The sequence below is a fragment of the Serinus canaria genome, chromosome 1A, assembly GCF_022539315.1.
Source record: "Serinus canaria isolate serCan28SL12 chromosome 1A, serCan2020, whole genome shotgun sequence".
Classification (NCBI taxonomy): Eukaryota; Metazoa; Chordata; class Aves; order Passeriformes; family Fringillidae; genus Serinus; species Serinus canaria.
Genome location: NC_066314.1, coordinates 31,861,720 through 32,101,060, shown reverse-complemented (window position 1 = coordinate 32,101,060; position 239,341 = coordinate 31,861,720). Strand labels below are relative to the sequence as shown.

At 40.4% G+C, this 239,341-nt stretch overlaps 2 protein-coding genes across 7 annotated transcripts; both read right to left on the bottom strand.

The window, feature by feature from the left end:
- Nucleotides 1-10,770: 10,770 nt before the first annotated feature.
- SRGAP1 (SLIT-ROBO Rho GTPase activating protein 1) lies at nt 10,771-150,503 on the bottom strand. 4 transcript variants are annotated; one of them, XM_030237956.2, is made up of 22 exons: nt 149,860-150,503; nt 82,585-82,780; nt 79,981-80,143; nt 71,739-71,801; nt 61,441-61,623; nt 60,923-61,051; nt 53,784-54,005; nt 52,906-53,007; nt 51,056-51,253; nt 50,852-50,936; nt 47,040-47,067; nt 44,587-44,689; nt 40,908-40,968; nt 40,659-40,736; nt 39,018-39,152; nt 29,080-29,185; nt 25,667-25,891; nt 24,555-24,634; nt 16,684-16,864; nt 15,999-16,133; nt 15,562-15,907; nt 10,771-13,832 (listed from the first exon to the last, which is right to left on the bottom strand). In XM_030237956.2, exons 1-22 carry the CDS (start codon nt 149,924-149,926, stop codon nt 13,455-13,457), a joined length of 3,264 nt encoding a protein of 1,087 aa, XP_030093816.2. In that variant the 5' UTR covers nt 149,927-150,503; the 3' UTR covers nt 10,771-13,454. The 4 variants fall into 4 exon arrangements, 3 of the variants coding, with proteins under 3 accessions (XP_030093816.2, XP_030093818.2, XP_018775223.2); XM_030237958.2 differs by lacking the exon at nt 44,587-44,689 and adding an exon at nt 44,049-44,082 and having other exon boundaries at nt 149,860-150,502; XR_001991449.3 differs by lacking the exons at nt 10,771-13,832; nt 15,562-15,907; nt 15,999-16,133; ... (2 more) ...; nt 25,667-25,891; nt 29,080-29,185 and adding an exon at nt 44,049-44,082 and having other exon boundaries at nt 39,020-39,152.
- A 32,169-nt stretch (nt 150,504-182,672) lies between these two features.
- Nucleotides 182,673-192,769, bottom strand: RXYLT1 (ribitol xylosyltransferase 1). Of its 3 annotated transcripts, none has more exons than XM_030238556.2 (6): nt 192,606-192,769; nt 192,002-192,181; nt 190,947-191,049; nt 186,471-186,785; nt 184,656-184,826; nt 182,673-183,634 (listed from the first exon to the last, which is right to left on the bottom strand). In XM_030238556.2, the coding sequence occupies exons 1-6, from the start codon at nt 192,745-192,747 to the stop codon at nt 183,217-183,219; spliced, it is 1,329 nt and encodes a 442-aa protein (XP_030094416.2). In that variant the 5' UTR covers nt 192,748-192,769; the 3' UTR covers nt 182,673-183,216. The 3 variants fall into 3 exon arrangements, with proteins under 3 accessions (XP_030094416.2, XP_050825891.1, XP_018775221.2); XM_050969934.1 differs by lacking the exon at nt 192,606-192,769 and adding an exon at nt 189,590-189,657 and having other exon boundaries at nt 186,471-186,808; nt 192,002-192,044; XM_018919676.3 differs by lacking the exon at nt 192,606-192,769 and adding an exon at nt 189,590-189,657 and having other exon boundaries at nt 192,002-192,044.
- Nucleotides 192,770-239,341: the final 46,572 nt, after the last annotated feature.

Sequence of the window (239,341 nt, the reverse complement as noted above, 5' to 3'; positions counted from 1 at the left end):
CTTATAGGTGGTCCACAGGACCAGGGCCCTGTATGTAAATGATATTGCTTTCAATGGTTCTTTCTTTAGGAGATCGAGTGTAATGCCTATTTTACTCCTGTAGGAACCAAGAGCATACTTGTCAGCTATGTTTCTGCAGTTGTGCAAGAAAACCTCCTCCTAGACTGCAGAGTACATCCAGCAATTTGGTTTTGTAAGGATAAAAATCCATTCAACTTGATGCATGGTGATGGCTATTTTAAAAGAACATAATATTCTGTTCATCAGCTACATTTAAAAATCCCGAAACCCTTCACCACATGTTAGTTTCTGTGCTAAACCATACCCTTCAAAATGAAGTCTCATAAATGGCAGTAGTGGTGTTTCACATCAGGGCTTTCATGTTGCTATCTAAACACTGATTTGCAGGCACCAGAAAGTCCAGAAAAGGGAAAATTTGAATTTGGGGTACAGCCTAATAGCACCAATATTTCCTAAGTGTCTCCAATTTCATTTTGTCCTGTGCTCTTTTGCAGGTAAGTTTTGGGTATGCCAGCAGAAATGCATTAACTGCCAGGGAGCATAGGAACAATATTGGCTCAGAAGCATCTTGGGATTTGGACCTGTGTAGTGCTGGGGAGGAATCTAGGCTGTGCTGGAGGCTGTGTCACTTTGGATTTAGGAAAGTAATCACAGCTATGTTTTAAGTCCTTTTTTTCTTTAAAAAGCTCTGATTACTGGGTGCTTCAGCATTCTACTGACATGAGGAGCACCACTGGCACATGTCCTGGAGTCCTTGTTCTAGTTCCTCTAAGCCAAGTCCAGCTCTTACAGCACCACTGTTGACATCTACAGAAGACAGGGTGGTTTTTGCTTTTCCTCTTGTTTGGAGCTTTATAGTTACTCCAGTAAATGATGTTAAACTTCTTAACCCAAAGAACTAAGTTTTCAGAACTTCACTGAGCTGTATGGTTTCCATGAACTAATTTAAGAAAAAAAAAAGCAAGAAAGGCATCTGGGTGAGGTAAACTCTAAGGTACAGGTTACTGAACTACCACTGCATGCTGGTTCTGGTTTTCCAAAATACCCTGGTTATAGCTAAGAGTCCCTGCTAGTGATTATGTACAGAGCTACATGGACCTGTGCTCAAACCTGGTGCAGCCCTCCTTAATTGACTTCTTAGGCCTCTGAGAGCCATTAGTTTTACCAGGAGCTGTGTAAAATACTGGGAAAATGTTGTTCCATCTCATTAAAGATTTTGCAGATGTGCTCTGTTGTATCATCTCATTGTACTACCATTTCTTTGCTTTTTATACAGAATATTCCAAACTTGTGTTTACTTGAATCTTTCAAGTGCTGGACTTAAATCCAGCATGTCATTGGGTTGTCCCATTGGCACTAAAAAACAATCACAAAGTGGGGGCTTGTGCAGTGCCCATCTTATTCTTCTGATGTTGCATCAGCCCTGGAAGCCTTTCAAAGCCACTTCAGATAGTCCCTGCTCTCTGCTGGGATCTGTTCAGTTTACTTTTGTTTGGGTTAATGCAAGTCTGTGGTCATGGGGCAATTACAAATAAATGAGGTATGAAAGACTTCATAGGATCTTTATTTGGATATCTAGTCAGGCATAAACTGTGATGTCAGTGCAGCTGTGTCCCAGATCGGGTGACGCCAGTGCTTAAAGATTTGTAAACTGTGCTATTGTTCTGCAGGTATAATACTGTATATGATTTTTGGCAAGTGACCTCAAGAAATCTCATACCAAGGTGATTTTTTTCTGCCTTATCAGTCTTTCTGATGATAAAAGAAAAGTGGCTTTTGAAATAATCAACGTCTCTTGCATTACTCTGGCATAGACAAGAAGATTTATGCCCAGACTTGTTGAGTGCTCCCACCCCTTTCCTCCCAGGTGAAAGACAGTTTCTGTCACTGTATTTTGAGATAGGTGGATTTAATGTGTTCAGCTGCTGAAAAACTTTGAAGCTCGATGAGATGAAAGATGCTGCTGGAAGTCACACGAGTAGCTTCTTACAGCAGAGACTGCTCACATGATTGGAGGTTGTGCTAGTCCACTGATGAGTAAATTCAGGGTTTATGAGCTTGGAGGAAACTTTTCAGTGATGTTAAACTAACGCCATAAGATGCTGTTAAACCCCTTGTCTTTGGGGAAAATGTTTATTTACAGGGACAGCATTGGTTCAGAAATTTGTCCTCTTGTTAGAAGGAATATTGCTGCAAATTATTTTAATAGGAAGTTCTGATGAGGGAATGTTTGTCCTAGAGATTTTTCCAAGATGTTCAACAAACTATTGCAGTCAGTAAGTTAGTAGAGACATTTTTAAACAGGAGTGAAACTCCTCTGATGTGTACATCAGCTGCTTCCTTACAAGGCAAGGAGTATTAATGAGATGTTGCAGCATGCTGCAAGGAACTACAAAAAAAAAATTGGTGGGCCCAATGTTTCCTACCCTTTTTCCTCTGTGAACAGTCAAGCAAGAGATGTCAGGCTCTCAATGCTCTGCCATGAATGGACTGCAGAACACTGCTTGTCAAAATGCAGAGTCTGGGAAGGAGGAGAAGTTGGTATCCACGTGAAGGATGCTCATGAATGGATTTTGATGGTGGAAAACGCATGCACTGCATCTAAGATAATTTCAGCAGTGGATATTGTCCCCTTTAGTCTTCCTAAATATGAAAATACATGTATATTCATAAAACACTTGAGAAATGTTATCTCTGTTTGGTGGGTCTGTCAACTTAGGAAAGATATTAGGGAAATCTGCAAGAGCCTTGGGAGTGGGAAACACCTGTCCTTCAGATCTGGGGCAGGGGTGTGAAACCTGTTTGCATGTGTGTGTTCATATGTGTGTGTAATGGAGACTGGAAACAGAAACCAAGAGATATTGATTTTGTCCTTGCAGAGACCCAGAAGTAGCTGGCTGCACAACACATGGGAGAAATGAAAAATTATGTTGTAGCAGTATAATCAAGTGGCTTCTAAAAAAATAAATATGGGGATAATTATTTCTCTATAAAACACTCCAAGATCTCACCAAGGAACGCTTGATGTTATCAGATACATTTAAAAGGAAGAGGTCTCAAACTGATAATGTTTCTGAGAGGTCAGTGGCTGCAGGACATTTGCAAACCATGAGTGATTAACAGATGGAGTTTAAAAGGCAGAGAGTTTCCATCCCTTCCTGTGGTGCTCACAACTGAAGAAAACACACAGGAAGAATCTTTAGGTAGGTAAGAGCTGAGAATCTGAGTAGGGGGGAAGGCTTGCCACTTATAAGAGTGTTAGGAAAACCTCAAGTTATATGCCTTATAAATATGCCTGAACTCCCCCTTGGGGTCCTGCCAAGCCATGGGCAGCACGAGCTGTTGGAAGGAGGAAGAGCAGTGTCCTCAGATTGCCGAGCTGAACTCTTTAAATAAAACACAAGGCTGCTAAATTTTTCATCTCTCTCTCTCAAATAGAAGTTCTTAGTCTGACAGCTTTTCCTTTGCATTCTCAAGCATGACTATTTTAATAGCAATATTTGGTCTCCAGCGCCCTGACTTGTACTTTGGGTTTTCTCTGTGTGCCCCTGGGGCTTTCTCTGCTGAGGGAGCTGAGACATCCCAAAGCTGTTTGCCAGGACTGACCTGTAATTTTCCAGTAAGTCATTGTGCCATCAGGAAATGCCACTTTGTGTAGCTCGGGATGTTTCCTGAAGACATACTTCACAGCAATGTTTCATTCTAGAAAGAGCAAAACAAACAAACAAAAAAGCATTTTTCTTATGTTAAAGCAGAGTTGTTTTATATAAGATTTTACAATGAAATGCATTTATCCTATAAGCATGAAAAATGCAGCAAAGCATTTCAATAAAATATTTATTTAGGAACAAGTTACAGAGGTTCTTTTGTCCATTTTTATTATGGAAAATATATTTAAGCTTGCAGAATTTGCTGTGAAAGGGGAAATCCTATTAAAGCCAGCTTTGTTTTCTCTCCCTGTGCTGCTTTGCTTTGATTCATGTCTTGTATTAACGAGGCTGTGCAAGAAATAGTGCTTTTCTCAGTTTGTTGACTTTTTGTTTGATTAAACTTATTTGCTGTATGATATCTTTACAGTCCAAGCTTTTCTAATTTATAAATTAGGTATACAAAACTTCACAGAGATGCAATGTAGAGTTAACATCCTATATATGGAATAAGAGATGCAGTTGAATTTAAATCTTGAGTCTCTTAAAAGACAGCAGGACTCTCTGGTTTGGTGCTTGAATCTGGAAGAAAGCATGTCACTACTAAAATAGATTTAAACAGAGGCTGTTAGACAGTTTAGTTTAGGCCTTTTGGAGAATTTTTCCTTTAAAAAATTCAGGCAGTATATTTTGTAGTACAAGCCAATAGAGTAAGTCTTTTGTTCCTGTGTAGGTTAATTTGCTGGGGACTGGGATTTTGCTTGAGGCAAAATGCCAGTGCTCCCACCATGAAATGTGCATTCAGCTCCCCTTAAAGGTAAACCCCATGGAAAACCCACACAAATTATGAGAAACAGTTTGAACTGAACTATGAATTTTTAATATTCAGTTACCCTGAGGTACAAGTTCGAGCTTAAAATAAATTGTTCTATATTTCATACTCTATATTTCATGCTCTATTCTGAGTAGTGCATGCAACAATACATGAAGGAAATTAAGTTTCCAAAGGACTCTGCTTTGGGTTAACCAGGACAGTTTTACAAACAATCATTCTGGAGACAGAATGCACCAGAGCTGTGTGTGGGCACAAAATCTGGTGGTGCCTTTCCCTGCCTGTCTGGTGTCTCACCTCCTGCATGCTCCAGGCTCCTTGCACAGCCTCAGTGGCCAGCTCAGCATGGGCTGCCACTCCTGCCTTCACCACTTGGCAGAGGACACAAAATCACTTGTGGTAGATAGGAAGCGGGACAGGAATTCAAGAGTCACTTTTCACCTGAATTACAGTGGCCTTTTTTTTCCTCCCGCTCTTCTGAGTGTTGAAACATCTGCAACTTCCCCCAGGCCCTGCTGCTTCCTCTCCCTGCACACCCTGAGCCAGCAGCAAGGATACCCTGCAGTGAAGTATCTCCCAGCACTTGGGAGATGTGTGAGAGTAAGCTGGACCCAGCTCATTGCCTCTTTGGCTCAATCCTTTGTCCCATATTTTTGGCACTCTACCACGGAATTATCTTCTGCCCAGTTTAAGATCATCCTGCACTCAGGTCCTTCCCTGTCAAACTCTGCCCTGCTGGAGTGGGACCCCAGAGGTGCTGGGCAGCATTTCCCAGAGACAGGAGGGAATTACAAAAGCCCTGGAGAGAAGAGCACAGCTCCCACTTCAGCACTGTCTCGACAGAAGTTATGCTTTGAAAAGTGGATGCAGTGGGGAAACTGAGGCACTGCAGGCACTGGAGATGTTTGTTGGCTTTAGCAAAGAGGACAAGGAGCCTCAGGAATGATGTGTGACACTCTGTTGCCTTGTAGGGGTGGCACAGGTGACATGTTTACCTCCAGTCGTCCTCCAGGGGAGCAAGGTGTGGACTGTCTCCTGCTGCCTTTGAGTGCTGCTTTACTCTGACCCTGACACATGGGATTCAGGGTGTGTTACAGGAGTTGCACAGCATTGAATGCTCTCACACTTTGTCTCATTCAGGCTGGCAGAGGGGAAAATGTCCCACTGATGTTGTGGTGAGTCCTGGAGGTCACAGTGCAGGGACCAGGGTAGTGCTGCCACCCTGCCTGGGCAGATTCAAATGGAGCTCCTTCCTCAGCTGATATCTGGGGCAGAGGCTGCTAAATTTGTAAAGCCCGAGCAAAACTCTTTGTTTTTTTCACCAAGAAAAGGAAACATTGGGAAAAGTTAAATTATCTTCAGGAACTGCCTTCCCATTGATTTTATTAACTAAGAATGAAAAGCACATTAAGCATAACTGAATTATTCTGTGACTAGTGTTATTAATAGATCTCTAAAAAAATTGAGTTTGGTTCGAGGTAATGATAAATGCACCTGGTACTGGAGATGGAACTGCAGTGCACACAGAAATGGCATTGAGATACTGGAGCCTGCTGGTATGCTTATAAAGCAAGGAGAAAGTTATACAGTGAAATGGACAACACACAAACTGATGGCATGCAAACAGAATATCAAATTATTTCTATTGAGGCCAAACCAGAGACCCAATATTACCATGCAGGTACAGAAGAAACTCAAGTTTTTACATCAAAGCTTGTAAATCAGCTGCTGCTCCACTGAACATGCACATTTTTATGTGCACAACTCATGGATGTACAGGGATACAAATGGCATTTAGGCTACAGTATGTAAGAAATTATATTAGTTCTGAATGTCCAGGCTTTGACAAAGTTAATTTTTAATACTGGGAGAATTCTGAAGCTCTGAGGTGTAGTGACAGCATTGCCCAGGGTCTGGTTGGAGAAAGCTGGGCAGAACCTGCTGTGCTGCCAGCCTGGGGGGCAGGAAAAGGGCTGTCCTGTGGGGGTGGGAGAATGGGGGTCCCTCCAGTCAGGGGGCCTGGTGCTCCCCATGTGCTGCCCAGGGATGCAGGGCTTTCCCCCTCCAAAACAGACCATACTACTGTGTTTTCTTAACCAGAAAAAACCTGCAGAGGGAATTCTGCAACAGATCCAGATTAGCCATGTTTCTATCTCTGATTGTAACATTCTATATAAACTGATTTGTTCAGAATAACTTTGACTTAATCATAAAGTAAACCTTGTGATGTGTATGACAAATTAAAAAATTATCTTCACACTAGGTCTGAAATTATTTTTTAACGTATTTTTGTAGTAGCTTTCAGGGAAAAAAATTAAATAGCTGAGAAAACTGTCCAGGTGAAATTCAGCTTAAACCTGTGAGTATTGATGGATAACCCTGTTGTATTCACCTAGATGCTGTTTGCTGGGGGTGCTGGGGTGCTACTGCAATGTCTGTCTCAGAAAACATTGTAGGCAGGTAAAAACCCAATTAAAATATGTGTTGCAGTGAGTTGTTTTAAGGTACTCAGTAGTTCTGGGTTGAAGTAATGAAGGGTTTTAGGCATTTTCCACCTTTAACATATTTAAATTCTCTACTCATGACTCTGGTACCAACATCCATATTAATGCCATTTCTTTGCAATCAAAAGCTCACTGCCAGAAGCCTGACCATTTCAGTGAGTGTCTCATTCACCTCCAGAGGAGTGCTGGGCTCAGTGATTTGTCCCTCCTGGGGGATAATTCATTCAAATAAATGTAAATCACTATTTTATGTTGTTTGGTCAGGGTTTATAGATGTCAGTGTGCACTCCTGAAAAGGCACGTGGCAGATATTAAGGGAGGAATCAAAGTGCTTCACAGAGATGAGAACAGGCAGGGGTTGGTTTTGGTTTATCCACTCTGCTGCAGTCAGTGCAGCTATTATTGATTTTGATCCCACAAGTGTTTGACCTCCTTTGTACAGCACAACTTGTCTATATTTCACAGCTGATTTTTTTTTTTTTTTTTTTGCCTTGTACTCCATGTTCCTATTCCATTATTATGCTACTTGAAAAAAATGAATCAATGCAGCTTGTTAATTAAAAAAAGGGAAATTCCTCAGCCTCCAACCTGGAATCATTAATCTGCTCTCATGTGTCTGCAGTGACCAGTGTGGCCTGGCCCTGTTGGGAGATGGCAGTGACACAACTGGGGACCACAGAATCACAGAACTGTTTAGGCTGGAAAAGATCTTTCAGACCATCAAGTCCAGCTGCCAGCCCAGCACTGCCATGTGCACCCCAAACCATGGCTCCAAGTGCCACATCTGTATGGCTTTTTAATACCTCCAGGCATGGGGACTCAGCCACTTCCCTGGGCAGCCTTTTCCTGGGCTTCACAGCATTTTCAGTGAAGAAATTTTTCTAACATGCAATCTAAACCTCCTGTGATTCACCTTGAGGCCATTTCCTCTTGGCTTATCTCTTGTTACTCGGGAGAAGAGACAGACATGGAACCATGGGGCAGGGGCTCAGCTGACTGCAGAGTGACAGCAAAAAGTATATTCCTGCATTTTTCACTTCCATGTAAATATTGAGAAAGGTAAGAGAAAACCTGCTGACCTGTCCACTTCAGCCAGACCCAGATCATGTCGTTTTACTCTATTTAATCCCTCAGCCAGCATCAAATTGTGCATGAATCTTTCCAGCCCTTGGGCCTGCCAGCTCTCAGTGTCCCTGCTGTGCAAGAAGGTAAGGGAGCACAGAGCTCTTCTCTGCCTGGATTCCAGCTCAGTTCCACTGCCCAAGTTCTGCTCTCCCATGGGTGGGGTCGGTGCATGGGGCAGGCTGCTCCGAGGCCTGCCATTTTCTGTGTTCCTTTCCACTGGCTTTAGCCCTGCTGCTCAGTGGGATGGCTGGGTGAGAGGAACCCAAACCCTGTGCCAGGGCTGCAGCCCTGCAGGGCCAGGGGAGCTGGGTGTCCAGTGGGGCTGGCTGCCAGGACCTGGGGCTGAGCCAAGGTGAGCGCAGGTGAGCTGCAGCGCTGCGGCGCAGAGTGAGGGACACCTCGAGCCATAAGGGCTCCCTGGCTGGAAGAACTTGCTCTGGCTGGGTCTAGAGGAGCTGCAGTGCTGGCAGAGACTGGTGCTGCCAGCTGTGAGGTCTGCAAACGCCCTTGTGCAGAATGCAGAGACAGGGAGTAGCTGCAGTTACAGTGGCATGTCTGAATGAGTGGTTGGTTGGTTTGTTTTTTAAACAATAATTGATCTGGTTCAGCTAACTGGGTTTTAGGATGCTAAACTGCTGATCTGTTTAGGATTTCATATGTTACAGTGGAAGTTTTTTCCCTCAAGAGGCAGGTTCATGGAAAAAGCAGTATTCCTATGAACAGGAATGGTACCTTCACCTTGTACCATCTCCAGTCAATACTGTTCCCATTTCAGTTGCTCCCCAAGTATCAGTTCCATCCAGACTGACACCAAGGCTTGTTCCACGGGGTAGCAGTGACTGAACAGAGCAAATAGGGATCCTTCTGCTCAGGGTAAGTCCATGTGAGCCACGGAGTAAGAAACAAACTGTGTGTCTCTGCCAAGGAGAACTTAAAAGCTGGGTGGATCCTCCATGGTTTCTTATGCTGTCTGAGGAGGTGTTCATGCAGGCTGGGGCAGTGCCACATCCTGGAGCTGCGTGTGGCTTGAAACAATGATTTGCAGCAGTGGCCTGAGAGCTAAACACTCTGCTGCCACTGCTACTCTTTTTCTGTTTAGCCAATACACTTTTCTCAGCAAAACATCTCATCACCCTTTTGCTTTTCGAGCATCAGTAGAGTCAGCAGTTCCTCCACCACCTGCCAAAAGCTTTGGCTGTCTCTGTGAGAGCTGGGCTTCTTTTCACTACAAAAACTGGAAGGAAGTTAGGAAGTCAGCACTGTGCAATGCTGAAACTTCATATTATAAAACAGGAGAAGACTCTTCTTGTGTTACTCATTTTAAAACAGATTAAAAGCCACCACATAAATCTCTCCCCCCACCAGTGAATGATCTGACTGTGGAAATTGGGTTATGCATCCTCTGGGTTGTGTAGGACCTTGAATGAGGAATGACCTTTGCTGTCCCCTCCTGTGTGTCTGAGTCAGCCTTTGTGCAGCAGGGGACAAGAAGAAATGCCTGAAGTAGGTCGCTGGACACTGCAGTGCAAAGGCTGCTGCCCCGGGCTGATGGATGAGCAGTCACAGCTCTCTCAGCAAGAGGAGTGACAGCCCTGCTCTGAGCTGGGGTGGCTGCTGTGCCCCTTCCCCCACACCACCCCACACTGCCTGACACAGAACCATGGTTTGGGCGGGAAGGCACCTTAAAGATCATCCAGTTCCTACCCCCTGCCATGGGCTGGCACACCTTCCACCTGAAGAGCAGATTGCTTAAAGCTCCATCCAGCCTGGCCTGGACACTTCCAGGAATGGGGGGGGGGGGGGGCATTTGTCTTCTTCAGGCACACAGTGGTCCTCAGCAACAACCAGGGTGTTTTTGCTGAGGACCACTCAGGGATGGAGAATGCATTTCCAAATAGCTCTTCTGCCTCTGAACATCTAAGGTGGGAAAGCATGGCAAACCTATTTGGGCAGCTGTAGTCCAAGCCCAGGAATTGTCCTTGATAGCATCTGATCCATGTATGGCAGAACATCTCTCTGCAGCTATCAGCCTGACAATCAGAGCCCTGGTTCCTGGAGCCAGCTGGGAGGGTGTGTATTGCCACCATTTCATAAGGTCACTGAAGGTCACGTAAGGTCACTGAAGATGACTTTTAACTGTGTCACTCCCCCCACCCCAGCCTGACAGCATCTCTCTCTTCTTTTGTTCCAAGAAATATCCCCATTTTAAGAAATGTCCCCTTTTTGAATTCTTTTCAATCTGTTTTTAAAGAATGTAAGCTGGAGTGTTTTCCTCACCCCATTTTCCCTGTGGGGAGCAGGAGGGGGGGTGGCAGGGTGTCTGGTCAAGTGGGCAGGGAGGGGTTTGCTCAGCCAGTGTGAGCACAACTGACTGACTACTCTTGATGGGCTCTCAGGCAGAACTATGTGAAGTTGGTGGCTCTTGGTGAGGGGTCTTCAGGTAAAGAGGAACTTTAAAGTTAGGCAGGGAACTTTCCAGGAACAAGTGCTTCTTCAGGCCAAGAGGGTGATAGCTCTTGGTGCAGTGTGGGGTGTGGGTAGCTGGGGGATGCTGGTGTGCTAGATGCTCCCTCATGTGGGAAGTAGATCATCAATCCATGTTGGAAGATACAGTGGTTTCCCCAGCAAAACTACACACACAGACAGAACTATCTTCTTTATTATAAAGATACACTATGAGGAACAAACTTGAATGTATACTGAAGCTTGTAATGGTACATGCCAAAAATGTACAGTACTATACATAAAAGTGCATTGTCACAACAGATTAACAGTACATTTCTCTTCCAGAACTGTGGGTTTTCCATGTTTTTATTTGATCTTCAAGAGTGGAAGGAATGCAATGGGAATGCAGCCATACACGAAACAGGAAAGGATGCAATGGAAATGCAACAGTACAAGAGCAAAGCTAAAGCTCCTCTAAAATTTAAAGGCACTTTCACATGTACATACTACAGATGTACATTGACACAAGTAGGTAACAGTCAACAAGCAGGAAGCTACCAGTACTGCAATTCATCAAACTTGACAGTAAAGGACAATACTGATTGGATTAGGTGTGCAGGAGTTACCCTTTAGTACGCCTGTAGATGTAGCAGTCTTTCCTGTTACATATCCACTTACTATGCTTTAAAGTATCTATAATAACCATCAAACTACACATTAACTGTGTGAATGCACTAAGTGAATGCATTCACTAAATGCACTGTTTCTAATATTTTCTTTTGCTAAACAATTTCTAATAAAAGCATTATGGAGTCCAGTACAGTTATTTAAACATACAAAATTCCCTATGCAATTTAAAGATACAGGTATCCATCTCAATTGTGCCAGGTGGGTTAATTTAGAAATGCTAGACAAAAACTGTATGTAAATGAAAGCTGAAATTCCAGTTTTGTTCCACTGAGCCTCGTAAACTGGGGAACTACTTGAAAATACCTCTGGTCCCAAACAAGTGAGCAGACCAGCACTGGTCTGCAGCTGGGGCTGGCCTGGCTTAGGCTCTGGACCAGGCAGTACATTTGGCAAGGATGGAGGTTTGCTGACCCATGCTGCACAGCCCACTGTGGTGGATTAGGACTTTGCCTCTAACCTAGATGCGTGTGAAGTCTCTGACTGGATTGAAAAGTGTTTGCAAATACCAGCAATAGTTTGGGGCTCAGAGGCAGTTTATGGGGTACTTCTCACACCTAGAGCTTCACATTGCATCACCTGTCTAGAAGGTATAAACCAGAGCAGGAATAAATTGCCCCTAAATAACAACTCCTGTCACCTCAGCAATTATGTCTATGAAATTTTGTCCCTACTCTTCTCCTCCCAAACTCAAATGTTTATGTATACTGAGTTGTACAATTTCAAGCTTTCCCAAAGTGAGGTCTTACAGAATATGTGGAAAACCAGATCTTAGTTACAGCCAGTCATACTTCCATAGGTGGACCACAAGAGATTTTTTCCCCCCATTAATTGAAACTTCTTTTATGGATTGGATGCTTGAAAACATGTTCACAGAAATAGTATTATGGCTTACTGTTGCAATGTGCAAAACAGCTGTAGGTTTAGCTCATGCCTAACAAAGTTTAACAACAGAGCACTAAGCAAAGTTGACAGTCGCCACTCGCACAGACATAAGAAAGGTACTGATTTCTGTCATTAAAAAAAAGGGAAGTGGAGGGGAAAAGGCTTATGGAAAACTTTAGTCAGCTTGAATCTAGGCGGCAGAACCTCAGCTGCCTGTCCTGTGAGTGACCCCTGCACCACTGGCAGGGGGTAGTCCCCCTTCTGAGTGCCTGTCTTGCTGCTGTCAGCACAACTGAGCATTTGCTGTGCAAGGCAGTCAGCACAGCTGGGTCAGCTCGAAACTCAGACTATTGCAGCCCAAATCACGTCCTTAATTGGGCACTGAGCAATAAAGTCAATGGGATACTTTTCTGAATCACTGTGTAGTTGATCCCTTTAATAGCCCCTCATGCTCCCTGATGGACCAACAGGTTCAGGCACTCCCCAGAGCCTGGCTTCTGTGAACTTCAAAGAAATTCAGCTTCTGTAAAAAATATGGTATCAGGGAATGAAGGTCTTACTTTATGGGAAAAGGTACACTACTACAGAGGGCAGCAAAAGGAGTTTCTAGATACTATCCTGGAGATGTGCTTCAGCTGTGTCCTGGAATGCTGCTTTGTATCAGTGAGAGCAGTGTGATCTCCAGCTCCATCCAGCACTTGCCTCTAGTGAGATTGCCAACAAGAAAGCTAAAACTTGGTGCCAATTATGAGTTTGTGAGGGTTTGGTGATTTTTTTTTCTTGTGTCTTAAATAAGAAATGCGGCCTGAGATGACTTAGACATTCCACACAGACACGTAATCCTCACATGCTAAATTTCAGTTCTTACAAACCTGCTTGAGATTTGGTTTGGTGACCCAGAAATGAGAGGCTCCATGTCCCCTGAACCCCCTCCCGCCCCTTACTTTTGTGCAGGATCTGTTATTATGTAGCTACAGTAAGACTGTGAAGTATGGTACAACGTGGCAAGCTGTTTGTGATCTGTGTTGGTTTTATTACAAATGGTGCAGCATCAAGTTTTCAAGTAAGTCTATGTTTGTTTTTAAAACTATGCACAATTGTCCAGTTTTTCGTTTAATCGAAACCATACAAAATACAAATGCCCATGTTAATGTAGCTACTTTCAGACAATACATTCAAAAACACTGAAAAACAAAGCCTCTCCAGTTACAAACATGAACAAATGATGTTACGGAGCCCTGACTTCTATTGTTAATCCATCTCTTTCCCTAGCACACCCCAGCTGGGCGCTGTGGGTGGCTGAGCTGCCTACATTGTGCAAGATTTGTCGGCTGGACCCTGGGAAGGAGGAGAAGGCCCTATGCTAGGATTTGTTTTTGGAAGAACAATAGGTTTTGGCCTAAGAGCGGGAGGTTTCAGCTGCACTCCCATTCTAGGGGCCACCATGGGCTTGAAAGTACTCATGGTGTCACTGGAAGAACTGGTGCTACGGCGGATCTGAGGCTCAGAGCTCCTCAAAACAACGCTGTGGAGAGGGCTGAGTGACTCTGTCGAGGTGGCAGGGGTGGGGCTGTTCTTCATTTGCTCCAAGGTGTCCAGCACGACATCAGGGGCGTGTTTGGCCGAGCTCTGCCGCTCCAGCTCACGGAGCTCGTTCAGGGCTGTGTTCATTGTCTCCTCGATGTCCTGGGCCAGAGCACAGAGAGCAGCATGTCATTTGTGTTGCTACTGAATGCCAGAGGAGCAAGGGGAGGGGTAAGGAAACGCATTAATTAATTCACCAACCATCCTCTTAACTGTTATGATAGTGCTAAAATCAATTCCCACCAGATTTATTTGAAAGACATTAGGATTGACAACATGGCAGCTTTGGGTGGACATTGCAAACATTTAACTTTGTTCACAAGAGTGAATCGAAAAAAGTTGTTACACCAAAATCTGCAAGCCATTTGTGAAGTGATTGTCAGGACAACTGATGTTTGCTGAGCAATGTTTTAGTGGTGAAGATTTCTGTCATCTCTTGGTTACTGACAGCTGTAAAGGTTTTAGTCCATTTGCTCACTCTTAGCTAACTGCTCTGCTCATCTAAAGCCTCAGGTGTTCAGGATCTGTATTCCCTCACATGGATTACAAAACCTAGTTTTCTAAGGAAATAAAGTTTGTGTGCCTATCAGCTCTTCTCTCCTCTTGTTTCACAGAGTTAAATCTTAAACAGAAAAAATCTGTAAGGTATTGGTCAGTATGCATACCTAAGAAAAACTATTTTCCTCATCAGGATTTCAGGCCTGAAGGCTGAAAGAATGCACCAAGATACTAGTTTACTGCTACTCAGTGGTACTGAGATACAACTAAGCTTAAAATCTCTTCTGTTCCCTGCCTGCTCACACTGACTTTCACATAGTTCAATCAAAGTTTGGGTTCTAGTCTAGGCATAAAAAAGAGATATCTTAAGCCAAACAGTGCTGTTCCAGGAAAGTAAATTAATAGCTTAGAATAAAATGAAACAGTAAAAAACACTTGCACTTTCTAACCCTAATATATGGGTTCTGACCTAAGCATGCCAGTCCCTTCTATACCTCACTGGAAGCAGACTTTGAAAGCAAGCATTATCAGTACATTAAATTTTAAAACATGAGTGCCAGTGTTATTGTAAAATGCGTTTGCAATCATAGAGCACCCTCAGGGTGCTCCTAGTAATCATGTTATCCCTCCTAGACAAAATGGGAGCTCTGAAGACAGAGGCTTCTATTTACTCAAGAGCTGTTACCAGCTCAGTACAACAGACCAATTTGATGATCAGGGTACTTACTACTCCATTCTCTTCACCTCTTCACTGCCAGGAATGAGACTGGTGACTGCTCACACAGTAAGATGGCCCACAATTTAAGCATCTGTGACGTCTTGCACATTAGATTCTACTACACGCATCAAATCAACACACAGTATGAACTGCATGAAAACTATAAAATCCCCAAGACCCTGGACTGTAAATCTCTGCTTTGAACGACAATGGTCACTCTTAGCTAGTCTGAGCACTTTTCTGCTTACCACAATACTGAGACATATTGAACACTAATTACGTGCAAGTCAGAATAGGCCAGCCTTCAACAGAGCACAGCGATCTGTGTAGCTGGTGTAATACTGTCCTAGTGTTCTGTATGGCAGAGGCAATTTCATTACAGTGTAATGGGAAATAATTTCTTTTTATTGCTTCTGCAATGTTTACTCCCTTCTGTGCTTCTTCTCTTCAGGATGGCTTAATGCAGCTTCTTTCACACACACTCTGCTTGGGAAGCCAAGTAGGATATTCCCCTGCACACACCTTCCCACCAGAGCATGTGCTCTGTGCTGTGCTATTCAGTGGGATTTGCTGCCCAGAAAATCAAACAGTGCCATAAATAAAAAAGACACAAACCTGAGCTATTGACTCCGGGTCCAGTGGTTTATGGTCATTGAAGCCTGTGTACTGACCAGAAGATGTAGACCTTCTAATGGGAGGGCTATCGATCTTCTTCAGCGAGTCGTGCCTGCTGATGTTGGTGAGGCTGCCGTGGCCCGGCCGGCGCCGCCGTTCAGGGCTGTCGGCGTTGAGGTTACGGTTCTGAAGGAGGGCTCTGGGACTGCAGTGAGATGCCAGGTTGGGGGAGCCCAGCTCCATGGCAGAGTTGGAGAGAGGGTGAGGTGGGTGTACCGGGCAGTGGCCATCACTGCTCCTGCCTGGGCGTCTCAGGGGAGGTGGAGGTTCCGATCTCTTTCTTTGCCTGCACCAGTGGAGAAGAGGTGGAAGAACAAACTGCAGTGACCCAGCAAAAGCACGTGGAGGAGTAATTACTGTGTTTCACTGGGGCTTACCTTCCTAAATACACATCTGAGTGACGGTCAGTAGGAGAGTTCATATCCTTTGATGATGACTTGTCCTCAGTTATGGGTCCGCTGCTGGCCTCGCTGTCTGCTTTTTGGCTCAGTGTGTCTGAGAAAGTATCATCCCTGAACAGAACACAGGTGATATGAGAAGTCAGCGAGTGAGAGCACCTTGGCACTCTCAGCTTTTAATCCCCTTAAGAAAAGCAGGTATGTTGTAAATGCACTGCAGCCCTTGCACATCTCCCAAAATTGTTTATAATCCCTCTGTTTACTGAGCTCTTTACACTTTGAGTGTGTGCAACCTTTCTGTAAAGTACTTTGTCATCCTTGGCAAAGCACGTGCCTAATACCACAAAACAAGAGTTCAGGGCTGCATTTCCCCAGCTCTTGCAAGTCAAAAGTCAGCAACTGCTACACAGAGATAGTCAAATTAAAACAGGTGCAGCAGCATCTGTCTCTTAATGTACTGGGAACGTATCCATAGAAGTAGCTTAGCCTAGTAGTAGTTTCTGATGGAGCTTTCAATTCAGGGCAGTAAAGACAGGTACCCTGCACAGAAAGCAAATATTTAATCTATCTGACCCTTCAAACCACTGACCCATTTGGCAAATACTGCTAAGCACTGTAGACTTCACACCCCCCCAAGAACCCAGTCACACCAGACTCTGCTTACATATCCTGCACCACTATGTACTGGTGAGGCACAAGGCCATCAATTCCATTGTGCCTTCCTTCCCACCAGTCCTCAGATGCTCGGTGATAGAGCAGAAGGGAAGCTCCTTTCTTGAAAGAGAGTTCTCGTGCAGATCTTCCAACATAGTCAAACTTGGCAATAGCTTCTATGGGCTCGCACTCTGGGTGGGAAGAACAACAAATATCAGATTACATATCGCTCTTTTTGGTTTCATCAACCCCATTTTTGCATTGTCTCAGTGCTCATTCTGACAGAGGTCAGCTGAAGGAAGGCAGACTTCAGGCAGTGGTTACCATGTGCTCCTTACAAAGAAATAGACTCGATCTGTGTCCCAGGTGTGAAACATCTGGGCTGCTTCAGCAGCTGCAGAAAACAACAGCATACTCAAATGTTACAACTGCCTTTGGGAGAGAGGCCTCTGCCTCCTGCTGGAAGGGCTCCTGCGTGGTTGGAGAGTGGGATGGGGGCCAGGCAATAAAGACTTCTGAAAATAAAAAGAACTAACTCAGATGAATAATCAAAGGTCCAAGGAACCAGCGTGATAAGGGAAAAGTAAATAGGAGTGCTTTTACCATGTGCAGTGGCAAAGGAAGGAAGACAAGATCAGCCTGTGCATGAGTAGGGATACCCTGCAGAACTGGGCCATGGAATTTCTGTCTTTTACGTGATGAGCATGCAGACCTACTGAAACCCAGTGTCTTACACAGCACCAAAGCCTCCTGCTTTAATTCACTTCCTTAATGCCCTTTTGGAGAGAGACAAGACGGCTCCAGACCACAGGGACAGTCCCTGTGTGGCCTCAAGTTGTTTAAAGCAGCTCTGCCTGCTCCAAAATCCTGAGCTGCTCTGGTTTCTGCAGAGGAGGCTGGTGTTTTCTGAAGCCAAGCACTGGCTACAGCAGTCCTGGCTAGTCCTCTGTCAGAATGCTGGTAAATTCAGCCTTAGTTACCAGCCTTAGGTTGGAAATGGGTTCCATCCAAAAACCTGGGATGGAGACCTACTGATGTCAGCAAAGGGGCCCTGCAGCTATGGCCAGAGCTGTGCCCAGGCATCAAGGAAAAAGCTGTGATTTTAACAAGGTTTTATTTTGTCTGCATAAAACCAAAAGCACCTGAGCTCTAACAGATTTAATTTTGTCATCAAAGTCTCAAAACATAAAGAAAAAACTGCAAAATACAGGTCTAAAAATCACATACTCTGATGATTCCAGTAACTCTAGAGTCCCTGAAATGACTAATTTCTTTACATAATTAGAGCAATATTTAGATGGAAATTAGCATCTGGGCTAATGACTAGCATAGCAACTTTCTGTCTGGTGCAAATTAAAATTGCTGAGGTTGTAATTCCCTAAAGAACCAGGCTGGTAATGAAAGCCACTGTCCCTTTATGACAACATTTTGCACAGGAATGTCTTTTTAAAATTAACTTTGTTCTGCAGTGTGAAAACATAATGACAGCACTTTATTGAGGTTATAGTTTGCAGCTCATTTTTTTAATAACTTGCCCAGCCTGCAGAAGACTGTCTTGTGGCTTGCTGCTTCTGCAGTCACTTTAAGTGTTCCTGTCAGTGACAGACTGCAGTGTGTATAGAAGTTACTAACTCAGAAACTTTACACAGATGGAATACAGTGACATGGGGAATTCACTGTTACAAACACAAAAGTAATGTACGGTGGCAGAAATTATTTTAATTCTATAAATACAATTAAGAACCTAGCAATAACAGTATACATTCCTGAAAATGCATCCTGCTGGATGGCTGTAGAGGAACATATCTTTTTTGTCCTTTGTCTTTTTCCTCTTTTTCTCTTGTGCTTTCTTTGTCTCACACAGCCCCTGCCCTGAACTGCTGACATGGCTGCAACAATGCGGGATCTAATCACTGGTTTTATTTTTTGTTTTCTTCCCTTGCCTTGCATGGGCAAAGCACAACTATCATATTTTACCCCATATTCTGCTTGAAGTTTGTTGTGGGAAGGAAGAGCTTGTGAGCCAGCACCTTTGAATATCAAATGTACTGTGACTTGTGAGTCAGCACCTTTGGTTGTGTGCTGTGGGAACTGAGAACTTACTGCAGCGTACTGTACAAAATAAAGGGCTCATTCACCTCCACTCTTGTGGAAGTCTGCTGTAAGAAATTTAAGGGTGTGTTAGCCAATACCTTTTGAGTCTAAATATTGGACTGGTGGCCAAAGTTATGGTGACTGTACAACAAAACCTAGGAGTTCCTTGATATGTGTCCAGTGTCTTTGTTCGGCCTGATGAGAATTCATAACAAACATCATGGCCCCTATGAATGTCTCACCCTGGTGGGTAGGGCTGAAGAGGTTTCTTGGTTTATGTTTTTAAGCAAAGAAACTATAAAGTTGACACAGAAAGAAACATTCTGGAAAACTGGGAAACCTCTAATGGTGGTGTGGTATTATGATATGCTACCCTGTCATCATTCCTACAGTCTCTCTCTAACAGAAAATGCAGATGCCACAAAGCAACTGTAAGGCACAGAAAATGAAAAGAGGTAAAACCAAACATGCCTGTTTATCTTGCATCATCTTTATGACAGCAATATGAAATGGTAATATGAAATGGCAACAGTGTAACACTGACAAAAGGACACAGTTCTCCTATCATGCGTACTGCTCCTGGAATTTATTTTAAGAAGGAAATACTGAACCAGGTAGGATTGAAAAGGAGCAGATATTTGTACAAACCCTCTGTTATGGTAGAGCTGGTCAAGAATTCTGAAATAAAACCTCTCAGGCTTTGGAGAGCCAGTCACTCACTAACAGGCAATACTTTAAAATGTAAAAAAAAAGAAAAAAAGTCAACCAAACAAAAAAGTTTTACAGTAAGTCATAAAATCCCAAATTTCCTCCACATATTTTCCTTAAGATATTCTCCACAGTTAACTGGTAATGCTCATGAGTACTGGATTGATGGACAAACCCCTAAACTGACTGGCTATGGAATTTCCTGTTTCTCTGCTAACATCAACAGACCATACAGTATCCCACAACTGAGTATACAGGTCTCTTTATTTACAAATCAGTGGATTAAACTAGAAACAGTTCTGTCTTGCTCCATGGAATTATGCTCATCCTCTTTATCATATCCTTCTACCACCTGCAAGACTCACATTCTTTCTCAGAGGTCTGAATGACGTTGTCCCACTGGAACCAGCTGTATGAATTGTTAATGTACCCATAATGGATGTGACTTTTGAGATATGCATATCAGATTGCCTGGGTAACAAATCCCACCTCCTCAGGGAGGAGTGCCCAGAAAATTTCACACAGATTTCATGAAGAGGACAAAAAATTAGTTCAGACATGTTTTCCTACTGTGAAAGGGGTGTTTTCATTTCTTTATACACAGAGATAATTTTCCTATAGCAAACAGTATTGAGACTGCACTTAAACAGTAATTCACCTTGTGACAGGTCAAGCTTTAATAGTGAAAACCAAAGTACCATGACAGTTACTCCTAAACATAAAAGCATTTTGGAAAGTTAAGCCATGTAATATCAAGGTTACTCAATGACAGATGAGTATTTCCAAAAAGCTAAGGCAATGAAAGCTAAATTTGGGATCTGTAACTCAAATTCTGTGTGGTACTGAATGTCTAACAGTAAAACTGACAGCTCGGAGGGAAGTGTAATTGCACTGCTCTGCCTGTACCTGCAGGCAATCAGCTAAAATACCAAGAAGTGTTTGGTGGCATACAGGATCTCACCAGCTATCATCTCTAGTGAATCAGGAAATGATATGGAAAGGAAAAATCAGGACAAACTGAAGAACTGTGGGAACAACTTCTGCAGCTTGGGAGAGCAGAAAGGGCAGAATAAATGTGTTAGTTTTAGTTTTGAGATTGGAGTGCCAGATGTAAACCTAACCTCCCTACAGAGGTGATGGCACTGAATTGGCCCTCAGCTGCCCTCCATGCCTCAGGGCACAAGCAGCTAAGGAAAGGAGGGAACACCATCCCTTGCACTTTTTCTAGAGGAGTTGCTGCTGCTCTGCTCCACACTTACATACAGTCTGTTGGGAATAAAGTATGTCCTCAAGCTCCCCAGGAAGATGCTATCTCCCTATTTCTTGATCTGCATCCCATCAGAGAATAGAGTGGTTTTGTAATTTCCAAGCCCTGTCCTCAGGACAGCAGTTCTCTGACTGGGAAAAGCAAAAGCAAAGAACTGTTGCAAGGTGTTGACAAACCAGAATTTGACAAAGTGCCGATCACAGCACATGCTACCGAAGAGCAAGAGAATGACTATGTGTCGGGAGTAACAATGTACAGTCTGACATGTCCCTGTAAGTTTTGTTTTCAGCAGAAATACCATCTAAAGTTTTATCCTAAGTTTATGAGATATCTATGGAGAGTATGGCACTAATTTTATGTATGTTTTCCTAGGAGAACTCCATCTGTCTAACTTCCTCAGGAAATGTTTACTTCCTTTGCAAACAATCTAGTCACTCTTTACCATATGACTCCAACAAGAATAAAAAATCTCCATCAATTTGAAGGTAAAGGAAGCATGCTAACAGCTGTTTCAGTAAAACATGAACAACACCCCTTGAATCTTGACTGCAGAGACATTTTCAGGTAAAGGTTTGTCTGCAGCAAAATTACAGGTAGATGGGGTTTTTTTGTGTCTCAGCTTGAGTACAAAAGTTCTGAACTTCACAAATTAAATTTCATTTCCAGATTGAGGAGAAAGGAAAAACTTTTATGTTTCCCTTATCAGGATACTTTCTGTATATCTAAAAAAGCCTGAAAATACCACAGAAAAATGCAGCTCCTTTTCTTTCCTGCTTCCCTTTCCAGTGATACATGAACACCTGTAATCTTAGGGAGAAAAAACCCACAACAATTTATTTGCTTAAAATAAAGCAGTTATGAAATATTTATACGCTCATTTATTTGTGCTAGTATTTTTCCCCTAATCTACTGCATTTACCTCTGTGGACATAATTTAGTTTTTAATTTTTAAAGTCTTGTAGTTTTCTAAATTGTAATGAACATTTCTAGCACTACTGACAAAGCCCCTACAGATGGGTATTTTCCCAGTAGGTGCAGAGAGAGACACTTGCAGTTTAACTTTACAGCAACAGTAAGTAAAATAAATCCTTTTGGTTTTGATCGCAACCTCTGGATTATGTTTCAATGACCCTGTAATTCCTGTGGGGTAGGCAGCTTGCTCTTATGTATGTATACAATATTTTAGCATAAAACTAATCAGATTTTCAACATGAAAAAAAAAACCCTTAGCATTTACAGGATCTGCTTCTTCCATGTTCTAACAGAGGGAGCCATGTAAGTACCACGTGTCCGATCAATACAGCAGCAATGCGGCACCTCCCTTTCTCTCTCTCCACATTCAGCTGGCAGTGATGCATCCAGCTTATAATCAATGAATCAATCACATTAAACCCCCAAAATACTCCAGACCCTTTAGCAGAAGGGTTTTTGTAATCCACCACATGTTTATCAGTGACTCTCACAACATTCAGTAAGTAAACAGAAAAATTTTCACCTATTTTCTTATCTGTGTAAACAATACTTTTTAAAAGGAATTGTCCAGAGCACAATCACATGAATGTATGTGAAAAGAGAGAGTGAGTGCATTTAATTTAAAGTCTGTAACCTACATTAGAAAAATGTGCTACTACAAGAGAAAGCCATATTAATGGAAAAAAATGGGTTAGAGCTCGCAGGTTGGAATCCAAAATGAACTGTTTTTCTGTGCAATCCAGGCTTGTTAATCTTCAGCTTTGCAGCAGTATTTATCTAGCTTACAAATATTTTTGTGCTAACAATTATTTCACTGTAAACACAGATGTCCGCTTCCTTTTGGCACTGAATTAATTAGAAAGGTGTGATGAGGCAACTAGAATTAAACTACTGGGTGATCTAGTGAACAAAAACCCATGTCTTGAGCAGATAAATCTTTTAACAGAACTTTGTCCTGTTGACAGGTATTCTCTTCAGGGTTTGTCTTCCCCAGTGGCACAGTCACAACACAAGTAATACTACGACAGGAATGTAAAACTGGTATAACAACACAGTGGTGGGGTACAGCCCATGATGATGCACATCTGAGGCACAAATGATGCATCATGTGATGCCACAGTCCTGCTCCTCTGTATCCTGCTGATGTTCTCATCTTTCCTAGCATGGCTTTGAAGTAACTGCTTTGATGGCTGCTGAAAAGCTGCGCTTCTTCTCCATGTCCACTCGTGCCTTTGTCTGTCAGTTTGGTCATGGGACCCTGAAGTTGGCCCCAATATATTGAACTGATGTGTCATCTACATTAAACTTGTGCTCTAAATGAGAGACAGGCAGATTTCCTCAGCTGCCACTCTTGCTTCATACCTCCAATGGAAGGAGCTCTTCTAAAGTACATCAATACTGTCTTGGAAAAATAAGGTGCAACTATGAGTTTGTTCACACTGATTAGAAGAGATGTGCTGTAGAAGGATGGTGGGTTTAGTTGTACAGAGCTGGTCAAGAGGAACCCATGCACAGCCTGTCTTGTAGAGCTGTTGGTACTCCCTGCTGCACAGGCATGGCTATACACCCGGGCAGAAGACCAAGATTTCTTTCCTACTCTGTTTTCCCTCCTTCTGTAATGTCTGCCCACCCAAATGTCCCTCCTCTCCAAAGAGCTGCACTGACAGACTCTGCCTGCCCCTCCTCACCTTGGCAAAGGGGAAGAGACAGACAATCTGTCACTGACAGCCTGCGTACGTGACAAAGCAGACGGGTACAGCCAGAGTGGAACTATTGTTTACCTTGCTCTGTGTGCAATGGGACCAGGGTAGGCAGTTTCCTATACATACACCTTCCGGCTTCCCTTCCCTACAGCAATTGTCCCAGCTCCTGAACAGTATCCTTTATGACATTATTTAAAAAAAAAAAATCCTTCTCTGCTGTAGCTCTTTTCCTCCCCTCTCCTCTGCTCTGTCTTTTCCTCTTCCTTCCTCCACACATCCTCTGCAAGGGACAAGGGGAAGCTTTTGTTTCTACTGCTGTACGTTGCTGGTTGCTCTGTCTGGGTTGCCTGCTGGCCAGATAGGCAAAGAGCTCACACTGCTGCTCTTCTCTACGTGGACTGTTATTCTGAATCCTTCACCTCTAATGAGCTACTAATTCTCACAAAAATAGTAGTTATATAATAATTTTGAGAATCCTTTTCTATCTGTAAAATTTGCTTGAAACTTGGCAGAAGTTATCGTGAGGGACATCTGAAGGATGGTCAAACTGTCACAGTTGAATACACACTTATGACCTGGATAAAAAGAATTAATATAATAGAGTTGCATCATTTTTTTCATTGATACATCTCATACCCAGAAGTATATGTGATTGATATTTACAGAAAATTATTACTGTTCAAAAGTTTCACTGTGGGGGGTACACACATGTTTTTAAGTTGTTATAAATACTTTAGAGCAGCTTTTAAATTCATATAAAAATAGAGCTTCAATGGCAAATATCCTCTAGCTGCAATATTTAAGGGCACGCTTTTGACAAGCTTAGTTTTTGTAGACAAAAGAGTCACTAAAAATGTAACACTATGTCAGAAAATAATATGTGCTGACTGAAATAGTTTCTCTCTTGCCCTTCCTGTGACTGGGCAAATCAGGAGAGAACAAGGAAACAGCTGGTCAAACACAGATGAATCAAGAGTGCAAAAGTACACAAACAGAGATTGAAGATTTGGTACAGAACATCAGGACTGAAATCTCCTTCTTTCAAATAAGACACAGTTAGGAAAGGAAGAAGGCCTCCTGCCTGGAACACCTGTAGAACTTACCCCCATCAAAGGCACAGTAAAGTAACAGACTCACCGTCTTCACTGGTGTGGGGCTCTGTACTGGCATCCTGGTCCCCCTCCTCCAAGGTACCATGCTCACTGTATGGGCTGTCACTGGAGGCAAGCAGAGAGGAACCACATACATCAAAAATATGCCACCTCCGTGAAATTATTTAAAATTATTCTTATAATGTTACAAAGTTAAGTGCAACATAATTATCCTAGTGTGCTATGAATACATAATTAATAAAGAAGCCTAAATGCATTTCCTTGAAACAAAATTCTAACATTAAGAAGCCCTCAGAATTGAGGGCTTTGATTCCTTTATAAATAAGAAGTGTGTGTGTTTGCTGCCAAGGGGGTGTCCTGGTTTTGGCTGGGATAGAGTTAATTTTCCTCCATGTAGCTGGTACAGTGCTGTGTTTTGTATTCAGGATGAGAATAATGTTGGTAACACACTGATGTTTTAGTTGCTCCTGAGCAGTGTTTACACTGAACACCCCACCATACCTGCAAGTAGACTTGGGGGCACAAGAAGCTGGAAGGAGACACAGCCAGGACCCCAAGCAACCAAATGGGTATTCCAGACCATGTGGTGTCATGCTCAGCATATAAACTTGGGACAAAGCTGGTCAGGGGCTGCTGCTCGGGCACTGGCTGGGCACCCATCAGTGATGATGAACAAAAGCATAGTGCAGCACTTGTTTTGCATATACTGATTATTGTTATTTGCCCTTTCTTTTCTGTCCTATTAAACTTCTTCATTTCAACACATGAATTTTACATTTTTTCCTCAATTCTCTCCCTCATCACACTGTGGGGAGAGTGAGTGAGTGGCTGTGTGGTATTTAGCTACCTGCCCTGTTAAAGCACAAGAAAAGGAGCAGGCATCATAAGCTGAAATTTTCTAAGGTGGTTCACTGCCAAAGAAACAATTTCCTACCTGCCTGCATGCTCTGTACACCCAGAATTCTATCTCTGGCTGAACACAAAGCAACTTCCTCCACAAAAAGTTGTAGGAAACACCATCATGATTGCCTTTGCTTCACTTTTTCATACTTAACACTTTACTGTGTCGATCTAAATGCTCCTCTCATTTATCTTCATACTTCCACCCAGCCTAGTGATTTTGTTTAGGAGACTTACCAATAGTCATCTCCAGCCATGCACTTTTCATACACTGGTCCATCAAGTTCTTTCACATCTGGAAAAATAGCCTCATGATGGATGATGATAGTTTTGATTATCTCATTCACATGTGCCTGACAAGACACCTGGTCTTGTATGTCTGGAACAGGCATCAGGGTTGGCCCAAAACAAATGGCCAAGTTGTATGGATCCATCATGTTTTCATCACTGTACTGTGAAAGGCTGTTATAACAGAAAAATCAAGAAAATTGACTTTTCCACTGTAACTAACCTTGTTCTGAAAACTGTAGAAAACTTTTTAAAATCACAACTTAGAGATTTCCTGTTGTCATTGACAATCCCACATAAAGTAACAGAATGAAAACCCAAGATTTCTTCACTAGATTATATACACTATAAAGTGAGTTTACAGCACATATATATTTATGTATATATATATGTGCTCCCAGGCTACCATGCTGAGTGCACACTGACTTAATGGGCTAACATCAACTGCTGCTTCTATCTCAGCAATGCTCCAAGTGAACTGAAGGCAAAGTGGGTACACATTTCCATTAGACCTTGGCACATCTCTTTCAACAGCTGGCTACACAACTTAGGCACACTGAATTGTCTTCTGCAGGCAACTAGATTCCTGGATCTTGCAAGGGCTCTTGTGACTTTTGGTTTCTGTTTTTACCATACAGACTAAAATTCCTAAGCACCTTGCCTTCTGCCCACGAACTCCCACAACAGTTTCATTATGGAAGTGTCCAAATGAAAAGCCTTCATTGTTATTAATCAACTTTTGCAAGCTCTCCTTTATTCCAGAAATGCAAGGTTCCTAATCTCTTAATTTGAATGAGAAATTGCTATTTATTCCCTTGTTTAAAGGCATTGGCATTTTTACTGAATGCCTTTTCTGGCTTTTGAATGGTTCTGTGTGGGGCCAATCAAGTAGAATCTGAAGTGCTGGGATGCCCTATAAATACAACACCATGTTTCCTCCAGAAAGGGAATTTTAGAGAGTGTTTTCCATGTTTAATCAATACATATGCATGAGGCAAACCTTCTACATGACTACCCTCATAACTAGCTTTTAAAATTAATCATGTTTGCCCCTTTATAATGCCATGATTTACTATCCTGTCCTGTGTGTTAATTGGAGACATCTTGTTCTTCTGATTTATCAGGTGGTTCAGACTTTATACATGCAAAACTGTAAAAAATGATTGTAGCTATCATTGCGAAATGTGAAGTTCTGCTGATGGCTGTTAATAAGCATGGCTCCTCAGGGCTCAAGAGCAAGTCTGGTACTGTTCAGCATCTCCAGGAAAGACCTACACAAGGGGATGGAGTTCACACTCAGCCAGCTTACAGGTGATGCCACACTGGGAAGGGAGCAGTAAATGTGCCAAAGGTCAGACACAGGGCTACCATTTAGAAGAACCTTGACAAGATGGAGGAATGGAGAAATGGGAATTCAACTAAGTTCAATAAGGATGAATGCAAAGTCCTGCCCATGGCATGGAAGTCATTCCACAGCATTTGCAGAAGAGAAAAGCCAGCAGGTTAAGGGAATGAATTATTCCTTTTCAACTGGTGCTTGTGAAGCTGCACACGAGGTTCTGTGGCTAGTTTTGAGAGACTGACAAACTGGTACAAGCCCAGAAAAGGACTACTGCAGAGATGGCTGGGGAGCTGAAGCATATGCATTATAATCTAAAGAAGAGAGAATTGGGTTTGTTCAGCCTTTGGATAAAAAGGTTACTGGAAAATTTAGCTGCAATCTCCTACTATATATAAAATTATTAACAAAAGCAAGACAGACACAGGTGTAAAGAGATGAGAGGCAGTAGACACAGCAAGGGATATTCCAAGGAAAGCAGGAAAAAATTTCTTTACTGTAAGAGTGACCTAGTACTGGGACTGACTGCCTGGAAAGGCTGTGGAGTTGCTGCCATTTGAGGTTCTTGACTGGCCAAAGCCTTGAGCAACTTGATCTAACTTTGGAGCTTTGTGTGGGAGGCTACTGCAGGTTAGGTCTGCCATGAGACCTCATGACTTCATGTGGTCAAGCAGGCATATGCAAAAAACTGCATATGCAAAAAGCAGAATGGGATTTGCAGGAAGTCAAATAATGGGAATATTTTTCTGTGGATGTACCAGGAGCAATTTGGAGGCAGTAAGGTATTTAATCTGCTTTCCAAACTGCATTCCTGTGGAGAGCACAGATGTAGCTAACATGATCACATAACAAGTACAACCCTACACAGCTCTGGTTGATCTGTATGTCTCTGCAGAGGAGAAGCTGTGATGCAAGCTTTTAAGACATTTACATGGTGTCATTTTTGGGGGATGAATTCAGCTTCAAATGAATGGTCATTTTCATAAAACTTTAGATCTCTGTCTCTCTCTTACACAGTGCTTGAAACTGGTTCAGAAAAGCTAGAAGAAAGGAAACAGGAACAGCTGTGACTACAGGCATGAACAAATAACCTGGCTGCAAAAGACCCTGTTTCTATAGGAACAGACAGGCTGAATGAAATGGGGAAGGTCACAAAGACAGAATGAATCAGCAAAGGGCAAATTTAGGAAAAAAGAGGAAAAAGGTGATATGAAAACAGATAGAACAGGAAACAGACAAATTGACGGTAGAAAGAGAAAAGTCAGGATCAAGGCAAAGTGCACATAAGCAAAATTTTCTGTGAAACCTTATTGGGGTCAGCAAAACCAGAGAGGGCCATGAAGGACTGGAGGAAGAAACACAGTTCAATTGCCCATGGCTTTTATTTTCTCTTACAGGAAGAAGAAGTTTTTTTCTGAGATGATGAAGACATGAACACCACTTTCCCTCTCACACAACCCTCCTTCCAGCCTGTGTTTTGCAATGTGAGAAACAAGCTACTCTACATCAAAGCATACACAGGGGATGTGTGCTCTCTATACTCATACTCCTGTTATCAGAAAACAGAAGCAGCAAGACAAAGTCTCACCCTGGCAGTGCCTAGCATCAAACAGGTAGCTTGTAGTGCCTGTGTTGCTTGAATATACTGGGTTTTTTTTCCCATCAGGAGAAATCAGCTTGAGATAAGGAACAGAAATGCATTTTTAAATTGCATAAACTAGTTTTGATGTAGCTACAGTTATTTTTCTTATCAGCTTATTTTGTTGCCAACTTTAATGCTGTAGCCTGCACTCCCCATTTCAGACAACACTTTTATCTGTCTTGTTCAATTCTGGACAAATGGAATTTTAATTTGAATGGAATCCAGTGCTTTCATTCAATTTCCACTGCCAATGAGAAGCTCATATTTTGTATTAAATTGAGCTTAACTGTGAATTTTGCATAGACTATGAGTAAACCCAAGGACGTTCAACAGCAGCAAAGGAAGGCAGAGAAATCTGCAGTACCTGGGGTCAGTACTTACTGATTGAGGAAGGCAAAGAGGTATCTCATCACTATAAGGACCGACCTGGGCAAAGTAAGGAGGAGTTTGCGGATGTGAAGAGCCCTCTCATAGAGATTGTCTATTCCTGCAAACAGAAGAAAATATTTTATGTTCCCTTATATATGATGGTCAAAAAGAGCATTCAAAGTAAATTTACTCAATTTACTTTGACTTCTTATCACATGCCTCTAATCCTGGCCTATTAGAAAAATGAGATCTAGAAGTTCTTTCCTGTCTCATTAAAACCACACAGCTTAAAAGTAACAGTTTTTAAAGAAGATATAAATCTAAGTGAAATGCTGGACACCTGCTGAGCTTGACAGTTCACAAAACCACAAAATCAGTACAAAACCTGAAGGAACCAAGGAAAGATGCTGGCCTTTCTTTTCAAATACATTCTCTTTATTTGAATTTCCCCATCAGATATATAATACAATCACCAAGCTTCTCTAGCAAATTTTCTTAATCAAATGTCCAGCTATAACTCTCTTAGTGGCAAAATAGGAGAAAGGCCTTATTTTCTTTTTTTGGTATGGAGCCAAGAAACACAAAGATTGCATTTTTCTCAAATGATTTTACAGCAGTCCACAGAAATTCTTCTGAAGTGGGAAAAATCATCTGATAAAAGCATCAGTTCCTAATGTCTTGTAACAAGGATGCACTATCTTCTGTGTTGGTCAGAAATACTATGTGGCTGCAAGTCGGGCAATGATGGGATAAAAGCTTGAACCGATTTTCAGAAAAAGCAGTATCTCAGTTTTTAACTCAGTGTGTTTTCTGAGTCCACAGTAAATGACACTGTGAGAACAACCTCAAATTTCAGTAATGGTTTTTAGGTGAGCCAAGAAAGTATGCTGCAATTAACAACATCTAGGGGAAATCTTAGCAGACTAAGACGAGAAATCCTATCCAGTGGCACTAAAGTGGATATTCAGAAATTTGGAAATCAGAAACAGGAGCTGAATCCAAGACCTGAAAAGCAGATTGTACCACAAAATGTGGTATTTAGGAACACACAAATAAAATAATTACTTATGTAAAAATGTGGTAAGCGTAAACAGAATTACTGGTGTGTAATTCTGTTTACCAAAGAGCACTTATGTGCTCTTTGGTATGGCTATTACAGTATTTATTTGTAGATGCAAAATGTGTGTTGACTTACATTTCTTAGAAGAAAACTGGCATCTTGTAATTGTTATTTTGGTATTAAAAACTAAGCATTAGAAGAGCACGTTGGCATCAAGACTTTGTTTGCCACCTAGAAGTGTTATAAGCTCACTAGGAAATGCCAGTGCAGCAAAACAGTGTGAGATCTGCTCCCACATCAGCATTCACAGGAGATTCTACTGGCTCAGCACCACTCATGTGCTGGAACAAAAGATTCTGGGACGGGATCAAACTGGCCTCCATCAGAGTTCTGTAGAAGCACAAGAGCCTACCACTGCTTGCAAGGAGGAAGTCCATTTGGGTTATGGGATCTACTGCAGAGGCAGAGTAGCAAAACTCTGGCAGGAAGTAAAACAGTATTCCCCAGCAGAGACATGGAAGGCTGGACAGTGTCCCTGGTGAGCTGCTGCAGAGCTGGTAGAAAAAGGACTGCTGACAAGCTGTATAATTTATAACCTAATGAGTCACTCTGAACCCAAACACTAGCTGGAAATCAGTTCAAGCCGTCTCAAGTGGAGCATGGGACCTGAAATTTATTTTTATGTTTCTTGTAAACATGGACTGCATGAGTCAAGAAGTATTTCTGATTGCTGGTTAAGAACTGGTGTCCATGGCAGGGACATGCCAAGTCTGGGAGCTGCTTGCATAGTGAAGATCCAGAGATTAACTACAGCTGTCCTTTCCCATTCCAATGCATCTTTCAACACTCCTGCTTCAGCAGCACTGTGTGCTGCATGTGGGAAGCTGGAGGGGAGTTTTGATGCAACACCAGCACTTGCCTTCTGCACTACAGCCTTTCCTATCTAATACTTTGTGCTACAGTCCTGCCTCCTCCAGACAATTCTGGAGACTGGCCCTGCTCCAGGTTCAGTCACTGCTAAATTCAAATCAGACCTGAGAAATGCGCCAGGCTGGGACCCAAGGTGGGTTCAGCAGCTCCTTCTAGCAGTGTGTTGCCTGTATGGCTGCAATAGCTCTGTCTAAACTAGTGAGCTCAACCAGGATGGGGCACACTGGCAGGCAACTACCACTCAGTAATTATCACACTCCAATGTGCTTGTGGTTCCTGCTGACTACAATTCTTCTAAGCAATTCCTAGACAACTTTGACAGATGCATGAGTCAGGAACCAGTCCCAGTAGTCAGCACAGAGATGGTGGAGTAGGTACAGAGATTCTGGCTGTGTAGTCTCGTGTTGAACTATCCCAGCTGTCCTACCAGGAGCATGATCAGTACTAAGTACTGGAAGTGACCTGAACTCCATACTGAAGCAGTTACAAGCCATACACACTTGAATGAGATGTGTGCGTTTCCAGTACTTTCCTGGTAACACTGGACCCAGTTTCCATGAACATCCCTTTACTGAAAATCCAAACTACTGTCAAGAGGTAAATTTATGTGCTTTCCACTTTATTTCAAGTGGCTTTTATTTCCCAGCACTGATTTGGTTTAAAGGAGCTAGGTAATGATGTAATGTATTTGCATGCTGTTTTTAAATGTGGAACTGGATTTCCTCATTGCTTGAGTGTATGCAGCACATGAGTGTTCGGGTACTTAGGGAAGATGGAATGAATACAGAGCAATCTTTTAACATGCAGGCAGAAAGAATTTGCAGCTCTGTTGCTTCCCATGCAGAAGAAAGCTAAAACATTGCTTTGCCTCCAATGGCTTTGCTGAAGAGAGCCTCAGGGCAGAAGGGTCATCTAAACTATGAGCTGGTTGCTGCAAGGAAATAATGGCAAGCTCGATGCAGGAGAGAGTTGGACACGCCTCCCTTCTCACAGTACTTCTATTGGAGACACTATTTCATTACTCTGATTTTTTTTACCTGAGTGCCTGATGAGGTATTATCCATTTCTCAGCTAAGAAAACAGAAGTTCTTGCTATTACATGATTTGTCCTAGTAAGGCAATTTAATTGCCAAGCTGAAATAGAAATCAGGGGATTTGAAAACTGGTTCATTACTCTAACGATATGATGAGACTCATATTCCCAAAGACAAGCAAGAGGACAAGCCTTTAGCAAGGCCAAACACACTGAGAATAATGTACTTTTTCTTACTGCGGAGAGAGACGGGGAAGAGAGATGTCTATAAGGACACAGGAATATCAACTATAAATCAAGACTAATGTCAAGTAAATAACACAGAGTGTGAAATGGTTATTATTTTCTAGCTCCCAGTTCTCAGAGCAAAGCAAAACTTTTGGAGCTCTGGTCTGACACATCTGCCTTCCAGACCCATCTCTGCCATGGGTTGGGGTCAAACCCACAAGCAGGAGTTTCTTGTCAGCTAAATGAGAAGCAGTTTGTTGTGGGAACACTGTGCTTCTGTCAAAGCAGAGCACAGGAGATACTGGTAGGGTGAAACAAGAGGAGGGGAAGGAGGCAGCTTCTGGAGTTTCACAACTATAGCGCTTTGTGGAAGAGCCAGGCACCTGAGCCCAGAACTATTAATGCATCTTCATCAGACAAGAGTGGAAGACAGTTTCCTAACAATATAAGGAATTTGATTTTCTGTCTATCCATAACATTATCTAGGCATCAAAGTTTCTGAGGTGTTTTAGATCTAAGAAGCCTCCACCAGTTACTACAAAAAATGAAAACAGAAAGCTTCGAGGTCATTTAAGTCTACAATCTTAGCCTATGACTTCACTTTAATCCCCTCTGAGGGATGTCTGTCCAACTTGTTCATAAAATCCTCCAAAAAGGAATATCACAAATTCCACAAGAAAATCAGTTGAGGTGCAGTCCTGCATTGCTCTTGGAAAATACTTTATTTACTGATCTCACAGGGACTTACTCTGCAAATGTTCCATGTCCTTGATCTGGATGAATGAATTCAGATGAGATTAATGTCATTGCATATATTTATCAGCTAGCTGCCTCTCTGTCAGCCACACACTAAGGACTGGTTCTCAATCACATGAGATATACATAAATCCTAGGCACTCAAGCCTTGAAAAGTGCTTCAACACTCAAGCCCTGAAAGTGAAAACTTTCTCCAAGAACACTGGAAACTCTTTTGGAGAGGCACTGTCACCTACACTGACTGTAGAGACACACAGAAACAATCAATCTCTACTTTTCTCTTCCAGGAGAAATAACAGTTTTAACCACCTGGTGACTCAGGATGAGGTTTTTGAAAGGTAACTATAAAGTGAAAGAGATCAGAAGTGAACAATCTACCACAGAAGAGTAGAGGAAACCTGAGAGGGGAGAAAACGCAGTTACTAACAAAAGCCCCCAAACACAAATAAACAAAAACTAACTTAGAAATGAAAATAGGGGTATATCCATCCCAAATAACATTAAGGAAATGTAAAATAAAGTTTAATTAAACAATAACTGAGGTAGTGGAGCATGTAAAAGGCAATATACTCAAATATATCAATGCAGTGATGCAGAATACAAGTCTTTTGCATGAGAGCAATTACTGGTGGTTTCAAAGTATTTTGGGCCAACTGGACAGCTGCATGCTACTCCATTTTTTTAATTTAAAGAAGCAAAGGAAGCACTGTAGTTGGTTGTACACACAGTCTCTCCTGCACTGGAGGTGAGACATGGTTATCCAACTGAGAAGGTTCAGCCTGGGAGCAGGCAGAGCTCAGAAACACCTGAAAACAACTGAAACATCAGTTCTGGATTGCAAATGTTTGACCAGCCTCTCTAAACAGCCAGCCTCCATGGGCCAATCTCAGTATGAACAACAGGACTGCAAACATTTGGCAAAGGGAAGATACTGTTGATCAAAACATATGGAAGAAGAAACCTGGTGTCAGCAACTAATGAATTGTGTTACAACCAACATCCAGTGCTATGCAAGGTAAGCATATTTCACAAGCAATGACAGCACAAAGGAGGAAGCAAACAATGGCAATGTCTCTCTGCTTTAGGACCATGGCTTTGAAGGATAAAATCCAATGTAGTATCTCTTTGTGGGAGTTACTTGCAATTTCCACTTGGTATGGTGCCTACTAGTAACAGAGTGAATGCCTAATGCGTATTTTACACACCCTGTGAATGTCAAATGGGACTGAGTTACACTTGCAGATGTAATTTTTATGGTCAATTTGCAGCTGACAAGTTATCTACATGAATATGTATTAGTGCTGAAGTTAACAATTTGTGCCTCTTTTCATTTTGGTCGATGAGTCCAATCCAGCTCAAAGGTATGTATATATTAACTGAGCAGGGCCACTTACAGCTCTTTCAGATCTATTTAAGAAGGCATTACCAGAGGACAAACCCAGCAGTCTCCACTGTCACTTAGGGAGGAAAACACTTTCTATTTTGGTAAAAGTTTTTCATGGAGAGTTGATGATTCTGAGTAGTTTTTTAGTCTTTAAGTAATGGGCAATAGTCTGGAAAAGAAGTAAAATAATTTTCTTTCATAACATTTAGGTCTTTGGGTAAACAGGCACTGCTGGTGGCAAGGGACTAAAATGATAAAAATCATAAGAAAAAAAGGACATCAGTTTTCATTCATCTTTCCATTTCTGACTATGAAATTTAAGGCAAGGGAGATGAAACCATGAAGAACTGTAATGCTCTGTGCAGACATTAAGCAGTCTGAATAGCTGAGATGTGGCTGCTGCTGCATGGCACAGCTGTCTATGTAAATGTGGACTCAAGTAAGCCATGTGTGTAAGAGCTCATGCCAGGAGAGAAACTGCAGTCCCCCAGCAGTGAAGTGAATGAGTCCCCCCAGCTGGCTCACTAGCCAGCCCTACTGAGTTCAGCTTCTGCACCTTCTGCCTCCATGCAGCTCCTGTTACAAATACTTGTTTTTGGCCCAATCTTTCCTACAAAGGGGCAGAAAGAAGTGCAGTGTGACTCCCCTCCTTCCCACCCCAACCTTGGATTGTCCTCTGGAAAACAGAATGCTGCTGGGACCAAGAGTAGCCACTCCTTAAGATGAGAAGAAACCATTATGGCCCATTATCAGATGGATTCTTTATGTTCTGTTCTACCTTTCATGCTTGCTCTGACCCAGCACATACAACTTGGCCCAAATTTTATCTAAATTAGATCATAAGCCCAAACAGAATAACATTGTTCTCATGAGTGTAATTAATATAAATTGGCATAAAAATCACAGCAATTTCACGTTGTTTCTACTGTATTTACAAAATGGAAAGCATTAACTCACAATGCTCTATTTCATTTGGAAATACATGCATAAATGTAAAGGAATTTCTCTGTGGCTGTTCTGAGGAAAGGTTCATTTTGCAGCTGTAGCCTCAATTATGCCTGACATCCATAACTAAGTACTTCAGTTCCAAGGGGTTTTTCACTGGCAATATTACATTTCCATATAAAATGTGTGACATTCTGCCCTTTTACAGTTTTATGTGAACATTAACTTTACAAATTTCCTTTCTCCCTCTACCCTTCTGTAACAATTTCTGCCAACAATTAAGAAACCACACTGACATTTATCTTGAAAAACTACTTGAAAAGAATGTTTATTCCTTTCCTCACTGTTTTTCAGATCATGAATGCAACTTGAATTAAGAGTATTTAAAAACGCATAATTAAACATGTGAAAGTTTTGTGGATTTTATGTATCAACTGTGATCTAAAGAAGCTACATTAACCGAAGTTCTCACAGAAAAAGGGAGTCTGGCCCTGCTCCCATTAGCAGGAAGACCAAGATGCATAATATGTATTCTGTGCCACATAAGCACAGAAAAAAACTTATACAACTATGACTGATTCAAAGTCTGAAATGAAGGAGAAATCTTGCCTAGACAATTTTCCTGTTTGCAAGATATCCAGTGTTAAGCTTAAAATATAGCAATGGCAATGGTGTTTTTGACCCATGGTTTATGACAGTATGTACCATGTAGGTGCTACATAGTGTATTTTGAAATGCTGGGGTTTTTTGTTTGGTTGTTTTTTTTGTTTGTTTGTTTCTGTTTTTCCCAACAAAGCATTCTGATTCCTTGGAAGTGGTGCACCATTCAACAAAGCACATAGAACAGTACCCAGCTGTAAAAATACTCCACCTCAGGCTTCTCAGATAACCAGAAGATGCAGCCACACAGCCCTTTGTTCTCAGGATATGGTTCTGGGGCTGGCTCTGGGTGCAAGGCACAAGAGCTGTTCTTGTCCTCATACTTCATTCAAACTCCCCCCACTGTGACAACACAAAGCAAACTCACCCTGGTGTGCTCACAGAGAAAGCCCCCTTGTCCCAATTTGCCCCACTTAACTAATTCTCCTCCCTGTGCTGAAGGCATTGATATGCCATTTTAGCATGCCCCTAATGATAACCTCGTGTAAACCAAACCAAACAACAAAATTATCCCCCCCATGCTTCTCCCAAAACCTGTAAGAAAACAGGTATCAGGCTCTTACAACATATCAGACTAAAATCCTCTGCTTTCCTGTACAACAGGTATACCAAAAGTCAAAGCTAGCAGAACTACTCAGTCATTACACCTTGTTTTGACAAACTGTCATAGAGATGACAATCCAGATTTATAACATCCTCAGAGAACACAGTCTAAACCAGGATCAGATGGCAACACCTTTCTCAATAAACATTTTAAAATGTTGTTGTGAAAAGCAGGGACTTTGTTCCAGGCTGTTGTTGTTACTGATTTCAGTTCTGCTGGATGACACTATTATTTAAATAAAAGGTTGTCAACTCTTTCGCAAGAAAATAATTAATTGCCTACTAGGAACATGCAAGAGTTGGGCATTCTCTATGGAAAAGATCTTACAAGATACAAGATACAAGATCTAGCACTAGGGATCTAGTATTCACAGCCATTTTTCTCGAAGTTCTTTACAACAAAAGAAAGACTTTTTTCAGGGTAACTGAACAGGAACCCTCTCAGACAGTGATGTTCTGGAAGGCAGGTGAATCTCTCCTGCCTGTGCAGGTGCCACATAGATGTATCTGCTCAGTCCATTGAGCTTCCACCCCTCTTTCCAAATACCCCATTCCCTCTTCAGCACCTTCAATGGTGAATGAGAACTCTGAAATCATGCAGGTTCCTCTTCTTGGAAAACATTTATAAGGCTGGGTATTTTAAAATTTAGTTTACAATTGTATTTAAATCTCTTCAACACAGCAGATGGCAGTAACATCTTCAGGCGTATGAACCACCATTTATACTTCTCTTAATGCTTAGTCAAAATAATGAAGACATAAAAACATCAAATGGGCAGAATCTGACAGCAGAAACTTTGAGAAAGAAATCTAGTACAAATGTTTAATGATGAAAGTGATTATTCATTTGAACAGCTTATCCAAGAATGTGGTAGATTTTTTATCAACCAAAGCCACTAAATCAACAAATTTTTCCAGCAGATAAACTTTAATTCATCCAGAAGTTATGGAAACCTGCACAGGATTATTAGGCAAAGTTCTATCATCCCTGTCATGTAGAAAATCACCCACTCAAAATGATCCTTTTTTACATTTCAATTCCTATGACTTGCAGAAATTTTCTGGGCTGTGGCACCACAGTCAGTTAAAGCTGAACTGAAGCAGAACCAGGATTATGCTTCCTAAAAAGACACTGTCCCGCTCAGCATCAGGGATCAGACTGCTAAACTGTGGTTTTCAGGTCTTTAGGACTCCTCAGTGCCACCAAGTCTGTAAGTGTAGCAACAGCTGCAGAAAACCCTGCAAAACCAATGAAATGCAAAATACCGCACACAGATGTGACTGCAGCGCTGCACGCATCTGTAACCTCTAGGAGGAGTTACTGCAATCTTCCCTGTGTGGGAAGCAAACCACACACACACAGCCAAAAACCACACCTGATTGCCAGCCTGGGACTCAGGGCACCCATCAACTGGTGGCCCTGCCTGCTGGGCTGAGATCTCTGCCAAAATAACAGTTTGGAGAGCCTGGCCTAATTAATATCCCAAAGGACTGGCTCTCATTACCTGTGAAACTGCCTCCTTCTCCATTCAGTTGAAGGGGGCAAGTTATAAAGGAAGGGTAGAAAGGAAATTCTTCCTCCAAGCTAGCTCCTCTGACCACTGTGCCCACAGGGAACAGCAAGTCTACTGATGGCTGGCTTGGCCTCACCGCTCAACACCTGCAGGGGCCAGTGAACTGGAAGAGGTTTTGTGCATGTCAGGGCAATTCACTCATCCACTGACAACTTTCCAAATTACTAACACCTCTCCATGTCTGGTCACGAGCACCAGCAGGGCACAGACCATGCAATGCTCCTCCAAGGCATCCCGTTACAACTCATGTGCGGGAAGGCAGACCAAGCTCTCCTGCAGACAACACTCAGCTGTTCCCCTCCATCCCTGCCCCCAAGAGTTTTCGGGGTTAGACTGGTGGTTTTCAGCAGAACACAATAAAGGTCCAGACTCACACAATGTTGAGCAGTTAGTTACATATTCACCAGTGCTGACCCCAAGCTGTGGGGCATGAAAACCTTGGAAAGTAACACAATCTGTTTGCATGTTCATGACTTCATTTGCTTCTGTCTGCCTCAGTGCACAGAGGGAAATAATAATGTGTTTAAATTTAACTATGCCTTGTATACCAGAGGATATTCTTCCTGCCCTGTTAAACAAAGAATTGTACTGTACATTAATCCCAATGGAAAAAGGGAACAACCGCAGCTGTGAGTATGACTAACAACTGAGCCAGACTGCTACACACAGCAAACAAATAATCTCAAGAAAATGTGTGAAGTTAGCTGTCTTTTCAGGCTACTACTGTGTATCTGAAAGTAAAATTCTATTGAGGAAAAACCAGAAATTAATACTTACTGATACAAGAAATAAGATCATTAAATCTTTCCTTAGGAAAGACAGGATTTTCCAGCCCTCGGAAATAGAGCTTCAGTACTCCAGCAACTGAGTTAATGTCATGGTTACTTTGGTCATCTGCCAAAGGATTTTCACCTTAAAAAGTAAATAGAGTGAATGAAACACACATGCAGGAGCATTCTTGCACGGAACATCTTTAAAAGTGAGTGACATTTTGGGCGGTTTTTGTTTTTAGTATGTGGGAGGTGGCAATGCAAGCATTCAAGTGAGATAATAAACACTGATTTAGAAATCCCAGGCTATGATTAAACTAAAAAAAGGCAGCCTAAATACTTCCTTAAAATTACATAACCTAGTGATCTCTTAAGTCCTGAACTTCCAGCTAGGTATTTATGGACACATTATGATTTACAGTTAGTAAAATAAAAAAGCCAAACACTCTTAATTGAATAGAGTTTTGCAGACTTTTCTTTGGAGCCCTACATAAAACAAATGGAGTCAGACCACTCATTGAATTGAATATGGGTCTTCATTCTAAAAAATTAAAATATCAGGAATATATGCAACCACTTTCTTGAAAATCTAACTGAAACCTCAGCCATGGCTGCACTGTTTTATTTATGTAACTTTAAATTATATAAATAATCTTTATTTTGAAACACTTTAAAATGTATGGATCTTCAAGGATAACACTATCTAGGAGGAGGAATTAAGAATAAGCAGATTTAAAAGCTGCAGAATGGAGGGATGTGGCTTCACTTAGCAAGTGAAAACAGCTGCTTTACGTATCTTGTCAAAGAAAATATCAGGTTTAACAAGCTATATATATATAACTAATACTGGGGAGCAAAATACTGTGCATCTTTTTTATGCTTTTAGTCACAAGACTTATTGCTTCAAGGTTTTTGTCATTTGCAGCTGATCTGAAGAAATTTTAATTTTCCCTAGAAATTAAAACAACCCAGCTTTTACACTTAAGAAAAAAAGAGTGTAAGATTTAAAAGGATTCTAACAAGTATTGCTTCAACACAGTTGGAGGATGGCTGGATCCTAGTTTCCCTAGCAGAGCAATCCAAGGCTGGGTGTTGAAAGTCACTGATATTAAAAAAGCTGGTTGTACTTCCTGGCATTTTTCATGTAATTCCTCCTCTGGGGGCTGAACTTTCCCTTGGGAATGAAAAATGGAATGACCCTTTTTTTAATTCCCTATTTGCCTCGATCATGATGAAACTTTGGCAGAGGGGTCAGACAGTTGAGCACTTGTATTCCAGAAGATCAAGCAACAGGACTTTCAAATTTCTTTAAGTGGTCTCTTGAATCAAATTAAACTCATTACCTTTCTCTTCTGAGGATCTTTAAAATAAAATATACAAAAACTATTATTTGCAGTTTACCATTAACAAAAAACTAATGTTTACAGTTGATTGTAGAGTCACATGCCTTGTCCAAACAAAATGAGAAAAACCCTCAAGCTCCTAGGATGTAATGGGGGGAAAACATGCACATGTCATCATTGCACTTCACGTTTAAGCATGTGATGGTGGAAAGTTTTAGGTGCAGCACACAGAGAAAATGATTAGAATTTACGAGATTTTTAAATGTCAGATATTAAAGTGCTCAAATATATGAAAATCCAATTACCTCTCTCAAATGAATTTTTAATATCATTGACTTCCACCTGGGAACCAGACACTCTAAAAATCCCCTGATGCTGAAGACCTGCAGAAAAGATGGGAGACAGTGCTGAAAAATTACTTTATTTTTTAATATACTTAAAATCTGTATTTTAAAAACAAAGGTGTGGTGCTAAATGAGTGCTAAATGTGGTGCTAAAAGATACACAAAAAAGTCAGGGCAATAATGAAATGACATCGTTTTTTCAGATCTTACCATATAAATTTATAAATCTGATACAGCTTTCCACAATAAGAGGAATGACTTGCCCCGAATCCTGCAAAAACAAGAGCAGAATGAGTGAGCTGCAGATCAGAAAGAGGAAACCTCCCTGCTATGGCCTCAATGTGAAAATGCACTTGGGTCAATCTAGATGGACATACAGTGCTGGCAAAAAAACACCTAAGAAAAAATACCACTTTTAACAGAGCTCTCTTCCCATTTAGGGAGGGAGGAAAAGGAACAGGTAAAGAAAAGGATTATGGCTCTCAAAATAATTTCTTCAGGAAATTTAGTTCTCTACCTCTGTCACTGTATCTGGCTAACACTGTATGTGACATCTATGCTCATGCATGCACTTTAGATTTTTGAAGCGAAATGAGTTAAAGCAGTAAATTTGCCTTTAAAAAAGATTATTATAAGAATCATAACTAATGATGAAGATGATTCCTCTGTATCCATTTAACTGACCTTTCTTTTTCTGGTGAAGAAAATCCTACGTGGACCTAATTACACAGGACCCAGTTCCTCAATGTGGAGTGGTTTTTTTTTTTGGTTTTTTTTTTTTTTTTTTTTTTTTTTTGTAAGAAGTTTATCATAAACAATTAACAAGGCTTTTCTGGATTTGCTGGACTATGAGAAATATTCTTGGAGCAGAGCCACCAAGTGACATTGCATGGGGTACCATGATGTCTCACTCCTGACTGAGAGCACTGCTATGGGCTCTGCTGGTTTGTGTGCCCTGCCATGGGGCAGATGATGGGCTGGCATGTTGTTTCTGGCTGCTCTAAATGGTTGGCAATCCCCAGGTGGTGAATTGCAGCTACCCTGAGCTGAGCATGTGCTTCAGCTGCTTTGTGTCTATGCACAAGGTCACTGGGAAAGGGAGGTCACAGCCTGTATCTCCCAACCTGCAGAGCTCAGGAATCACAGCTCCTCATCTCAGCAATGACACAGCAGTAGGTCTGTAGCTACACTTTCAGTTCCACAAAAGTGTTTTAAAAAGGGATAAAAAGCACTTGTGATGGGAGGTGGAGAAAATGACTATACACTAATTATATTAGTGAGTTATTTGTCATTTTCTTTTAAACTGATTATTTTCCAAAATAACCATTGGAAACCTTTTGTTTTGGCACTTTAAAAAATGGATATTTTAACCCAAGTGACCAGAAGTTATCAAATACAGATTAAAGACATAAATGATATGATTAAAAATTATTTGGAAAAAATTGGTGCTTATGCTGCAGAAATTACTGATTCATAAATAATCTTAAAATTTCTTGTCTTGGAAGCTGTAATTTTTCTTTCCAAATGAGTTTCCAATATGTAAGTGCTCAGAGAATTGACTAATTCATTTGGAAGTTTAGTATAAAATCAGTCTGAATGATAAAATCATTAATTCAAAAGCACCTTGTAACTCAGAATACACATTTCTCTTACAAATTAGTACTTTGTTTTCATGCTAAACTACACTAATGGGAAGTTTACGAATTAAGCTCAAGTAGAAAAAACAACTAAAAAGGTTTGAAAAATAACACACAGAAAGCAATTGCACCTCCTGAGGTAACCTAAATCCCCAATCTTACATGGACTCTGCACTGTTTTAGTGGGGCTAACAAAAGATTGTTATCACTGACTATGCTATTTAAACTGTGGCTTCTTTGTCTCTTAATTTGAAACCCAGCAAAGAGTGGCTAGCCAAGAACCAGTAATGGCTCGATTAGCATTTCCTCTTTGGCTTGTGTCATGATTCAGTAACAGCTAAATAAAAAACCCCTTGGATCAGGTCAGTTGTTAAACCCAGGAACACCATAATCTTCACCAACACTGAGCAGCCTGGCTCTGCAGAACAGCAGAGTATTAGCAAAAATGCACAACAAGCACCCACATCTCTTGTTAGTAGTTCATGGTTCATGCAAAGAAATGTAAAGCCTAGGAAAAGATAGTGTTTGCAGTAAGAAATTACAAAAAAAACCCAAATCCCTTTCCGACCTGTTTTTGGAGAATTCAAAACTTTGTACTTAAGTAATACCCTAAAATAATCTAAACTAACAGCTTTGCCCTTTGGATCTAATCAAAGGAAAATAATTTGAAGTAACAATTTGTGTTGGTGAGTGTCAAGAACAGTGACCCTACAGCTACTCTGAATTTAATCTGATGTGTGTAGTCAGTGAATGGATGTTTGTGACTAGTTATAATTTCTTATGATGTAAAACTCAAGCAAAAAGCAGTTTGGTGTAACACACTATTTCACTAGCTGTGCCTACCAGGAATGACAGGGTCTTTGGGCAGAGATGCTGTCCTAAGGTAGTTCCCACATTGGCAAATCTGACATAAGGCTACCAGCTTTTTTGACCTTTCCTTTTGAAAGACTAATTATGTATGACTCCCCACTTGCAAGTAAGCCCTGTCAGCCACACTGCCATGTTCCTCAGTGAGGCAAAATGATGGGGTACCATTTCTCCTGATTCGCTTTGTCTTACTTTAGTCTAGGGGCTTTCACAGTGAGAATTTCTGCTTCCTTGCTTACTTTCACCCTTAAGGAAGAAACTGCTGATGATACTCATCTATTTCTCATGAGATGATTTCTCAAGGTCTTTGCATTTCATGGCACCTCCTGTGTAACAGTAACAATGAAAAAAATAATAATTTCGCCTTTAGTTGTACTGAGGATGACTGAAATCTTGATTCAAAAACAGCTAAATCAATACAGTGCCACTGAGCACAGAATTTGTTCTGCAAAATGTTTGCCTAGCTATACTGAACAAGAAAAAAAAAATCCCTGTAATATTCAAACCCAATTCACAGAGCTTGCAGCCAAGAATTTAATTCATTGAATTCATAAATGTATTTTGACAATTTTTTTAAGATTTCTTTCCTGTAGCTGTGTCAGCTAGTGTCCAGAGGCACAAACTGTGATGTGGGCGAGTCCTTGAAAATGAGTAAGAGAATATCCATCATTTAAGACTACAATCCCTCCAGAGTTTTGCTCTGGTTTAGTTTTGCCTGCTATATTTGTACACTCATTTCTTAATGCAAACTTCTCCCTCCAGGTCTTTGAAAGAACTCATTTTGAGCCAGGCAGGAATGCAACCCGAGAGCGAGGCAGAGCTGGTTCTCTTGTCACCAGAACTGTACCTGATGTCTCGTGTGAGAGTTCCTTCGGCCTCGGCTAGAAGCATTATTAGAAATAAAAGTAGGAGAAAGAAGAAGATAGTAAATACAGCAAAGATACAAGATCCAGAATAGCGTTGATCACAATTTCACACAATATAATAAATTCCTAAAGTCATAGGAAATCAAAATCTGGATATCAAACCCAGGGAAATGCTGCTTCTCCACTTTGAACACCGGATGTTATGAAAATAGCAAGCAGGAAATTGTGGTAAGTTGTGGGATGCACCACTACGTCCTACCTACTACATGAAGCAAAGTTTCCTACTAAAAGCAGGCTGACAATACTATTCCTACTTGATTAACACAATTGTAGGGAGGCTAATGTGAGAAACGAATCCCCCTCTCTCCCTTTGACTTCAGGAAGTATTATATTGATCAACTGGGAAAGAAGAGCCCCAGGACAGACTTAAACATAATGATCTGCCTCAGCTTTTGTGAGGCAGTGACCATTATAGCAAGAAGTGTTGAGATCAGCCACTGGGGTGGCTGGTGCCAGTACCTTGATGAATGACTCCAAATCACCATTAAACAACTTAGCACTATACTGTGATCGGGGTCTGGGCTTCCTGTGTTTCTGGGGCTTAGGGGGAAGATTTGGAGGCCTAAGGGAAGGGAATATGATTACTGAGCAAGGCAGAATTAAGCCACACAACAAAATGAAATGTCTGTAAGCTCATGGCAAAACAACAGAACATTGTAAAGGGAGCAATAAACACAATACTTATCAAATAAAGACTTTCCATCAAATTTAAGTGTACCACATTAAAGAGTGGAGAACTCCCCCATTAAAAATTACTTATGGATAAATAATGACATTCTTTATGAATCCCTGTTTTGCAGTTTTACCATATAAATTTATTCCAAACACTGCACAATTGGAATGGCTTTTTTTGTTGTGGTCATGCATAAAATGTGCAGCAACCACTGGAATTCATCCTGCCAGCCATGGCAGAACACAGACCACTTGAAGCACCTCTTATCAAGCAGAAAAGTTGCTTCATGCTGGAGAAAATTCAAATGCAAATTAAAGCTGCTCAACACACTCCTAAGATGCTTCAAAACCAAACAGTCTGCATTTTCAACTAGAGCCAAGAAGGTTAAACAGCTTTAGCCCTGCACATCCAACCATCAACAACTTCACACATGAAAAATCCACCTTGCTAATTGACTAATGGAATTAAAAGTATATCAACTTGAACAAATAAATAAAACCAGCATAACACATAAAGAAGTAAAGGAAGAACACATAAAACTCTGGTCTGCAAAATTTTACCTAGTGTTTTACATGTGGTGACTATGACTGAAAGAGATTACAGGAAATAAATACTGTACTCTAGATCACAAACTACTTTGTGAATGTCATGCCAACAGTTAAATGCCAACAGCTTCCTTAGTTCCCATGCACCAGCAGTTTCTACAGGTTTTTTTGAACTTAGCAAAAAATCAAATGTTTTTGGGGGATCAGTGAGAAACAATAAAGCATAGAGCATTCAGCAGTGGGGCTTTAGTTTGTTTGAGTACTATCTGCTATTTTAAACTCATCTTTAAAGAGATCTTCTTCCCTCCTACAATTTAACTTTGACCTTAAAGAACATTTCTGTTTGCATGTCTCACAGTCCAGAAAGATAACTGAACCTTGGGCAACAGGCAGGGCCCAGCCAAAGCCCAGGAGCTGGTGCTGAGGAACAGATGGGCAGGCCCTGCTCCTCAGAGTATTTTTCTCTAAGTGACCAGCTGTAACAAGATATGAGGTAAGATGGCTTCACTGCTCCCCCACTTTGCTAAGGTAAAATCATTGCCTAAATCCACCATCTCCTTTCAGCTGTTTACACAGCAGGGAGCTTAGGATGATGTGAGCCTGATGAGTCGCCTGCATTGGAGTCAAGAAAGGAGGTTTTCTCATTAGACATAAACTTGTTGATTTCCATGCATTCCCAGAATGGCAGCACCTGGAGGCAGAGTTAAAGGTACAGTTGTCAGAATTAATGGCAGCAATTGGGAAGAATGCTCTGATTTGTAACCACTTTTCAACTGAGGTCATGTAAGCAAAGAAGTTGAGGAAGTCCAACTTTACAGAACTAACAAAGGACATGGAGTGGTGGGAGAAAATCCGGTGTAAAGTCTGTAGAGATGTCCTGGAAACATCAGGAGCGGGAAATATGGTTCTTGAAGGCATTGGGAAAGGATGTATTGCATGGGAAGGGAAGAGTGAGACCAAGCAAGCTGGACTGGATGTTCTGCTTCAGCAGGGCACACTGCCTGTAGCAGTGATACATACACATGGCAGCTGCAAATTCAAGCAGTTGCCATTGCCCTCTCCTAGTCTCTGGGGGCTGCAGAGCTTATCCAGGTTTATATCTGGAGGCAGCTTCAAAGCTGTGGCATTACACAACTTAAAAAGCACATGCAGCACAAAGCTGGGAGATCTAACACTGAATCCCTTCTCTTCTGTGGATATATAGAGCTGTTTCAGTATGGAACACATGGATGCGAGGGGAGGCAGGTATTTGTCTTCAGAGCTAGGTTATCAAAGACACAGCCCATTGCCCAAATTGATCTTCCTACCAGCTTCTTTTAAACTGTGTATCCTGATCAAGTGAGTTACAAACTATGAGAGGCAAGGTATCTCTGACAACTGAAAAATATTTCTTTTCAAGCTCTTAAGTTCCCCTTGCAACTTCCAAATTTGATGTGTGATTCACAAATATTTTTGAGGATCTCCCAGCTTGTCCCACCCTTGGCACTGGCCAAAGCAGCTCACAAAAATGAGGAAGATGAATGGTCTGATCCTTTACTCATCAGCATGCTGAAACAGAAATGCTGAATGTTAAAATACACAGGGTCTGTACATAATTTATGTAACAGTAGCAACAAGCCTTATGAAGTTGTCCTAAAATTCTAAGAGTTTCCCTATTTTTTAACTCTAAACCAAGTCAGATAAAAATATCTTACCTTGTTGTCATGTATTCAGCCCTGTGACCTAGAAAGTTTAATAAAACAGGAAACAATAATTTGTAGGCTTTAGGTTGAAATTTTTGTATCTAAATGATACTTAGTAAATTATTTTTAACCCTAACTTTCATGCTACCAAGCAAAAGATATACAACTATACAACAAACAGGGCACTGGAGTTACCTACTATCTCCACAGTTCACTTAAAATACAAACACAACCCATGCTATGGAACAACTTTAAAGAAGCCTACCCAAAGATTTAGTCACTTGTTACTGTAAATAATTTCAAGTAAAAATCCAAACAATGTCTGTTGTTGGTGCTCATATGTTTCAGTGGCTGAATCAGTATGGAATAGAGCTGTGCCAAGATTAGATTACATCTCCCCATGCACCTTGTCCCTAAACCTGTTCAATGCTGAAAATGCAGAGCTCTAGACACGAGTAGTTATTAAAAGACTGCTTACTCTCTTCTCTCTGTGTATTACAGGAAAAAAGTACAACACTGTCACTGAGAAACACCAGAGAGAACTGCAGGGAACTGTAAAGAAGCAAATATCATATTCCAGAAAGGCTCCTTGGCAGATCAACAGACCAGTAAATCAGGCATGACTGACTCATCATAATGAAAAGCAAAATAATGAAACAGGACAAAGATCATGGTATGGTAAGTTCCAATGAGCCCAGCATTGCCAAAGGGAGATTGTGCCCTATTAATTTATTGAAAATCTTTGAAAATGTCAGTAAAATACTGAATGAAGAATCAGTTCAATTAATTTACTTAAGCTTTCAAAGGCCACTGATAACTTTCTTCACAGGAGGTGACAAAAGAAACTAAACAGCCATGGATAGAGTGGCAAAGTATTTTCACTGATCAAAAACTAGCGAAGAAAAGGGAAACCCAGTGGACTTATAATGGTCTTTTTTTCATCATGGCAAAAAATGTAACAGCCATTTACTCAGACCTTCCCATTAGGACCATTTATGCAATCCAGAAGGTATTTATTAATATCTTGAGAGATCACAGCAGCTAAGAAGGCAGGGCACTGTGCAGATGACTGAAATACTTTTGTATCAAATCATGACAAAACTGTGAAGCCCCTTAAAGGGGTTAAGTGACACACACTGCACACAAAATTCACTATTAGCAGGGTCAAGTAAGGTATTAGTGAAGAATTAAACATCTATGCCAGTGAACAGATCTATGGATATGATCTCTGAAAATCACTCTGAGCTTCACTTGGGCTAGGTCCCAGTACACGTCCCAGTTTGAAAGTGACACCAAACCAGCTTCTCAGACTCCAGGAAGAATTAATAACAGTGATATGAAAAACATACTATTACGTGCCAGTGTTCAGATGCATGCAAAGTACTGCACAGTACTGAAGATCCTAGTCTGAAAATATATTTTGCAATACTAGAAGAGTGTGGATCCCCTCAAAGCAGCACAAAGAAAACGTTTTGGGAACAATCTCTGACAGTAACACATGAATGTTGCTGGCATCTATGTCAGCTAGGTGAAAAAGAGATCAAAGAAGAGTATGAAAAACAACCTATGACAGAAAAAGTGTAAACTAAGGACTTCTCCCTACTCAGGTTACTACGAGAAATTCACTGAGACTAAGAATTCCAATAATAAATGTTAGTAAAACAGAAGATGTTACAAATACTGTGCCTGGGAGGAGTTTTAAACACACCTTTGATATTAAACATTTTAGGGCAAAAGGTGTCTGGGCCTTAGGGGAATTTCTTCTACAACTTATTTTCTTTCCTGGATTTCCCTTTGCTTTGTTGATTTCTTCTTTCAATAGATGAGCCTTTGGATCAGGACTAATGTGATCATCAGTGTGCTTCCTATGTTTAGTATCAATTTCATTGGAGTGTTTCTTATTTACTTTCTAAGTGGGTAGAAGCAGATTCAGCACAGAGCACTTCATCTATCTTCCCTGGGCAGATCATGAATATGTATCTCTTGTGTTCATAAACAGCAAGACTGTAGTAGGCAGGTGATGAACCAGAATAGAAGCCAAATGCTGTTAACACTGTGGGCAGCAGATGGGAACCTGGATCTATTCAGCCTACATCCTTACACTCTACAGTTTTGAATGAAAGCAAGAAAGGGTGCCAAAGGAAAACTTGCAATTGAGACAATCCTCTCCTTCTCCCCAGTTTATTTAACAAAGCACACTGTGTTATTTGTCTGCAGTCTTGCTGATATGAAAGTTTCCAGAAAAGGCAGTTTGAGGGGAGCAGTAATGTCCAACAAATTCATTTCTGTATTACCTGCAGCAATAACGTTCATATTACCACAGTAATTCTATCCTCTCAATACTCCCCATTCAAGAAACTTTCAGAATCCAGGTCCTCCATCTAAGACAGGGGCATTTTAATGCAGGTCATGCCTCAACTCAAGGGGGTACTAGAGCTTTTTAACCTTTAAAAATAATGGCTCCAAATATCAGCTTTGAATGCAAATGTGTATGTTTGAGGTACTATTTGCATGTGCCATGCTATGGTGTTGGGACAAGAAGTATGTGCAAAACCACTGTGGGCAACACAGATTACTACATGGGGGTTACAGATGGTGTGTAGAAGGGAACTCTTCAAACAGAATAGTCCAAGCATGCCTCAGCATGACAGAATGGCCCAGAGCCTAATGGCAATTTATCACTTGGGTCACCCTGCTGAGAAGTTTTTCTTTAGGTTTCCTTTCAAACAAGTCTTTCCTTACTTTTTTCCAACATGGTTTATGCAGCAGATTCTGTTGCCTTTTATCTCCCTCCCTTCCACTGTATTTTTCTAAAGACATTTTCAATGAGCTTCCAGAAGAAAAACATCCTCTTTTTTTGACTCAAGTCAGCTGCACACTGTTTTGTGTGAATAAACTGTTCACGGCACACACTCAAAATAAAAATCTATTAAATGAAAACTTCCATGAGAAAGAAGATAACACAGATGTCTAAAAACAGCTACCATCTTCTACAGTTCAGTTTTGACAGAAAATGCTGCTTAAATCCTATCCCCTACTTCAGTCACTCCCTGGATAGGGGTTTGTTTGGGTTATAGCCACTGAACGGCTAATAGCTGTTCAGGCACCTCCACGTGATTTGGGGATCTGGGCTTTTGTATTAAAAGCAAGAGGAGATGTGATTAACTACAGATACTTGGCAGTAAAAAGAAAGTAAGTTTTACATCTTTCAGAGTAATACTTTTTGCAAACAGGTTTCCTTTCTTGAGTCTAAACTTCAAAATCATAGTCTTTAACTTCCAGAAGAAGATTTTTGTTCTTTGTGGTGTAATCTCGCTTCTTCTCAAGTCTGTTCCACTCTGTGTGTCTAGTCCTCAAGTCTGTACTGCAATTCCCCTTTTCCCTTTGGTGCATGAGGAAGTTTCTGTTGGAAGGGCTGGTAAGAGGCTGGAGCTGTGCATAGTGTGTGATTCATTAAAAACCTCAAGTCAACAGAATGGTTAGGGTATAGAAATACTACATTTGTCACAGCTCTTGAATAAACCTGCACTGACTGTGTCACTCTCCTTTCAGGCACGAGATTTTTCATTCAGTAGTTCTGTTGCCAAATAGTCATTTGTCTAAACATCTGTGCAGTGGGAATAAGTGTGTGTTGAGGTAATAAAATCAATTTACTGTGTATACTCTTACCACTGCACCAAAAATGTGATTGGTAAAAATCAAACCTATGTTTACTGGACAATTAATCTTTAAGTTTTGTATTTTTTTTCCTGCATATCTTTGGCATTTCAGTAGGTTCACTGTATAGTTTGGAATCACTTTTCAGTTTATTGTGTGATATTTACCTTCTCCAAGTGTCCTCTGCAGCAAGTCATGTTTTGCTTGAAGTTTTGTGATGAGATTGCTACCTTCCAGATATTCTCTGAATTTCTGTAGAAATGCAGATGAATCTATTACTATGCATGACACATAAATCCCAGGAATTTTTGGATAACGTTTACTTCAGGTGTTTGGTCTGCATCACATGAATGAGGAAGCAACCAACATACCATGAAATAGAACTGCTCTGTTTCCTGCTGGTTAGCTCTTCTTTTTGCAATGCTAGGCTTACTCAGGTATGTCTCAGAGACTGTCGACTTCACAGACTCTGTTGAGCGACTGTGCTGGAAACACTCTGACACATCATAATCTTCTATGGTGACCATATCTTGTATTGTCTGCAGGGTAGCCTCTGTTGTTTTCTTAACCTGGTGTTAAAAAGCATAATTTGCCAAATGGCAGATAATATATACAGGAACAGCTTAGAAGGGAAGCTCATTACTCACAGTAACTCTCTGGCACACTCCCCCAAACAAACTGGTGTGTAAATGTGCAAAGTCAGGTGTGCTACAACAGACATCTATGTAACAGGCATCCTGTCTCATTCCCTGCTTTATCATGGTCTAACCCACAAACACAGATGCACCCTTGTGTTGGCTTTGTAGTGCACTCAAGCATTTTTTTGAAATTAGAATTGAAATGTGACATGATTTGATTAAGGTCCCCAATCTGGGAGGCAAGAGATGATACAGTACTCTGGAGAGTCAGCTCTCCTAAATGTGGTCAGTGTGTTATATCTAATATGCACATCCAGGGATCTGGATCTGGCCAGAACAATGTGATCTTCCAAGGAAAAAAATCTGTGACCCCTGTGCTGTGCAGTGCTGTGATGAGGGGCACAGTGACATTCAGACTGCAGAAGTGGAATACATTGTTGACAGAGAGGGCTCGAGAAAGAACAATTTACACCAGACTCCCAGCCCTCCTATGGCCTATGGAGCACCACTGCTCATAGTGGAAACCCAGGCATGGATGCTGTGGACAAGGGATGCAGTTTCCACAGTGCAATAAAGTAAATGGTAAGATTCACAAGGATGTGATTTGCTTCCCAGTTTTGCTTCAGGTGGAGTCTCTAGGAGGGCCAACCAAATCATGGACATGTCTACTTACAACTCCAATGTAGTCAAATATCCCTTCCATACCTGTCAAACATGATTTTTCCTGCTATGCTCTTGCACTTCATTTCACTGAAAGAAATTATCTTTCTCCTTCCATCTTTGTTACCTTGAGAGACTTTCTGAATGCAAGTGGTTGGGCTTTTTTTATGGCTACGGTACATGTCATTAACACTTTGTTCTAGACACTCAACACACAAACTAGAATGAGAAAAGCTGGCATCCTGAAAACTTATCAGTAAAGTACATGAAGAAACTAAATTATTTCTATGTTTTCTTTTAGGAACAGATTCTCATGTAAACTGAGGGACTTTAACATTGCCTCAACTGTGATAAAAGTGCATTTTATTTCCACTGCCAGAGCAGGGGAAAGAGAACAGCATAGTTTTTTCCATATTTTACAAAAAATTACATTTTATTTTGCTAGGTGAGCTGTTCCCATCACAGGCATTCATTAGTCATGTTTATAAATAGCTGTAGCTGAGAGCATAAGAGATCTTGACTCAGCTACCACAAAAGGCAGTTCAAATTCCTTTGTACTACAGAAGTAGCAAGTTGAGGACTGGACAAAGGGTTGTCACAGAAGACAATAACTCTTCTCAGTGGCTTTCTGTTGTAAGAATTTAAAAATATGTGCTCTAACAAGTTTACACTGAAGCATCTGCAAAACGTGGAACTCAGTAATGTGAATGTATGGACAGGTAAAAGACAAAGTTTCCAAACCTCTGTAAAGCAGGTGAGGATCCACCCTAGCATATGTGCCAGTATTTGATGTTTAAAATTAAAATCACTTATACAGATTGGAGCCACTTCGGGGTCATTTACATGCTTTTGGCAAGGTAGAAAACACTGCACCTTCCTGAAAATTATGTTCAATGCTTTGCCCTTGTAGATATAGGTCTTACCTCCTCATTTTCAATTTTGAGTGTAGCCAATCGTGACTGTAGTTGTTGATACCTAAGCATAAGCTCTGCTTGCACAGGTTGCTGGGCAGAGACTTGGCAAACCTAACAAAGAATCAAAAAGAGCTGTAAGATGCAAGTAATTAAAAAAAAAGTCAATAGTCTTGTTGTTCTTCTTAAAACTAGGTAAATTCCTACCAAAGCTATTAAAACTTAATAAAGCAGGCAATAAAATGTGCCCCTCTAAATTTAAAGTACTTATGTGCTGTAAGGTGTGAAAGTATGTGCTACAGCTTATGAATAAAGAGCACAACGCTTTTGTATGTGTGCTTTTTGTGGCTTTTGTATCACACAGAAATGCAAACCCTGGAGTTACCTTCAGAAAAAAGGATGTACATGGGTGATTTTTAATTCTGCTTTGCTACTGGCCTTTGGTGTAGCAGAACAGGGCACAGCTGGAGCGCCCACTATGCTTGAAATCTCCAGATGATAAAATGGGGGAAGAAGAAGGGGAGAAGGCTGCATTGCAGCATGAATAATTTGGAGCGGCTCTGTAGCTGCTCTCAAATAGCACCCACAAACTCTGTTATGAGTGATGCAGGCAGTAAAGACAAACTCACTGCTTACACTGGTGCTGGGCTGAGCACAGGCTGGCCAGCAAATTCATAGCAATGTCATTATAAATGATACAGAATACAGTAACACTTAACAGTTTTTACATGAGAACTTTGAAGCAGCAGACAGTGCTGCAAAGTTTTGCAAAATGTTATTGCTGATGCACTGACTTTTGGGTAGCTTACACCAAAGGGTTTGGTAAATGATAAACTCTCTATCCTGGTATACAGAAACAGTCACTTGGGGTCACTTGTCAGGGTACAGACCTCATCACCCATATGAGACTGGAACTCAAATTTCATTGGTGGACAAAAAGCAGTGGGGTACATTTCCATGAATCTTTGCTTGTCACTGCGTGGCTCCAAGCAGTCAACTGCATTTTCAATGATGTCTAATCCCTCATGCCTGGAAGTTTCAAGATTGTATTCTGCAGAAAGGTATGTTCTTAGGGCTCTGTTCAGACTAGCATGGTATCCAAGATCACAACACTAAAAAAAACAACAAAGGGAAAAGAAAACAAATTTAAAAGGAGAAATGCCATTCCAATATCACAATCCTGAAACTGTCACTAAAATTTTCTGTCCTGAAATTTTTCTATCTTTGAAGTATTTAGCAAAATATCTTCTAAATTAAAATACACTTCTGGGGTTAAGACAGTAAGTATTTAGTATCCTCAATCTGTTGCAAAGATTAATGGACAGTTTTAGAAAAGAGATCAAGAGCACATATGTGACAGTTTGCTTATCAGATACAGAAGAGCAGGAACAGCATATCAATAAAATCTGGGGCTCCACACACAAGTGGGCTTTTCAGCATCAGTAGCATCTGTAAGCCCTGAATCACCTATTTAAACACACCCTAACATAACTATCATCAGCAAAGTGAACTTGAAGCAATTCCTGCTTACCATGCCTGTGCCCAACCAAAACCTCAAATACTTTGAGCATAAGCAATCCATCTAAAATGCTTTTTCAAACAACAGAAAAGGTTTAACACCTTTTTCCCTGATCATGAAAATGTATTTAATGTAAACACCTTATTTCCCATGCTCATATAGAGCCAGAAATGCACATCATGTCACTAAATGCAGAAAGTCATAATTTATGTATTTTTTTTTCTATGAAATGGAATGTAATTGAAACCTAATTGGTAAAACATTAAGTTGTGTTTGTTCTTGAATTTTAAACATCCTCAATTTGCATTATTCATGTTTCATTAATATTTTAGAGAACAGCTGAATATATTTTAAAAATGTCACAGCAGTAGCTTATCAGCTGACTGTTTCCCTACATTGTACAGTAAATACCCTCAATTTCTGCTCAGTGAGCCTCCAGACAAGGGGAGATGTCGCCTCAATAGTGGCACATCAGTTTGCAAACAGTGGCATACAAAACAGGGCTCTTTATTCAAACAGGTGAGATGTGCCCCTACCAGAGGCCAGCGCCTGGCCAGAGCACTCAGCTTTAGAGTCACCCTGATGTCACCCACCCCTGCAGACTCCCAGGGTAACTATGGGGCTGGGTAAAGAAGCAATTTGAATTCAGTCCACTGTACCCTATATGCATATATGCACTGTTTATAAGAGTACCTCCCTCACAGCTACTACAAACTCCACAGGACTCATGGGATCACATTCCCCTCCCTTTCCTCTGACTTATTTGAAAAAGGAGAGAAATAGACAGAGAGGGAGACAGAAGGAAAGAGCTTTCAACCTATTTACCATACCAAAACCTTCGTGTAGAAGGGAATGAAACACTTTACTGATGAATAGAAGGGGATGAAACACTTCACACCTTGACTTAGGTACGGTAAGCACTAGTGACGAAGCTGCTCTCTGAAATCTAACAGAGAGCTGTTTTATTCACAAGGAAGCTTCCAGAAAGACTAAGTTTTCACTCCTAGCAAGTACTCAGGCAGTGACTGCAGATGGGAGAGTAGCTCTTCGAAAAACCAGATGCTGAACCATTCAAACAAAATAGAAAAGATGTCATGTTCAATCACACACACACACACGTTAATTTCTCTTTTGCATTCATAAAATGGAAATTTTTGTTACACTTACTAAAACAGCCACTCAACCTTTATACTGAAGTGCATCCATATTTCAAAGAACACCAGCCTCAAAAATACTGTTTCTAAAAGGAAAAGTCTCTTGGTGTTTTTCTCTTGTTCCATGTCAAATCATATCTCATATTTAATTCACTATCTTGGATGAAAAAGACAGACTAGAAGAGCTGATAAGAAAGTGAATTGGGACAGCTGTTTTATTTCATGTGCATTAGTTTCAGAGAGACCTCATAGAAGATTAAACTGAAAAGGACTTAGAAATAGAGGGCAGTGCCAGGTTTAGCATTGCCAACCACCCATGTGTTAGAAAACTACAGCCTGAATTTTGGCTCTGGTGGATTAATCTGAGTATTACTAGAAAGCTTATTGATTTACAATTAGAGCTGTGTGGGTTTCTGATGCAGCTTTTTTGCAAGCTGGAATATAAAATTGCAGCCTTTATGCTGTGACACAACTTCATTGTTTAACCCTTATCTGCTCAGTCACTATCACTGTGATCATCTTTGGCAAGTGATGACAGCTGAACAAGGCAATAAATCAGACAAGAAGAGGATTTTTCAAGTGAAGCAGAGTATCTTGCCAGGCTAAGACATTTTCTTGCAATGCCAATGCCAGCAGAGAAAACAAAAATAAAATGCAGATCCTGAACTAATGCTTTATCACACGTGGCTCTTTGAATGGAATTAAAACCATCTGAATCTGAAATTTTGCTTAAATTACTCATGCAAAAATAGAATTTGTATGAGGGAAGTTATTTTTTAAAAGGAAAACTAAACATTCAGATATCACAACTCATACTTCTGCCAGACCATAACCCACTTTCCCCAAAACCTGGACACACAGGGTAACAGCTCTGTCAGAGTATCCTGGTTATCCAAAAAGAAATGTTCTGTTTCAATCTGCTGGAAAGATGGCTTAGAAAAGAGAGTCATCTACACAGACACACTGACACAGATGTATTTACATGATTTTCAGGAAAAATCTGTAGATTTGTGGAAAGACTTCTACAGTTCAAGTGAGCAACCACACTGTCAGCCAAAGTAACCATGACTGTCAGAGGCTCACTAGTCAGCACACAGGTACAGGCAGGCTGCCACGGCTCTGCTGCCTGACTATGGGCTAGAGGTGAGATGTCACTTGCTGCAGTAACACATGGAGATGAGAAATAACAGAATGAAGTCAGAGAATATGAGTTTGTTTGCATTTCTGGATTCATAAAGACTTTTGGCTGGGCAAAATGAAGGAAGATGAGGGATGCATTTGGGATATGTCTGAAAAATTATCTTTGTAATTTGCATTTTATTCTTATTTCAAATTAAATCTGAAGCAGTCTCAAGAGCATTTACTGCCTTTATTGTACCCCAGAGTATATTTAGGCTTGAACAAAACAAACTGAAGTGCTTAGCACAGAGCTTCAACCAAACCAAGCTGCTCTTATTTCATTTAATTTTGTTTCAAGAATAGTCATAAAATTCCAATGTCAATGGAGAGAGGAATTAATAAAAAAAGACTTAATCTCTGAATAAGTCACTTTCTAAGTATTTTGTTACACAGACATCCACATTCAAATCAAAGGGATCTAAGGGTACATACCATATTTATGAGGACTTACATAATAAAGATTGTGAGCTGCATACACTTTACCCTGGTTTTAAACTTGGTTTTATAAATGATTAATAAAGAACCTTTACAGAATAAATTAAATTCATAATAGCTAAATGTTCCTTAACTTCTTAATGGTCCAAAGCATGCATACTGCAATTAGAGATTCAGAAACTTTTAAGAAAGATCAACACATTGATATTTTATTTATTTCAGCAGCAGAACTACAGTAAAGTTGTTTTGATCACTATTTCCTAGTATTTATCTTCACATCATAAAAACACATGGAAAGTCTGTTAAAAGGTCCTTATCTTCCTCTTAGACAAATTTAATGAATGTAAATGAGTAAAAGTATGTGCCATATGGACAGAGGCAAGTACCAACAGCCAGGTTAGCAGCACTGTGTAGTTTGTTGCTCTTCTGAAACTCAGAATCTTTAAAAAATTTCTACATACTAGGTAAAGATTATTTAATTCAGCTAATCTTTACTGGTTTTTATAGGCACAAATAAAGAAAATAACTAATTCTGTCCTGCACTTGAACTAGATCCCACTCTAGACAGCAGAGAAGAAATATTTAACAGAAAATTTAAATTCCTCTAGTACAATATGCAGGGGACAGAAATACATTGTGCACATCAAATCCTGTTTACCTCTCTGCTTCTTTGCAAATGTTGGTCTTATTCCTCAGCTCACTAACTGCATTAAATAATCCAGCTAAGACTCCAGCAATATTTTTATATTGCTTTTATCACAAGAGCTTAAAATGAGCAACATATAACTTTTAGTCAGAAGTGCTGAGCTCTGTTAATGAAATGACAAGAGTTGAACAGTTCAGACTGAGTTCAGATGGGGAACAGTAATTTAGGATTTTCCATATAAGCCTCATATAGGGAAAATGTCATAGAATTCAAATGAAAAATAGGTTGGTGGTTTTTTTTGGGTGTGGTTTTTTTTTTTTTTTGTTTGTTTGTTTTTTTTTTTTGGTAAAAATTAGTAGTTCTACTATCCTTCCCAACTTTGTTAGAAAAAAATGTACGGAGCAGTTTACTACCTTATTGCAAGTATTTATCCTGCTTTCATTAGATATATTTTTCACTGACTTAGGAAGACATTTCATTTCATTTATGGGCAACATCAACAGCATGGGGACATCTAAATTCTTCCATGTTAACTGGAATTCAGACACAGAGCAGAGGTAATCCCTTTCTGTACAGGCAATGGGAGAGACTTCAGTGAAGGACAGAAGTCAGGCTAGCAAAGCAGGACAAAATAGAGAGGGCAAAGAATGAAACTGCCAGCACTGCTCTGAAAACTCCAAATTGTACCATGACATTAACAGATTTATAGAATGAGGTAGTCTGGACTGTTGCAACATATGGCCACTGGGAAGCAAGTCTCACATTCCAATGATATAACTCCAAAACCTTGCCAAGATTCTTGCATTTACAAAAAGAGTTTCCTTTGTCAAGTGGCAAATACTCTGTCTAAATACCAGTGCTTTCACAGCATATTCTGATTAAATACAAATGTCTGAAAGACACTTCATTTAAACAAGCTCACAATTGGATTAAATTAGCTTTGAAGCAAATTCTGGTTGCACATGTTTACAGCCTACTCTTACAAAATAGTGGTGCAAAGGGCAGCTAGACTTTCCATTTAAATTCCTTAGGGAAGAGTAATTTCTCAAGCCATTTTGCCAAAAGAATGTTATTGTGTACATTGGTCCATGGCTCTCAAAAAAGACAGGCAGAGTAGATACAATTTTTCTGTGTTATTAAATATTGTAGAATGGATATTTTTATTAAAGACTAGCAGTTAGGAAGCTCTAGGATTCATGATTGTGTAAATATCCCTACATACACACTAACTCCAGTAGGTGTCTGCTCTGTGTGTATGGCCAGAAAGCTTCACTTCTCCTGCCCTCACAATCCTTTGTAAAGCTCCTGGCTGGTGGCTCCTCCCCTCAGTTTTCACTGCTACAGAAACCTCGGTGGACATCACTGAAGTGGGTAAGAATCACATGCATCTTCCAACCTGAAAAAGTTTTGACCAAGTTGAAACACACACTGGAGACATTCTCTGAGAAATGTGAACTTTGAAAGGGAAGGCAGGAGAGGTGAAAAAATGAGCATTTATTCCACTTCTGAAGGGGTGTGGGTGTTGGAAACAAAAAGAAAAGGACCTTTCCTTCCTTCCAGAATCCAAGAAGAATTTATGAAGATCACAAGTATGAGACATGCCCTAATTAGTGGCCAAAAATCTGTCATCTTTTAATCAGTTGCAGAAAAATCATAGACTAGGTAGGCTCAACTTCTCACTTGGGGGATACCCCAGCAGGTACACAGCTTGTCCTTTGTTTTCTGCCCTAATCTTCCACCTATAGGTCCTGGTAAATGCTTTCATTGCCTGGGCAACCTAGATGGGTGGATCAGGTTGTGCAAGCAGATGGATGCAGACTAGACAAGGACAGGGCACACAATAAACCAGAAGAAATCAGGAGCAAATATGCAGTAGCAACTAGGAAAGGAATAAAAGAGATGTTGAAATAGAGACAGAAAAAAATACTGAAAACACAAAAAAGATTAATTGCCATCTTTTACAGGAAAGCAAGAAAGAAATGAAGCAAAACCATTTGCAAGGGAAAAGTATTAACAAAATCAGGCAAGATTTTATAAATTTTAGAAACACACTAGAAATTATAAAGAAAATATCAGGTTTTAGATGACATATAATAAAACGTGCATATGGAGATATTTTAGTCCACTAATCTTAAGGAGGCATTTTTCCCCTTCCCTGTGAAGCTTTGCTTCTCCAGTCAGTAGAAATGAGACATCTTGTCAAATTCTGTATTAATTTATTCTATTAAGGAATAGAATAAAATAGTAAACAACATTCTAAGGAATGTTGTTTACTACTGGAAGTAACATATGTTACTGTTGCAGCAGCAAGCATATTCAAATATCTAGAATTTCAAATGCGCCACTTTTTCAGAGGTGGACCCACTAAGCCATTTAACCCTACAATGCTAGTGAATGAATGTTCTGGAGCTTGTGTTTGCTGTTTCTGTATATTCTCTATCATATATGAAGTCAGCTTACAAAGAGGGTGGGATGTGATAAGGGTGCAGGATGCTCCCTCTGCTTCGTGTAAATATGTCAGTAATACAGGAGACTAAATGCTGACACAAGTCAACATTAGTGTATAACCTCATTCTTCTAGGATGTTCTCATAAAAACAACTTACTGAAAATAAGTAACAGGTATGCTGACAGTATAGAGTGCAGGATTGATTGGGTCTGTCCTTCAAACTGCATGGAGTAAGAGGAAGAAGCCATTGTATGTATGATTCAATGACTAAATGAATGAAAAGACAGAATTTTGAAAACATGGAACAAAACTGTTTCTTTTGAATTAAATACCATTAGATGACCACTTAAGAAGTTGATCTTCTAAAAAATATCTAGATTCCAGAGATTGTACATAATGGGAATGTCAGATTTTCTATTGACACATGGGGTGCAAACACAATGTTCGAACTTTAAAGGAATCGGTTCAGCATCTTACTGCCACTTTATTTGGTGGAAATAAGGGAAAAACCTCTGCATGTACCATACAATATTATAAATAGCAAGTGTACTGTAGGCAGTCCATATGACTAATATATTCCCTTTAAAACTGAAAGAAAGCACTATTCCTGAAGAGAATAAACAGAAATACCAACATGCCGATACTTACATCGATCAAATCCGAAAGGTCATGGATGTAATACTTGAAAACAGAAGCATTGGTTGCTTCAAGGGTGAGCAGGTATTCATTACGGGCCTTAATAGATTTCAGCTTGTTCTCAGAATATTTGGCTTGACGCTAGGAAAGACATTTCATATGAATGTATTTTAATTACTTCATTTTTGGTATGCAGCAGAAATGGTAACAATTCAAGCACACATTCCTAGTAACAAGAAAGAATCTTAATTTCCAGCCTGCTATACATACAACAGATAGAATACAAAGTGAAAACTTAATATTTTGTTCCAAATGTGACAAACTTTACAGAAAGAATTATATTTGGAATTAAGTATCCCCCTCTCTGAACTGAAATTATGTCAAGTTATCTATAACCCACTGCTAGTTCAGTATGTGTACCTTGCTTAATTTTATTTCCCAGCTGGATTTCTCTGTATAATATCATACCAAAGAATGTCAGAAATGCACTGAATTTATTTCAAATTAAACTAAATAAAAGGATTATTTACTTTTTCTTTCATTTTTTCAATCTTCTTCACAGAGCTCCGTCTCTGGTGCCTTTCTTCTAGTCGAATATGAAATACAGGGTCTCCTGACCTCCCAATCTGTTTTTCTTCTTGCTTCTCTGCCTCCTTCAGTTTGCTTTCAGCACTGATGCTCTCTGCATGATACATGTGGTATGTTTTCATGACCTGCAAAAGGCAAGAGTCAAAGACGAATTGGAGAAAATGAAAATATAAAGGTATATACAGAAAAATCAGAGGGCCTTTGAGCAAAACGTTGACTTATAAACATGGATCTTGTGTAAGTTTCTTTGTCAGTGGAAATTTAGGACTTTTGGTTGCATTTTTCTTTTCTGGTTTATTTAACAGTATTCCAAATAGGGATTTTTTTTTCTTTCATTTTCTCTTAGAGGAAAGAGCAAAAGCCATTCTTAATAAATTTCAGTATTCTTATCTTCAAGTGAAAATCTAAAATAATGAACAACAAAACTAAATCTGTGTCAGTACCAAATCTATCTGATACATAAGTATCTTCTGGGCTAAGTGACAGCTTGGCTGTGGACACTGAATGTTTGAAAGCAGAAGGATCCCTTGAACACTGAGAAAAGGGGAGAGAAGGAGAGGGAATGGGAAGCTTTGGACTGGGAGCAAATCCTCAGACAGCTGGAGGGCTGTCCATGGCCAGGAAAGAAGTGTCTGCCCACTGCACAGCCTGCAGACTGGGCCTGATGTAAAACCAGATGAGAACTGAAGGAGAAGCTGCCTAATATATAAGTTGTGAAAATGTTTTCCCCACAGACCCAAAGGCATCTTTCTGCTACACACCTGCTGGGTCTGCAGATGAGAGAGCTTGGGCTGCCAGTATGCAAATACATGCTTGCACAGGCCACAAAGAGGAAAAGGGATTGGGTTATCCCAGTCCTCTCTTTCTTCTTCAAGCAAGAAAAACAGCCTGAGTCCTGCGTAGTGAACAGCAGTCAATCACAAACCCCACCTCTGCTGGGTAGGGCTGACTCTGCCCACTTCCACCAAAGGAAGTGTCCTTCTGCCTTCCCCAGTCTTTTGTTGTTTGTTTCTTTGTGCTGTTGTCTTAAGTTTAGAGCAGTGAACAAAGCAGGAAGGCATCCTCAGGCAGCCAGAGGCCTCCTCTTTTCTTCTAAAAGGTGCCAGAGCTCTCACCAGCAGATATTATCTTTGGGTGGAGGCCATGCAAACCATTCAGCTGAAGACACACAGGCAGGGAGGAATCAAACTGGCTGCTTGTGTGACCCATGGAGGAAACAGTTTTGGGAAGCTGCCTTGAAATATTCCCTTGGGAGAATGGACTTTTTGTAACTGAGTATTCAGGCCAGCCTAAGGAATATCCATGGAGTGGCAAAACACTACAGCTAGATATTGCAATTCACTACAGCACATCTTAGCATGGATTGACACAAACCAACTGCATGCCATGCCAGTGGGTGGCTGAACTGATGCCTATTTCATGTCCTGTGCATCAGAAACACAAACCCTTCCAGAGAAATGCAATTTTGCATAACAATGTATGTTATACACCATAACTGTGTATGCCACTACTTAAGACTCATGCCACTGATACTAAAAATGAAACAGACAACTCTTCACCAGCTTCCTGTAGTAAGGTAAAACAGTTGGTGACAAACACTAAAAGTGGCCCTGTTTTTATTTTAAGAAACATATGCTTACAGCTCTGTGGTGAAAAAAACCAAACTGCCCGGAGCAGGACTCCATGTAATTGCTGGTGCTGCTCTACAGCACACTGCACTCCAAGGCCCGAGCAGAGCGCAGAGCTCCCTGCCCAAACACTGCCTACACCCACTGGGAACCGCTGCTGCCCCACCAGTTCACATCTGCATGGATGAGGCAGAAAAAACTCCAAGAGATGGACAAAGCTGGGTTAGGAAGAGAAGGCAAGCCCACAAGGGTGAGGTGTGCAAGATTCCCAGTTTAACCAAACAGCATGGTCAGTCTCCTGTATCATGCACTGCTCCAAAGGCACTCTTACAGTTGTTGATGCTCAGTACCCAGGGACCTTAACTCATACAGCCACATGGAAACAAATGAATTACTGCAAAGAGAAGAAATAGACTTTTTAAAGAAATGGTTTATATAATAAAACAGAGAAGCACAGAAAGTGATATGGCTCTTATTAAAAATGACGGGGAAAGGAAATTAAAATCAAGGTTGTGCCCTTTTCTTTTGGCCTTTCTATTCAAATCTTTTAAGTGTTTCTTTACATAAGGCTAGAGGTGTTTGTTTTTATTTTTTATCTTTTGTTCTGTGTCATTTCTAAAGACTTTTTAGTTGGTGAGACAAGACTAACTCATGTGCCTTACCACCTAGAAAAGTTATTTTCTTTTGCACTCTGCCTGCAGAGGGAACTGTGGGTCCTGATGGAATTAACTCAAGAATTCTCCAAGAGCTGGCTGATGTCATCACATAACCTCTCTCTCAGTTTTTGAGCAGTCTTGGGAATTGGCAAAGTCCAGGCTGACTGGAAGCTGGCAAATGTTGCCCCAGTTTTCAAAAAGGGCAAGAAGGGCCCTCCCTGGAAACTGCAGGTCTGTCTATCCTACTTCAGTGCCTGGTAAAGCTATGAAGGAGATTATTCTGGGATGCATTTAAAAACACCTGAAAGACAATGCAGTCACTGGTCACAGCCAGCACAGCTTCATGAGAGATGTCCTGTTGATCAAACTTGATTTCTCTTTATGGCAAGGCAACCCACCTAGTTCCCACCAAGGGAAGCCAGCTGATGTAATCTTTCAGATTCATCATCAGATCTTTCAATACTGTCTCTCAGAGTATCCTTCTGGATAAATGTCCAGCACACAGCTGGATAAACACTTCATGTGATTGGTGAGCAACTGGCCCATTGGTTGGGCACAGTTATAGTGAATGGGGTGACATCAGAAGGGTGACCTGTCACTAGTGGGGTTCTGCAGGGCAACCGTAGGTCCTGTGCTCTTCAACATCTTCATTAATGACTTGGATACATGACTAGAAGGGATACTAAACAAGTTCACAGCTGATACAAAACTGGGAGAAGCTGCTGACTCCCTCCAAAGCAGGGGGGCCCTGCAAAGAGACCTTGACAAATTAAGAGAATTGGGCAATCACCAACCTCATGAAAGGTATGTTTTCATGACCTGCAAAAGGCAAGAGTCAAAGAAGAATTGGAGAAAATGAAAATATAAAGGTATATACAGAAAAATCAGAGGGTCTTTGAGCAAAATGTTGACTTAGAAACATGGATCTTGTGTAAGTTTCTTTGCCAGTGGAAATTTAGGAAAGGAAAGGTGTTGGGACTCTGCCCCTGGGATGGGGCAGCACTGGATGAATGGACAGACTGGGGAATGAGAGGCTGGAGGGCAGTGCCATAGAAAGGGACCATGGGGTCCTGGTCAAGGGGAAGTTGGATATGAGTCAGCAGTGCCCTGGCAGCCAGGAAGGCCTCCCATGTCTTGGAAAGCATCAGAAACAGCATCACCAGCCAGGCAAGGGAGGGGACAACCTCACCTTAAGTATTGTGTGCAGTTTTGGGAGCCACAATAGAAGAGGGATATAAAGTTCTTGGAAAGTGCCCATAGGAGGGCAACAAAGGTGGTGAAGTGCCTTGAGGGGAAGCTGTATGAGAAGTGCCTGAGGTCACTTGGTCTCTTCAGCCAGAACAGGAGACTGAGGGGAGAGCTCATTGCCATCTGCAACTTCCTCATAAGGGGCAGACATTGATTTCTTCTCTGTGGTGACCAGTGACAGGTCCCAAGGGAATGGCCTGAAATTGTCATGGGAAGTTTAATTTGGATATTAGAAAAAAGTTCTTCACCCTGAGGGTGGCTGGGCACTGGAACAGACTCTCTAGGGAAGTGGTCACGGCACCAAGCCCTTCCTGAGTTCAGGAAGTATCTGGGTAAGATTCTAGGGCACATGACATCACTGTTGGGGACGGTGTTATGCAGGGCCAGGAGATGGATTCTGTAATCCTTGAGGGTCCATTCCAACTAAGCATATTCTGTGATTCTGTATCAAATATATCTAAAAGTTTTCTAACTGCATCTCAAAGCACCTAAGTGGAAACAAGGATTTGTTCTGCTTGCCAAAAGCAGCAGTTCTTAAACCAGCAGATTAGGCATAAATGTCCTTCTGCAGTGGCTGTCACTGAAGCTTGCCTCCTTATTGAAAGAAGCACTACTTGAACGAGTACAAGGGTATCTCTGTTCTCACCAATATCTCCACACTGACTCCACTAGCTTCACATCACCAAGGAGTGTTTTTTCTTCTCACTACTTGCTTACAGCACATGCTACCAAATCCAGAGTTCTCACTCTACACTGATTGATAGGCAAGTTTTGTGGGAGAACTACATGGAACTCATAGCCTTCACAGGAAACCAAGACGTCTACTTGAAATCCATGTTCTCACAACAAATTCTGCACAAGTTCTTGGTACAAATGGTTTCTTAAATAACTAAAATTCAAAAATAAGTCCTTTCTCTGTATTCACAGTGCTGGACATTAGACAGTCAGTCCTACCCAAGCTTCACTGGCTTAGGAATCAATGTAGACTCTGTAAAGAGCAGTGATCAGCCTAGGCACGTGACTCCTGTCCAGTTTGTTATATTGATAGTATGTTTATCTCATGCACAAGTGACATCATTATTTTGCAAGCCTTTGGGGAAAACGTCTTAATGATTTCTGAGCCTTTTTATGACGTGTCAATGCTTTTTTAAGAGCTGATATTGCAGCAGCTGAACTTAATTTGAGAAAGCATTAGAGAGACACGTAAAAATTGTGGAAAAATAAATGGGACCAAGCTAGGGAGTTGGCTCCCAAGTATTTTAGTACATACTTCCCCAACAAATTGGCTTAGAATTTGCTGGCTAAGTTGCATATATGATTCTTTCCCTTAACACTATGTCATCTTTCTGCCTTGGAGTTTTAAAGATTGTTAGATACTGTTAAACACATTAACAGGCTTTCCTAAACAGACTTACTGTATGGAAAGTTCAGAGATTTGTAGGCCTCTGATCTATGAACATGCAACAGATTCACAGATCTGTTACTCAAAGTATGAAACATGTAATAATGCTTCTCAAATATCCACCAAACTGTTGAACTGACACCATCCTGTGAGAGCATCCACCACTGAACTGACTTTAGTTAGTCTCCAAACTGCTTACTGATCAGCCATCAAGTACACACTGAAAAAAGAGAGCAAGGTTGTAATTTTGCAGATGCTGAACTGTCATAATGATATTTTCTGCATTTCTCCACTGCAGTGAATCAGCACTGTTAAAAGCATACTAGTACCTTTCTAAAATTAAGTCTGGAGTTTATATCCTATTAATTTAGCAGGTTTATTCTGCTGATCCAGTGATATATATTTGTCAGATGACTGTGTCAGACTACAAGCAGATGAAAAAGATTATGCTATCCTAACTATGTACTCTCACATTTGTAGGTGACAGACTGTTCACTTGGTAGCATAAACATCTTAATTTGTGTGCCAAAGCTTCAGCATTGTTCGTAAGAGCTCAGCAAATAGGCTTAAGGCAGAAGTTGTATTTATCACAAGCAAGGACACACTAGAGTACATCCTTATGTAATTATTTTATTTAACCCCACAGTTATCTAGGCAAATCCATCAACAAGACAATAATTAGTGCTATACTTCTATGGGCCATAAGTGAAGAATGTGCCCATAGCAGGGGACTAGCTTTCCTTCTCCACAAGCATACTTCTTTTCTAGAAAACTCAAACCAAGGCAAGATTGAAAGCTACAGAGTTAAGATAGATTGAAATGACTCTGTTAACATGTACTTTATTTTTATAATAAAACTGTGTCATTGAGAGCTTTTTCACAGTGTTTCTTGGGAAATAGTAATTTCCTAGCTCATCCCTGGCGTATTTATCAGGTTTGAATTGTTTTAGAATTGTCTCTGCTAAGCTGTGAGTTCTTCTCAGAAGGTGGAGTCACAAGGGTTTCATTAAATTTGGTTAGTTAGTGCTCTACACAAGAAATAAACAAAATCTTATGCCCATTTTACTACACCAGTGGCCTCTAGCAGTTAAGCAGGCTCAGTATGAGCTGTTGTCAGCATCCTGTTCACTCATTCCAAGCCAAACTCTGCTGTCATTTTAGGAATTGTCACTTATATATTACTATCAGTACAGGATTACTGATTTCACCTTCTCAGATCTCTGATGCGCCACAGTAAACTGAACTTAACTTTTTGAAGATAAATCAGATTCTGTGTTATTTCAGCAAAGAAACAAAGAAAATCTGTCAGCAACTACCTTGAAAAATTAATCAGCCAGGATTTTTCAAGAATAAGATAAATCAATGAAAAATGCAAGTGGCACAGCAGCCCTGTCTTTTTTAACATCCAAGTTGCTTTGGACTGTCCTCACTTTTTCCTTTTTCTGAGCACTTTACATTTGCATTGCTTGTGAAATGTGTGATGCCAGTAGGACTAATGGAAGGCCAAGTGGGAGCCATGATGATGTACTTTGATGATGTGCATCACTTTTCTATGCCATGTGCCCTCAGCCTTATTACTGGAACAGCTTTGTATTTTCACCAACCCTGGGACCTTCCTGACGTCTTTAGAAGACATTTATGAATTTGTCCTGACCCCTGAATAAGTCCAGTGAAGACCTCTCTCCAACACAAGAAAAGTGTCTGCCTACCTTCTGTTCCCTGTCATTCCCCATCATTCAGATACTATTGCTATATACCAGTTCTTGATCTGACAAGGCAAGGTATTTTAGCTTCCCAGAGAAATAGAAGAAGAGTTGACTGGGGAGTTTTCTATGTTGCAAAGATGATGCATTGCAAAGTCAATAATCTGTTGTCTCTTTAAGCCAATGTGTAAGAAGATTTCTAAATTAATCAGTTCACAAAAGAATAAACCAAACATCTTCCAGCTTTCCATTTGACCAACTTTTCTTCTTGTAAATGCCAGGCAAAACTCCTTTCTGTGACCCCACACAACTAACTGAGCTCTTCTTTCCCCATCCCCCTCAATCAAAAGGTACACTTCATTGTAATTTCTATAGCTTATATTCTCATCTGAAACACGGGACTGATTCCTGGCTTGCACTGGCTGAAAGTGTGGCAAGGAGAGGAGTAAGGGAGGAGTGCAGCAGCTGGGACACTGCAGACCTGAAAATACTGACTGTCTGGCACGGAGACACCAGGCACAGTTTTAAGTACCTGCCAGTCATAATTTACTGAACTCACAAAGATACAAAATGAAGCTTAGCTATTAAATTAGTTTTAAAATGATGTTTTCAGTCCTAATTTTAAAATCCATGCATAAAATACTGAAAATTGAAAATACAGAGTTTTAAAATGCTTTTTTGTTAGTTGTAAAACTTGTCGAAAACCTATGTAATGTAACATTTAAACAAACCTTTACATAGAAGAGATAGACAATTAGAAAGTAAGGTTTCCCTTACAAAATTCTGATTATTCCAGCAAAATAAGCCCACTTTGTTCTGAGAACATCTGAAGTTGTTCACGTGCTTCTGTTCTTATTTCTTCAACAATCCTCTACATGCTGTGTAGTTTTAATGAGGACAGCACAAGCTAAAGGCCTTAATTTACAGACCTTTGCTGTAAAATAAGGCATGATGATAAGAAATAGCCAGGTTATTAGACCTTCTTCATACATACTATAAGCTCTAATACTTGCTCCTTACTCAGAGGCTTTAGAGGTACTTAAATTCCAATATGACACCCCATTCTAAGTTACATTTCATGAAGGCACCTTTCCTTTCAAACAAATAGAACTAAGCAGTAGGGAGAGACTTCAGTATTAGTATATTACTCACAGATTCCATATAAATTCGCGCTTTTTTTTTGGAGACAATGATTTATCTCACAATAGAAAGACTGATTTTTTAAAAACTTCTCCCCCCTCTATAAATCATGGGGTAAACAAGTAGATGACATTTCCTTTTTGTGACTGAGAAATGTCACTGCTGGAGATTAAAACTGTTGATACTTGTTCTGATAAGGCCACTATGATCTTATTCTGTACACAGTAAATGTCATAAAGAATTAAATGAGGTCCCCATCTGTCTAGATACTGTTCTATCTTTATGTACATGAGTAGATATAATACACAGATATGATGATGACCATTCTAAACATTCAAGCAGTGAAACAGATGCAACTTTGCACCATATTGTCACTTTATTATGTGTGGGCTTTATTTAGCTAAATGTGGACATGAACAGCTGACCAAGCTCTTAGCAATCAATGAAAAGCTGGACAATGATGTTAACAGTACAGATCACTTAATCTGAAGCAGATTCTTGCATCTGATTAAAGGGGTCTCATCTGTCCATATTAGATTTCCAGGGACTTTAGCTGGAACACAGATAGCATGCTAAGATATTTGTATCTACATTGCAGATGTCTGAAAATCAGGTAAGTAAATTCCATCCCAAGAAACCATCTTGCAGCAGTGGCCTGACTCAAATTGTGGACAAATTCAGAATTTTTATAGCATAAAAAATATTCCCATTAAAAAAAAAATCTTAAATTCTGAGAAAGGAATTAGCACGCACTGGAAGCCATAATATGGAAGTTAATACCTGATGAAATCTGATGGTTATCAGTGTGCATATATAGCACTAGTGTGAGGAAAAAGAATGAAAATACCGAAGTACAGTCCTGCAGATTCTCAGTGGTACTTCAGAAAAGTATTTCAGCACATGCCTCACTGTTTCCCTACCCTGGGAGCACAGGCACTAATCCCAAGCCTCGCCAGACACTGGAGTTATGCAACTGTTTAATTGAAACAAGGCTGCATCTTCAGGGCTTATTCAGCACTGGAGTCCCACTTGTGCCATGGCTCCTGCAGCTGCTGATCCCCTGCAGCTGTGAGAATTGTCTGCGCCTATCGCTGCTTTGCAGAAGCTGATCCCAGAACACTTCACTGACTGCAGGCCTCAGCCAAGAAGGCTTTGCAGTATCACACCCTACAAAATCCTGGCGGTTTCAGACTCAAGAAACCCCAAAGAAAATCCCAAACAAAACAAAAAAAGTGGTGGTTTAGGAAGGCCTTGGGAATCTGCGTCTGTAACAACTAAAAAGAACTCAAGGCAGAAAGACAAGACTAATTTTCTTTGGATCTCCTTTTTGCCACCTAAGTTGTTCTTGTGTTTAAATGTTCTTCAGCCCATCTACTGATGGCTCCAGAGTTTTCCCTAGGTCAAAAGAAAAATCACTAAGATGCACAAAACTAATGTTAGGGCTCTGCCTGTGGAGAAGTGATCACTGATAGCTTCCTAAACTTCACAAATGTTTCTTGATATCACTACTGTAAGGTTTTTTTATGGTACTCCAAATCTTGGGGAACAGGGGTGCCTAGAGATTGTTATACAGGGTACTGGAGCATATATGTTTCAGTTCTTCCAGACAAAAAAAAAAAAAAAAAAGGGCATTTAAATGTACAACTTCCTGAATGAGCAGAAATCAACAGGCTTTTATAAGAGATGCATATCACCAATTCATCTAAATTCTACAGCTGTGTTTCAAAAAAAGGGTAATTTTTGCTTCTTTTCTTTTTCACAACATACCACCTCAGAAAATAGCTGGGGAAATAATTATCAGGTAGATGAGACATTGTTTTGTAGTACCAAGTTGTGTAAATGGGTTTCAAACAAGAAAATAGAAATTCAGACCTAAGTTTTCTAAGTTCTGCTGATTCCTACGGATCAGCAGGAGCTTGCCAGAATGTTGACAGTGTTTTTTTTTCTTGATCTCTCTAAATGGTATGGGAAGTCTGCAAAACCCTCTGTTTTTCCTTTCATTATTTACTTATCCCAGTCAGGGATGGGGAAGGGCACATAAGTAACATTTAGATAGCACAGCACTGGATCTGCAAACACCTATGATTTTTATGGACTTTAGTCCATAAAAACAAGTCAAACTAAGCAGCATGGACAAAAACAAAGCAGAAAAGAAAGAAGTTTGCTCTGGTAAGCTCTGAGTAGAAATGTTTCATTAATAAACAACAAAAGTTCTAATAAACTGGCTTACCAGAGTCTGGGGGGAAAAAAGAGTTGAAAGTAAAGAGTAATCCTGAAAGCATTAGCGTATGTATTTTAAACAAATGAGTAGTCTTTTCAAAAATATAGTTTAGGCTTGTGTAAAACATAAAAATAAGTAACTCCACTGGGGGTAACATAGTGGATGAAAGTCCACTTAAAGCTTACAGAAGTAGTCTGATATGGAACTTGTATAAGATAAGCTAAGTAAGTAACTGTACTTACTGTGTAAAGCTCGTTAAGTACTTTCATTAAGTCTTCATGAAGCTGAAATGAAATCTCTTTACTCTGTAATTAAAAAGAATCATTAGAAAAGGGCATGTAAAAACTGCATCATACACTTGTTTCTTGATATTTATACTCATTGCTCATCCTAGACAGTGAATGCAATGTTGCTCCCAAAAACCATTCTGAATGACAGTGCACTAAAAAGAATGATTTAGGGATGCAGAGGCAGACAGATAACATCTGGACAGAAGACTCCTAAAAAGAAACCCAGAAGTAATTTAAAGGTATTTTTCCCATAAAGCATCAGGAAATTAGGTGCCAACAGAAAGGGGAAAGTTTAAGATTAATATTTTTAACAGAACAAACTGTGTACTGTTTTATAATTGCTATGATATATACAAAACCGAAACCATGCAGAATGTGATATTCTAAAGGGACATCCTGCCCAATTTTGCATCTAGTCTTTGTTTCTCAGCACATACAACTATCTAAATATTTATGCAAGAAATAATTGTGGCTCCTCTTTGAAACAGATACCCAACTGCATAATATTCCACAGAGTGGGCTGCTGAACCAGCTTTGTTTAGCTTTTCTGGACTGTGACTTTACTTTCATTCTAACCCAGAAAAAAAAAGAAATGCTTAGCAGCAGTTATTATCAAAGCAAATATGTCAAAACAAGAGCATTTAATTGGAGTCTCATTGAAATATATTCCTTTGTTAGTTTTCCACAGCAGCTCAATCTGATGAAAATGGTGGCAACTGTGCAAGAATTGAAGGTGTTTCTATCATGGCCTTTGGAAAGCAGCTACAGAACAGAGCTATGGGACTTGGCAAACAGCCTGGCTACGCTTCTGCTGTGATGCTCAGCATTCTAAACATCCATGCTGGAAGCATCAGATTTTTTTTCTGTGAATAAATTGATAATTAGTCTGGCTTCTAAAAACTTCAACAGCATGATAGAGAATGGCCTTAGCTATGAGAAGTACTTTGTATTTGTATGGAAGCCAAAGGAAAATCCTCAGGGACAACTCATCTCCAAAGCTGCTAGCGCATACTTGGCCATCACTAAAACACCTGAAGGAATAATGGGTTTCTGAATGAGAATTTGCAGCACAACATCCACGTATGAGGAGAAACCATGAGGAGAAACCACACCACACATCCCACCCATTGTGTCTTCCAGGAGGATGAAACACATACATACAGTAGCTCAGACAGAAAATTTGGGGTGTTTTTTTCTCCTGCTCCTACTATCCTACTTTGGCACCCATCATATCACTTATCAGTATTCACTCCAATCATTAAATGCAAGATGGTTTTACACTGACAAGAATCTAGGAATATAACTTAAAAAAACACTTCAGTGACATTCTTGTATTCCCAAGGGCATTAGCTGCAGTAGCTCAGGCACAGTAAGACAAGTGCTCTGAAGCTGAGGTACACAGAATTACTGTGAAACTTTCCTTGTTGCTTATACTTTTCAAAGACGTATTTTCATGAGGTATGCATTAGTTCCAAAGTATCTAGAACTCAAGGCTTACTACTTCCATTTCTTTGCAAATATAGATTATTTTCATCTAATAAGAAGAACAAATTTCTTATATGTAACAGTAGAGTGCTTATGAAGAATTGAAAAGGACTGCAGATTTGCAAGCTGCTGTAGGGAAATGCCGTAAAATCTTTAGCAAAAATTCTGAGTTGCTTTTCATTGCTTTACATTGGCACCCTGCCTTTAAAAGTCAGCAGCACAGCTCTAACACAGCTTACACATCTCCTCAAAGCTCCAGGAAGAGGCCAACTGTTTATTCTTGGATAGATGGTTCTATAGTGCTGAATGTGAGTGGTTTTTAACATTACTTGAGCAGAAAAAAGGGCAAAGCATACAAATAAGATGTTTGACATTAAGACGAGAGCATGCCCATGTAGGAGAGAACTCTAGATGAAGTGCAGCTTCAAGCAGTTTATCCCTTTCAACTGTTGCTCACAGCCATCTTGAGGCTGATGAGAAGTCAAGCCCTAAATACAGCAACAGCAATTCTAAGGCAGGATGCCTTAACATGGTAGTGCAGAAGTTTGTTTGAAAAGGTGAGACAGAAAACCCCAAATAAATTTTCTCTTTACCCCTTGAGATTTTACTGTAAGCAAAGCACACACAGTTCATTGAAGGATGGACCCTCCCCTTAATGCAGTCCCACCTTGATGCAAGTAGACACCAGATGAGCTGAGGATTTGGTGAATGATCACTATTTACTAGGACCCATTTTTTCCCTTTGCTCCTTTCAAGCTCTGTCCAGACTGAAATACAAGCAGTCCAGCCCTCAGGATTTATTGGCTATCATGCATACATGATAGGGCAACACAGTGATCAAGGGTAAATTTGAAAGTGAATGGAAGAGATCACAATAGAGAAAGATGCTTTTATAGAAGGACAAGAAGCTTTAAAATGGAAAGCAAAAAGAGAAGGAGGGAGGTGATCAGCAAAAAGAGTGAAAATTGGGAAGTGACAACAAAGCAATGCCACACAATCACAAAGGAATCATCCCTCCACCACTTCATGTGTGGACTCCAACTAGCAGAGGATGCCTGCAGTGATGGATAACATTTTAAACTATTTCAATTCTGATGAAAGATTTTGAAGAAATTGTCAAAAAAAATATTGAAATTTGGTTAAACTTAGCAGTATAAAAGGGATTTATTTTTCAAGAACTAATACATTTTTCTTTACCATTTAGGATCAAGAAACACTGACTTGAGTGGCAAGCAATATAGCTTTTAGTGTGTAATATATGCCATGTACCAGTTAAGAAGTGAATTTAGTTTCAGTGATTAATTGCTTTCCTATTTCTTGCTTATGCTACTTATTCCCTGCAGTAGGGTTCAGCATGTGTGAATGGTGTGCTCCTCTAGGAGCCTGTCCACAGGGTACCCAAACAACAGAAAGTAAGATGCAGCACACATTTTCCCAGAGCTGAGTTGATAGCTCTAAGCAGGCTATTAAAACCAGACAAACAATCACTGAAGGAGCTTAGTTATTCACCGTGCCTCTGAGAAATGCACTAGTACCTATTAACCAAAGGAATGAAGAATATAATAAAATGTTAGAGCACATGCAAATTCCTGCTAAAAATATTATATATGTTACTAATCTGATGCAAGACATTAAGAGACAGTAGTGTATTGTTTTCACATGCTAGCAGCATAGATCATACACATGCAACCAACAAGCAAATGTACCTAAACCCTCCTTTCAGTATGTGCTCAAGCTTCAACACATCAGAGCTCCTACTGATGTTATCAAGATTTGTACTTCTGGATAGAAGTCTGAGAAACTTAAAATTTTATTCCACATTAATATATTTTCATTGAAGTCTGTTTAAATTTTTTCCATACATTTCAGCTAAAGCATAATTTGGCACTCCAGCTTTACTCTTGTTTATTTTCACTGAAATTTAAGGGTCAGTCCAGTTCTTCCTGGAACTCTTTAGTGTCTGTATTTAGCCTACACAACACTACTCAGTTAACATAATTTAAGGAAAATATTCTGTGCCTATTGCTTTTAAATAAGCCTGCTGCTGGTCCCCGTGGGAAGTGAAGTGCAAACCCTTCTTTTATGGAGGTTTCATGAGCTGCGTGACACTAACATAGCCAACTCAGTAAAATTTTGTCCCAGACTTGCCAGTCTATAGCAACAAACAGCTTTGTTATCCTTTTAAACATTTAAATGTTTAAGAAAATGATGCAAAAAATTTATATGCCACAATCTGTATAACACCAAACAGATTCAGTAGGTAGTCATATTCCTTGTTAATAGCCAGATTAAGGAACTAAAATATTTATTGTGCTTGGTTTCTCCAGCATCTTTTACTGTAAACATTGGAAGATATGTTCATCTTGGCTTATGCAGATTTCTGTCCAAGGAAAATACATGTTTATAAATTATAAATATACAGATCTGCTTAAGGATTTTGTAAGTATGTGTTTATACAGTTGATTATTACTGCTGGGGTAACCAGAATCACTGCATAATACTTTTCCCTTCTGCTTGACATTTCTCCTTATTACTTTATTCTTTAATTGTCCCCATGAGGCCAGCTACCCCATCTCCCTGAAGAAACATGCAAGCATGCAAGGTTTGAACTCCGCTACTTCATTTTTGCAATTTTATGTGCAGCATGAAGGGCAGACATCAACGGCAATCTTACTGCTTTTATATGCCAGCAACTTAAAAGAAGAGATTAGATGCCTATCTCAAAGTATGAGGCCTGACATAATGTCTCCCAACAAATGCTACAAAATCTCTGTACTAGATCCTCTCTTGGTCTTGCATTTAGTAGATTTAAAAAGATGCCAGTTCCTGACCCCTGGAAAAAAAAGATTAACCGATAGCTCCTGGGAAAACAAAATTAATTAATATCAACATGTTAAGGAGGCTAGACTAGACAGCAAAGCCATATACAATCAGGTACTTGAATACAACACATCCAGTCCCATTAGACCATGTAAGGCAGAGCCAATAGGGATCATTTCCCCAAAACAATCCAAATATCCAGAAAGATGCATAAATGCACACAAAAGGAAAAACAGAATGATGAAGAACAGAGACTGAGACAAGGATAACGTACAAAGCCTAAGGAACAAGGACACCCTCACCACTATATTTTACCAGATCACATTGGCTATTGCACACACCTTTTACAGAACAAATAGAGAAAGGGGCTGCTACAAACTTATGTCTTGTGTTATATGGCACATAGGAGGGGTAACAAAACAATACTCCAGTGGAAAGCATGGCTGGGAAAGGAGGAAATTATTGATCTTTACTACAATTCAAGCTTGAGTCAATCTTAAGATACAAATTCAAGCCACACTCTTCTAGAAAATGTTGGGCTCACTTCATGGAAAAGTTTCACTTGAGAACCAACACACCCACCAGCAAGATGGAAAAAGTCAGTACTGTCTATCATTGAGAAGCAGAATTGGAAGTCCCATCCTCTTGGAAGGAGAAAGGGAAAGTAAAAAAGAGGAAGTAGAAAGAGTCAAGAAGTTCAGAGTGATTATGACTTTGCTGTTGTCTCCCCTTATCTTGCTTGTGGGCAATGGGGCAATCCACCCTGAGACACTTTTCCTTTCTGCAGCAGGAAGACTGAGGTTTCAGAGCAGCACAATGATGATCTGCTCTGATCATGGGCTTGGTGTGTGTACTTACTCTCCACACTTGGAAATGGAGTAAAGCACCTTGCTGCTACAAGACTGATGGAGAACTAAAACAAGGTAAAAGTAGTGATGTGTAACACCATTAGATTAATAAGCTGTAAGATGTATAACTGGAAGACCTAACAATTGAATACAGAGAAGCTTGACTAACTGCTATTTGTAAATTATAGAATCACAGAACTGTAGACATTACATGCTCTTGAGTCCAATACTGTGAGAGCCAGCAGAGTACAGATATCTCCTGCTCTTGACCGTCGACTGCAGTAAGATACTAAGCACTAGTCTATTTTAAAAATCTTCTTATTTCTGCTTGTTATTTATATTTATTACTTAGAGAGACAGTACATATTTCACAGAACAGTATGATCAGATTCCAGAGCAGAAGTATCTGCAGGACATGGTTTGTCTCTACTTTAATCCAGAATCTGTGAACAGTGAACAAATTCCATATGCTTTCACAGGGATATGATACCTATTGAGACTGATTATACTTTTCTCTGACACTATTTTATTCTAAATACATTTTCTCTGAAAGTAATCTGCAGAATCACAGAAATTGACAGAAATTACTTAAATATGCTATTTGATGTTAAAAAATCTCCAACAAAATCAATGCCATTTTCTTCAGGGAGAATACAATTTTGATGGAGGACACTGTTGACTGTCACCTTTCTCACTCTAAGTGCACCTTCTCTTTGCCCCTCTGACCACTTTCCTGCAAAGAGAACTGTAGCAGAGTACAAGTGTTTTGCATCTGATCTTTTTGTTGCCCAGTAAACATCCATTATGCAGTTCTGTAATACCTTAAGTTAGACTGCTCATTCACATCTCACACAAATTATCACAGGATCATGGAAGGGTTTGGGCTGGAAGAGCTTCATCATCAGTTCTGCACCTGGGAACTAACAGCAAATAAATCACCAGTACCCTGCAGCAAGCACCATAGCAAGAACTATGCACACTGGGGCTCAGTGGAAATACCAACCTTCTGCAACAAGTACTGAGCTTGACAGAATGTCTTAAAAATGTGTGCTCAGAATTGGTACTGGTGAACAAGCACTGCCACATTGAGTCCAAGTGTCCATGAATCTCACTTATACCATACTGAGTCTTCTTGCCACCCTTCCCCTAACGTTAGGGGACTGGCTCAGATCTCTGCACAGAGCCTTTGCTTAGCTCACTCTGACCACGCTCCATCTCAGCTAACAGCTGTTTGAAGTGACACTCTCACACTGAATGTCACCTGGCAAACCCTAATGAAAGGTAGCAAAGGGCTGCTGAGGATCGGGGCTCTACTAGTGTCAGCTTCAGGTTATGCATGGCAGGACCACCTCAATTTCCCTTCTCTTCTTTCCCCTTTTATATTCCCAAGTTAGGAATATAAAAGCAAGAGCAGATGTTAGCTCTTCTTCAAGAAGCTAGGCTAGAAAGAGAACACTTGAAATGTTGCACCTGCATGGGAACAACATGGAGGACAGAAACAAGTTTATCAGGGAGATGGGACAATATGTCTCCTGTTAACACACTGAAAATATCCATGTATTTCCCTTTCCTTTGGAGAGAGAAGCTTCAGCAATCTCCATTAATAAATCATGAGTGAATATAAAAAGACACACACTTGTCCACTGAAAACTTTAACAAGATATGATTTTACAGTCCACCTGGACAGAAGGGAAGAAAAAGCAAAATTTCTAGTGCCAAAAAACTGAACTATGCTGAAAGCAAACAGGTTTGTCTAATAATGCACACCTATTGAAGAAGATACTTCTGAGACATAAACAAAGGGAAAACTATTCCAGATTAAAAAAAAAAAATTCTACTGGTTTGCAACTCTGAGATATCTGCACAATGGCAGTACTGCAGCTCGTTCAAATCACTTTTCTCATTATTGGATCAATTTCTATAACTATTTTCCATTTCATTAAATTGAGTTGTAAATTCATTAAACTGGTCAGTAAATTACAGTTTTACATATCAGACATATTATATGAACAACCCATGACTGAGAAACAATAAACTTCAACTCTGTCCCTGTTACAGGTTTTAATGCATACCAGGAAGTTCAATTTAAGTTTTCACTTTAATTTCCTCCAAGTACAATCTATGTGCTCCCTAAATGATTCTTCTCCCCAACCCAGTACAATCTGGAATTCTGGCTGGGTATATGTGAAACCTGTTTTGAAAACATTAACTTGGGTACTGCAGCTATCACTTCATCACACAATTTACATATTTTAACCTTTGCTCTTCTTGAATTCTTTTGTATGCTGCTTGTCTACCAGCATCTTGCTGTGACTAATATATATGCATTTATAATCTATTTTTCTTTTGAAACATTTTAACAACAATGGCTGCAAACACATTATGTAGATCTTGAGCTAAGGTTGCTTAGAGTGCTTGCTCAGTACATGAGGGATTTAGACACCATGCAAGTGTTATGAAAATACATAACAGTCACAGACAAGGACAAACATGCACAGAGACAACACTTAAAGGATCTAATAGAAATACTTATGTTATCAAAAGTGTATGTTCAGGTTTAATATTAGGAAGAAAAGGAAATACTTTTAGGAGAACTGCAGTGTATGCAACCAACTTTATGTTAAGGGACTAAAAAGTAAACTCTTGCTTTGTATTCAAACTGTTTCATTCACAATGAAATTCTTTTAAAAAATAATTATTTAATACTGTGTTACTATTTTGGGAGTCATAAGTGAAAACTGTTTTCCTTTCTGCATGGGCAGACAAGTGTGCTTTTTAGAGAAGGGCATGCTTTTCCCCCTGCTTTTTGGGTTTTTTTATTCAGCTCTTAAGGTCACCAGCATATACAGCAGGATCCCAGGCATTTCAGCACTAAGTATCTGCTTCAAAGACCAGTCATCAAGAATTTATATGTACGCTAAAACAGATTTTATGCTGTGTGTGCTGAATCTTCTCCTCACAGGCCTCACAGCTATTAGGACACTTTTGCCTCCCTCATGCATCTTATAAGCCTGGATAGAGGGCTGCAGGAGATGCATTACCTTCTTGAACATTCTGGTGGAGTCTTCACTTATCTGCATGAATCGCATGATCACATTGTTCAGGTAGATCTCACTCAGTGTTGCATGGTCTTTGCTTTCTCTTCTCACTTGGTTCAGGAGTAAGTACCAGCAATTCACTGGTGACAAGAGGTTCTGGTCTTTCCTGAGGAAGAAGATATACACATGTATAATGTATAGAAATGAAAAGGTTGTGTTACTAACTGAAACGTCTCACTGACATTTGCAGTCATAATTTGTTACGTAAAAATAGCTGCATCTGAACAGTCTATCCATTCTTGGGATAACTCAGGTTAGGCAAGCCTCAGATGACTTTTAAGATACATTCCAGTCCCATGAGGCGTGGATACTCTGCAAACCACCTGAAAGTATAAAATATCTTGCCACAAAGCTTAGAGATGGACTACTTGTGAATGTTCAAAATCAATAAAGGTCACTCCTGGAAGAGTAACAGTAATTAATTTTTGACATTAGAAATAAACAAGCACTGGAAGCACAACCCAAATCCTCCTTGAGCAAAATTGCAGGTGTAGCTGTCTCACTGCATTGGATTTGTATAACTGAAGTAGAAGAAAATGTCTCAAGCATCCATATTCTGTGAGCAATGCTCATAAATTCACAGCATTCATAAATACATTGCTACTGCTAGTCCTAGATGTGTCAATTACAAGACAAGAGCAGGACTGGACTTTTTCCAGTGATCCAATCCTGAATTCCCATGACAGACTGTTTGCAATGCAGGCCCAGTCCCAGCTTTAATGTAGCATTAAGTGAAATCAAATATGACTTCTCATTTCTTTTTCACAAGGCAAAATAAAAATACATGTAGTATTTTTACTATTACACAACTATTTCACAGACTATAAAAACTTTACATAATTTGTCTTATGATTTTATTGACATTTTTGTATAAAGTCTGCCTTTCAACTAACTGCTCCAGAAACTTGCTGTTCCTTTTTTTTGCCTCTTTTACAGGGATTCTCCTTTAGTTAAAAGGATAAAGCACATGAGGGTAAAACAGGCAGAAGTGGTGATGAACTGAGGGAGAAACTCCTGCAACTCTTGGCAAACTCTTCTAATAATTAGCTATTCTCATTGTTAGAAATATGCCCTTTAATTCCCATCTAATTGTCTACTTTTAGATGTTACCCTCAGAATCAAAGCCACAAGGGATGATTAACAGAAAAATATATCATTAGTGCTTTGCTGTACTATGAATCAGGAGTTAAGAAAATGTCCTCCATTTGTTTCAGATAGACATCTTAACAGTGTTACTTCACAGCCAGGGGTTTTATCAGCCAGGTCAGACAACGTGAGAACTCCTGAAGGGCCATGCTGATACTAGTTGGTCCTCACTGCTTCTGCATGTCCCGAAGCTGATTTCAAAGACCTTCCTGATTGTTCTGGGCTCAATGGTGGGAACAGCTCAGGGGACCAACAACATAGGCCACTTTTGCTGTAACCTGTTCTCAAAGCAGAGAACTGCAAGAGCAAAGACAAAGGTAGAACTCAAGTCGTAACTCCCATGCACAGCTGCCAGTCTGGATTTAACATGTTTAAGAACAAGGAAAGATGCTCGTAAACATAAGGAAAAAAGCTTTTGCCACAAGCAGAATAAAAGCCAGGGCTCTCTGTGAAGTGGTGACATATGCACAGCTGGTTATTTCTGAGAATCACTGAGTAACTAAAATGAATTTTAAGAAATATATATTAATGCTCTTTGAACTGTTTAAGCTGTATTTGATTAACCTTTCCTTTGCCAGATCTATTTGGAAAAGACTTTTGTCCTGAAACAATAGTTTTATCTGTGTATCTCTAGCACAGCACTGAGTGAACAGTGGGAAAATTATTTTTTAGTTTTACAAACACAAAATACTAAATCCCTAAGCATAACAGTGTCAGACACATGCATTCATTAATCAGCTCAAGTCAGGAAAATAACCACATGAGACTATGTCAGCAAGTGATGCACATGAAGCATTTCAGAAAACATACTGTACGTTATGAAACTATGCCATTAAAAGGGTACATTGGATTGTAAACAACGCATGATGTTCACATCCTCTTTATTCCCAGCAGAGAAGTGAAGATACAGCAAAATTCACATGCAACAACAAATCAAAATAGTTTTATTTGTTAATGTAATTCTTGGCCAAAATTGTCTTTTTTGTTACTGTTGTAATGTTGACTGACCTTCATGCAGATGCTTCAAAATCCTATCAACTCCTCTAGAAACGAGCACACAGATTTTCAAGCTTTTGGAGCTCTGCATCTCTTCTAGATACTGGCTGTATTTTGGGTGGTTTAAAATCCATATGGTAGGTTAGGGATAGTATTTGTGCAACTTACCTTTCAGAAACTGAAACTACTTGTTAGAAGCTGACATAAGTAATTTAAGTAATTGCATAGAGCAATTTGCATAGAGCCACATCAACACAAGTATTTAGGCACAAATCTACCTTCAACTGCAATGAGAACTGCTACGCTGCTAAGCAGGGGTGGAAATTTTAAATAGGCCTTTGAACCTATTGTTGTACCAGCAACAGGTACAACATGGGGGTGGATGGGCAAGCAGGTTTCTCTTACTTGTACTGCTGATGATCCTTTGTACTCCTTGTTTTTGCCATGAACCTCTCAGCCAGTTTTTCCAGGTTTCGAGAATACTCCATCTCTATTTCTGACTTCTTGCGGAAGAAGTCCTGCAGATCCTGAAGAAGCTGCACTCTCATTTCAGTCTGCTGCTCCAGGCATTTCTGTTGCTCAACGAGTTGAGCTCGGATCTCTAATGAGACAAACAAATATTCACTCAGGTCAGTAAAAGCAAATTAATTGAGTGTTACCAACCAAAACTACAAACACTCCAGTGTACTTCATCCTCACAGCTACACCAGCTGCAGCTGGATTTGACGTCCGGTCCCGTGGTGGGACACAGCAGTGGCAGCTCTCACTTCTGCCACCACATGCTTAATGCCCAGCATCCTCCCACCTGCTGTCTCACAAACAGCTGTGACAGGGGCTCAGATGAGTCTCCACCTTCCTCATCCGTCTTCTGGGCTTTGGCACTAGCACAACATTCCACTTGGAGTGATCTCCTTGCAGAAGGTGGTGCTGCCCTGAAGAATGGCTGGATAAACAAGCACCCTTTGGGCCAGGATCAGCCTGCTGACTGTCAGGTGTTCTATCTTCATGTATACCATGGAAACAACCTTGTGATTAATCCTGGAGGCATTATCCATTGTAACTATGTACAGGTGAGCTTGCACATGTCTGCCCTATCTCTGCCAGGGAGGGAACCGGTGTACCATACATGCATCCAACAATGTTTTACAGCAAATAGAGAGGAAAATATGTACCTATACTTGGAGACAACTATTCGAAAATTTGTACAAGGTTCCAGACACTGTAGTATATTTTTCAGTATTAAAAAAAAAATTTAGAAGAATCTCAGTTTAGAAGAGAATATTTGCTCACAGTTCTCTTCTAGAGCAATAAGGAAAAGCCTCCAGATATCCTACCATTTTTTGCCATATACAAAATTACTATGTAATATGGTTTTTATTTTAGAGATTTCTGGGTTTTTTGATTTTCTTTTGTTTTGGTTGGTAATTTTTTAGCACTTTTATTTCCTGAGTGCTAACCAGTTAAATACATTCTGAGAACTTTTAGTCTAAAAAGATCCCTCTGGTTCTTTAGAGTTCGTTACACTTTTATCAACTGCCTAGGCACAGTGTATTCCAATACTGTGGAATAAAATGAGGAGTAAACACTTTCTGACAATAATATATGTGTATATTTTTTACACAGTTTAGTGCTATAATAAGGATTTATCAACAGCAAAACACCCAGAAGTGATGTCCATGTAAATGCAAAATTGTTGTGAAATTTTACTTGATTCTTAATGACGTAACCATGCTGTGGGCAAAAAGATCCTGGAAATCTTCAAAGCCCACAGCATAGTTTGAAATAGAAGAGCATTCTAAAAGTCATCCTAACATCACATGGAACTGCAAACCACTAAGCAGTAATAACATCGCAAATATTATCTGATGCAACTAGGATCTAATGCATCCTTACTGATCTTAGAGCAGGTATGAAGGCAGAGACCCACTCTGCTTGAATTCAAATGTGTATACTGAAATAAGGTAGTATGAGCACAGAAAATTGTTAACCAATATATTTGCTGGAGGAGGGAGACACTGCAGTATTTTCTTCCAGATCTACTGTGAGCTACCAGCTGCCATGTTAATCATTAATGAGACCATCCATTTTTATAGTCTGGGAGGTGAACCAAAAAATTCATGGTTTGGTTTTCACTTCATTTCAAATCAGTTTGTTGGAAAAGAAACCATGCCTCCAGCAAGGATGAGCCACTGTAATACAACACTGTATCAATGACATTCATGTACACAGAGGAGAAAATCACATCAGAGTTGGAAGGTTAACAACAGAAACAGATGCTCAAAACCACTTTTTTAGGTGTCAACTGCTGTTAATATTGCAGTCATGGAAAAAACCTGTGTATGGGGAACCAGCTGTATAGATCCACTGGTCAGAAGCAGCAATTTTGTCTGTTAGCTGGAGTTTTCACTAAATCCAGATCCATGTACATGGTCGTGATACTTCAGCCATCTCCCCTTCCCACTCAAGATTTTCTAGCACTTACTTTGAAAGCAGTGTTTTGTACAGAGCAACTATGTTCTGATTATTTTGTAGGTCAGTGTACCTTGCTGCTATAATTCTTCTTTTTTAGGCAGGCTTTTGCCATAGCAACAAGAATGAGAAAGATTTTAGAAACAGGAATATATGAATAGAAATACAAGAAACAATGAACAAGGGACAACAGATAAAATATGAGAAACTGCCTAAGCTTTTTGACGCTGTCTGGATTTCCAGTGGACAATAGTGGCTTCCTTCAAACTTGTATTTTAGGAAACAAAATTGAAGCATGATCTATGAAAGCTGCTGGAGATGTACAAGCTCTGAGTAAGGCTGGTAAAATTAGGGGCTCAGGGGGCTGCAGCTTTATGAAGGGAAGCTCTCTAATTTCTGGTTATCTGAATGTCAGCAAAGAGAAAGAATATGTTGATTCCAAAAGGCTAAGCCTGTGGCCTCCTGCTGGAGGAGAAAAGGGGGAGATGTACATCCCACTCATGCTAGCTGACCACAGTCAGCCCAGAAGTGACTTCAACAGCAGTTCTCCTTCCAGTCTTTCATGTCATTCTGCTCCTCCATTTTTAAACTCTTCTTTTACTAATAACATATATAATGCCATACTGGCAGGCTGAGGAGATGGCAATGAGTAAGAAATCAGATCAGAAAATATTGTGATTTCCATTTTCTGATGAGAGCAGTGGATCAAAAAATAAGCAACCAAGCAACCAAGCAACCAACAATAAACCCCCAGAACAAGTACTGGAAAAACAGGCAGGCATCCTGAGTGGCTGTGTGTGACAAAATCACAACTGTCCAGGTATTATTAACTTTAATAGAGTACCCATTACCTACTGCTACAGAAAAATGCACCAAGGCAATGCTATTTTCTTTAACCATGTGTGATTTCCCTAGGGCTATAAAGAGTGGCATGGAAAATTGCTGCACTATATTTAAAGAAATAAAATCAGTATAGTCCAAACTCCATGGATACAAAGACAGGTGCAGTAAGTAAGGGAAGGATCTTTATTCTTATTTTGCTGGCAAAGTTAAATTCGAAGTTGAACTGGTACCAGTTGTAATGGGCAATGACATTGTCCCATTCTGCTCTGCTGAGTGGCTGATGTCAAATTGCCAGGCTATTTTGTGCCAGGAAAAGACCCACTTAAACCCTGGATGAGTTAACACCTTCTCCTTCTTTTCTCTTGGCAGCTTTGAGTCAATGCTCACTGGTTTTCTGGCCAGGGGCAGGCTCAAAAGGAATCCCATCCATTTATACTGCAGCCTGAACAGACTGAGATCACATCAACTGGAAAAAAAAACTTAAATCCACCCTACACTTTGTCCAATATCTGCCCACACAATCAAAGTGAGGAAGCAGTTACTGAGGAGACAGCAATTAAAGCAATAAACTGAATAAAGCTTTATTTCTAAAGATTTTTAGGCTAACACTTATTTTGGTTATGCCCTCACAGACACCCTCCACTACAATTACTGCATTAAGTATAAAATTAGATTTTGTTTATGCCAGTTTTGAAAATATAACTCTAACTTTTCAACAAATCTTTATTTCCTTGACAAGTGGTAAAATCTGTACACCATGAAAAGTAAAAAGAGAAAACATTATAGTTGCTTTGAAAGTTAATTTAGAGCAGATGAAGCTGAGCTACTGATTTCACCCAAATCATAATAAGAAATAACTCATCAAGGTTACCTCTTTGCACACAGTACAGTATTACAAATAGTGACTTACATAGCACTGCTGTACTACCCTGAAGAACGCATATGGAACCAGTGACAGGCCAGTGCCACCCCCCAAGGAACCTGTGAAGATACACTACAGTGTGACACAATCACAATGCTGGCTACACACCAGCATGGAACTAAGTTCTTTACCTTCACTTTCACACACAAAAGCTCCATCAAACATCCCCAAAAAAGTCAAAGGAAACCCCCTCCTGACCTCAGTAGCTCAGAACTTGTAAACACATGATATTAACCAAATTAACCCATGGACAGACCAACACTGCTGCCCTGCCAGAACTCCCCACTGCAATGCCCACCCCCATCCCTGCCCTGCAGTACTCCAGAGCTCCAGCCATGCTGCACTAGGCTATGCCAAGCCTTTCAGACCTTGGAGATCTTTCAGAGCACCACAAACTCTCTTACCAACTCTCGAGCAAAGCAAGTCTAAAGAATGCTTCATGGGGCTACCAACACACCTGCCTCAAGAATCTTCCTGCCTGAGCCACTCCAAGAGCTGATGCAGCCTGCCACTCTTAGCTCCATTTAAGTTTTGTGCTTGCAGAGCAGCCCTGACATGGGCTTTGGTGTTTGCTGAAAGCTCTGGAAAATGCCACAGAGCAGGACACGTCTCCCCAGGCACCTTGCCTGGCTGCACTGCAAGCCTCCCACCTGCTGCCTCACCCTGCCTGGCAAGGAGCTATATTTAAGTCATGATGACAATTCACAAACTATGCAGACATATTAATCCAGTGGTATTACTAGATAATCATACCAACAGCCTTAGGGCCTCACCCTTCAAAAGATCACAAAAACAAGTAACTCAACAGAACTCTGAGAGTACAGAGGCTCTCACAAGACGTTTGCAGGTGTTATCTGGGTAACCAGACAAAGCTGCATCACCTCCCATTTTTCTCCAAATATCTCCTTCACAAAAAAAAAAAAAAAAAGAAAAAGAAGTTACTTTAAAATGTCTCAAAAATGTCTCATTAAATGCACGAAAGTAATATGTGGTATTTACACATATACTTTGCATTTCTAAACACTTACACTTAGTCATTTTTTTTACCCCAGTGAGCTATCAACACACATATCCTTCATTGTCATGCCAATGATATCCAGATCATATTTCACAGGAAAAGATTCAGACCTTAAATTCAGCCTAGATATAATCTGGCGACCAACATGCATTTGTAATTAAGCAGCTATTGCAGCATTAATCATCTTGCAGTTCCTCCTTGAAGACACTTGAGTCTTATTTGCCTCTCATTGTGCCCTAGTTATTTAGCATGAAGAATTGCTCATATCTATCCCTGCTGCTAGAAGCTGGGGTGCTGCATGAGGGGACTAATCATTTCCATTTCATTTGAGCCTCTGCCTTTTTAAGGACTTGGCTTTGGCTTCTTTGTCAAGATGAGCAGAGCATTGGTCCAGCTGCATGCAGCTGGCCAACATCTGCAGTTTAGGTTTTGTTTGAGCAAAGTGCTTATCTCCAGCCCACTGAGGATGCTGTCAGCAGAGAAATTGCAGCAGGAATCACTGAGAGGGGCCTGGAGGTGTCCCTGTGCACATCTAGTACTCCTTAATGCCATGTCCCATCAGTGCTCCCACACTTCCCAGGGAACAACATTATTGTTCCTCTCAACGGACAAGAAGGTAAAAGATGGTGAGAGGTATCACATCCATGGTGAGTAATGCCAATACTTGTCTCTGAGATACACAGTCTAAAGATGATAGTGCTGTAAAGCTTTTATTCTCAGAGACTTGGCTAGAAAGCTATTTGAGTATTTCTGTGACAAATGGCAAGGGAAGCTCTGTGGTCAGCAGGGAGTCTGGCTCACACTCTCTCCCAAGTCCTTGTTGCCATTTTCTTTGACCACAAGCAGGAAAATCCACTTCAAAAGCCAGGAAATTCCACCAGACTGACAGCTAATGAGAGATGCTGGGGTAAAGACCTTGGAGGCTGATGCAGAAATGCCTTTAAATAGATCATGAGCCTGTACCACAACATTAACCTTCTGTGACAGACATGGGGATATCACTTGCCTGTGTTCATCATGTAAGAAGTGTGACTGCAGAGACAATGACGCCCATGAGCTTCCACAGGCAGGGCTTTTGTTCTACCCTGACCCCCCATCAATTTCACTTAGTATATTGAGCATACAGCTTTATACATGTTGCCACTTGAAGTGTGACCTCTGCCATGCACAATCCAGCATTAAACCTAATGTTTGACTTTGTGCTATTTTCCAGAGAATTCATTTCAGATTTTTTGTTTGTTTGGGGATTTTGGGGGATGTGCTTGAGGTTGCTTGTGACAGATCACGTCTTCGGGCGGTAGGGTAGAACCGGATGGGGACAGAGAATCACTTCTGCTATCTGAAGGGCTGTGCAAAGAGTCAGCAATATGAAGCCCCTGTTGACATCTGTCAACCTCTTTAAAAACTGTAAACTACATTCATTCAAGCACTTTGGCATCCTTAAAGATAAAAACCAATCCTCGTGCAGCCATTAGGAGGAAAGCTGGTGCAGAAGCCATTTGCAGGATGCAGACACATTTTTATGCAGGACTTCACTTGTCCTGCTCAAAGGGAGCAGAGAAACAATGAATCCTCTCCTTGAAGCTGCAAATTTCATTTCTATGCATTCAAGCAACACACATCTGTGTACTGCAGTCACAGACTGGGCAACAACATTTGCTTATGCAGAATCCTGTAACTGGGGGATCCCAGTGGACAGGATTCAAAAAGGGCAGCTGTATTAGGGCACCTTCCATATCCTTTTGAAGTGAGAAGACATGTCTGGAAGAGCCAAGAAAATCTCTACATGTAGAAGAAGAACCTTTTCTTCTTGTTGTTCTTGGACTAACGCCCTCCTGCTATTCACAGCCACAGCTGCTGGTCACTTGGCTGCCTACCGTCCGAGTCTAAATGGAGGGCAGTGTGCCAGCTCATGACTTGGCAGGACACTTTTGCCACAATGCTGCTGCCAAGCGACCATGAATTTAGGCAGGCAGTCTGCCTGCACCACGTTCTGAGTGCCACTGCTTTTGTGGCAACTGCTCCTTCGCACGCATAACTAAGTGCTGGCACTATGTCCTACCAAACCTTGAACCTGGCATACTCTGTCCTTGTAGTCACAGGATCTAGGACTGAGGACAAAAATTTCTGTCCCTCAGTGAAGAAGGAACTTTATTTTGCTCAACAGTAAAAGCTCATCTCAAAACACTGCCAACCAGAAGAGTAGAGAGCAAAGGGCAAGATGCCTCCTCTGCGTCAACAGTCTGATTCAAGGTCTATCACCAGAGTGACCAGCCCTTATCTCCCACAGTGGGAGCAGATACTCTCCCAAAATCCAGCTGCCCCATCTCTAGATGAGCAAATCAGTTGTGCAAAGAAAGACAGAGAGTGAGAGAAAGAGGAAAAAAGAATCCATGCAACAGTCTGCCAAGCAGACAGGTGATCATAAAGTAGGTGTCTAAAAACCCATTTAGAGCATCTAAACTGTCAAGATCTACAGGAAAACTTATTCTGAAGCTTCTTAAGGGCTTCGGTCATCCTTTTCTTTTATGCTTGTTAAAGATACCATGAGCCTTTCCTTGCAGTCTTAAACTCTGGGCACATGAGAAAAGAAATCAGTATGCCCAAATCTTTCTTATCTTCTCACCAATGACGTATCTGCCACCAGAACAGAAAAATTATTCATGGGTCTTCTTGGAAACATTCTTTGCACAATGTCCGGGAGGCCTGATTGGCATTAGCACTCCATGAGACAAAAAATCCACACAAACCAGGGGTTCCAGTAGGAAAGAAAGCACAGTTTGTCACAATCCAAGCAGTACTGAAAACCTAATACTCTTCAATAGCTTCCTTACTTGTAAACTAGGTGAAATCATGTTGAATTCCTGCCTTAGCTGCTGCAAGGCTGAGAAGTGGAGGATAGAGCTGCCTCTGAGAAGTGCAGCAGTATCCACTCTGCAACAGACACTGCATCACTTGTCCACCAACATGACCCTGAAATTACTCCAGTCTTAGTATAAGCACATATCCTTTACTTCCAGAGAACCATAAACCTCCTGACCATACAGATTTGAGTACAGATTGCATCCAGACCAGCACCATTTCATTCTGTTAAGTTCTACTTATTTGTCACAATAAAACCCTTGCTTCCTTCCTTCCTTCTTAATATCTTGGATGGAGAGCTGACAAGTGAAAACATCTGAAGGCTTCTTCTAAAAATGAGATGTTGAAAGAGGTGCCTTTTCTTGACAAAAAAAATAATTAATTTGAACCTCTAGCAGGTGACATAGCTCTTAAGATGAGAGCTATGCTGGTAGAAGTACAGGACAGGAGCTCCTGAGCAGCAAGATAAGCAAGAATGCATGAAATCTGCACATCAATCAGATACAGCATCTCCTGTACACTGGTAACTATCACTGTGGTAAGACTCAGAAATTAATAACTAGAGAAAATTTCCTCCCTACATCCTGTGAAAATGACTCTCCATGCATGGCACATCTTCAGGAGGTCAATAAAACATTTTTAGGATGACACACACCCTGCAGCATGTCATAAATAAGAGCATGCATTTGACCCAGCCATGACTTTCAGTGACAGCTCTTAAGTCCCAAGGTGAAGTAACAGTGCAGTTAAGCACAAAAAGGAAACAGTAATCTGTGCTGTGTGCCAGCATTTTACCCACATCACCTTTCAGTCCAACCAGTCTAACATGCAGTAAAATACTTTCACTATTGCTCCTTTAGCTTTGATGCATTTAACAGCAACCCCCCAACCTAAACATTGAGCACCTTTGTGGTTTTCTTCTAAAATAAATATACACTTTTTTTTTTCTGCAAAAGATCCATGACTCTCCTCTTCTTCAGTGAGACAACCAGCTATGCCACTGAGATGCCTCCAACACTTTATGTACATGTCCCATGCTAATTACTCACCCGAGTAGTACATCCCTGTAGTTACTAAAGGCCCTGTGTACCCCAGCCAACCAAGTGGGGAAAGAAACTGTCTTGGGCAACATGCCAGAGCTGCAGAGCCTGCTTTGGATGCTGGCACACTTCTGGGCAGAGCATTTGTCCCTGCCCATGAGCACTGTGCTCGCCAGCATCACAGAGCAGGGACAGCCCTGCACTGCTGAGGCAGCAGTGGGGGATCAGAGCTCCTCACTCACCCACCCAGTGCTGAGTGAAGGATGGCATCTACCACCCAGCCAATCTTTGAATGAAATTCTATCACCATGCTTCATTCTTTTCGAACAGATTTAACTGTAAGAGTGCAAGTCTGGCTCAGGAGTATGTCTGTCAGACCAGATGGACCTTGATCTGCATATTTTTTTAGTAGAGACTTGGCCTAAGTCTGCAAAACCAAAGCTCCAGTGAGGGATTACTGGTTTTCTGAGCCTGACTACAACATTATCCAAAAGTAAATTTCAGTGTCTTTGTCTGATTTTCACATAGCAAATAATACTGAATTTGACTCAGTAGAGGATTTAAGAAACAGGACATCATGTTTGGGCAGGGAAAAAAAAAGTTCTGTATTACAAACTCTGAACAGAAAATTCATATTTTTACTAATTAAACAAAAGAATAACCCCAATTATGATGGAATTACTTATTCTGTCTGTGGGAGTACTAATAAATGTAAAATAGATAATCAGATAATCACCATGCTGGTTGATTATAACTATTATACAAGTAGAAGCAACAGACAGGTATTTTTGTATGTCACCTAACGGGATTAGATAAATTGTGCCATGCTTCAAATACATTTGCCTATGTAGCGCTCTGACTTGGTAGAAGGTGTAATGCTTAAGTGAGAAAATAAAATGCCTACCTCAAAGTATGGTTTTGAACCCAATTACTCAGAGCCTCAAATTCCACTAACAGCGGCTAGGAAAAAACAAATCCTTCAGTGTCACAGAGCAGATTCTTTCTGCTACAGGGAAGTATAAATTGGATTGTGCACCACGTTTAATTAAATTTATCTTCAGTTATTACAGTAGCAGGAGAAGAAATTCTGCCCCCCCCCCCCCCAAAGTTCCTGCTAATGGGAAAAGAAAAAAATATCCCATGAGACTGTAGGTAACTGTTGCTTACTCACTCAACAGTAAAATGAAGAATGGTATCTGCTAGTAAATGAAATCTAGGCTAAAATAATTTGCATATTTCCAGGTCCCCTGGAAACAGTCTTCAATCTGTCAGAAACTAGAAAAAAAAAAGAAAAATATCACTCCTGTTTTTTTAATGAGAGGAAATATCAGAACGAACAAAACTTAAAGCTGATTATTTGTAGAACCCAGTATCTGCATTAATTCACTGTTTTGTGTATTCTGCAAATGTTTCTCTCCAACAGATATATGGGTGATTAGGGTTTCCAGCAGGGCTTTGATGATTGCTGAATGGAAGCAAAGACACCAAAAACAGCTGTAGGAAACAGATGTGCCACTTAGGGCACCTTCACTGAATGGCCAAGGGATTAATGCTTCACTGCTTAGTTCAGAATTCCTTTATAAGAAAAGGCTATAAAATCTCTATTATTGCCTATGTTTTTAGCCTATCTCCATTTAGAAATAGACATTCTGGTAGCAAAAGCTGCATTGGAGTGAGTAAAGGAGAAGAACTGCAATGGGTAGGGCAGTAGCTGTAGCTCCTAGACCCTTTCCTTGGCTAAATTGAAATTGAATCTTGATGTTTTGTAAGCATTAAGTTCCAGCTCTGAGAAGCACATCAGCAGTTATAGCACCTGGATGGCAAAGTGGAAACCTGTGAAAATAGTTATTCTTTATTCTGGAAAAAAGTAATGTTTGGTAATTCACAGAAGGCCGTGCACAACTTAGTGAAGAAATGAAAGATGTGACATTTGCAGCGGAGAAATCTCCATCCTGTAAGAGGATCACCATCCAACCATTAGCAAAATACATGGGGAATTTTTCTGGAAATAATAAATGCAACAAACACAGATACCAACTGGGGAAAAAAGCAAGGGTAGCTGGAAGGATAAACCAGACATGCCAGCAATATGAATCTCACAGGCTTCTGACAATTTGCCAAAGGAGGCTTTATCCTGGGTTACGTTTCCTTAATCAGGAATACTCTGAATACTCCAGATACTGGTTTTACAACATTTCTGTATTTCCATCTGTTTACTTTAGGGCTACTCTTTGGTTTTTTAACCAAAGATGAGTTTGAGTCAGTCAGGAGCACTGGAAAATAATTCAAACAGAAGGATAAAGTAAAGACCAAAAAGTGTGGCAGTGCACACCCACTAGGCCAGATGAACCCAGGACTGCAATGGCCAAACTGCTGACAACAATCTGTCCCCTTTGCCTGAAAGTGGCTGCTGAGACCAAAGGGCTGGAGAGCATCTCCTGGAAAGGGCAGGGGGAGCAGAGAGAAATGCTGGTGTGTTCTAGGCAAGCAAATTGCTACTTCTGCCTAAGTTACTGAAGTTCTCATCAGAAATATTTATAGAACAAAGACAGGTAGAGAGATAAGGAGAAACCAGGTCAGTTCCTGGAAAAGAAAACTACGGTGGCAAGCCACTGGAGTTACTTAAGCTTATCAACAGATAGTGGATAAGTTAAACCCAGCTGACCTTCAGTTTCAAGCTACCTGCAATCCTTCGCCTCAAGTTACCTGCAGTCCTTTTGCCTCAAATTACTCTATTCCTGTTCCATCTATCAAAAAAACCTTAAAGAGCACAAAAATACAGACAAACCAGTTGAAAAGCATTTATTTTTTCCAGTTTCTGCAAAATGTGCATTTTCACTGCAACTTCCTTTCTGCACCTAATCTGTCAAAGTACAGCAACAGTGCTTACTGAAGCATCAGTCCTGTCCTCTCTGCCTGGATAGACATTTTCATCATAGTGCTAATCTACTGCTTTGTCACTTTGGTGATAATCTGTCATAACCATGACATGTAAAAATCACAAAGAAAAGAAGACTACCTTTGCATGAAGTTCAAGTCGTCCCAGTTGACCCAGCCTAAAACTGTAGATTACTCATGTCCAAGCTGGGTACTATTTAAAAGCAAGATCATTGTTCTGTGGCATCTCTACAGAACAATGATCTTGCTGTTTACACAAACTTTCAGGTTATGAAGAGCAAGAATAAGATAGTCAACAAGAATAAGATAGCAGCTGTGAAAGGTGTTGGAGCAACATTTACTTCTGTCTACTCTGAAGGAAAAAAGCCAGAACTATTTACCTGGAATAGAAGGCTAAGACAGTAAGTACTCAGTATTTAAGTATTCTGCAAGTTAAGCCTTCCTGATGCATTGTTCCAGGTAATGGTTCTTCCCCCATCTGTAAAACCCAGTTTCACTGCAAATTAGCATTGGATTTAACTAATGAGGTCAAAAAAATGAGAAAATAAAGAACTTCAGGCATGAAGAAAGGCTTGTCAGAAGACTCAATAGAACTATAAGACCCAGATCAATCCAGCTAACCTCAGCAGGAATCCCCTCTTCCAACTTCCAAACAAAATGAATTTGCTTGTAGAGCAAACAATCCTGCCCAAAACTGTGTCAATCACGTGGAAATTGCCTGCAAATATAGAAATCTACCAAAGTGTTACAGCTAGACTTACTTGTCTTCCCTAGAGCTCTATTTACAAAATTGCTTTAGAGACAGGAATAGGCAAACATGATACCCAGCCAGGCTGCTGCGCTCAGCCTCCTTCTCCCAAGGAAAAAGCAAGATTTTCCTACTTTCCAAAGAAAGAGTCCTCTAGCCATACAGGTAATATGGCACTCTCTAAGTAAAGATTCAGATCAGAAAAGCCAACAGCCTGAATAGAAAAAGCTGGTTGTAGACCACCTTCCTAGAAAAATGTTTTCCAGCAGACCTACAAGCAGTTCGTACTCAAGCCAAACAAGCTGCTTAAGCTCCTCAGAGTGGGTGGAAAAGCCCCTCAGAATTAGAGTAGTCTCTGACAGAAGCAATGTGATCAGATGGTAACTGAAGACCTATCTCATGTCCTTTGAGTGAGAAGCACATCTGCAACATTTTAACTCTGCTGAATAATTAGTTGTTTCTTAAACCATGGGAGGCTTGACATAAAACCAGCACTTTGACAGAAATACACCAGAGTTCTATTTCAGGGTAGGACACTTAGAACTTTCAAAGAAGATCCTTCCTCTCAAAGCACCTCCTCACTGCCATCCTGTATCAAGGGTGGCACTCAGCTTTATATGCCTCCATCCCTCAGGTGTTTTGCTGGGAATACCAAGCTGGAGATCCTGCCTCTCCTGAGTACTTCATGCAGGAAGTACCATTGCCAGTGCTGCAGATCCACCCACGTTTTTCAGGAAAAGGAAATACTTTCAAAGCATATCTTTACCCACAAGGATGCAAGCACTCTGAAGGCAGAGATGATTTAAAATAAAAAAAAAATCAAAACAAATCAGGAAAGCCCTTAAGCACTCTAATTTAACAAAGGAGAACAAACATATTCCAATTCTAAAACACCTAATGATTTTAATTAAAAGCTTCCCTCCTCTGCAAAGTTTCAGTCTTTTAATTTATAAAAAGCTTGTAGTTAAGATGTAAATGAAAGTTCCAAAACTTGCAATTTCCTGTGCTAAGGAAATTCTGGGGTTTTTTTTAATATGTCATTAGTCCATTTGATTTAGACAGAAATTTCATCATTTAAATCTCCAAGGAAAAAAACCTAAACAACTGCTGACAAAGGAAATTTAAGGCAAGAAAGAAAAGCTTTCAGTGACGTAACAATAGTGGATCCAGGAGAATAAGCAGCCTTGCAAAGACTGCATCTGGCAGAGGAATACTTGACAAGACTGTCAGCATTCTCCTGAGCGCCAGACTTCTTCCAATTTGCACCTTCAGACCTATGTATTTGTTCCCTGAGATATAATAAGAAAAAGTGATGTCCTTGTTCCTTGTGTTGCCACACAGTGCATATTTCATCAGCTCAGTGCAGTGACACATCTCAAGACACTCGCTCTTACTAGAAGCCTGCACTCATTAGCTATGCAAGAGAACACACTGTCTGCCCAGTCACTGCTCCTATAATGCCAAGTACACCTGCCTCTGATCTGGGCTGCATTCACCACCACCTGCATCCTTCCTATGAATTCCTCTGAATTCCTGCATGGGTGACTTCAGGATGGTGCCCCCATGCAAATGAATCCAAAATTACCTTGGTAACAGTTTCAGGTCTCCTTTTGAAAATGGGTTTTCGGATGCCTTCGCTGTATTCCCACCGCCCTATATGGACATCCTGATAAATGCTGCTGTAGCTCAAGAACCTCCGTTGATGTTCTCTGAATGCAGGGAGGGAGGGATAGCAAGAACCTTAATTGTTTGGGGGTAAAACAAAATACTTCTAGTATCTTTTTATACAGCCACCAGCCAGCCATGTACAACACACTGGTTTGAGGATGCTCCTCCCTATTTACCAGGATGTTTTACTTTGCAGGCATATGCTCCCTCTGTATTCCCCATATGTTTTTGGGATTTAAAAAAAATAATAAATTGGAGGAGCAGAATCATTTGCTCCATTGCAGGCAGCTTACCCGGCAAACATTTGGATGAGCATCAGAGGACAGAAGAATATGCTTTGATGAATAAATGAGATTTTGAACTGAAAAACTCTTTTGTACAAACACAGAACAAGATTTTGTGACATTAATGACATTACTTATTAAAGCCTGTAGACAAACATCGTAATACAGGTGTGCTACTTCAGAAGATATATAGTAAAGGCCAGGTCAGCTCAGAAAACTATACCTTTTCTGCATAAAAATACAGACTATTGCACCATCTTCAATACGAGACATCCATTGTTAAGGTCTGGTGTAGAAAGCCATTTACAGCTCCCAACAGCAGCAGTATTGATCAAATGGATGGATGCGCAGTCATGCTCATTCTTGTGCAGCACAGAATGGTGACCTTTCTATCAAACATGTCCATCTAAATCTCAAACCTCTGACAAATGCTGCACACAGAGGAACAATGTGGGTTCTGTGTGGCATTAGGTATCCCATGCCATAAGTAATGCAGGAAAGACGGGAGCTGCCTGGGTGAGGATGAAGACAGTACAAATGTAACACCTGGGAAATAGAGATTTTATTCTCAGTTTTTGCTAGATTCTCGTGTGATCTGAGACGTGTTTTCCCTTCTTCTATGACGGAGTGCAATAAGGCCCCATACCTTATTCACCCAAAATGTTTTTGTACCATAATTTTTTAAAACTTCCTTAGAAGAGAAAAAGAGCAAAGAAGTGGGTTGCTTGGTGTTTTTTAGTAAGTGACATTCCATTAAGTTTGATTGTTACAGAGGACCTAAAGCACTTTTTTTTGGAAGCACTTTTAAATTAAGAGCTCAATATGAAGCAAAGAGTGGTTGCTGAGACTAAAAGCAGAACCTTCCAGTTTGACAGGACTGTATTTGGCCATGGTTTCTCTATTATGGGCCACTTCTCGCTGCCTAAAACCCAGCTGACCTCAGACAACAGAAGGGAGGTAAACCCAAACTCTGACATTCAGATAAAGCAATGAAGGGAGAGGATGAATGCACATTCATGTTCTGGAAGCAAGATCTATGTAGTTCTTTGAGGAAAAAGGAAATCCAGCAGAACAAAAACCCAACAGGCATCCTATTTACTCCAGGCACTATCAAAATTAGGATTGCTATTAATATTATAGCAAGTTTGGTGTTATGAGAGAGCAGAAACCTTACTGCCTCCCTCTGCACTTGCTGTTAAACAGTCTCCATCTGACTGCCCTTTGCACACTGCAGAGGCGCAACTTAAGCTGACCTAAGCTGGATCGAGAGCAGCACATCTGTGCTAACATGTGTTATATGTGCTTAGGGTGTTGATCTCACTAAAAATTAACAAGGTAAAAAAGATTATCCCTCATATCAGCTCTCACTGCAACTACATGGCTGCCACTCCATGAGAGTAGGAAAGGAATGTATGATGGGGGCTAAGAAGGTTACTTGCAAACCAGAATAGTCATGGGACCTGAAATGCAGATGGACTGAAGCTTTGGCTGATCTCTCTTAGCTGATTAACTGTGGGCTGTTAAGGAAATATATGGGCCCACCTTCCCTCCTCTCCCTGACTGCTCATCCTCTCCTCAGATAAGATACATGAGGCTGCATGCTGCATGATCTGTCAGACTAAGGCCTAAATCCAACCAGAAAAAAAAAATCAGGTGAGGGAATTGCAGGTGAGGATTGTTTTTCATCCACGCAGGTTCCCTCGTAGTAGGGTTACATTATCACTCTGGCCTAAGAGAGTTCATCTTCCACCCTGCTTCTCTTTCAGCCACTGATTCAGAGCAGCAGCCAAGTACCTTGCACTCTGGTCTGCTCCCTCGGAGAGCTGCTACTTTCTCCATTGCTGACAGAGGGAAACCAGAGAAACCACTCCTTGCCAAAAGGGTGTGATGATGACTCCAAACCATTAGTTTCTGTATAATCTAATTTTCACACTGGAACACAGCTCTCTAGCACCTCACACAGGAACCAGCAGCCCCCCCATACCAGGAATCAGGGAGAGGCAGAAAGAACAACTGCACTCAGATGCAATGGCGTATAAACGAAAATTTGCCTAAGTTAGTCAGATATGTGGTCACGCATGAAAGGAAAAAAAAGAGTAAGAAAAGTCCTGTTTGCCCTGCATGATACACTGTCATCTGATTACGTGCTGAGCCGTTTCTCACTGTGCCAGGCATAGGCACTGTCTTATCTGTCAGCTGTGCATTAGACACCCTGGTGAAATACTTGCAAGGATACATTTCCCTGGAAATGACACACTGATGCCTTGGCAAGAGTAATGGCACTAATTCCGAGGGTTTGCTGTCTTTCAGTCCAAATCCTACAGCACACGGGCAATTTTTATTACTGCCAGCCATAAAGTACAGTGGATGTTGTCAAGCACTTGAGCAAAAATGCATGTGTAAAGCATTAACAAGAAGGATGATACAGCTTCCTCCTTGATAAATGATCTCTTGCCTGAAGCCTGCAGAAGGAACGACCACACATTTGACCATATTTCCTGTGGAAGAATTTCCTTTTGGTTTTGTGGATCAGACCATCATTTAACACATCCACCTCACTATTGGATTTGCAATGGTATAGAGCAGCAATCCACAGAGTTCTATGCCTCTGGAAGGCAAGCACCCATGCAAAGTAACTAAGGAGTACCTAGTTCATGAACCCAATATTCCTCATGCCAAGAAATAAATCCTCTGCAGGGAATTCAGAGCAGCTACAACTCCCAGAGTGAATATCTCATCCACTGTCTTGGTGCAGGTTGCCAGTCCTGAGGGTCCTGGGACACCTGTGACAAGGAACAGATCAGCCAGTGCTGAGGACAGGGGAATGTGAAGCAATTGAATACTGGAGAAAGCTGGGGAGGAAACTGTCTGTCATGTAATTGCTTCTTCATGTGTGCATTGAGCCTGAGGCATGGAGGTGTCAGGATGGTATTCAGTGTGAGGGACAGAAAAGACAATATCCTGTAGGTCTGGTTATTTTTATTGGAGGGGGAGAAAAGACTCCCATGATATGAGTTGGCTCTCTGAGGCAGCTAGTCCCAGGGAGGTAGGACATCGATCCATGGCCTTGCTCCGGGGCTCTCCCTCTAGTGAAAGGTTGGATACAACATTAGCCCATGCATCAATGCGTGAAATGGATGGATTTGTCAAGCAGGAGCTTGGCCAGGTCACCAGCTGGCTACTACAGTTATGCTAGACAGGGATGCTGTTTTCTGAAGAAGTAGAAACATGCCTCCTTGCTGTGCACCAAATCAGACTGATTAGAGACAACCTCTCCTGTACCATAATAACTTTTTTGACTACAGCAACACTTCCCTTATTGCTACTGGTCTTTCCAACTTGTTTTTTATTTTGTTAGGGATAGAATGCAATATATTGATGTTCTAAGGCAACTGCTTAAGAGCTCCACAGCAGATGAGAGCCAGCACTTAATATGGATCAAAGGCACATAGCCGATGTTGAAATGCCAAGTGCAGATGTTGGAATGCTAACACAAAAGAAGTTATAAATGCCTACAAACACACTAGTCAGGAAAAAGTGTAATTATGGCAATTAAAAAGGAACAAAACCAAATATTCCCTTTGTTCAAAGAGACTTAAAACTATAAAACAAATATATCAGAAAGGAAATGTTGTGGCAAAAAAGCATTCATAAGAACAAAACAAGGAGTTGTCTCAGGAGAAAGGAATTATAATTATTATGTCACATCAAATGCAACAGACAACTTACTTCCACAAAGAAATGCATTTGAAGGGATTCTACAAGGAACCGAATCCTGTGTTAATGCTTTCCAGGTGTAAGATGATAGCTAGAAAACCACAGTAATGACAAGCCCTTAACTACGGCAGAATTAGAGGCTCTAATGGGGTGATAATCTTCCCAGAACTGCCTCTCCACAGAGCTCAGTTGGCCTGGCTTGATTTCCCCTATGATTTTCAATCTTAAAGAAACACCACCAACTTCAACTCAGTCAATCTCCAAGCCATCTGATGGAGTCACCCTACAACTTTACCTTTATGTGTTTTGTAGGGTTTTATTGACATGTTAAAAACATACTCTCCAAAAAAAGATGAAAAACTCCAGGGGACTCCAGGCTGTAAACGAAAAAAGAAAATGAACTAGGAGAGAAAGGTACAGGGATCAAAAGCCAGGAAACTGAAAAGCATTTCACCCTCCAATCTTTTGAGCCAAGTGTATTCCTCAAAGATTTACTGCTGTTGTTTCCAGGTGACTGTCATGACCTCACACTGGCTGCTGGTCATCAAAGTGGAGCATGTGATGAACCCCCAGCTCAGATCCATCCTATTCCAAACAGCCAAGTGCCACTGCCGATCCTACCTCAGTGGTATACTTCCTTTCCCTCATGTCCTCTCATTTTTGTGCTACAAAGACACAGTTGTCTGTCTTGGAAGCTCACTTTTCAGTCCCTTACCCTCCCTCCCATTTTTTCCTCCTTGGCTTTTCTTAGGCTACTGGGCATGGTGAGAGTAGGGGAGAAGGGTTATACATCACATCTCATCTCTTCCTGCCTGTCTGCAGGGACTCACAGAGGCTGCCCTTATTAAAACACAGCTACTGGCATGCTGGTGCAGTGCCTGGGAAACTAAGGCAGACGTGGGGAGAAGGACTTGTCTGAGGTCCCACCAGAGGAATCAAGGGCACAGCACTAAAGAAACGACTGAATAGCAGCATAAGGAGCTGTCAGAGTGGTTCTGACACCCAAACCAGTTCCTCCTGCAAGCTATAGGCCTGACTCCATAGCATACTGATAGACACAATGCCTGGCTTTGATGGCAAAGGAAATCCAGGAGGAGCAAACAATTTGATTATTGAGAAAACAGGAGACATGTTTACCCGCACACTAGTAGTACTTTCGAAACATCTCATTTAAAAGCTCTGCTGCGAGTCTGCATACTAATAACTTCCTCCTGCTTCTTAAGCAAAACGTTTAGTTCTGGGTGTCAAGAAGCCCATTTCTACAATTCAAATATGCAGATAATATCTGTAGGATGAAGAGAGGAAATTCTGTGCAATGCTGCCTTTAGTGTGCAAACCAAACATCTGCATTAGTTGCTGGCAGTTTATTGTCGAAGCTCAACTTTTCAACCTGTCTGAAAAAACTCAACAAGGTGATTGCATTTTTCACAGTGGAGAAAGCATTGTGGAAAATCCCTAAGCTGAAGTTCAAATCCTCAGAGTCACAGAAATAAAGCCATCTGTGACTCTCAGTTAAAAAGTGCCTCTGAAATGTAGGGTGCTACTCTCATTGCCTCCCATAGAGGAAAAACATATTGCCTTCAAAAGTAAAAGGCCATTTTTGTGATCACAAGCCTGTCTGGTAGCTTGCACTGCAGCAGTCAGCAGAGCTGCAGGGTTAGCTCGTAGTCATTGTGCTATTGTACGAACAAGCTTTCCGTTCACTTACTTGCAAGTCCATTGCATCTTTATATCCTAAAATGCGTGTGTATTTTTTACAACAATCAGGGTATTTAATATGAAATATTAACATTAAAAGCACAATTCCATTTTAGAAACTCCTATCTGTGTCAAGAAATCCAGAACTAAGGCTAGTCAAAGGTCAGTAGGAGCACCAGAGCAAAAGTGAAGGTGGTTGAAAAGACATTGAAATCAATTTTCTCTTAGGAAATCTTCATCTCACTAAATATAACACAGGGGAAGACTGATTCAGTCAGAGCTTTTTGAAAGACATTATCAAGATATTCTATTCTGATTTTAGATCTTTCAAAATCAACTGACTTTTGACTGTACATTGATTTTGTTCAATACACTAAAAGGTGGAACTGCCTGATCTTCCTGTAGTGTGGATATTCATTTCTACAGGTGCTGATATGATGAACAAGAAAGCAAAACCCAGGATCCCAGATTCCACATTTGTAATAAAACTCTGAAAACATCCAGACTTGTAGGAAAACCAGGATCTCAATTTTAGAGGCATCATGCTAAATAAATTCAACATCTTTTAAGACTCACATCATCTACAGCTGAACGTGAAATCCAAATCTACTAGTCTTGCACATCATTATAGGCACAAATGCCTTAACATAAACCTAGACAGAGAAAGGCAGCACTGCTCTAGATCTTGATAATTTCAAATAGAGAAGAGTCATGTTCACTCCAACTCCTCATAAAGGAAGCTGACCTGAATTTTCATAAAGAGAATCAACCAGATAAATACCTTTCATCATATGGCCTAGACACAAGGCCATGAAGATCATTTGACTGAGGCACTTCTTACCCTTTACTCCTCTTCCTCCACAGAAGAACTAACAGCTTTTCCATAAATTTTTGCATGCACATGTTGTGAAGCATTAGTGAATTCTCCATAGTGAAAGCTACTATATTGTGCACTGACACATATCTTCAGGAAAAGTAAAGCCAGAAAGCATTATCAACATTTGATATGGAATCATATGAGTTTTATGGATTTACAGTGTAAACAACTAGATGCTTTATTATCTTTAGCCAACATATGTTCATATACCTACTACAAAGAGGGCTGAAAGTGAAAGAGGTAAAAGTAAGACTGTTAACACGGAGTAAGGATTTTGATTTAGCTCATTATCATCACACAGCACTTCCTAGGTGGCCAGCCAGGAGAAAGCAGGATGGAAAGATATCTAATTAAGAGCCTGAAGAAAACTTAAATAAGTATCAGTCATCTGGGAAGAATTAAATGGCTAATGCTATCAGAAAAGAGGTGATAATGGATGGCCCAAGTGCTTTCTAGATAGGCTTGAGAGAAGTAGTCTGGTGCTTAAACTTCTGTCACCTTCCCAGAGCACAGCAGGTCTGTCTGGAAACCCTGAGGTGCAAAAGAAGATAATTTTTTTCTATGAATTCTGCGTCTTTGGTTTTGAAATATTTGAATCAAACAGATGAAGCTTCAGTAGGTGTTCAGTTCCGGTTTGCATTACGGATGTATCTAAACTTAAAATGGCACCTCCAGATTTCTTTTTAATTGTAATAGAAATTTTGGGAGCAGCAAGGCCACCTAGTACTGACTTCTACCACTGGGCCAAATGTCCTGGGTGCCTAGTCACCCGTGGGCATTTTTAAAGTTTCAGTGAAGTGCTGTGGGCTAGGATGTAGTGCAACAAGACAAAGTATTTTATTTTCATGAAGCAGATGCTATGGAAGACATATGACAACCCTCAGAAGTAGAGCCAGGATTTAAATTCAAAACCTTTGGGTCTTTCACCCCAGAAGAGTCCAAACTCCGCATTATCAGCATTTTACTAATAGCATTTCCACTGGAGGATGAACAAATCCTGTTGGTGGAACAATGCAATTAACCTGAGTGTAAAAACATATCATCTACTCTTCAGAACAAGAAAAGCAGGAATTGGTAAATGCAAACTTCGTGAAAGTCACCCAATCTGGCATGGAATATTTGCTGGTGTGTAATCTATATTTTACAACAACATGCTATAAAAAAATTGAGATATATTTTTATGCTGCTACTCTTGCAACAAGACTGTAGCAACTACATCAGAAACATGGTTTAGGACAGAAGAGAACTAAGGTACCACATTTCCTAGAAACCATTAAATATTAATATGCATGTTAATATATTGCACCTGGCAGTAACAATCTCAGCCCCAACCTAGAATAAAACTCCATTTTTCCCAGTCAAGTGAAAATAATGTACAGTCACTGCTACGGTAACAGGTCTAATCATTTCCTTAGGCTGTCTCCACTCTCCGTATGTTGGCTGTGCATAATTCATAGGATTTGCCATATGTTGTCTGAAGCAAGTGTCCCTATAAGTGTTTGTGGTTCTACTCGAAGGCATGTCTTCATAAATTACATTGTGATATATCTGACATTAAAAAAAAAAAAAAACAGGGAAAACAATTCAGTGAAACATAATCTACTTAAGAGTTTACCACTTAGCCATGTGTTGAACATTCAAGCAATTAGCTCCCCAAAGTACAACTTTTTTCTCAGTGTGTGCAGTCTGCTTCTGCTGGCAGCAGTTTCAAAGGCAAGAAACAATTTATCTTTCTCTCAAAATAAGGACTTGGTCCAGCAATCTTGAGAAACACAGATAGCTTCTGCTGGCTTCTGAGAGCGTGAGCATATGAGCATATAAACTAGGATTAGTTACTTGAGTAAAAGATGGCAGGATTAGACTTTCCACTGGTTGCAGCCTTGCAGGAGAGAACCCCCACAGTATACAACCTGGGTTTCCTGTTTCCTGACAGACCTCACAGCTTCAATGACTTCTCTGACTCCCAGCTGGTTTCCCTGCAGCATCTTCAATAATTTTTAGGCAAGCAAAGTTCAAAAGATAAGCAGCTGTGGAGCAAAGACAGAGTATTGGTCAAAATAACAGGATGACAAACAACAGGATCTCCCAAGAGAGTGGCATTGTTCAGAGAGGGGAAACAAACGACAAAAAGTATAGGCAAGGGCAGAGGAAAGGGAAAAATAAAAGCAGAAGTGATGTAACCTGTTTGCTTCTGTCTCCTGATAGCTAATGAAAGATGAGCTAATTAGTACACCCCTCAGCTGAAACAGGAATAAACCCTCCTTTCTACAGACAGCTCTGCACACTGCAAAGGCTCTCAGGGGCATCCTGTCTCTCAGACTGCTGACCCCCTGACCTGTGTGGCTGAGATCTGCCCTCCAGCTGAAAAGGTGCTTGAGAGAGGAGGGCAGGCGGCCAAACAGACATAGCAGGATCTCGTGGTACATCTTTACTTGGGAAAACAGGATAAAAATCTGAAGCATAAAGGAATACAAACATGGAAGTTCCTTTTACGCTGAGAGAAAATAAATCATCATCTGAAGCTTTTGGGAGGAAAATGGGAAGTGGGTTGAAGAAAGGCAAACTGGAATGCTGATGGGTAGCTTTCTATATTTAAGAACTTCAAATTTTAAGACAGCTTCTTACTATGTCAGCATAATTGCTTTTGTAGAATTCCACTATATTCAGGAAGTCAGAAAAGCAAGCGTGAACTTCAATATGAAAGTGATGCCCACTTTCTAAACCATAATTTATTTTTGATGCTCATAGCGGTGGTGCCATCAAATCCCACTGACAGTTACTCCAACAAAAACTTTCACACACAATATAAAAGTTTCTTATGCAGCCACAACCCCATGAAGAGACATATATTTCCAACATAAATAACAGAGTGATGCTGGCACAGTGGGGCTACAGGCACTTCCAGTAAAACATGTCCTCACTCTTCAGTTGGTCAATGACTTAGAAAAGCCTGACCCCCACAAAAAGGAGAAGGCCGTGCTCCCCAAATCCAGTGCAAGAAGGGGCTCCAAACTGCAAACAGAAAATTTGGGTTTTAACAGAGATATGTGTCAGCATGATGCAATGCAAAGAGCCAGACTTCCAAGAGTCCCAGGCAGCACAATGTTGACATTCTTATATTAAAAATATAGACTACATAAATCCAGAATAATTAAAGTGGTAAAGGTTTCTTTTGTTCAAACTTTACCTTTAGGAAGGGGAATTTTTTTCCTGCTTTGGAATTTAGTTAAATCTAACAAGAGATCCCCTAAGCATCTCATTTTTCATGTATGCAGAAACGCATTTAAGATCCAAGACAAGCAATTCAGAGACACAACAGCCAAAGTGTCAGTGGTGGCTTGCAAAAGCCAGCACTGACAGTCCAGTACAAATCCAGTGCACGATTATTTCAACATTTCAAAGATACAGCTCTTATTATGTTTTGATGTTTGGGTTTTTAAACAGCTCTATGAATTACTATTAAAAAAATTAAGTTCAGAAAATAATGAAAACTAAAGCCAAGACAAACATGTAATAATGAAGAGACTACTATTCACTAAGATCCAATTTTGCTTTTCCAGTTTTTAAGATCAATGAAACCAAAGCAAATTCTACTGCCGCATTTACTGAAGGAGTTAAGTCCTCGCTTGTGGTTCTTCACCTTTGCACCTGGTAGAGAAACAAGTTTAACTTTGTATGGTCTAGTAACACCTAGAACTAGGTCTTGCCTCTGGCTATCAACACTACAGTTGTCATTACCTTTCTTTTTCCAGGGCAAAAAGTGACAAGAAAGGAGACTGAGAATCATAGATGAACATATTAGTTACTATCAACCAACAGTGTGCTCTTTGGAACTTGCTAAAGACAGAACACATCTAACACGTGAACATTCACTGTCAACAAATCCAAGTTATTTTGTCATGTATGAGGAAGCAGCACTGCCACAGGCCCCTCAGGGGCAACTGCTGAATACAATCAGACATTAAAAGTGGAAGAAGAAAGACACTCAAACAGCTTCTACATATCTCAATGATTTTTACCAGCTAGGAGATTATGTCTTACAGGAAACACCCTGTGTCAAAGGGTTCAGCTGTAACTGGAGAATCACAAAGCCCATCACAGAAGCTCCAAGTATTGTGTTAGGTAACAGGACAGTAGTTCCCAATTCTACTGTAGTGGTAGGCAACACAGCCCTTAACAGAGGGAAAGGGTGGAACTGGTGGTCTCCACTGTACAGGAAACTTGGTCATTCATGTGTCTGCAGATCATGCACCCTTTTTGGTCATTCCCTGTGCACTGGAGTTAAAGGGCACACATGATTCTGAGCACAAGTACATGCTTCTGCATTTAAATCCTGATTCCTTCCTGTTCAAGGCTGGAGAGCTCCAGGAGAGGGTTTGGGCATAAACAGCCGGTTGCCAACAGGGTAAGCTGTGTACCTGCCTCCAAGTGACTATTTTTCCTGAGTGTCCTGCAGTTATGAGCAATTTTCAAGGAAATGTGTTCCTCTTCACCTTCTCTCCAGAGGCGTGGTTCCTTTCCCTTCTGTACCATCAGGATATTATTAGAGGATGTTCAGGTTGGGTATTAGGAACAAGTTCTACACTCAGAGAATGGTCAAGCACTGTAAAAAAAATCTCCAAGGAAATGGTCATGGCCACAAGTCTGTCAGGGTCAAGAAGCATTTGGACAATGAATTTATGGTTTAACTTTTAGGTTGCCCTGTGTAGAATCTCGTGTCTCTTCCAATTCAGGATATTCTGTGATTCTGTAAATGGCAATTATGCATTAGGATTGTCTTTATTTCTGTAACATGATGGAGATGAGCTGATTGCTTTCATCAGAGCAGCTAATCCAACCTGCACTATGCTCCCAGTATGACTCTGGAGAAGTAGGTAGAAGAGAATATGCCATAGTGATCTCATAAAGGAGATACACGACTTCTACTGTATTTTATAACACACCAGCTTGATATCCTATTATTATAGAGAGGAGGAACTGGGGTTTCTTGATGCAAATCAGCAAGGGGCATTCTCTAGAGAATGTTGATACTTACAAGAGAAGCTTGATTTCACTCAAATCCCCTGGAAGACTTGTACTGCACTCTGTAATTAGAAGGTTCTGCCTAGTTCTGTCAATTGAAAAAATTATAGCTCACCTGATTAGACAGTGCCCCCTGCAAAGAACATTTTTGATGTAAATACTCTGGGAGTGCACCGATACTGACAGAATCTTGATATTATTTTTTCAATGAGATTCATTAATATAATTTAATGGTCTAACTCTTTCCACATTAGAGAACTAAAAATCCTTTCTCTTTCAAAGCAGGTTTTGAGTGTAAAAGATTTGGTGGGATGTTTCCATTCAAGGCTAACATTCTTCAGAACCAAGTGTATATTTAAATACAAAATCTAAGTGTATTTGTTTATTTCCATGGCACAAGAAAACTTAGCTGTTGTCTTCATTTTTTTGAAGATATGCATGGTTTAGTAATTGAAATAGATAAAAATATATTATTCCTTAAGCATAAAAGCTCCCAGAAACCCCAGCTGAGAAGAAACCCCACTGTGCTAAATGACGTGGAAATACAGAGTAACACACAACATTCTCCCAAAGTTTACTATCAGCAGAATCACAAAGAAAGTACGAACCCTACTTTACATTGTTCAAACTGTGCAGCTGAGCTGAGAAAGAAATTCAGATCTGTAGAGACCAGACTGAACTACAACCACTAGCCACGGCAGGATGAAACTGAGGTCTTACCTCAGTGAGTGCTCTACTAACTCTTGCAAGGTAACATCCTTAGCCTCTTTTTCCCTTGTGTAGTCAGCTTGCCAGCCCACTTTCCTTCTCCTCTTCATTTTTTTTTTAATTGTAGCTCACTTATGAGTCATTTGTCATTTTGGAGTCATCAACAGTTTAACCCAAAGTGGCCAAGTTCCTCATTAAATTCTTCCCTACTTAACATTAGCATATCATACATTTCACTGTGATTTTGTCACACTCTGTTCTAACTGCAAGTGTTTAAGCTCTTGTTATGAGTGGCTCCTTTCAATGGTTATTAATGCCCATTTTACTGGAGATGGTGGAAGCAGTTTATCAGTAGACATAGGTCTCAAAAAATTCCAGGAGATGCAGAGATCACTCTTTGTTTCTACAAAGACAGAAGTATCACAAATCTGCAAAGTAGTTATAAAGAAGAACACATTGTATTGTTTGAGTCCAGCACAGTTAACAGAAAAGCCATAATAGGATTGTATTCTGCCCCTGGAGTAACAAACATCAATATATCAGCCATAATTCAAAAGATGGATAATAAAAACTGCAAAACAGAAATGATACACAATAAATCCATGAATAATAAGAAGGCTGCTATGCAAAAAAATAGGCAAGGCATTGCACCTAAGCCAGCTGTTGAGACTCCCTAACTCTGCATCGTCTAATAGAGCAGTTATTGTATGCCTTAAAGCTGAAATTCAGTGGGGCTGTGGGAAGAGCAAACATGGAAATACAATGGGCCAAGCTGTTTGCCTCAAGGAATTAATTTTCTCTATCTCCAATTAGGTGCAATGCTGCCTTACACAAGCTGGCACACGCAGACCAAAGCTTACCTGACAGGATAAGCAGGGCATTGCTACAAAGAGTGAAGGAGCTGCCAGAGGATCCCAAGTGTCAGCACTCCAGAAATGTAGCAAAGAGGGAAGTTCCAAAGCGGGATCTGAGATCATCCAGGGCTGGCTAAACCTTTAGTAAACATGCACTGCATTTAAACCATTTTACTGTTTTCAAAGCCAAAGCTTACATAGTACAGGTTTTGTTCTAAATCCAGAGTGTTTTTGCTCCAAAAATATCAAAATTATACTGTCTAGGGAATAAATTAAGCTTGGTGAGGAAACCACAACCTATCATTGGAGGACTGAAACTCGGGGTCCCGCCTAAAACTGGGAGGATTCAAGATCTCCTGCTCAGACAGAGCATAACTGCAGATGCCAGGAAGGCACAGGCAGGCTGCTGCCCACCTAGCAATCAAGATTTTTCAGGATGTGCATTTTGTGGCAGTCACTGAACCATAACAGCACCATTTGAAGCCAGAAAAATGAGCATACAACCAGAATGAATCTGCTATAAATAAGTGTGGGGGTGAACTAAACTAGGAAGACTTCACTGTAAACCAATGTGAAGAAGAATGCTTGAGCTACTGCTTGTAATCCAAACAAAAGTAATCCTCCAAAGTCAAAACTATCCCTGTTGCCATCAGAACTGGAACATATAAATAATCTATGCAATTAATTCAATAAAGTAATTTGTAATGTTTTAAAATTAATCAATAGGTGACACTGACAGCCCAGTACTTTTTAATTGCAGAATTACCTTGTTCTCCCCATTAAGAAACAAGGCAGAAAAGAATGCAACACTTAAAGGGCAGAGTTAACCATCCAAAACAATTCTTTTCATCTTGAGATTCCCTGAATCTTATAATCCTGCCAAGTAAATTGATGTCCTACAAGCAAGTTAGTGAAATGAAAGATTTATTTTCCTCTGTTGGATGAAAAGACTGTCATCTTACAGAACTTACTTCCACCATCACTAGTGCTAAAATAAAATATGTCTATTAAGTCACGAGCATTTCCTCCCATTATTGAGAGCAAACAACATATTCTTACGCAACTCTGCATTCTTTTCATGAGCATTTTGCTTTAAAGCTAAAATATTAAATGGTACAAGATATATTTCTCAGCAAATGTCACACTATTTATTTGTTCAGATTGGGCAGGGGTATCATTATAAAAGGCATCTTAGAGGCATTTACAGAAGTCTCATGAAAAACTATTTCCTACTCTTGTGTTCTGCAGTTGTACTATGAATGCCCAGGGCAAACCAAACAATTTATTCCTATCAGTCAAATCCCAAAGTTCTGCAAATGACATAGAAGGAATGGAAAATTCTGACTTTTTTTTTTGTTTTTCAGTTTTACATATTTCAAAAATTAAGGTCAAATCAGTTTGTTCTTTCACATACCATGGAAGATCAGCACTAAAAATCAGTCTTTTTCTTGAAAATTTTCCAATTGTTTATTAGGCTTGAATGAAGGGGGTGTAGATTTAAGAGCATAGTTAACTTCAGTGAGAAGTTTCAGCCTTGTTCTAAGCTGAAACCAAGATCAACACAAAGCCAGCTAGGGATATCATACAACACAATTATGATGGTGCCAGCAGCATTTGAAAGGCACCTAATTACATGTTTTAAGGCAAAATTTAAAATATTAGGGATAGTTTGCTAATTTAAAAGTAAGACATCCCTTATAGACATTAATGGCTCTAACTACACTGATTTTTTTGGTATACCCAAATTACATAATTGAGATAAAGTGATAAAAAAATCTAGTGGAAAACTAAATAAATTCTTTGCTATTAACCCTGCTATCACTGGCCGGAGGTTTATATACAAATCACAAATGGGATGGGACTGCTGTGGAACGTGCCTTGGGCTATTTCTCAGCATCAGTCCCATTATGTGGTTATGGCAATGGGAAGATGCCATCAGCTCACATCCCAGGCAACAGACCAAGAACTTAATGTTACAATTTACTTTATAAGCTTTTTGACCAGTCACACAAAGCAGAAGCATATTGACAGTAGTTCTGTCCAACCCCTATAAGCACACGTACCTTTGGTTAAAACAATGCTTGCTTATTTCGAATACAATGCCTGCTTGTAAGCCTTAAAACACAATGCACAGAGCTCCATTATTAAGCTTCAAACTTCCTAATATCTTGCTAGATAAACTTTTCTACAGCTTAGGGAGTTATCCTAGACAAGCGTTAATTCCCAGACCATTGTTCTATTTGTCCTTGCTTTTCTACTTTTTAAATAATTTTTCTGCTGACCTATCTCATGGCTACTGCTTAGCTCTAATCACAGTTCTGTTGTCTCTGAGGCCTCCCTTTTGCAGCTTTCCCAAAAACATCTGATTTTGTGGATTCCACACCCTGCAACCATGGCCATAAAAATGTCTCTAGCATAACACCACATCCTGACACTGGGGAAGTGATACAAGACTCATCATTCTATAAGAAGGCATTCTGCTTTCCTATGATGTTTTCTTCTTAAAACCACCATCCCAAAGAAAGCAGATGTATCCCAGCCCTCTAGGAACACAGCACTAATTGTCATATACAAACCTTCACCCCTTCTGCCATCCTCTTGCCACCCTCAGTGCTGCTCCTGCCTTGGGCTGGTCACACCTGGAGAGATGATCCCTGTACAAAGCACCATGTCCTCCCTGGAACCTCATGTTCAGTCCCTGCCATGGGGTCAGTAAGGCTGCAGCCAGCAGAGCCACTTGGTAAGTGCTCCCCAGAAACTTCAAATCCTGCCAGCTTGTTGGGACATTTATGGGAGCATCAGAAAGGCTCCAGCAGCAGAAGTGCATCAGCATTAAGCATTCAATCAGCATGGTCTGCAACCTCTTGTCAACATTAGCGTAAGCAATCTTGAAGATTCTCTTAAAAGAAACTTAAATACAGCAGTCACTACAGTGAGATCTGATTTCTTCCTGAATGGAAAGGATACCCCCACCACAGAACAAACCCCAATGGCTTTTCTAGACATTTGTTTTACACAGAGCTCATCAGGCCACAGACAAGGGAAGCCAGTGACAGCACTAACAGCTGCCACGTCCTTCCACTACTGCTAAGTTTCATCAATACACGCCAGACCGACTGATCCAGGCTGCAGCCCAAAGAGACTCATTTGGCAAGGTTACGTAAGAAATGAGCTGCTGGACCGGCTGCTTCGTTTTTGTTTATCCACACAAATTAAAAAGTGTGGTCATGCGTAAGTTAATCAATAGCAGAAAGCAGCTATCCCCACTTTTTATGCCAGTTGGCCTATTTAATGCTCTCAGTTTAAAAAGCAGCAATAAAAAGGCCACAAAACAGAAGATGTGTCAGATGAGTGGAGCACGGTGACTGGCTGGAGAGTGGGCCAGGGCATCACATCCAGCCTTACGCATTTCCCAGAACCCAAGTTAAAAACTGGCCGAGGTTACAGATAAACCTCAAGCCAGCAATATACATTAAGACTTATTGCAATGAAATAGAATGAAACCCTGAACAAAGCAATATAAACTTGAAAAAAAGAAGGCAGTTAAGAGACATGTATAAGTAGATGCAAAAGCACTCTCTTTCAAGAAAGCACCAAAAGAAAAGAAAACCAAATGTAAAATACCCAACAACCACTGAGAATGACATCCCCACTTTTTAAGTGCTTATAAGCCAAAAAGGCATTTGGATTCAGCATGGATCTTGGAAAAATTGTCCCAGGATTAACCAACTATACATTTTGATTTTCTAATATAATTTTTTACTTAATATTCATGAATATATTTTGAAATACCTCCTCCCAATTTGTAAGCTAAGAATAACAAACAATACATTCTTTGGCATATCTCCAGGCTTTGCTTTTAACAACTCATGGTACCCAAAGCAGAAATTTGCCAATATTACCGTAAATTTTCCATTAAGTTAAAAAAAAAAAAAAAAAAGAAAAGGAAAAAAAAAGGAAAAAAAAGAGTCTTGAGGAGGTGGCCATTACATTATACATTACAGATGTGAGGAAGCTGCAAGCTGTTAGACTGTGGACTCTTGCCTAATATGCATTAAGTACGTCCATTACAGCTAATTTTTACAGCCATTTGGTATCCTGACAGCTTACTCTGAGGTTTGCCATCATTATAATGCCAGCCCCATGCTTGCCCTATGTATTACTGTCTGTGTCCGTGTAACTTTTTTCAGCAATGAAGAATTACTTTATTCTAAGGCATGGTGTTCTTCAACTATTTAAAAAAAAAATACTGAAATGGGGGGAAAGGGATTGTTTGCTTCAAAGCCCAGTTAATCAAAATGGAATGTCTCCTGGTGCTCACTTCTGACCCTAGGGCTTTTCAGGATTTCACTGGTCTCCCTGGTGATAGTTGCTATGAGCACTTTCAGTATGTGTCATGAGAAATACTTGAAAATAAATTTTCGCTGCTTTCACACAGTCCTTCTAACCTTAGCTGTATTAACTTCTATCAATGTTGTTGCACATAAAAAAATAAGTCAAAAATTCTTCCAATTTTTCTTTTCATTCCTTGCAGGGAATCCAAGCACTAGACAGGGGTTGCCTCCTTCTGCCACAATGAGCCACTTTGAAACATTTCAAGATGAAAATATTTTTTTCAAAATTTGCCCTCCAGGACAAGGGAATGAGTTTAAGAAGATGAAGGTGTCTCGTCCTTTTAAAAGGCTCAAACCAGGTAAAACACATCTAGGTATGATGCAAAGTAAATTATAGCCATGGAGTCATGTTCATCAGCTTCAAACACTGGGCCCTAAGAATCTCATTTTATTTCATGAATATTAACAAGTTGAGTTTCACCATTTGAGAGGCTACAATAAACTGTATTTCTTTTTTCTTCTTTCTTTCTGGTTGAAAATACCAGCATTCTGTATGTTTTAAACCTCATAATCCTCCAACCATCAAACAAAATGCTTCTTTATAAACCTTAGAAGATAAAACCATTATGTTCTATGTTTGCTTTGTAATACCAAGGCAGTACGGTCCTGTTGTCAAAAATGCTGCAGTGTGTGTACTTAGGCATGGTAAGTTTTGAGCAGTTAAACCTGTTTGAATTGATTTGACAGAATCAAACACTGCAGTTCAATAAAACAATTTCTTCTGCCTTTTTGTTTTGCTTTATCTTCTGAATACTCCAAAGAAAGTTCAAGTTTAATACTTGAAAAGCACAGGAAAACCAAACTCATGTATACTTTCTGGTGTAGTAGTAAAGAAAAATTAGCTGGTTATTAAAAAGAGTCAACAACTGAAACCTAATCAAAATTAGTTGGAACATCAAAAACTGACACAACTTAGAATACACAAATAGACTTTTAGAAGGCTTGGGAAACCGTGATTAAGGCAGTCATTTCCAAAAAACACTACGGTACAATTCCTTTGGCAGTAGCAGAAACATTCAGCTATAATAAGATGCATTAAACATCTGCTTAAAAGCTTTCTGGCAAACTTAAATAAAAACCAAATTTTATATTGAATGGCAAAGCTCAAGTTTTTCCTATAAGAGGCTGCTTTAGACACATGAGATTCTGACATGTTGTTGGACGAGAGCCTGAAAAACATCCTCACACTTTGAGCTGAAAATATCAGGATTCAAAATGGAACTCAGAGAGTTGTAATTCAAGTGCTTTATACTTTCCACTACTGTCTAATTGACTTCAACTGGCCTGCACTTAAAAAGGGGAGGAAAAACTTTGTATATTTGGAATATTCAGCTGACAGAGGACTTCTGAGGCAAAAGACTTTCACGTTACATTTCCCACAGGAAAACAAAATGGCAACTTGAAAGTTTTTTCACTTTTAACTGTGGACTGAAACACATGGGAAGACACTACTGCTGTCCTCAGCTGCCTAATGGGAAGGGATACACACAGAAGGCAGACCATGGTATTCCCAGAGGTGCAGAGTGATGGCAGGAGAACCAGTAGACACAAACTGCATGAGTGAAAATTCTGTTTAGCTGCAAGGAAAAGACCTTCTCTGTGATAGCAGACAAACAAGAGAACAGGTTGCCTAGAGAGAGTTAGTGAAATCTCCGTTCTTGGATGTATGCAAAGCTCAAGGGCAAACAGCCTTGAGCAACCTCATCTAAGGGGCTGCTTGGAACAGGCTGGACTAGCTGCCTCCAGACATGTCTCCCAACCTAAATTATACCATGACTGTATACAGAGACTGAAAAGATAAACGGCACACTCATGAGCAAAGCACATATACAACTTCTTCACATACACTTACTTCTCAATAAATAACTTCATTTCACAATTACAGCTAAAGAAAACTCAATGAACTCTTCCCTGGACTGTAGACAGTCCCCTAAGCAAAGAATTTTGTTCAACTGAATAATATACTAAACTCATTTGGAAATAAGAGAAATAATTCTCAAAATAAAAATACTGAGTGCTGTCGTGCACACAATTTGCCTGTATCAGGAAGACATCTAGATGTCCCTGAGAGAATACAAAGAGCTCTTTAAAGGCACTGATAGTTAACTATGCTTATTTGATGTGCACTGGGGCAGATTAAAAGCTCTTTCAAACATTTTTAATATGACAAGGTCGACAGCCACAGACAGACTCATGCTGCTGTGTGCATTACCTTTAGAAAGAAGTGTCATCCAAAAACCTAAGCATGATCAGATCAGCCTAACAATCAGCCTAACAATACTCAGGGTAAAAATCTTTACCTCTGTTCCTGAAAAATATCTGTGCAGGAATGTAAGACAATTTCAGACTTTAGGAAGAAAATTCTTCATGAACAAAAATATGAATGCATTCCTTTTTATAAGTAATATGTGTTCTAAATTTTACTATTCTAATATGCAACCAATATACTGCAAATAGCAGCAAAATTACTGAATGGAGGCCAGTTTAAGGAAAAAAAAAATTAAAAGGAAAGCCCAGCTTTTTCCTGAAGATCTGTCCTAAACAGGACCAGAAGCAGATCCTTTCCATCTCTATTATAAAGCAGGCAATTTGGTGAAATGCTAACAAGTACCAAGAAGAGTCAATTTAAGAAACATGTCCAGCAAGTGACCTTATCAAAGCACAGAAAGACTGAGAAAACATGCTTTCTTCAAAAAAGAAGGAAGCTTTTGAATAGGTGACACTTTTCACAGTATAAGGCTTCCCAGACTTAAATACTTGTTTTCATCCTTGAATGGAACATTCTCTTCTTAGTAAGGAATTAAACACATTAAGTCAGCATGATATCATATTCACTGGGCGCCCACAATTTTTTTAACTGGGGGCTGAAAATCTTGTAGGCTGGCAGATGCTTTCCAGGTTAAAGATCACTGCCTCTCACACTGGACACTTCTAACGAAGGCTAATTACTGCCTAATTCCCTCCCAGTCCTATGCATGCTCCAGGAAGAATGTGTTCCAGAATGCTGCCACTTCAGCCATTCCTAGTTATCTTTTCTATGATCCTAATTATTTTTTCGCCTTCAGCAACACATAATTTTCCATCTCCCTCCCCAGCCACTTGTTCCCAGATCATCTGGAATCCCCTTCACACCCAAGTGGTTCCATGCATCCTGTATGTTTTTAAGAATGTCACCTTTGTTATAAGATAGACTGAAATTATATACAATGTTTAATAAATTCTGCACCATGGTTTTACATAGCAAACTCTTTCTGATAAGTAGCATACTATTAACCTAGTACACTTACAAAGAACACATTAAACTGGAGCCATAGTTTAATAGCTTAATCCATGGTTTAATCCCAAGTCTATTATGTATTTTACCCTTTATGCTGCTCCTTTTAATATGCCTTGGATTGTTTCCTCATTTTTATGTACTTCCTTTCTGAAATATTAAAATGGGAAAGTGAGGGGGTTTTGGGAGGCCCTTCACTAAAAAATTAAATGGAAAGGAATTAAAATACATTATCTATTACAAATCCTCAGCATGTAAATTGTGAATGAAGACCCAGTACAAAATCAGCATTTTTTTGTGGGTGCTTCAACAAACTCATTTGTACTTGACCAGTATTTCCACATTATACCTTTTGTGACTTCTCCCTTGCATATGAAGATGTAACTAAATATTTTCGACATTATTGTTTTCTGACATCACAGCAATTCTCATCTTCCTCCATATTCTGCATCATTATCACCGTTCTGTGCTATAACTGCTGGTATATTTCCAGGATAATGACCATATATTCACTCATTTTCTATCCACATGGACTGAGGCACCTGCTAACATATCTGACTTATTAATGCTATCCAGTTTCACTATCCTTAAAGCACAAAGCCATTATTCCAAAGGTGTAACCTGCTGCTATTCTGACCAATATAAACCAATATTCAACCCTGGAATATTCATTGTTAAGGTATCCTAACAAAAAAATCAGACACTCCAATCCATTTGTATTAGCTTGTAAGAGTTTGACATTTATATAGAAGCACTTGCAGACTGAGGGTTAGTGTGATTATCTGTTTTTATGTGCTCTGTTTAAGTAAGACTGTCAGCTTGTTGCTTGATAAAACCTGATAATACTTCTGTTCTTTCCAGACAATTTTTGACATTTCCTACCATGGAAGAGACAACATCCATGTTTGCATTCATTTAGTTTTCCAAGTCTTTAGGTTAAGAGAAGACTGGGTGGAGAAGCAAGAGTTTCTTGTTCCAACACAGTGTCATGCAAATGCATGTATGGTGCTTCCAGACTCCTCAATGAAGATTTTTGCCTTCCACTGTATTAGGATGGAAGCCCACCAAGGTACCTGGCAGGCTCTGTCTGGGGCCTCAAAACAGCTCCCTGCATTGAGATACACATGGCAGGTGCTCACTTTGAGAGAGGATTCAAACTTTGAACTCCTCCTTGACAGAGGCAGATAAAACAAGATGGTATTTAAAAACCTGTTGGGAAGTCCATTCACTAAGTATGACACAGCCTAGGCTGAAATTCTTCCACTGGAGAGAACTGAGTTAGCCTGTCCCAAAACCTGTACTGAAAAGCCTCACTTCACGCTGCCTGAGTTCAGAGATTCATTGTCTCAAGAGATCAGGAGAAAAAGCCCCCCCATGATTACAGTTTGATGGTCACACCTAGCCTTCAGCAAGAACAATGCACAGTAGGGTCACTCTTTATCACTAAGGGGCTTGTAAAAAAATTCCCACTGATTAGTGATAATTTCCATCACTAAAAAGAAGTTGCTTCCCCTTTAGATCAGACTCTCTAACAATTATGAGGAATCCATGGAAAAATAAATGCTGCCAGAAGGAAGGCAAAAAGGAGGCTCTCTCACTCCAACAGGCTTTTGTCTGATGATGAGGACATTCTCGTCAGGTAAGGGAATATGAGACTGTGTCTCTTCAGCAGGAGGCAACAATAACCATGCCCAGATCTGCTACATGCATAATTAAATACTTTTTGCACTTGTGAACTAAAAAAAACCCAAAAAAACCAAAAAACAAAACAAAAAAAAACAAAAAAAAACAAAAAAAAAAAAAAAAAAAAAAAAACCAAAAAAACAAAAAAAAAAAAACCAAACAAAAAACCACCAAACCAGACCAGAAAACTTGGAGAACTTTCATGAACTCTTGTAACAGAATGAATACACAGAATGAACAAAATAATATACTAATTTCCTTCTCAAGTGCAAAGAACATGGATTGATGTCCCATGATCTGATTCACAAAGCAAACCCAGATATTTTTAAGAATGTCATTACGGCTTTAGTCCTCATCAAAAAACAGAACACACTTCACATTCTATCTTTAACAAGTTAAACACAATAGTATGCAATGGTATTTTCCTATCACAAGTTCAGGTAAAACTCAAAGTTCTGTAGGTCCTCTTCACCCTTCTGATCTGTTGAAGTACCTACCTATTATCTTGTTTGGGGTTCCTCCCCACTTCTTAATCCTAATTCTGTTTCTTCCAGGAATTGTAATTCGTACCTTAATAATTTTAAAGATGAGAAACTACACAAGAGTCTAAAAAACAGATAAAGGAATTCAAGGCTAGAAGACATTAAGAGCCAGCTATAGGTCAATATATGACTTATATATATAAATTAATACATAAATATATGGAATTTCAAAGTGATATTAAAATAGCTTTTGTGATTTCTGCTCTTCAAAGTTTCTTAAAAATTGATGTAGCTCAAAAAATGTATAACGAAAGAAAATGAACAACTGAGTGACAACATTTATTTTTCCATAGCATTATTAAGGTTGGAAAAGACCTCAAGATCATCAGGTCCAACCATTAACACATTGCGTTGCCATCTTCACCACTAAACCATGTCCTCAAGTGCCACATCTACACATTTTTTGTTGGAACACTTCCAAGGATGGAAATTTCACCACTTCCATGGGAAGCCTGCTCCAATGCTTGAAAAATATGTTTGGTGAAGAAATGTCAAGAAGTTTTTCCTGATAACCAATTTAAACCTCCCTGAGTGCAACCTGAAGCAGTTTCCTCTTGTCCTATTGCTTGTTACTTGGGAAAAGAGACAGACCCTGACTTTGCTACATCCTTCTTTTAGGGAGTGGTAGAGAGCAGTATCCCTGAACATCCTTTTCTCCAAGGCTAAATAACCCCAGCTTCCTCATCTGCTCTTCACAAGACTTGTGCTCCAGACCTTTCACCACCTCTGTGGCCTTCTCTGGAATTGCTCCACTACCAAAATGTCCTTCTCATTGCAAAGAGCCCAGAACTAAACACAGGATTCAAGGTGCAGTATCGCCAGTGCCAAGTAGAGAGGGATAATCACTGCCCTAGCCCTGCTGGCCATGCTATTTCTGACATGTTTCAAGGATACCTCCAACTTTTTGCCTACAGTAGTGGTGCTCTAGATACTCTGCAGTAGAGAAAACATTCTGGAGAAACAAGTGTTAAGTTCCTTAGCTTGTAGGCATTCCTGTATCCAGACACGCAGCAGCCATGGCAGGAGGTGCAGCTGGGCACACAAGTGAAGTTGTCTGTGATCACCATCTGCCAACACAGGTGTCTCACACATGTATCTGCCTGTGTGGTAGGACGTGTGTTCAGTGTGTGATGGGAGAGCCTCAGCATTCTGGTGGCAGCCAAGGGGAAGCAAGTCCCCTGGGACAAAAGGAACCACAGCATAATCGGTGCTGACTCATCGTGGTCTGCATCCTGCCCTCCTGCCTGGTCCAGAAGAGAAGGTGAAAGGCACACGCTGTGGCCTCTGAGAATTGCTTTGGTAAAATGACCATTTACAGAAGGAAGTTTTTTATCTCTTAAATAAGGAGTCTACCAGAAGATGTTGATCTCCCTGGATGCAATTAAAATTTTCTCTTCTCCAGTGAGTCCACCTGTACTTTGTGACCCAGCTTTCCAAAGAGATTTTGGCACCTCACAGGCACCAGCTCCCTGAAGATGCACAGGAACACTACATTTCATGTCATGGCTTCAACATAACATCATCAATCTGACCAGACAGCCAAATCGGGTAACATCTGTGACCAGCTGCACCTGCCATTTGTTATTTATCAAAGTGTGTGTAGGACCTTGCAGAATTTATGGGGGCATCCAGTAGTGAAAATGGAAACGGAAATAAGATGGTGACCCTGGTCTACTTAACAAATCAAAACTATTGACTCTCTAGACAGATTAGCAATTGTTTTCATTGACAGTAGCAATAACAACTCAGTAAAAATGCAAAGAAAATACAATACAAAGTATTAGCCCAAAGGAGTAATTAAATCCTTATCACATGCTCCTATGCCAAAGATCCCCTGCTCAGTAATACAACTTTTGCTATTCTGCATGGGCACAATACATACATCACAGCAGATACACAAAGAGATTCCTCTTTCCTCATTTCATCTATTATTCAAAAGAATAGTCTCCAGTTTTAATTTTGGCAATACGTCCTTACGAATCCCTATATGCTACTGTCTTCCATTAATCATCTCTAAGTAGCTGCACAGATGCAGTTGCTAGTAGACTGACATGTTTATTGTTGAATCTTTCTGTTTACAAGCAACATGAAACAACCATTGCTACTACAAAGTAAAAGCAATGATTTTGTATTTTTAAACTGAAAAGGTTTAAAATTAAATTTAAAATACTTACTTAAAATGTCATCTTTCCACTGTGTCTATTCCATAGCATTGATAAGTGTTTCTTTCCTGTGCACGTAACTGTGCTAGTGTACCTTTCCCAGATGGACAACAGTGATAAAATATTTAAGAAGCAAGAAGACAAGCAACTGTCAGATTGGTGTCTTGGGCTTTAACCAAAATTTCTTTTGTCCTCAAACAAGTGGAGAAAAACACAAATAAGGGTGAATAATATTCAGTTCAGACCTGCCCTTCAGTATCTTCACAGCAAGCATTAAACATATTCACTCAGTAACTGTCTGATACCAAGAAAGGTCAACACATGTCCCACCTTCCCCTTCACAGCCTTCAGGCACACAGTCCTCAGCAGGCACACAAATAATGTCAAGAAAATGCTGACACAGCAGGCTTGCCATATGAATCCCAAGTACACTAGATTATTTTTTTACCTGGTTTTCTGGGTTACCACAAACATAGTAAAAGATGATCATATGTTTAAAATACCACACTCATACTACAAATCTCATCTATCTTTCTATCTATTTGATCCCACAGACAAAGGAATGCATGTATATAAATTAAGCATCAAAAGGAATTGTGGATAGTGTCTCTGATGCCAAACAGGAAGGCCACCATAGTAATATGCAATCCAATGTTTCATTCACAATCTGCAGATGCAAAGACACTCTTCACAACTCATTCATTCATTCATTCACTGAAAGGAAGGCCAGTGACCAGAGTAATAAGGACCAATATTCTGCATAAATTTAGTGCATGTGGTAAGCAATATATAGCAAAATTTCCCTCTAAGCCAGTATGACACAGACTGGTCTACACACACTGTGTAATTTCAGATACCTCCCTTTAGGTTGTATCAACCCTGGGACATTATCTCATTGTTGCTAATAGAAAATTATCACTTCAAAACTACTTTTACTTCCTTAAAGGCAGGTACAGAGGATAATTATCACACTACCTTAGTACAGAGTCACAAAACTTTTAACTAAGGCCAAACTGTAATTCAGAAGAGAGTATGCCAAGCTGTACCCAGCATTGTTCACAGAATTTCAAAACAGAAGTCAAGAAGCCATGAATTGAAACAAGGGCTACTAATGTTTTCTTAGCACAGCTAAGTTTTATTAAAACAGAAAGGTTCAGAAAATATAGCATAAATGTACTAGGTGCTATCCTACAGCCCTGAGTTACTCTTACCCACACTCCATGATGACAACAGACCACTATTTGGACTAAAAGGAAGAATAAAAATATCTGAGTAACCTGAAAGCACTGAACCCAAGCCAAGAAGTACCAGGAAAGCCCTGGGTTTACCATTAACAGAGCACAGTCAGGAGGCTGCTTGGTCAGCTTGGCTCTGGAGCAAAGTGAGACACAAGACAGTGTGAGCACATCTGGATGACTTGCCATTATGCACAGGCTTGTAAGCTCATTCTCTGAAGATCTACTGCAAACAGGGTGATTATATTTTAAATAGGATTAAAAATATATGCACTCTATCCTGTCAAAACCCACTGCATAACTCCAGCCTTCCCTGTAGTTTGTGGCATGAAGCTCTGATTTTACCATTCAAACCCAATGAGACCCTCCCAGGAAGATAATGCTGCAAATGAGCAATAGACAGGAAAAACACAGCACTTTATTTAACTAAAGTAGTAGAAAATGAAGTTTAATTTAAGGAAAAATAAACATTTCTCTGTTTTCAGAGGCAAAATCCAACTGTTGTTCTGTGTCTTTTCCAATTCATCAATTGCTTAATTAATTCTGAATAGAGCAAAAAGTCTACTGCCAAAAGACTCCGAAGTCTAAGGCAACACATGCATTATTTTTTTCACCTTCACTGACATGGAATTTTTAAGTGCACAACTCTTCTTTTATGAGAGTTTAAAAGTGTAATCAGGATATGTACAGGCCTTATTGTTACAAAGGAAAAAAAAAATTTGCTTGCAGTCCTCTTGGCATCACAATGTATCCATTAGCAATTGCTGATTTTAGCTTTTAACAGCGACTACAGCCATATCAATTCATGACGCTGACCTCTGTTTTTCTGAATGAATTAAGAGGAAGAGAAAAACGTGGCTTCCACTGAGCTTCCATTCCAGCACAGGAAATCCTGTGTGGTTAGATACAGTATGTGTCTCACTCAGAGATTTCATTCTGCTCCCCTTTAAAAAGCCAACATGAGCAGCATGTCACAGGAAATTCTTCCTTATTTTCAGTAGTTCTCAGGACAAGGCTTCTTTGGAAACAAGGTCAGCATGAATAGAGCATTGCTTCCTTATCGCTGCTAAGCAGCTGCGTTGAGGATGCGAGACACAACGCTGCACCCTGTCCCTGAATACCTCTTTTCATAAACTTTAAGCATATTCAGCTCAAGCAATTAAAAGTTCCCTTGTGCTTTTTTATTTTGAGATTTTTATATCACATACTTTCAAAAAATATTTTTTTAAATGTACTGAGCAACTGTAAGGTTAAAATCCACCTTAAAAAAAATCAAACTTCAATTGCTTTTAAACAGACAGCAGCACACAGCAAGGCTGACAAAATTAAAGCACAGTTTTGGCTGACTCTTCAGGAAGCGTGGGGCCCAATTCCAGCTCCCTTCTGCAATGTACCTCTTTCAAGGTGCAATGCACTACTTTCAAGGTATTATTATTTTAAGTCTCTTACTCTCTGCAACTCCTCAGTTTTATACAAAGCTCCAGTTGTAATCAATAATTTAACTTAATAAGCAATTTGTGCAGGAATTATATGCTTAAAGAGTCAAAGCAAATTCCAATTTTTCCTGATATAAACCACTTACAAAACATGCAGTTTCCCCCTCCCCATTCCCCGTGCCAGTGAGACTAGTGTAAAGTACACTGATGAACAAGGTGGTGCTAATTTTCCTCAAGATAATGTCTTGAAAGGTTTGCATTGATAACATCAGCAGTACACAAAATATTTGCATTTTTGCATATTTTTGAAAGGAAGTTAAGGGGTGGAGGGAAAGGAGCTCTGAAAGTAGCAGCAGTTTGTCTAACTGGTGGTAACACCAGTTACCCCAAATAGCAGGCAGCCCAAAACCACAGGAAGGCATTTAAAACGAAGACATTTAACCCCTCTGTGGCCAGAGAGAGACAGAGTGTGCAAGGTCCATCCACCACAGAAACACACACATGTCAATTCAGTGCTCTTGGCAGAGGGGATGCAGAGGCAGTACAGTTGTTCTCACGCTCTTTGATTAAGAATTTAAGTGGAAGAGCTCAGAGGTGAGACTGCCAGCATTCCTCAGGCAAAAGGGTAGCAAACGCTGCCTTTGAGACACAGAATGCAAGGGGGAGAACATAAAAGAAGGGAAGCATTACAGACCAGTGAAAAATGGTTCTTGCAGATAAAATAAATTGTAGACTGGGGTGTACAATGACACACAGTACCCTGGCTGCACTGTGTTTCAACCCCATTTGAGCTGAGCAACTCTGCAAGTATTTTCCAGAACAGACACCTAAACAACAAATATAAACCCATTATCTACAGGCTTGTCTTCCTAGTTTTCTGGCTGCAGAGTTCCCAAGGGTCCTCACACTGAAAGCTCTCATGCAGCTACAGCCCCCAGCTGATGAAGTCTAGGATCTTGTATGCTCCTGGCTAGGCTGGAATGCTAAAACATCCCTCAGGCTTGTAGGCAGTATGAATATGGTCTGGGTGATTACAATTATCTAGGGTAGAATCTCTCTTCTGAAGAAAAGCCATATTGCAGGACAGGTTATTGGAAATTGGTGTCTTGAAGGAAATGGCAATTGTAATAACCAACAAATAGAACCCTTGCTAGATCTTTTAATTCTGTCATAAAACTTGATACCCCTCTAAAGGTCCTGCAGGTGCTTTCAGCCATATCATCAGGTAAGGTAAAAAATCCTATACTGTTCTGGGGTTGATGAACACCTAGAAGCAATTTTACAATCTACAAAATAGTTACAGTAGAGTCTGCTAGTGTGGAATCGCTTACTTGATTTTACAAGCATTTTCTGAAAAAAAAGGCATCAGATAAGAAAATAACATTTTAAACACTAGCAAGGAAGTACAAACTGAGTGTTTTTTAGCATTTAAGTAGATAATTGGTACAATATTTCTATGACACTGGGACAATGTAAATGTGTTTAATTTTGCAGTGTAAACATTGGCTTTTCCCTGAAGTGCAGAGTAGCAATTCCTTACAAAGGAGGAAGAGTTTTCCTCAAGCATCCAAACCTTAATCCTCTCCTTCTTTTAAAGGATATTGCTGTTATCTTAAACCTCAATATAACCTATACAGTCAGTACAATTTATTTAATAGCTTAACACCTGTGGGATAACTAACAGGATAGATTTTCCTTTAATTGCAATGTAAGGCTAAAAAGAAAACACCATCCCCCAAACAACACCTGACCCCTTAGATCTTTTAACAGTTTAAAAGGATTTGCTGCCCCATCTAACTTACAGCTGCACTGGAAACCAGACTAAGAAGGTACAACTGGTCCAGATGTACCAGGAACTACTCCTTCAGCAGAGCACACTACACTTCAAAATTTTTCTATCTTTATTCTTAGAAATCTAACTCTGTGTGCAAAGCCAGAAAACAACATCTTGAAATGAAGCATGGCAAGGACTTGTGTTGGCCCAGCTCATGGACCTGTCTTTAAGATCCTCTGCTTGACTCCAGTGCATTTGACAGGGCAAGATCTTGATTTTTCTGGATGTGAAGTTAAATTGAAGCTGAAAAGGAAGATGAAGTGCTATTTCTGTTCTGACAGGGACTGGAAAATCCAAACCAGTTCTTTTTCAGTATTACTCAAACAGGCAATAAATTCAACCTGACCAGCTCAGTGACAGGTTGTTTGTCCATAGTTGGTAGGGTCGCAGAACTAACCACAGTCAGAAAAGCCCTTCTGCATATCATGTAGGTGCAGGAGGTACCAGGACTGGCTGGTACAGAGGCTGCTGAAGCAGCTGTGGCTGGTTCCACTCAGCATTGGAGGGGCCAGGCCATGGGATCACATAATCACGTATCACCCCCACCACTCCCTGCTCCCCTTCCTCAGAACTCCACAGTCCATGGACTGGAGAGGCTGACTGGTTTTGCCCGAGGCTTTGTTTAAGAACTTATTTTCATGTAGTATACTGTATGGTAGAAATGGGAAAATAACACAAGATCTGAGACCAAGCAAGGCAGCAGAAAGAAAGCACGATCACAGAAGCAAGGACACATTGACTGAAGTTATTAAGAACCACCGGTTACAAAAATGACTCAGCTTTAGGTTAGTGTCAAATTCATTTCAGTTCTTGCAAAATCTGAAATTCATCAATATTCATCACTTTCCTGGCAGAAAGTCTCATTCTTTAGATTCCCTTGTTAACAGAATTACCAAGCCAGAAGGAAGTTGGAAGTTTCTTTCTGTGACAGTCAAATCCATCCCTCTGCAAGTGATTTTCATTTTATGGGAAAAATATTCCTTTTATTTCAGTTCCATCTTTGGCACAGAAGTATTTAATTCTCGTGACTGCAAATTTAAGTACATTACCAGCTTCCCATCCACCCACATGTAGAAATGTACTCTTCTGTAACTTACACCTGTATAAGACCTTTCATGTAGCTACAGACTGACAGCCATGAAGAAACAAAACAAACAAACATTCAGAGAGCTATAAAATTCCAAGGGCAAAAGGCAACTCAGAAATTACTCAGGACCTAAGTAGGATAAAAAACTCCACTATAGCACAGGAGGCTAACCAATGGACAGCTTCAGTGAAACAAACCAACCCAAAATCCCCATACTATAATAATTAAAGAACGATTTCTAAACAGTACTTGGTTATTACTTTGTACTTTGTTATGGGGTGAATCATTCAACTGGTCTCCACAGAAGCTTGATACTTCCCCTCCAGGAAGCATCCATTTCATCAATGTGGTCACTTGAATTTTAAACATTCCTTCACCACTGGTAAAAGGATCTATCAGAGGCCACAAAGGATCCCATACAACAGGAATCAGCTTTATTGCTTTTTATTGTTCTTTCAGGCAAGAAGTGTTTCAATCGCACAAAAACTTTCTTCAGTCTGTTAACAAACAGGCAGGTCATTGTACAGAGGCTTTCACCTCACCCTGAAGGGAAGAGACGGTACTTGAAAAATGGTAGCACAAAAATGGGAAAAGCAGTTCTGTTTAAAGACAAAACAAAAAGCACATTCACACTGCCAATGGAAGATTGTAAGATTTATTTACCAACTCCAAAACTATCCATTTTGATAGCATGAGAAGCAAGATATTTGGTACTGGGTTAACCTAGTTAGCTGCCTCAAAGAGACAACTGCCCAAGCTCCTTCAATGCATATAAGGACACTAACATTGGAGGAGTAAACACGGAAATGCAGCAATTAAGGACTATGATGTTTTTAACGGTGTACAGTCAAAGAGGTTTTCTTCAAACAGAGTTACAAACTAGAAACAGAAACATGTCTACTTTAGGAAGTTCACATTTACTGCTGTCAGTATTAGACTTCCCAGTACAACCATCGACCAAAGAATCAATGAAAATAGTTTGCAAAATACCACTCTGCTATTAGCAGTTACTCAGCCAAGGAAAGATCTCTAAGGTTAGGAATAAGAGTAGCATTTTTCAGCATGGAAACTGGTTTGTCAACAACCATTCTTCTCCTGCACAAAACCTCCAACAATGACAGCTCACAGCAACACTAGCTTTATTTATTGGCGGGAAAAAAGGCGTCCCTTTGTACCATCAGTTTTGTGCCCTTTCAATAGCAGCTCTGGCGGTAGATTGGTGTGGACAATCGCAGTGACCATCTGTGACTAGGAGACAGTTTGATAGCTGCAAGACTAACGTAGGTTCAGCATTGCCACATCTTGCCCTGCTGAGTCTTTCATACAGCTTTGAAAAACTTAATGAAAATGGATACATTCCAAGCTGAATAAAAAGAGGTCTCAACAGGCTTGACCCTGAACCTAAACAATGAAACTGTAATGTCGGCACCATTGTATCAACACGACAGATGTAGGTCGTGCTAACTTTCATCTATAGCTGTGACTGATAGCTTGCAATTTGCTGACAAGACATCTAGTTTCAATTTTCATTTGGTTTGTAGGCACAAATTTCAAGGGTTCAATTAAAATGGAAGATGTGCCTCTTTTTTTTTATAGTCACTATGTGTCACGAACCTAGGACATTCTCGTACTAAATCCACTCCACAGAATTTATTCTAAAATTATTCAGTGCAAGATCGGTTTAAAAAGTTTATAAAGTTACTGCTTAACCAAAAACTTAATTCACAAAGACCCATAGTATCAGTGCAGTATATAGCTTTAATAGCTATATACTCATATTTTCCTGGTTGATTTAATTATGTAATCTAAGTTGTATGAAATTTTGTTAATGAGCTCCAGAAATCCATCCATCATAAGTACACATTCACTGCTGGTACACCTCATCATGTGATCTGTCCCATTTGGATCAAGGTGAGAAACTGATTTATATTGGAGCTAAAGGAAAAGCAACCAAATAAACAAAAGCTCCTAAGCTGCACACATTGCTTGAAGAGCAGTCACGGGAAGCTTTATAAACAACACTCTTGCTGGAAGGGCAAGCACAAGCAATCCAGGAGGTCTCTGGAGCACCCTGATAATAGCCTCCTGACATGGGTGATTAAGGAAACAATATGGGAAGATGCTCTGTCCGATCTCATACCTACAAATCAGAAAAAAATGGCCAGGAATGTGAAGGCTGGAGCAGTCATGGCTGCAATGACCATGAGACGATGGAATTCAGGATGGTATGAGGAAGGAACGAAACAAATAGCAGGACAACAGCTCTGGACCTCAGAAGTCCAGACTCTAGTCCGTTCAGGCACTTCCTATCAGCAGGACAACTAGTTGGTTTTCAAGGATCACTTCCTCCAAGTTCAAGAGTGGTCTACCCAGGTAAGCAGAACATCAAAGCAAGAGTGGCAGGAAGGCTAAATAGATGAACAAGGAGCTCTTTATAAAACTCAAACATAAGAAGGAGGCATATGAGAGGAAGCGCCAGGGATAGGCAGCCCAAGAGGAATACAAGGACACTATCCAAGAATGCAAGGAGAAAATTAGGAAAGCCAAAGCCTGTCTGATATAGCATCTGGCAATAGGGACATGAAGGACAACAAGAAGGGCTTCTGCAAGTATATCAACAACAAGAAGAAGATGAGGGAAAAATGTGGCACCACTGCCGAATGGAGCAGAGAACATGGTGACTAAGGACAGAGAAAATGCAGAGATGTTCAATGCCACCTTCACTTTGGACTTGAGTGGCAAAGATTTGGCTTTGGCATTCTCAGGTTCCTGAAACCTAAGGGAAAGTCAGGAGCAAGCATGACTTATCTTTGGTACAAGTGAATTAGTCTAGCAAACACAAATTGGACATACTTATGTCCACTAGAACTGATGGAACACATCCATGAATGCTGAGAGCTGGTTAATGCCATTATAAGGCAGTTCTGGAATATCTTTGCAAGGTCATAACTAGTGGGAAAGGTTCCTCAGGACAAGAGAAAAGCAAAAGCAACTCTTCTACACAAGAGAGAAAAGAAAAAAGATCCAGGAACTAAAGTTCAGCCAATTTCACCAGGACCCAGGGAAGGTGAAAGAGAAAGTAATTCTGGAAATACTTTTCAAATATTTTAAGGACAAGACGGTGATTTCGAAGAGTCAGTATGCAATTATTAAAGAAAATCAGGACTGACTAACCTGATAACCTTCTACAATTAGATGATTCCCCTGGCAGAGGAGAGAAGAACACAGAGCACTGTCTATCTTGATTTTAGTAAGGCTTTTAGCATTGTTCCCCTACAATATACTTATGGAAAAACTGATATAAGTATGAGCTAGAGGAACAAACACTGGGGTGGACTGAAAGTTGACTGAACTGTCAATCTCAAAGATTTACAATTAGCAACATGAAGTCCAGCTGGCAACCAGTCATTAGTGACATACTCCCAGGGGCTGATACTGGGGCCACTACTCTTTCAACATCTTCATTAATGACCTAGATGATTGGTCAGAGGACATCCTCAACAAGCCTACAAATAATACAAAACTGAGAAGAGCAAGTTGATACAGCATATGGTTGAATAAACTTCCATTCAAAAGGACCTCAATAGACTGGAGAAATTGACAGATGTGAACCTTATAACATTTACCAAAGGGAAGTTCAAGTCCTGCACCTGCAAGCACCAGTACACAGTAGAGGCTGGAAACAGCTTGACAAAAAAAGTCTTAATGAACACCAAGTTAACATGAGCCCACAATGTGTCCTTGTGGCAAAGAAAGCCAGCAGCCTCCTAGGTTGCACTAGGAAGGCACTGCCAGCAGGTAGAGGAAGATTTTTTGTCTCTACTCAAAACTGTTAAGATCTCATCTGCACTGCTGGGTCCAGTTCTGGGCTGTCCAGTTCAGTGGGAGTACTTGAGTGAGTTCAGCAAAGAACCACAAAAATTATTAAAACACTAGAGCAATTTTCATCCTGAAAAAGAAAAGATTCAAGGTGGATCTTAACAATTATTAAAAATATTTAATGGGGAACAGGGGGAAGGAAGAGAGTAGAGTCAGACTCTTCTCAGCAATGCCCTTTGAAAGAACAAGAGGTAACATGCACTATTTGATATTCAGGGGAAAAAAAAGACCTTTTTAAATTTCCACTCTCAGATTACTAATACCTCCCTTACATAAAATTACTGTACTGATCCTTGTGACAAACAAGAACCAGCCATGATCAAGTCAGGCAACAGGAAGAGCCATTTAGTAGCACATTCTATAAATGCAACACAATGTCCCTGTCCCTCCTTCCTGGTAAAGAATCCCAAATGCCAGTTGAGGTTGTTCCAAGGGGAGGGAGTACAATAGCTTTATCTGGCAAATAAATTACTCATATGGGATGCACTAAAGGGGATGCAAGATGAGGGTTATGGCAGGAGATTTCAGTAAGTTTCAAGTATACTGCTAACTATGAAGTATTCTTTGCACCTCCATAACTGAGATGCTGTTCTGCACTTAAAGTGGAGTTTTACCACTCACCCAGTAAAAGCAGTTGAAATTTTAGTAAACTAGAACCTAGGTGAAAATCAAATAAAACTAAAATTTTTCTAGAGCATTCCACAAAATAAAATTTTGAGCAAAGAAGATCACATTTAACATAAAGGGCTCTGCCCTTTTTTTCCCAAAGTCCAGTGAAGTCAACAGCTGCTTTCTTCAGAATTTAGCAATTTGGTAAGATCCTTTAAAAGGACGTGGACTTTGCTCTGAAAAGTGTTCTCCTGATAGGACTGAGCAGAAGGCTGTAAAATACCCAAAGAGATAGGTATGAGGGAAATGGACTACTTTGAGCCATGTCTGAGAGCTCTTCTATCCAATCAAGGAGTAGAATCAATTGTTTCCCACACGACAGCAGTCTTTTGAATTTGGCATTTAAACTGCAAAGGACAGGTATAAGACAGATGACCAAATTCACCACCACCATCTTCTTGAGCTTTTCCTTTAAAAAACTAATTTAAAACAGATTATTCCATTGCCTCATCTTGCATAATAAGCCAGTAAACACTAAATAAGCCAGTGCAAAAGAAAGACAGCTTCAAACCTGCTAGGCTTCCTCTTACCAGTGTTTGATGGACAGAGGAGACTAGTTTGGGGGTTTTTTTTGCCAGAGGTAATTTCAGAAACAAATTAAGGAACCCTTGCAGCTACTACGTATTATCCTTAAAATTGCCAGTTTTATATTTATTACACACTGGCAACTTGCTGAGGCTGTAGAAAAGGTTACTGACTTCAAGACCTCAACAATACAAAGCAATGTACACCCCAGAATATACCAGAAAAGATTCATTATCATTCTTTATACTTAAAGGAAATACTGCATTGTATTTAGGTCACACAAAGTAAGTACAAAGTTGAGTAAGAGAAGAATTCAATTACAACGCATGTACCAACCTAATGCAACATATTAGAACCATGTAAACATTGGTATTAAATTTACATTGCAATAAAGATATCTCCTGGATGAAAAAAACAAAGATAGCAAGAAATCCCCAAACCACTGAATAATCTGAAAAACATCTCCTTAAAATAACTTGACTCAGATGCTCAGGGATTGGGAAAAGGCAAATCATATTTTAAGAGTTTCCCAAATAAAAACTATTGGTTTATTGTAAACTAAGCATTTAACTTTGTAAATAGATGTGCTTCTTCCAAACTTCCTTCACCCTTCCATTGTTTTAGTTATCTGATTTAATGCAAGTTTTTCTTACACAATGCAAAAAAGAATGCAATTGAAACTCCTGTCCCAATTAAAGGCTTCCTTGTTTTATTATGAACCTTACTTGACTGTTCAATACTATTGCCCAGAAGAACAATACATATTTAAATCTCTAATCCCCACAAGGGAATAGAGTCCATTTGGAGTTGTCCAGTAACTATAACAACCTTGCTTGGGGATAAAATACTGTTAAAAAATATGTGTTAATCTAAACTTACTTCCTGACTCTAACACTCTATACCCTGTAACAACTGATCTTTAAATTTTTAAGAATTTGTAGACTTACAGTCTTGTGCAGCTGCCTTCTGTACCAGCTCATGAGGTTTGACTGTGGAGAGGGTGGAAGTACAGTCAGAGTTGCTCAGCGTTAGATGTAGTGTCACAACACACCACAGGATTTGCACGACACCCATGAGACCTTTAGAAACAAAAGGGACCTACCTCCACAAACACCTGCATCTCTCCAACTCTAGCCCTGGCAATCAGTAGGAAGACATTTAGGACAGCGGCTTTCACACAGGGTACAGATTTTGCACTTAAAGATAAAAGTGACCAAGAACTTAATTTCTCTCAGATGCAAAATTTCATTTTCCACTTTGGATGATTGTCGACAATCTGCAAATATAAGCCTGCAGTTAACTGAGCTATTTAGCCTGCAGGATGGTAAAGAATTACAATACCAATGTCACTTGTAAACTCCATCAGTGACAGCCACCTGCTGAACACACCATCTTGTTAGAAATTTGCAGATGACTATTGAAATGGTGATGTTCAGTTCTGTTTGGGGACATAATATAACCCAAGAGGCTCCCAAGGGAAATGATTTACAGCTCCTCATTCATCTTCTGACCAAGCATATTACCATCCTACATGTAATTTCAAGTACAATCATGATACAGGCAAGTGTGTATTCAGTAGTGGCACAGCACCTGCGACCAGTCCCCAGCTATGTAATGTGGTACACACACCCTAATTATGTGATATGCATTTCAGGTCAGAAGACAACAGCATAGCTAGTCACAACAGACAGAGGGCATGTATGTTTGTGAGGAAGTGCAGTAGAAAGTAAGATTTTGGTTATTAAAAAAACCCCAACCAACCAACAAAAAAACCCCACCCACACAAAACCCTTGTACTGATAACTAGGCCCACAGCTTGCCCCAGAATCCCACCTGGAGCGGCTCTCTGACAAAAGTGATTCTGATAGCCTGGATCTGGTCTAGGATGGCTATGCTTGTTCAAGGCTACAGAGTATCACCACAATGCATTCAAGGACTTGCATTACAGGCAACAAAAGTCATCACTTTCTTGTTAGTGCTCTGTATTTTATATACACACAGACCCATCATGGTCAACAATCCAATTCTATCACCAAGATACTCTTATGACTATGTTCAGAGAAATACATAATTTAGGGAATAAACAATATATACCTGTAAAGCAATTCAGTAAGCTTATCTGAAATATGAACTCAAAGCTTTTTAATATTAACACAACTTTTGTTCATGAGGCAAAAAATAAAATCATTTTTGTTGTTCAATATTCTATGGAACCTTCATTCCTTCAATATCGCAATTTCAAGGCTAAACATATTAATAGGGTCATAAATATTCAGATTATGTAATAAAGACAGTGAAAGCAGATGACAAAATGCTGTTAACATTCATTTACAGCAGCTGGGAAGGCCCTGCCAAATGCTGCTTTACATAACAGGTCGTGATGCTCTGACTGCATTAAGCTTTCTGATCACTCTTCCTTTATCTGCTATGATTTTGAACACAATACGAGACAGCACAGAATAACCAATGGATTTAGAAGCCCTTTCAAGCACACCACCATTTCAAAGGTTTAAAAGATTAAAACATCAAAAAGAGCCTTGTGGTTACTATGTTTGTGCTTTTGCATTTTATAGTGCAGACATGAAAGTGACATTCACATCATTCTCCATTACCTCCACAATTCAGTGCCTCCAATAAATTTTAGAAGTGAATTTATTTTATTGTGCCATGCTTTAGTTTAGCCATTTGCAAAAAAGGAAGTAACAGTCAGTAACTTGAAAACATCACTGCTACCATTTACTCAAGATACAAGGCATCTTGAGTACTACTGAAACATTCTGTAATGTATGCACAATCCCATCTACAACCTACGCTAATTTTATTTTATGAATTGCATCTGATTCAAGTGACAGTTATTGCTTTGCTTCAGTATATTCTGCATTACATTTCCTTTGTTTCAGAACAGTCTCTCCTACACTTAAAGAAGTCAGGATTCCAAAAGCATGGATCAGATCCTGCAAGTTCTCAGGCAAGTATCAGCCAGACACATTGACTGTGGGAATAGGTCTGAATGTCCTACTACAAAAATGATGACTCATAGTTGGATTTGTTTGGCACATTCCCATGCCAAAATTAAGCCTAATTCTTCTGACATTATGGAGATCAGTAGCCCTAGGAAGGTTAAGAGCTCTAGTCAGGTCAACAAATTGATGTGTGGGAAGTAAGCAGTGCTGTCCTAACAGGACACATAGCAACTATTTTGCTTGTAAAAGCAGTACCACTTCATTCATCCCTCCAACCCTGTGTTAGTTAGCAACTATTCAGTGCACTGAATGCATTCAAAGCCTGTTCCATTAACTGACTGAAATTTTACTGCAGTGGGTCTTGAGCTCTTCCTGTAGCCAAGGCACATTAGAAAGCACTGACCTGTCTTTACAGAACTGAGAGGTTTCCTCAGCACCTACCAGCGCCAGCTCCACACCATCCACATGCAGCACTGCTTCAGCAAAGCATACCCCATTGCTTAGGAAACCACCTAAATACCAGACCTGGGCAAAAATATCACCCATTATAGGAAAAATAAATTCCCAAAGAGAAACACCAGTTTGATTTATCAATACTCATTTAATGCTGTGAACAAGGAACTTTGTACTCCATTTTTGATTCAAGTACAGCTACCTTCACCACACTTCAGCAGACTCTTGTCAGTCTGTTCAGTCACCTGGAATTAAGATATCTCCTCACTTTAAATTAAATCCTCTTGCTTAAGTTAGAGCAGAGTCTTAACCCAGATGCAGGAGAGGCTGAAAGCTTTTGTTTTTTTCACTAGGTCAGGTCTGTTTGCACAAGAACTATACAAGAGGTATGTCTTCCCAAAATCCCAGACTCTTCAGATGAGATTCAAAGGGGTAATTCCAAGGTTATAAACACACTGTAATGGGAATAATGGCCTGCATGATCCTAGTAACAGGTCTGAATCCCTACTACACTACACACAGTTTAAGTTGTAACCCAAGGAGCTCTTTTCCAGAGCATCTTGCTACAGACCTACACATAAGATGGAGTTGTCAGTGATCATAGCTAATCCCATGATCTCCCACACTACTGACAGTTAACAAACTGAGAAAAAAAGTAATTCCAGGGACGGAATTAAATTAAATATATTTCCAAATATCTTAACACAAATAATGCCAAGCAAAACCAAAGCCACATCATATAAACAGCATGTGCTTTCCAAGTCAGATATTACAAGTAAAAAAAACCAACAGATTACATGTAAATAGTTAGGGAACTAAAATTTCTATTAAGTCTTCACATATATGCTATCTTCTTATTTACAGTATCTTCAATACACTTATAAGCATACTCTTATTCAGTAGGAAGTGCTACTGATTCATGATGCATTCAGTTAACCCAACACTCAATTACAATTAAAAAAAAATTAATCACAGGAATAGTTACGTAAATTATCAGATAACTGAATGGAGTGCAGAACAGAACTAAGAGCAAATTGTCCTTTCTGATACAAAACATGCCAGCGCACAAGTTCAGAAGCATACCTGGAAGGTCGTCTTAAATCTGCTTTCAAATTAAGTGGAAAAAGAATTCAGATATTTCCATCTTCTTGCCTGATTCTCAGCTTTGATACTTTCCATACAGCTGTTCAAACAACCTGACCTCACCACATACAGCTGCAGCAGAAGTAAAGAACAACCCCACTAATACACCAAAGTAAAGCCTCAAATCAGTAACAAGTAGCTTGGCTTCTTGAAGGACTATCTGCTGCCTTACAAAACAGCTCTGCAAAGGAAATAATCTGATCAGCTGTCATGATTGATAAAGAGTTCTTCATTTTTCTTTCTTGCAGCTATATTAATGCACAGTAATCATTCATCTCTAGTCACTAAACCCCAAAACATTCACTGTTATTTGTCTAACACCTGCAGGTTTGCCTTGGTAATATTTGCAGACCAACTGCCCTTCTTTCCTCCTTAAACATCAGTTGAAGTAATTTTTCTGCCCTCAAACCACCCCCCACCCCCTCCAAAAAAAACCAAAACCCCCACACAAAACAAAAACCCCAAACCCTACTCTTCACAGATATAAAATAAATCAGGAACATTTGCTGAGTAAGCTTCTGGTGGCTGAAAAAAAAAAAAAGAAAAAGAAAAAAGCTGTTTGTGAATCTGCAACTCAGGCACCTGGGGCCCAGAATTGCCATGGGACACAGGACTGACTGCTGTACGGAGGGAGTGCTGCAGAAAGCAAAGGTTCAAGCAAACAGACATTCATCTGTGAACCTTTAAAATAACTCTGAGCAAACAGTTCTTTCACAGATTATCTGCAAAACTAGAGACAAGCTAACAAAAATTGGTGCAAATCCTATAAGGGCTCTAAGGTTAAAAATCATTACAAAGGAAAGAACTGTGTTTTTTTCCGTATACTGTGATAAATAAATAAGGTAGCATCTGAACACTCCCCCCTCCAGATTAATAAAGTAAGTATTCTTAATTTAGAATGGTCACAATTATCTCAATCCTACAGTCCTCCTCCTTTTCCATTCCTATAAAAAAGCAGAGCAGGAACACACTCTTGCTGGAATTCATAGAGAACCCTATCTCTCTGGTGCCTGCTCTAACTACCAGGCAATGGATTCATAATGGCCCTGTAAATAATTAAATATTCATTAAGTCTGGGAAAGAGCTTGAGAACTTCAAAAAACAAGAAACCAGAGAGACTTGTCCAAGAATACTCAGTTCCTTAGTTCTCAGAGCAATCATTTGCAAGGTGGGAGATCTGTACTCAAGACTCAATTTTGAATAAGATACAGGCAGCAAAATATGGAACTGAACTCCTCACGCAAATGCTCTGATCCCTAGGAAGGATGCACTGATCAGATTCCTGTTGCCACAATTTCATACATATTCTCACATGGCTCAGCAGAAAAAGCAACATTTTTAGGTCTACTCTGGTGGCAATTCAGATGACATCAGTATGGATGAGGCTGGTACTTTGTCTCTGCCAGCTGCAGGCAAGGCAGTTTCTGGTCTATAAATATTAGAGATGCTGCATTTCAAACTATACTACAGAATAAACACGTGGACCAGTATGTGCAGTCACACAAACATACCAACACCTCAGAAGCAAGGCAGCAACCAAACTGAGTGTAGCATCTGAAAGGCCAACACCGTCTAGAGCTCTTTTATGAATTTCATCCCATGAGATATTTTACACCCTAAGCCTCTTTGAGCCCCCGTGGAAGACTGAAAACCACTACTGTAGCCTGAATGTCTGTCCTCTTAGACCTGAGCAGAGACTCCAGTAGCCTGCCCACCCACAATTACAGAGGCCATCTCAGAACCACCAGGGACAACACAGAGCTATATTGAACCACCAAGCAGGTCACTATCAAGGCATTTGCTTGCAATCTCATTGAACAATCCCTCTTAACACCCATACCCTCTCACCAGCAACCCACTAGTTGGCTTCTCTGGGAATATATATTGGAGGAATTACACTTTGGCTCTTATTTCCATTGATTTTTTCCCCTTTTGGTACGTAAAAGAGGGATCTTCTTGCTCAACATTTTGGTTGTCCAGAAAGGTTTCCCAGAGATGTGAGTCTCTCCTCAGTGCTTAGCCAGATCATGCAGTAGATCCTCCTTGAAGTTATGCTAAGACAGGTGGAAAATACTGTGGCGGTGAACATGACTTTATAAGGGCAAACTGCGCCTGAGAAACTTGGTGGTCTTCTATAATGTGGGTTACAGCACTAGAGGATAAGGGAAAAACAGTATGTCATGTACTTTGGCTTGTGTAAAGCACTTGATGCTATCCCACACAACATCCTTGTCTCTAACCTGGAGCCACATGGGTTTGGTCAATAAGGAATTGGCTGGATAGTCTCACTCAAAGAGATGCAGCCAACAGCTCGACATCCAAATGGAAATCAGTGGTGTTGAGTGGTGCTCCTCAGGGGTTTCTATTGGGACCAGGGCTTTTTGACATCTTGACTGGTGACACAGAAAATGGGACTGAATGCGCTCTCAGCAAGTTTGTGAATGACACCAAGCTGTGTGGTGGGATTGACATGGTGAGGCACCTAGACTGTCCTGAAAGGTGGGCCCCTGCAAACCTCATGAAGTTTAACAAGGCCAAGTGTAAGGTCTTGCATGTAGGTCAGGATAATAATCCCAAGGACAAATACAGGTTGAGCAGAAAAAGGACTGAGAGCAACCCTGAGAAGGATTTGGGCATATTGGTTGACAAGAAACTCAACATTGTCCTGGCAATGTGTCTTTGCAGCCCAAAACACCAAACATATCCTGGGCTGCATCAAAAGGAACATGGCCAGTGAGCCAAGGGAAGTGATGCTACCCCTCTACTCTGCTCTGGTGAGACCCCACCTGGAAGACTGCATCCTGCTCTGGGGCCACCAACATAAGAAGCATGGGGACCTGCTGGAGCAAGTCCAGAGCAGGGCGCTGAATATGATCAGGGATCTGGATACCTCTCCTATGAGGACAGGCTGAGAGAATTGGTGCTGTTCAGCCTGAAGAATAGAAGGCTCAGGGGAGACCTCAGAGCAGCCTTCCAGTACCTACAGGGAACAAGAGAGCTGGATAGAGAATTTTTACAAAGGCATGTAGTCACAGAAGAATAGGTAATAGCTTTGAACTGAAAGAAAGTAGCTTTAGATTAGATATAAGGAAGAAAATCTTTACTGTAAGAGTGGTGAGGCTTTTTTTTTCTCATTAAGGCCACAAGATCAAGTTCACAACGTATAGTCTATTGCACCATCCCACAGGTAAAGTGGGAATATTGTTTATGAAGCACAGAATTTGCCCCACAACTACATTACCATGGCATCAGAAGTGGCTGGCAATTATAGGATTACAATCCAGTCCACAATAATCCGATGAGCTCAGCTGCAGATGCAATAGACTGCTCATCACAGGCTGCCGGGGAAGAAGTGATGCCGGGTGTGCATGACAGAGCTTGCTGCCACCAGGCTCCTCCACGGCACCCTGGGAGGAGCGGAGCACCTAGCAGGTGGGGTCTTGCTCCCTGCACTCAGCTCCCTCATCTCTTCCGCACAGGGGAATCTTCTCCCACTCTGCACATGGTTGTGATTTTAATGCTGAAGTATCTGAGCAGATTAACACTTGAATTCTATTTTCTGTCATTACATTAAGGATCTCACTAATTTTACACACTGTTACTTGGAAATTAGGAAGGCACAAATAAAGACAGCCCCTAAAAAAGGTACTTAATACAAAGTACCCTCTTACACTGGTTTTAACCTCAAGTAGTCTGCTAGGTAGCAAGCACAGTATAGTTGTCAAATTCTTAAAACATACCAGTTATCCATATGCCAACACACACAAAAGCTAGCTTTCTGCTACACAGCTGCTTCCTCAAGAAACTAGTATTATTTAAGCCAAGAATGCAGACACCATTTTGCAAAATACAGAAGGCACCTATGGACAAGAACTTATATGCTTTCATTTCTACTCATTGGCAAATCAGTGATTTGCAAGAGGTAGAGCCTGCTGTGCTGTCTAACCACTTATAGCAACCTTGGTGTAGTAAGAATCCTATGATAAGGGTTAAGAACGTTTTCTTTTTGCATGCCTTTTGAATGCCTGCAGAAATACTCTCAAAGAAATGAAATTAACTTTATGCCTAGCAACTTAGTCACAGCAAGTAGTCACAAAGATCACTATTGAAGTTTATGACAAAAGCCAGCACCCCTTTTTTGGGGTGTTTTTTTCTTGGTTTTAGTAACACAAGCAGAATAACGTATCATCCTAATCTACATTTTAAAAATTCAATTAAGTAACTTGCAATCATTTCAATTTCTTCATTATTGTGTAAAATAGTAACTTAATTGTTGAGTTACAAAGTTTCAGTTGAGATGCCTGCTCATCTTGGTACTGAATGAACATGTATTTTATCTTGCCTCTGACCTGATGCTTTAGATTGTTTATCCTCTCTCCACTTAAAAAAGAATCAGAGGGGAAAAGCAGTGAACAGCAAGGTTTGAAAAAAGACACGTTGTCGAAAGAACAGAGTCATACAAGAGCTATCACTGAATCTTATTAGACTTCTGGTGTACTCTGTACTTTGTAAACATGAACAGACTCCTCTGATTTTCAGGAAGCAGATACTCTGGAACTGGCTAAAGCAGCAGAGGCTGCTTTCTTTTCCCACGTGAAAGAACGTACACTGCAAAGTGAAAGGGGATCAGCCTGTCTCCTTATTTAGTTTTACACTCTGAGCAAATCCAAAAGTGTGCACCATTCTGTTTGTGACACGCTGAGAGAAACATGCAGCATCTCAAAGACTCCCTACAAAAGACAGCACCAACAAACTGCTAGAAGATTTTACATGCAGAGTAGTTTGGATGAGTAAGCACTGAGTCAGTTAAGGAGTCTGGATAGTTTACATGAATCTCTAGTCAGTTTTGTTTCCCACAACAGCTAATTATGTAAAGGGTTACAATCATTACTTCCTGGAAGTCATCATCCGGTAAACCAGCTGCGTTTGCTTTTTATTCCCAATATAGCTAACAAGAAATACTGCACCATAAGTGTTCTAATTATACTTTTTGTAACTTCTATTTTACAATAAAAAAACCATTTAGGTCTAGTATATTTCGAGAATGTTTTGGTTAATATGCTAATACAACTCCCTTGCCTGCTTGTCAGCACTTCTGCATCTATAAAGGAAACTCTCAGGAGGCTGCAACTGAAACTAAAGCATGTTTTATTGGTCAATAATAGATAACAAAACAAAGTTAACAGGAATATTCTAACTGGTGAATCCATGATCACACTTCTAAGAAAGTTCTACTGAATCTTTTTTGAGAAAAATGGACAAAGAAAAAATGTTTTTTCCTTCTCACGACCTTAATTAAAAGCAACCCCCCAGAAGCTATGATCAAGGTAAACACAGATAAAGAACCCATGGACCTTAGGAGAGACTTCATTAAAGACAGATCAACAGCACTGTCCTGCACTGGACAGAGTTTGGAGTAAATAACACAGACCATCTTAAATTTATTTTACAGATATGATTATTAAAGAGTCAAATCATAAGGCATACATTTTCTCCACAACATTTTCTTGGAGCATTTAGTGGGTTTTCCCTTCCTACCTGCAACATCTACCTCATTAACATGCATCTAAAGCTGGGATTATTTTATTGTGCCAAGTATGAACTAAACCAAGCATTTACACCTTACAGAGAAGACAGAAGAATAACATGAAGTCATGGCCATGCCCACATACAGAAAACAGGACATTAGATTTGCTTGGGGTTATTTCCAAAATGCTCTTCATTCTTCATAATGACATTACATCTCAATCTCAGGACTTATCAGTCACCTCCAGGTAAAATTCATGTTTCCAGGAGGTTGTACAATGCAAGACTGAATATTGCATCTTGAAATTCATACAGGTATAAGCCTGAGAAATAGTGACAGAAGAGAAAAAATGAAAGGGAAGGAGTTCTTAAAGAGATCTTCATTGATGAGTTACAAAACTGAAATTAACTGAAAATGGCTTGAGAATATGAGTGCTTTGCCTGGACAAGATGGCTTAGTGGGCAGAGCATAGGTAACACACCTTTAGCCTACCAGGTGGCTGGAACTCACTAGTGACACACTTCAATGTCTACAAGAAGATGACTTCCAAAAGTTGGAGAAAACAGTAGATTCTGGCGGAAGTAGTGCCTCAGGATTATGGCTCCATTACAACAGATCAAAGTGAATTGTTTGTCTTAGAGCACTCCCACAGGACCAAGCCACCACACAAACTGCCAGAACAGCCTGGAGTTGTTTAAGTCTTGGAAACAAAGGAAAAAGCAGTGATAACCACCTCCTTTAGTTGTGGTGCCAGATATAGCCTTTGTAATGTAAAAGATACACAGCAAGCAGTCTTCCTGTGCAGACAGCTCTGTCTCTTTACTCAGGACATGGACCCATACTCTCAGCAATGGCCTTCTGTGCTTCATCCCAAGTATCTGCTACTGCAGAGCCCACCAGCCTCATCCCTGTTACTGGCACAAAAGCAGCGATGCCATTCATTGCACCTTCAACCACTGCCTCCAACTTTCAGCTGTTGCTCTTTCACATCCATATGTATGTACCTACACACATACTCCCACAATCTCCTGAACCTCAGGGTGTGTGGCACAGCGCCCAAGAGACAAAAAGGTGGGGACAGAAAAGATGAAATAACTTCAGGAACAAGAGGCCATTCATGACTCGTAGCTCCCAGACTGACCAGCACAGCACAAGGTCAGCCAGCCTGGTCCCAAAGATGGCCAGCACTCGATCACATCAGCCCACACAGCTCACAGCAGAGTAGGGGCATGTCCCTGGAATGGTCGGGTCTGTACATGGCAAGCTGGGAGAAGCACTCACAGAGGAAATGCTGCCTAAGACTAAACCCTGCAGGAAGCAGAGGCAGCCCTGCTGCACATTTAGCCTAATCGTTCACACACAAACAAACCCCCACACTCCAAAGCCTACTTTGCCCTGTGAAAGCCGAGCAGTAAGAGTAGATTAGACTCTAATAGGGATTAATACAAGTTAAGGTAGCAGCGATTTCCACTAGGGAGACCAGAAAGGTTAGATGTGGGATAGTACAACAGGTAGATGTAGGAAGGGTTAGGGAAAAAAAAAGGTAAAGGGAAGAACAAGTAACACAGGAACTTTCATTGACACCTGCCTGGCTCCATTTTTGCTCTCCCCTGTGTCCATCCCTGTCCAAAGCAGAGATGAGACACACTGCACTGTCAAGTCATGGTCAGTGATTTCTATCAGGCTGTGTAATGGTCAGGAGCGGATTTCTTATCCAATCTCAACAGCACTGACCCACTTTCTTCCAGCACTACCATCCATCACCTCTGACTGACAAGAAATCCAGTTTTAACAAAAGGCAAAACCTACCACAAGCGAAGTCTGAAGCAGAAAATGGAAAGAAATTCATATCCCATTCTTACTGCGGATCCCATTCTGTCTTACTGCAGCCACTTCAAAGCTATGTTTAATTTTATTAGCAACTAGAACTCCAGTTCATAAAAAAGTGACCAATAAAAGATAATGGCAGGAAATTAAGTGATCTTAGCATGATTTAGAGCATTGCTCTGCAACAGCAAAACTGCACAGAAAATACGCTTGGAAAAGAAAAAAAAAAAAAAGCCCCAAAGAAGTGATCATAAAAAGTTTCCAAATTGCTTCAGAGACAGAGGCAAGTTAAAACTTCATGCTAGGGACTAACAAAAATGTGTATCTACAAAACACATGCATCAAATATGCATTAGGAGTGCCATACTGCCAAAAAGAAATACTGTTCAGACAATCCATTCGCTACCTAACTTTTTAATGTGTGCTATAGTAATCAAGACTTTATTCACCCTTAAATTCAAGTAAAATAATGTAGTTTCACTGTGCTGCTGGAACACAGCAGCTACAGTGTGTGGCCAAACCAGGAAAAAAAAAGTGTACTTTCCTGACTCTTCATCATATTTTCAAAAAGGCATGAATAAAAGGTGGGTTTTCTTTAATAATATAGAAAAACTAAGAAGCCAAAATCTCTGAAGTTCCTGAGTCATGACCTTTGGAAAGTAGGCATTTTGTAGGGTTCCCCCATAACCCAAATACTTTGGTACACAGCACAGTAATAAACCAAGTTCCTTAGTTTTCATTCCAAGAAAGCCATGGAAGCATAAGAATACTGAATATGCTGGTTAACCAAAAACAAAACAAAACAAAACAAAAAAACCAGAAAAAGACAAAACCCAAAACCAACCAAACCCAAAACTAAGCAAAAAACAGTTCAGTTTATGACTGAACTGTCTTAATTTGCAGATACCCCTTTCAACTGCATAGTCAACTACAAACTCAATAATGTTTACCTGGACAAACTCATTAACATTTACCTGGACAACTGGAGTTTGTACTCTGAAAGGAAGGATCAGGGAGCTGGGAGAAAATGGTGGGGGAAAGATAAGGAACCTCATTAGACAACGTAACTCCAACTGGAAAATAGCATGGAGAACAATATCCTTTCTGTATCAGACAAAGTCCTGTGTGTGGTCAAGTTCTTTGACCAGAAAAATTTCTGCTAAACCACACTTGATAAACTTGAACTTTGAAAACTGGCATCTATTCATCAGGTTTTTTTTAATAAACCTCAAGAATTCTGGCATCATCCAAGGTACCAAATGTTTCATTACAAAGACTTTATTCAAAATAGCTATCAGTTTACTAAAACAACAGCCCAATTTGTACTTCAGAAGTCAGTCTTTTCTCAGAGAGGCTATTGTTGCTGTTTTAATGTGAAGCTGATATTCAGGTTCACAATTTAGAGTTTTCATTTTCCATAAAAATTAGTTTGGCAATGTAATACAGACTGCTACCAAGCTTTTTCTGATGAAAAATAGGAGTATTTTGTTCTGAAGAAGGCCATGCAAATATTGATCTTGGGGAAGTGTCTTCCTCTGCAAACTTCTTTTGGGCTTGCACTTCCACTAGGTCAATTCCAACTGAAAAATTTAGGTGGAAAAAAGGAGGTATCTAAGCAGCTCTTCCCTCAGCCCATTTCAGTTGGAGATGCAGTTGTGTAAGAAGGCTGAGACTTAAACTGCAATGATTCTAAACAGTTCACACCATAGGAAGGATCTCTCTGAAGAGACAGGCCTGATAATTAGTCAGTACAATGCTTACCTAGTCAAAGCACATTTCTCCTGTCCATGGAAGGCCAGTTGCAAGTCCTAAGAAGGCAAACATGCCAGTTTACCATGAATGATCGAAAAGCTCTGGAGCAGTATATCCCTAGTCTTCTTGCTCCTCCGAGAGACTTATTTTTCTGAAGGATAAATTTCTGAAGGGAGCCAGGTATTCAAGATCTTACCAGCTCACCTTTTACCATACTCAAGACACCCACTCACAGACATCGGAGGATGCTCTAGTATTTCTTCATTAGTGTGAACTGTAACTTTATCAACAGACACTACTTGACAGTATCAGCAGTACCAAGGAGAGCTGGTCCTCAGAATACAAAATGTAAAATAGGCTACTATAGTCAACTGAGCCTTGAGTTAAAGCATGCTGACTACAAATTTAATAGGGTCAAACAGCAGAAAGTTAATACTTGGCTCATAACTATACCACCAGTCTGTTGCTAATCTAAAAAGTATTCCTTCCATTTTCTAGCTCTAGCTTCAAGGTTGGTAAAATTACCTCTAATGACTAGAGAGTGCAAATAAAATTACCACATTCTTCGGAAGAACACAGATACAACTTACACTGTGGATGACCAGGAATATTTTTTTTATTAGTTATGTTACTTTCCAGGTGCCTTTATGTCTACAAAGTAAGGTACCCATGCCATCATAATATTTTTACATCCCCCAAACCAATAGGCAGAGGTATCCAGCAACATATATACCGATATATGTCCACCTAGACAGATCTAACTTCAGTATTAAAACATCCTTAAGAAATATTCTTCTGTTTTCTATACAATGTGCAGGGAAGTAAACACACTTACCTTATTGATTCAACTGGGATAGCTCTTGATGGAAGGAAGACTGAAGAACAAGGATGTTGCAAAAAAAGGTGCAATAAAATGCTCTGCCCAACAAGTCAGAAGTACCTTGTTTACTTCAGCTTGACAAACAGGTAACATTTACAGACTTTCTGCTGTTCCTGCATGACCTCTACTAAAGCAATAGACAATCTAGTGACATTGCTAAAAATCCAAGGAGAAGATGCCATTTACACCACCCAGTAACCAGGCATGACAATTAACATCTGTTACTGCTTCCTATTTGAGGAGTTAGGAGTAGAAAAGCTATGTGAAGAATGGCACTACCAAATCCTCATTTCCAAATATGGCACCATATACATACCCTACAGGGCATGTACATTGCAGGCCCCTCTTCCTTCAGCATTAATATTCAGACATCTTAGGGCAGGATTTCCAACTGCACCCATCAGTGGTGCGGTTTCCGAAGCACTGGCGCTGATGCTCAGCAAGCCGGGCTCACTGCAATCTCACCACAAGGTACGGGAGATTGGTGCTGCTGCACTCCTGTGCACACGCCTGTCCACAGGACCTCAAAGGGCCAGTCTGCTGCCCAGCTGTCCACGTCCTTCAGCACTAAACACATCAGCAGTGAGAAATCAGCTAGCCATTGCAAACACCAGAAATCACAGGCAGCAAAAGCAATTTGGCCACACCCTTTCTCCTAACCTAATATAAGAAATTCCAAGCAGTATATAGGGATCTGATTTTCCTGAATTTACATTCCGTTAAAGCTATCTTGCTGGCTAATTAGGGCTGATTTCTTATTGAAGCCTCAATATCAAAAAGATTTTCAAGGTATCAACACAGCAGTATCACTGCTTTTTTATACTATCACAGCTGGTGTCAAGCAGAATTATACCATAGCACAGACAGCTCTTGACATCTGAAATACAACTGTAGTGACATTGGTAAAGAAAAAGCATCTAGCCCAGCACACCTTTTCAAACAGCTGCTGATCAACAATTCCAGCAAGACAGTAGGGTGGGACCAGACTGCACACACCCCAGACCACCACAAAGAAGCAAAGCAAGTTAAAATTCCTATTAAGCTATATTTACAAATGCCATCTCCCTCTGCAATTATGATGGAGCACCATGACACCAAAAGACAGCCAGGTTATCAAGAGAACTTCATGTCTTCGTCTTTAGTGTCTTTTGAAATGATACAATGGATGTAGCTGAAGGGCATGGCATTTTTTCTTCATTATTCAAAAGAAAAGACTGGCATATATAGCAACTAGCTGTAGATAATAAAGGCTGAGCCTGTAACAATCGAGTTAGGAGGAGGCAAAGAACAGTCTGCACACTGTGCAATGAGCTTAAGATCTCAAACATTTTTTATGCTCAGTGACCAAGATAAATCTGCACCGTGTCCACAGAGAGGAAAAAGCACCAATCCTTTAAGGGCTCAATGGCAGCAAATACACCAGCTATGTGAGAACTGTCTTGGCCCTGCCCATGTCAGACAGACACTTGAAGCGCGACCTGACAGCTCAGACCCCTCATTGCCCACCTATTTGGCAGATTCCTTATTTTAAGCATAGATCCTTTCTTGGACACAAAATGACTTTTGATAGTGACAAGTATTTTTCACAAAAAGTTAAGCTTAAGAAGAAAAAAACTCAAAAACTATCTCTTTACTTTTAAAGAGGAAAGACCCCAACAAAACGACAAGCATTGCCTTGAAAAATTGCTGTCATAGGATCAAGTGGGAGGGAAATATATTGTGCAAGTACACAAAGTCAATAAATCTTTCAACAGCTGAGGAGTGGTCCCTCCCACCCGGCACCAGATGCCTCATATAGAAGGTCCCCAGCCCATGCCTGTGTGGAGCAGAAAGGTTGTTCCTGAAGCCCACGGACCTGCATGAGGACATGCTCCATCTCTGCACATCACAGACTGTGGGCAGCATCAAGGAGGGAACACCCTACCTATGTGAAGAGCACACCAGCAAAATTTTAAAAAGCAGAGTTCAGATATTGCATAGTTTTTTAAATGCCGTGTTTCACGTTCACATCGATCCCTGGATTTATTGCAATTTACATATTATGCAATATTTTCCCCGACAGAACCCAGAAGGATGCGCACCAAGAGACCCACACCCCACTGCCATGTCGCTACTTTCCCAATCTCTGTTCCACCCAAGACACAGCCAGAAGGAAAACGCTAGGCGAAGAAACTCGAGGGTCTGGTAGCGCCGGTGGCTCAAGCCAGGATCTGCCGGCGCTGTCCTTGGCACAATAGTTGGATGCGATACAGCCGGGCGATGCGAGGCTGAAATACTTCCTGGGATGGTTGAATGGGCTCATTCAATAGTCAAGGGTAATTCTTTATTAGCCATCTTCTACAGCCCAGTACGGAAACTACAGCCTGAGGCGAGGGTGGGAGACACCAGCCATGTGCCTCAAGATAGGGGTATGGCTTAGCATTGTCTCTCGCCCCAGTAATTGAAAAGCTTTTTTTTTTTTTTGTCCTCCCTTTCCCCTTCCCTCCCCCCCTCCGGGCGTTACCGAAGCCGGTGGAGGAAGGGAAGGTGCCCGGCCGCGGCCGGGCTGTGGAAGAGCCGCCGCAGCTGCCGTCCGGCCCGGCCCCTCGGACCCACCGGCGCCGCTCGGAGCGCTGCGGAGGAGGAGAAAGCCTCCGCCGCCCTCCCGCCGCTCCCTCCCGCCCCGAAGTTCGGGCAATTGGGACCGGCCGCCCCGCCGGCGGCGGCGGCTCGGCCGACAGCCGGGGAAAGGGGCCGGCAGGACGCCCGGCCCCCGCGGCGGTTTTCCCGCTGCCTCCCCGCGCTTACCTTTCACTTGACTTTCATACTCCGCTATAATCTCTTTGTCCTTTTTGAATCTGCTCGGGGTTGACATTATCCACTCGCTTCTTCTGCTTCTCCGCCTTGTTCTAAATTATTATCACTAATTATTCTTGTTTATCTGGAGGAGCTCCCAAGTTGTGTCAGGCGGCCGCAAGCTGGAGCGAGCCTGGGAGGCGGCGGGCGCTGGCCCCGCGGGAGCGCCGCCGGCACCGGAGGCGGCGAGGCGGGGAGCGGAGATCAGACTAACCCCGGCGCAGGCACCATCGCCTCCCGGCACCGCCGCCGGCAGGAACGCGGTCCGCGGCCCGGGGCCGCCGCAGGGCGGGGCGGCGGAGCAGCGGCCGCGGGGCACTCGCTTCCACTAGGCGAGGGCGGGGGCCCGGCGGCTGCGCCCCACCATTGTTATCTGTCTGCGAGCAGCCGGGAGAGGGGAAGGGAAGCAGGGAGAGAGCGGTGGGCGGGAGGCAGGCGGCCGCGCTCGGTCCCTACGCAAGAGACACTGGTCACTGCTGCCGCCGCGCTCGCCTGGCTGAGAACTCGGGGCCGGCGCCCCGCCGTGACTAACCCCGGGCAGCAGCGCCGCGGCGCATGTCCCAACCTCGCGGGGTGAGCAGTCGCCGGCTCGGGGCGGCTCCCCCGCCGCGCCCTGGAGAGGTGTCTCCGGGAATAAACTTCTCCCCGCCCTCCCGCCGCTGTCTCCTCCCTTCCTGCCTGCCCCCCCGCCTCCGGTCCTTGCTCGCCTTGTCCGCCCGCTCCGCCTCCCCGTCGCCCCGCCGGCAGCCGCTCGCCGCCCGGGGCCGGACCCGTGGGTGCAGCGCCCGTTTACCCTGCCGGCCCCGGCCGGAGGCCCAGCAGGCCTGGGGGGCTCGGGCTCGGGCGGGGGTGGGAAGAGGGAGACCCCCGCCCCGCCTCCCCCATCGAGCACATGGTGGCCGGATGCTCTCGGGGCACAGGGGTGTGAGGCTGCGGTACGGTTGCAGAAGGCCCTTGATCCGGCGGGGAAAGTTAAAGCCCCGTGCTGCCGTCAGCGCCGAGCCGCCCGGGGAGGGGAGACTGGAGGGGACAAGTGGCCCTTGGGGACACCATGTGCCTCCCCAGTGTCTCCGAAGACAGGGCACGGCTGCACCGGTATGCTTAGGGACCCGCACCCAGGGGGCCAGAGCTTGGCAGCACCCAAGGGAAGAGCTGCACCCTCAGCACGGCCAGTCTTGCTTCCACCGACCTTGTTCGCCCGGTGCTCCCCTGCGGATGCAGCTTGTTCTCGAGGGCAGGAGCGCCTGTGTGGGGCATTCCCCGCGTCTCCTGCGGGAGACAAGCAAAGCTGGGCGGGAGGCCGCTCAAAATGCTGCCTTGAGCTGCTGTGCCTGGCACACATCGGGGCTGGCCCTGATGTCTGACAGTCTTGTTCAATGTCAGCCTTAGAAGGATGAATTCCAGCCCAGCAAGCAGTGGTGTGCAGCCCTCCCCGAAAAGCTGGAGCTGGGAAAATGGGAAGATCATGCAGGAGGGCAGGAACAGCTGACATTTGGAGCATGGGGCAAGTTGTCAAAAGGGCATAAGTGACCCTGGCATACCCTCGGTCTGGGGTGCTTCCAGCTGCGGTGGAGACAGCCTCCTCTGCCTGAAGAGCTGGAACTTGGTTCAGCCCTAGGAGATCATGAAGGATGAGAGCTGGCTGCAAGCTCTGCAGGCACTGAGACCATGCCTGCCAGCAGTCAAGCACAGTGGTTCACAGAGCTGGTAGCCACACTTCTCCAAGGTCCCTGGCTGCGAGGTTGGGGATGCACAAGGGCTCAGGTGTGGCTCAGGTTGTACAACCCATTTTTCTTTTTCCCCTGGCTGCTCTGAAACTTGGCTTTTGCCAGAGAAGAGCTTTCTGGGAAAAAAAAAAAAAAAAAAAAAAAAAAAAAAAAAAAAAAAAAAACCAAAAAAAACCCTGCCCCAACATTTTAAAAGCAGAATGATGGACACTGCTGCTTTGTGATGAACAAAGAATGTGGCTGTCATTCATGGGTCAAAGCCAAAGGTCAAACCAGGGCACAGCTTCAGACTTTGAGCTGCAGGGAGGTCAGCTCTAAGGAGGTTCAAAACAGACAGTGGACATTCTGGAGACAGAGGGCTCCATTGATGTCAGGTATTGTCTAGGGATGATTAAGCAAAGATGCACACTATTTACAATGAATTTCCAAAGATAGTGGCTGTATAATTTGTGTGGTAGAAGTTCCCAGGGATCCTGTCCTGGATAGCTAGCTCTGGTGCTGCCAGGACCTGACTCTTTGGGACAAACAAGTGAATTGTGGGATCATCTGCAATTGGAAAGGTTAAAGGCATTTAAGGGATTTTACTCATGCAGACATTCTTGCTTGTGTTTATATTTAATTCTTATAAGCCTTGGTGTTACAGTTGCTCACTTCCACACCTCTGCATTTCAGCAGTAAGTCTACTTCTGTCCTTTGCAGTTCATCTTTCATTAAGTACCATGTTCTTCCTGTTAGGGGATCAGGGTAACAGGATTCCTGTTCCCTTTTCCATCTTCATGTTTTGTTCTCTGTAATTTTATTATATGTCTTCCTCTTGCCCTCACAGTGCAATCTTTTTCCACCCTGATCCCAATCCAGATCACCTAACGCTGTCTTAGTACAGGAGGTTATTGTCTAAAAGCAATTTAAAAATTTAGGTTGGATAGTCAAATTACATCCCTTGAATAAGAAGCCCAGCCTCAAAAGAGCAGTCATCTCTGTAATCCCAACCACTTTGATTTTCATCTCACCCTTTGATGCCAGCATCTTGCTTCCTGGCTGTTTGAGTCCATCTGTTTGGCTGGGGACTGGCTGATTTACAAGACAGTGGGCTGTGTTCCCTGGGGATGGGAGGCACTAGCTGGAGATCAGCTGTAAGTCTTCTCTGGTCTTTTAGAGCACTGTGTTTTTACAAACAGGACAGGGAACGGTGCTCAAGTCCCCTTCTGCCCTGTGTGAGGTTATGCAGGCTGGCACCTCCAGCCAGGCCAGTCCCTTTCTGCCTTACCTAGGACTTGGGCATACAAATCCTGTCCAAATGTGGTTGAAGGTGTAGAAATGTTCTGTGTGTCCTCTCCTACCACTGAGCCTGTGCTGGAAAGACTGTGAGGAGAAGGGTGCAGAGGTAGGCTGAATGCCCATGCTGACACCATCCATTCCCTCTGCACTAGATCCTGCATCCAGAGGATCAGCCTGGTTCCACAGAGCCAAAGCAGAAGCTGCAGACGGATTATGTTACTGTTTGACAAGATGAAGAAACCACCTTTGGGCTCTGGAGACTGACATCTCTGTGTTCAGCCACTCAGCTCAGGGCTGTGTGTCTGTATCAAGACCACTGAGGAAGGATGGGCCAGGGACCCAGCAGGCTTGAGTGTGCCAGGCTTAGAGCTGCACAGATTCTGGATCCCTGAGTTAGGGTTGGACTCCAGGACAACCAGGATTGAGCTAGCTGAGAAATCTGATTCTGGCCCCCTGTCCCTGTTCTCCCCCTGCTTACCGAGCCCCCCTCCCCCCGTCCCCGCCCCGCTCTTCTTTAGGGATTGGCAAAGGATTGTGCGTTATTACATGGGTGTAATCTTCTTTTAAGATGTTCATGGCAGCTCAAGGCTCCAGACTCAATTCCACACTGATTTACACAGCCTGCAATCCCATTGTGAGGGTGGTGATTGCACAGGAACAGACCCTGCCTGAGCTCTGCAATGCCACATTTGAGGTGACTTGCAGGACACAGAAGATTATTACAGAAATGCCAGTCATTTGAGACCTGTTCCCAAAGATCCCCACAGAGTTCCCATGAATTTTGAGAGCAGCAAGTGCTAGAGCTGTGGAACAGTCTTGTTATATAAATCCCTGTGTGCTCTTGAATGATGCTTGAGAAATCATATTTATCCAGTGTTCTTTGTGCTCTAACTTACTGCTTGCAGACCATATCCACATCTTCGCAGGGAGAATGCTATAGACATTTAAAAAGTATTAGGATAAAGCTGATGGAGAGCATGTATGTTGTTGCAAGAGACAGAGTTGTATCAATAATGCAGTGTAGTACAGTACTATTGTGGTACAGTTCTGTTGCAGGGTTTGTGGACTGTACCTCAGTGTATGGAGTTAGATAATCTACTCCACCGGGGAATTGGAAAACCTGAATTATGTATGATAGAATGTGTTTATTCAGAGAGCAGTTCCTGCAATACTTCATACACTTAGTGCAAAAAGGGAATAACACAGGCATGTTTGATTCTGCTTGCTTGAGAACTTCATTATTGCATTTCATTTGCACAGCCTGATGAGCTGTGCAGTATTTGGTTTCTTCAGCTGCTAATAAAAACAGTCCATATAACTGATTGCTGGAATATCATTGAGCTATTCTCTGTGAGTGCATAATGAAACACATTGACCCCCTTAAACAATAAAACCCTACACTAATTTTTTTAGTCTGAAAATAAGACAAATAATTCATCTTGCTTTATAATTGCAGTCAATCAGTCATTTTACAATTGGACAGCAAGTCTCTAAATGAACGACAAAGCTTTAATTGAAACAATGAAACATTTGATCGTTACTGAAAAATCAGTAAGAGGCATCATTCAAAGAGCTTGTTCAAATGTTTGCCACTGATAAGATGCACATTTCTAAAGAATCAAATTTATTTGCTTTGGAATGAGATTATTTTAGCAAATACAGTTGCTTATCTAGGATGTAAAACCAGTGAGGCTTTTTTTTCTCTCCCCCGCCCCCAACCACTGCAGCACTTAATGCTGCTCTGTGCTTATAAATTCCTGAAACATGGAGATGAAGTCTGGGCTTATGGGGTTTGTCATAGGCTGCAGAAGAGCCCGGACTTCACCCTGGCTGACCTGAAAGCACATCCAAAGCGGATCCAAAGTGGATCAGCTGCACCTTTGCAACAATGAAATGAAGACTGTGAGCTGCCCAAACTTTAGTAGTTCAGGAGAGATATTTCCCTTACCTGAGTTTCTCTGGGAGCCCGGGCTGTCACTCAGCTTTCATTGCCAGGAATAGTACTCTGACCATTGGCATGGGTATATTGATTGTAAGGACAGGTGTACACAATTTCTTCCAGACACAGGAAGAAAGGGCATTCGTGTTCCACAGTGAGTGTCTACAGGTGGAATATGTAGAATTGGTAATGCTGTAAGTTCATGGAGTACCAGGTCCATGACCATTTCCAAGCTCTAGGCTTTACTATACATCCCCTCAGGTTACTTTTTTTGTCCATTATGCTGAGTTTCTTTAGAATCTAATAATCAGAATGTCCATTTTGTGGGCTTCACACACCCTTATTTAGGCAACTGAAGTCATATACCCAATTCAAATGAGAGCTCCCGGAGAAAGTCCAGTGGTGGACTACAAAGATGATTAAGGCATCTCTGTTACAAGGACAGGCTGATAGGGTTGGACCTGTTCAGCCTCAAGAAGAGATGACTGAGGGGGGACCTCATCAGTGTCTGTAAATATCTGAAGGGATGGCACCAAGATGATGGACCTGAGCTCTTAGTGGTGCTGAGCAATAGGACAAGAGGCAGCAGGCAGAAACTGGCTCTCAGGAAGTTCCACCTGAACATGAGGAAGAACTTCTTTTACTGTGAGGGTGCCCTGGAACAGATTGTCCAGAGAGGTTGTGGAGTCTCCTTCTCTGGAGATATTCAAAAGCTGTCTGAACACAGTCCTCATTAACATGTTCTAGGGACCCTGTCTGAATAGGGAGGTGGGACTAGATGCTCTCCAGTGGTCTCTTCCAATTGTACCCATTCTGTGATTCTGTAATTGAACTGTCATTTTACCTCCTTCAAAAGTCAATCAAAAGAGGTGGGCATCTGAAATTCACTTGTTTTAGACATTTAATTTAGTATAGATTTTGTTCCCATTTTCCTTAGTGTCATAACCAGAGGTCATATAAGACAGTAATGATAGCCTCTTCATAAAACCTGAAAGTGATATGCTGAATCTTAACAACAATTAGGAATATTTACAGTCATTTGCTGCTGAGTAAAATGCACAGCTAAGGGTATGCAGACTGCATTTGCTCATTTACTAATTGCAGTCACATTGGAAAGTAATCCTGTTGGCCGGTCATCTGAAGGAGGATTCAGGAAAACAGCCACTAGGTAACTTTTTCTATAAATGTGTGTGCCTGCATGTGTGTATACAGCCAATTTGCTGTGTTCAAATGTGTGCAATAGCTCTCTCAGCATGAAATACATCTGAATCCAGTGGGGAATTGTTCACATTGCAGAAAAAAAAAAATCTTCCAAGTGAAATCACTGACTTGAAATGTTAAGAGATGCTTCTGGTTCAATAAGATAAGATTTCAGTCTTAGAGGACTGAGGGAGTCTGGGACCTGAACAAGCCTTGTGTTTCTTCTAAAACAAGAAGTACTGCACCAAACCCAAACCTTCTCACATTAGTTTCATTGCTATTTTGTTTGAAGAAATTAATGAGACCTAATCAGTGATTGATAAGTGATTGATACATTAATATTTAGTTCTTTGGTTTTACAATTCTGAAGTGTATCTTAATGTTTCCTTGTTAACTTGTTCATTTTGAGCAGTGCTAATAGGACTAATGACATAACTAACATATAGAAAGTGATGAGGCTATTTTATGCCTTCTACTGTTGTTAAGAATATTATCCTTTTTTATATGGTATTGCTATTCACTTCCCAACTAGTAATTACAAGAAGGAATGAATTCCAAGTAATAACTTTCTCACTTAATGAGAAGAGACTGAGGCAGTCTTGCCTTTTGGAAGGAGAAGAAATATAGAAATAATTGCATCCTCACTGCAGGGTTTGTGTTCTCTGTGGGGCTACTTTTGTTCTGTTGGTAGCCTTTGAGACTCTAGTGTTCCACTTCTGAACATAATGAGATGAATGCCTAATTTGTAAGCTTTACACACCTTTTACCTGCCAGCTAACATACAGTAGCATTTTTCTGTGTCTTTATCTTCTTAAATTTAAGACTACATTGTCCAAAGAAGCAGGAAGGTTGGTTTTGGTTTGGCTTTTCATTCCAAGTCTGCTAAGGGAACATCAGTGTATTTTGAAAGAACTTTTCCAAGTGAGCATAAGAGGCTGTGTTAGTGGTATTTAAAGTCTTTGGTGAGCAGATAATTGCAACTCTGATAAGCAGCTTTTCGGTTTAAATTTTCTACTTGCATTGTTTGTGTTTGTTCTATCCATTCTCATCTAAAAATGAAATGCTTCTGCTGCTTTATTACTCCTGACCTTCTCATACTAATGGTTTTGAGTGGAGAACATTAGAAGCTGCGTTATGTTTAAAGGAGAAGGAACTGCTTGAAGCAGCATCAGATAATTAAGAACATCACATTTTAAAAAATCAGTCCTACCTACTTCATCATGCTGCTGTTATCTGACTTTAACTGGAATGCCTCTATGAATAAGGCTGCTGGATTGCACCCTCAGGACTTAGGGGAGCACAACTGCCAGTCTTGCTATCCTTATATGGCCTTCATAGGCCATCCAGGAATCTCAGCTTTCTGGGCTGCTTCATTCTGTGCCTGTAGTTTAAAGGTTGTGAATTGCCTTCACTAATCTCAAAAGGGCATTAATATTGAAGCCCAGCAATGACACTTCAAATGTCAGCCTTGTTCATTTTCTCAGAAGCATCCAGCTAGTCTGCTTATTCATTAATGTGGCTGGCTGGGTGGGAACAGCTGCAGTCTATCCGCCTGAAAAAGTGCCTGGCTATTAATGGTCTACGCAGCGTGCTGTCATTTCTCTGATTAAGCCCCTTGGTCTATCCTCTAGCTGGGCCCTTGCCTGAGAAAAAGGCATATGCAGAGAGAGGCAAAAGTGGAAAAAGAAAGCTAGCTCTGTAGCATCTTCTCTTTTGATTGTTGATAGCATGATGCTGCTTTCCTGAGGTTTTTTTCTCTTAGCTACTTTTGCCTTCACAGTTGGACAAGGCAAACCAGACTCATGCAGGAAGGGTGGTGATACCTGGGGCTCAGTGATCCTTGTGGGTCCCTTCCAACTCAAAATATTCTGTGATCCTATATGGAAATGCTAATGCCAACATAACTGAATCTTAGACTGTGAAATAGAGGTAGGAAGGGATAGAGCTCCAAGCTGGGTCTGAGGAGACCCAGAATCTCTACATTTTTCTTAATACCATTTTAACTTCACTCAAAATCCCAGCTGCTAGCATGGCCTGAGAGCACTCCAGGGTAAGTTGGGTGGTGTCAGCTGGAATGGTTTCAGGCTGCAGAAGGAATTGAATCCAGACCGGCTTCTAGGGCTGCTGTTCCCCTGTATTAAAAGACATCAGGATGTCCTTCTTCTGCCACTGGATTTTAAAAGACAAGGATTAACCTGAAAATTGTTCTTTTAAGTATTTGATACTAGTGTCACTTTGTACAGGGAAGGTGCTCCTTGCTGCAGTCTCCATCTCTGAGTGAATTTTGAGGTGCCAATGATTCCTCAGGCAATGCCCAAGTCCCTGCTGCAGAGGTGTGGAATCACTGGGTGCTCGAAGCTACCCATGTCCTTTGTTAAACCTGGCTTTCTGTCACATCCTCAGGTTGCAGCTGACCCTTTCTGCACACCTGGGCTGCTGGCTCTCATCAACACACAGTAGCTCAAAGGTAAAATATAATGATCTTAGCCTCAAAACTGTGGCTTCAAGGTAAAGCTTTTAAGCTTTTATGCCAGTGTCCAAGAAGATGTGTCCCACATGGAAGAAAATCAGTAAGGAGTTCCAGAGCAATTTTTTCCTTTCATGTTTGCCATGACTAAGAACATTCCTTAGTCATAGTTCCCTCTTGTTATTTCTGTTCACCCACCCAGTGTCACAATAATTGGGTGTGTAAATATTGCAAACTGCACCTAGGCACTTGTCTGTCTCCAAATGAAGTTATTTTTATAGAGTCTGTATCTCAGACATACAAAATCAAAAGCTTTCTGCTAACATCAACTGCTTCAAAAATTCATTTTGACCAAAGAAAATATCTTTTTAAGGTGATTCATAGTTTTCAAAAGCGCATAAAACTGAAGATGTGTAGAAAATCCTTCCTGGGGGGCCTCCAGGGCAGTTTCCAGTCGAGGCTATTGATGTATTTGAGATGTCACAGCTCCCTCCAGCGGGCTACTTCTAAGAGGAGGATTCTGCAGGCACCAACCCAAAGCTTCCAAACCTCAAACATAAAATATTCAAACCACTTTTTTTAGCATTTTTTCCCCTGAATGTAGTAGATGATTCTCCCTTCTCACAAAATAACAATGTTTGAAGCAAAGACTTGGATAAAATCTGAGAAAATTAACGTACATGGACCAGATTTTCATATAGACTCAAACCAATTATTTCCTGTTGACTGCCATGTAAATACAGTTTTTCATTTGGAGTAGGGTGGCATGGCCTGTGAAACCACAACATGTGAGACATAGTAGGATAAGGAAGGTTTCCTATGTTTATATTCTCCAAGTCATCATTCTCCAACATCAAACTACTGCAGCAAACTACTCCAACACAAATAACATGGCATTCATCTGAACATGTGACTCCATGAAGGTTTGTTTTCATACCATGGATTACTGGTACTTATGAACCTTCATAAGAGCTGATGCCTTCTTTGATGAGTTTTCAAGTGTGGCAGTGGATGAAGCCATGTCCATGGGAATAACAAAGTCTGGTCCAAGCTAAGGAACAGATGCAGAATGGAAATGTGTTTTTTCTTTCCAAGAACCTGAAAACACAGAGCAGTTACTTTGGGAGATTTCCAATAATTCTAATTCTTAGTTTCATTTTTTATTGGGAGATGGTGTCTCGTGACATAAGCACTTTATAAATCTTTTAATTTTCAGAAATACCATAAACTGCAACATCTATATTAATAATTTTTAGATTGAGGTTTTAATATTATTATTTGATATTAAAAGAAAAGTAATGAAAGGAGTTTAATGCAGTTCATTACCACTCCTTTCCAATCAACTTCTGTTCACATTACTGACTCCTCAGTAGTGATTCGAGCTGTAGGTTTAAAAATGGGCTTGCAGCTGATGGATAGTGGTGGCAAGCCAAAGAATGGATTCAGCATGATGGTTATAGATAGGTGGTGGCTGAGCCTATAAGAATCTGCATTAGATACAATGGTATCAGCATCTGGAGACACAACTACAGCTCTACATAAATCATGTGCAGTGTTACATGTTCTCAAGTATATAATGTGTTGCCTGGCAACTGCATGTCTCTCAGCTTGGAAAAGTAACTGTTTTTAATTACATCACTGTGATGCTGTATGACCACAGAATTAAGAACTGAATCTGCCTGGGTGCTTTAAAAATGGCATTTATTAAAAAATTATGCTCCTTTTTTTAATCATCAATATGGCTTGCCTCAATCAAGCATTCTCTGCTTCTGGTGTTTTTCCTAAGCATACTCTACAGTATTGCACTCCAAGGATAATTATGCAGAATATGTTTTCTTTTCCCTGAATAGTTCAGGATTTATAGAATTTATGAAACATCCTTAACGTAGTCAGGGCCTATTGCTTCTTCTTTTTTTTTGCTCTGTAAGAATGTGCTTACGTCTCTCGGCTCAAGGAGACAAGAAATTCGGGCTGTTTGGCTGACCTGTGGCTTGGACTTTATCTTGTGTAAGGAAAGGCACTAATATGCAGACCAACTTGGCACATACCAGTAGTTTACAACATCTTTCAGCTGGACTTAGGTAAGCTAAGTACTCCTGAAAAGCTAGATTCCATATATATACTATATTCCAGGTTTCTGTAAACTGTAATTCCTGCACTATTAAGAGTGGACCACATTAGTAAAACACTTTGCAAAGTCATGGAGCTGATGCACAGCCTTCAGTGTATTATCCTCTGTGAAGAACACACCTAGAGAGGGAGTTGTAAATATCACCATCTTTGCAGGTCCAGCCTCAGTAGGAAAGAAATAAAAATCCCCTGGAGCACACTGCCAGGGACAGCCTGCAGCATGGGAGTCACCTCTCTATTCAAACCCCTGTGATGGAGTGGATTAGGAATAACTCTTCTATTATAGGGGTGAATACTCCAGCCAGAAGGTGAGTTATAGAAAAGGTGTCACAATTTCACAGCTCTGTGGGGTCTTAAATAAACTCCGATACAGCTGTTTGGACTGAACTTCTGAAGAGACTTAAAGAGATGCTTAGTTGCTCATAGGCAATAAATCCCAGATGCATGGGGAAATTGAGCTACACCAAACAAATATTTTCAAGTGGCATGGACAAATTTCTAGTGAGTCAGGGTGCCTCCAGCATTACTAACCACCTGCTGCAGAGTTCTTTGAATTGAATTCTTGTACATAGGTATTCAATTCTACCTTATTTGTATATTTTATCAAACTGAGTTTTATTTTATCAATTTATTTTTATATGATCCCAAGTCCATATTTAGATTGTGCTCTTTTTGTGTTTTAACATCTAATTGTCCATTAAGAAAGTTTCAAGAAATAACTGAGATGACTCCTTCTAAAAAAATAGCCCTGGCAGATCATCTAAGAGAGGATGGCATTAAGTGTAGTCCCTCAAATCATTCTCAGTTCTGCACAGCTTTTTCACGGTATGGTTACATAGGAACAAAGATTTCCTCAGGTACTATTGCTTCAGACTCAGAATATTAGACATTAATTTTATATTACACTTTCTGGCTTTTTTTTCTTCTGTGTATGGAGTCCTTACCTAATTTTATAAAATGTAAGAAATGCACTTAATATGAATATGAACATATTCTTTATTAAACATATGAACATATACTTTATCAAACTCAGCACTGACACAGGTTGCTCAGTGAGGTTGTGGAGTCTCCATCCTTAGGGATAATAAGATATTTGAACATGGTCCCAAGCAACCAGCTACAGGGGTGTTGGACCAGATGACTTCCAGAGGTCCCTTACAACATCAGCTATTCTATGATTCTGTGAAACATACAGTGAAGGGAATCTGATCAGAAGACCCAATCACTATCTGTCTCTTCCTTTCCCTTCCCCCAGACCTTCTCAGCTGACTTGAAAGCACCTACAGGGAAAGAAAATCAGTCTCAAAATCCAAATCCATGGCAATTGGACACAACTCAGAAGCTGGCAAGTTCAGCCTGTGGAGCAGAATAAAAAAGCCCATCCTTAAATCCAGAGCCTGATGGGCAGTTTGCAAGCAGTCACACTGAGCTGGGGGACCAGCATCCCACCTGGCCAGTCAGGCCAGAGCAAGATAGAACCATCTAGCAAAAGTTTGTGGGGTTTTTTTGGGTTTTTTTTTTTTTTTTTTTTTTTTTTTTTTTTTTTTTTTTTCTGAGAGCTTATTGCTTTGGTTTGAAATTGTATTAGACTGGGAGGACTTTATATTGCTATCCTGAAGGAAACTGTGAAGAATAGATAGGAGATTATCAGTGCACTTCAGAGGCTGTCTTTTGTATTTGTCAAATACAAATACAATGTACGCTTTTAGTCCCTCCAACTCAAGCACTGCAGTGCCTAATGCTAAAGGCAGTCCTAGCTGTCCATTTGCCTTTCGTAGTGCCTGGGGAGAAGTGACTACCCAGGAAATCCAGTGTGCTGTGTGGGAGCTGCCTTGTGTGGGCCAGGAGACACGGCAATGGGAATGAGCCTGGGATCCCTCCTCAGCTCTCCAGTGTGGGTGTCTTGGAGAAAGCACACCTGCCATAGCCTGGGCAATTCACAGCCACATCTCTCAGTGCCCAAGAACATAACTAGAAGCACCAGACCCCAGGCAACACCCAGCCAGGGAAGCAGTCTCTGCCTCAGTCATTAGATTTGTGTGGCTGCTCAGACAGGATAATAAGATTCACTGAAGAACAAACAGGCAGGACCACAAGAGAGAAAATGAGAGCAAGTCTTACTCTGCAGCAAGACTGGTGAGGAATGAGGTGGGAGAGTCACATCTGCTTTGTAGATACAATGTGGAGATGAAGTAGAGCAGAGATTCTCTGATTAAAAATGTCTTCAGTGCTGAGGACTTTCAAGGTTTAACCTTGAAAGTAAGTGTCCTGTCTCATACCTCTAACTTTTTTGCAATAGCAGCAGCTAAAGGGAAACTTGAAGTCACAAATGAGCTCTATGTTATTTTGTAGAAGTAGAACCACAGGCTCTTTCCATCCAGGCTTGACTAAACTGGTCAGTTCCTGAAATAGGTCACAGAGAGAATCTGCACTAATTAGGAAAAGTTGGCAAAAACAATCATTGCAACTCAAAAATGTGTGTCAGATCCATTTTACTCGCATGGTTGATCTGGAGGTGATGTAATGAACAGGTTTTGTATCAAAGCAGTTCATACTGAAGAGGATGACTCAGTTCTGGGGGCCACAGGGAACAAGTTAAATCAGGTTCACTGTGCAGAGCAGCAGCTTTTGACGACTCCTCAAGAACATCAAGCAAGAACTGTAGCTGCACCTTCCCCAAAGGCCCCATAGCACATTGACATCTATCCATGCAGTTAAAATATTCCTTTTCTTCTTAGGCCCAGTTTTCTTTTTGATGAAATTAAGCTGCTACTTCCCTTGACAGAATTCAAGAGAGGACTTGAGTGCTGCTGAGTCAGATAATATACTGGCCTGGAAGTATTTGGGATGCAAAACAGAGTCCCAAGGCTTGTGACAAGCCTCTCCCAAGTTTGTATAAACTCAGGTAAGAAGCTGTGCTGTGCCTGTGGAGAATGAATTATATCATGCTGGAGAGCTATAAAACTGATGCATGAGCAGGCCAACATGGAATACATTACCCACTCTGGGCATTCAATATGAAGCTGTAGGAGGCTCCTGGACTCTCTTTTGGGGCCCAGACATCCAACATTAATCCCTGCAGTGCATAAGTTCAAGCTCATTGTGTAAATTTTAAATATTAAACCCTCTGTTTCCCCTTCTTCTTTCTCTGAGTATGTAGCTTCTGTTTTCTGGACATGTTTCACTGCAGGCCCAAACCACTCATGTACAAAAGCAGGAATGGAGAGGACCATCAAGCAGACAAGTGTGTATGCAGCAAGCTGGCCAATGGTTTAGTCCTCTTCTAGGGCAGGCCTATGTCCAGAATGGTATTTAGAGTTAGACTCTGTCTTTTCCTGCATTTTCATTACTTTGCTAATAAAACAAAGGAATGATTCCTTTATCTTTAGTGTTAAACAAGTATTTTACTTACCTTCTGCTAGAACAATGCCCTGGGTAAGTAATCATGCAAAGCAGGTACCAACATGGAAGGCGAATTTGAATTGGTCTTTATGTGTGTGTTTGAAACTGCTGAACTCATCTGATATAAAATTACTGACTTCAGAAGTCTGTAGGATTCTGTATCTTGGACAGTATCTGGATGACAGGAGAAGCTGTGTTTCTTTTTTTGACTTCCAGCATTATTTCACTATGTGAATCATTTCAGTATGCAAAGCTGTCATGAAAATTTGCAAGTCTAGGCTCACAGTCCTACTCACCCTATGTTTACTATGATGAAAAAAAAAATCATACCTTACTCACACATCAAAAAACTGATTACCTCAGGCAGACAGAATCTCAACCAGCTTGTTTTCCTTTATCTCTTTCAAAAAAACAGACATAGTGAAAAAATCCTCTGTCTCTTTTTTTTTAGGAGTTTCTATGTTAACTTATTTTGAGTCAACCCAGGAACTCGCTGAATGTGTGGCTACAACTTATCTGGAACTGGGAAGAAAGGGCTTGATGTTCCTATTTAGAAAGGATACAATAAGTCTATATCTAATGTTTAGAAAACATTTTATCTAGATGTTCCTCTCACCACCAGAAATCTTATTAACCTTTCTTAACATGGCAACTGAAATAATAATGTGAGTATTCTATTCTGAAAATGAACATTTCAGAGTTCCTGTATTGCACAACTCAAACTGGGGATGTTTGTTGTGGTAGATTTTGCCAAGGCAGTATGAAGCTAATGCCATTTACAGAAAGCTGGCTCTCAAAGGAGAGAAAATTAGGCTCTAGTGAGAGCAGCTCTCTACTTGTCAATATTCTGTATTCTTTTTGCTAAGAAAAGCACATATCTCCTCTTCAGCTCTGGCGTCAGTAGCTCATTCACTGAGATATTAAACCAGACAATAAATGGTATCACAACATCTGAGCCATTTTCAGCTTATTTTCAGAACAGATCACAGAAGCTGCTGTGCCTGTGTGAAGTGTCTTTGCTGGATCAGGGCCCTTGTTCCATTTAACTTCAGCTCAGTTACCTGAGACCTTGCTTCATTCTCAATCACTCTGTCCTGCCACAATACTAAAATGTTCATCTTGCTCTTCATAATTGTTCAAATATTTTCAAAGTCTTACTCTTACATACCAGCCAGAAAATATCTTTCCTTTCATATTAAATAAGACTAAGCAGTAAGCCCTTTTACTTCTTGTTTTTCAAGATGTATTCCTGGTGAGTAAAACAAAGTAAGAACAGGGACCTAGGTTCAGTTCTTCCCAGCAGCACACTGCCTCACTGGAGGTAAAGCTGTGTAGCTCCTGGGCCAGGAAAAGAAGGCAGGAGGTAGCTCCTGTAACTCTGATCCATCTCCCTTCCTTCCCCCTCACACCATCCTGTTGAGGAGCAGAGCCCAGGAGTGGTATTTCCATCACTCTTGGCTGTAGCATTCTGGCCCATGGAGAGAGAGTGCTCCACACCCACCCTACTGCAAATGTCACTCTACCCTTAAACCTTCCTGTCACACTGTGCCCCAAGAAATTACCCCAGCACCAAGCCTAAGTCAATCTGGCCATCCTTCTGTATTCCTGCATGTAGCTTGGGCCTGTCACACTGACACAAGATATTCACAGACCTCTCTTCCCTCAATTCAGCCAGGAACAGGACTCCTGCCTGTTTGGGAGCTGGAAGAGCAAAGGACTGGAGGCCAAGTGGTTGGATTCCAGCTGGGGACTTCAGGAAGCTCCATTGCCTGAGCAGCCATCTCATGGAAAGATTGAAGGAGGTGGTGATGGTAGTAGGCATGTCATGGAAACCCAGCTCAAAATGCTGCCTTGTCTGAAATTTTGCAGTGCCATGACAAGTGGCTTAGATGATGAAAATGGAAAGTTCTTGATTACTGAAGGTAATAAAAAATGTAAAAATACCAGAATCTGTAATTTTCTTCCTATTTTTTTAGTACTCAAAAAGAAGAAACTAGAGTTGACTTTAGTTTCTTTAGTTTCTTGAAGTTGTGCTGCTCAGACCCTTGGACTGAACCCAGCCAGGTGGGTGAAGCACTTAAATAAGAATCCACATTTTAAAAAGTCTATTCTGCATAATAGATAACAAAAAAAAAAAGAAATGTGATTAAGCATGGTTACTAACTTTAATGGAGAAGACAACACATATGCTTTAAAGAGGGAAATTATCAAGGTATAAAAAAATAATTTAAGAGAGGCAATTCCACCCATAGTCCTATGGCAAAGTTTTTAAAGCTTATTGCATGTTATATTCAGTCCACTGTACCCTGTAATGTTCTCAAGATGAAAGTTGTCTGATGATAAAAACATGAAGTAGATGAGGAATAAAGTCTTGCAATTCAATTTACAGAAAGAGAGAGCCATGACTGCTTCTGAGTTCTCGATATTTTTGGCTTTATGTACAGACACACAGCAAAGTCTCCAGTGTTCTTTTTCATAAGCCTGCTGAAAGGCTTCATGCACAAGTATTAACTGAACTTTTGGAAATGAATATTCATTATGTTTCTTGCTTGTCCATGATCCTTGGGGAGCTTGTAATGAAAGAGCATGTAGGAGCGAAAGGTAACTTTATTCTCTCTTTCTGCAAGAACTTCATAAATGGCTTCAAAGCTAGATAAAATGCTTTGTGCTCAGTCACTGATAAGTTTAGCACCACTGTGTTCAAAAGGATCCTTCTGAAAATTAGGCTTCAGCTCACAGAGGGGGCAAAAGTCTCATTCTCTGTGGGTGTCATTAATTATGGCAAACACACACAATAATCCCCCCTTTTGTTGATGACTCATACTTTGAGCATAAATAAGATAATTGCCCTCACAGTACTAGGTAAGAAGAAGAGACTGGGGTGCCTTAGCTAAAAGTTCATTAGGATATTGGTGTAGATTTTTAAAACTGAACATACAGTGATGTATATGCTTTATTCCAGCATCTTTTCATGTTTTAATAACTTCCTTCTGTAGTGTGAGGAATTAAAGAAAAAAAATCCCTTTGAGAAGAGGCTGCAGCATTAAACAAATAACAGTTCCCCTTCACTTTTCTCCTGTTCTTCCCTGCCCTCTGTGTATTTTCCCTTTTGCAGGGCATTTGCACCTCCACGGGCACTCATCTGCCATTTGACCTCTCCAGGTATGGGATAAGCCCAAGTCACCAGGCCTGTAAAGTCAGTTCAGTCCCTCTTCTGACTCTTTCTGGCCCACATCTGTCCCACCACACACCTCCCTTGTCCTCTTCATTCACTGCGTGCTACAAGGGACCATTCTCCCCCAGGAGGAAAGGAAGTGTGTTCCCCTTTGTAGGGGTAAATAAGGTTTCCTGCTGATTGCACTGAGTGGAATCCATCGCTGCAACAGCTGCCATTCCTGCCTCAACAGTGCAGGAGCCATGAGTAGGGCAACATGTCTGTGCTACTCTGCTGGCCTGGCTAGTCGGGTGCGCAGAGGCTCAGCCAGCTCTGCCAGGTACAAATCTGCAGAACCAGAGCATCCACCAACCCAGGGGTGTTGAACATCAGTGTTACTGAATTGTTGAATACCAGGGCCAGTGTCACTCTCTGCTGGGCTACCTTAGTTGCAGGGAAGGTCACAGCAGTCCCCTTTCTCTGGTCTATGGCACAGAGTGAGGCAGAGCAGGATATGGAGCAGGGAGTTTAGGCTAGCTGCAGGCTGACGCTCTGAGTTAAGGTGACAATGCAGGTGTACCCAAAGTGTCCTCCAGCTGGCTAGGAATTACAAGCATTGAGGCAGAGTGGCAAAGCCTTTGTTTATCAGAGGACAGAGCAGGGGGCACATGGCCTTCTGTCTTTACTGAGAAGTGATGGCACTAACCAGTTGTTTAATGCAAACTCCACATTTGAGAAACAGTTCAGAGGAAGCAACAAACCTATGAACACAAGGAGTAATGGAGATACTTTGTGGTATATACACAGCCCTTACCAGAGCACCTCTGGAACTTCTGAAGCTCTATAAATGGTGGTCCTTGCTGAGCCCTGGTGACAAGACACAAATTCTTCAATGCTCTGTTTAGGAACAGCAGTCAGAGGCACAGAAGTGCTGTCTTCAGTTTGTTAGTGCTTTGGCCTCAGGAGGACAGCAAGCTGTCACTGTGTGCTTTTGGGCTGGACCAGGACCTATCATCCTGGCTGTATCGTGTTTGTGCTACCGAAATCTAAACATGGGTCAGATGATTTACTGGCCTGCACTGTACCTGGCACAGCTGGGGCTGGCTGCATTCACGCTGCATGAAGATACCCTGGTCCTGTGCTGGTGTTTTGTGTTTCCTTCCTGACAAACTTGGAGGGAGGCTGTACCAGAGTCACATTTCCTGCTTGCATGTGAATAATAGCTTTGTTTACGTGCAGTCCAATTTCAAAATATACCAGAACATATGTCTGCATATAGCCACTTCCAGCTTGCTTTGTGGACCTTGAGCCCCTGGAGAGAAAATTAAGCTTTTGCTTATGATGAGCAACCTGCACTGGACTGTACAGGAGTGGTGCTAAGAAGCATCACCCAGCCATGCAGTGGTCATCTGAAAGTCAGAGTTGGAAGCCAGGATTTGGTAAGCAAAATGTTACACCAGTTCTACTTTCCTGGCTTCTAAATGATGCAGAGCTTGTTTCCAGAGGCTTTCCAGAGCTCCACTGATTTAGCCAGCATCTATTGCCATCTACTATCTTCTGGCTCCCATCATCCAAGAGGAATCATGAACTTGGAAAGGTTAGCCTCTTTCAAAATCTCCTTCCCATGGATGGACTTGTAAGTTCTCTGATGATACACAGCAGCTCAGTATTAATATTCATGACACAAGAATGAAAATTCATTGAGGAAGTAAAGGAAGAACAGGGAGGATTCCTTGCCTATTGAGTCACCCAGAGCAGCTTGCTCTCCAGTGGTCTCACCTTGCCCACAGTCTTGAGGAGGGCCATATAATCATAATCTAGCAGATGTAAGAGGAACAGAAAGGAAGGATACATTTTATATCAGCTTCAGAATTAATTGTCTGAAATAGTTTAGAAAGCTGGCCCAGTGTTCACACTGTGAATTGTTTTTTCCTTTCGTCTTGGCATGGCTTGTTTTGATCACCTATCCTGAGCAAAGAACTGCATACCTTAATTAGGAACAAAATGTCATCTCACTAGAAAACCACCTGCCACGTGGAAAGTTGTGCTGTGGAACAACATCTATAACATAAATGCAGATTTAGCTCTCTTGATGACAGAAGCTGAGAGAGAGCTGGCACAATGGAACAGCTACAAGACAGCCCAGCCTTGCATTAGTAGTACAGCTGTACTTGGAATGTGTAAAATATGGAGATCCTTTGGCAGAACTCCAAACTGTTGCCAAATCTGGGTCTCTCACCATCATCCCAGTCTTTCTCACAAAGAAAGACTCTCCCCTGTGCTTAATTTGACCTTGTTTGTGAAACAAAATATCTCCATGGCCAGAAGGCTTTAATTTTTTGCAAATAGTGATTAAAGCTGGAGCTTTGCCTTCCACTTCAATGGGGGCAGGTTTGGGCTCTCAAGCAGTGAGCCATGAGGGAGTGAACAGGATGATCTAAGAGAGAACATGCTTGGTCCTTGATATGGCCAAGGCTGGAGGCCAAAGACTTTTAAGCATTGAAGTGTGTCACTGATAGATTACACATATCCTGTCATAATATACAGCAGGTTTAGAGCATTAATCTCCAAAGAATACACAGCATGAGGAATATTTTTAAAAAAAGGAAATATACTGAATTTCTCTGTTTATATCATATAAATAAAACATTTTTTTAAATCATCACATACAGCTGAAAAATAGTAATGATGAACAGACTTTTCAGCCAGCTTTTCCTCTATAGAGATACAACAGCAAGGTGTTGTGGTGGTTCCTTAGTGGCTGAGAGTAAGATGCTGTGAGCACCATGGCTGGGCCAGAGATGCTAAGGCAAGCATCCTTTTCCTCCAGCTGCCTATGCTCAGTCTGATCTCATCCATTAGGCCCAGTCAGTAAACCAGCAGAAAACAAGATTTAAAAATAAAAATAAATTTTCAAAAATCAGTGCAGTGTTACATATACTGTTGCTAAGATACAAGAAATGGTTCTGAAAAGTTTCTCCTAGAAAGGACATAATATTTTTTTCTTCCACTTCAGGGTGACTTGACTTTTCCTCCCATAAATGTCATTTAAGAGACCCTGCTGAGCAAGAATTGAATCTGAATACAAAAGCTTAAAGCTCACTTTCTTTATACCATTATCAATATGGTCCTGCTTATTTCAAACAGCTCAAACTGAGTGTTTCATAGAAAATTTTATTTTAATTTTTTTCCTGAGACTGGATTAAGATACAAATGCCTCAGGAAGTAGAATTGATGAGCAATATAGGTGGTGTTTGTACAAGAGTCAAGGCAGTATTTCTGACTGCACTGAGTAGCAAAATAGTATCTTCTAAAACAATGGTTCAAAAGTTACAGACAAATAAAAGAGCATTTGGATTTATGACTACCTGACCTTATTGATTAACAGATACAGGAACCTGTTTTGCCAGCAGAACAAAACCACCAACTCTACTAACATTTCAAGCTTCTTTTGATATTCATCTGTAACAGTAAAGATCACATATTGTTGATTTAATGATATTCTATAAAATCTAGACATCTCAGTGCCCACCCAGGATGATAATTAGCTCATCGTCACAATGCTGAACCTACAGCGTCAGATGAAAGTTTTTTGTTTTTCTTAACAGAGCGCATAGGTTCTAAATGTTTGCTTAAATCTCTGGGGGCCTGACATTCTATCTTGAACAGGAAAAAAAATAAAAGCTGTCAAAAGAAGACAGTGAAAAGCAAGTGACAGATGAGTATAAGTTCTAGAGCAGCTTGACACCATGCCAGCTCCTCCTTTATTTTTGTAAATATGCTGGCTCATGGTCCCTGGGATTACTTATCAATAGAGTATTGATTCCCTGCATAATTCCTTTCATTAGTCTTACTTATATGAAAACAATTCTTTTTTTTTTTGCCATGATATGTCACATCATGTGGGTGTTAGAAAAGATTGCTCTTCTCGAAGTAAAACGGAACACATACAGCAAAATGTAAACTGAGCACCTTCTTCTAGAGGCAAACATGCATAAAGAATTTTGAGCATTACAATTAAACTGCATTTCTGAAGTTTAGCTTATAGTGTTTCCACTGAGAACATCAAGTGCTTGGGTATATGGCATCACCATTAAATTATGACACTTGCCTACATTAATTGTCATAGTTATTAAGTCTGAGTAACTAAGAAGTCACTGGGTCTCCTAGGGTGACCTGCTGCATTATACAGAGCACAGATTTCAGGAATGCCTGCTTCAGGTCTCATAGCTCAAAATGAAACAGAATGTGTTTTTCAGAAAAAAATCCAATCTTGATTTAAATACTTGCAGTGCTAGAACCCCACCCAAACCCAGACAGTTTTTTCTGGGGGCAGTCACCAAGGTCTGCAGAGCTGATTGAGATTCTGCTCCACAGCAAACAGGCTGTTTGTGGGCAAAACAGTCAGTGTAACCTAAACAACTATTGCTTTTTTATTGCACTGACTTTTCTCCTCTCCTTTGCAAGATGAAGTTTTGACAGGACTACAATACTGGATGCAGTATTTTGCTAATATTAGCAAATCATCATTTACAATGCTGAAGAATTTCAAGGATATTTCATTCTGGCTTTATGAGTCTTTTGTTTAAGTTACTGATGTTCAAATCCCTCACAGTGATCCTGAATTTTCTCCCTGCATGTTACCAACAGCTGTTTATGTTATGGTGGTCATGTTTACCAGAGTGATATACTGGTCTGTGGCAAATATCAACATGAAAGGCTCTTTCTGCCTTCACAGAGCAGATGTAACCATGGATATTTATTTTCAAGCTGTTAGCGACTTGGAGAGAAATGGTCTCATGTTCTCAGGCACATGGTGTGACTCTTGGGGATGTTCTGTGCTGGGTTGAGAGTTGGACTTGATGACCCCATGGGTCGCTTCCAATACTGTGGTTCTGTGATTTGATGTTTGGCATAGGGACCTACATAATTTTCCTTTTTGCCTTCTCTGTATTTCTTCAGCAGGCTGTGGGACACTGTTAGTCTTACCATCCAAATCATCCTACAGGTCTGAAAAGCACTGAGAAGCTAGAATTATTGTTCTTAAATCTTTAATTCCTCTTGCAAATTATTTCTTTGTTTCGTTTATATTCCTTGGCATCTGGGTCAGTTCTTGTTCTTGACATTCTGAGTTCAGGTGAAATTTGTGCTAATTTTTACCTTTTTGCCAGGATGCAGTGGAAACTGGGACAGGGGAGTAAAGGGTTAGGAGTGGCCCCAGCACTGGCTGTGCTGCGCCAACAATTTACATCCCACGGGGACTTACAGTGAATGGGTTTAATCTTTCTCTGATACAGAGGCACAGAGCAAGCTTCAGAGTGGACTCGATATTCCCCTGCTTCCCACACTCCTCTGAGGGCATGGGCTGTGCAGGAGGGCCATGGCACACAGCCACCAGCACAGCCTCTTTTGTCAGCTCAAAATGCACTCAGCCCTGCCTCAGCCAGCCCTGGGAGCCCCTGAGCACCTTCCTGCTAGCTGGTCACCTCGTATGGGAGGATTTGCTTTGCTCTTTCTAGCCAGAACACATAGCCCAGAGGATCTCTCCTGCTTGACTGGCAGCAGTGTCCTCAGTCAAGCCCCACACAGTGTCCAGCTGCACTGTCTGTGCTGGGCACCCTGTGTGCATCTGGCAAGGCAGATGCTCTGCTCTCCTCTCCCCATGGCTGATCATGTCCCGTCTCATGAGCACATCAGGTCAGCAGTGCAGCCACTGCTCAGCCTTACTCCTGTTTAGTTTAATTTAACTGCTTCATTTTCAGACATGAAGGGTCTTCTCAGGCCTTATTGAGCAGACCCATCAGATCTGCTACATTTAATCTGGTCAAGTCTTTTTATTTCACTGTATGGATGAGTTGATATCTGCAAAAGCCTTTTGAAATAAAATGCTTGAATTAATTATGTAAATATGTATTAGAAAAACAAGGTTTACAGCAAAATATGCACAGAGAGAGGCTTTGCAGAAAAAGACACATAAAAAGTTTCCTTTTCATAGCACCTTATCCTAAAGTGCTATTTCCCTCTGATGAAGAGGTGCCATATGTGGCCTGGCTACACACCTTTTTTTCTAAATATTCATCATGGAAGTGCTCTATTTGAAAATCTAAAAAGAAACCCAGATCAACTTCAATATTACTAGTTAATATCAGTTTGTAACCACTGAAAATGTCCTTCCTACTCATCCCATACAGAAAACCTGTAGTCCAATATCCTAGCAGTTATGGGAATTCCCAAAAGGACAAGATTAGTACAAAGAAAATCCTCTCCTGATATGTATTTTCAAATTTTTACATCCTGTTCATAAAACAGTTCTAAAGATCCTCTTCATGATCTAGAGTGGTTCCAGCAATAAGCCTTTCCTTATCCTGTCTGACCCAGCTGGCAGGGTTGGCATGTGTTTGTGTTTGTTAAAAGCATGAAGGCAGAGAACATAGCTCCCAGAGTCTGACAGAGTGCTCTTGATCCCACGGGCATGTGTCTCACCAGCTTCCCAGGAGCTAAACACTGGTAAATGTGATCATCAGAGGAAAATTACAAACCTGACTAAGTGGCTCCAGCCACCTGCTGCTTTGAGGAGGTCATTGTGCTTAATAAAAAGAGAAAAATTTAAATATCTTTTAGGACAAATCAGCATTTAAGGTGTTGCTTCAGTTGTTACCAGCCCATGCATGATCTTCACTGAGCATAATACTGCTCTGACTTGTCACAGCTGCTCAGGACATCTCAGGGGAACACCTCTGGACAAAGCAGGACATGGGTGCTTTTCTGCAAGTCCCTTCCCATTCCCCTTCCCAAGGCAAGCTGCTGTTGAAGAAAGATCATGGACCTGAGATAGAGAATATATTACCAGTGTGGAGACAGAGGATGCCTTGCTGAGTAGAAGCAAATCATACATGGATGGCCTGGGGGATAAGGAGCTGAAGAGAGCTGAGAAAAGGAGGGGTTGAGAGGTAGTCCTGTAACTACACAGAATAGTAGTCCAGAATTGCCAAGTGTCCTTTGCAATACTCCTTTAAGAGTGCTGCAATTCATTATCTGGCATGGCTAACTTATTGGGATGGGGTGGTGAAGGAGAATAGATGCTACCAAGCAGTGATGCCAGCCCCACATCTTCTGAGAGTACTCCTGTGTAAAAATTCCCACATGCATTTACTCAGGGGCACAAAGAGGGGACTGGGAAGCCAACTCTAACTGCGCTTCCTAAAATGGAGAACTTAGCTATTTTCAGGAGATAATAGTCCTTCTGTGAGATAAACAAGATCTATTTCCCTGATTTTCCCTGTCTTGACAAATGTAGCTCTTCTTGAAATAAAAAGGGTTCCACCAGATCATTAAACCACATAGTTGTCTCAACTTGCTTTAATTAAGGATTGGAGTATTGCTTTTTTTATTGCTTAAGTAAAAAATAGTTACAGCTCGGCTCTCTGCAGTTTGTTTTTATTTTATTTCTCCAGCAAAGCAGTTCTTTCAGTGAAAACCCAGCAGGAGAGGGTAAGAAAGGGGCCATTCATCGACTTTCATTGAAAGAAATTAAATGTGATTTTAAACAAGAAACCTCTAAGAACTTTTTCCTCATTTGTGATTCCGCTTTTATCAGCTGAAACACGGACCAGAATTACGAGCCATAAGTACAACAGGAACATGAAGCTTGGATGATGAACAGGGAATGGATGTAGGAGCACCGCTGGCACCTTCTCTGAGGTCACACTGCTCCCTCAGAGACTTGCTGTGAAGGACATACAAGCCTGTGGTATCTACAGAGCTGCCCATGTGACAAACTGTCCATCTGTCCCATGTACCTACAGATAATCTGGACTGATTAATCTAAACCACAAAGATCTTATATTGTGAAATGTCTAACTTTTCCTTTGTTGTTCCAAGTATAGTTTGACCTTCTCGTGCCTGCCAAGGATGTTGTTTAAATTGTAACAGACCTGCTACTGGACCTGTGGTGCAGAACTTCTTCATTAATTGAGTCAAAATCTCTTGCACAGAGGGTGCCATGATAAGTTAGTAATGCCAATTCTGGATCACTGGCTTTCTCTAAATGCCTTTATGTTCACTGCAGCCTCAGTGGATTCAGCTTTCGCTGAACAGCAAGGGATGACGTGGTAAGACTAGGCTTTTGCTACTTTGATGAAGGGAAACACTTTTAGAATTATTCCAGTATGGCTTTTCCCCAGAATCTCTTGGAAATCACATCTGGCAGAGGTGAAACTCACATAATTCAACTTCATTGAAAGAAAAGCTCTTTAACTTTCTCTACCTGAAGTTACATGAATAGCAGTCTGCCATGAAAAGCAGCCACTGACCATTAGAGGAGAGGAGGATGCCTGGGAAAGGTAGGCAGCACAAGATGTATTGGCTGTGGGTGGGATAGTGTAAATGTTCACCATAGCAGCCCCTCTGATGCAATTTGAGTTTGTGACTAAAACAGTTGACACCACCAATATTATGTCCATTACTGAGAAGTGCTTGCCGTGTTGTTGCTGTCTCTCTTTCCCACACTGCCCCCTTCCCCCAGTGAGTAGGATGGGATTGGGTAAGAAATCTGACCCTGTGCCTGACCCAAACTGGCCACAAGGGTATTTCCTGTGAGATGATGCCATGTTCAGCACCAGCAGCTGGGGATGGGGTTCTTCCAAATCAGTTGTTGCTCTGAGACTACCTTGGCATTGCTCTCTTGTAGGAGGTGGTAAATGAATGCTGTCGTGTTACTTGTTTTTTCCTCCTTTACTTATTAAACTGTTCTCATCTCAACCTATGAGTGTTCCTGTTTTCAATGCTCCTGTTCTCTCTCTTGTCCTGATGAACCAAGGTTAGTCAAAACCCTAAAGGGGAAGAGCCACTTCTAACAAAATATCAGAGCAATCAAGATGCTAGAGGGTGGTGGTGTTACTGGTAGTTGTGAATTCAACAGAGAGAAGCTGTGCTCCTTTGATGAAACAATTTAATGTTCAAAGGAGTTTAGTTAATAACTGAAATACTCCCAATAAAGTCAACAGGAAAACAGGGGGAGGTTGGTAATTGCTATACATGGTAGAAATGTCTTGTTGATTATATACCCAGAAGAAGGTTAAGTGCTTGCTTTAAGTATTAAACAGAAAAGTATTATATCCACTTGTCAGCTGTTTAAGAAAAATTATTTTAAAGTCTTTTTTAAACAATATAAAAAATCTCAATCAGAAGATACTAACCAAGTGAAGAAACAGCTGAAATAGTGGAGCAAAGCACACTCAAACTCCCCAAGTTTCTAAATGTATTGTTGTCCAACACAAGGATTGGGGAACTTCTTGTTTACCTGCATTTGAGGAATGTGCATTTGCAGTTGAGGAACAAAAAAAGCAACAGTTTTAAGCACCACTTCATGGTGTTGCATAGCTCACCAGCAGGCCAAGCACCACAGGCTGTCTAGCAGTATTGAAAGCATTGGTCCTTCGGACAGACAGTCTAAGCAGAACTGCCCTGCCCCAGACTTTACCCTGGATAAGATTATCTCTGGTGGATTTGGCCCTTGGTAATTTATGTTGTGGGGAACCAAATTCAGATTCCAGAAGTCATGAGACAGTGTCTGAGATTTTGGTGTCAAATGCCATAAGCTGTGTTCAGGTATCTATAGTTGCATATGAAGTTTCTTTCAGGGAATGAGGAGTATTCTTTGCTGTAAGATGGAAACCAAAGAGAGGTTTCAAGTTAGTCCTCTTTTTTCTCTTACAAACATAATCCTTTTTACTGAACTCTTAACACAGACAGTTAAAAAGCTTAAACAACAGACCAAATGTTTAAGAAACATGCACTCAGAAGATAAAATATCCTATGGAGAGATATTTTGGCAGCATGCTGTGAAATAGCATGAGTTTTGCTACAGTAGGAATTCAGCAAAAGCCTAATTACATCTACTCTGAGACTGGGTACCCAGTGAATTTCTCCATGGGTACAAGGAAATTATATCCCTACCAGACAGAAAGTAATTTTCTCTAATCTGAAAATAACAAAGTGAAAAGAGGGTCAGCAAAATAAAAGAGACACAGAAGAAGAAACGGTCAGAGCCTGATTAGAGAGGGGAAGGAAGCAAAATTGGTGCCACATGGCACAATGTACAAATCTCTGCTTGTGTACTCATCAGATGAAATATTGTCTTCAATTTTAGCATTAGTAAAATTATTTCGTTTTCACTGTAAAACAGTCATGATACTCCACAATCATCAGCAAAGAGACAGAGATTGATATAACACTATTAGATTAATAAATTGAACCCTCCAGCAAAAAGGGATATGCAATTAAAGACTGCATACCACCTAACACACATCACTGGCTGTCTTAAAGCTATGCTAGCATTTGAAGGAAGTGTGAAGCACCATTTAAATTCCTACAGCAATTAATCAGTACACTCCATTTCCCCTCAGAGGAAACAGAGCTGCCCTTAATTCTCTATTTCCATATTCAGTGAGAATGAGGGTAGCCTCATTCTCCCCAGGAGCCCATTACCATCCCATCCCACCCTTCCCCAGCCCCCTGCCAATAGCAGGAGCAAAGAGATTCAACACAGAAGTTCCCTGTGGTTGTGTTTCTGAAATGGCAGCTGGGCAGTGGCAGTGTCCAGGCTGGACGGAAGGCCTGAACCAAGGTTATTTCACACCCAGAGAAGTCCCTGCAGTAAGATATAGCACCATGGTAGCCCCATTGCTGACAAGGGCTGTCACAAATACCTTCATGTGTTAAATAAGCAGCCACAGAGGAAGATGCTTCAGCACCTGATAGGAATGTATTACTTAGAGTGGATCTCCACTCATGACCACAGACTACCTTTATTCTTTAGAAAAGAACTCCATTGCAGAGTAAAAAAAACCCATGAAAATACTCACTTATGTAGAAACCTTACATTTTGAGCCTTGAACAAAACCCCTTTGATATAGCAAACTCAAAATACAACGTTTAACAGTTTGGTGCTGTTTGAGTAACTTAATCTGAAAGAATCAGGCTAATTTCAATCACTCAGAGATTTAGCTTTTTTCGTTTGTGGCCACCTGCACAACTCGCTGTTTTTCAATGGGCTGTGTCTTCATCTGGATCTTAGTGAATGACTCATTTCTGTTTGAGGCATTCACTTTGCATCTCATATCTTCTGAAAGTATGTATTTAATGAAACTGTGTGTAATACCATCAGTTCTGTTTATTTTAAAATGCAGCCCAAACTACAAATGATATATTCCTGAAGATGAAAAAAATTAAGACTATAGGAATGGTGAATGCTGTCATGTGAAATTCAGAAATTTTGCACTGTCAAATGGGACTGCTGAATACAGGAAGCAATTTGAGGATTCTTACCTCAGGCAATCCTTGTGTGATTAAGCTGCTGTAAGACTGGCTAAGAGAATGAGTCATGTTATTTCGTGGCATGCTTGACAAAACACATCTGTGTTGTGTGACTCTGGATCAGAAATATCTTGCATTCTACTACAGCGGCATTCACGGAGTTGCACTCAGGATCCAAGAGTGCTCAGGGAAGAAAACGTGAATTCCAATGCCTGTGCTGCCAGGGCACTCAGGAGGTAAGACATGGTACTGTAACACCACCTGGCTGGGTGGCCAGCATCTCAACACCAGGCACTGGCTTTTGGGTACTGATCTACAGCAATTTGAACACATTCTTGACTCTCAACATGTGTAGCAGTTTCCTCTGAAGACTGAGGCCTCTTTATGTGACCTTGAATTGAGACACTTATTTTAGCCAAATTGAACCACCAGATCCTGGGGGCGAATGGTACACATAGCCTGTTTTGAAAATCTTTGCTTTACCATCTTACTGCCATGTAGTTCCAGTCTAAGATAGATTTTCTCTTTAAACCCTTGAATTAAATAAATACAAAATCTAAATGTATATAGGCACTAACCTTGTTCTCTTTAGCATTCCTCTTGGTCCTCAGATTTTACCTCTAGTGCCTTTTCAGTTTTCACATTCTTTAACACTAGAGTCATGTGGAGACATTTTAACACTCAAAGCAGTTACCATACTCAGATTAGTAGTAAAAGGAATTTACACTGGTAAGATATACTGAAAACCATTTACTGGTTTTTATTGTTCAGGAGACACTGAAGAAATCCTGCTATTTGACCCACGCAAACAGTTGAAATATTGACTGATAATGTGACCTTTTGCAGCTGTTTCTTTATCAAGAGGATTATCAGTTATGATTTGGGGACTGGTGAGGAGTAAGAATTCCATGTAATTCTTTGTAACTGCATAAAATGATGGAATGAGATTTTATATCCACTGTCACTTCTGCAGCAGAGCATGGTTTTTATAGGATCACTCTGGAGTGATCCCTGAAGGGTTTATAGTAAAAACTATTTAACTTTACTTTGTGGACTCAAAAAGCAAAAAAACCCAACCAACATGGAGTCCTGGGATACAATGCAAACTGCACATCATCCTTTCAGGCACATTTTCATCAGGTCAGCTCTTCTTTTCATCTTACTCATCAAACCCTTTGTGTAGCATTCACAGCACTACATAAACATTAAAGCCCTTTTTAGCTATTGGGAAATGGCAGTCCCAACATGCCTTATGCTAGCAGTTTTCTTGGAAGCAACAGTTTCTTACGGCACAGTTGGAACTGCATTTGAAATACTTTTTGTCTCTCCCAACATCAGTCTTTATGAACAGGCCAAAATAAGCATAATCTTGTTCAATCATCCTTCATTTTTTTGATCACAGCAGGAAGAATTCTTGGAACTATTTTAGGAATCATGGAAGCTGCTCCTGAGTTTGCCCAGTTCTTAGTGGCTATTACTAACATGCAGCATTTGCCAAGAAGAAACAGGATTTATTTTTGTGGCTTTGCAAGTGTTTTGCTGAGGGCAGTAAGCCAAGACAGAAACTGGTGCTCCAGCACACAGTGATCCTAATTCAGACTTAGTAATTTCTGTGAGAAAGGCTTCTAGAAAACTCTCCATTGTATCACTCCTTGTGTAAGTTTCAGCCACGGAAAGATGGTAAACCTAACAATTGAAATACACTATCACAACTTCAATATCGAAGAATAGTAAGCAAATGGCAGATGGGTCATTTGCAAGCCCCATCCTTATCTACAGGATTACAGTTATGAAGACTGGTTATATTTCTTTGGAATCACATTGCTCTCTAGAAACTGATTTTCTAAACCGTTTATGCCATATGTTCAGAGCCACTCAACGGGTTCAGAACAATGTAGGAGAGAGAGTTACACTAAGGTTGGAAGAAGCTGGATCTGTTTCTTCTTATAACAAGGCAATTCAGCTTAATTTGTAAAGTCTTCATCAGCAGGAAATGCTTCTGATAATGAAACTGGTAGAGTTATATACTCCACACACCAATCTAAGTGTGATGTAAAACACCACATAATTAGCAATCTGTCTAACATTTGGAGCTACAGTTGGCATTCCAACTCCAGACAGGCTCAGTTCTGTGCATCTCTCCAAGAAACACCAGGCACATTTACAAGAGGTATTGTTCTGTGCCTGGAAAGCAATGTTTCATGATCCCAGTCTAAAACCTGAGGGCTAAGCACAAAACCAGAGATTGCATTCACCTCTCAGTATTAATTCAGTATCAGTATCTCACTGAATTGATTCATCATCTTCTCACTGACAGTAGATACTTACTACTCCTCTATGGATGTGGCATGCCATCTTTTTTTGCCAGTGGCTTAACAGCTTCCCTTGTTTTAACCATTCTCTACCACTGTAAGACATCCTCTCTGATTTCTTGCAATCCCCTCTGTCTTTCCTCCATGAGTCTCATCCTTTCTTTACCAAGGTCCTTTTTGTGGTCATGCTCAGCTCTGGATCTAAATATAGCAGCGCTGACAATTTCTTCCATATGTTGGACAATGGAATGAGAGAACAATTAAAACACTAGCAACCTGCCTAATGTGTTAGGAATCCCTCTCTTGACTTCAAAATGTTTTGCTCCATTAGCACTAGAAATAGTACACAAGAAAAAACTCTTGGTGCCAGCTCCTGCTGGAAAAAGGTGAATTTGAAGGGTCAATAATTGGTTCAATAGATAAAATTCCCTTTGAACTCCCAAAGAAGGCAAACAGCTGCAAAGTGAAATTCTACTAAAATTTTGGTATATGTCTCAGCCTCCCTTAACCCACAATGGCCAAGAGTTTGGAAAAACTCACACATTAGAAATGAGCACATCAATAGCAGCAACTTTCTTTTGCAGATGACCCAAGTTACTCACTCAGCTGTTTTTCAGACTTCAACCTGCACACCACTACTGTTCTTTAGAACCTGCAGCCTCTTTTATAAGAACCTCAGCTGACTGGTAAAGACTTCTGAGAGTTGTTTTCTGCAGTTTCTTGAAATCCTGCAGGAGTGCCAAGGGATCTCTTGCTGACAAGCTGAGAAACGTTGCTCCAAATGATTGTTCTGCAGTTTTGTAGCTTGTTTAGAGATAAAGATTCTACTAGAGGAAAAATACAGCACTGAGATTACATTATTACAGTAGTGAGACACGGGAACATGTTGTCCAGAAAAGATGTGGATGCCTCGTCCCTGGAATTATTCCAAGACTAGGCTAGATGGTGCTCTGAGCAACCTGGGAGCTGTCCTTGCCCCTGGCAGGGGGGTTTCATGATCTTCCAACCTAAAGCATTCCATGTTTCTATGGTTACTGCAGATACTCAAGCTAGCTTCCTCTAACCCTCAAGTGCTGTGTACTGCTGATGGGCTTCAGATCCTAAGTGTGGACATTTGTTGTGGCTTTGGTCTAACAATGTCCTCCTGTAAGCAGTGCTCATCAACTCACTGCTGTACTTCCAGTCTCAGCTGAACAGAGTATGTTTGCATTGTACTGCAACTGCAGGACACTGCAGATGAAATGGGTGGATGATAACAGCAGTTCATGTTAGACAGACAATTCACATTACCCACAGAAGTGCCCTTGTGTGACATATGCTCCAGAACTAGACACTATCATTACACAAATGACTACTACTTAGCTGTACAGCCTTTGAATTGCTGCATGAGAATGACCCCACGTGTCATGCTGTGGTCAGACAGAAGTGGCTACTACAACCCTTTGGTATGGCAGTGGTGTGTGTGCAGTGCTACTGCTCAGCAGAACATGCTGGAAGGAACTGCACACACACAAGAAAAGGGATCCCTTTGGCTACATTTAACAAAAAAGCATTGAAACTGTTTATGGTACACATAGTACCATAACCACGCAGTATTACACTCCTGCCATCTTTTGGCATTGATGAGTTTCAGCAGATTTTGAGGAATGAGATAAGCTCCAGGCACGTTCATGTCTAAGGCCCAGTGTTCTGAATATGCAGCTGTAACTACAGGTAATGAAAGAGCAGGAACACAGAAAGGTATAGCCCAGGACCAAAAACAAATGAAAGAAAGTAATTTTGATATCTCAGGTTAAAGATGAAATATATTGCTATCAAATATTTTCAAGAAAGAGTTCTCTATTTTTACCTTGAAATACACATTTTTATTCCACAGTCTCCAGCTTTACGGTCATTTTGTTGGAAATGAAATGTCAACCAAGTAAACAGTTCACATTTTCAAAACAAGCACTTACCAGAATATGCTAAACCTGGCGATTTTGTAATAATACTTTTCTTTTTTACTTTCCCTAATAAATTACCCTGTACCATACAGCCTCCATTCTTTTTTCTTCAAACACAACTTATTTTCTTAAGTTGGATTTTACCAAATTCACATGCTCAAAGATATTATCCTTAAAATTTTTACCAGGTCACACAGCAACATAAAAATTGTGAAAATAGTAACGAAACTGTTGTCAACCTCGTACCATCCTATTACGTCAACAGCCTCTCTGAAAATCATTGAAGATGGAGGGCCAAATGTAGCTCTTGGCCAAGCTTAGAGCAATTCCACTGACTTTAAAAGGAATGCACCTGTCATGTGAGGTTACTTTGAAATAAAAGCTGCCTCAGGTTAATGGAAATTAAGCTGTCATCTATTCTAGATTTTCAAAAGGGACAATTTATCCTTTATCACTTGGCAAAAATGAATTTTCCAAAGTATTAATGAATTTTTGTCTCATCCGTGCTTTGAAGTTTCGATACCATTCTAAAAGCTTTTTTCTCCTTTGAATCTTTTCTTGTAAGCTCATTTTCTTTTCTTTCTCTAGAATAGCAGGAAGCTCTTTCCAGTTTTTAATAAAGATAAACGGAGCCCCCATGGTTTTTAATAATTGCAATGGAGCACTGTGGTAGACTGATGAATTTCCGCAATCACCCGGTGTCATTACATCTTCTATAACGGGCAGAGATCCATATGAACAAGCTTCATAAATTCTGTAACATTCTGTATTTATTCCCACTGGGCACAATGTCAAATCACTCTGCAGCAAGGCATCTTGGTAGTTCTTGAAACTTTCATTTGTTTCTTGAGGCTGCCACCTAGGAAAGTAAAAAGAGTGAAAATTAATATTTTCCTCACAGGCACTGCAATGAAAAAACAGAGATTTGCTTTAATTTCTATTAGTTATAAAATGGAAAATCCTATTAATGTAAAAATTTTATATTACACACACAGTCAATTAACTTTTACTTTTAGTCTTAACTGCTTTTAAAAGTCTTCTAAAAATTTATGGAAAATGTCACTGTTAAAAATAGATCGTAATATGTGGCCCTTTCTGGAAATTATAAATACTTAAAAGTGTAAGAAACAAATTGAAATGCCACTCCAAATCTTCTGCATGACTTGGATGATGCATATGTCAATTTACTTCACAGCACAGTTCAGAAACAGACAAGAAGGGAGACACTCAATGGACTTTTTAATGACTTTTTTGGCCTCAAAAGAGGTTTACTCTTCAAAAGCCAGGATGCAGAGCAATTGGTTTAACCTGAATTCATCTACTTGAAGTGCCTCAAGACATCTGGGAGATAAGAGTTTACGTCACAGATACAATCCATCTCCTGAGACTCTTCATCAGGGCAGCTAAGGTCTACCTAAGCACCACTGTGCCTGCTATCCAACATTTTATAGGTGTTGCTTTTCAAAGTTAAGAAATACAATCAAAACCCTACTCCTGTTAGTCAAAAAACAGCTGTGCTGTACAGATTAAACCCACTCCCATGTGGAACACAAAAAATATGGCTGTCTTCTATCTTCTGCAAAAGACATTAAACTCCACAAAATGCAAGACAAGTGTTTCTCCTCATAATCAAATATTTGTAAGAAAAAAACAGTCTTTGATGGTTATATCCAGAGAACTTTTCTATACTAGATTTAAAAATATGCCTCATGTAATATATAGCAGTCACATTATGACGACCTAAACAAAGAGTCTCTGCACTATTCCCTGACTTAATGACTAATTACCTTTATTTGTATTATTTTTTAATACTCAAGACTAGTAATAATGAACCAGGCAAAAAACTCTGAATATTTTCATGAAGTAAATTAAAGTCTTACTGTTCTCTGGCTGCAATCCAGCAAAGTTTGTCAAGCCCATCCTGTTTTAGAATTTCGATTAGGGTTTCTCTAGAAGAATTCTTATAAATTGTTCCTAAGAAATTACACAGATATGATCTTGGATCATGTAGCATTGACCAGCTGGGTTCCACAACTGGAAAATTTCTGTAGCTGTAAAGACAATGTGTAAGTTAGACAACCATATCAAAGGAAAACATTTTGCATTATTTCATTTTCAGTGCATCATATTTTATGACTAAAACCACCTACTTGTTGCCCATCTGCATCTCTACAGACAGACTCAAAAGCAAACCAATTCATGGGCTGTCCTAAAAGTATGTCTTTATTCCCTTTACCCCCATCAGTCCAGAATACTTACATCTTCTTTCAACATCAGAAATATTAAATGTGCGTATTAGTTCTTGACTTACATGCTTTTCCAAAGAAGCTGTTCTGATGCAACCACAAGTTTTGACTGAAATGGCCAGTTTAATGGTAACTATGGCAGGTAAGTCTCACCTACCTTGATCTCTGGATATGCTCCTCCACTGAAAATATCACTGGTAACCTCTCAAAGGAAAATCTCACTTTTATCTGAGTGAACTCAATAATCTAATCTTTTGGCTACTAAATAGCTTGTTGTACATTATTTGATGGAGCAGTCTTTTCTTCATTCTTCTCCTGCATGATGAATGTTAATTCACTTAGTTTCTAATAAGCATTTGTTTCTTCAGGACAAATATTTTTGCATCATTCCACATCTTCATTTTCCTTCTTTACTTGAGAAATCCAGCAAGTTTTCATGCCTTTAACCTGTTTTTTACAGCCATTGTATGTTAGGGCTGGAAACCCCATTTGGATACCAAATTTACCTTCCTCCACCCAGCTTTGCACCCTAGTTTATTGTTCTAAGTGTTGCTGCTTTCTCTTAACTGTAACCTTAATCTCTGCATCTCAAAACTCAACTTCTTTCCACTTAGGAACTTTCAATATCATCAATTCTTTGACCCCCATCAATAATCCAAATTTAGCATATGTGAGAGACAATGTGAAGAAGTTCAAACTGTATATAAAAAGCTCTATACAGTTTTCCAGCTTGTTGAGCAAACTGGATCAATACAGGATATTGAATTCAAATTCAACACAAGGTATGAAAATAATCCTGTATTCCTTTCAGCTTCTATTACCCTGGTAAGTAACTAAACCACTATTGACTCTATTAATAAGAAGTAAAAATGCATCTAGCTGAACCAAACCTTTATTTACTTCACATAAATAGTTTGAACACTTAAGTATAACAAAAATGAGGTTTTTTAAACAAGCAGTTAAGCCAGCTTACACTACTGTGATACTGGAGTATAACAACTCCAAATGGGGGAAGCCTTTTGAGCCATAATGGAGTTAAAAAAAAGTACTTTCCTTTTCTGAATAAATAGTACCTGCAACTTTATTACATAAGTATCTTCTGAATCTCCACATCAGTAGTATGTATTACATCAGCAGTTATGATAAATCTCAAGAGCAAATCTACTGAAGAAAGAATAAACAGAAAAGCTCAGGAGACGCAGGTTCATTTTCCTAAAGTTTCCTAAACACTAGTACCCTTTTCCTGTTATCATTTTTATTGCTAAAATAAAAATGATAAAAAAAAACTTTCAAAGACTCCAGTGCCTGATTTAGAAAATGACTGAGAGGATCACATTCTGCAATTTACTTATTAAAATTGTTTTGGGCAAAAGCAGTAAGAGTCATATTTTCCATACCTCATGCACAACAATTAATTAATCAATTGCAACTTCTGTCTATAGCACTTACGTAGCTACTCCTAAAGGCCACTGGAAAATATCTTCTTCATTTACGAATGCACAGTCATACGTAACAAAGAGCAGATTTACAAATCCCCCGTTTCGTTTCAGGTATGGCTGAATCCAGGCGTTGTTGCACTGCTCGTTCCCGAGCAGCACCACTGCCACATGCTGGATTTTGCGGGTCTCCATCAGTGTGTGTGCGTAGTGCAGCCACTGCGTGGCGTAGGCGATCTTCGCCGGCTCCCTGCCGTTCAGCACCAGCACCACATGCTCCGCTTCCACCGAGAAGTAGCCGGGAACTACAGACGGGCCAGTGAGGAAGCTGAGAAAACCAAAATACAACATCTGACAAAGTAAGACTTTGTAAGACAAATTATTGACCTCAGTCCTCTAGCTAGTCTTACTACACTGCACTCCACAGATGATTTTTTCTTCAGGAAAGTAAATACAATACACTGCAAAATTAATGTGCAACTACAACCACTTCTGCTGTTAGTATGTACTGCTTAGCACAGGAGTAAAGCTGCTTTCATTTTTATTCAGGAAAAGGGTGATTGACTTAAATAAGGTATTTAGTCAATAAATCAGAACTCATACAATATTCAAACCTCCAAATGTGTGTAAATCAACCACTTTTCAAAAAAGAGTGCACCTTGATGCTCACTACAGGTTAAACATCTTCTTAATTCCAGTGATAACCAATTAATGCTGTATTAGAACAAGAGAGAGGCCCTCCCAAAAACCTGAAGACTATACACAGTCTGGTATCATTAAGAGTGACAGTTAGCTAGCCTTGCATAGTACTTTTTTTGGTTAAGTTTCTTCTGAGTAGAATTGATAACACAAGAAACATCTATCTAAATGTAAACTCAGGTTGGCTGTATGACCCAGGTCAAACTTGAGGCTCTGATACAAGGTAGTAAGCACAAACATTTTAGTTATAAAATGGCATTTCTAGATCTTGAACAATGTATTTCAGTCATGTAGCAAAATGTATGTGACAAAAGCCATTTATGAACTGCAATGAAACAAACCAGTATTTGCCAGGTCCTGCTTTTCAGTTACCTGGTGTGTTAACACATTATTGACTGAATGCACTTGCACAGATTGGGAAAAAGTGGAGGGGGGAAAACAGTATTTTTTTTTAATAAGAGTCAGTTAAGTGATAATTTTCTAGGTCTGCTGCATTACTAGTTTTTCAGCTACCACCAAAACTTAATTTAGAGTGAGCATGAGTTTTAACTCACAAAGTGCTGAGACTGACAGCTAGTTTCAGTTCAAATAGACTTACTGAGGAAAAAAGCTCTCACAACAAAAACTGTAAAAACTACTCCAGTGAAGTTATCTGAAGCAGACTGACCTTAGACAAGTGTATTTTAAACCTGAGTTAAGCTGACATGCTGCTGGCTTGGTGGAAGTGATGTATTTTGGAGACAAGATTCGTAAGACTCATGACTTGGAATAAAAACTTCTAACATGAAATGTTAAGTCAGATCAAGACTTAATTCTAAGGTTTAACAGAAAATGAGAACAGAATCACTGTGATACCTAAGAGAGAATACCTTGAACTTTGGAGTGACTCAAATAGAGACTAAATATGTACATGGTACAGTGATCACCTTGCAAAGAGACTTGGGAAAAAAAGAGTTTTTCCTTTAACACAGCACTTTGAGGGTAACAGCTTTACAGCAATAACAAGATGTACAGGTTAGGAAGCAATGACCTGTGTGTAGGAATATATGTAGTTGAACAGCATAAAATTACAGTGGAGGAAAAAAAGTAACATAGTACATGTCTCCTAAATCCATACTTTAATAATCAAAACACCATGCTAGGGTTGTGCTATTAACTCCCAATCAGAATGCAATTGGAATTGGGAAATGGAGGAGATACTACAGAAGCTGATAAATTGAGGGAGTAGTCCTTATAGTACTAACTAGTCAGATGAAGGCTAGAGCAAAGATAATATGGGAAGATTTCATTTTTTGGACTAAATACAAGATTTGCTTTCTACAAAGTCCTTGTTTTTCCTTACTAGTGGTAGATAGTGATACAAAAAGATGCTATTTTAGACTGGGTCTTACAGTGCCCATTCTGAAGGTGTTGAGACAGCCATTTTGTAACAGCAACGATTAAATTTAACACTTGCTGTAAGAGAGATAATAATAAATACATCCAGCATAAACATATCCCATGCGTAAAAAAGTAATTACATAAAAATGAGAAAATCAAGAAAAGAACTTGGGAAGGGGCAGTCCAAATCACAGGAAGTGACTCCCATCTACAAAAACAACTTGAGAGGACTCTGGAGAACAGTAAGTGTTAATTCCCTCTCTGGAAGAGTCTGTAATAAACATTAAGATCACTGAATCTTATCAATAGGGAAGACCACTGATCACATATACAGATAAGCACTGCTGTAAATGAGTTAATCCTGTTTCACTAATCTGATGAAGATCTATGAGCATGTCAATAAGAACACAGATAAAGAGGATCCAGTGGATCTAGTGGTTTTGGATTTTCAAAAAGCTTCACTACAGGGTTTTATTAAAACTAAATTGCCAGAAGCTATTCCAGGTGGAATCCTCTGATAGACAGAAACCTCTCCTAGTTGACTGAGGCAAGGCAGCACTGAATGTTTATAATATAGAGAGGGTGTGACTTGGAGGAAATAGAAATTTAGGAAAGCTCTTGCCAAATAAGAGGTAAGAAGTTTGCACTCTCTGTGCTCTAGAACACCTTCCTAGATGACAGCAGAGAAGGGTGTGAATTTTTTCAAGGCAAAGAAAGTGTTAAATCCTGCTCTCTTGCTTTTTGTATGAATGTGCCAAGATGGTACTAAAATTCACAGCAATGAAGTTCCTTCACCACTCCTGTTTTTAAATAAACATCACTGCACTTTATGGAGAAGCTGATACTTTATGTATTTTTTAGGCAACTTCTCTGATGAAAATATGTACCCATCAAAATCTATATTAGAGATGTATATTCTCCATCATAAATATACAGAATGGGCTTATTCGTGCAACTGTGTTCAAGTGGCATTTTGGCATTTTTGTGTCTTTAGATTTGGTATCTTTAAAAACATTTACCAGACATCTATTTTTTAACAATCATTAGACTTACCACAGAGAACTGCAGAACAGCACATATTCTCCAAATATGTCACCTCAGCTAGTTCCCTTTAGCCTCATCTAGTAATCAAAAGATAATTTACCTCAGCCAGGCAGTAAACAATTCTAGAAAATCTTATAACTAGTGAGAAGCCAAAATCACATAATTTTTCCCCACAACATGACTTAGTATTTCCAAATAGAGCAAAAAGTGCCTATTTCAGAAGCCTAGTTGTTAAAATAACAATTATATTGCATATTCTCTACACTTTGCACAACAAGTTTCTACTAGCCTGTCAAAAATTGTTATGTTGGTACTAAACTTTTGTTATGTTGGTACTAAACTTAAGCTTTGTATTTTTATAGGATCTAGCATCCAAGTTGAAATTACAATAGGGACTCAATTATCCCTGGCTCATCTAGACATAAGAAGATATTTAAATGCAGGCACAGAAGTCTTTCTTTGAGAGATGCATACCCTAAGGAAATATGTGAGGTTATTAATCATCTGAAACAGGCACACTAGAAAGAAAATAACCATAATCAGTCAACTGACAGACTCATTAAGTACAGCAAATTATTTTCATGTTATAAATGTGGAAAGCAAGAGCTTCAAGAAATTCTTATGTCAATACCAGGAAGATAACCTATCATGCCACAGTATCATGGATTTCTATAGCTTCTAAGATTTCAACTCTGGAAACAAGAAAGTCTTTTGCCACTAAAACTACACTGTAGGCACTGGACCAATATTCAAAGAAAGGACTGTATCTTTTCTCTTGTGAACTGAAAACTATTGCTCTGTCAAGGAGACTACGAAGATGCAGAAGCATCATTCATAGTTGATTCTCTAAACTTGTAGGATCATCTTTTATTTGCAGACAAGGAATATAGCTTTTTCTGTTAAAGAGTACATAAATTCATCTATTTCTTCTGGAAAGATTCTATGGCCTGTACCATGTTTACTGTGAGATACTTTGATAATTCAAAATGATTTTAAAAAGTTTTTCGATCACTTAAAACCTCCTTTTCAATTCACAATCACCATGTGTACTTCAAACACTGCCTTCAAATATTTCAGCTAGAACCACATCTTGTGCAAGGAAAAAAATGGCCTTCTGAAGCAACACATGTTTCAGAAGTGAAGCTCATTTAACTGTGCAATTTATATATTAAAAGAAAACTTTTTTAACAGGCAGGTCCTGGTGCAAGTGACTGAATGTTGCAGGAGACCTACTTGCAACTGTATTAAAATAAGCACAACTTTGAGATAGGCAAAATAATGCCTGAGCAGTGCATCATTTAGTTTATCTTTCCAATGCATTATCTGTTAAAGTTTACACAATTGAAATCAACATCATGAACAATACCTGAAGTATGTCTTCCCTGCATTTTCGCTTCCTTCTCTCCACTGTGCAATCACATCAGCTGGCTCAAGGTGCCCTCCAAAAATATGCTGCCAAAGGTAAAGACCTACATAAATGAAGACATGATGGAGAATTTGAACATACAGATCTTGCCTACTCTATGCTCCTAAAAAAAATTATTTCTGAAAAATAAAAAGCATCATAACACAAGAACTTGTGAAAAAAATGCCAGAGCTTCTTGCATAATATGACTTAGAATTAGTTAAGATTGATTTTTCCCACACTGGCATTTAAAAAGATTCTTTGGCTGATAAAATATCAGCAGATGAAGATATACACTACTGCTTCTGTTAGCAACTCTTTTCAGCACACAGACCACTAAAAATGAGCAAATATTAATTGGCACTTAAAGGACAAGCATACCTCCCTTAAGGTTTTGTGAAATGCACCAAGTTTTATGATGGCAATATACCCATGTGCTCTACAATGCTACATGAAAGTTCAACTGTAAGCCTGGGATTTACAAGAAAGCCAAACTAAGAACAGTTATATGTCTTCAGCAGTAGTTAGAGGTTGAGAAGACCTTAGTTCCCAGCTTGTGTAGAGGGGAAACTCAGCATCTTCCACAAAAGAACTTCCAAGTTCATCAGTGGCAGTTGTACTACAGTACACTGCAATACAGAAAATCCTTTATTTCTCACATTGTGAGGCTTTATTTCACAAAGTGTAAATGTGACAAAAATAAATAATCTGCTTAGGCAAGTAATAGGCTTCTCCTTGTGCCATACCGTAAATTAGACTGGATTAAAAAAGTAAATGTGTTTCTTTGCCATTTGAGACAGATGCAGAAAACAGCCTTGAAAGGAATTGATAAAAAGGGAGTTCAACTACTCTTCTATTGCTATGAATTTGAGTAACAGGTAGCATTTCGCTAATACTCCTCATGTTCAGATACACATATTATTGAATCAGATAAACTAATTTTAGTCATCAGGAAACACAGAAAAGTGCTATACCAGGAAGGTTAAATAACCAAGACATTGACTACATCTGCTTACCAATTGCTGCTTTGCCCCAAATCTGTACTCTAAGACTGGTTTGTTCTAGGTGAGACCTCGCATATTTTATCATTTTAAGATTAGCTTCATATCTCTGCTGAGAAGCAGCCAGCTCATTTTTCTCATCCGCATCCCATGGATTCCACTCTTCATTTCCCAAGGCAACATGATCTGTAAAACCTAAGAGCGTGATTTACATTAAAAAAAAATTAAAAAGATCAAATTCACAACTTTAGGAAAACTGATTGGTTTTCTCAAATTCGTAATTTCACGCAGCACCTGACAGGCTTGGGTCGTGCACATCACCATCGTCACCACAACCATCACCATCACCATCGCCACTACCACTACCACAACCAGCACCGCCGCCTCCAGCACCGCCGTGCCGCGCGGTGCCCGCCGAGGCCCAGCGGAACGGGCCGCAGCCAGCGCAGGCCCAGCGGGGAGCCGTGAGGCGCCGGCCGCTCCCCCTCAGAGGCCGCCACCAGGCCCCGCCCGCCGGGCCGGCCCCGCACGAAACCCGCCGCCCCGGAGCCGCCGCTGCGCCGCCGGCCGCGGACAGGCCGGGCAGGGCGGCTCGGAGCGGTCCCCCCGCCGCGCTCACCTCGCGGGCCGCGGCGGTCCCGGTGCGAGCGAGGGGAGGCCGGGCGGCGCGGGCGCAGGAACACGCTGTAGGCCGCGTACAGGGAGAAGAGGCCGTACGCCACGATCAGGGCGGAGCAGAGCCGCCTGCGAGCGCCCCGCATCCCGCCCGGCGCGGGCGGAAGGCCCGGCGGGCGGCGCCGGGAGGCGGTGGCGGCGGGAGCAGACTCCGCCCGCCGGCCTGGGCTGGGTCGCGGGCCGCCGGGGAGGCTCGGAGCCGCCGGGGCCATGACCTGCTCCTGACCGCCGGACCCCGGGCGCTGCCTGCACAACTGTGCGATGGCGGGTAACCAGGTTGTAAAGTGATAGATGAGCAGCACAGTCAGCTTATGAGAATTTTATTATAATGGGCAAAGCTTGGATAGACCAGTTACTCACGTTCCATAGAGAGATAGAAAGACTATCCACGAGTTCTTCTTAAGGCTAGGTGCCACAGCTTCTGAAAAGACTCTAACAGCCTGTAGGCAAACACCGTGATGCTAATTGTATCCAAAAGCATAATGCCCTTCACCTACCCAAAGGAGAAAGAGTCTAGAACAGTAGAGATTGTAATGCACTGCACTACCTTGCAGCCTCTTCTGGGTCTGAGTGGATTTTTTCCTGATCAATTTTTTGCCCTTATGAACATAAAACCTTGCTCTGACCCTGACCTAAAGTTAATTCAATGGACCTCTGCTTGTTTCCAAGTGAAATCTTAGAATGCCTTCTGAAACAGGCTTGGAGTTAGCCTACTGCCAGATCCTTACTCTGATTCGATTGCTTGTACCCTTGCTGAACCATGAGTCTAGCTTGATGGCACAGTGGCAGCAATCACAGAATGGTTGGGGTGGGAAGGGACCTTCAAAATCACTGAGTTCCAAACCCCCCTGCTCTAGGCAACAATACTGCTACTTCCCGCCAGACCAGAGCTGCTCAAAGGCCTGGGTCACTTCCAAGGATGGGACATTCACGACTTCTCTGTCTTACCACTCTCACAATGAACACTGCTCTCTGTCATGTCGCTACTAGCCCTGGTAAAAAGTTTTTCTCTCACTTTCTTTTAAGCTGTTTTTATTTATTGAAACTACCCCTTAAAACCTTACATATAATGCAAATAACAGTTGTCAATACTACTGGTAATCTGTTGCAAAATTGCAGGTCAATACACTTATTCCTGTTAGGCTTCATGGCCACTTTGCTTTGCCTACAGTGATTTATAATTGTAGGGAAGAAGTACTCGTCATAAATGCTTTCAAAATTAAGACTGAGCTTCTCTTGCCTTTCTAGCTTAGTGCATCTGTATGAATGCACAATTAAGTGGTGCAGTCACAAGCTTTGGGGAGATCAGCAACATGATATCTGTCATGGTCAATATTAAAATAAACTATTATCAGCTTTAACTGCAGTATATTTTCTAGACTACATCAGTAACTGCATCTGTGTGCTGAGTTGCTAAAATTTAAGGAAAATGTTTGTATGAAAACTTTAATTTAAAACAGAATATGATAATGAAAGTTTGATAAACATATAACCAAAGGGAAATAAGATGGTAGTAGAAATTAATTACAAAGGGCAAAGAAGATTGAAAAATGTTAATAATCTGGAAACACAGGCTGCCTATTGCACACCATCACTACTTTGGATGATAGTTAGAAAGGTCTCCTTCCCACACAGAAGCAGTTTTATTTCTTCTTCTGACAGAAGAGACTTGAAGAGACTTGAAAAGGTCAAGAAGGATTAATCTAAGAAGAGTTTGAATTATAGATTGTCCCAAAAATAGTGTCTTAAAAGTCTGCATTTGATTGTGTGCATTTCAGTAAGAAATGAAAAAATGAATGTGATTTGAAGCAGTGATTATTGCTGAGCAGTCTTTCACAATACTGATGATAATGTAGTCTTATTTATAGCAGAGAAGAAAGGTATACTAATCAAAGTGAGGTAAACAGGCAATATCAGTCAGTCTTAGAACAACTGTAGTAGATGGCAATGCCTGATCATTTGGAAAGAAATCCAAATCCAGAACTGAAAATGTGTGAGAAGGAAGAGCAGATACTTTTGAGCATAGCATCTTTATCATATATTTCCTACCCTTACTAACTCATTGTACATTTTGCAAGCTGCATTGGCTCATTTCATGGGCAAAACATGATATAAAAAGCTCTACATAGTGTAAAAAAAGATACTAATTTTATAAAAGTTTATATTTTCCAGCCAGTTCAGGACAGACTCAAATAAATGGTTTTCTTTTAATGCAAACTTAAATCACATAGAAGCAATTGGGAATCAAGAATATAATGTAAAGAATGTACTGGGGGGGGAGTGTGTATATATGTGAGGGGCTGGACTTAACAAAATGCCCACATGAATTAAGATCTTGGAGTAGAAGCTTTGTCTAGGTATTACAGGTGTAAAACTTACAGAAACCTTAAATCAGAAGAGCACCTTAACCATGGTATTCCCTGAAATCCTGAAAAACATGCAGCAGATACCAAATTTAGGAAATGCCTGAATTTCATGCACAGTGCCTGTAGGGGCCTGCAAAGCCTAGCAAGTACTCCTTCCTAGCACTCTGTAACAAATCTCTGATTTGTTGTAGAAGACCAAAAGCCAAGTGCTATGTCACAAGAAGGGAAGAGAGATCAAAAAGATCAGTGATGTCTCGAACCTGTGTCAAACAAAAGATCATTGTGTGTCTAGATGGCATTAAGAAGCAGACATGCCCTGCAGCATAGGAGAGGGTGAAAAGTCCAACAGCCATGGCTAATGAGACTTGGAAAAATCCTAAACCCAGATCTGATAAATCAGGAAGCTTAGATTCCTTCTTAGCTCTGACAGCTTGCTGTAGGATCTTTTGGCAGATTATCTTGTCTCATGGGGCTCCAACTGACCCCTTGTAAAATGTACAAAACTGAGCTTCTTGGGCTGTTGGGGATCCTAGCTGATATAAAATAATTGAAGTTTTCTTTGAATGAAAGTTACTCAATAAATTAAGCTTTACAAGTTCTTTTCATCATAAATTAGGAGACAGTTTAAAAAATTGTCATCATTGTCAATAACAGTTTAGAGACAGGAAAAAAAAAACAAGAACACAGAAGCATCAAGTACCTTCAACAAGCGTCTATTCTATTCAAGAATTCATTACAACAAATGAAAATTAACCTGGAGTTTCAAAATTAAGACTGAGTGCTGAAATCCTAAATCAAAATACATTCTGCTGTAGTTTGAGTAAGCAACTGAGAAAGGAAGGGTTTTTTCTTATGTAAAGTATTCTTTTTCTGTACATGTTATGATAAAAGGAGAATTTCCTTGTTTTTACTACTCATGACTGCCTACAATATACTACTGTTAAGTCTCTGTTTTTCCCAACAAAAATCTTGTAGAACTTCTTGTCTTATCTTGGTCCCTGTTTGTTGACTATTGGGTTAGAAAGGCAGATGTCACTGGGAAGTTTTAAAAAGCTGTATTGATCCACATGTGACATAGGCAGATCTGAGCAAGGTTTTAAAGCAGAGTTAGGAATGAGAGAAAGCATCAATTAGACATTTAACTAAAACATGGAATGAAGACAGTTGTTGCCAGAATCCCTGCGGAAAAGTATTGAGCTTCAGTTACCGCTCTGTTGGTCCTGCCCTCATTAATTAAGAAGTTTGCAGGGGTTTCTTCTGCCACCTGCACAGTGTTGTAGGCAGCCACTGTTACAATTTGTCTACAAAAGCCTGAATTTCCTCTTAAGGCTGCACCATACAAGGCTGAATGAAAATGCGAAGTCTGCAGTGGACAATTGAAGCTGGGAAGCTGGCGAGACTGCAGATCACAGTGCCAGTTCCTAGCCTTTGGCAGAGGTGCTCTTGTCATGAGAGGTAACAGTCTTTGGGGCTTTTTACTGCTTGATTAATAGAAGTGCTCCTTTCTACAGACTCTGGTTTGTAGGAGTGCACCCTGACATCATCCTTCAGGCAGAACAAGGCTCAGGTTGATTTCATTTTTACCTGAAACTAATTACAGTGGCTGAACTGTCCCTTCAACAGGATTTTGCTTGAGGCAGCAAGGTAAGGAACTTCTGATGGTGGTAAAAAATTAAAGGCAGTAAGCTCTTGTGTTTTGGTACAGATGGATCAATAAGACAGTGTCCACCTGTGGCCTTCTGTAAGGCCTAAGTTCATAGTTTTGGTGAGGACAGTCTTCCTGAGAAGGTAATACACTGCAGGAGCATCAGAATAAAGTAATTTTTCAGCTTAATGAAGTGACAAAACCAACTGCCATTCTTAGTTCTATATCATTCTCACATTCAAGACATATCTATCTGAAGACATTTTTAGATATCTTTACTGTTAACTATTCCATTAGTTTCTGTCAAAGCATAAGGTCTCTCAGAACAGTGTCTCTTCCTGAGACACAAAAGAAAGGACTCCTAGGTGCTGTTTCCTAAACTGTTTCACCTCCTACACATTTTTTAATATCTGTGTCAGGACTGGCTTAGACCTTTCCAACAACTGAAATGGGTTATATGTAAGCCATGCCTAACCAACCATTCTTAACCATGCTCCCTCTTGTTCCCTGAGCTGTCACATCTCCACAATTTTTCTAAGTTGGTATATCATAAAAGAAGGCAGTAAAGTCTGCTCCTTTTACCATTTCTTTGGATCTTCCCACCCAGATAAAGACTTTTTGGCCCATTTACTATTTCAATAGGTTAATACACCCTTTTAAAAGCCATTGTTTTCACAATCTTTTACAATCTCTTGTACAAGTCTAAGACAGATAAATGTGTTAAACATTTATAAATCCAAAATTGTTACATTAGCCTTTTGCATAGATCTTCAATGTTTTCATGGTATATATGCTTTCATTGTGGATAGATGGGATTATAGTATCTCGTCGTCCCATTCTTTCTGAGTAACCTAAAGACATATTTTTATGTCACTGTCATCTAGCAGATTCAAAGGGAAATAATTTATTCTTACAGGAAGAACTGCAGTATTAATACAGTAATATACAGTATTATATAGTATTATAAACTGCAAGTGTTATACTAGCAGGATTTTGGGCTATATTTAAAAACAAAACTATATTAACACTTCTCACTCTGGTGTGACTCATCTAAGTTTCTGTGTCATGGGGAAGAAAGGATTATCTAAAATCTGCAGTGCTAATTGAGGTGTTTACAGTGCCATTTAATAATCACTTGACATTGAAATGCTTTAGAAATAATTTCTGGAAGGCAAGTAACATAATCTCTCATGGAGGAATTCTAGTGCTGTAGTTTCTGGTTCCCTCTGGTGCAGAAATAGCTCTGCTGTTGGCCTTGATCCAACTATTTTCTGTGATATTTGACTATAGGCCTCATTTAAATGGCGGTTACATGGTTGATAGGGAAGGCACTGGACAAGGGCAGCAGTGAGTGACCTGTCTGAACAGTTCATGTGAGCTGCAGTTCATTTACTGGGGATCTCTCTGGGGATTTATCAGTAGACAGAACAGGTATGTGTGAAAGATCTTCAGGCTCAAAGGTTTATAGGCTAGATATCTTGGTGTTGGCTTTTTTTTTTTTTTTTTTTTGATCTGTTGTGATAGAACAGAATGAAATGCTCTGAGATTAATCAAAAAAGAACCTTCTTTTCTTCCTTAAGCATGATATCTTCACTCCTCCATGCTCTGTTTGTGTTTCATGTTAGTTGTCAACCTGAAGGCACTTTAAGAGATTCCAGGTTACTTCCAACTAAGTCTTAAGAAGACACACAAAATCAGTTACTTACTGCTTCATAGCTGAGAAGCAGCTAATTTCAACAGAGGAAAGATAATTTTTTGAAACACAAATGCATCTTTTTTTTTTTTTGTGATTGTGAGTATTTATACTCAGCTATTTATACCAGAATTACCTAAGGAAATGCAGCTGTGCCCTTCTTGTGTATGCAGTCTCAATCAAATCCTTTGTGGCTATTTTATCTTCCTAATTTTTGTATTTTTTTTTCCTACTAGACATGGAAATAATGGAAGCCCCAGGCTTTCTGAATATATCCCAGTAGGAAATGAGTTGAGAGAACTGAAAAACGAAGCTGACAATTAAAGCTGTAGCAAGTAGTATGATTTTATATTTTGAAGCCACCTTTTTATTTTTGAGCATATGATTTTTCCTGTTTAGCTCTTTCATCCCACTGTAAGGTTTTATTTATGTGGCAAACTTTTTTAGTCTTTGGATCGACAGTAGAAGACTATTAAAAATGGTTTTTAGCTTCAGAACTCCCACTGTTCTAAAATTAATTTACTCTTACTTTCAGAGATTCATGTGATTCTCTCATTACTGGCCATTTATGGCCTGCCATATACCGTTGCTTCTAAAATGGCTTACTTGGCCTTCAAGGCATCTGGCTGTGTGCTGAACTGAGAAATTCTGTGAATTGTACTTAGAAAGCCTGCTTGCAGCACGGGAATTTATTGCTTATTAGGATGGAATTTCAAGATATGTTATCTTTGCTTATCATCCTTTCAGATGTACTCTGCCGCAAGGGAACAAATAAAGTGACTCCACTATTTATATTCCAAATGGCATCTATTTATTCAATCTCACAGTTCTCTAATGATTAAGTGAAACTATTTAAATCAGAACAGAATGTTTCTCTTTTAATATGGGAGCTCTGCCTGTCCATCAGGTGGGCATGCTCTTAACAGAAGAACAAATCTGTTCTCCTGTTGAAGCTGTTTAAATGTCCTGGCATGATGAAGGTAGTGATTTCTTAACACTGCATCTTTTGTCCTGGCCAGAGGTACTAGGATCTTTTTCTTCAAGTGTCTCATAGGTGCTGCTGTGAGATTTGTCACTCAAGTTTCATTGACAAGAAGATCTGATTGAATGAAGTCAGCTACCACATTTCTAGCAGTTTGAGGACTTTTTGCTACATTTTAGTGAGAGCATCTTTACAGGCTTCAGGAAGGAGTTAAATTGCAAGTATCCACACATTAATGATTTCAGTTTTCCTAAAGCTGGAGTCCAGTTTAGGTCCTCTGAGAATGCTCTGTGTATGCTCCAGAGTTAAATTCTAATCCAACACCTACTGCCATGAGAAGGTAAAATCCAACCCAGAGTATTGGACTTGAGGAAGGGCAGTCTCTGGTCATACCACTCTCAGGTGAAGACAGCTCAGATATTCCAGTAGAGCCATTTCCCTTTCTACAGGCAATGACTTACACAGCCAGCATGTAGCACCCACCAGGACAGAACAGGATGAGTGAGTGTTTGTGCACTGATTTCTAATCTACTGAAAGGAGTTTATGTGTCAATGTTGCAAACTTTAACATATGTTTGATATACTTGTTTTGTGTTTCTGATGGTCCATATTTGATCCACCTGTATGTATTTGCTCCATTCTAAAAAGTTTTCAGATAGACATGTTGACAGCTCACTGTGTAGGGTAGTATGTTGTTAAGAAAAGGATTTGCTTGTGGATGTAATGAACATGATACATATTGAAATACCCACATTTGAATACAGATTTATAAATATTGGTTACAGAATTTGATTTCAGCTGTGTATAGGGGTTGCTGTGTTCAAATAGCAGACATTAACAGTTCTTGCACTAATTCATAAAGGACATTTGACATTTTCTGGGAGATTATTTGGTTGGAGACTGTGACATTCTTGGTGGGAATATCCATAACCTCTGCTGGCTTGAGCAAATATTTAAGGAGAATGAGATTACATGCAGTCAGGTTCATAATGTCAGTGCCTCTAGACTGGGGCCTCAACAGGGAAATGGTCTAGAGAGGAGACACAGGACCAACAATGCTTTCAAGGGACACTCAGATGAATCTGATACATTTAGGGAATTTTTCCAGTGCTTCCTGATTTGGAAGTCCTTGGAACTTCTGAGAATGGTATAGCTGCAAATTTAGTAAAAGACCTGCTCAGTTGTTGTCATAGGAAGTTGAATTATCAAAACCCAAGAAAATTGCATAGCAAATTTACAAGCTAGGCAGCCAAGATAGAAAGCAGAGGGAAAGAGGCTGTGTTAGCACTGAATCTCCTAAGACATCATGAGTGTGACCAGGAATTTATTCTCATCTATTTTACACCTTGTTTTTCTCTATGTTAAACCATTGCTCAGCAAAAGAAGAGGGAAAAACTCCTCTCCTAGTCAGTGTCTTGATCCCAATAACAGCATATCTGTTCTGCATTCTAGGGCATTATGACCTGCATAAGAGAAATCAGCAGCATTAAGCATTGCTGCAACAGGAACAGCAGTTTCCTGAAGGTGATAGAAGCATGGCAATATGGAGTCAGCTCTGTGTCCTTCACGCATTGCTGGAACTGATTGTTCCCTTATTTTACAGTTAACTTTAGAACATTTAAAAATCTTTATTTACAAGGTAACAGTTCTTCATAATAATTCATCCAACCAATATAAAAATTCTTTGAAAATTTCTGTTATGATTAATGGTTTGGTTATATTTGTATTCAGTAATATGAATTTTTGAGAACTCTATAGAGATTTTAATTTCAAATACAGTATCTCATGAACACCTCTTATATTTGTTGTAACAGTAAATTAATAGAGAGGAGTTTATTTCTAATTTTTGTCCACATGAAGTTACCAAAGGAATACAGCTGGTTAAACTTGAAATGTTTGGCATACTGAGTACAACTTGATGATAGTTTTGAATATAAAATCATTTTCTGCCACATTCTGTGTAAAAAAGAAATCCACCAGGTACTAAGAGGGAAACAGAAAAAAAGAGAGAAAAAGGAAAGAGAAAGAGGGAGAGATATTTTTCTTAGAGTTACATTATGTTTAGTCTTTTGAATGACTATAGTTTGTGTTCGATTGTAAATTCTTATCTTTGGTTCTGCTGTGTTTTACATGATGTCTGTACAAAGATGTAATAGAATTAGCTTGGTTGTTGTATGCATCACAATATGCTTCATTTGAGGCAGAGAAGACCCCATCTGAATAACTGCACAGCAATATGGCAGTTGAATTTCAGTGCAAATAAGGGCTATTAATGCTTTCAGATTGAAAAAAGATACTCTCTCTAACTAGGGATACAGACTGATTGTCTCTGAATCAGTTGTTTTGGTCCACGGAGAAAAGACCTAGAGTTAGTGCTCTAAAACCATCAGAGAATGTCAAAAAGGACTCAATTAAAGATCATTAGAAAAGAAGTCATTGTGCCACTAAGTAAATAAATGGTTTTATTTTCCAGTCTTGAGAGGAACGACAGAGACCTAATGACTGTTGATAGGTTTCTTAATCAGATACTGAAGCCCCATCACAGGCATTCAATTCCCTTTTTTACAGTTTTACAGTGAACTCCCCAAAATAGTTATCTTACTGCTTATTTATTTATTCTACTTAAAATTAGTCTTTATTATGTCTTGGTACTATTCTAAGCAGATTGCAAAAGTAATTATAAAGTAGTGAATGGGATTTAAAACTCAATTTTCCAGCATCTCCCTTATACCACATGTCCTCACTTACACTGATGGCACCTATGTTAACATATGATCTCTACTTCCAAATGTAGTTCATAGTTACCAAATTTTGGGAAAGTCTTTCTTGCAGTAAAAGTCAATATGTTCAAAAGCAAGACTGCCTATGTATGGATCAGATGAAAGATTTACCTTGTTAAATGTCTTGCCAGTGATAAAGGTCACCAACTGAGACAATATAAGACCCCACAGTAGGTAAGACCCTATCAAGTTGTCTGTAGCTCTCGACAGACCACCCTGAAAATGAGCAGTATACAGATTTACTATTTCCTGAGCATGGAATCAGACAGGTTCTTCCCAAATTCAGCCTCAGCCCAGACTGCCTGCAAATTATAACCCTTCCAGCAGGAGTGGCCAGGGACTTTCTTGGAACGACCCTGTGTCACTGGACTATTTGATGTTATGACCTCCAGGACAGGTATCCCCTGCACAAGGCATCAGACACATATTTGGCACTAGTAAGGATATCCTAGAACACGTTCCCAAATCCCCTCTTTGCTGACACATGTCATGAACTACCCTGTGACAGACAATAGAGAGAAGCAGTTAATTTGGCTCTGAGGCCATCTGTGGGGCTGGCTGTTCTTCATAGCAGAGTGTCCATACACTTATAATCCAAGGTGACAAAACTGACGAACCCTTCAGCATAAAATGGCCACGTGTGACTTTCTTTGTGGCTGTACTTTCTTTGAGGCAGGTGACTTCAGCAGCTGCGGTGTCTGCACCTGCCAGCACATCCTGCAAGGAGGCAGGCAGGTGTGCACCCAATGTGTGAGAAATATAGGTCAGTGGAGTTTATCTGTGTCTAACTCAGCAATGCAGAGTTTACAGCTTGTCCTGTACATCAGGCATGTTACCTATTTCCTTTGGGTACCACCAAGCTTTGGGAGTTCTGGCCTTGTTCAAGTGTTAAACCCACCACCTTTCATTATATTCAGAATACAAGTGGGAGCTGACCCATGGCAAAGGGGGCAAACACTTGCCATGGAAAACATCTTTGATATATGACAAGTCACACAAAGCCTTTGCTGATGAAAGCTATGCACAAATTTCAAATAGTTATGCTGATTATAAGGAGACTCTCTGTGGAGATATTCCAGCAGCAAGAAACTGAAAGGTTCTAAATGGCTTCTTTTTTTTTTGCTCATGTTCTTAATAAACTGTAGAAGCACTTCCTTAGGCTACTGGGTGGAAACTAGGCAACATTAGTATTTTAAAAGAGATTTGCACAATTGGATGCTTTAGGGCATAATTATGGAGAGCTTGTTTTGTTTATAGGTATCAACATCTGCTATCCTATCTAGCCTGTCAGCCACGGTGTGTACTTTCGGTTTCTCCAGATACATATTAAATATAAACAGAATGCAAGCAGGATCCTCTGTAATACAATTTTGACCTTTCTGCAAATAAGATGAAGAAACATTATCTCCTTGAGAGCTTCTATGTAGAGAATAAAAAACTTTTCATAATGACTGATATTCACAGTGTCATTAAGTAAAATACATGCTTCTATAAATACTGAACATGGAATGACCCAAATGGCATATTCATTAGATAGGAAAGGTCATGGGGATGTTTCTGGGGAGAAGCATCTGCCCTCCTGACACACATTGCCTCTCCCTTTCAAACAATGCATACTCAAGCCATCCCTCCAACTCTCCAGTCAATACTGTCCACTTGAAGGGTCTTGGAAATCACCAAGCATGTGAGGTAACAATGAAGGACAAGGCAGTTGTAGCAACTCCAGCCCCACAGTCTGTGAGCCCAGGTGTTACATACAGTGGGTGGCACCACAGTGTACACAAGGCACTGAAGGAGGAAAGGATGTCTCAGATGGATACCACAGGCAATAAATATCTAGGACCAAGACTGCTTGGAGATTTGTTTATCATTTAATTTTACACATTGTGTTGGATTTGATATTGTTACAAAGGCACTGTCTAGTTCATAACTGCTAGCTTATGTAGGCTTTGGCTCACCTTTATATATTTGCTGATCAACAATCTGTTGATTTCTGTATAATAATCTGTTATTTCTGTAATGTGTTGTCTGTGACCCATTAGTTATGAAGAAATGAATTGCTACATCCTATCAAAAATTTCATTGCCTTATCAGAAAACACAGAATCATTCATCAAACTATTATATGGGTCCCCATGAGTCAAAATTTACAGAGATTTGTAATTGAATGGATAGAAACACAGATAAAGCCTTTTGTCAATAAGTACCCATAAATTAGTCAGGCACAATATACTCCCTGCATATTAGAGAAAATCTCCTTCGCCCAGGCACCTCTGTGCTATTAAAAGAATTACATACCCTGTAAGGTAGTCAGGTTAGGAATGTGTATCTGGAGAGTGAAGCCAGCATGGTGGGGTGGTCTGGTGTTCCCAACCTTGTTGCAGTGCTGCCCATGCGCACCAGTACAGCTGGTGCCCCAGCTTGTTTAGGGGAGCATTTGCTGCTCAGCTCCGGGACGCTGCACAAAGCCTGGCTTGCAGCAGCCTCACAGGGGTGACTGCCACCCGGTGGCCTCTGCCACCTCTGCCTTGCCTTCAGCCTGCTCCATGCACTCACTGCATCACAATGTGCCTAACAGCCAAAGGAATTTTTTTTTATACAAAGCTCTGGTGGCTGGTCTCTGATTCAGATCCTAGATCTGCCTTTGTAGCAGAGAAGCATCAGCAGGTGTCCAGAGAAGCTGTTTCTTCAGATTTCTCTCTCTGTTTTCTTTGGACTTCCCCTTGTTGACCATTCTTGCATGCAGAAACATGCCAAGAAGATCCTTCCCTTTCTTTCTTCACCAGCAAGAGCTCACTAATATATCCCTACCTCCATGCACATGCATGGATAGGAAGTCATGAGTGAAACCAGGGAAGGTCTGGGCCAGAGAGGAGTTGTGAGAGATGGACATGCTACAGTTCATGAGGGAGTGATCTATGGTATCAGAGCATTCTGCTTAGGCAGTTGTGTAAGAAATCTAGTGAGAAAGCATGTGGGGATGGAGAAGTATGTTGGCTGCCCAGTGTGAGCTCATTCCTGCTCTAGCCTGTATGGCACAATTCTGCTGGGTCTGAAAAATCTTTACTCTATTGAGGAGTCAGCTGATAAAATGACAGTGATACATTTTCTGCTTGAAAAATAATAGAAGAACCGAGGGAACTGATGTTTTAAAAACTGGGCTGTTACAAACAGGAAAAGACCACCAAGATTGCTAATTCAAACTCTTGATAACTAAGAAATACCAGAACTGCAGAAAACGTCTCTATGGCATGATGGATATATATGCATTATACTGTACCTTCACTATCTCTTTCTACATCATTTTCTCATAGGACCTTTATGAGACTGACTGCAGGGACAGGGTATATTCCAAGGATTAACTAGGATTGTGTAGTGAAGGGGACTGCTATTTATTATCCCTGTCTTCTACACTACAGGAACAAAATGGTCTGTACAGATCATAGAAAGGGATTTCAGAATAGGAAAGACTGATCTCGAAATTAAATCTTTGAATGTTGTCTCAAACTGGGTTTGGATACAGAGTTCCTACAGTTCTCTATTGCAGGAATAATTTGAAATAAGTTTTCATACAGAAGTAGTCACTATGTCATGTTCATTTCTGAGTTTCCATGTGAATTGCTAGGGTTTGGTTTGTGGGAGTATTGACATTTCAGAGCCATGACTGATGCTGGTAGGAGCTATGCTTTAAATGTGTGAAGTGCTAAAAAGTGAAAGATATTTTCAAAGATCAAGTACAAACTTTCAAATTGTGCATCCAAATTAACAGGTACTTTCAAATTTAATCTCATATTCATGCTCTTTCCCCCAAATACCCACAATTCCATTTATCCATCTTCAACTGGCCTACTATACAGGTTAATGCTGATGCCACACCCTAACAATATAGGAAAAGAAATTCCATGAAAAAAGAATATTTTGTAACCATATGAGGTTTTGGATAATGTACTGCAAATAAGACACGGAGGCCTCATTCAGCAATTAAATGAAGAATGGTGTTCTAGATCCTAAATTCAGAGATGATAGTTTAGTCTGACCTCCAGTGTAGCACAGGTCAGTTCTTCCCAGAATTAGGTTTAGTTTAACTACAGCATCTCTTTTAAAAAAGTTAGAAAATCCCAATTTAAATATTTGTAGTATAAACAAGCTATCATTATTTTGTTAAATTATTGGAGTGATTAATTTTCGTAGTACTAATACATGCAATTTCTGTTTTGGAATGTCTCTGCTTTCAACTTCCAGGCACTTCATCTTGTTGTGATTGTGGTTTTGAGACAGAAGAGCCCTCAATTATTGAATTTCTATTCCTCCTAGAGATAATTAGAAGCTGTGATCAGGGGACCCTTTAGCCTTTTTGTTAAGATAAACAGACTGAAGTTCAATTTTCCACCATGGCAGTTTCCCCGATCCTTTGATCTTTCTCCTGGTTCACCTCTGAACCAGAGAGACCCTATTTATTTCTTTTTCTGCTGTGGGTGCTGGGGCCCAGAATCTCAGAAGGAGGCTTGTTAGTCCCAGGTTGCATAACCTTTCCAACACTTTTTGGTATTCTGCTAATTCATGACATGATTGGCATTTTATTTTGCTGTTTTACCCTTTTTATACTGCACAAGGAGCTAATCTCCATTTGACTGACATGATGCCCCAATCATTTCAGTTACTGTTCCCAACAGTATCTCATTATGTCTGTAACTCCTGAATATTGTTGAATTACAATTATCTGTATTGATGCACATGCCATTTTCTTGCAGCAGCTTATCAGCTCATTTGTTTCAGTGTACCCTCTTCATGAGTCACATGCACACTTTGATCAGTGAGGATTCTCTCATCTCTTCCAGAGCATTAATAAAAATGCAAAGACCAAGAACTGACCCTAGCATGGCCTTAAGGATACATGCCCTTAATGAGATCTCACTGTTTACAAATGTGTTTTGCAACCTGTCAACAGCTCTAAAAAATTAATTCCCTGTGTACCACATTGCTTTTGTTTTAATTATCAAAATGTTGTGTAGTGCCAAGGATTCTGACTTTTCCACATAGCCTGTATTCCCTTTCTCAGTCACTAAATGCCAGGTCATTATCCTGCATGGAGTGGAGGCATCTGATGGTGAAAAAGGATCTGATCTTTCAATTAGGAGTCTATCAAAATGCATTGATGGCAGGTGAATTAAAGATACTCAATCCATCATAAATCCCCCATCTCTAAACTTACCCTGGATTTTAGGTCTTAGTTTTTCTAATATGAAGGGCTTCTGTGTCTGTGTGAGAGACAGTTTTGATATAGTTTTAGATTTTTACTGATTAGGATATCACTCACTCACTCAAATATAAGTGTAAATGTATAAAATAAATTGCAATGAACTGCATTCCCTGAATGCATGTTTCTTGCTGCTCACTAGAGAGAGAGACACTGCATAACCAGCTCAGGTGTAAATGCTGATGTGAGCTGGCCAAGGTTAGAGGAGATGAATCCCAAACAAAGCCTATAGAATTCCATAATGATTCTTGCTTTTCTGTTCTGATAATGAAGTCTAAAAACAAATTCAATTTTGTGGAAACTAAGAAAGAATTCTGAACATTTTGCTTTACTAAACAATGTTTTATTTGTTAATTCAGCAGCTATTTAACAACTGGATTAGCTAATTAATGAATGGTAAAAATGAAAGCTAAAATGAATGGTAATTAATTTTAACTGCAGCATTAACTGATAACCTCCCTTACACATTGTATAACCCCAGGGTCCACAGCAGAACAGAAATGTGCCTGGAGAAATCAAGCTCCCTTTGATCTGGGAACTTGGGCCAAAGAAAATAATGAATAGGTTAAAAAATGTTCTGGGAAAAAGTCTGAAGGCCACAGAACATGGGCTTTTCTAATTTTCCTAAAATTACTTAAAAGAATTCTTGAGGGAGAGATTAAAAAAAAAATTGTGATCAAAAATATGTCTCTTTGTCTCATCTGTGGGGATAATTTCCTTTTTCTAGCAGTGTTCCTGTTTTCAGTAGCTTGATTAAGGGACAATATCTCATGATCTGGGTACATTTGCATATGAATGCTAGATGACATGGCATAGAAACTGATTAGGCCTCATCTATATCACATGCCTGGAAATTTATGCTAATAACACTTAATATATTGAGATTTGGGTTAAACTTGACAAGAGAAAATGAAGTGTAAAGCAACTTTGCTAAACATTTGAGAGCTTCACAGATTTTTTTCTCCCGTTTTAATCTGGACACAAAAGTTTTTTAATCTCAGCTGCTGCTAACTTACAAATTCTTAGAAATAATAGTCTTCTAATCACGGGCAAAGTCTAGAAATGATATGAGGAAGATAACTGTTTATGATGGAAAACTCTGTGAACATGTGTCTGGCTTTACCATTCTTTTACCATAAAGTAAGCAATAATTTTCAAGCCTCAGCAAGAAATGCTGCGGAGTTACATTAAATCCTTGGTAGTGTGATCATTTGTGTCTGATTTAAACTCTTAATATTTTGCTTATACTAGAATGGTCCTAGCAGCTGATCCTGAGATGCTATCAGTGGTCTGTACTATATGCCTTCAAAATGCCTTGGGAGTTTGACATTTGAAAATTCACTAGACAGGCTTCAGAAGTAAGTGCTCAAATAATGAATAAGATAAAATAGAATCATATTTAGGTTGAAATTAATAAAATAAATTAAATTTCCCACAACTCACACCAGTGACAAAACTTTACCTCTGCAGCCTGGCTCATGCTAAGGACATCCTGTCTTCACTGAAGTGAGCAGGACCTCTGTGACTCTGGGTCTCACCTTCTAAATTCCAGTCTTGTGTAAAAGACCTGTCAGCCAGTGACAAGTTGAAATGGGCTTGGGGTCAAAATACTGTATCTCATCCAGCAGTTGAGGTACATGTCTATCATTCATCTCTCTTTCTGAATGAGCTGAAATGTCATGGAAACATTTACACATGAAAAGTTCAAATACAGACAAAATTCATCTGCTCATTAATTTAGAGGTTTCCTCATTTTCTAGCAGAATAATTTTTGCAGGTCAGCATATATATACCATATGTATATGGTATATTCCAGCATATTCCAGAGTAGTCCATATTCCAGCACTGAAATGCACTGGGAGAAAGAAGAACAGAAGTTGATACAGACTGTGGGGAAAGATTATTTAAGTTTTGACTAATGCATGCCTAGCCACTGGTGATGCAGTGAAGAAGAAAATGCCTGAAGTATCTTTAAGTAAAGCCCTAATATCTCTCAGTTAGTGCCTTCTTTGTTAAACAGAAGGCACTAATACTATTTTTGTAGCAGCAATTGAGCTATTTTGAGCATAGAAATGTATGTTATTTATTTATTTTATTCAGCTTCTGCAAGTTATATCAGCTGTAGTGGGGTTTTAAGTTTTATTTAGCTTTGCAGATTCTGGCCCCCTCCCCCCCCCTTTTTTAATCAGACCTCAGTCACTTTTTAAGAAAATTGCAGTATTTGATGTTAATGTAACGGGAATTAATATGGCATCCACCATAATGTAATAGATCCCCTTTTTAATACCCTGAAGGGTAACAAAGATAGAAGTTATTGTATTTTATAGATATTCTATTAGTTTTAAAGTATTATCCAGCCAAAACATCTCATAACTTAAATGAGGTGTTCATCCTGTAATGTCAGCAACTGCCAAAAAGTAGAAAATTCTTGCTACAGTGTTACAGAAAGACAGTGGTCCCCTAAACATTCATCTCTTCTTTTGAAGCTCATCTGGTGTTCCTTTGGCTATGAAGTAATTAAAAAATACTCCACTGGAGCAGGGAAAATATTTTAAGAGCCCTGTTCCTCCTCAGTAGCCTTTCTTTGGGTCACCCACTGAAAGCCTGTGGAGTGCCCAGATGAGTGAAGCAAAGCCCTCTTGTACTGACTGCTGGTGCTCTGTGCCAGGAGGCCATGCTCTCACTGGAACCCCACTGTGCTCTAGCTCTGCAGATTACACAAGAAAAGACTCTGAGCAGAGTTCCCCTTGCTTGCTCCCTCTTGTTAACAGGATGGGGGGGACAGAAATACCTGGTACTAAGTTTGTGATTGGATTTTTGGACATGCAGCAACATGCTACCTGCCATGTGACAGAACACACTCTATAGCACACTCAGAACAGACAGAACACACAGACAGAACACACACTATATATTGTCAACCTAGTTCTGACAATACCATTTCCCTTGGGTATACAACAATATATTTTTATTTTATTTTAAATTTCATTTTGGTGCTGAATTATTACTTGCAATAATACAGGTTCTCTCCTTAAATACACCCAGATTTGAGGGTGTATTTAATTATTTAAATAATAATTATTAATTTATTAATTATTTAATTATTATTTAAATAATATTTATTTAATAATAATTATTTAAATAATAATTATTAATAATAAATATTAATTTGAGGGTGTATTTAATTTAATTTTGAGGGTGTATTTGATTTCTGCTCATCAGCATTAAATAGTCATTCATTGTGCTAAAGGTGTTGCTGGGGAACACGTGTGGGAGCTGTGAGCCTGTGCTGCCTCTCCCCCAATTCTGCCTTCCAGGAGTGCTGCAAATAGACAATGGGGTACTGCCGTGACCAGATCTAGATCCTGCTGAGCACAAACCCATCCAGGGATTCAGTAGGAATTCACCTAGGGATTTAAATGAAAACAAGAACAAGTTCTGCCCTGTGAAATGACTTAACACAAGTCAGGCTTGGAAAATGACAGCAACCCCTGTGAGAGCTGTTCTCTGTGACAAGGTTTGTTTTCTGCACATTGGCTCCTCAGTTTCTACTACTGCACACCAAAATCCCATCTGAGAAGCTGAATTCATGCAGCAGTTGGGAGACAGCTGTAGCCAGGTGGTTCATTTCCACTAGAAAAGAGGCCCTCACTCTTGGAGTGGAAGATGAGGAATTAGGCAATAATGCCATTCCTTTAGCAAGTTCCAAATACTAATAAGATGTAATTTTCACAACATGTTCCCATAATAATTCAGCTATTAGGAAGGGGAAACAAAAATAGAGCTTGATCCATACCTTTATATTTAAGAGTGCCACAGCTGACACACCGGGGAATGTGCTTGGAAAAAACCAGGCCGGTGTCTGCCTTGAAATCTTCAGAGACCCACTCAAAGATTTCAGCTACTGTGTGCTGCTATCCACACTGAGGACTGATACACATCCTTGTCAGCCCTGCCTCTTGCTTGAGAAACACTGTTTTAGGTAATGCAGGCAGGAATGATACACCACCTCTTGCAACCTGAGGATTAAAAAGTTCACTCCCACCTTCAGGAAACAAATACCCATCCTTATGGTACACCTGAGACACCAGAGAGTAATATGTGGTAGGGAGGAAAAGCAAGCAATGGTAGTCTGGGGACAAAATGGAAATTTAGTGATTCAGAGATGCAGCTTTCTTTAGAACAAAATAGAACATTTTATTGATTTCTCCATCTTTTTAGATAGTTCCCTTGAATTTCATTATTCACAAGGCAACAGAAAATGCACATTCTGAAATTCAATAGTAAAAAAAGTCAGGAAAATTGAAGCTATTATTCTGTGACCTCACTGCTCTTTGGCATCTCATGATGCATTTCAAAGCTGTACAGAGAAAGGATGCATACAAAATGTGTGAAAAAAAAATAAAGAGGGAAAAAAGTAAAGAAAGAAACAACTATCACAAAAGAAGCAGTATTTTGTACTGGCTACATAAAGCCAGTTTCTATATAGTGATAGAAAAAATTTCTGAATTCAGCTTTAAATTAATTAGAAATATAATTAGGGAATGAAGTGGGAGAATTAGTGGCACATTTAATTTCTACTGTCTTGAAGCATGGCCTGCTCTTTGAAAATTCAGAATTCAGTCTCCAGCTCTCTGCTCAGCTGAATCTTTTTTTTTTCACTGTATCTAGTGATGTGCAGTTCATAACATCAGATGTACATTCATACAGCTGCAGCTCTGTGTGCCTAGTAACATTGACTAAAAGCTGATACCACATTCTCACAAGCAGATTTTATATGTGGTGGTTCTGGGCTTGACTGACATTTACCATGAGAGTGGACTACTGAAGTGGTTGCTTCTCTCTTTTTGCACAACAGGATTTTGGTAGTGGAAGGCCACTGGGGTGGCTTCTGTGAGAAGACACCAGGCCCTCTCCTGTGTCAGCAGGATCCAAGATGGACCTGCTGCTGGCCAAAGCCAAGCCCGTTAGCAATGTTGGTAGAACTCTGTGATAAGATATTTAAGAAAGAGTAAAAAAATGCTGAGCAAGAGCCGTGATGGAAAGAAATGAGAAAAATGAGAAAAGCAGCTCTGCAGACATCAATGTTGAGGAGGTGCTGCAGGCACTGGAGCAGAGTCCCCTGCAAGCCTTGATGAAGACCCTCTGCAGTCTGTGGAAGTCCAGAGTGGAGCAGAGATCCACATGCAGCCTGTGGAGGACCTTGTGCCAGACCAGGCAGAGATGCCATGGAGGAAGGTGAAAGGTCCTGGTAGGACACCCATGCTGGAGCACTCTGTTCCTGAAGAACTGACCCCATGGAAAGGGATCCATGCTGGAATAGCTCTTGAAGAACTGCAGTCTGAGGGACAGACCCGTGCAGGAGTAACTCATGCAGGACTATTGAGTGGGAAGTCTCCAGAGCTGGAGTAGGGTAAGGGTGTGAGGAGGAAGGAACAACAGCAGCAGCGTGTGATAAACTAACTGCAACTAACTGCAACTGCTAACTTTGTCTTCTCTCCCTGTCCTGCTAAAGAGGGGGAGTGAGAAAGTGGCTTGGTGGGCAGCTGGTGGCCAAGGTCAAAACCCACTTTGCCTGTAGGGTCCTTCTCCACTTGCTTTATCATTACTGACCTCCACATGGTGCTGAGCCATGTCCTCAGCCCCAGCTTTGCTAAAGGCAGCCCTGTCAGTTCCCAGAGTCACAGAAACACGGAGCCACCAGCCTAGACAACAATGAAAGGATTAAGTTGGAGGAACATAGTAGTCATGCACAATACTCTCATGGCTAATATCTGGAAGCTGGGTAGGGTGTGAAGTTAATAAAATGTTGCTTTTACAAAACTAGGAGGATTTGGTTCCCAGTGGCTTATTTGCCACTTTAAATGCAGGCAAATCTAAGGCTGTCTTATTTCAAGCTGTTATCAAGCTCTTACCTCCATTTGGCCTTATGCCTAATTTATTTTTACAAAATAATTGTTTTAGTCAAATTATTTTGTAACCTGGATATGTGTAAGTACTATCCTCCAAAAAAAGGAGTGAAGAGAAAAAAGAACTATATAGTGACTCATTCCCATGCTTTTTTCATGTTTCTATGGGAGTGATACAGCAGAAAATGCTGCATGGCCAGATCACAGATGCCACAAACTGATCAAAAGGGTGTGTTGGAGTATTTCTTAAGGGTCGCTTTACTGCATTGCAAAATGCCTGAAACGTGGACACACTTGACACTGGCACAACATTCCTCAATGTATACTGAGATCACTGAGGAGAGTAACCTGTCATTTATTACAGACACAAGAAAGCTGCTACATTTGAAATCTCGTTGTGATGAAGCTCATTTACATTGAAATTGCCTTTCAACATCACACCATCAGTTCTGTTTGTGTCATCCATTGACAGGAAAAAATGTTCTTTGGGGAAAAGACATGAGAAAACATAGAGAAAAAAACACCCAATGACAGAAAATTGTAGGATTTTTTTGTGCCCATTGTTGTATGAAAAACGTGGGATGTTCACAAGGAGACAATGAAAAGGACAGGGTAAATTGAAAGCAGGGTCAAATGTCTTTAAGTCCTGCCTGTCTACCTTTGCCGCCTTTGAAAATGTCAGATCCATGTGGAGTATTATCTGCTCGGAAGAGGAATCATTTCTGCTGGTAGTGGCAGAAATGATTTTTAAAGAGTTGGGACTACATTCATCACCACTGCAAAGTAGATTTCCATTGACTTCAGAGAGAGTGGGAAAATAAGGACAGGTCTCTTAGAATATTGTACATGAAGAACTGAAAGGATTTTCCTGGCTGTTTGAGCAACAGATAACAGAGAAGCTCAGACTGCATGGTTTGTGGTGTAGGAATCTGGTGTTTCCTTGATATGCTCTGCCTTTTGGACTGGTGTTTCAAATAGTAACTGTAAATGATGACTGTGATGAATGCTGACTTTTCTTGATGCCTTCTCTGGTACTGCACTGTAAGTCATCATTTAAATCCATAGCTTGACATAAAAATATTTCAATGCGCTATTAGCATTTTCAATGCGCTATTTCAGTATTTCAAAAGCCTTGCTCTTCAACAGTTGAAAATAATGAGAGGGACTTTTATGTGAGGTGATCTCTGCTTTCTTGCATAGCAGATTATCTTACTCATTTCACTGCAAGTGCTACATTTCCTCTGCAAACATTTCCTTTGTAGATCACCTCAAGGTTTAACCTTCATGCTACTTTCCAGGTATGTTTTATGTATGTCTGAAGCTAGTATGAAAATAGTATTTGCTAGTAAAGCTGGATGTCACTTCCATAAAAGGATTGGTGTTAGAGAGGTTTGCCCAAATTGCTCTGCTGTGATTTTTTTTGTTGTTGTTTTTCATTGCTTTGCATTGAGGCAGTGCAGGGAAATGTGACAATTCCTATGCTGTTAATCAGCTTTGGGTCCATGAACTGACCACATTGCTGTCTGTCTGTCCCTGAGCAGTGTGTGGATGATAGATATGTGAAAGTATTCTCCTATTCTTTTCATTTGATTGAGATTAAAAACCCAATAGGAATGAATTTCAAAATTATTTGGTGAATGAGTGCTAGTGAGGACTCATGTCAAGGTCAGTATTTCCAGCCTGTCTGGGCAGAGCTGGTGAGATGAATTCTGCAGAGAAAGATGACAGTGGTCTGGAAAATTGTACATCCCAGAGGAGCAGCTGTTCCACTTCCCACATCTCAGATGATGTCCCCAGTGACCTTGTCTGAGAAAAACAAAAACAGCAAAATGCATCTTTGAGATGTTTTCGTAGACTCATGGAATGGTTTGGGTTGGAAGGGACTTCTAAAGTTCAGCTACAGCAACTCAGGTGGAAATGAAGTCCCTTCCAGCTTAGCACACTGCTTCAGTGACAGCAGGAGAATCCTAAGTGGTCAAACTGTTTTAATTTCATTTCAAGGAAGCAAGCCTGAAGCTACACTCAGCAGCATACATTATCATAAAATCGTGGTAATGTTTTTTGTACTTCAGAAATGAAAAAATACACCAATCTTTAACCCATCTCAGGATCTTTCCAGTGTATCAATAATTTCCTAATTTCTCAAGTATTTTTGAAAATGAGCTGTTTCCTTATGTCAGACAATATCTTCCTAAAACCAGAAGATGGAGCCCTGCTGCCAAAGCCTATCACCAATTGCTGGGTCTGCACCCACAAGAAATACTTTTTAATTTCATTTGAGGAGACCATGTATCAGTTCTGCTTCCTTCTGATAAGATTTGATGTGTGCCATTGTCACACAGCAGATTTGTGGCTACTGAGTAAGGAAATCGTCTAATGGGTTTCTGTGTTCTGAAGACAGCCAGGAGCTGGCAGACAGAAGGTTGCAAACAGTCTGTTCAGTTTTATGCAGGTGGCTAGTGATGGTGCTAATAAATGCCTCGGTAGGTGCATGAGACAAGGGAGTAGAGCAATTCCCCAGTGCCAGGACAGCAGGGCTCTGGCTCACCTCCCTCAGCCCCTGCCACTCCAAGGCTTCTGGCATGGATGCTTGGGGGGGCATCACACTGTCCCAGGGGGTGGCACAGCTGGGCCCAGAGGGGGTTCCCTGTTATCCCCAGGACTCCAGGGCCCTGAGCCCAGGCCCCTGCTGCTGAAGGCTCTGCTGTTCACGTGGTATTTTTATTGGGCAGTGCTGTGACAGTTTCATCCATTAACAGGGCAGTGAGGGGGGGCTGCCTGTGACATCTGGCATGGCCTAAAAGCCCTCTGTGTACTCAGTGCCTGATTTACACAGCCTGCAAAGTCTGCCAAAGCTTGCCACTTCCCTTTTCGTCTTACTAGTCAGTTATTAACAAGGACAGTGCTTAGCAACTTAATTCAGCAACATTAGCCACCATCTTCCAGGAATACAGATGTCTGAGTTCCACTCACCACGAGTGCTGCTTGACTTCAGCACCAGCGATCCACCTCTGTGGATCTGCTGCCTGCATGGCAGGACAAGCTTTATGTGTATATCTGTGCTTATGGCATATATATACATATAAAGCACATACCCAAGTGATCCAGGGAGACCGTTCACTTCATTGGATACACACATGCAAAAGAATATGAATCTTGCAAAACCATTTGCTCCCTGAAGTACAAAATATTCCAAAAATGCAGAGCAGGGAAGACCGCTGAGTGCAGTTGTTTTGCTTTGTTTTGGCAACACAATAAGCTGGATGCTGGCTGCTCTCTTGCCAGTCCAGACAAGTGTAGGGCTGCTGGAGCAGCATGCAGCAGCATTTCCAATGCCAGTGACCTGCAACTAATTCTGTGGGGATGACTTCAGGGCAAAGGAGGGAAAGGACAGCCCCAGTGTCAAATTCCAAGACAACTGATAAGATTTCAGCTCGAGATTTTTATTTGGGTAAAGGTTTTGGATTCATAAGTTTAGAAGTATGCTTTGGAGATTATGCTACTATTGGATAATTCATCAATTCCTCAGTCATACTGATTTCCTGAATGCCAGCTTCCACTGTGGTATAAACAGAAAACAGTGAAAAGTAGATTTAAAAAATGAGACTTTGAGTTGTGATGCCTCCAAAAACCCAGAACTGCTCGAGCTTGATGGCAATGAGCACATTTTGAAGTTTTTCTAATATGTTAAAATGGGACTCCACTCACCTAACTGCGCTATGGTTTCCAGCTCCTTCAATGCTTGTTGGCACAGTATGGATAAAAGGATCTGTGATGCAGAAAGTCTTCCCAAAACCACTTTTTAAAAGGGCAATGAAATGTTGTCTTAAGTCTGCTGGTGCCCATGCTGGGTATGGAAAGCAGCAGATGACACTGAGTGGCTGCACTTCTCCACATGCTGTTACCCTCTTCTGCAGCTGGTAAGGGGGGTATATGGCACAGGGAAAGAACAAGGATGCCATCCATCCATCCATCCATCCATCCATCCATCCATCCATCCATCCATCCATCCATCCATCCATCCATCCATCCATCCATCCATCCATCCATCCATCCATCCATCCATCCATCCATCCATCCATCCATCCATCCATCCATCCATCCATCCATCCATCCATCCATCCATCCATCCATCCATCCATCCACCTATCCATCCATATGAAAATATCAGTTTATTTCCTCTATCTGAATGAAAGGCATTTTAGAAATTTTTTGGTACCAGTTGTGCACAGAATCACACTTGAGTTTATTGTTGGCTTTTGACAATTTTACCTAAATTTACGGTCTGTAAAGGACATTTACCTTGCAGAGTCACTGTCAAAGACACCCGAACTGTTGAAATTGGTGCTTGAAATTAATTTGGGAGTGGGGAATTGTCTAAAAAGACAATGCTTAAAAGCAATCAGGAAAGCCTTTACATAACATCCTGTACTGTCTGGCTGTAGAATAATTAACTCAACAATTGGCTCATGACTGTGTATGCCAGAATGACACCTAGAAATGACAAGGTTTTTGGGGGCTCCCTAGATGACAGTTAGAAACCAGGAGGAGTTTGTCCTCCTATTCCCTGTTTATTTTGGTTGATACAGACATCAGCCAGAAGGATAAAAGTACCCTCATAAAAAGCCCTAACATAGCCTGTATGTGTAAAGTTTTATTGCAGGTAGAGGTTGTGAGCATCTTTAAAAAGTGCATTTATCATATGTTTAGTGGGGTTTGGGTTGTGAGGAGTAATATCTTTTATTGGGTCATTTTAGACAGCTGGGTAAAAAATATGAACTTCTAGCATACAAGCAAGTTTTTATTTGGCTGTTTCTAAGTTTTAATGTGTCTCTAAGGAAAAAAGCAGCAGCTTATCTTCTAAAAATAGATATCTAATGGTGAAATATGTACTCTAACATATTCAAAGAACCTAGCCTCAGGTTCCACAGTGGTTTTGGGAAGACTTCCTGCACATAGATCATGGAAATGTTAAAAGTGAGAGAATGCTTTAGTTTCTGGATTTGTTTGGCTTGTGCCTTGCCAGATGTCAGAAATAATTGGTCCATAAATGCAGCTTCAGAGCATATGGATTTCTTTGGGAACTGACAGAAGTCCACTAAGATCCACTGTATTGCAACTGAATAATTAAAACTTGTGCTTTGAAACTATGATCTTGTCATCATCCGAGAGAGAGAGAGAAAAAAAAAAGATGTATTAGTTAGTTAATACCATGATCAAATGCTTTTCTATTGCTATTTCTAAAGCAGCTCTAGCCCTCACTTAATTGTTATCAGGGAAGATAAAAAGAGAGGCCTGACACCCTCCTTGCAATTCCCACAATTTCTAAACAAACAAAAATTTCCCTTTGCCTGCCTTGCTGTATTTTCAGCAGGGGCACATGATGTCAAAGGGAATGGCTTCCAGGTGAAAGTTGTGGATTTACTGTATTTAGCTGCAATGAGCCCTGTTCAAAGACAGCTAGTGGATAATGCCATGCCGTGAGCTGTTCTGGATTGTCCCAGACATACTGAGAACAAAGCTCTCCTCCTTTTGCTAGGTGGTCTCTGGACATCAATTAATAGCTGGTTTGCTTCATCTTTAGAATGAACTGAATAGAGCTCTTGACCACCTCTTTTTGAAAGCCTCACAAAAGTCTCTGAAATAATTTTCTACTCAAGATCATATTTAAAATGGATAAATTTCAGTGTATAAAAGATACATTTTCTGTACTGGACTATAACTGATGTTACTTTTCTAACTTTCTTGGCAAAATTCCTCCATACATCTTTCTGAATTACTAATGTCTGTATTTAGATGCATAAATGAAAATAAAATATGAGCATGAATATTTTCACATACTATTTCTGAAAGAAGAATGCTAGAAAATAAAATACAAGATGCTAACCATAGCACTCTGTGACTTTTTAGAGTACTCTCAAGGAACATGCAAGCCTCCAGCTGAGTTCAAACTGAGAGTTGATAATATTAGACAGAATTTTCAGCTACAGGATTTATCCTTTTTACTTGACATTGATTTTTCTTAGAGAAAGAGGAAGGCATATTCTGGCCAATAATATTTATTCTCAATAAAATTCGTTGTATATGCAAAGACACTGCTGGGAGCTGAAGGAAGGAGTGCAAAGAAAGGTAAGATGAAGAATGAATAGTTATGGATGAGGCCCTGGGCTGCTGTATGTGGTCCCACTATGGAAGGACAAGTGCATTTGTCTGATGCTTGGTGAAATTTTATCCGGGGCTGATTGTAATTACTAATTTTAAAAAGTCTTTGCTATTATTCCATTCACAGCAAAGGTCAGTCTAAAGATTCTTCTGACACAAATTTGGGACAAACATATTTGTAAAAAAATATTTTTCAAATTGTATTCAGTTTCTTTGTTCCTAAAAATTTTTTTCCCATACCCCTACCTCATTTCTGTTGCTGCTGTGGCTACTGGGCAGGAAACTACTGATCCCAAGGACAGCTGAGGAACTTGTTCTGGTGCTGTCTCTCAGCTGAGAGAAGTTTCAGCTGAGACTGGGTTAGCTGAGTTGCCTGGTAGGTCTGAGAAAAGCAAGGAGTATAGAAATACTCCTCAAGGCTGTGGGGCTGAGTGCCCAGCCCAGCAGCTGAGAAGGAGCTGTTTCTGCCTCACTGATTTCTCCTGTACCTATAGACTGATTTCTCACATACATACAGACTTGGTGTTGGATTACCAGTCTTAGGTGACCTTTCCTGAAACACTCAAAATGACATTTAAAGCACAGATGGTATAAATAATCCCTTCTGTTTACTAAACTTGCTTAGTTTTCTTGTAAACCTGCACTTTATATCCAGTCTGCAGCTGAAGCCCAGAGGGGCTCCCTGATAACTGGAAAATCATGTTGAGAAGGAAAAGGAGAGAGAAAACTGTGTCATTTTGGGCTCCCAGTTGCAGATGTGGCTTGCATAGGAAAGACATAATAGAAGAAGGAGGAACATCTGAGGTCAGGGGGACTTGTAGGAATAGGGCAAGACTGGAAATTTCCCCACTCTTAGCACTGTTCACACAGTGGAAGCAGCTGGAGGGACTTTGCAAATGCCAGACAGACACCCAGGATTTTGATCTGTTACAACCCACGTATTTTTCCAACTTCAGCTGTTTTGATCAATTAATGTAATTTTCCCTGGGTCTGGCTGATAAATCTTGGTGATGTTTCTTAGTGAGAGACAGAAAAAGGTCTTTACTCTTCTCTCTGTTTCCAGCAACAAAATAGCTTTCACTATTTCTGCAGCCTCAATTCCAAGTGATTTTTAGTGAAGATGCTGAGAAAAGTCACCAGGCATATTTTTAAAATAACACTTAGACGTCTCAACCCAACAAACAAGCCTAGAACTGTACAGAGCTGTTGTATTTTGCCATTCAGCTTATAAGAAATGTTGAACATTTGCATGCTTGCAGACACTGTCCTGTGTTTTGAGTTGTAAATATTGTCATGGCTTTCTGACACTGAAAAACACTTGCAAATTGTCCTGGAGGAGGAGCAGGTGTCTAGTGTAGGTACAGGCTCAGCTAATCCACGTGGGGAGATATCTCCAGATGGTTTTCAATGGGCAGAAGAAGCTTATCCCCAAGGTCAAAATGTCAAGAGCTGTCACTACCAGCAGGCAGCTCAGGAGCCTGGCTGGTGGACATAAACCTCCTTTGGAGTCTGAGTTGCAGAGAGTTTGTGGTCAAGCATAGAAAACGAGCTTTGGGACATCTTAAGCAAAAATTCTTCTGCTTCAGAGAGCCTTAATCAAGGAGGAGATGTGACTTTTCCTTTGTGCAGTAGTTGTTACTATTTAATTATGTATTCTGAAAGATGAGGACTTCAGTTAAATTGTCTCTTCAGTGAAACAAGGGAAATAAATGGACACAATAGGTCTGGTCCAAGCTAACCTAAGTCTGATAATTTCCAGCCTTTGTGGACAAGTTATATCTGTTGCTTGCACAAAAAAAAAAGAAAATCTGCAAATCCTTCCTTCAACCAGCAGCAGTATTGCTGAAGTGAAGTAGTGGCTCTCATTAGAAGAAAGCTGTTCAGTTTTTTAGAACATTCTTTTTTTATTTTTTTGGAAGAAATCCACTCACATGCACAAAATTGCTAACAAGTGAAAAATCAAACATTATAATATGTTGCAAAACCAGACTTGCACTTGTGAAACTTAATGAAGTTCAGTTACAGATTTAAGTGAAATGAGAAGTAGATCTCACAAACCCTGTTGAGATTATGTGCATAATTTCTAATGTAGTGGTTATCATATAATCCTAGAATCATTGAACACACTTTGGGTGTGCAAAGGACCTTCAAGATCATCTATTCAATCTCCCTGCTATGGGCAGGGGCACCTTCCACTAGATCAGGTTGCTCAGAGTCCCATCCAACCTGGCCTTGAGCACTGCCAGGGATGGGGCACCAGCTACTCTGGGCAACCTGTTCCAGTCCCTCACCAGCCTCACAGTCAAGGATTTCTTCCTATTATCTAATCTAAACCTACTCTCTTTCAGTTTAAAGCCATTCCCCCTTGTTCTGTCACTCCAGGCCCCTGTAACAAGCTCCTCTCCAGCTCTCTCGTAGCCCATCAGGTACTGGAAGGGGCTCTAAGGTCTCTCCAGAGCCTTTTCTTCTCCAAGCTGAACAAAGCCAGCTCTCCCAGCCTGTCCTCATAGAAGAGGTGCTCCAGCTTCTGACCCACTCCAGCAGGTCCATATCCTTCTCATGTGTGAGACACAGAAAACAGTACTCCAGGTGGGGTCTCACAAAAGCAGAGTAGAGATGTACATAAATGTCTTCACAAAGGAAAACAGGTTGCTTTTAAGCAGTATATTGAGAATCAACTCAATGTATTACTTCAGTGATTTATTATTTAACTGTTATTACTCAGAAACACATGTCAGAGATAATGAGGCGTTTTCATGTTCAAATAAATTTTAACTCATATTTTTCAAGCATAGCCAGCTATCTTCTCCTTAAGGGCATACTTGAATCAAATTAAGAAGCTGTCAGAACTGTGTACAGTTTGCTTAGTGCAGAATTAGGTAAAAACTGTTTATTACTAAGCTCAAAAGACTCAGATACCTTGTTCTGGTACAAGTGTCATCTATCTCATCAAAACCAGAACATTAAAGCTGGACCAAACAGTGAGATGTAGAGTCATATCTTATAGGGTTTTCTTTCCCTGTAGAAATTGAACAAAAATCCATAAATAAAGCACCTAAATCAATACTTATGCAAAAAATTAAGAGTCTGAAACAGAAAAAAAAAGAAAGAAAAAAAGAAAAGATGAGTTTTATTTGCTTGAGTTTTTAAGACAATAGGATATAATATGATATTTGCAAGTTCCCCCATTCAATTACTATGATGTTCACAAAATAGAACTGGTAATCTTTCCTGAATGCTCTGAAAGCTTAGATCATCAGGCAGTCTCTTTATTCAACAACTGAGGCTTTATAAAGACTAAACGATATTGCTGAAAAAAATAAAGATGCTACCTCCAGTAATAAGTCCCCCAAAATAATAATTTTAAAATCCACAATAATAATTTTGTATGGTCTGGTTTTGCATAATTCTGCATGTATTTTTTTGTACTAGGAATAAAATTTGTAAATGTAGGGTAGCTATCTGTCCACTGCAGCTTTTTATTCTCATCTGTGCTAACTAATTAAAAGTCCAATGCCTCTTAAAATTATGTATTTTTATTGTATATATATGTATATTTTATATATATATATATATATATATATACTTTGCCACAAAAATCCTATAACCAGTGTTTCATCTGATTTGACACTTAGGTTGGGGTTGTCAGTAGTCCCTAAAGACTTGCTCTGAATTCACACATCTATCAGTCCAAGCTTACTTTGAAAATACTGGCTGTAAAAAATGTATTTTTTTTCAAAATATTGATGAACTAAAGAGGGAAAAAAGTGGAAAACTAGAAATTTATGTGCTTGCTTTGGAAAATGAAGGAAAAAAATTGCCACATGAAAAGATTACAGCTGCCATGAAACAATAGCATAATTTCAAATTTTAAAAGAGAAATTAAGGGGAATTGAGATGGGACAAAAATAGAAAACAGTATTTAGCGGCACAGTTTTGCATGTATCTTCCTTTGCAGCCTGTATTCTTAATTTTGCTAACAAAAATAGAATGAAGAGTTAAACAACTGTGATTTTTTAGATGCTGGCATGAACCACTCCTATTTAGTGCTACTTCAAAGGCATTGAACTTCAAAGTTACTGATTTTTCAGCCCCCATTTGACATCCTTCTTCTGCACTATCTTCTGCTGTTTGCTTGCTCTGTTTTGAAATAAAAAATAATTCAAAAGTAAAAGGTAGGAAAAAAAAGTCTTCAAAATTTTGCCACTCAGATGAATTTGCAGTTCTCTCAACAGCCCAAACAGTGTCTGGAGACAGTAATTTGCAGTTTTAAGGAAGTGTTTTGTAGTTCTTTAAAGGCTCTTAGTGGAATCTGATTATTTGAGTTAGTTATAGAGGATGAAAACATAACTGAGAGACCCTTATTTTTGCTAGATGAGCATGTAAACTGCTCTTCCGGTGCACCAGAAACTCTTACATAAGTTTCCTTTGCAGACTGTGGTCCTTATAAAGGACGTGGAATGGGATACAGGTCCCAAAATACAATCAGATGCAAACACCTAACAAGATGATATAGTAGAAGCATGAAAGCAGAGAGGCCCCCAACAGTGACATTTCTGTGGCTAAATACAAGTGTCTTCTGCTAGTCAGTAAATATGTAAAGTCCCAGACATCTGCTCTGTCCTTACCTCCAAGAAGTACAAGCTACTGCACACCTTACTTACCCTTCCTCTACTTCTGTGTATGCAAACATTTGTACTTTAGTACCAAAGGAAACTCAGAATACTGTGGCACAGGAAAAAATGAGGACCTAGGTTTTCATAAGGCTTCAAATCCTCCTGTCCCTGCAGATCATTGGGAGTATAACCCAACTGACATGTGGGTTTATTTTAGTAATACTTATCACATAAAGGGTGTTGCAAGGGAGCAGCTACTTCAGTGCACTAGGAGTAACCTAAGCACCAAGGTGTCTGTCAGTTTCTGAGTGAATCTTAAAATCCTGGCCTTAAAAATCACAGAAGAAGAATAATCCCATCAATTTGAATGGGATTTTGAAAAAAACCCCAACATAAATAGGATAGAAATAAAAGTGTTTGGGGTGTTTTTGCACTTAGATGTTTCTAATGAATAGGAATATTTTAGTGTCTGAGAAGGATCATCACTGTGCTTCGTGCTAAGGTCCACAAGGCTATTAATTAGGATACTTCAGTCTGTTTGCAGCTTGATATGAAAATCATACAGAACCACAAGGTGTCTGGGGTCTCTGGCTCGTCAGAGTGACCCAGAGAAGTGTTAAAGGTCTCTTTTCCCAGCCCAGCGCTCAAAGAAGGAGTCAGGGCTCTTCATTTCTTGGTCTCAAGGTTTATTGTATCTTATCTATAAAATTCTTTCTCCTGCCCTGCTGAGGTCTGCTCAGCAAGACAGTCCAAGGCACTCTGCCTGCCCCTGGGGCAGTGTTATGTCTTTATACTAAAACTACGTGTACAATATTTACAATTACTTTCCAATACCCATCACCTATGTTAGACAGTGAGCTTCTACTCTAAACCAATCTAAAAGGGCCAACATCACAGCAGAAGATGGAGGCCAAGAAGAATGAGAAAAGCTGGACACGCCCATATTCCTCCATCTTGCTCCCTGAACCCCCTTTCTAAAAACCCCAAAATCTATTTTTCACCCCGTGATAAATTCACTATCATTCTACTTAAACTGTTGTGGCTTGTAATCCTTCATATAAAGGTTGGTTATTGTTTTTTCCAAGGGCTAAATCAAAGGCACAGGGGTCTTGGGCTCTGTGCCAAGGCCTCTGAGCCCCCTGGGCAGGGTCTCAAGCCCTCCAGGGCAGCCAGAGGAATTTCCTGGGTTCCCACAACAAGGTTGGAAGAGACCTCCAAGATCATTGAGTCCAACCCGTTCCCTAACACCTCAACTAAACCATGGCACCTAGTGCCACATCCAGTCCCTGTTTAAACACACCCAGGGAGGGTGACTCCACCACCTCCACAGGCAGGCCATTCCAGTACTTTATCACTCTTTCTGTAAAAAACCTTTTCCTGATATCCAACCTATATTTCCCTTGGTGCAGCTTGAGACTGTGTCCTCTGGTTCTGTCAGTTGTTGCCTGGAGAAAGTGGCCTGCTGGTCATTGTCAGCTGTTTGTCAGAATTTGCCAGCTGTTGCCTCCTGCAGCCACTGTGGCTACCAGACTTACCTCCCTCTCCTGCTACATAGGCTTTCTGAGGAAAATGTCAAACTGTATTAGTAATATTTAGTCCAATATTTTGTTTCATGCTAGTCCAAATCCTGAAACTGTGGGACATTTTTTAAAAGGAACATTTTCCCCAGACCTCTCTTCTTCTTTTCCATGAGGACTTGGTGCTGGCAAGGGCCATAAAAGCTCTAGGGACCAAGTCAGGCTGATGAAACCTTAAGGCAGAAGAAAAGAGGCTCTGTGCCTCCATCCCATGTTGGAGGTTCAGGTGCTCTAGATTCTGCACAGCCTGACTGTGCAGCTTTCCTTTCTCCACTAGGTTTGGCAGACCCCAGTTTGGGTAGGCAAGGATGGGACCAGCTGGGTTAGTGGGTACATACCAACCCAGCAGGGCAAAATCAGCTCTAGGATAGGCAGCTCTATTTCCCTAAGTGGGAGTAAAGCAACAGCAAAGGCTTGGGAAGATCATGCCTGAGGCCAGGTTCTGTGGCCACATCCTTCTGCACATGCCCTGAACCTTTGGGAATCAGCTGAAGGAGAGCATGAAGCCCTGGAAGGTCCAGCCTGGGGCAGGGAATACAGCAAAGGCATTGGGTTAAGCTCAATTTTTTACTGCCAGCTGCACCACAGATATTGCTGTACCTGGAATTCCCCTACTTATACATTGTGATGACAGCTCTGGGGAAGCTCAGTCTAACACCCTCCTCATGAGTAAAGGATCAGCAACTCTGAACTGGAGATACAAACCATTTGATGTAAAAGTAAAGTAAAATAAAGATAGCTAAAGCAAGAAAACAGAACAAAACTGAAGACAGGATATACTCTCCCTAACCAGTCTGGTGATTGAAAAAATCTGCTTGAGAAACCTGCAGAGGCTGTAATCAAGCTGTGGTTATATAACACTCTCTTTTGAGAAAATGCTTTAGAGGAGTCAGGGTTTCTGTCTTTAATTTTCTCAAGATATTAAAGAGTTGTGCTGTTTCCTAGTTCCTGCAAGAAACTGCTGCAAACTTAATACTCCCAGTATTGGAAATGGCCCAGACATAAGTAAAATAAGAGTCAGTAAGGGATACTGTAGACCATTTGTCTTTTTCTCACCCTCTCTAAGCCCTTATTTTGTAAGATTGAAAGATTTCTCAGAGTGCATTAGCTGAAACTTATCTTGAAATTATGAAGTACCCACCTTCCTTGTGCTCATGCCTTGATATTTCTACAACGAGGACTTGTCTCCTAATTGTAGAGGCTCTTCATAGGTATCAAGGTGTAATCCTTCTCCTGAAAAAAAGGGGAAAAGATCTAAGGAAATGGAAGCTTTAAAATTTTAGATAAATGTTTTCACATATTTTCACAAGTGAAATAAATTTGAGTAGTTGGGAATGCAAGTTTGATCCATCCCATCCAAAAAATGTATGACTTGAGGGCTTCTTGAGAGGAAAAAAAAATAAAAAGAGGATAATTTTTATTTCAGCTACAGCTATGAGGACAAGCTGCTCTAAGCTGCTTCAGTGGAGTACATGGAGCACACAGAAGTCAGGCAATTTGCTAGAAATCCTCCTTCACTTCTGCTAGGTACTGTAGAACATTACATAGGTCAGATGGTAATTTAGATCAATCCACGAGGCTGAAATGCCGACAATTACTCCAACAGCACCATTAATAATTGTTCTGCATTGTCTGCAATCTGACAGCACCTCTCCCAGCTACCCTCATCTCCACAGGGCTAGGCACTGCCAAAGGAAAAAACAGAAAGGCCAGCTCTGGTTTGAACAAAGAGCTTACTGAAAGTTTCTGAGCTTACCAAGAGCCATGGAAATTTCAGGAAAAGCCACAAGATGTGCAAAATCCTCTACCACTCATTTGTTGTTGGGACTTTAAAGCCAGCTCCAAACATTTTCTGGAGCTCTGGAAAACTGAGGACAAAGGAAGCAACTTGCATCTGAACATTTAAAAGGACACATGAATTGATATATGAAATCAATAAAATACTACCCCAAAGCCCTTTAGCTGGGCTGTACCGTGGGCTTGGAGCAGCTTCCAGTTAAAAGCATGAACACTGGCAGCCTGCTCCCCACAGTGAGCACAGTGCCCTTCCTGGCTGGGTCTGAGGAGCAGCACAGGCTGGGAGCTGGTACATGGAGGTTTGCATGAATTTGTTGATTTGAAGAACTTGTTAAGCTGTGCCCCAATAGAATGAGCACCTTTCCACTAGATTTATGCACTATTACATCTAGGCAGGGGTGAAGATCTGGATATCCCTGCCTGCAGGCATCGTCACCACTGGGAGATCTTTTGGTTTTGTTCAGTCTCCATATTGCAGAGAGGGTTACTATAATTAACCCTAGACTCTAAACACTAGAAAATAAACAACAAACAAACATTTAAAAAAAATTAGTTGAGATCCCATACATTCATAAGAGCCTTCTAAAGTCCATAATGGTTTGTTTCTGCCATGGTACTTTAAATAAGTCTCTAACGCTTATTAAACCTCAGAAACAGTCTGAGGTTCATGTGTACTACTATGAATGCCCCGTGGTCTAGCAGAGCTCCTGGATGTTTTTACCTTTAAGAGATATGGCTTGCTCTGACATTCTCAGTGGAAAGGTCAAGCAGCCATTCTGTGAGCACAAGTCCCCCTGGATACAAAATTTAGAATACAAACTGCAGTTTTATTTAATCCAAGCATGGGTGCAGGTGAGTCAGAGAATTGATGAGGAGAGACAGTGTGTCATTTGTCTATTTGCTGCTTTTATTTCTGACATTCACAGGATGATAGCTTATCTTCTTACAAGGGCCCACTTATATAATAAATCAATAAGAAAAGGGAAAGCACCAACCTCCCTATTTGTATTCACTACAAGTAGCTTGGCCAGGTTAACAAAAAAGTCAGTTGAATATACAGTTTCAATTTTTCAGCTATTAGTAGTCACAAGTATGAATATTACAATTTCTAAGTACTGTGTGGGGTGAGATAACGTTTCTCTCTATAATTAGACAAGGAAACAGCCATAATGGCTAACATAGAGAAAGCAATAATTAGTCATGGTTTTAAATTTAAGTAATCTAAGTAGTTAGATTGAATGGAATTAGTGGGTTAGTGCTTATCAAAATAAGTAAGGCTTAAATTTTGAGTTATCTTACAGAATAACTATGTGCAGACAGTATTTGGTGACTTGTGTAGTCACTGAAAATCTAAGCCCCTACAGCAGAGAAAGGCAGTTTCTAAAGGGTTCAATTTGCATTCAGTATCAAAGGCTCAGGAAAAGCACCTGAGCCACTACAAAAGAAATTAGTTACCTCACTGGCCACAGGAGAAAGGGCTCTGAATGTGACTGTCTGCACCTGCCTGTATCACCACAACCAGGAAAAAGAGGGATGATGAAACTCACAAATAAGGGTGCAGACAGCACTCCTGTGATACCCTGAAAAGATGTAAATTACAGTCTCTAATAAACATTCCCATTTAGTTCAGTTTGAAGGTCAGAATTAAGGATATATATTTCAGGGAAGAGAGAATATACTCTTTTAAATGCCTTCCATTGCTCAATGCTGCAAGATACAATAATCTTGCTGCTCAATAGGACCCTTCTCACATTTTTTAGACAAATCAGTGAATGGAAAGAGAACTTTATACTTTTTAGTACTACTTACTGCCTTTTAAAGAGAGGAGGTGATATATCAGCAAACTGCCTGTGTGTTGACTGCTCAGCACTACACAGCTTTTTGGTGATTGATGGCACAGGAACTGGGTTCTCTGGGCCTAGCACTGAGTGGCAAATCAGGAAAATTTTCCTGTACTGAGTAACAGTAAGGATTTTTAGTGGATCAGTCTGACTGAACTATGTATGCATGTCATACAGAAATGAAATTACTACATTCTATTTCCAATGCAAAAGCCAAATTAATTCAGTTTGCCTTATTTCATATTCAAAGAACATTCTCCCAAAATGATTTGGTTTAGTTTAATCAGCTATTCTAAAAATTAATTCTGATCAACTTCTTTGAATGTCTTATTAGTGAGTAGGTATATAAAAACATTGAAGTGTATTCAATGTATCAAAATCAGTAGTGAAATTTATCTAAGTAATTAAAAGCAAGAAGTGTTTATCTTAAAATAATATTGGATGTAGCAATATACAGGTAGCAAAATGTTATCACAGTTCAGTAGTTACCTTCAGCAGAGTTTGGCCATCACTGCCTCAATGACTGAATGTGTAGAAACTTGGTTTACCAACAAATCTCTCATATGACTGTGCCACTGAGAGTCTGTGGAATAAAACTGCTTTTTCATTTGCTCCCTGAGGGTGTCTGAGCCCTGCCCATGGCCTGGAGAGAAGCAATTATGATGACCTATTCCAACTGGTTCATTCACACTTGATCTGTACAGGGAAGTTCTTCCCATAAAAGGAAGAATAATTCTTTTTTTTTTCCCCATTTTCTCTGAGGTTTCTTTAGACACCTGCTAATCTTGCTTTAAATGTCACTGTGTCTATGTCAGCAGATGTCTCACAGCAGCTTGACCTGCCCTTCTTGTGCAGCCTGACAGGAGAGGAAAGTGTTTGGCCGTGGGGCCTGCTGCTCTGCAGGGTCAAGCAGGCTCTACCACAGCCTTGCATCTGATGCATTGATGTATCTGCTTTGGCCCTCTGCACATCATTCCGAGTTGCTTATTATCACTTTTCCTGCTGCTTTTTGAGAGTAACTTAACAGAAATTTCCTACTTTATCCAAATTAATGCAGAAGTCCCTGCAGTCATTTTGCTCAGTGTTTACTTCATGCCACACAGTCTGATTGATATTTTTGCCCTACAGACTTACTCATAAAGACACATTACTATTGCATACTGTTCTGCTCACCATAAAATAGTATATCACCTGCTTTTGTTTAGAGTACTTTGTGCAAAGAACACTTTGTACCCCAGTGGTTTTATTCTTGCTGCTTAAACTTCTCCTTTGGGTGCAATTTTCCAGACTAAACAGAGTAAACTTTTTACAGCCCTAATAGAATTTGAAAATACAGAGAAATTACTTATAGCTGGACTTTACAAGTGTTTTCCTTCTAATATGATGTCTGAGTCCATTATAGCTGTCAGTCTGCAAGAGGAGCCACATCATAATAATGTTACTGGTTTTCTAAGAGACATATTTATAAAATAAATTATCTTCTGGAAAAAAGGTAAGCATTGCAAACCCCTTTGACCAAAATTAACACTTTCCAGTTCATACTTAAAAAATTATTTTCATGTTTTGATCAGGAAAAAACTGGATTGAAAAGAGTATTGGCACACTTACCTTTTAACTGATTATGAATTCTTGTAATTTCTGGCTGAACTCTAAAGGTGTCATACCAATTTCTGCTAAGGTATGGACCCCTTTCAGACACATGTGCCCTGGTTTTTATTTCTCCAAGACACACACATTCCAACATATCTTTAGAAGTAGGACCATGTCAACAAGTTTGACTTTTATTCAACATTCGAGCTGACTTTTACTCTACTGAATGCAAATTTTGACCTTTTTTATTAAAGCAAAAATCTGTCTAGACAATAACAGAGTTGAAGGAGTTTCAGTCATCAGGCTTTTCTGATGTCAGCTTTCTTTGTACTCTTTAGGGAGCTGCAACCCATGATGGCAGATTGAGAATAAAGCAGGACTGGTCCTCATCTCTGTGACTCAGGAAGATGCTTCAAACACCTTGCCTCAACACTTGGGTAACCATGATGATTGATCCCTATTATCTGCTTGTGTTGCTGAGTCATACACTGGAGCTCTACAATAAAGAAGCCTTCAGATACTGAGAAAGTAATTGGATCTTAATTTTTCAGAATGTTTTCTGATTTTTTTTCACTCCTGTTGGGACCCAGGCTTTGCCAGGCCTTACACAGCCCCATTTTGAAACCCTATGTAAGGAAGAGAGCAACTCCTAGGTTGCTCTAGGACTGCTGTTAAAAGGTTGAGCCTTCACTGTACAGTTGTGATGACAGAGAGATTAAAGCCAACCAAGCGAGGAAAGAGAGGAGGAAAGTTCTCCCTCATGATGAGTAGGGGACCAAACTCTCACTGCCCTAATGTCACTGTAGGACACGAAAGAACACAAGCACAAACTGCTGCTCTCAAGGTGAAGAGAAAAGGGAACATTTATTTTCTGACTCCAACATTTATAGTTATCCAAAAGTGACAGTGGATTGGAGGGTGACAGTGCCACCTCTCCAATTATTCTGGACGAACCAACAGTCCATCAAATTTCTCCTCCTCCATAAAGGAATGCAAAACAATGAGTCATTTACAGAAAGTGTGTGAGAAAGTTCGTTACAAGAATGTAAACATCAGAAGGCTTGGAAAATCTTAAAAAGTCAGGGCGACACTCCAACTCTGTTTGGTTGCTACCCTCTTTCTGGAACAGTGTGTCTTCTTCACTGATATTGCAAGGGGATTCACCATAGCTGTTCCTTGTTTTTAGCAGAAGACAGTTGCCTTGCTCCAGTGCATGCTTTGCTGGGCAATGGGCTCTGCTCGCTGTGCTGCAGAGGCTGGATGACCCTGCAGACATCCAGATGTTGAATGCACTGCCCCATGCAAAGCATCAGTGCTGCAGAGAGGCTCAGTCACAGCTGTTAAACTGGCAGCAACTCCAGGCAGATTGTTTTATGGCAAAATTACCCTCTTAGCATGTACTTTTGCTTGTGGCTGCTGAAATCTCAAGTTCTTACTTATTTATTATTTCTTCCCTCCTCGGAAGAGTCCTTCAGAGCATTATGGGCAGCAGTTCTTTCCTGTTGATTCTGTTCAAACTCAGAAGCAATCAGAATGTAGTCATCAAATGTACTGGCTGCAGTCAAGTAAAGGTTACAACAGTCTTTATATACAGCAAGTACTCTAATGCTATAATTTCTTTGATAACTTCTGGATGTCCTGAGCTTCAATAATTTGTTTAAAAGTAATGAATGCTTGATTCCTTTGGGTATTCCACTGTGGCACAACTGGTCCAAATGATGTTATTAGTCCCAGTTCTGTCATTTTTCATTTTCGTGTATTTTAATGCAAATAGTTGTTTCAGAAGGCCTCAGAAGACTTAACTGGGCATGTCTGCAAACCAAAAGAATACCACTGCATGCTGTTTTGTAAAAGAGGGCTAGACCAGAGGTTTAAGTTAGCTGTAAGGAGGTTAGTTTGGTGGTTAGATTGAAAATATTATAACAGAAATCTTGTTGTGAAAATCTGGTAGGTGCTACAGAAATTAAGGAGAGGACATGGGGGGTTTAAGGTGTTACTTTCAGAAACTGCTCAGGGTACCTACAAGGCATAAGCAACTGACACAAAACAAACCAGGGATATTTGAAGATGGAGATTTCTGTTTATTAAAACAGAACTAACCAGATGTTTTATATGAGACAATTCACATCAAGCATTGGAAATCTTTCCTATAATGATTTTTGATGAAGTATAGAGCAGTATAATAAATATGTATATTTAGACACAGCAAATTTTAAAAATTATCTCTGCTTCAGGGATGAATGAAAGAGAGTAGAGTAAGATTATCTGTTTCTAGAAATAGTCATGTGTCTTAATGATTCCTCTTGCAAAATATCTCAATCCTCCCTTACAAGGTCCTCAAACATTTTAACTGGCAAATGATAACAGATATTAATATCTCCTTGCAAGGAGACTTCAATAAAACAAATTATGGAGTCTCACAGAGCTGGTCACCCACAGTAACTTTTATGATGGAAAGATTTATACTATGCCCAAGTAGTCATCCCTTTCTATTTCGTATGTTTTCCCTCTTCCCAAAACAAGAGGTCTGCTTGGTATGTATAGGGTAGTGACATTGTAGCAGCACCATGTAATTGGTAACAGCCTGTAAACATACTGATTTTGTAAATGTTAGTGAAAAACAGCCCAATGCCAGCATAAGGAGGAGGAGGATGATGATGATGAGAATGACAATTATGATGATGATTGCCAAGTTTTTTAAGCTGTGGGTAGGACTTTGCTTTCTTTTCTTCTGTGCATTACAGACAAAGCAGATTCTCCTCCTTTGGTGGCATAGATTCAGAGGTAGGATTTTGGATTAAAGTTATAAGTGGTTTATAAAGAAATAATCAGTAATGAATAGTTGTTCAAGCTGCAAATTTCAGTAGTATGTTTTACATACCTTAATGGAAAATGCTCAAAGTCTGTGATGGCCAGCTTTTTGACCAAGAAAATATCAACGTTTTTGGGTGGCAGAAGAGAGTCACATGCTCCTTCATGTCCCCTCTGTGGCAGGAGCAGGACCATGAACAGGGGCAGATGCTGGTCCATTCAGTGCAGCAGGGCTGCCACCCTTATCTGGGGTTCTGGGCAGCTGCAGGCTGTCTAGCAGAGCTGGATTTGCAGTGTGGTTTTCTTCTGTGCTGCCTACACCAGGAAGGGAGGGTGTCTGGGGAGAGGCAGCCACCATCCAGCAGCATTCACATTTTTCTCCTGGTCCCTATCCATCTGGGAGATGTCTGGGAGTGAGCAGGATGGATGCTAGACTTGCAGAACTCCCAGGCTGAGACACTGACTCACCATGAATTAATTGTTGCTGATAATTGCCCAAACCAGACATATTATTTGGTTATTTGTGACAGTGGTCACAGGGGTCCCAGGATGAGGAAAGAGATGAGAAAGTTGACTCCATGTTCAGAAGGCTTGATTTATTATTTTATGATATATATTTTATTAAAACTATACTAAAATAACAGAAGGAAGGATTTCAGCAGAAGGCTAAGCTAAGAATAGAAAAGGAATGAATAACAAAGGCTTGTCTCTGACCAAGACAGTCTGGGCAGCTGGACTGTGATTGGCCATTAATTAGAAACAACCAGATGAGTCCAATCACAGATCTACCTGTTGCATTCCACAGCAGCAGATAATCATTGTTTACAGTTTGTTCCTGAGGCCTCTCAGCTTCTCAGGAGGAAAAAATCCTAAGGAAAGGTTTTTTCATAAAGCATGTCGGTGACAGTTACTATTCTTTAGACTCAATTTTAAATACACATTAAAATAGAAACTTAAATATGAACCTTAGTTGCTGCAGCATTGTCTTAATATTCCCACAATATATAATATATTAATCAGATCAGTCTGCTGTATTATGATTCTTAAAGTCACCTGTCAAAATGAATGCAGAGAATATACTTTTTACTTATTACACTTGTTTGTTTTAATTAGATTTTCTACAATGATTGTAAGACCAGTTTGGATAGGACTTTGAACAACCTGATTTAGTAGGAGGTGTCCCTGCTCACAGCATGGGGGGTTGGAACTAAATAATCTTTAAGGTCCCTTCTAATTAAAAATATTCTATGATTCTATGGCTCAGAAAAATACAGTGTCTTCTAGTCCTTACTGTTAACTATCCTAAGATTCTAATATTCTTTGAAATGAAGATGATTCTGAGAGTGGTAGACAAAATAGTCTTAAGTGATTTTTTCATATGTATAAGCAGAAGCTTCAAAAAGTTTTTCAGAGTAGCTCCTGAAAAACACAGTGTAATGAATAATCCAATGAAAACTATATCATAAAGGAGCTATGATATAAAACAAAGAAGTATCTGTACTACCTGGTGAATTGTTGATTTAATTCTAAAAATAACTACTTTGCTATAAATGAATGAAAATGTCAGCACTGTAAAATTTAATTTTAAAATAAACATATGGATTTTAGCTGTGCACAGAGGCTCCACCAGGCACAGTTCACTTTTGTAGAAGCACTGAGCTCAGTTCTGGGAATGTGAATTACAGCACAGGATCCTTATCAAATAGGTGGATTCTGCACAGAGTGTCTAGACATGAGACCCATTAGTGTATTTCAAAGAAAGGGAAAACATTAAGTACCAGTATCTAGAAGATTATGGGTGAAAATATTTTTATATAATTGTCTGAAATTTAACTTTTGCATAGAAAATTTCCACCCAGAAATACATCAGAGACTGTGCCTAAATTTAAGACACTGGCATTGTCCAAATTAAGCCCATAAGGCTAAGCACTTATTTACATTTTCTTCTGAACAAGAAACTCTAATTTTTGCATTTTTCCATGCCACCCATGGTTTCTCAAAATCTTTACTTTTTTTTCTGCCTATTTATGATACTTACATCCAAACATGGAACTGACTACAAAACTACCTCATCTCTGTGGCTGTTAAACATAAACCCAAGACTGCTTATTTCAAATCTCTCTTTGGCTCACTTTGGAAAAGATGTGGTGTAGGTGTCAGCCCATTTGCAAAACTAGATGTGTCAGGACAAAATATGAATCCAAATAGCCAAAGCACAGCAAAGTATTAAAGCCTGTGTTTAAATATAAAATTAATTTGATGCTTTGCTGAACTGGAATCGAAACCGGATCTGTGTTATATACTTGCTAGATCAATTCCTTTTATGGTCAGTGTCTGGCTAAGCAATATAAAGGCAGATAACATAATCTTTATATTATCTTCTTGCTGACCTGGTAGTTACACCTTCTTTTCCACATTACATAAGCTTCTTTTAGTGTTTGTTCACCATATTTGGCTGAACAGCCCTCTCCTCTACATTCTCTATTGAAAGGTTCAGGGATTTCCTGCCCAAGAAAAAAATTCATCTCAAAACTACTCAAAACCACTCAAAACCACGGTACAGTCAATGTATAATTTCAAGGATGCTCTACTGCTGAAAATTATTTTTGGGTTTAATCATCTGAAGTAGACTTAATTTCTAATGAATGATGACATAAAATTCAAGGAATTATTTTCCTTAATTATCTGCCTCTGTTTCCCAGTTGGTGACCATTATTTGCTCTTGCACAGCTTCTCAGTCAGATGACTCCATAAACTTTTCTGTGGTGAAATCTTGAGAATTTGTTTAATCCTTAGTGTAACATCAGCCCATATAAAAATATTTCAGAAAACATTTTATAAATATTTTTTCTACAGTCCTACAGCTTTATATTGTGTTATATGTACCACAGTTTTTGCTTTAGCTTTGTCATCTGCTTGGAAATTGTAATTCAAACAGTTTGTCCATAGCTCAAGACCACTTTTGAAACCAAATCATAGTCCTCTTGACTGTAACATTTGTGTGAGTGATGACTATCTATTTCTCTTGGGGAAAAACTGAGTCCTTCTGATGTTTGTTAACTAATTTTGTTGTTTTACCTGCCCTAGAATGCATACAATGGATGAAATTGATTGGATGCATCAAGAAAAGTCTTTCTTCTAAGCTTCAGCAATAATTGGACCAGGCAATTACTTTATTTTGAGCAGTTACAGAGGTGATGTCAGTATCCATTGATCCTTGTTGTGCACATGTGATCAAAGTCTTCACCAGATGCCACGTGTACTTATCACACTCAAACACTGGAGTCCTTTCCCATGCAGTGGGTTCTGTTCCAAGGGGTGCCCTCCTCAGCAGAAAGCAATGATGGGCTAAGCTGGCATCCCTTCTGTCTGTGCACATTCCTGAGGGAAAGCATAGCAGCCCTGAGGGATGATGAAAAAGACTCCATCAGAAAATGGGTGATGTCTTCCCTCTCCTTGTTTGGCCACTCCAAGCAGTGGGAGCTGTAGTGTCACAGAGAGATGTGACACTGTCTGGAGGAGGAAGCTGCTGACTCCAGAACCAGCTGTGCACCCACTCCCTACCTTGATGTGTTCCAGAGAGGGGCCTTCTGCTCTGGCCCTGCACAGATTTATCACCTCCTGACACCCCTCCCAGAACAGCACTGAATAAAGAGATTCCTCTGCTCACATGCCCCACATATCACACCAAACCTGGAGAAAGAAGGTTGCTAGAGTAGGTAGGATGTCATTCCAACAAGGTTTTATTTACCCCAATGTTTCTTTCTGATAGTCATTTTTATGTGTTGCTTTATAATACTGGAATGATGTGAGATCATGGTGGGAAAGAGCAGTGTTTGTACACTGTGGTAATAAAAATGTTCTGAGATAATGCAGCTCTGGCCTGTTTCTGCTGTTTCTCATATATCTTGTGTATATTATTTATTTGCATATAACCTGGGCTGAGGAATTTTCTAGGTTGCTTTCTTGAAATGTAGAAGATCATGAAAGTGACATTTATTTTTTTATTACCTCCTCTTAATGTAACTCAAAGGAATAGTAAAAAAAATGCTTCACACCTTTTATCTTAGGAACAATGTTGCTGGGAGCAGGGGGATCTGCTGCTCTGCATTAATATTGTAGAAATAATGATTTTACATGCAATGACAATTTATAAAGGGTTTTCTGTAGTTTTATCATTGCCATTGATCAAAGAGAATTCTTCAGATGAGCACAACTATTTTAAGTGAAGCTTTCAGGGCTGTGGATATGATTTAAAATGAAGTGAACATTTCTAAAATGAAAGGCAAAAGAAATCCTCACTGAAAAGCAAAGAATCACACACATTTACTCATTGGAAAAGAAAAAGAAAATTACAGAAACTTATGTCTACTATTCTATAGCTAAAGATAATACTGCCTTTGCTAGCCCCATCTTCTCAGGTATTTGCAATGTCTCAGACTACAGCAGTAAAAGAGGATAGATGGAGCTGGATAAACTAAATGGAAGACCTGGATCTCATAAAAGAACTAAATATTCTCCAGACACAGTTGTGAAGTTTCTGTGCTTATGTGTGTAACAGAAAACAGGCTCCAGAATTTCTAGAAAATACCTGGTAGAAAGCTTAACTGGCTACACTTGGTACAGTCACCTAATCTCTTGTTTGTCAAATCTGTGTTTTCATTTCAAGTTGACATTTAACTGCAACTTGAAACTGTGGTTGAAGCATATAGAAACTCTGGGTGAACTAGTACAGCCAGAGCATTTTTGTGCAACTGGGAGCAAGACCTCAGTCTAGGAGGCTTGGGATGGTCTGTGACAGCTTCAGAAAAGGCCTCACCTTGCAAAGACCTTAATGTTTCTAAATACCCTTGACTGTGAGACCAACTCATGGCTGTAAAGCTTTGCTTTAAAAAACTCAGTGAAATTTCTGTAAATTCTCAGTACTGGTCTGATCATATTTCTGCATTTTCTGAGTTCTCCCACTGAATTAAAGGCCCACAGACAAACTTTGGACAGCCTAGCCCCAGAAAAATAATAATACTTTCTTTATAAAATCCTGCACTACCTGCCAGCTTTCTTGACAAAACACTTGAGACACATTAAATCTGTGATTCCCCTTTGAAACAGGCAGTACAGGCTACTGGGCTGGGGTTTTCAGCAGTTAATCTGCTCCAGCTTTGTTCTCCATGCCCTCTTTCCAGCATGGGCTTTGGTGGATCACAGCACTGCAGGCTGCACATCCAGCCCCCAAGGGGCTCTTGCTCACCTGAGAGTGTGCAGGGCTGTGTTTGTGTCACAATGCTCACCTGAGAGTGTGCAGGGCTGTGTTTGAGTCACACTGCTCACCTGAGACTGTGCAGGGCTGTGTTTGAGTCACACTGCTCACCTGAGAGTGTGCAGGGCTGTGTTTGTGTCACACTGCTCACCTGAGAGTGTGCAGGGCTGTGTTTGAGTCACACTGCTCACCTGAGAGTGTGCAGGGCTGTGTTTGAGTCACAGTGCTCACCTGAGATTGCGCAGGGCTGTGTTTGTGTCACACTGCTTGGCTGTCTCACTCCTGTGATCCCCAGGGTGCAGCTTCCACAGCCAAGCACCAAACCTGGACACAGCTCTGGCATCTCAGGGTGGTGATCCTGTTGCACCAGATCGTTCCCCTGCTCTAAGTGAGCAGAC

What these genes read in the sequence shown, in the direction of transcription:
- SRGAP1 (XM_030237956.2), bottom strand. Translation starts at nt 149,926, where the DNA reads ATGTCAACCCCGAGCAGATTCAAAAAGGACAAAGAGATTATAGCGGAG. An exon ending in CAGATTTATAAATTTATATG is followed by an intron (nt 40,737 to 40,907) that starts GTAAGATCTGAA and finishes TCTTTTCTGCAG; the next exon opens with GTCTTCAGCATCAGGGGATT. An exon ending in TGATCTTATTTCTTGTATCA is followed by an intron (nt 29,186 to 39,017) that starts GTAAGTATTAAT and finishes TTCTGTTTGCAG; the next exon opens with GAATAGACAATCTCTATGAG.
- RXYLT1 (XM_030238556.2), bottom strand. Translation starts at nt 192,747, where the DNA reads ATGCGGGGCGCTCGCAGGCGGCTCTGCTCCGCCCTGATCGTGGCGTAC. An exon ending in GCAGGGAAGACATACTTCAG is followed by an intron (nt 186,786 to 190,946) that starts GTATTGTTCATG and finishes TGGTTTTCTCAG; the next exon opens with CTTCCTCACTGGCCCGTCTG. An exon ending in TGGATTGCAGCCAGAGAACA is followed by an intron (nt 183,635 to 184,655) that starts GTAAGACTTTAA and finishes TTACTTTCCTAG; the next exon opens with GTGGCAGCCTCAAGAAACAA.